Source organism: Stegostoma tigrinum, chromosome 34 (genome assembly GCF_030684315.1).
Source record: "Stegostoma tigrinum isolate sSteTig4 chromosome 34, sSteTig4.hap1, whole genome shotgun sequence".
NCBI lineage: Eukaryota > Metazoa > Chordata > Chondrichthyes > Orectolobiformes > Stegostomatidae > Stegostoma > Stegostoma tigrinum.
In genome coordinates this window covers 16,306,667-16,595,024 of record NC_081387.1, presented here as the reverse complement: position 1 = coordinate 16,595,024, position 288,358 = coordinate 16,306,667, and the positions used below count along the sequence as shown (strand labels likewise).

General features: G+C 45.3%; 5 protein-coding genes and 1 pseudogene across 13 annotated transcripts in view; 2 read left to right on the top strand and 4 right to left on the bottom strand.

The window, feature by feature from the left end:
* Positions 1-7,632: 7,632 nt before the first annotated feature.
* LOC125446605 (calcium homeostasis modulator protein 5-like) lies at positions 7,633-13,654 on the bottom strand. 2 transcript variants are annotated; one of them, XM_048520311.2, is made up of 3 exons: positions 13,132-13,654; positions 11,395-11,667; positions 7,633-8,954 (listed from the first exon to the last, which is right to left on the bottom strand). In XM_048520311.2, exons 1-3 carry the CDS (start codon positions 13,579-13,581, stop codon positions 8,934-8,936), a joined length of 744 nt encoding a protein of 247 aa, XP_048376268.1. In that variant the 5' UTR covers positions 13,582-13,654; the 3' UTR covers positions 7,633-8,933. The 2 variants fall into 2 exon arrangements, with proteins under 2 accessions (XP_048376268.1, XP_048376269.1); XM_048520312.2 differs by having other exon boundaries at positions 11,421-11,667.
* A 39,156-nt stretch (positions 13,655-52,810) lies between these two features.
* On the top strand, positions 52,811-120,232 carry LOC125446606 (hepatic and glial cell adhesion molecule-like). 6 transcript variants are annotated; one of them, XM_059639547.1, is made up of 7 exons: positions 52,811-53,361; positions 69,016-69,315; positions 89,969-90,238; positions 92,459-92,546; positions 93,552-93,650; positions 106,754-106,798; positions 108,014-109,722. In XM_059639547.1, the coding sequence occupies exons 1-6, from the start codon at positions 53,304-53,306 to the stop codon at positions 106,791-106,793; spliced, it is 855 nt and encodes a 284-aa protein (XP_059495530.1). In that variant the 5' UTR covers positions 52,811-53,303; the 3' UTR covers positions 106,794-106,798; positions 108,014-109,722. The 6 variants fall into 6 exon arrangements, 4 of the variants coding, with proteins under 4 accessions (XP_059495530.1, XP_059495532.1, XP_059495531.1 ...); XR_009442917.1 differs by lacking the exon at positions 108,014-109,722 and adding an exon at positions 120,043-120,232 and having other exon boundaries at positions 52,812-53,361; positions 106,754-106,906; XR_009442916.1 differs by having other exon boundaries at positions 52,812-53,361; positions 106,754-106,906.
* LOC125446602 (uncharacterized) lies at positions 106,766-156,015 on the bottom strand. Of its 2 annotated transcripts, XM_048520306.2 has the most exons (6): positions 155,710-156,015; positions 149,487-149,882; positions 142,828-142,974; positions 141,563-141,642; positions 136,655-136,754; positions 106,766-107,117 (listed from the first exon to the last, which is right to left on the bottom strand). In XM_048520306.2, the coding sequence occupies exons 1-6, from the start codon at positions 155,780-155,782 to the stop codon at positions 107,017-107,019; spliced, it is 897 nt and encodes a 298-aa protein (XP_048376263.2). In that variant the 5' UTR covers positions 155,783-156,015; the 3' UTR covers positions 106,766-107,016. The 2 variants fall into 2 exon arrangements, with proteins under 2 accessions (XP_048376263.2, XP_059495528.1); XM_059639545.1 differs by lacking the exon at positions 142,828-142,974.
* A 98,964-nt stretch (positions 156,016-254,979) lies between these two features.
* LOC125446598 (zinc-binding protein A33-like) lies at positions 254,980-285,230 on the bottom strand. Of its 2 annotated transcripts, none has more exons than XM_048520298.1 (7): positions 285,123-285,230; positions 282,352-282,818; positions 268,298-268,393; positions 265,194-265,427; positions 259,983-260,005; positions 257,012-257,127; positions 254,980-256,554 (listed from the first exon to the last, which is right to left on the bottom strand). In XM_048520298.1, the coding sequence occupies exons 2-7, from the start codon at positions 282,763-282,765 to the stop codon at positions 256,010-256,012; spliced, it is 1,428 nt and encodes a 475-aa protein (XP_048376255.1). In that variant the 5' UTR covers positions 282,766-282,818; positions 285,123-285,230; the 3' UTR covers positions 254,980-256,009. The 2 variants fall into 2 exon arrangements, with proteins under 2 accessions (XP_048376255.1, XP_048376256.1); XM_048520299.2 differs by lacking the exon at positions 285,123-285,230 and adding an exon at positions 283,887-283,988.
* LOC125446608 (small ribosomal subunit protein uS5-like) lies at positions 281,037-281,850 on the bottom strand (annotated as a pseudogene).
* A 2,073-nt stretch (positions 285,231-287,303) lies between the features above and the next one.
* Positions 287,304-288,358, top strand: part of LOC125446616 (E3 ubiquitin-protein ligase TRIM39-like) — a 10,030-nt gene continuing 8,975 nt past the window's right edge. The window contains exon 1 of the mRNA XM_048520320.2: positions 287,304-287,732. Within this exon, the coding sequence (XP_048376277.1) occupies positions 287,322-287,732 (411 nt within the window). The 5' untranslated portion in view covers positions 287,304-287,321. The remainder of the gene's footprint in view (positions 287,733-288,358) is intronic.

Here is a 288,358-nt window from a genome sequence, read left to right as displayed (position 1 = left end):
TTTCATCCAAAATATTGACCATTTCTCTGAAACCACTGAGGCTGCAGCTTGCCTTCTTATCAGAAATGTATCTTTGCTCCTTCTTACATGTGGCATTGACTATTTGAAGACACAGCTTTCATGAAATGAAGTTCTTACAAACCCAGAGTCCTTGTGGTATTAAGCAGCCAGTTTCCAAGTGGATGTCAGAAGCAGTTTTGTTCATGTAGCTTCGACCCTTGCTTCTCCCAGTCATAGTAACTGCTTTCAATAACAATTGAAGTTAGTCCTTGCCCCTTAATAATTTATTACAGGCAGGTGTATTCTTGCTGATTTTAATCTATGAACAGTTGATAAAGTTCTAAAGTTTGCACTGTCGCACTACCCGGTTGATTCTGCTCACTTGTTGCCCCAAGCAATCTCCATGTTGGAAACTGGCATCAACACTTCAGGGTACATGCCATGGGCACCAGGTCACATGCAACCCGTATTCACAGACATTGGCATTTGATATGTATCGGACATATGTATCGGACATATTTGATATGTATCGGTCATCGGACATGTCCCTTCCACTTAAAATACACTCTGGACTTGTGAGCTGCACCTCTGTGTGTGCCGGCAACTTTTATAGTAAAGCTGCAGTAGGGATGGTGTGTTCTCAGGGCCATACACCCAGCTCATGGTATGGACCAGGCTGTATCTCTGGGCTGTTCACTCATAGTCAAAGCACACACTCACTGTGGGCCTGCCTGGACCAGTCAATAGCCTAGTGATGTTATCACTTGACCAGGCAATGTTCTGAGGGCTCAGGTTTGAATCCTGGGAATGAATCTAAAAAGTAAATGCTCACAGCATCCCTGCCTGGCCTTTTCATCTGGCTCTTTGCCCCTCAGCCTGCGATACTGGACACGTACTGTTGCTGTCCTTCATGCAGACACAATGCCAAGAATCTAGTCCTGGTTGTCAGCAATGCTCACTATCGTCAAGGTAAACAGTCTTCGCTCGGGGGTCCCTGTGACAGCAAGTCAAAGGCCACCCCAGCATCAGTCTGTCAGCTGCTCAGGGCAGTCAGAGTCAGGGCATTGTCTACATAAGGGCTGAGAGGTCAAAGATCAGGCAACACATCATCTGTGAAGAACCTTGCTGCCCGGTTTTCCCTCTGGGAATGAGAGAGACGTGGGTATTACAGAAACTGCGATAGGGCACAGCCCTGACTGTTGGTGAAGGGGGGGTGAGATGTTCCGATTGAGTGAGCAGGCAGCGCAGGGGCCACAGGTTCTCCACAGTAGACTGTTGCAGAAAATATGGAGGCATAGGATGGAGGGTGATTTAGCCGTTTGGATCGGAAATTGGCAAGCTGTAAGAAGACAGAGGGTGGTGGATGATGGGAAATGTTCATCCTGGAGTTCAGTTACTTGTGGTGTACTACAAGGACTTGTTTTGGGGCCCTGCTGTTTGTCATTTTTATAAATGACCTGGATAAGGGCATAGGAGGATGGGTTAGTAAATTTGTGGATGACACTAAAGTCGGTGGAGTTGTGGATAGTATGGAAGGATGTTGCAGGTTACAGAGGGACATAGATAAGGTGCAGCGCTGGGCTGAAAGGTGGCAAATGGAGTTTAATGCAGGAAAGTGTGAGGTGATTCACTTTGGAAGGAGTAACAGGAACACATAGTACTGGGCTAATGGTAAGATTCTTGGTAGTGTGGATGAGCAGAGAAATCTCAGTGTCTGTGTGCATAGATCCCTGAAAGTTGCCACCCTGGTTGATAGCGTTGTGAAGAAGGTGTACTTTGTGTTAGGTTTTATTGGCCTAGGGATTGAGTTTCAGAGCCATGAGGTCATGTTGCAGCTGTACAAAATTCTGGTGCGGCCACAGTGGAGTATTGTGTACAGTTCTGGTCGCCGCATTATAGGAAGGATGTGGAAGATTTGGAAAGGGTCCAGAGGAGATTTACCAGGATGTTGCCTGGTATTGAGGGAAGGTCTTATGAGGAAAGGCTGAGGGACTTAGCCTGTTTTTGTTTGAGAGAAGAGGGTTAAGAGGTGACTTAATAGAGACGTACAAGATGATCAGAGGATTAGATAGGGTGGACAGTGAGAGCCTTTGTCTTCGGATGGTGATGGCTAACACAAGGGGAAATAGTTTTAAATTGAGGGGTGATAGATATAGGACAGATGTCAGAGGTAGGTTCTTTACTTACAGAGTTGTAAGGGTGTGGAATCCCTTGCCTGCAACAGTAGTAGACTCGTCAATTTTCAGGGCATTTAAATGGTCTTTGGCTAAACATATGGATGATAATGGAATCGTGTAGGTTAGATGGGCTTCAGATTGGTTCACAGGCCAGCGCAACATCGAGGGCCGAAGGGCCTGTACTGCGCTGTAACATTCTATATTCTCAATGGGCCAATAGGCTGAGGAGTGACAGATAGAGTTTAATTTAGATAAATCTGCAGTGTCGCAATTTTGGAAGGCAAATAAGGGCATGACTTACACACAGAATGGCAACGTTTTGGGGAGTGTTGTCGAAAAAAGAGACCTTGAGGTAGAGTGCCATCGTTCCTTAAAAGCAGAGTGGCAGGCAGACAGGTGGATTAGGCATTTGTACGCTTGCCTTTATTGGCCAGCGCATTGAGAATAGGAGTTGAGAGGATCATGTTGCGGCTGTACAGGGCTTTGGTTAGGCCACTTTTGGAATACTGTGTGGGGTTCTGGGATCGGTGCAGAAAAGATTTCCAAGGATGTTGCCAGGTCGGGAAAGTTTGAGCAGGAGGGAGAGGCTGGGGGTAATTGTCTCTGAAGTGTCAGAGGTTGAAGGTGATCTTACAGAGGTTTATAAAATCATGAGGGGCATAGATAATACCCAAGGTCTTTTTCCCAGGGAAGGGGATTCTAAAACTAGAGTACATATGGTTTAAAGGTGAAAAGGGTAAGATTTAAAAGAGATCTATGGAACAACTTTTTAAGGTGGTGGACGGTGCATGTATGGAATGAGCTGCCAGAGGAAATGGTGGAGACTGGTACAATGACAACATTTAAAAGGCACCTGGATGGTTATATGAATAGGAAGGCATGAGAAGGATATCGTCCAAATGCTAGCAAATGGGAGTAGGTTAATTTAGGACATCTGGTCAGCATGGATAAGTTTGACTGAAGGGTTTGTTTCCATGAATTTATGACTCCATGGCAGCTCCTGACTTTTGGCTTTTAGAGATGGTGAGGGTGCAAGGAATGCCAGTGAATTCCAGGATACCTGCTGAGTGGCAGGTTGTTCCAGGATTGGCATACAATAACCTATTGGTAAAAATCAGACGTCATGGTGCAGTGGAGACTAATATCCAACAAACTCAATCACCTTCCTCTGTGCCAATTATGACTCCAATCAGCAGAGAGGTAGCCCCCTGATGCCCATTGATTCCAGTTTTGCTCGGACTCCTTGATGTCACACTGGGTCGAATGAGACCTCGATGTTAAGGGCTATCACTCACTTCACCACTGCAATTTAGCTCTTTTGTCCATGTGTGTCTTATATTTTACCTGTGAAAAACATTGGAATGGACATTAATTCATAACTTATTGTTAGAATTTCAATAGAAACTCATGTCTTCATTCATCTGCTATTCAATTTGAATCATTCAACGTGAACTTTGTCAGTTCAGCTTTTTCCATGATCCCATTTTGGAAAATGCCTGTGAGAACTTTATTGATCATTAATGAACAAAAACATTGCATCTATAGATTCCAAGTGGAAATGTTAAAACAAATGTGCAATCTTTGTCATCTGGACTATTCTACCTTCCCAAACAAGCAAAATATAAATGAAATGCACAAAATAATGCCCAATAATGATATTGTCGAACTAATTAGGTCCCAGGAGGTATGCTGACTTGATAAATCATACTATGATTTATTTTTGCTGAAGGATCAATAAAGGCAGAAGATTTAGAGGAGACTTGAGGAATATTTTTAAACAGAAGGTGATGGGAATTAAATGCACTGCCTGGGAGGATAGTTGGAGTCATCCAGCACGGAAGTAGACCCTTTGGTCCAACTAATCCTTGCTGACCATGTTCCAAAATTAAAATAATACCCCCTGCCTGCATTTTGCCCATATCCCTTCAAATCTTTCCGATTCATATACTTATCCAAATGTCTTGTAAATGGTGTAACTGTTCCTGCATCCACCACTTCCTCTGGCAGTTTATTCCACATGGTTACCACTCTCTGTGTAAAAAACGTGGCTCCTCATATCCTTTTTAAATATGTCTCCCTTTACCCTAAAAATATGCCCCCTCACTTTGAATCCCCACCTTAGGGAAGACACTTTTGCTGTTCCCTTGTCTATGCCCCAGATGATGTTATCAACCTCCATAAGGTTACTCCTCAACAGGCTACACTGCAGTGGAGAAAGTACCAATCTATTTTTATAACACAAACCCACCAATCCCGGAAACAGGGATAACAAGGTGTGGAGCTGGATGAACACAGCAGGCCAAGCAGCATCAGAGGAGCAGGAAAGCTGACGTTTTGGGCCTAGACCCTTCTTCAGAAAATTCAGTTCTACAACACCGTGCGGGGCCCTACCATGAATTGTACAAGCTCTGGCTTTGTTTGTTTTACCAATTTGCAACATGTCACAAACTTAGAAAGTGCTTGGATGAACACTTGAAATGTCATAACACTCAAGGCTCTGGGTCAAGTGCAGCAATGTGGGATTAGTGCCGATTTGGACCTGTCTTTTGGTGGTGAAGACTTGCTGGGCTGAAGGGCCTCTGCTGTACTGTATGACTTTCTGAATTTAACAGAGTGGTCCCTCAGTGAAACAAAAGCACACAATGCCACAACTTTTGTCTTGACAATAAAACAGAAGTTTATTTGCAAAAGCAATGAATACAAAGCGGAATAAACCAAGTTATATACTTGATAGAGAAATTCCAAGATTTTTAAATGCATAGTTAAAATATAAATCCATTAATCATAAATTCCTTCTTTATAAATTGAAAAGTAAAACAATTTGTATAATCACAAAACCCAATCCTGGTTCTTTAAAGTGAGGGAGGTCAGTTGGTTCATTTGGCTCTACTGTTGATATGGAATGCAATGGGATGCCAATATCATGGTTTCAGTTCCTGCGCAGACTAAGGTTATCATGAAGGAGATAATAAAATGTGAGGCTGGATGAACACAGCAGGCCAAGCAGCATCTCAGGAGCACAAAAGCTGACGTTTCGGGCCTAGACCCTTCATCAGAGAGGGGGATGGGGGGAGGGAACTGGAATAAATAGGGAGAGAGGGGGAGGCGGACCGAAGATGGAGAGTAAAGAAGATAGGTGGAGAGGGTGTAGGTGGGGAGGTAGGGAGGGGATAGGTCAGTCCAGGGAAGACGGACAGGTCAAGGAGGTGGGATGAGGTTAGTAGGTAGCTGGGGGTGCGGCTTGGGGTGGGAGGAAGGGATGGGTGAGAGGAAGAACCGGTTAGGGAGGCAGAGACAGGTTGGACTGGTTTTGGGATGCAGTGGGTGGGGGGGAAGAGCTGGGCTGGTTGTGTGGTGCAGTGGGGGGAGGGGATGAACTGGGCTGGTTTAGGGATGCAGTGGGGGAAGGGGAGATTTTGAAACTGGTGAAGTCCACATTGATACCATATGGCTGCAGGGTTCCCAGGCGGAATATGAGTTGCTGTTCCTGCAACCTTCGGGTGGCATCATTGTGGCAGTGCAGGAGGCCCATGATGGACATGTCATCAAGAGAATGGGAGGGGGAGTGGAAATGGTTTGCGACTGGGAGGTGCAGTTGTTTGTTGCGAACTGAGCGGAGGTGTTCTGCAAAGCGGTCCCCAAGCCTCCGCTTGGTTTCCCCAATGTAGAGAAAGCCGCACCGGGTACAGTGGATGCAGTATACCACATTGGCAGATGTGCAGGTGAACCTCTGCTTAATGTGGAATGTCATCTTGGGGCCTGGGATGGGGGTGAGGGAGGAGGTGTGGGGACAAGTGTAGCATTTCCTGCGGTTGCAGGGGAAGGTGCCGGGTGTGGTGGGGTTGGAGGGCAGTGTGGAGCGAACAAGGGAGTCACGGAGAGAGTGGTCTCTCCGGAAAGCAGACAGGGGTGGGGATGGAAAAATGTGTTGGGTGGTGGGGTCGGATTGTAAATGGCGGAAGTGTCGAAGGATAATGCGTTGTATCCGGAGGTTGGTGGGGTGGTGTGTGAGAACGAGGGGGATCCTCTTGGGGCGGTTGTGGCAGGGGCGGGGTGTGAGGGATGTGTCGCGGGAAATGCGGGAGACGCGGTCAAGGGCGTTCTCAATCACCGTGGGGGGGAAGTTGCGGTCCTTAAAGAACTTGGACATCTGGGATGTGCGGGAGTGGAATGTCTTATCGTGGGAGCAGATGCGGCGGAGGCGGAGGAATTGGGAATAGGGGATGGAATTTTTGCAGGAGGGTGGGTGGGAGGAGGTGTATTCTAGGTAGCTGTGGGAGTCGGTGGGCCTGAAATGGACATCAGTTACAAGCTGGTTGCCCGAGATGGAGACTGAGAGGTCCAGGAAGGTGAGGGATGTGCTGGAGATGGCCCAGGTGAACTGAAGGTTGGGGTGGAAGGTGTTGGTGAAGTGGATGAACTGTTCGAGCTCCTCTGGGCAGCAAGAGGCGGCGCCGATACAGTCATCAATGTACCGGAGGAAGAGGTGGGGTTTGGGGCCTGTGTAGGTGCGGAAGATGGACTGTTCCACGTAACCTACAAAGAGGCAGGCATAGCTGGGGCCCATGCGGGTGCCCATGGCCACCCCCTTAGTCTGTAGGAAGTGGGAGGAGTCAAAAGAGAAGTTGTTGAGTGTGAGGACGAGTTCCGCTAGGCGGATGAGAGTGTCGGTGGAGGGGGCCTGGTCGGGCCTGCGGGACAGGAAGAAGCGGAGGGCCTTGAGGCCATCTCCATGCGGAATGCAGGTGTACAGGGACTGGACGTCCATGGTGAATATGAGGTGTTGGGGGCCAGGGAATTGGAAGTCCTGGAGGAGGTGGAGGGCGTGGGTGGTGTCACGGACATAGGTGGGGAGTTCCTGGACCAAAGGGGAGAAAATGGAGTCCAGATAGGTGGAGATTGAGTTCGGTGGGGCAGGAGCAGGCTGAGACGATGGGTCGACCAGGGCAGGCAGGTTTGTGGATTTTGGGAAGGAGATAGAAACGGGCCGTGCGGACTTCACCAGTTTCAAAATCTCCCCTTCCCCCACTGCATCCCTAAACCAGCCCAGTTCATCCCCTCCCCCCACTGCACCACACAACCAGCCCAGCTCTTCCCCCCCACCCACTGCATCCCAAAACCAGTCCAACCTGTCTCTGCCTCCCTAACCGGTTCTTCCTCTCACCCATCCCTTCCTCCCACCCCAAGCCGCACCCCCAGCTACCTACTAACCTCATCCCACCTCCTTGACCTGTCCGTCTTCCCTGGACTGACCTATCCCCTCCCTACCTCCCCACCTACACCCTCTCCACCTATCTTCTTTACTCTCCATCTTCGGTCCGCCTCCCCCTCTCTCCCTATTTATTCCAGTTCCCTCCCCCCATCCCCCTCTCTGATGAAGGGTCTAGGCCCGAAACGTCAGCTTTTGTGCTCCTGAGATGCTGCTTGGCCTGCTGTGTTCATCCAGCCTCACATTTTATTATCTTGGAATCTCCAGCATCTGCAGTTCCCATTATCTCTTATCATGAAGGAGTTTCCCTTTCAGTCTCTCCCCTTGCCTGAGGCACGCTGACCATCAAGTTAAATCAGCAGCAGCCATCTCTCTCTCCAATGACAGAGTGGCTGTAGAGATGTAAAAGATATAGGTGAAATAGATAGGGTCAAAACAAATCTATTCTTCATAGAGGGTTCCAATCCCGTTGGTATGGACTTCAGGTTAGGACTAGCAGATTTAGAGGCAATTTAAGGAGATTTTCTGTCTCACCCCGAGGATGTTGGGTATCTGGAAAGGCCGCAAAGGGTAATAGTGCCAGTAACCATCACAACATTTCAGAAGTATTTTGATGAATGCTTGAAACACTATCACATGCAAGGCTGAGGACCAAGTGCTAGGAAACAGTGCTTGATGACTGGCACAGACATGATGGACCAAAGGGCTCCTCTCTGCACTGTAATACTCTTTGAATATATCACACCTTGTACGCCATCCCAAAACAACACTCAAACAGTACTCAGCACAGAGTCCCTGTTCCAGCACCTTTATAGATTTAAGTCACCTGTCATAAGCAAATATTTTTTTCCTCTATTTTTATTGTTTATTGCTTTTTCATCCAAGGAGTGCTGAATTTGTTTGCCTCTCCTTAGTCTTTTCAGGTATTACACCTTGACTCTATCCGAATCATCTCATTTTTTGAAGATATGCCATTATTCAGCAAGTTTTGTTCCTTCAGAATTTCAGGTCCATCCAGGCCTGATGTGTCCATGCCCCATTGACATTAGCTTTCTCCCAGTTACGTATTCTTCCTTTGGATTGGATATTGTTCTTTGCTCCTTCATCCTAAATTTTATGTAATTTAATCTTATCCTCATTCCCAGTGTCTGGTTTCTTGTTGGACTGGACACACATTGCTGTACAAAATTCTCTTGAACACGGTCTGAAACACTTGCCTCTCTCTTCCCTCAACATTACAGCGCCCCATCTGTCTTCACAGACTTTCAGAAATGATTGGTAATAAACTGCCTTTGAAATTAATTTCTCAGCTTCTGATTGTACTGTGTAGCATATTGATACACATTGGCTTGTAATTAAAAATTTGTAAAGATCAGTTTGTGACTTCATTCTGTGTGAGAAGAGGAATCTCATTTTGGATCCTCCTCCCTTCACATAAAATGGAATTGGAAATTGATCTTTTACGGATTGTTCATTACAAGGTTAATTCGTGATGCGTCTCTTCATCATAAAGTCCATTCTGTTAGCTGCTGGGTAAGTGGTGCAAATTATCCATCAGTGGTTTGGTGCTGTTGGAAAAACACAATCACATATAAAAGGATGAGCTTTAAAAATGTTGAGCAAAAGAAGCAGAGGACTCCTTGATTTCCTTTTCAGAAACACATAGTCAATGTCAAAGCATTGGTAATGCAGAAGTATACATTCTGGGCCAAAACCTATCCTCAATTGTAATGAGAGTGGCAACGAGAGACAAGGCATGAGGCTACTCTGTACTTGGAGTGGGAATCAACGTGGTATCAAAGCCTTTGCAGATTTATCGGTCTTTTGCTGGTGGTTGGTTCTGCAACACACACAGCGCCACATTATGCTGGTTGGGGTGAAGGTATTTGGAAGAGGTGAGAGCGAACATTGCAACACCTAATCCACCATCAAATATGAGACAACTGCTTTCTGGAAGCCAATGTAGCATCTAATTTGGGGAAATAATCCCATCAACTCTAGGCAAACAAGAAAATAATAAAACAATAATATCCATGATTCAATTTTTTTGAGGGAGCAATTGTCATCTGCATATCCTTCCAAAAAACAACTGTTGCATTGTACCATTTTATCAGTCCTTGGTCAAGCCATTCTTTTCAGAAAAGTTAGAACTTACATGGGGTCAAATTCATTTGGGTGTTTTGTAGGTTGAACTTATTTGTTGCCTGTTTTACTGCCTGACAATATTCTGTTCCATTATCTTCAATGCAGCATTTAATAAACACATATGAAACATGCTCAAGAGGAATTTCTACTTTTATACTCTATTGTTTACATTTAGCAACATTGATTGTGAGTCATAATTGAGTTGTGTTTTCATAGAGGTGGAAATGCTGAGAGGCAAAATTTACCAACGTGACAGAATCACTTTCTTTAACACCCACACTACATTTTCATTCTGTGGAGCAGGAGAATGAGCTTTAGAGGCAGAACTGATGTGGTAATGGGAAAGACAGATAACCAGGCTGTTAGTCTAGAATGGGTCCACTGAAACATCGGGCCTGGTTTTAATGACAAATGGCAGGCGTTCAAATATTCCTTCACCCACCCCTTCTCCAATCACCCACAGGTCCATCATGCTGTCTCTATGTTCTCTTGCATTCCACTTACCTTAACATGAGCCCACAATGCCTTCATGTCCCCTCAAATGTTCTTTCCATGTCTTTTTGTGGCACAAGTGTGTTCCTTTCATACCTTCTCATTTTCAGCATGCCTTCTTCATACTTGCCTTTTATCCTCAGTAGCCATTAGCCAGAATCCACAATTGACAGGTCCCAAATGTAATGTTTTTCATGTGGACGCCGAAATAAACTAATTGATTACATCTAACAACCTATCAATGTTATAATTCAAACAGAGCTCTTGAGAAAAAGCTCCTTCAAAATGTCATTCAAAAACATTTAAATCCTTCTTATATAAGCATATTGACCACTATCACACCAACTGTTTCAAAGACAATCCTTTACTAACTTCTTAAGATCATCAGTCACATTGTCAATGTTGCACCTCCATGAGATAAATAATCCTGGAGCTTTTGGAACTCAGCCAAGTATTCATAATTGTCTCAGCTTTAACAAAAAAGAAAACATTGCAGCTTTGTGACAATAACACCTATTTGTGTTGCAAAAAACTGGTGGCTTTTTAACCTTTTAAAATTTATTCATGGAATGTGACTATTGCTAGCTAAGTGAGCAATTATTGCCTACTCTTCATTGCTCTTGAGAAAGTAGCACCTTCTTGATCAGCTACCATTCCTGGGGTGTAGGTTGTACCCATGATGCTGTTAGAAGGGAGTTTTATGATTTTTGACTGGTGATAGCAGTGGTAATTCTACAATTTTGATGCAACGCTAGTAATATAGTTCCAAGCTATGATGGTGTGTGGTTTTGAAGGGAAGTCATAGATGGTGATGCTGCTGTATTCCTTCTAGATGTCATGAGCTTGGAAGGTCAGAGGTAATGACAGCAGTCAATGAACTCTGGCAGCAAGTGCCTGTGTTCTTTCCCTCAGTTATAGCGACAGTTCAATTTTTAAAGGGTTGGAGATTTAATTCACCCTAAGTTATGACACTTAGAGTTTCCAAAGAAAGGTTTTTTAGTTCTCTGTTTTATGCACAGTACCAAGTGATTTACTTTTCCATTTGTCTCGCATTTGGCCCAGGGGTTGCCCTGTGGTTCATGATTCCTTTGACTTGTATGAACCCTATACATTAGGCATGAATCTACAAACATGGTCACAAGCAGAGATTGAACTGCTCCTCCTGGTACCCCAGTAAGATTAGGCATCATTATCCTATGTCAGTAAATCCCTGCTAAAATAACTGGAAACCTGGGCGAGATGGGAATCTGGAACCAGGCCCTGCCCCACTGTTTTCAAAGGGTTTCTGAGTCGGCTTGACCTGGGCAAAGATCTCTGTCATGTTCTCCACACATCGCACTGATCAAAATCGTTGCCTTGCATAATACTTACTCTTACAGTCAAAGAAATGCCTTCACCTGGTCTCTGTTGAGGAGATGGCGTGTCATCAGGGAATGTCATTGACATCGCAATTTTACAATTGTTTTCAGCGACTTTACACGCTTTGTCTTCCAGTTTGCCCCTCATCAGATTTGCAGTCTCCTTTTCACACATGTTTTCATACTCCACCTTATATTCAATGTTCTGGTCTTTATCTTGGCAAGGAGGACAGTGGGTGAGACACCATACAAGCAAAAATAAGACCAATAGCACACCACCGATGAACTGTTATGGTGAGAATAGAGATTTAAGGAACTGAATGAGTCAATAATCCTTGGAATCATACAATGCAAACAGCACACAAAGGACGATCGTTCAGCTCGCCATGTCTGTTCAGTTCTTTGAAAGACCTATCCCATTCATCCCAATCAGAGCACCATGAGAAATAGGAAGAAGAGTGGGTCATTCAGCCCACAAAGCCTGTTTTCACCATTCAATAGCAACTTGGCTGATTCCACAATCCTCACATCCTTTTCCCTATAATCCTTGATTCCCCTATTTATCAAGAGGGTATCCATATCAGCTTTAAATATATATATGTAAGAACACTATCACCTCTGATATCTGTGGCTAGGACTTCCAAAGGCTCACAGCCCTCTGAGAGAAAATTCCTCTTTATGCCAGTCTTAAATTGGCACACCCTAATTCTGAGAATATGCCCACTGCTGTTTTCTCACAGCCATATTTTGATTTGTGCTTTCCAGTGGTTTCCTAAATTTTCAATTGGAAATTCCTTTTTTTTGCATTGGCTCCCATCAGCCTTTTAAGTGGCGCATTGTATGTCAGAAAATGACATGCATAATTTATTTTCCCTCGTGGTTCTTTTGCCAATTATCTTAAATTTGTGTACTCAGATAACTCAGCCATTAGCCTGTGGAATCATTTTCTCCATATCTATTCTATCAAACGTGCTGTGGCTTTGAACACCACTATCTTTAACTTTCTCTGTTCTAAAGTGTACAGTTCCAAACCATTGTTTAATTCTAGACTTTACTGTTCTGCTTTCTGTTTTTCCAGTCCCAATCCTTCGATCCTCTAGCCCCCTATCCCTTTCTCGCTCTGTTCACCCAATTCTTGTATGCTGCACATTCCATTGTGTTATTTCATTCAGCCATCTACCCACTTCTAAGCCCACTCCTACAACTCTACAATCCCTTAATATTCTTGCATTTTCTCACAGAAAAGTGCTCTTTAGACTTCTTCCTGGACTATGTCTTTATCCCTGTAACTCCAACTGAGGTCTCATTATCAGTTATGAAAGGTCTCATATTAATTGCTGCCTCTAACTTGCTGCTTTATTGAAAGTCATTTTACATGTTTTGGCCTGGATTTGAGTTCCCTGAAATTTACAAGGCTGAGGGGGATCTGTATTGTTTTCGTGACAATACAGCTAACTGCCAAGGTAGAAAGACAGAAAGTATTTCTGCTGACTGGGGGGTCTGGAACTAAGGGAGATAATCTCAAATTGGAGCCAAACCTTTCAAGGTTAAAGATAAAATGCTTCTACGTGAAGGGTAATAAAAATTTGGAATACTCTGTGGATAAGTGAGCTGTTAAATTTAACACTAGGATAGACGCAAAAGGCATTTTCAGATATGAGGCAGGTATATTGACTTTGCTTACATGTAATTGAATGGTAGAACGAGCGTGAAGTACAAACTACAACAAACACTTTAAGAAATTACTTACTTGCGATATCATGCAGTGGTGTGCTTGAGTTGCGCGGGGATTCTCATTGCATTTCGATCCACACTCAGTTTCATTTTTACCAATTAATTTTGAGCAGGCATAGTAATCGCCATCCAGGAAGAGTAGAGCAATCCATACAACTGCTGGAGTTAAAATGCTGAACACCGAAAGGACAGTTGAATGGCTCAGCTTGTTGTGTTTACAATACTTTTTCAATGAACTACAATGCAGCATGAAGCCAATGATAAGCAACACAACCACGGGGCAGACGAATGTTACAACGATGTAGTAGGGTTTCAAATTCTGATCACAGGGACAGTTTACCTCCATTTCCATTAGCGTTTCAAATCCATAAAGGATTAGAGAAAGTGCAGTGTTCCCAAAGATGTGAAATATACCTGACTTCAAAAAGTTTTTAACCTTGTTTGTTATGTCTGACTTGCAAGCCATCTTATCAGCAATGCGACAAACACACAACTGACCCCAACGCTGCAATAACCAAGGCTTATTGCTGGTAATTAGACGTTTATCATAGACTCGGCTAACACCCTGTGGGTGTGTTTTTGAACAGGACATTTCTTCATATTATCAGCACTTACAGTCTCCGGAAGCCTGTGGATGGAATATGCCAATTCTGGCTTATTCCTGAGGGCTTTCTAAGAGTTCATCTGAAAATCACAGATGTCCTGCTCATGACTTCCTGTTTTTTAAAAAAGATTTGGTAATTAAAACAAAAGGCAACAAATCCATTGATCTCACAGGCTGTTTGCTAAGTCTTGTTAATAACACCACAAACTTGGACAGGTCTATCCAAATTTCCTGTAGCTGTCGTATGTTTGATTAGATGCTGTGTTGTTTTCTTGGATATGAGGGAGAGGTTGTTTGGGACACTGGAGAGAATATTCCAGAGTATGGCTTCTGCAACTGAAGGTGAATTTAACAAAATTCGATTGTAAGCGCTGATCTTAGTAGGATAATAAGTCGGCACAACTTCATAGGCCAAAGTGCCTGTACTGTGCTGTACTGTTCTATGCCCTATGTTCTATGTAAGCATCATTCAGAGGCATATCAAATTTAGGTAGGTCGGGAGTTACAGAAATAGGGAACCAAAATAAGTTCAACAGACTTTGGTGTTGGTAGGGAATGATTTATTGAATGATATTAATGTGTTTAATGATTTGTTATATAGCAGGGTTATTGAAAATCTGAAGCTTAAGGGGGGATGAGGGATGATGAAAAGCTAATTAGGAGTGCAGTGGAACTATTAAATTTGGGGCTAACGAAATCATGTGCGTGTATTTTATTGCGAGCTCCACTGAGGTACAAGTGAAGGTGGGTCACAGTCTTGAAGATTTGACTTGATTTGATTTATTATTGTCACATGGACCCAGGTGCAGTGAAAATCTTCGTTTTCCACAACAGTACATACAGATCAGACCATATAAAGTGTATCAGGGTAATAGGAAAGAGCAAAGGATATAATATTACGGCTGCAGAGAAGGTATCCAAAGAGCAGGATCAACATTAAATTTAAAGTTTGAGAGGTTGGAAAATTCAGAAGCCTAGTAACAGTGGGAAAAACGCTGGTCTTGAATCCCAAGGCAGTGAGAAGTGTAGATGGAGTCAATGGATGGGAGGTTGGTTTGTGTGATGGACTGGGCTGTGTTCACAATCTCTGCAGTTTCTGTCGGACTTGTGGCAGAGCAGTTGCCATGCCAAGCTATGATGCATCCACATAGATTGCTTTCTATGGTACTTCTATAAAAATTGCTCAGAGTCTTTACAGACATGCCAAATTTCCTTAGCTTCCTGAGGAAGTAGAGGAGTTTGTGTGCTTTCTCGACTGTAGCATCAATGTGAATTGGCCAGGACAGATTGTCAGAGATCATCACTCCTCAGAACTTGACATTTTCAGTCACCTCCACCTAAGCAGCATTAATGTAGATAGTGGTGTGCCTTCCACTTTGTTTCCTGACATCTTTTGTTTTGCGGATGTTGAAGGAGAAAGTGTTATCTTTGCACCAAACCACCAAGCAGTCTATCTATCTCTTTCCTGCAGTCTCTCTCATCTTTGTTTGAGGTCTGGCCTGCAATGCTGGCATTGTCAGTAGATTTGTGGAAGTGGAAGGAGGCAGACCTTGAGACAGAGAGGTCATGACTTCAGAAGCTCAGGTCATTGTCAATAGTGCGGTGGTGAATTCTTGCATTTGATTTGAGACAGTGATCAGGAAGGCACATGGAGCTAGCTTCAAGAGAATGGAGCACGAGATGGGGCAGGATATAAGGAAAAAGGACAATTCTAACTCAGGCTTCCTCAACTCTCTTCATAGATCCCATTACATTGGTTAAGGCAGCAAATCTAAGCTCATGCGTAGTCCTTCGAAACACTTCTCTATGGCAACTATATTCCCACGTTCAGCTTAATTATTGTATATTTCAAGAGGGTTACTATCCACGTGTAGTACAGCATTCCACAAAGGTTCTGCTAGAGTTCATTGCGTGCCACACTATCCAATTCATGAGCAACTGAGCATTTCCAGGAGTTTTTTCTATTTATTTTAGAGTACAGCATATTAAGACTTATTCCGCAACTAAGTGTTTGATCATTTGACATCTCCTTTGTTGCCTAGGCCATAATGCTCCTGAGAAGTGTCTAGTGACATTTTATTATCTAGGTTTGTGTTATTGTTGCAAGTTAAGATGAAGTAAGGATTATAGCTTTGCACTTTCCACAATCTTTAATTGTTGGTAAAGCAGTTTGCAGAGGGCCCCCACGAAGTTGCCTCATGCCAAAGACAAATGGACAATTGTTTGAAACATTTGCATAAGTACACAACACATTGCTCTTCACCTTAAACTCTTGTGAAGCTTATCACAGAGCCAAGCCCAAGCACTGTTAGCATAATGGGTCAACTCATCCCAGGCTGTTTATGTTTTAGATTAGATTACCTACAGTGTGGAAACAGAGCCTTCGGCCCAACAAGTCCACACTGCCCTTGAAGCAGACCCATTCCCCTACAACCCACACACCCCTAAACACTATGGGCAATTTAGCATGCCGATACACCTGACCTGCACATCTTTGGACTGTGGAAGGAAACCAGAGCACCCGGAGGAAACCCACGCAGACATGGGGAGAATGTGCAAACTCCCCATGGACAGTCACCCGTGGCTGGAATCGGGTCCCTGGCGCTGTGAGGCTACAGTGCCAGCCACTGAGCCACCGTGCCGCTCACAGGTATCACCAGGAATCTGAATCCTTCCCTCCTGCACCATCCCTGAATCCTTCCCTCCTGCACAAATCCAATGCAATCAACATACTTTGGTGAAGATAGGTAATGATTTAATTGAATGATTTGAATTAACTTAATGATTTATTATGTAGCAAAGTTACTGATAATTTGAGGTTTACAGATGCAGAATGGTGAAAAGCTAATTAGGAGAACCATTGAACTATGGACTGATCACTGGATCCTTTTCGGAAAAAGGATCTTGAAAAGGTGGCACTGGTGGCATGGTGGCACGGGGGTTAGTACAGCTGCCTCACACAGTGACAGAGACCTGGTTCAGTTCCAGCCTCAAGTGATTGTCTGTGTGGAGTTTGCATAGTCTTCCCATGTTTGTACGGGTTTCCGCTCATGGTCCAGAGATGTGCAGGTTAGGTGGATTTGCCATGCTAAATTTCCCCATAGTGAACAGGGATGTGCAAGCTAGGTGGATCAGCCACGGGAAATGCAGGGCTATAGGATAGGGAAGTGGGTCCGGGTGGGATGCTCTTCAGGTGGTCAGTGTGGACTGAATGTGCCAAATGGCCTGCTTTCACACTGTAGAGATTCTAAGATTCTACAAAACTCAGGGTGCTCACAGTATTGACCTCTATCTGACTCCTCTCCATCCTCTAGCCTGGGCTTTCAGAATCAGCCAATAAGTTTTTCAGCAAAAGCACTGGGAATTTCAATGAGTGTTTGTTTGATACTACCTAAGATTTGGTGGAAATCGATACTTGTTTCCCCCGTGCCCTTCTTCTGTGCTCTTCTAATTCCCTAAGCCATCACCATTTCCAGAACATTTCGGCTGTTTTCTCTTTTCAAGTCTAGGGAGCCAGCAGCTAGGAAGATCTTTAAAATCACCATTCCCTATCTCTAGGTGTGAGATTCTAAATGTTTCCTGTTTTGGCAACAGGAAAAGGAGATCAGAAACTATATCTATTGTAACGCCCAGTTCTTTCCTCAAGACCATACTTGACTGTTGACTGGGGTCTATGTCTGATTGTGAGCCCCACTTTAGCCACAGAATGAGTTCCTGGTTCATCTCCCTCTGTGGTCAGTTTGTGCTTTGACTCCTGTGACTACAGACACACACACACACACACACACACACACACACACACACACACACACACACACACACAAACACACACACACAAACAGAAACACACACATACACACACACAAACACACACGTGCATACACATGCACACAAACACACACACACGCGTGCACAAACACACGCACACACGCACACAAACACACAACCGAGCACACAAGCACACACACATGCATGCAGCTAATACTGCATTCTTTTCTGTAGGTGCTGTTTCAAGTTCCTTTTGTTTTGTATTGCAAGAGAAACCACCTGCTTCAGGGTCGGGGGGGGCGGGGAAATACCTTTTTGTTGAATTACTTCTCTTAGTGCACACCTTACACCTCATCGTGAACCACCTGATTTTCCATCCTTTTCTCGAAACTTAGTGTCTTGTAGAGCTTTCTCTGTTTATTTTTGCAATGTGCCCCATTACATGTCTTTATCTCTTGTCCTAATTGTGTGCATAAGCTGTCATTTTCCTTTGGTAAGTTTTTAACTCGTTGTATTTTTCCATTCAGTACCAGGTGCACACACAGGGGCTGTAGACCCATTTGTTCAGGATTTTAAAAACGTTAATCTTAACCTTCTGAGCCTCCCTAGAAAGTCTAGCAAAAATAGACTCAATCTCTATTGCAGCCCACCTTTAATCCTAATACAACGTTCAGTTTTCCAACTTTTTTTTAAACTTGACACTGGGGCAAAGGTTACTGTGTTATTGAGAAACTCAAGGGGTTGCTGACAGTCCGGAGAATTGAGGGTTCGGGGGGGAGGAAAAAGCAGGAAAGTGGAGTTGAAGATAATCAGATCTGCCACAATATCATTGCATCTTGATGGACTGAACGGCCTACTTCTGTCTTAAATTGCCTTTTCTTTCTTGGGTCAAAATCGAAGACGTTCCCACAATGGTAATACTCTCTTCTAACCTCTTCCATCAGGCAGAAGATACAGAAGCACCAACAGGTTCAAGAACGGCTTCCTCTCTGCGATGATTAGACTGCTGAATGGGCTCTCTAACTTCAAATAATGTTGATCTTACTAATGTTCTCTTGCTTCGCATATCTCCCATGCAGTAGTAACTTTGTATGCCTTCCTCTGTCTAAGCAACCTTTTATCGGTTCTCAGTAAACAACTGCACCTCCCAGTTGCAAATCATTTCCACTCCCCCTCCCATTCTTTAGACGACATGTCCATCATGGGCCTCCTGCAGTGCCACAATGATGCCACCTGGAGGTTGCAGGAACAGCAACTCATATTCCGCTTGGGAACCCTGCAGCCCAATGGTATCAATGTGGACTTCACCAGCTTCAAAATCTCCCCTTCACCCACCGCATCGCAAAACCAGCCCAGTTCATCCCCTCCCCCCACTGCATCCCAAAACCAGTCCAATCTGTCTCTGCCTCCCTAACCTGTCGTTCCTCTCACCCATCCCTTCCTCCCACCCCAAGCCGCACCTCCATCTCCTACCTACTAACCTCATCCCACCTCCTTGACCTGTCCGTCTTCCCTGGACTGACCTATCCCCTCCCTACCTCCTCACCTATACTCTCCTCTCCACCTATCTTCTTTTCTCTCCATCTTCGGTCCGCCTCCCCCCCCCTCCCTATTTATTCCAGAACCCTCACCTCATCCCCCTCTCTGATGAAGGGTCGAGGCTCGAAACGTCAGCTTTTGTGCTCCTGAGATGCTGCTGGGCCTGCTGTGTTCATCCAGCCTCACATTTCATTATCTTTTTATCTGTGTGTCTTTGTTTGCTATGATCTGCCTGCACCGCTCGCATAACAAAGCTTTTCACTGTCGTTGGGTACAGTGACGACAATAAATCAAATCAAATCAAAATTCTCTTAATGTACATAAACAAAACTCCATTACTTCAGAAAGCTATCTCACCATAAAGCTGTTTCTTTAAAAAAAATCATGGTGACAAAAATACTTACAAATTAATCATCAAGCCCTTTGAAACACAAAAAAAACTCACGATTTCAGATAGATGTGAGTAGCACCACCAAGCAACATACTGTTCTGACTTGAAAATATATCACAGCGCCTTCAGTGTCACAAGGTCAAACCCCTAGAACTTCCTATCAGCATTGTGAGTCTACCATACCACGTGAAATGCAGCAGTTCATGAAGGCAGCTCACTACCACCTTCTCAAGGGCAATTAGGGATGAATAAATAAATTGCTCCCCTATGGTCAATAATGCTGATTTCCTGTCAGTGAATTTTATAAAAAGAGGATTTCAGTTCTGACCATAACAGTCAGATCTGGCTTCTCTGTGTCAAATATCCAGTGAGCTGCTGTGACTTGTATGCTTAGGAGCATTCATGGGTCTTAGCATCTGTTTTGTCCTCCTCGAACCTTGGCTCATCCAGGAATAGTTATTGGGCAATAACTGCATTTGATTCCAAACCTGGCCCATTTGACATCCCCCCACCACCGAGAAATACTCAGTCTGCCACAGAGAAAAAGACTAACACAGCCCATACTTTCACCAGGGATATTGTGAAATTGATCATGGATCTCCTGAAGATGAGCTTCCAATGTCTGAACCGTCGTGAGGTGCAGCCCAGACAGGGTTTCAGGCATCATATGGTATTCCATACCCTTCATAGTTGGAGTCAGCAAAGATGGGATGTGTTGGATGAGAATGAATGTGCGGGTGAGGATCCTGATGTGGTTCATGAGGAGTATCAAGGAGAAGAAGACAGGGCAATGAAGCAAAGAACCTAAGAGGCTGGTGACACATTCATAGCAATCTTATTCCAAAATTAGTGAACTTCATTTCAACTTTGTGTTGCTCAGTTGACATACAGCTCACTCAGCTTTGCACATTTCTAATGGATTGACTTGGACTTTCCATTAATTGCAGTAGTACAATCTCAGCTGGTAGGAGTGTCAGACAAATCCTACCCTGGATGAAGACTGGTTTGATGACTCATAGGTTTATTTTTCTTTGTTTATTGCAGAGGTCAATCCCTATACAAATTCACAAGATGCTGCCAATAAGCTCTCAACAAAATAACATAGGCATTTTTACACAAAAAATATGCACACTTCGGGTAGAATCTTACGCGGATCTGAGTGACTTGGCATCTGACCAGCTCTTTGGCAGAATGATGTTAGACATCTGGTGAAGCCTAACTCAAGGTTGGGTGCATCTCATGCCATCCTTTATGTTTTCGATGAGTGGCATGGCAGGTTTGTCACCATGCTTCAGTGGATTGCCAACTAAGGGTGCTTATTACTTGTGATGTGCCTTGTTAGTGGCCCAACTCAATTCATTAATTTTCAACTTTCCATCTCACTAAGCGTGTCAAACAAGCTAGATGTCAGGAAATCCTGACAGGGATTCATGAGTGGGCAACAAGTGACTTGGGCTCATGCTTGCTCCAAGAGATGCCTTTGTTGGGCACTGGGCACTACATCTTAGGGCAAATTCAATGAGCACCAGCCTCATGCAGTTTATGTCCACAGACATTGACATTAGTGGCAACGTCTAAGAAACCGCATGACACATCCCTGACCCACTTACATGACTCTTCGGCGACACTGACAACTATCATTCTAACACTGCAGCGAGGACACTGTGCACTCAGGGGCACACTGCCAGCCCATGGACTGGACCAGCCTGTATCTCTGAGTTTTTGTATCACTGTCATAGCACTCATTCACTCTGAGCCTACCTGAATTTTCAAGCATCCCTGCCCTGCAGTACTTTGCCTTGGCATGCTTTTCCCTTTCAGCCAGAGATATCAGGCTGTTGTTAATTCTGCCTTGCCTGGCTATTTAGTGCAGGCACAAAGGTAGGGAGCTTGCCCATGGTTGTCAGTCAAGTCAAGGGGACATAGCCTTCAGTCAGGGGATGCCTGGCACAGGAAGGCAAGGGCAGGACCCAATTCCGGTCCAGAGTCTTGGACATGGTTAGTCAGGTCAGTGGGAGTCAGGATGCTGTCCAGATAAATGGCGAGCAGCCAAAATGTCAGACAGCCCATCACGTCTTGACTCCTTCTGCTCTACAGTGGGTTCTTTTCCTCCTAGAATGGAAGAGAGGCAGGTATTGGGGGAAATGAAATTGGGTGACACTGCTGTTACTTTCTGAGCAGTTGACAGAGTTGTGCTGAGTGAATGGTCATGCAGGGTTAGTGGTGTGGGACTTTTGCATGGGTGACAGTGAGGGAAGGGCATTTGTAAAAGGGGTAGAGCATGAGCCTTGCTGGGAGGTGGGTACAGTAGTTGAGGTGGAGTGGAAGAAGATGATGGCACTTTTGCTGGAAGAGTGGAGAGGAATGTCAATCTTCTTCCTACATCGCTGTGCATTCCTCCAGACGGCTGAGACTGCACTGACCTGGGGGGGAGCCTCAGATCTAGCTGGCATGGCCTGGTGTCGTGGACTCCTCTGCTGGTCCCGGGGGAGCAGGGCTTTCTGCTTCTGCACCATCCCAACCAGTAGGAGCTTCAGTTCCCTGCCCACAAAGTGGAGCTTGAATTTTCTCCATCTGCCATGTCTAGGGTAAATCGTAGGGGTGCATGCAGGGCAGCTTTGGGCTGACAGTGCTTAGCTGGGTGCACGTTGCGCTTCTAAAGATGGTGCAAATACAACTGGTTGAATGGAGTCTAAAAACATATGGAGTCGAGTAAATAAATTGAGGAGTTACACGTACAGATCGTCATGTGGAATTACGATTTTATGGCTGTAACGGAGACCTGGCTCTAGCCAGAATCGAAATGGTTCTTGAATACAAGAACAGATAGGAAGGTTGACAATATTTATTAAGAAGAGCATCGCAGTGCAGAGAAAGATAATGTCTCACAGGGTTCCAGGAAAAAATCAATTTGGCTAATTCTAAGGAAGTAAAAAAAGGCGCAGTTACAATGCTTGATGTATTGGATTGGCCACCAACTCATGGGTGCAGTCAAGAGGGACAAATCTGCAAAGAAATAAAAGAGATGTGCAAGCATTATAATGAAGTTATAATTAAGGGCTTCAATTATCGAAACACAGACTGGAACATCGGTCGTTTAAAGAGTGAACAGGGACAAAAATTTCTAGATTGTGTTCAGGAGAATTTTATGCAGTTAATATGATCTTCTGTGGGAGAGGGGCGGTGGGTTCATGATTCAGGTGAAGGTGGAAGGAAGGGTTGGTGCTCAGCCTCTGCGAAGTAGTGGTCATCAGGCCAAATGATAACTGCACCAACTGTATAACAAGATTTGAGAGAGCAGAGAGCAGCAAGTTGGGTGAGAGGAGCACGGAAATCAAGTTGATCAACGCGATGTCAGGAATTCTAAATAAAGAGATGAAGAAGCCAGAGGGAGAAGCCCAGCTGGAGGTGGAATATTAGAGATGGGTGAAAGGTCTATGAAGTGGGGGAGAGGACTCCTATCAAAATAAGTGAGGGTGGAGATGAAAATGATGGAGGTTTTCAGCGTCACTCCATGCCTAAACTCATCGGTTGGGGACAAAAAGGGATAAGCACAGAGATATTGATGATAACAACCTTTCTGCCAAGGTTGGCAAAACAAAAGAATTGATTAATGGCTTCAGGAAGCAAGGAGGAGAACACACATCCCGCCTACCTCAACGGAGCTGAGGTTGAGAGGGTGGGGAGCACCAAACTCCTCGGAGTGATGATAACCAACACTCTGTACTAGACTTTCCACATAGATGTGATGGTTAAGAAGGTACAACAATGCCTCTTCTTCCTCAGGTGGCTCAGGAAGTTTGTCCTGTCCATAAGGACCCTCACCAACTTTTATAGATGCACCATAGAAAGCAGAGAAAGTCTAGGTGAATAATGGGCTAGTATGGCAACTGCTCTGTATGGTACTATGGAAGGTTATGTGCAGCACAACCCAGAGCAACACAGAAGCCAACCTCCCATCCATGGACTCCATTTACACCTCTTGCTCCAACAGAAAGGCTGTGAAACTCATCGCGCCCGAGCAATGCTCTCCTACAACCTCTTCCATCAGGCAGAAGCTTGAACACACACACCAGCAGGTTCAAGAACAGCTTCTTTCCTGCTGTCATTAGCTTGGACGCTCTAGCTTCAAATAATGCTGACCTTGCTCATGTTGATTTTAACTCGCGCACATCCTGTGTGGAGTAACCTGCATGTCTCACTTTGTCCAAGATTTTTCACCCTATGGTATGTATATCTTTGCTTACTATGATTGGCCTTTACTGCTCGCAAACAAAGCTTTTCAACTGTACTTAGGTACATGCGACAATAAAACAAATCAAATCTAATCAAGTAAGTAAATGGAATATAATGTCAGAAAATGTGAAGTTGTTCAATTTGGAAGGGAGAACAAAAGTAGAATCATTCAAATTGAGAAAAACTGCAGAAAGGTACCACACAGGGACTTGTTTACATAGCACAGAAAGCTAGCACACAGGGGTAGCAGGTAATCGGGAAGGCTAATGGGATGTTGGCCCTTATTTCAAAGGGGTTGGAGTTACAAGAGCAGAGAAGTCTTACTGCAACTATACAAGGCGATGGTGAGATCACACCTGGAGGACTGTGACCGGTTTTAATACCACAATTTAAGGGAAGCTGTTTCACTGGAGGCAGTTCAGAGAAAGTTCACTAGGATGGTCCACAGTAAAGAAGGATTGTCTTATGGGCAAAGGCTAAACATGTTCGGAATCTACTCACTGCAATTTAGAAGAATGAGAAGTAATCTCATTGAGACACAGGGAATTCTTAAGGGGCTTGACAATGTAAATGCTAAGATGATGTTTCCCGTCAAGGGGGAGTCTCGGATTGGTGGCATAATCTCTGAGTAAAGGCGCACTAATTTAATTTATCTTACTGTCATGCGTACCTAAGTATGAGGAAAAGCTCTGTTTCTGAGCACATTACGAAGTTGTGTAGCGTAATCATGAATTGGAAGGCAGGAAGCTAGGGTTTGGAAAAAATTAAGCGGAAGGAGTGCTTGATTACTTTAAGAGATAATGTGCTTTTCAAAGCTTAGAAATTTATAGAAAAAAAGATGCTTGTGTATGTAGATGAAGATGTACAACTAGTTCTAACTAGTGTGATTGAAAATCTTAGCCTTGTTTTGATGTTTTCACAACTAGCTGGAATGAGCCAAACAAATTTAAACCAAGCACTTAGCGATTAAAAGCCAATTGAATTTAAATCTGATGGCTTTGACAGCCTCGGACCAATGCTATTTTAAGAAAATTGATATGTCATCCAATGTATATAAGGAGAGGGTTTTTGAAAGTCGGTGTGAGAGCAAACCGCCATCTGAAAAATAAGCATCTAGCTTTTACAAGAAACTGCTAAGCTCTCTAAGAAAACACCAACTTATCCATAAAAGATACCACAGAACCTTTAGCTAAGAGTCCTCATAGATGGCTTCACAGGGAAAACATCCTGACAGCCAGATCAATGGAAGAAAGGCGTTTATGACTGGGGAACAGCAGAAGAAAGGCATACAGATTTTGACAGATAAACCTTTACCTTATTTTCCTATTGCTTGGGTTTATATAAGTGGAACTTATGTTTATTGGAACAGCATACAAGGAGAATTTTGTTCAGTTAGGGAATATTTAGGATTTGAGGGGAATTATTTAGTTTGTTAATAGTGCTCATTGTTAGGGTTAAATAAATAAATTGTTGCTTGTTGTTTATAAAGTAAGTGTCAGGGATTTTCTTTCATTTAACCTCCCCTTCTCTGTTACCGTTTGGGGGGCTCAAGTCCAGGAACTGGCCAATTTGTGTGTGGGATCTGAATGGGCCTTAATGGGATTGGACAGATTTAAACACTCTTGGGGATCTTTAAATAAACTTTAGGTGTGAAAAAGCTGTTTAATTTTGGTTACTTGTGGGTGGTTAAAGAAAAAGTGAGGTTAATGGCACTTAACATTTGCTACAAGGATTCTGGGATTTGAAAATGCTTCCCAAATTTGCCAAGAAAGTTGACAAAAACAGAGGAAGGATTGAATTAGCAAACTGGCTAGAATTGGGTTTAACTAGGGACAAAAGGAAAGCTGAAATTGGAAAGGAGTTAGTCAAACATTTAGGTATACTGGAGAAACAGGAAAGTGCAGGAGAGCTAGAAAAAAATTAAATTGAAAATAAACAACTGGAGTTAGAGAATGAAAAGGAACTGAAACAATTTGAATTATGGTTTCAAGCAGAAGGAAAACAAAAAGAGTGAAGAGTGGGAAAAAGAAAGAGACAAAGGGGAAAAAGAGAGAGAAGAAAGGGAAAGGATGTTCAAATTGGAAAAAATGCACTTGGGACGGGAAGCAAAAAGACTTCAGTTGGCTGAAGGTCAAGTACACAATAGAAGAGAGAACGAGAAAATTTATGGTAACCAACAGCCTGGTAAGGATATACACAAATAAATCCAAACATTACCAAAATTCAATGAAAAAGATGTCAAAGCATTTTTTAATTTCCTTTGAGAAACTGGCTAGGCAGATGAATTGGCCAGAGGCTGTATGGGTAACATTAATTCTGAACAAGTTGGTCGGCAGGGCTGATGAGGGGCTTGCAGATATCAGGGGAGGAGTCAGGTGAGTATGAAGACGTAAAACAGGCTATTTTGAGTGCCTACAATTGGTAGCCAGAAGGGTATTGACAATGGTTCAGAAACATAAGGAAGGAACCAGTTGAGACTTTAGTTGAATTTGAAAGAGTTAAACAATGACTGTGATAGATGGATGAAAGCATAAGAGACATATGAGGCTCTTAGAGATATTATTCTGCTGGAGGAGTTCAAGCACTCACTTTCAGAAATGACAAGAGCTCCTGTTGAGGAACAGAATGTTCAAACAGCAAGAAGAGCTGCTGAGATAGTGGAGGAATATGCATTAATGGATAAATCGAAATCTGGCTTCCAACAGCAATTTCATTCTGTGAGGGTTGGATATTGTGAAAACGAGAGAATCTTCAATGAAAAACAAGAAGTAAATAATTTTACCACAGTAGAAATAAGAAACCCAAGAGGGTGAAAAAGGGGTGAAAGGCCTCAGGTGTTTTCACTGTAATGGAGTGGGACACAAAGTCACAGTGCTCGTGGTTTAAGAAAGGCACCGGGTAAACAGATGTGTAGAAGAGGCTAAACCAATAGGATTAGTCAAAGTAGCGAAGGAAATCCCAAAAGGGGTTGAGGAGCTGTAGGAGAGTGTTCAGCCTCATTACAGGCTGGATAGTGAGACAGTGCCTGATTTCTACAAAGACTTCATCTCTGTGGATAAGGTTTACTCAGGTAGAATAAGGGAAGAAGGTAAAGCAGTTAAAATGTTGAGAGATATGGGAGGTAACAAATATCTAATAGTAAGAGATGAAAGTATTTGCTCTCCTTCTGAAGTGGCCCATGTGAGAGTGGTAATCTGTGGAACAAAGGGAGAGAGACTGAGTGTTCCCCAATGTTAGATCATGTTGGAAAGTCCGATCAAGACTGGGGAAGTGACAGTGGGGAGTGATTGAAAGAGTGTCTATCCCAGGAATATGGTTTGTTCTTGCAAACGACGTGGCAATGTCAAAGGTGGGAGTGATGCCCCTTGTAGTGGAGAAGCTGAATGAAAACAAGGGAACCAAGAAGTTAAAAGAAAAGTGGTCTGGATTTTTTCCAGACTGTGTGGTAACAAGATTCAACAGTCACACGTTACAGCAAGGAGCAAAACCCAAAAGACAGAGATGAAGGAGTTAAGGTCCAGTTAGCTAACACCCTGTTTGATGAAATGGTAAAGAAAGAACCTAAACAAGTAGAGGATCAGGCAGGGGTGTTTGGTTGTGAAAGATTAATGGAGTTACAACAAAAAGATGAGACAATAAATGGTTTATGTGACAAAGCCTACTCGGAAAAGGAATTGGAATGTATTCCCGAATGTTTTTATCTTAAGGATAGAACCCTAAGGTGAAAATGGAGAACGCGGCACGTTAGTGCAGAGGAGAAATGGGTGGAGGTTCACCAGATTGAGTTGCCGGTAGCATACGGACAGAAAATATTGTGGGCAGCACACAAATTACCTGTAGGAAGTCATCTTGGAGTGAGGAAAACTCATACTAAGATACAGAAGCATTTTTATTGCTTTGGGTTACATAATGATGTGGTTGAATGTTGCTGAATCTGTCATATGTGTCAAATGGCAGGAAAACCACAGGCAGTAATAAAACCAGTGTCCTTGATGCCAATTCCCACAATTAAAGAGCCTTTCATGCTGGTTACATTCAGTTGTGTAGTACTCCACCCTAAGGCCAGAAGTGGGAACCAGTATTTGCTTACCAGAATGGGAGGTTTCCGGAGGCAATTCCATTATGGAATGTCAAAAGCTAAAAAAGGTTGTGAAGGGTTTGCTTGTTTTCTTTACTCCTTGTGGATTACTCAGAGAGATTCAGTCAGACCAAGGGTCCAATTTTACTGCCAAACTACTGAAGGAGGCCATGGATAGTTTAGCCATGCAACACTTTCATTCAAATGTGTACCATCCAAAATCCCAAGGAGCATTGGAAAGGTGGCATCAAACCCTAAAGACAATGCTGTGCACTTATTGCCAGGATTACCCAGATAAAGGTATCCCATTTATATTGTTTGCTATTAGAGATGTCCCAAATGCTTTAACTCAGTTTACGACTTTGTATTGATATTTAGACACAAAGTCAGAGGCCGTTTAAAATTAATTAAGGAAAATTTGATAGGTCCGAGGTTAGAGAGCCCACATTTGGATAATGTATCTGAGGTGAGAGAAAGATTAAACAGAGTAGGTGAATTAGCTAGACAACATCTGAAAGTGGCACAGCATCTAATGATGCAAGAAGTGGAGAAGAAATCTAAAATTCATACATTTGCCTGTGGCAAATTTTCCAATGGTAGGAGATCCCTTCAAAGAAAGGTTTAGTGGTCCCTATCAGATTGAGAAGAAGTTGAGTCTGGTGGATTATCTGGTAAATACGCCAGACAGGAAAAGACTGAATGGGTATGCCATGTGAATATGCTGAAACTTTACTATGACAGGGTCAGGGAACCAGAGAAACAGTATTAGTTACTGCCCCTCAGAGTGAGGAGTCAAATCCAAATGATTTAGATTTTGATGAGCCTCAAAATAAGTTAAATAATGAGGAAACCCGTGGAGAATGGGATAGGCTAATGTCCGATCTGATTCCGGAGCATAGGACTGAATTGAAAAAAAACGCAAAAGAACTGCGGATGTTGCAAATCACGATCAAAACAGAAGTTGCAGGCAAAGCTCAGCAGGTCTGGCAGCATCTGTGAAGGAAAAAAATCAAAGTTAACACTTTGGATCTGGGGAGCCTCGCTCAAAACTCCTGGTGTGAGGTTGATTTGAGTGGAGTAATTGTGAATTGGAAGCCAAGAACCTAGAGTTCTGTTTGGGAAAAAAGAAACAAGATGAGGTGAATGGTTCCTAGAAGAGGTAAAGTGCATTTCTAAGTTTAGAGATTTATACAGAAAAAAAAAGTGTCTGTGTGTAGCTGAAGGTGCCCCGCTAGTTCTGAAATGGAAATGTGTATCAATTGGCTGTGTGATTGTAAACCTTCGGCTTGTTTTAATGTTTTTGCAACAAACTGAAATCAGCTGATATTCTCCATCTTACTCCTCTGTTAATGAAAGTGAAAGGCTTTCCATTCTGATAAACCTGAGAGGCAAGGAGCAAGCATCGACGTGGAAAAGCTGGGGGGCATGGGTACCATCAACAACAGTTCTCTTTCCTTCCCTATTTCATTAAGCAACATCATTTTAAAATTAAAATTAAAAAAAAAACAGGAAGTCGGATGAAAGAATTCCCAGATTCAGGAACAGAAAAATGGCACAAAGTGCATCTTGTGAAACAACCAAAATCAATATGTGACTGATGTGTGACACAAGAGATACAGGTGGAGATCAGAACGATCTTTAATTCTTGAAACTGCTTTGAGACTCGGTCTGGCTGAGATGAAAGATAAATTGGTAAATGATCTCTCCAATGACTATGGTGTTGACATTTGACAGATCTGTCCCAATACTCTATAAACTCTGGTCCATAACTCAAAAACTCTAACCACGATCTATAACATCCTGTCCTAGGTGCTTTCTTCTAGGCTTCCAACCTCCCTGACTCCACCTTCTCCGTTACCTTTTCCAGTTCCTACCTTCCATTTCTCTCTCTCTCTTCTTGCCTGCCTTATCACTCCCTTGATTTCTGACCCTCCCTCCGTCCCCAACACAATATTTCCTTCTCCCTCAATCAACTGCTCCTCACTTCCCAGATTCTCAAACCCCCTCTTTTAAAAATGCCCTTCCTCCCAGTGTTCCCTGTCCCCTGCCCCTCTGCTGCACCCCATGATTCTCCCTTGTCAGTTCCTCTGTTACTCCCCCTCACTTTACCAACCTCATTTTCCACCCTCAATCTCTTTCCCTTGCTCACCCATCCACTGCCTCAGTTCTCCCATGCCCTGCCCCCATCCACCTTCTCTCTTTCCGTACCCACTTCATCCCTCTCCCCTCACACACACTTCCATTCCACTCGCTATCTCAAGTTCCTGACACACGCCTCCTCTCCCCACTTAACCCCACACTTAACACCCCTTCCCACTTCCCTCCCCAAATCTCCCCAACACTCCACTTCACTTCCAACTTCCCTCCTTTTCTCATCCCAATTCCTCTTCTCCCCACTTCTCCCCCATTCCCATTCCCATCCTTCCCATTAACTCCTTCCTCTCTGCACTTCCCTCCTTCACCTCACAACTTCCCCCCACCTCTCCTCTCCCCATTCCCACCCTCCCTACAACCCCTCCTCTCACCACTTCCCTCCTTCCTCTTCCCACTTCCCCCGCTCTGCTCCCCACTTTTCCCAGTCTTCTCCCCACTTGCTTCCCTCCTCCTCTCTCCAATTCCCCTTGCCCCACTTCCCCCCCGACTTCTCCCCTCCACTCCCAACTTCCTCCCTCCTCTCCACACCACCCACTCCTTTTCCCACTTCCCTCCCCTCCTCTCTCCACTTCCCCCCTCCTCTCCACTATTCACCCCTCCTTTCTCCACTTCCCCCCACCCCTCCCACTTCCCTCCCCTCCACTCCCCAAATCCCTCCTCCTCTCCACACTTCATCCCACTTTTCTCCACTTGCTCCTCCTCGGCCCACTTCCATCCTCTCCACTCCCCACTTCCCTCCCCTCCACTCCCCAACTTCCACCAGCCCACAATTCACCCCTTCCTTTCCCCACTTCCCTCCCCTCCTCTCTCCACCTCAAACATAGCAGCAGAATCTCCAGGCTCATTTTATCCATCTCTTCATCCCATTGTGCTGGAAACTCTTGCCCATCTAATTCATTGTGAGGGAAGTTGTTCAGAAGGGGAACATCATTACCAGGCAAACGTAAATAAAAGGATTTTACTATCATGCTCCGATTTGTGCTACATGTCACAATTATTGGCCAATTTTCTGCAGAATGGTTTGTCAAAGTACAAAATTGATTTAAAATAAAGTGCATTAATTTCTATTTTGTTTTATTCTGAACATACATTCAGCAATCCAGATACTTTGATCAAGCAGTTACTTCTACATACATCAGATTTTGTAGGAAGTCTGTTACTGACAACTTTGACCACTGCAATAATGTGGTCAAACTCCTAAGATTAGCGCACCCATTATTCACAGCATGGCTGTTAATTAGAAGGATGTTCTGTGTTTCTTTTTACACATATATTCATTCTTGAGATGAGAACGTTGTTGGCTAAAATCAACAGTTGTTATCCCTAATTCCCTCGAAAACATTGTGGCAGGCTGAATTCTTGAAACATAGCTGTCCAGGCTGTGTACCTGCTATTTTTGAGCCACTGATGGGGATATATCATCATTCCTTAGTTAAGTCAGTTTGGGTGTATATGCATGACATGCTAATGAATGCAGTGCAGATTCCCTCTAACTCAACTGAAATATTCTGAGATCAAAGCATTGACCTGATTTTGAGAAATGGATTTTTCTGTGTCCCACTCAATTAAGTTTCCCCATTAGCCCTTTTAAACGTTCAGGGGTGGAAGAAAAATCTAATCAAATTAAAAAAAGATAGATGACTGTTAAACAATTTCTTCTCAAGCTAATGAAATAAACTAAATCTCCATGCTGCCAAGTGAGGGACTATTGATTTCACAGCCATTTCAGAGCAAATATGTATTTTGTGATCAGAGCAAATGGGAACTGCAGATGCTGGAGAATCCAAGATAACAAAGTGTGAAGCTGGATGAACACAGCAGGCCAAGCAGCATCTCAGGAGCACAAAAGCTGACGTTTCGGGCCGAGACCCTTCATCAGAGAGGAGGATGGGGTGAGGGTTCTGGAATAAATAGGGAGAGAGGGGGAGGCGGACTGAAGATGGAGAGAAAAGAAGATAGGTGGAGAGGAGAGTATAGGTGGGGAGGTAGGGAGGGGATAGGTCAGTCCAGGCAAGATGGACAGGTCAAGGGGGTGGGATGAGGTTAGTAGGTGGGAAATGGAGGTGCGGCTTGAGGTGGGAGGAGGGGATAGGTGAGAGGAAGCGTGGAGGCGGAGGCAGTGGAAAAACTGCTCTATGTCCAGACATGACTGGTATTCGTTGATGTGTGGGTGGAGGGGAACAAAGGTGAGCCCCTTGCTGAGGACTGACCGTTTGTCTTCCGTCAGTAGGAGGTCTGGGGGGATGGTGAAGATTCGGCAGGGCTCAGTGTGGCTGCCTTCTCTAGGGTAGTTGGCTGTGGAGGCTCAATGTTCTGGATGTAGTTATGGTCATGGTTGGGGCCAAATTGGGAAGGCTTGAATGTAGACTGTAGTCCATTGGGCTTGACCTGGTTCTGTAGGCAGGTGCTGAGGAAGGTGATGTGGCTGTGGTATCTGGTTTGCTTCAGGACATGGTCGAGCAGTTTCAAGGCTGAAGAGACCACAAGAGAGTTGCAGTGGGAGAGAGATTCCCTGAGGTTGGTCTGGAGGGAGGAGGGTAACCTCTTCAGGTTAGGCATCCTGGCAACTCTCTTATGGTCTCCTTGGCCTTGAAACTGCTCGACTGTGTCCTGAAGCAAACCAGATACTACAGCCACATCACCTTCCTCAGCACCTGCCTATGGAACCAGGTCATCCCCAATGGACTACAGTCTACATTCAAGCCTTCCCAATTTGGCCCCAACCATGACCATATCTACATCCAGAACATTGAGCCTCCACGGCCAACTACCTCAGAGAAGACAGCCACACTGAGCCCTGCGAATTTTCACCATCCCCCCAGACCTCCCACTGACGGAAGACAAATGGTCAGTCCTCAGCAAGGGGCTCACCTTTGTCCCCGTCCACCCACACATCAACTAATGCCAGTCACATCTGGACAGCAAGCAGTTTTTCCGCCGCCTCCGCCTCTACGCTTCCTCTCACATATCACCTCCTCCCACCTCAAGCCGCACCTCCATTTCCTACCTACTAACCTCGTCGCACCCCCTTGACCTGTCCGCCCTCCCCGGACTGACCTATGCCCTCCCTACCTCCCCACCTAGTCTCTCCTCTCGACTTATCTTCTCCTCTCTCTATCTTCAGTCCGTCTCCCCCTCTCTCCCTATTTATTTCAGAATTCTCTCCCCATCCCCCTTTTCTGATGAAGGGTCTAGGTCCGAACGTCAGCTGTTGTGGTCCTAAGATGCTCCAGCCCCACACTTTGTCATCTATGTATTTTGTCATTGTTTGTGGTGTAGCTGTAACTGTTCTCGTTGATCTTCATTGGGTAAAGATGCACTTTGCTATTTAAAGTTCTTTCATGGAATGCGGGCATTTATTACCTATCAAGATTGATCCTGAGAAAATGGTAAGAGAGGAAAACCAGAAAGGAGTGAAAAATAATGGCTAAAGGAAAGTAATATCAACTAGTATTTTGAATGCAGATTTGCCATTGCTAAAGTTGGCTTGGCAAAACTTCCAAAGTTCAAAATTCAAAATTTTCTGCCCACGAATACAATTCTTCCTTCGAACTATGAAATGACACTGATTAAAAAAAAATTATTCAAGGATCTGAAAATTTTCTATTTTAAAAGATTGATTTGATGCCACCTTCAGTTACATCTGGTACATGACAGTCCCAATGAAAAGGAGCCCGTGTAAGAACGCTCAGAACATATTCCTTGACATGCACCCTGTCTCCACCATGGTTCTGAAGAAGGGTGTCTGGACTCGAAATGTTACCTCTGCTTTCTCTGCACGGATGCTGCCAGACCTATTGAGTTTCTCCAGTGATTTCTGTCCTTGTTTGGTGTTTGGTGCAACTGTTGCTGTTCTAGGTATCTCACCCATCGTACAGCTGGTTGATGCACAACACCTTGGAACCTGGTATAGTGAAAGAGATTGTTGCTGAATCAGCTCCAAAAAATATTCTTGTTTAAAAACTTTGTGTGTTCAGTGCAGTAAACTGTCCCAACTCTCCATCACTGTGCAATGGTACAGAATACACTGTTGACAGCGCGCACGCACACACACACACACACACACACACAAAACAACCCATCGAGGTAATTCCAAAACCGCTCCCCTACTTTAGCACCAAGTGGATGACAGCATGCAAAGCGTGCCGAGTCATGAACTGGAACCGCTTTCCTTCATTATCATCAACTCAAAATCCTGATATTCCTCGCCTAACGGCGTCGTGGGTGGCTCATCACACTAAAAATGGCAGAAAATTCCCCAGCATCTTCTCAAGAGCAATTTAAGACAATCTGACACTTTCGTGGATTCCACGTTCTGGCCATTTAATTTCGGTTTTAATTTTAATTTATCGATTCTTTTTTTGCCCGTGATCTGGAATAGAGTGGAGACCGCACCTAAACGGGTCATTTAGTGCAAGCGATGTGCAATTGGGACGCGAAGGGGAAACGTCCACTAAAGAGAGTTATTGTTCGGTTTATTTGTTAAAGTATGGATCTACTTAAAGAACACTTGTACACCAGGGAATTACAGATCTGTCAAATATATAGTAAGTGTGTAAACCCGTTTAATAAATTTGAAGTCTGGGGGAAGCAGACTGTGTTCGTTAATGAACTTTGGGAGAAACAACTTTGCAGGAAAACGTGTGCGCTCTCCATCTGTTGCTGTCTGACCTTTACCTATAAACAATAATTGGAATATATAATCCTGCTTCGCCACTTTGCACTCGTGGTGTGAACCCGTCCATAAAACGACGCTCCAGCCTTCAATGTCAACGTAACGCCTGAGCTGATGAGAATTTAGTTCAGAGACAGTTAAGAACACAGCACGCCGAGCAGGAAAACTGACGTTTTCAGTTCGGGACCCTTCTTCAGAAATGTGGGAGGCGGGGTGCGAGCAGGGGCAAGAGAGCTCCAAAATAAATAGAGAGGAGTGGTGGAGCTGGGGAAGGTAGGTGGGATGGTGATAGGTGAGTGCAGGTAGGCAGTGGTGGGGATTGATGAGTGAGGTGGGAGGAGGTCAAGGAGGTGGGGACAGGAGGGAGGGTTGGTCATGGGATGAGGCTGAGAAATTGGGAGATTTGGAAACTGGTAAAAATCCACTCTTGAGGCCGAATAGGAGACGCTGCTCCTCCAGTTTCCAGATTGTGTCATTGTGACAACGGAGGAGGCCCAGGATGGACACATCACCCAGGAATTGGGAGGGGGAGTTGAAATGGTTCACGATTGAAAGGTGTTGTCATTTGTGGTGAACAGTGGACAGGTGCACCCCACTTGCAGCCTCATCCCATGACCAACCCTCCCTCTCATCCCCACCTCCTTGACCTGACACAACCTGTTCATCTCCTCTCCCACCTATCTACCCTTCCACCTCACTGACCAATCCCCACCACTCCCTACCTGTACTCACCTATCACCACCCCAGCCCCACTCCTCCTCTATTTCCCAGCTGGCTTCCCCCTCCCCTTTTCTAAAGAAGGGTCCCTACCTGAAATGTCAATTTTCCAGCTCCTCAGATGTTGCCTGGCCTGTTGTGTTCCTCCTCCACACGATGTTATCTTTATTTACCTCAGCCTGCTTTAAATCATAAATTTCCATGGAATTATTTAGTGCCACAAATGGAAAAATATGTTTCTAGACCAAATACTTCACTTCGAGCAGGATTTATTGATTTCTAAACTGAACTGGTATCAGCCATTGACTCATAGATTCAAAATAAAACTCAAGGGTGAGATTTCAAATCTATCAGAGCTCATTCACTTAGACCATGTTAAAATCTTCTATATCACACTATCACTGACTAGGTGACTCCTGATTGCATTGCTTTCAGGTTTAATGGAAAACCCAAGCCTCTCCACTGAAGGAAGATGACAAATCCAGTGAGACGGGTTATTAAGTATAATCTTAGAGTTACTATGAAGACATGTTTACAAGAGATCAATGCTAGAAAATGCATATATTCAGCAGAGTGTAATGTTTTGGAAGTACACGCAAGTTAAAAAAGCAGATAACAAGAAATGATCTAAAGACCATAAGATATGAGAGCAGAATTATGCCATTCAGCCCATCAAGTCTGCTATGCCAATTGATCATTGGCTGATACGTTTCCCAAACCAACTCCCCTTTTCCCCAATAAGTCTTGAATCCCTTATTAATCAAGAACCCATCTATTTCTGTTTTAAATACAGCCAACAGCTTGGCCTCCTCAAATTTCTGTAGTAATTAATTCCCCAGAGTCATCACCTTCTGGTTGAAGAAATTCCTCCTTATCCTCAGATGGAAAGTGTCATCCTTGTACTTTGAAGCTGTACCCTCAGTTTCTACTCTCTTCACCTGGTGGAAACATCTCTCCATGTCTACCTTATCCAAGACTTTCAGTATTCTGCAGATTTCAATCAGATTCTCCCTTATCCTTCTAAACTCAGTTGAGTACAGGCCCAGGATCATCAACCGCTCTCATATGAGAAGCCCTTCATCTCCGGACTCATTCTTATCATCCTACACTGGGCTCCCACCAACATCAACAATAGCCCCTTAAATATATGGCCCAAAAGTGCTCACAGTATTTCAAATGTGGTCTGACCAGAACCTTACACAGGCTCAGCTGTACACCCCTGCTCTCGCATTCCAGCCCTCTTGGAATGAAAGTTCACAATGTATTTGCCTTCCTAATTGACAACTGAATTTGCATGTCAACCTCATGAGAATCCTCAATCCTTTTGTGCTTCAAATTTCTGAAGCCCTTCACCATATAGAAAATAGTCTATGCCTCTATTTTTCCTCCAAAGTGCATAAACACACAATTACCCACATTGCATTCTGTCTGCTACTTCTTTGCCCACTCTGCAAACCCTTCTGCAGCTTCCCCACTTCCTCAACACTACCTGTGCCTCCACCTAGCTTTGTGTTATCAGCAAATTTAGCAACAATGTCCTCAGTTCCTTCATTCAGGTCATTAATACATAAAGCGATAGTTGTGAACCCAACACAAAACCCCCGCAGAACTCTATCACCCACTGGCTATTATCCTGGAAAAGAGAGCTTTATCACTTTCCGGATAGGTCAGTCCAGGGAAGACGGACAGGTCAAGGAGGTGGGATGAGGTTAGTAGGTAGCTGGGGGTGCGGCTTGGGGTGGGAGGAAGGGATGGGTGAGAGGAAGAACCGGTTAGGGAGGCAGAGACAGGTTGGACTGGTTTTGGGATGCAGTGGGTGGGGGGGAAGAGCTGGGCTGGTTGTGTGGTGCAGTGGGGGGAGGGGATGAACTGGGCTGGTTGAGGGATGCAGTGGGGGAAGGGGAGATTTTGAAACTGGTGAAGTCCACATTGATACCATATGGCTGCAGGGTTCCCAGGCGGAATATGAGTTGCTGTTCCTGCAACCTTCGGGTGGCATCATGGTGGCAGTGCAGGAGGCCCATGATGGACATGTCATCAAGAGAATGGGAGGGGGAGTGGAAATGGTTTGCGACTGGGAGGTGCAGTTGTTTGTTGCGAACTGAGCGGAGGTGTTCTGCAAAGCGGTCCCCAAGCCTCCGCTTGGTTTCCCCAATGTAGAGAAAGCCGCACCGGGTACAGTGGATGCAGTGGTATAATTCAGAGGGGAAGAAGAAAGAAATATGCTAACTGTGATCCTGTACGGAACATGAGGGTGGCATTCATAATGAAGAGAAAGGAATACAATGTGGCAAGGAGAAGTGACAGGCCAAGTGTTGGAAAATTTTGAAAACCAAGTAAAAATGGTCAAGCAAATCATAAAAAGGGGGAAAAAAAAAGTTTGAGGATAAACCAGCAGGTAAGAGCTGGGTTAAAAATAATGGGGATCCAGGAAATGCCAAAGAAGTTCAATAAATACTTTGTATCAGCCTTCAAGGTAGAAGCGATCCAAAAATATGTCATAATAAAGGGGGTAAATATGGTGGTTAGGTGTGGCGGGGGGGGGGGGGTTGGAAATAAATACAATAGCTATAACTAGAAGGAAAGGTCCTTGGGAAGCTACTAGGGATGGAGGAAATTAAGATATCTGGAACTGATAAGCTGCAACCCAGTTATAAAAGGTACTAGCTGTAGGAGAGGTAGAAACATTAGTAATAATTTTAAAGAATCATTAGATTCTGGCAAAGTTCCAGAGGATTTGAAAACTGCTACTGCAGCATTTTATGATCCAAATTGATGTTCTTACTAGACAAGTCAGTTCCCAGGCTGAAATCTGAATGTGTTTTTCATTTAATTACATAGTCTTCAATTGAAATTCAAGTATGCGATGTTGCAAATTTGCAAAAAGGTTATTTATTAGACAAAATATATGCAGGTCAAATAAAACAAACCAATATATTTATCTATAACACAATTTTAAAGGTTTCAAAATAGACTGTAAAATACAATCCCATCTATTTCCATTGCTATCACATTACCCTACCCATAAACCAGGGTTAGGTCATTTATTCATCATATCAACAGATCTGATATGACGATTACTTTCTATTTCTGGGCTTGAGAGTTTGACAGCCTCTTCTGTGATTATTCAAACTACTAAGTGTAGACCTTCACAGCTTCCAATAGTTGTTTAATGGTTCTGTCCAAACACTTCTGGTCTGGGATGTTCAAACTAAAATGCTTATGCTGATGTAACTTATTTTCCAAAAATTGTAAACAAACTTCTTTTTCAAGGAGAAACTGTCAACCATCTAACTTCAACCGCAAAGTCTATGAACTGAAACCAAAGCTTTATGAGAAATCCTTTTATTCTCAAAAAAAGTCTATCCCTGATCTTCCAAATTAAAAGCAAACTAATATTCCTCAATGTTAACATTTTTTAATTTAAAATCTCCCCCAATGTAAACAAATATGCCTGATCATATCCAGCACTCAGTTGCTCATTATGATTGAAGAATAATCCAACAGCAGAAGATCTGAATGCATTTTATAATTAATTAATTAAACCCTGATGCAAAATGCCAAAACACACATGTCATTCATTCAAAATCAAAAACATTGTACATGAGTGACACACCTTATATCACAAACAATGTAATTCAAAACGTGAGGGAGACAAAAGAAGCAGATAACTATCGGCCAGTTAACGTAAAATCTGTCATTGAGAAAATGTTAAGACATGCAGGAATAGCTGAAAAAACTAACAATTCTAAAGAGCTTCTCCAGCCCTAAACATACAGAGTATTGAAACTTGATCTCTATAACATGGCTGTCAGGCCAACTTGTTTGCCAGTCACCCTGGATGAGTCCCCTGGCTGGAGATAGTTGAAAGATCAAAGCTACTGCTTTGGCTCCTGTTTGAGTAATTACGTGTTGCCATATGTGTGTATTTGGGCTAGGACCTGAATCTTTCTACGATAATGCTGATTGATATGAGGTGAGGTGAAAGTGGCTGCCCTTGACATTAGGGCATCATCTGTGACAAAGTATCTGGCTTAATAGGCACCACAGCCATTAACGGCCACTCGGTCCACCACTGACCCTCAGGAGCAGTGGCATGCACCGGTTACAAGACATAAAATGCAGACATTCACCAAAAGCATCTTGGGAAGCACCTTTCAAACTCAAATTCAATTCCAGCCAGAAGGACAAAGGCAGCCATGGGAACACTGCCACCTTCAAGGTCTCCTCAAAGCCACTCACCATTCTGGTTTGGAAATATCATAGAATCTGTATAGTGTTCAGGCAGACCATTTGGCCTATCCAGTCCATACTTGCCTTCGGAAAAGCATCCCATCTCTCTACCCTATACCCGTATTTTAGCAAAACTAATCCCACTATCCTGCACAACCCTAGGCACGATGGGCAAATTAGAATGGCCAATCCACTCAACCTGCACACTTTTGCACTGTGGAAGGAAACCCATGCAGACACAGGGAGAATGTGCAGACTCCACACAGACTGAGGATGGAATCAAACCCGGGTCCCTGGCACTATGAGCAGCAGTGCCACCCACTGAGCCACCATGCCAACCTCAATTGCACTGTGGAGCCCAGGGATGTGCAGGCTGAGTGGGTTATCCTTGATAAATGTGGGGTTCTGGAGATGGGGTAGGGAACTGGGTTTGGGTCTGGCTGCGCTGTCTTCGGAGGGTTGGTGCAACTTGATGGGCCAAATGGCCTCTTTCTACAATGCAGGGATTGGATGATTTTGTGCTTTTGGCTGACACAGTCCAGCAGCACCCCTCTGCTTGCTGTGAAGTTCCATGGTTCAAGTTTTACAACTTCACCTATTGTACTTTTCTGCAACTTTACTGATGATGTCACCTTTGCCTTTATGATATTCATGCACAAGGTTACATGCTGCAGTTTCTCTTCCTTCCTTTGAAGGAGCTTCCCCTCAATTTCTGGTTTGACTTTAACCCCATGCTCCTGACAGTTGGCGCTTAAGCTGGAGGGGGAGTGGGGAAAGGAGAGGATCTCCTCAATGTTCTGCTTCTAGGTCTGACCAAACTAGATGTTAAAGAAAAACTGCAGTTAGTGGGTAGATGACAGGTCACTGTATGGCTGCTTTCCCCTCTTCAATTGTTGATCTGGGTTGACCATAATGTTGTTGAGGAATGAGCTTGAGGACTTTGACCCGGCTACACTGAAAAAACATTGATATATTTCCATGTTAGGATGGTGAGCAATTTGGAAGGGAACTTGCAAGATATGCTATTCCCATGTACCTGCTACCTTCTCCTTCAAGGTGATATGAGGCAGCAGATTGAGAATGTGCTGATGAAGGAGCCTTGCTGAGTTTCTGTGGTGGGTTCTGTGGAGAGCACACACTGCTGCTACTGAGTGTCAGTGCTGCAGTGAGTGAATATTTAAGGCAGCTGATGGAATACCAGTCATATACATGTCTTTGTCCTTGACAGCGTCAAGCTTCATGAATGTTGTCAGAGCTGCACACACCCAGGCAAGTGGGGAGGATCCCATCACACTCCTGACTGGTGCCTCGTCGATGGTGGACAGGGTTGGGAATTCAGTTACTCCCCAGAGAATTTCCAGCCCTTTGACCTGCTCTTGCAGCCACAATATTTACATGGCTGTTCCAAGTAAATTCTCTCTTTGCATTGATAATTATTGCTTAGAATGTAAATGATTCTTGTCACTTCTCAGCTCAGGCCTGAATGTTGTCCAGGTATTTCCGCATGCTGGCACAGACTCCTTCATCATCTGAAGCATTGCAAATGACACTGTGCAATCTTCAGTGACTTTACAACAGAGGGATGGTTATTCATGAAGCTACTTTCGGTGGGTTTTGTCCTCAAATACCTTGGTCTGGAGGTCCAGGAGAATGCTATTTCTGTTAGTGTATGCTCATCACTAAGTGAACAATGGCTGTGCTGGCTAGATCATGTTCCAGCATCCATCTACCTTTAGCACTGTGAACTGACTGCTAGGTCACAACCAGCTGAATGGCCATACCCCTGCTATAAGATATTTGCACAGACAGTAAACAGTGTCAATGGCTATGAGGCTTGTAGGTTGACCGTTTGGAAGGGCATTGAACAAGGTATGAAAAAAACACAGTTCAAATGGGCCAGGAGAAAATCCTGCACTTTCTGAGCCCATTGTTTTCACCTGTAGCACTGGGAGAGTGGGATCCCTGAGGCACACTAGGTGATGTATAACAGAGTTGACCAACAAGGCACAAAGCATCATCTCACACATTGGGAAGCTGCCAAGGATAATGCCTTGAGGAACTCCAGCTGTCATGTCCAAAGGTTGAGATGATCAATCTTCAACCACCACAAGCATCTTCCTTTCTGCCAGCATAACTCCGACCAGTGGAAAAATTTCCCCTCATTCCGATTGATCAACTTTGTTCAAATGTTGCGAAGATGTCCGGGAGCATCACTCCTTCGGCATTTATTCCCTTCGTTCATATTCAAACCCAAGGCTGTGATGTGTCCTGGATCTGTGTGTTTCTGGTGGAAATCAGACCGGGCAAGGTTTTGCTGAGTAATCGGCTGCTTGACTGCACTGTTTCACTGACAAACTTCCATCACTTTCCTGATGTCTATTTGGCTGGAATTGCCCTGCTTTTGAGGAGACTGGACATTTTTCAATATGTGGGCGATTTGCCATGTTAACGCTAGATGTCACTGTTGTACCGAGGCTGCAGCAGCTCGGTGAAGGGCACGGAGAGCTCGGGAGCGCAAGTCATCAGATCGATGGCCAGGACTTTGTCAGAGCCCGTGGCTCTCGCCGTATTCAGTGCATTCAGTCATTTCATGATATCGTGAGTGAATCGAATTGGTTGAAAACCAGCATCTACGATGATGGGGACCTCGGGAGGAGATGGATAATCCGCCCCGTGCTTCTGTTGAAGACGACTGCAAATTATTCATTCGACTTTGTCTGTAACGCTGGCAGATGGGACTTTCCTATCATGGAGGTCGGGTATGCCTTTGAGACCTTCCCCACTGCTTCATTATTTATTTGTTACTGTTCATGACTTGGTGTATTCTGATTACAGAGCTTTGATCTGAGCAGTCAGTAGTGGGATTCCTTAGCTCTATCTATCACATCTTGTGTCCACTGTTTAACGTGTATGTCGTCCTATGTTGTATGTTTGGTAGATTGGCATCTCATTTCTAGTTGTACCTAGTGCTATTCTTATGCAACTAGCAGTAACTAGTGTTGCAACCAGTATGCACAAGGGCTCTTAAAACCTCAGGATGCGGGAAATAGTTACCAGTCTGCAGTCAGTTCAAACCTAGGGACTTCCAAAATGTCTTAAAGATGTAATTATTTCTCAACACACTGACTATCAGGAGAAGGGCATTGGCACCTCATACCATCTTACAGCTCTTGGCTCCGTTCATTAGCCCTCGCTCACTGTTGCCGACCTCTATTTTCTGGTGGGGGGAGGGGTGGACTGACAGGTTGTTACTATGGGCAGTCAAAGGGGGTGTGTACATGTCATTGCTTGGCACTGTTCTACGTCAACTTCTGACCTGCAGTGTGCACCATCAATGCACATGGCAAATAACGCACAGTCAAAGCCAGCATCTCTCAAAGAAGAGCATTCCCTCGTGGGGAGGAGTGGGATCACAGTCAGTTTGTGGTCGGGGGGAGGGGGGGGAACCACCTCGTTTTGATTCCAGTAAAATGGTTGGCAACAGTCAGGTGACTGATCCAACCAGAGACAGAGAATCCAGATCTTTACAGTTCAGGAATTGGGCCATAGACAGTCCTACAGCTCCGTGTAACCAGTTCAGGTAGGTCGGTCAGAGGGGGCTGTGGTGACATCGATCCATGGTCTAGGCTCATTATCCCTGCATTGAAATGTAAGCAGGGACTTAGTGTGACAGAGGCAGATGAAAGGCTGATCAATGAGGATGCCACAGTAGGAGAGGTGTTGGAAAAGCATTCCCAGTGAGTGAGTAGGATATGCAGAGGGCAGGAATAGCTAACTGTTTGTGAGGATGAGATGGCTGAGAAACTTTTGAGTAGGTCTGACCTGTGTAAGTGTAGAGTGTAGCCTTGCTGACAGGTATGTTCAGTGGCAGAGTTGGGAGTGTGTGGTAGCAGGGATGCACAATGTCATTCATCCTTTTGCACAAATTGCTGTGGTTTCTGTTTTACCCTGGAGGCAGTCTTGAACCGTAGTGCTATCTGGGTCCAGGCTGGCTACATCAGGTGGCTGAGACTTCTTTCCCAGTCAGCAGGACACAACACAGCCCCGCTCTCCACCACCTGGCCCACCAGCATCACCATGTTGATAAATCGAAGAGCAACATTCATTTTGTTGTCCATGTCCTGAGTGTAGTTGCTCAAGTACCACAGTGTGAAAGGCAGTTCCTGACTTGCGCATCACTTCAGATGCTACTTAGAGAGAATGTCAACATCGCCAGCTGCATGATTCCATAAGACAATCACAAAAGAGCATGATGGAACAATGAACGAAGTCGGGGAGGGGAAGATAATGTGAAAAAAGTCAGCCAGAGTAAATCTTGGTACATCAAGGTACTCCAAAAATAATACTCTTAGCCTGAAAATGGAAAATTCCAGCCCATATGTACAGGAAGTTAAACGTTACAATGGAAGACAATTTAGAAGCCAAAAATGCTGATGGGAAAATCAGAGAACATGTTATTTTGGCTCCAGACCTGTCGTTGTGGCCACAGAACTCGGAAAAAGAGATCAAAAAGAGTGTATCAGAGATAATGGGAACTGCAGATGCTGGAGAATCCAAGATAATAAAATGTGAGGCTGGATGAACACAGCAGGCCAAGCTGTATCTCAGGAGCACAAAAGCTGACGTTTCGAGCCTAGACCCTTCATCAGAAAAGAGTGTGTCATGTTTACATAGGAGCTTCCATTACAAGGGTGAACAAAGACGTTTATAAATGAAAATTGTCTCAAAAGATGTGAGAATGAGATTGTTGACTTGCTTTTGTTCAGACGTTTCATCACCATGCCAGCTGACATTATAATTGGAGCCTCCGATGAAGCGATGTTATTCTGCTCTGCCTGAAATTTATACAGTTTGGTCCATTCTGGTGGGTAGTGTCATTTCCAGTTTCGATCTGTACGTGGCCAATTCTGTATGTTCTTTGATTGAAGTAGAGGTGGAGCACCATGCCTCTAGGACTTCAAGTGCTTGTCGATGTTTGGCTTGGGCTACTCTGGTTACCTTGTCCCAGTTAAACTGATGGCCTTCATTGTCTGAATGTATCGCTATTACGCAGTGTTTGTTTTTCCATTTTGCTGCTAGCTGATGTTCATGTATTCTAATGGCTAATTTCCTTCCTGTCTATCCGATGTAATATTTGGGGCAGTCATTGCATTGTATTTTGTAAACCACTTTGGTTCTGCATGTTGCGGGAATGGGGTCTTTAATCCTTGTAAGTGTTTATCATAGAGGGGCTGTGGGTTTGTGGGCCACCATGATTCCTAGTGGAGCTCGGAGTCTCGTTGTCAGTTCTGATATGCTCCTCATTCAGGACTGTGTGGCCAATGTGTTCGGGCGTGCTGTGTCCTCCTATTGTTGTCTGTTTGTAGGAATCTGTGGATGAAGTTGCAGGGATATCTGCTTAAAGCAAGGATCTTGTATAAGTGTTCTTCCTCTTTTCTGCGTAGTTCTGGAGTGCTGCGGTGTGTTCCGGCCTGTTTAAATAGTGTCCTAATGCAACTGCTATTGCTGTGGAAGTTGAGGATTTGATCAGCATGGGTTACTTTTCTGTACAGTGAGGTTAGGGAACGCCCTGTTTGTCAATCGCTCGACTTTAACATCCAGAAACGGAAGTCGATTGTTGTTTTCTTCTTCCCTTGTGAATTTAATCCACATGAATGTTGATGTTCATGTATTCTAATGGCTAGTTTCCTTCCTGTCTGTCCGCTGTAATATTTGGGGCAGTCATTGCATGGTATTTTGTAAACCACGTTGGTTCTGCATGTCGCTGTTGATGAGGTGGTGGATGTCTTCTCATTTGCTGTGTTCAATTTGCCAAATGTGTCGTCCACGTACCAGTTTAGAAGAGCTTAGAAGTTGTTTCAGTGATACTGTTTTACAGATGCTTTTTGGGATGAAATCCTCTGCTCGTTCTCAAACTAATCAGATGGGTGTTTACATGCAGCTAAGGGATAGGCTGTCTACCAACATCCGTTACAAACTCTCCAACTCTAATAGTTACCGTGGCTATACCAGCTCACACCCTGCCTCCTACAAAGATTCCATTCCATTTCCCCAGTTTCTCTGTCCGTTACATCTACTTCGATAATGCCACCATCCACCAGGCTGCCTCATTTTTCCTCAGCTCCCCCATTGTGTTTGACAGGGCCTTCAGCCATGTCCAACCCATCTCCTGCACTTCTGTCCTCTTCTCCTCCTTACCGCAACAATGATGGAGTTCCCCTTGGTCTCACTTTCCGCTCCATTTGTCTCTACAGTTAAAGAGTCATCACCCACCATTTCTGCCACCTTCAGGAAGATTCAACCAGCAAACACTCCTTCCCTCCGCCTCCACGGTCAGCATTCTGCAGGGACCATTCTTCCCTGAAATCCTGACTAACACTTTCACACTTTCCGAAAGCACATTCCCACTTGCCCATTCACCTCCTCCCTATTCATTGTCCAAGGGATACAACACACCTCCAAATTGCAACAGCAATTTATTCATGCTCCTTTCAATCCTGTCTACTCTCTACATTGCTCACAATGCAATCTCCATCAGGTTGATAAGACCAAACACAGACTGATTGAATGCTTTTGTGGAATACCTCCATTTGGACCAAAGAAATGACCCTGCTGTCCAAGTTTATTGCTATTTATGAACCCACTGTGCTCTGCCATCCATCTTGTGCCTGCTGCAATGCTCCAGTGAAGCACAAAGCAAGCTCAAGAAATAACTACTCATTTTCCATTTCGGAGCTTCACAGCCTCAAGGTCTCAACATTGAATTCAATCCCATCAGAAATTGACCAAATCACAATTGTTCGCCATTTCTCTTAAATTCACTCTCCCACTCTCCACACTTATGTTGCGTCTGTGCCTTGTTTACTTTGCACTTTGCAGTTTGGACTAATTCGCTCCTTTTCCAACATTAATTTCCACCCATTTTACATCTCTTCCTGTCTCTCTCCACTGTTAATAACTCCTTTCTCTTTTGTGCTGTGTCTCTACACCATCTGCCTCTTGTTCCTCGAGTCCGCAACACCACCCATGCCCTCCACCTCCTCCAGAACTTCCAATTCTATGGTCCCCAACACCGCATTTTCATCATGGACGTCCAGTCCCTATACACCTGCATTCCCCATGCCTAAAGGCCCTCCGCTTCTTCCTGTCCCGCAGTCCTGACAAGTTCCCCCTCCACCGACACCCTCATCCGCCTAGCCGAACTCGTCCTCACCCTCAACAACAAGCTTTTTCTGATGAAGGGTCTAGGCCAGAAACATCAGCTTTTGAGCTCCTGAGATGCTGCTTGGCCTGCTGTGTTCATCCAGCTCCACGCTCTGTTATCTGGGATTCTCCAGCATCCGCAGTTCCCATTATCACTGCCTCTTGTTCCTCCTCTGCTTCTGTCAAAAGTACGAAGAAAACCTGTTTTCCAACACTTGTCAGTTCTGCAGAAGAGTTCTACCAGTTTCGAAACGTTAACGGTTTGTTTCCCCACAGACGCTGCCAGAGTTTCTCCAGCATTCTCTGACAGTATCCACAATGTTTCATTGAGATTTTACATAGGGAGATTGACTGGTGAGACTTGGTGGCCTCTGTGTGGATTCAGGAAGGGGAAGGAGCCCTGTTCTGGCCATTCTGTGCAGCACCCTCCCAGTAGCAATGACTTTTAATTGTTTAAGTTAACAGTGAGGATAAACAGATGGAGAGCATTCATGTTTACATCATAAATCTGTGGCATCCTGGCTATCGCGTTCATGGTTTGCAGACAGACAGAAATACTATGAAGGATATATATGGATAAGGTTAAGAGCTAAACGCTTGCAATGTTTTATTTTTGTTTTTTAAAATTTAAACTGAGAATGACTGCTGGTCCCCTCCTTCACTTTGCCTGTTGGAAGTATAACAGCCACTCCATGGCAACACCATCCTCTGCCCTTATCAACCAATCACCTGCGCTGAAATTGTTTGATACCCAGCGACATCCCATCCCTCGAACCCTGCAGTGAGACGAGCATCCATCAATGATATCCACATTCAGAAGCAGTTCCAGGAGTTTGTAACAGAGAGGGTCAATAGGGGCATTGCTGTTGGTGGAGTGCGCACAGACTTCCAGAGAGCATTGAAGACACTTCAGACATGTGAAGACAGTTCAAGTTTGTCGAGTGAAAGGAGCAATAAGGATATGGAATTGGCAATGACAACAGACAAGGAGTGATGGTGAATGGATTTTATTTTCGTTCGAGGTAATTTTTATAGGGGAGTTCCCCAGGGCTCACTGTTGGGGCCCCTTGCTTCTCCACATATTAACAACTCACACCTTGGTGTACAGGGCCCAGTTCCAAAGCCTGTTGATACAAATCCTGGGCATTCTGAGGAAAACAGCGTAAGACTTCAAAAGGATATTAGCATGTTAATGGAATTGGCAGACACTGAGGGCAAGTGAATTTCAATGCAGTTTGATTCATTTTGGTCAGAAGGACATGGCAAGACAACATAAAGAGTTCAATATAGAGGAGCAGAGCGATCTCAGTGTAAATGCCTGAAGGTTGCAATGGTGTCTCAGGTAGGCTGGTGGTGAAGAAGGCACTTGGCACATTTGATTTCATTGGTCGAGGCACTGAGTATAGGAATTGGAATATTATGGTCCAGTTGTATAAGTTGTTGGTGAAGCTGCACTTGGAGTATTGTGTACAGCCTGGTCACCCTGTTATAGGAAAGACATGGTTAAACTGCAAACTTTAGGAGAAGGGTCCTGATCTGAAACATCAACTTTCCTGCCCCTCTGATGCTGCCTGGCCTGCTGTGTTCCTCCAGCTCCACACTGTGTTGTCACTTGCAGACTGCTCTCTTGGAATCTCCCAGACTTGTCTTGGACCTTCTGAGGAGACCAGCACAGCCAAAGGCACAGAGACAGAGAGAGAGCAAGAGAGACAGAGTGAGAGAGACAGAGAAACAGAGCGAGAGAGAGAGACAGAGCGAGAGAGAGACAGATTGAGAGAGTGAGACAGACTGAGAGAGAGAGAGAGAGACAGTGCCAGAGAGAAGCAGAAGTAGCTTCACAGTCCCAGAGACAGAATGAGAGACAGCGACTGTAAGACTAAATCTTTAAGAGACTCGGAATATATTGTAAGTTTGAAGGCGTGAATAAGATGAGAAATATCAAAGGTTATTGTAACTTGTTTCCTAATAAAGTTGGTAACAAAGTGTGAAGCTGGATGAACACAGCGGGCCAAACAGCATCTCAGGAGCACAAAAGCTGATGTTTCGGGCCTAGACCCATCTAATGAAGGGTTTCGGCCCGAAACGTCAGCTTTTGTGCTCCTGAGATGCTGCTTGGCCTGCTGTGCTTATCCAGCCCCACACTTTGTTATCTTGGATTCTCCAGCATCTGCAGTTCCCATTATCTCTCCTCTCCTAATAAAGTTGGGAGTGTTTTGCATTGGTCCGGGCTGGTATTCATGTAATTTGACTTCTTTGGTATTGTGGGACACCTGGGAAAAATTCATGCATAACATTCCGGTTGGAATTGACAATGTGTTTTGACGAGGAACTAGACAAGAGGCAAAGACAAGTTTCTGATAAGTGGGTGCAAATGGCTACCATGAATAGTGCCATTGGTCAGTCTTTCAAATCATTTTTGTGGCCACACATTACCAGGTCCTCTGGGAAGTACAAGCAGAAACAAGAGCCTTTGTGCAGTTCAACTGTATTTGGTCAGCAGTCATGCAGCACCAAGTTATAGTTGAACACGTTTATTTGAAATCAGAGGCTATGAGTGCTCCCCTTCACCAGTTGAACTTCACCTCATGAAGGGGCTGCGCTCTGAAAGCTTGTGAGTTCATCTAAATGTGTTGGATTATAACCTAGCATTGTGTGATTCCTGACCTTGTCCACTCTAGTCCAAAACCAGCACCTCCACATCACTGTTACATTCCGAGGTGACATGAGGGGCTAGTCAGGAAATACGATAGGACAGAAAAACGATAGGCAGAGAGCTCGTTTTAAAGTGTTAATCTGAGTATGGCCTCCTTGGGATGTTTTGGGTTCCTTCACAGCAATGTGGCTTAGAGAAATATTTTTTGACAGAATAGTGAAGGGAATGCTGATGAAACAGAAGTAGAGGCGAGGCCAGAGTTGTGGGTATCAGTTGGCACTAGAACAACATAAGTAGGGCAGCAAAAGGAATTTAATGCAGAAAAGTGTGTATTTAATTGAAAGCAGAGAAGTGAGGTGGTGGTGGTGGGATCAGGGGTGACAGGGAGATGTTGCCCAAATTCTCTGTAGCAGGAGGTTGTCTGATTTGGCCAGTGTTCAGGGACAGGAGAGTATGACTGCAGGTGAGGAAGGTCAAGAGGGCAGCATCCTCAGAATTTACAATTGTCCAACAGGTTTTCAGGCTCAATCAGCTTGACTGGACGAGGGCATGAGCTGCTGGATGATGAGCTAACCGACTATACCATCGTATCATGGTATAGTCAGTGTGCAGGAGAACTCACCTGGAGAGGGAAAGTGGTGTCATCGTCCACGTAGGGGACAACAACATCATCAAAATAAAAACCCAAAGAAACGCGGACGCTGTGAATCAGGAACAAAAGCAGACGTTGCTGGAAAAGCTCAGCCTGTCTGTGAAGAAAACGTCAGAGTTCACGTTTCAGGTCCGGTGAACCTCCCTCAGAGCTGATTGCAGTTCTGTTACTATGCAGAAAACAGTGAGGGGGTTGTGTGGGCAGGGAGTAAACAATAGGATAGAGCCCGAAGACAGAAAAGAGCAGTCGGACAGTTAAGAGGAGTTGATAGCAATCTGGGATAACACCGGTGGAGTTGGAGGAGCACAGCAGGCCAGGAAGCAGCAGAGGAGCAGGAAAGTTGACGTTTTATGTTGGGACTGATCTGGCTAAGAGGGTGAATAGTTGTTAATGGAGACTTTTAGTTACTAGCAATAGGTAGTGCATAGTGGCAGGTTGTGTGATTACTTATCCTATGTGATCACCTATGCAATCCTATCATTTACTCCCTACCCCACTGCTCCTAATTTCTGCATATAAACTGAGTGTTTCCCCAACTACCATCAGTTCTGAGGAATAGTCACCAGACTTAAAGCGTTAACTCTGATTTCTTTCTTCACTGATATTGCCAGACCTGCTGAGCTTTTCCAGCAACTTCTGTTTTTGTTCTGGAACAACATCATCTAGCCTGAAGAGATCTTGCAAGTATTGAGTGTGAGGAGCTAGGCCAGGGGTGCTAAATCTTTTCCAGCAGGAGCTGGGGATGGCAGAGTGGGTTAGTCAAGGGGTTAGGGAGGCAGAGACAGGTTGGACTGGTTTTGGGATGCAGTGGGTGGGGGGGAAGAGCTGGGCTGGTTGTGTGGTGCAGTGGGGGGAGGGGATGAACTGGGCTGGTTTAGGGATGCAGTAGGGGAAGGGGAGATTTTGAAACTGGTGAAGTCCACATTGATACCATATGGCTGCAGGGTTCCCAGGCGGAATATGAGTTGCTGTTCCTGCAACCTTCGGGTGGCATCATTGTGGCAGTGCAGGAGGCCCATGATGGACATGTCATCAAGAGAATGGGAGGGGGAGTGGAAATGGTTTGCGACTGGGAGGTGCAGTTGTTTGTTGCGAACTGAGCAGAGGTGTTCTGCAAAGCGGTCCCCAAGCCTCCGCTTGGTTTCCCCAATGTAGAGGAAGCCGCACCGGGTACAGTGGATGCAGTATACCACATTGGCAGATGTGCAGGTGAACCTCTGCTTAATGTGGAATGTCATCTTGGGGCCTGGGATGGGGGTGAGGGAGGAGGTGTGGGGACAAGTGTAGCATTTCCTGCGGTTGCAGGGGAAGGTGCCGGGTGTGGTGGGGTTGGAGGGCAGTGTGGAGCGAACAAGGGAGTCACGGAGAGAGTGGTCTCTCCGGAAAGCAGACAGGGGAGGGGATGGAAAAATGTCTTGGGTGGTGGGGTCGGATTGTAAATGGCGGAAGTGTCGGAGGATAATGCGTTGTATCCGGAGGTTGGTAGGGTGGTGTGTGAGAACGAGGGGGATCCTCTTTGGGCGGTTGTGGCGGGGGCAGGGTGTGAGGGATGTGTCGCGGGAAATGCGGGAGACGCGGTCAAGGGCGTTCTCAATCACCGTGGGGGGAAAGTTGCGGTCCTTAAAGAACTTGGACATCTGGGATGTGCGGGATCTTGGGTGGTGGGGTCGGATTGTAAATGGCAAGGGTGTCGGAGGACATCCCAGATGTCCAAGTTCTTTAAGGACCGCAACTTTCCCCCCACGGTGATTGAGAACGCCCTTGACCGCGTCTCCCGCATTTCCCGCGACACATCCCTCACACCCCGCCCCCGCCACAACCGCCCCAAGAGGATCCCCCTCGTTCTCACACACCACCCTACCAACCTCCGGATACAACGCATTATCCTCCGACACTTCCGCCATTTACAATCCGACCCCACCACCCAAGACATTTTTCCATCCCCTCCCCTGTCTGCTTTCCGGAGAGACCACTCTCTCCGTGACTCCCTTGTTCGCTCCACACTGCCCTCCAACCCCACCACACCCGGCACCTTCCCCTGCAACCGCAGGAAATGCTACACTTGCCCCCACACCTCCTCCCTCACCCCCATCCCAGGCCCCAAGATGACATTCCATATTAAGCAGAGGTTCACCTGCACATCTGCCAATGTGGTATACTGCATCCACTGTACCCGGTGCGGCTTCCTCTACATTGGGGAAACCAAGCGGAGGCTTGGGGACCGCTTTGCAGAACACCTCCGCTCAGTTCGCAACAAACAACTGCACCTCCCAGTCGCAAACCATTTCCACTCCCCCTCCCATTCTCGAGATGACATGTCCATCATGGGCCTCCTGCAGTGCCACAATGATGCCACCCGAAGGTTGCAGGAACAGCAACTCATATTCCGCCTGGGAACCCTGCAGCCATATGGTATCAATGTGGACTTCACCAGTTTCAAAATCTCCCCTTCCCCTACTGCATCCCTAAACCAGCCCAGTTCGTCCCCTCCCCCCACTGCACCACACAACCAGCCCAGCTCTTCCCCCCCACCCACTGCATCCCAAAACCAGTCCAACCTGTCTCTGCCTCCCTAACCGGTTCTTCCTCTCACCCATCCCTTCCTCCCACCCCAAGCCGCACCCCCAGCTACCTACTAACCTCATCCCACCTCCTTGACCTGTCCGTCTTCCCTGGACTGACCTATCCCCTCCCTACCTCCCCACCTACACCCTCTCAACCTATCTCCTTTACTCTCCATCTTCGGTCCGCCTCCCCCTCTCTCCCTATTTATTCCAGTTCCCTCCCCCCATCCCCCTCTCTGATGAAGGGTCTAGGCCCGAAACGTCAGCTTTTGTGCTCCTGAGATGCTGCTGGGCCTGCTGTGTTCATCCAGCTTCACATTTTTTTATCCACATACCCATCCGTGTTCCTTTTCAGTAATGTATTTGTGCCTCCATTGCTTCCTCCAGCAGCTCAGTCCGTACACACACGCCGCCCTCTGTCGGTGGGAAAAGTTACCCCTTTGGTACAAATTATCAACGGATAAAAACAGGAATTACTGCACTAACCCCTGCCGCGCAGCTTCAGGTCCCCGCGAGTTGAATGCGCCTTGTTCCTTGAGCAGTGCTGTTTTCCCTTGTTCCTGACCCGCAGTATCGGCAGATTGAGTGACCTTTTCCAGACCAACAGCCACCCTGCCTTCCCATCCCTCTGACCCTGTCCCGTTTGCAGAAATCCCGCAAGATCTCCGCGGGCTCCTCCTCTTTCGCTTCTCGTTCCATCCCCTGCGGAGCTCTGAAACAGATGGAGGGTTTCGGCTTTTCTCTTCGCCTTTTGCAGTTTCTCGCCTGCTCGGCTTCAGGTAAAACCATCTCTAACAGCCTCTTTAAACCGACAGCTGGCTGCTTCTATCCGAATCAAACTGAAACAATGACCAAAACAAAAGCAAAGTCCTCGGGGAGAACAAAAACTCTGGGTTTTGGCGACGCGACGTGTTTATAAAAGTCGATGTTTTTGTCTTGAAGAAGCCTGGGTTGTAGCGGCTGAGTATGAGGGAATGGGAACCGGGAATGTTCACGGAGTTGGGATAGGGTTTGTCCAGAGTGACATTTCCACCCAGTTTCAGATTCCGTTCGAGGTCCGTGACTTGTTCCGACGCTCATGCCGCTGTCTTTACACAACCTCCCGCCGTGACTGACACCGTCTTATTGAGAGGGTCCCTCAGTTTCCCCGTGTTTACAGCTGGGACCCAGACTCTGCCTGGGACCACGAATGGATCTGGGTGTGGTCGCTGTTAAAGCGGAGAACAAGACTCGTTTCAAACAGAGAAAATAAGCACCCAACCATCATCTCCAACACCATTCATGACCTCATCACCTCAGGGGACCTCCCACCCACAGCCTCCAACCTCATTGTTCCCCAACCCCGCACGGCCCGTTTCTATCTCCTTCCCAAAATCCACAAACCTGCCTGCCCTGGTCGACCCATCGTCTCAGCCTGCTCCTGCCCCACCGAACTCATCTCCACCTATCTGGACTCCATTTTCTCCCCTTTGGTCCAGGAACTCCCCACCTATGTCCGTGACACCACCCACGCCCTCCACCTCCTCCAGGACTTCCAATTCCCTGGCCCCCAACACCTCATATTCACCATGGACGTCCAGTCCCTGTACACCTGCATTCCGCATGGAGATGGCCTCAAGGCCCTCCGCTTCTTCCTGTCCCGCAGGCCCGACCAGGCCCCCTCCACCGACACTCTCATCCGCCTAGCGGAACTCGTCCTCACACTCAACAACTTCTCTTTTGACTCCTCCCACTTCCTACAGACTAAGGGGGTGGCCATGGGCACCCGCATGGGCCCCAGCTATGCCTGCCTCTTTGTAGGTTACGTGGAACAGTCCATCTTCCGCACCTACACAGGCCCCAAACCCCACCTCTTCCTCCGGTACATTGATGACTGTATCGGCGCCGCCTCTTGCTCCCCAGAGGAGCTCGAACAGTTCATCCACTTCACCAACACCTTCCACCCCAACCTTCAGTTCACCTGGGCCATCTCCAGCACATCCCTCACCTTCCTGGACCTCTCAGTCTCCATCTCAGGCAATCAGCTTGTAACTGATGTCCATTACAAGCCCACCGACTCCCACAGCTACCTAGAATACACCTCCTCCCACCCACCCTCCTGCAAAAATTCCATCCCCTATTCCCAATTCCTCCGCCTCCGCCGCATCTGCTCCCACGATAAGACATTCCACTCCCGCACATCCCAGATGTCCAAGTTCTTTAAGGACCGCAACTTCCCCCCCACGGTGATTGAGAACGCCCTTGACCGCGTCTCCCGCATTTCCCGCGACACATCCCTCACACCCCGCCCCCGCCACAACCGCCCCAAGAGGATCCCCCTCGTTCTCACACACCACCCTACCAACCTCCGGATACAACGCATTATCCTCCGACACTTCCGCCATTTACAATCCGACCCCACCACCCAAGACATTTTTCCATCCCCACCCCTGTCTGCTTTCCGGAGAGACCACTCTCTCCGTGACTCCCTTGTTCGCTCCACACTGCCCTCCAACCCCACCACACCCGGCACCTTCCCCTGCAACCGCAGGAAATGCTACACTTGTCCCCACACCTCCTCCCTCACCCCCATCCCAGGCCCCAAGATGACATTCCACATTAAGCAGAGGTTCACCTGCACATCTGCCAATGTGGTATACTGCATCCACTGTACCCGGTGCGGCTTTCTCTACATTGGGGAAACCAAGCGGAGGCTTGGGGACCGCTTTGCAGAACACCTCCGCTCAGTTCGCAACAAACAACTGCACCTCCCAGTCGCAAACCATTTCCACTCCCCCTCCCATTCTCTTGATGACATGTCCATCATGGGCCTCCTGCACTGCCACAATGATGCCACCCGAAGGTTGCAGGAACAGCAACTCATATTCCGCCTGGGAACCCTGCAGCCATATGGTATCAATGTGGACTTCACCAGTTTCAAAATCTCCCCTTCCCCCACTGCATCCCTCAACCAGCCCAGTTCATCCCCTCCCCCCACTGCACCACACAACCAGCCCAGCTCTTCCCCCCCACCCACTGCATCCCAAAACCAGTCCAACCTGTCTCTGCCTCCCTAACCGGTTCTTCCTCTCACCCATCCCTTCCTCCCACCCCAAGCCGCACCCCCAGCTACCTACTAACCTCATCCCACCTCCTTGACCTGTCCGTCTTCCCTGGACTGACCTATCCCCTCCCTACCTCCCCACCTACACCCTCTCCACCTATCTTCTTTACTCTCCATCTTCGGTCCGCCTCCCCCTCTCTCCCTATTTATTCCAGTTCCCTCCCCCCATCCCCCTCTCTGATGAAGGGTCTAGGCCCGAAACGTCAGCTTTTGTGCTCCTGAGATGCTGCTTGGCCTGCTGTGTTCATCCAGCCTCACATTTTATTATCTCAAAATAAGCACCGAGCCGTTTTGTTTCAGATTGTGTAAAGTGTTTACATTCTGCTTTCAAAGTAAAGTTTTGTCGAACAGACAGGGAGCTCGGAGGCGAGAAGGATAAAGGGGGTACTTTCGGTGATTGCTGTTCGCTGTCGGGATGTATCAGTCGCTGGTGACACCAGCTTCGGGTCCCCGCCCTTGTGAGCCAGAGAGTGGAATTCTCTGTCATTGAAATCAGTTCAGGGGAAGCATCGAATGTTTTCGGCAAGGAGTTAGAGATAGTTCCCTTGGGGCTAAAGGGATCAAAGGGTGTGGAGAGAAAGTAGGGACAGGGCGACTGAGTTGGACGATCAGCTGTAAGCATGTGGAATGGTGAAGCAGGCTGAATGGCCTGGCCCAGGTCCGATTCCCTGTGTTTCCTGTTGTTCTTGAGGCTGCAGTGGCGAGTTGTTTGCTGTTCCTGCATTTGGGCAGAGACACCCAGAGTGCTGTTTGTGAGGGGGTTCCAGGATTTTAACCCAGTGACGGTGAAGGAACAGTTATCAGGGTGGATTTTGAATCGTTTGTAAGCTCACCATAGTCATTTAAAGTTGGTGGGCAGAACCCAGTTCCAATGTCCCTGCCTTGATTTTTGATGGCTCACTTTTCACTGGCGTACAATCAGGGTGTCGATAGTGAGCTTGCTTCCTGCTTTTCAAATCTAGACAGATGCATTGTAGATAATAAAATGTGACGCTGGATGAACACAGCAGGCCAAGCAGCATCTCAGGAGCACAAAAGCTGACGTTTCGGGCCGAGACCCTTCATCAGAGAGGGGGATGGGGAGAGGGAACTGGAAGAAATAGGGAGAGAGGGGGAGGCAGACCGAAGATGGAGAGTAAAGAAGATAGGTGGAGAGAGTATAGGTGGGGAGGTAGGGAGGGGATGGGTCATGCAGATGGCCTCAAGGCCCTCCGCTTCTTCCTGTCCCGCAGGCCCGACCAGTCCCCCTCCACCGACACCCTCATCCGCCTAGCCGAACCCGTCCTCACCCTCAACAACTTCTCTTTTGATTCCTCCCACTTCCTACAGACTAAGGGGGTGGCCATGGGCACCCGCATGGGCCCCAGCTATGCCTGCCTCTTCGTAGGTTACGTGGAACAGTCCCCCTTCCGCACCTACACAGGCCCTAAACCCCACGTCTTCCTCCGGTACATTGATGACTGTATCGGCGCCGCCTCTTGCTCCCCAGAGGAGCTCGAACAGTTCACCCACTTCACCAACACCTTCCATCCCAACCTTCAGTTCACCTGGGCCATCTCCAGCACATCCCTCACCTTCCTGGACCTCTCAGTCTCCATCTCAGTCAACCAGCTTGTAACTGATGTCCATTTCAAGCCCACCGGCTCCCACAGCTACCTAGAATACACCTCCTCCCACCGACCCTCCTGCAAAAATTCCATCCCCTATTCCCAATTCCTCCGCCTCCGCCGCATCTGCTCCCACGATAAGACATTCCACTCCCGCACATCCCAGATGTCCAAGTTCTTCAAGGACCGCAACTTTCCCCCCACAGTGATCGAGAACGCCCTTGGCCGCGTCTCCCGTATTTCCTGCAACACATCCCTCACACCCCGCCCCCGCCACAACCGCCCAAAGAGGATCCCTCTCGTTCTCACACACCACCCTACCAACCTCCGGATACAACGCATCATCCTCCGACACTTCCGCAATTTACAATCCGACCCCACCACCCAAGACATTTTTCCATCCCCACCCCTGTCTGCTTTCCGGAGAGACCACTCTCTCCGTGACTCCCTTGTTCGCTCCACACTGCCCTCCAACCCCACCACACCTGGCACCTTCCCCTGCAACCGCAGGAAATGCTACACTTGCCCCCACACCTCCTCCCTCACCCCTATCCCAGGCCCCAAGATGACATTCCACATTAAGCAGAGGTTCACCTGCACATCTGCCAATGTGGTATACTGCATCCACTGTACCCAGTGTGGCTTCCTCTACATTGGGGAAACCAAGCGGAGGCTTGGAGATCGCTTTGCAGAACACCTCTGCTCAGTTCGCAACAAACAACTGCACCTCCCAGTCGCAAACCATTTCCACTCCCCCTCCCATTCTTTAGACGACATGTCCATCATGGGCCTCCTGCAGTGCCACAATGATGCCACCTGAAGGTTGCCGGAACAGCAACTCATATTCCGCTTGGGAACCCTGCAGCCCAATGGTATCAATGTGGACTTCACCAGTTTCAAAATCTCCCCTTCCCCCACTGCATCCCTAAACCAGCCCAGTTCGTCCCCTCCACCCACTGCACCACACAACCAGCCCAGCTCTTCCCCCCCCCCCCCCACCCACTGCATCCCAAAACCAGTCCAACCTGTCTCTGCCTCCCTAACCGGTTCTTCCTCTCACCCATCCCTTCCTCCCACCCCAAGCCGCACCCCCATCTACCTATTAACCTCATCCCACCTCCTTGACCTGTCCATCTTCCCTGGACTGACCTATCCCCTCCCTACCTCCCCACTTATACTCTCTCCACCTACCTTCTTTACTATCCATCTTCGTCCGCCTCCCCCTCTCTCCCTATTTATTCCAGTTCCCTCTCCCCATCCCCCTCTCTGATGAAGAGTCTAGGCCCGAAACGTCAGCTTTTGTGCTCCTGAGATGCTGCTTGGCCTGCTGTGTTCATCCAGCCTCACATTTTATTATCTTGGAATTCTCCAGCATCTGCAGTTCCCATTATCTCAGATGCATTGTAGAGTTTGGCATATTTTTGCCCCCTAGAATTTTTGTGGAGTCAGTCCATCTTCTCCATGATTTGTGATCCATGGGCCTTCAAAGGAGTTCTGAGCCATAGTCATTATCTTTGTACCTTGGAAAAGGCACCCTGGCACAAAGGAAGACGGTTGGAGCTGTTGGACGTCAATCATCCCAGTTACAGGAAAAGCTCTGCAGCAGTTGAGGCGCAGACAGCAGGGGTCCAGTGAATCCTAGAAGAGGGATTCTGGAAGAAGATCCTGAATTACGTCAGTACGAGGCAGGAGATGGGGAGTGTTAATTGGAAGGAGCTGTTATCAGGCAAGGCCACATTTGACATGTGGGAATTGATCAAAAGACCTGTTGATGAGAGTTCAGGACTTGCATGTTCCAGTACGGCAGAAGGCAAGGCACCCTTGGATAATGAGGGAGGCTGTGAGTTTAGTCAAAACAGAAAAAAAAGGAACATATATAAGGTTTGCACAGCTAAAATTGAACAGGGCCCCTGAGGATTATAAGAAAAGCAAGAAAGTACTCAAGCAGGGAATTAGAAGAGCAAGAAGGGGCTATGAAAGGATCTTGGCAAGTAGTGTAGAAGAGAATCCCTGTTGACACATTAAAAACAAGAGGATAACCAGGGAAAGGTAGGACCACTTGTGCTTGGAGGCAGGGAATGTGGGTGAGACCCTAAATGAGTACTTTGTATCAGTATTCACTCAGGAATAGGATATGGAGGATAGTGAGATTTGTCTGGAGCATGTTAATAGGCTAGGGCATTTTGAAATCAAGTGGTGTTGGAGAGTACTTGAAGAGTATTAAGGTGGATAAGTCTCCAGAGCTTGATGGTATCTATCCCAGGATGCTAAGAGAAGCAAGAGAGGAGACTGGTGGAGCTTTAACCAAAATATTTGCTTCCTCATTGGCCACCGAAGTGGTCCTGGAGAATTGGTGAGTAAGCTATGTTCTTCCTCTGTTCAAGAAGGGAAATGGGAACATTTCAGGAAACTATAGACCCGTGAGTCTCACATCAGCGGTTAGGAAGCTATTGGAGAGAATTCTAAGGGATAGGATTTATGCACATTTTTAAAAGCATGGCCTAATTGTCACGGTCAGCATTGGCTGTGTGCAGAGCAAGACATGTCTTACCATCTTCATTGAATTTTTGGAGGATGAGGTGAAGACAATTAATGAGGGTAGAGCAGTGGATGTTGTCTACATGGACTTTAGTAAGGCTATCGACAAGGTCCCTAATGTTAGGCTCATCCAGAAGATTAAGATACATGAGATCCATGGTGACTTGGCCACTATTGGCTTGCCTATAGAAGGCAGAGGGTAGTGGTGAAAGAATGTTTCTCAGGCTGGAGGTCTGTGACAAGTGGTGATCCATACTGGGACCTTTGCTGTTTATGATGGATAGATATATAAATGACTTGGATGAAAATGTAGAAGGGTGGGTTAGTAAGTTTGCAGATGAGACAAAGATTGGTGGAGTTGTGGATAGTGTTGAAAGTTGTCAAAGGGTACAATAGAATATAGGTCAATTGCAGATATGGATGGGTTTAATCCATGTACGTGCGAGGGTGCTGCACTTTAGGAGATCAAATGTTAAGGGAAAGTATATGTTAATGGCAGGACCCTGAACTGCATTGATGTACAGAAGGATCTTGGGGATCAAGTCTTTAGCTCCCTGAACGTGACCACTCAAGTAGATAGGGTAGAAAGAAGGCAGAAGGCATGCTTGCGTTTACCAATCAGGAAATTGAGCATAAGAGAGAGGATGTCATGTTGCAGTTTCATCAGACTTTGGTTAGGCCACAGTTAGGGTGGTGCACTCACTTCTGGTCGCCACATTCCAGGAATGATGTGGAAGCCTTGGAGTGGGTGCAGAAGAGATTTACCAGAATGCTGCCAGGATTGGAAGGTATGAGTCATAAGGGGAGTCTAGAAAAACTCACAGGATGAGAGGCTGAGTGCAGATTTGATAGAAATCTACAAAGTTATGAGATGCATGAATACGATTGACGGCCAGAATATTTTGACCAGAGTTGAAATGTCTAATATGAGGGGGGGCATGCATTTAATGAGTGAGGGGAAATGTTCAAAGGAGCTGTGAGGGGCAAGGTTTTTACAGAGAGAATAGTAGGAGTCTGGAACTCACTGCCAGGGGTAATGGTGGAAGCAGATATGATAAGGACATTGAAGGGACAATAGACAATAGGTGCTGGAGTAGGCCATTCGGCCCTTCGAGCCAGCACCACCATTCATTATGATCATGGCTGATCATCCACAATCAGTATCCTGTTCTTGCCTTATCCCCATAACCCTTGATTCCACTATCTTTCAGAGCTCTGTCTATCTCTTTCTTGAAAGCATCCAGAGAGCTGGCCTCCACTGCTTTCTGGGGCAGAGCATTCCATATATCCACCACTCTCTGGGTGAAGAAGGTTTTCCTCAACTCTGTTCTAAATGGCCTACCCCTTATTTTTAAACTGCGTCCTCTGGTCCTGGACTCACCCATCAGCAGAAACATGCTTCCTGCCTCCACAGTGTCTAATCCCTTAATAATCTTATACGTCTCAATCAAATCCCATCTCATCCTTCTAAACTCAAGAGTATGCAAGCCCAGTCGCTCCAATCTTTCAACATATGATAGTCCCGCCATTCCGGGAATTGACCTTGTGAAACTACGCTGCACTCCCTCAATAGCAAGAATGTCCTTGCTCAAATTGGGAGACCAAAACTGCACACAATATTCCAGGTGCAGTCTCAACAGGGCCCTGTACAGCTGCAGAAGGACCTCTTTGCTCCTATACTCAATTCCTCATGTGATGAAGGCCAGCATGCTATTAGCTTTCTTCACTACCTGCTGTACCTGCATGCTTGCTTTCATTGACTGACGTACAAGAACACCTAGATCTCGTTGTGCTTCCCCTTTACCTAACTTGGCTCCATTGAGATAGTAATCTGCCTTCCTGTTCTTGCCAACAAAGTGTATAACCACACATTTATCCACATTAAACTGCATCTGCCATGCATCCGTCCACTCAGCTAGCCTGTCCAAGTCAGCCTGTATTCTAATAACATCGTCCTCACATTTCACACTGCCACCCAACTTTGTGTCATCAGCAAATTTACTAATATTACTTCTAATGCCTTTGTCTATATCATTAATATATATCGTAAACAGCTGCGGTCCCAGCACCGAACCTTGTGGTACCCCACTGGTCACTGCCTGCCATTCCGAAAGGGGCCCGTTTATCACTACTCTTTGCTTCCTGTCAGCCAGCCAATTTTCAATCCAACTCAGTATTTTGTCCCCAATATCATGTATCCTAATTTTGTTCACCAATCTCCTGTGCGGGACTTTATCAAAGGCTTTCTGAAAGTCCAGGTACACTACATCTACTGACTCTCCCTTATCCATCTTCATAGATACATCCTCAAAATATTCCAGAAGATTAGTCAAGCACGATTTCCCCTTCGTAAATCCATGCTGACTCTGACCTATTCTGTTGCAGCTATCCAAATGAGTCGTAATTTCATCTTTTACAATTGACTCCAGCATCTTTCCCACCACTGACGTCAGGCTAACCGGTCTGTAATTTCCTGTTTTCTCTCTCCCTCCTTTCTTGAAAAGTGGGACAACATTTGCCACCCTCCAATCCGCAGGAACTGATCCTGAATCTATAGAACCTTGGAAAATAATTACCAACGCGTCCACAATTTCTAGAGCCACCTCCTTAAGTACCCTGGGATGCAGACCATCAGTCCCAGAGACTTATCGGCCTTCAGGCCTAACAGTCTATCCAACACCATTTCCTGCCTAATATAAATACCCTTCAGTTCGTCCATTACCCTCAGTCCTTCAGCCACGACTGCATCTGGGAGATTGCTTATGTCTTCCCTAGTGAACACAGATCCAAAGTACCTATTCAACTCATCTGCCATTTCCTTGCTCCCCATAATAAATTCACCCGTTTCTGACTTCAAGGGCCCAATTTTAGTCGTAACCACTTTTTTTCTTTTCACATAACTGAGAAAGCTTTTACTATCCTCCTTTATATTTGTGGCCAGTTTTCCTTCATAGCTCATTTTTTCTCTGTGTCTTGCCTTTTTAGTTATCCGCTGTTGCACTTTAAAAGCTTTCCAGTCCTCTGGCTTCCCACTCATCTTTGCTATGTTATACTTCTTCTCTTTTATCTTTATACAGTCCTTAACTTCCCTCGTCAGCCACGGCCGCCCCCGCCTCCCCTTAGGATCTTTCTTCCTCTTTGGAATGAACTGATGCTGCACCTTCTGCATTATATCCAGAAATACCTGCCATTGTTGTTCCACTGCCATCCCTGCTGGGAATTGTACCACTGAACTTTGGCCAGCTCCTCCTTCATAGCTCCATAGTTCCCCTTATTCAACTGCAATACTGACACTTCCGATTATCCCTTCTCCCTCTCAAACTGCAGATTAAAACTTATCATATTATGGTCACTGCCTCCTAATGGCTCCTTTACTTTGAGGTCCCTGATCAAATCTGGTTCATTGCACAACACCAGCCCAGAATTGCCTCCTCGCTTGTAGGCTCCAGTACAAGCTGTTCTAAGAATCCATCTCGGATGCACTCTACAAACTCCCTTTCTTGGGGTCCAGTATCATCCGGATTCTCCCAGTCTACCCGCATGTTGAAATCTCCCATAACAACTGTAGTGATACCTTTGTGACAGGCCAATTTCAACTCTTGATTCAACCTGCACTCTACCTCCTGACTACTGTTTGGGGGCCTGTAGATAACTCCCATTAGCATCTTTCTACCCTTAGAATTTCTCAGCTCTATCCATACTGACACTACATCTCCTGACTCTATGTCCCCCCTTGCAAGGGACCGAATATCATTCCTCACCAAAAGGGCTACCCCACCCCCTCTGCCCACCAGTCTGTCCTTTCGATAGCACGTATAACCTTGAATATTCATTTCTCAGGCCCTGTCCACTTGAAGCCACGTCTCAGTTATGCCCACATCATACTTGCCAACTTCCAACTGAGCGTCAAGCTCATCCACCTTACTTCTTATGCTTCGTGCATTCATATATAATATTTTTAATTTGCTTCTCCCCTCACCCTTCCTATCAATCCCTATTTCACTTGGACATACTGTACGATCAATTCTTGAGTTTTCTGCTCTGTTGATTCTGTTGTCCTTCTTAACCTCTCTTATTCTCACTTTGCCTTTAACTTCATTCTTAAATTTCCAGCTTGGTGCCTCCCCCCCCATTACTTAGTTTAAACACACCTGTGTTGCAGTGGCAAGCCTGCCTGCCAGAAGGCTGGTCCCCCGATTATTAAGATGCAAACCGTCCCTCCTGTACAATTTATTCTTACCCCAAAACATACCCCAGTGATCCAAGAAATTAAATCCTTGCTTCCGACACCAGTCCCTCGGCCACACGTTCAGGTCCATTATCTCTCTGTTCCTGCCCTCTCCAGCCCGAGGAACTGGAAGTAAACCAGAGATAACCACCCTGGAAGTCCTGCTTTTCAGCCTTCTTCCGAGTTCTCTGAAGTCCCGCTGTAGAATGCTCCTCCTTTTCTTCCTGACGTCATTAGAGGCGACATGCACCACCACCTCTGGGTCTTCACCTTCACCCTCGAGGATTCTCTGCACTCTATCAGTGATGCCCTGGATCCTGGCACCAGGAAGGCAACACACAATTCTCAAATCTCGCCTGTTGCTGCAGAAACCCCTGTCGGTCCCTCTCACAATGGAGTCCCCTATTACCACAGCTATCCGTGATGTCTGACTTCTCGGCTCTGCCTCTACAGCAATTTTTGACTTGCAGACCTGTCCACCTCTTGGACTGGCAGTGTCGTCTGTCTCGGCAGTTTCCAAGACAGTCAGCCTGTTTACAATAGGTGCTTCCCCTGGGGTCACTTGTACTTCATTCATGTCTTCCTTTGTCATCGACATCCCCCTTCTCTCTTCAGGTATCCTCGGTGTAGTGACCTTGCTGAAGGTCCTGTCCAGAAAATTCTCATTCTCTTGGATGAGCCTGAGGTCTTCTAGTTCTTTCTTCAGTGCTGCAACAACCTCCTTCAGAAGCTGAATGTGTACACACTTACCACAGCTATAGGAGCCAGAAACAACATCAGTGTCCCTGACCTCCCACATCATGCATGCAGCACACTGAATCAGCTTGGCAGTCATATCTTCAAGCTCTTCAACAGTGGCGTTATCTCCTCACTGAGCCTCTTCACCGAAAACTCGCACTTTACTCGCTAGGCACTTCCCTCAGCCCTTGTGTGTTTGCTGTGTGTCTGTGGACTCTTAATAAGGTTAGAGGAGGAGGGTGGGAGGGAGGCCATACCGTGTAGGACCTGGGGCTAAGAACTCAGCTACTTAAATAGCTCTCCGCTGCAATAAGGACCTGCTGGCTTCGAGGCAAGTACTTAAATAGCACTCACTTACCTTCCCAAGTGCCTCTCTGCCCTGACCTCATGTCTGCCCGGCTGGCGCCGCTCTCCGCTGCAAAAAGGGACTTTTTGATAAGCACATCAATATGCAAGGAATCGAAAAATATTGACCAAGGGCGGGCAGAAAGGATGAGGTTCACTTGGCATTGTGTTCGGCACAACATCGTGGGCTTGAGCCTGTTCCTGTGCTGTACCCTTCTATGTTCTGAGATCATAAGAGCAGTAGGAGTATACTCAAGAGGAAAATCAGGAGGGCAAAAAGGGGACATGAGACAGCTTTGGAAAATATGGTGAAGAGAATCCAAAAGGATTGTACAGGTACAATCAGGACAAAAGAGTAACCAGGGAGAAAATAGGGTCCGTTAAAGATCAGCGAGGCTGTCCGTGTGTGGAGCTACAGGAGATGGGTGAAATACTAAATTAGCAGCAGTGTTTAGCTTCAGTCTTTACGGTGAAGAAGGATATGGAAGCTACAGAACTTGTCCATTTTACAGAGGAGGAGGTGCTTGACATCTTAAAATGCATAATTCCCCAGGACCTGATCAGGCGTACCTTAAAACTCTGTGGGAAGCGAGGGAAATGATTGCTGGGCTCCTTGCTAAGATACTTGTTTCATTGATAGCCAAAGGTGAGGTGCTGGAAGGCTGGAGGTGGGCTAAGCTGGTGCCACTATTTGAGAAAGGTAGTAAGAAACAGCCAGGAAACTATAAACCAGTGAGGCTGATATCGGTGGTGAGTAATTATCGGAGGGGATCCTGAGGGACAGGATTTACATGTATCTGGAAAGGCAATTAAGGAGAATCAATATGGCATTGTGTGGGGGAAATTGTGTCTCACTGACTTGATTGAGTCTTTTGAAGAAGTGACGAAGAAGATTGATAAGGGCAGAGTGGTAGGCATTGTCTACATGGACATCAGTAAGGTGTTTGGCAAGATTCCACATGGTAGACTGGTTAGCAAGGTTGGATCACATAGTTTGAGTGTAGGTGGTGAGCTAGGGAGGGGATAGGTCAGTCCAGGGAAGACAGACAGGTCAAGGGGGTTGGGTGAGGCTGGTAGGTTGGAGATGGGGGTGGGGTTTGAGGTGGGAGGAGGGGATAGGTGGGAAGAAGGACCTGGTTAGGGAGGCAGGGAGGAGCTGGGCTGGTTTTGGGATGCAGTGGGGGAGGGGGAGATTTTGAAGCTTGTGAAGTCCACATTGGTACCATTGGGCTGCAGGATTCCCAAGCGGAATATGAGTTGCTGTTCCTGCAACCTTGCGGCAATGTTGTGGCACTGCAGGAGGCCCAGGATGGACATGTTGTCCAAGAAGAGGAAGGGGGAGTTGAAATTGTTCGCGACCGGGAGATGCAGATATTTGTTGCGAACTGAGCGTAGGTTTTCTGCAAAGCAGTCCCAAAGCCTCTGCTTGGTTTCCCTGACATAGAGGACACCACATTGTGGTATACTGTATCTGCTGTTCCTGATGTGGCCAGCCTCATCCCGCCTCCTTGACCTATCCATTCCCCTAGACTGACCTATCCCCTCCCTAACTCACCAGTTACACTTACCTTTACTGGCTCCAACCCCACCTCTTTGACCTGTCAGTCTCCTCTCCCCTTCCCCTCCCTCATTTCTGAAGAAGGATCTCGACCTGAAACGTCAGCTTTCCTGCTCCTCTGATGCTGCTTGGCCAGCTGTGTTCATTCAGGTTCACACCTTGTTATCTCAGGAAGAGTTAGTAGGTTTGCAGATGGCACCCAAAATTGGTGATGCAGCGAACAGCGAAGAAGGTTACCGGAGAGTACAACTAGATCTTGGTCAGATGGGCCTGTGGGCTGAAGAGTGGCAGATAGAGTTTCATTTAGATAAATGTGAAGTGTCGCATTTTGATAGGGCAAATCAGGGCAGGACTTATATACTTCATGGTAAGGCCCTGAGGAGTGTTGCAATACAAAGAAACCTAGGGTACAAGTTCAGAATTCTTTGAAAGCAGAGTTGCAAGAGAACAAGTGCTGGTCAGTGCATTGCATATAGAAGTTGGGAGGTCATGTTAGAGCTGTACAGGACACTGGTTCAGGCACTTTTGGGATATTGCATCGAATTCTGGACCCCATTCTATGGAAAAAATGTTGTGTAACTTGAAAGGGTTCAGAAAAGATTTGCAAGGAAGGTGCCAGGGTTGGAGGGTTTGAGCCAAAGGGAGAGGTTGAATAGGCCGGGGCTATCCTCCCTGCAACATTGGAGGCTGAGGGGTGATCTTATAGAAGTTTATAAAATCATGAGAGGCATGGATGAGGGTGAGTAGTCAAGGTCTTTTCACAAGGAAAGGGGAGACCAAAACTAGAGGGCATAGGTTTAAGGTGAGAGGGAAAAGATTTCAAAGTGAGCTAAGATGTGACTTCCTCACTCAGAGGGTGGTGCATGTATGGAATGAGCTGCCAGAGGAAGTGTTGGAGGATGGTACAATTATAACATTCAAAAGGCATCTGGATGGGTATATGAATAGGAGGGATTTAGAGGGATATGGGCAAACGCTGGCAAATGAGAATAGATTAATTCAGGATATCTAGTCAGCATGGACCAAAGGGTCCATTGTTATGCAGTATATTTCTAAGACACCCATGACAATAAATGCAACAATATCTGCACAATATCCAGGCTTGGACTGACAAGCATCAAGAAACATTTGTGCCACACAAATGCCAGGCTATGACCATCATCAACAATCTGACTATCCCTTAATAATCAATGGTGTTATCATCACTGAATCCCCCATTATCAACATCCTTGGGGTTACCATTGGCCAGAAACTCAACTGGACTAACCACATTAACATAGTGGGTACAAGAACAGACCAGAGGCTGGGAATACTGTGGCAAGTAACTTACTTCCTGACACCTGAAAGCCTGTCCACCACCAACAAGGCACAAGTCAGGAGTGTGATGGAATACTCCCCACTTGCCTGGATGGGTGTAACTCCAACAACACTGAAGAAACCAGATGCCTTCCCGGACAAATCTGCCCACTTGAATGGCATTACATCCCACAATCATCCACTCCCTTCACCACTGAGGCAGCAGTGTTCACTATCTGCAAGATGCACTGCAGAAATTCACCAAAGATCCTCAGACAGCACCTTCCAAACGAACAAGCACTTCCATCTAGAAGGACAAGGGTGACAGAATCATGGGAACACGACCTCTTGCAAGTTTTCACCTAAGCCACTCACTATCGTGGCTTGGAAATGGACCACCATTCCTTCACTGTTGCTGGGGCAATGTCCTGGAATTCCCTCTCCCATGACAACAGATAGACTGAAGCAGTTCAATGAGGCAGCTTGCTACCACCTTCTCAAGGGCAACTAGGAACAGGCACTAAATAGTGACCAGCCAGCACGCTCACATCCCCCATCTGAATAAAAACAGTCAATTGTAAATTTCTAAGGTAATTGAGTACATGGGTGAAAATTTTAACATGAATTAATTTGGATATTCATTGAATGGGTAATCGGGTGGGGAAAAATGGAAACATCCTGAAGAAATTCAGATGCTCAATTTTTAAAATGTGTAAGTAAGTGTAGGCGTGTTGGTAGTAAATGTTAGGAATATCCATTCCTGGAAATTGAGATCATTCACAACACTAAGTATTTGAAGGATCCTTCCATTTGCACCAATACAAGTGAAACAATAGCAGGTTGACCACAGCAGATGTTCTGATGCACTGTGTGTTTGAATAAGTCATGTAGTTGCATCGTATTTTAGCAGATGTATCGCTCACCTTGGTGACCTGAATTGCTTTCCCATGTTATTTGTGTAATAATTCAATCTTTACGATAATTATCTAAGCTTTCCTTATTTACTTATTTTTGTTTCAGCACAGCATGTGAAAGACAGCATCGTAGCCATTACAGGTTCCTCCGTTCTACTTCCTGGAACAGATAAAGGATTTGGCAGTCTCCAGTGGGAATTCTCAAAGCCTGGCAAGATCCTTCCCATTTTGGATTACATTGGAGGACATCAACAAGCATATGATCAGTATAAGAATAGAATTGAACTGAACAAATCAGATGGGACATTGTTACTGAAAGATGTGCGTGAGGGGGATACTGGCAGATACAAAATGACAGTGGACTTAGACCCGATTAGGACCAGAATTGTCACTCTGAGAGTGTTTGGTAAGTATTAGGAGGATGCTTCCATTTGCACCAATACAAATGAAACAATAGCAGGGTGACCTCAGCAGATGTTCTGATGCAGTGTGTTTGAATAAGTCATGTGGTAGCATCGCATTTTAGCAGATGTATCGGTCGCCTTGGTGACCTGAATTGCTTTCCCATGTCTGAGCAGCTGTGATTGTGGAACAGTAAATATTTGCAAATGAGTGCTTTCTTTTCCAAACATCCTGCTTTTAGTAGTGTGGCCCAGCTCTTCCCTTCTTCACTGGAACACACAGTTGATCCTGAAATATCGCAGTGTTTTTGCTTTGTATCAGGTTTTAAATATAGCTTTTGTCAATCCCACGGTTTGATGATAGAATCATGAAGTATCATACAGCATGGAAACAGACCCTTCAGCTCACCATAATCACATACTAAGCTATTCCCACCTGCCTGCCCTTCGTCCATATTGCCCCGAAATATTTCTTATGCATGTACTTATCAAAGTGTCATTTACTCATTGTAACTGTACTCACATTCACCACTTCCTCTGGAATTTCATTCAAAACATGAGCCACTCTCTGTAAAATAATTGGCCCTCGTGTTTTTTGTAATCTTTCTCATTGCACCCTAAACATGTGCACCCAAGCCTTGAAATTACCACCCGAAGTAAAAAAACATCGCATTCATACCTGTCATGATTTTATAAACCTTAATACGGCCATCTCTCAATCTCCTACGCTCTAGCAGAAAATGTCCCAGCCTCTCCAGCTTCTGCTTATAACTTAGACCCTTCTTTCTGGCAACATCCTGGGAATCTATTCTGAGCTCTCTCTAGCTTAGCAATATCCTTCCTGTAACAGAGAAACCAGAACTATACACAGTACTCCAGAAGAGGCCTCGCGTACGTCCTGTACAACCTCAACATGACGCCCCAACCCTTGTACTCAAAGGTCTGAGCAATGAAGGCAAGCATGCTAGATGGCACCTTAACTGTCCTATCTATGTATGATGCAAACTTCAAAGAATCATTTACCTGAACCCCTAGGTCTCTCTGTTCTACAGCACTGCCAAGAGGGCACTACTTTTATTTAACCAGTGATCCTCAGCTTTTGTTTTTCCCAGAAGAGGAAATGCCTTCTTTACATTCAATGTATCAAGACCTGGCCAGCAGTTATGTCCTTTTGCACTCAATCAGTGATTGTGTCACTGAGCTGCTCTGTGTGTCTGTTTGCAGTAATTTATTTGAAGAGTCTCTGTATATTTGCATAATTCAAACTGTTGCGAATAATTTTTGCATCCTTATTTGAGAATGCTTATTTCTGATAATAAACCAGTTTAACTTTGTTGATGAAAGAAGGTAGTTTTGTTCTTAGCCTTGAACCTTCTGTAGTCTGGGAACCGTCTAATTGGGTCAATCACCAAAGTGATACATTTTAGGATTAATATTGACGAGTGGAGGAGTAGATTTCGAAAAGGAAACAGTGCATCCCACAACAGCGACTGTAACAATGGTTTGACCAAAAACAGTATGTTCAGTGGATTGGGTTGTGTTGTCAGGAGATCTATAAGATACGTAAGGATAGTAAATGCAAGGAAAAGCTTGTGTTTTGGTTCCTATTTCACCAAGAGCTTTGGATCACTTATTCTGGTAGCAAAGGATGGTTAACTCAGATCGGAAACTGAGACTTACCATTTTTTCCCCGAAACAACACAGAGAATTGTCAGTGGTAAATTTTTCTGAAGAAGGGTCCAGACCCAAAACGTCAACTTTATTGCTCCTCTGATGCTGCCTGGCCTGCTGTGTTCATCCAGCTCTGTTCCTTGTTATCTCAGGCTTCAGCATCAGCAGTTCCTACCATCGTTGAGCCAATTGTAAGTGGGGCCAGTTTGGGGAAGAAAATGTCTGAAGCTGAGTCTGATGCATTAACGTACGATTTACTGTTGATTTTTTGATGAAGCCATGACGTTGGCCATTGGCAAAGTGAAATGAATACAGGGGTATAGGTTACGTCAAGCAATGGTTATGTTACTGTCACAGGTCCAAAGTATTTCTGGAACTGAAAGCTCATCAATTGGACAGTACGTGGCAGGCCAGGATACTCTGTCAAAATTGTAGGACAGTAAGAAAGAGATCAGGAAGAAAGGGTGCAGTGGTGTGAAATGAGCCATTGTGGCTAAACACATGGGAACATGGACAGGGGCTGGATTGGAGCTCTGGCTAAGTTCCGAACTGGAATTTGGGAGAGACTGTATTCCAGATGAATTTAGGAACAGGTGAACAAATGTAAGTATGATGGTTCTGAGCACAGCAACTAAAAGGTTCCCTGGCTGTGATTTTTATGAAAGACATCCTGCAGTAATTGTGGAGCTGCTTTGTGAGCTTTCAGCTGATCAACGAGACTGTAATTGGTTCTGAAGAGAAGTCATACTGGATTCAAAACATTAACTGTATTTCAACGAGACTGTAATTGGTTCTGAAGAGAAGTCATACTGGATTCAAAACATTAACTGTATTTCAACGAGACTGTAATTGGTTCTGAAGAGAAGTCATACTGGATTCAAAACATTAAACTGTATTTCTCTCTCCACAAATGCTGTTGAGTTTCTCCAGTTTCCTCTGTGTTTGTTTTTAAACTAGATTCATGGAGAATAAAGACTATAGGAGAAACTAGGGATGTCACAAAAAAAGCTTTAACTGTCAGCTAAGAATGTAGGAAAACAGTGATAAGAGCTATGAAACAAAAAGATTCTGTAAGAATTTGGTGTGTGTGTGTGGTGGATAGGGAAGAAGCACCCTTAAAGATAAAATGGTCTGTCCTTGGGCAACATTGAAGCTACTGTCAATCATTCAATCCTTAATCTGTTTTCCTGACTTCAGCACAATTGGAATTCTGGGTCAGAAATGAAATGAAAACTTGTATCTATGAGTGTGCGTAGGCTGAGATTCTTAACAGGATTTGTTTTCACATTGTTTCTTGACCTTTCAGCAAAGCATTGCACTGATACCGTGTGGAATTTCCCCTTCATTAATTGTTGTTCTTGCTGGGTGAGACTAAGTGCACCCAGTCCGTCGTGGCCCAGAGAGAAAATAGGCCCAGCAGTTTGGACTCAAATAGGCCCAGCAGAGCAGACCCGTGGCAGTGGCTTCTGAGGTGAGTTTGGGTCCCTGGCACTTCTGCATTGATGAGGTGGCACTCGTGATTACTCAAGGCTCTTGCTGCTGCTGCAGAGGTGGGTTCAGGCTCCCAGCAGTGTCTGCTTCCAGCGCAGATTCATGGAGGTGGCGGTGGAAACAAATTTGGGCCCAGTCCGAGACCCGGGAGGCATCAGCTGTGGCTACATCTGTGAGTTTGGGCTGGTCATATTTACTTCGAATGTTGGAATAGATACTTTTGTTTTTGACTGAATCTGCCAAATTGTGACAGGTTGTTCTCAAAGCAACCTGGGTACTGAAAGTAATGCCCTACCAATTGGAGCAAAACCCCAAGATGCTTAATTATCATTGGCAAGAGGGAAGTAATATGAAAATCTGCCCTTTGAGAAATAAGAGTTGCATCCTGGTTACACTTGTATGTTGAGATTGGGAGACATTACGCAGGTTCCTCGACTGATCCTTGAACAAAACCACTGGCATAGAAAGTTATAGCAACTGTGACCTTGATGGTCTGTGAAATGAGAGAATCACTTGTCCAGTGGATGAAACTGTTTGATCATGACAGGCACCGATTAAAGGATGTCTTCACAGCCTGCTTTTCCCTGTGGAGACTGTGTGGAGATTGCCATTCTTGCTGACTAATTAATCATTACGGACTCCTTCCCCATTGTCTCTGTAGTTTGCACCAGGGCCTCGAGGTTTCAAGCAAAGATTCTCCCCGTGTGTAATACATGAGCGGGTATTCTGTGAGACATGTCAGAGAGTGTTACTTTTTTATTGAAGCAAACCTTATTACAACTGGCGGTTTGAAACCCCGTGATGTGTTCTCTCTCTGTGTGTGGCTTGGAGGCCACTGCAAGCATGTCACAGTCCTGCCTTGCAAAGCTGCTTTAACGAATGTGACGTTAGAGTCATGTACAGTGCGGAAATAGACCCTTTGGTCCAACTCGTCCATGCTGACCAGGTAACCCAAAATTAATCTAGTTCCATTTGCCAGTATTTGGCCCCTCTTCCTCTGAGTCCTTACTATTCATATACCCATCCAGATGTCTTTTAAATGTTGTAATTGTATCAGCCTCTGCATGAAGAAATTGCCCCTTAAGTCCCTTTTAAATCTTTCCCCTCTCACCTTAAACCTATGCTGTCTAGTTTTGGACTCACCCATTCTCAGATAAAGTCCCTGCCTACTATCCAAGACCTTGACCACCATCTGTGCCTCTTATGTTTTCATAAACATCTATAAGGTCATTCCTCGCCTCCGATGCTCCAGGCAATGCTCTGTTTTACACATAATGTGTATTTACACTGTCAAGCTTCTCAGGGAAGCAGCGCATAATTGGAAGTGATGTGTAAATAAGATTACTTGGGGCTTTCATGAGATGCAAATGGAAATGAGGTAGTTGCCTCTCAATGGCAAGAAGCCGGCATTGAAATCTGTAGGCGGAAGTTTGGGAGAAATTTTCTCAACATCAACATTATAACTGTTTTGTTTAATTCTTTCCATAATTGATCACCTTTCTCTTTATTACTAACACAATGCTAGGGAAATGAGAGTTCCATCCATATATGTTTAAAGAGGAATATGTTCCACTATTGTTAAAGTCACACTGTACTTGTATTTGTTTAAAATGCAGCATTAATTGTTTATGAATTTTCTAACACTGTAGACTTCTGCAAGGAAGATGTAACAACAGTTGTGAATGGGCAGATTCTAGATCTGGTCCCTCTGTGGCAGGTTGTCCAAGATCTTCAAGCTGTCTCTTCGCTGGCGCATTGCGCTGTGTGCTCTCCCCCAGTCTGGCAGCCGCCCCCAGACAAGGGCAGCCACTGAGCGGCTGAATCAGAGCTTCAGATGTTCCCTAGCCCCTCATCAGCTGTGGTTTCCTCGATGGCAGCGGCATGCTGATGGCCTGGTGCCCCACACTGGGGATTGTGGCTCGGGGCGGGGTGGGTGGAGAAAGGTGAGGGTAGCCCCATTTCCTCACAAGAGGAGGAGGAGGAGGAGGAGGGGGTGCTGGAGATGAATGGTGATGCGAGTCGAAGCCTGGTGGGGCCGAATCTCAGGGCAGCATGGAAATGTTCTGTGAATTCCATGAATGCCTGGCAGTGACAGCGTCCAATCCAGTTTTCAACCTGTCTTAGTGTGTTTTTCCTTCAGGAATTTCTTCAGCCACAGGTTGGTAAACTTGGAGAACTCATTGCCCCAGAGCGCCGTGGAGGCCACATCCAATTGAAAGTATTTTAAACAGAAATAAATAGACTCTTGATTAGTCAGGGTTCAAGAGTTATGGGAAAAAGAAGGGGAGTAAGGTTGAGAAATTTAGAATTTCACAAGTCTCTATGAGAACCCCTCATTTATCTGAACTTTAGCGAAAACCTAAACTCCTCATATGTCAGACCCACCATCCCAAAAATTAGCCTGGCAAACCTTCCCAGCATTCCCATGAGAGTAAGAGCATCCTTCCTCAGAAAAGGAGACCAAAACTGCACACAGTATTCCAGGGGTGGTCTCACCAAGGTCCTGTATAACTGCAACAACACATCCCTGCTCCTGTACTTGAAACCTCTCACAATGAAGGCCAACATACCATCTGCCTGCTGGCACCTGCATGCTTACCTTCAGCGACTGGGACATAAGAACACCCAGGTCCCACTGCACGCTCCCCTCTCCCAATTTACAGCCATTCAGGTAGTAATCTGCTGTCCTGTTTTCGCTTCTAATGTAAGTGATTTCACATTTATCCATATTCTATTGCATCTGCCATTGATCTGCCCACTCACATGTCAAGATCATGTTGAAGGATCTCTGCACCCTCATCACAGTTCACCCTCCCACCCAACTTGATATCATCTGCAAACTTGGAGATGTTCCATTTTTTCCCCTCATTCAAATCATTAATTATTGTGGTCACTAGCTGGGGTATCAGCATCAATCCCTGTCGCACCCCATTAGTTCCTGCTTGCTAATTTTAATTCCGACTTTTTATTTCGTCTCTGCCACCCATTTTCCTATTCAGCTCAATACACGTCTTCCCCCATCCCATGCACTTTAATCTTGCACAATAGTCTCTTCTGTGGGACTTTGTCAAACACTTTCTGAAAGCCCTAATATATTACATCAATTGACTCCCCCTTGTCAATTCTACTCATTATAACTTCTTAGAACTCCAACAGATTTGTCAAGCATGATTTTCCCTTCATAAATCCATGCTGACTTTATCTGATCCTGCCACTGCTTTCTAAATGCTCTGCTGTAAAATCCTTGACAATGGATTTGAGAATTTTCCCTACTACCAACGTTCGGCTCACTGGTCTATAATTCTGTTTTCTCTCTGCTTCCTTTTTTGAATGTTGAAGCGATATTAGCTACCCTCCAATGTGCAGGGACTGTTCCAGAGTCTATCAAATCCTGGAAGATGACCACCAATGCAACCACTATTTCTAGAGCTACTTTCCTAAGGACTCTGAGGTGTAGGCTCTGAGGATTTATCTGCCTTCAATCCCAATAATTTTCCCAGCAACATTTCTTCACTAATATTGATCTCCCTCAGTTCTTCCTTCTCACTTACTGACTCTGGTTCTGATTTCATGTTCTTAGGTATGGCTCTTAGTTTCTCTTCATATGCTTTTTGAGGATGTACTTGAACCATCAGGCATGTCTATAATATGGGCAGTGATTAATATAGTTCATTTCAGCCCCCTTTTTAATTTGTACTTAAGGTTAAAGCAGAATGGCAGTCAAGCTCCCTTCTCAAACAGATTAAAGAGTAGTTATACATGCCTTTGGTAGTACTTTGGACTAAGAAGATAAATATGTCAACAGGAAGTAAGAAATATGATGAATGATACACTCCAGAGCCATATAGCCGTACATCATGGGAATAGATCCTTCAGCCTAACTTGTTCTGAGAAGGATCACTCAATCCGAAACATCAACTCTGACTTCTTTCCATGGATGCTGCCAGACCTAATGAGCTTTTTCAGCAATTTTTACTTTTGTCCCTTTAAATCTTAGCTGTCTCACTATAACCCAACGCCATTTAGTTTTGGACTCACTAACCGATGGGAAAAGCCCTCGGCTGTTCACATTATCTATGCCCCTCATGATTTTATAAACATCTATTATGTCACACCTCAGCTTCCTATGTTCCAGGGGAATAAAGTCCCAGCCTCCCCTTATCACTCGAATCTTCCAGTATAGGTAACATACTTGTAAATCTTTTTTGCACCCTCTCCAATTTAACAACACCCTTCAAGTAGCATGACAGCCAGAATTGTATGCAGTACTCCAAGTGTGGTTTTACTAACATCATGTGGATAAGACAAAGGAATATAATGGGAAGGAACTCCCAGTGAACAACAAACAAAGAACAATACAGCATAAACCAGGTCCTTTGGCCCTCCAAGCCTGCATTGACACATTTTGCCCTTCCATACTAAAATTGTCTTCATTTACAGGATCCCTATCCCTCTATTCCCTTCCTATTCATACATTTGTCCAGGGGTTTCTTGAAAGTTGCTATTGTGTCTGCTTCCACCACCTCCTCTTGCAGCACGTTCCAGGCATTCACTGAAAAACCGGCCTCGCACGTCTCTGTTCAACTTCCCCCCCCACCCCCTTGCAACTTGAACCTGTGTCCCCTGGTAATTGACCCCTTTCCTGGGGGGAAATGTTCTCATACTTTTCACTCTACCAATGCCATTCACAATTTTATAAACTTCTATCAGGTTTCCCCTCAACCTCCAGTGAAAACAAACCCAGACTATTGAACCTTTCTTCATAGCTAAAACCGCCATAACCAGGAAACATCCTGGTAAAACCTTTTTGTACCTTCGCCATAGCATCCATATCCTTCTGGTAGTGTGGTGTACACAATATTCCAAGTGGGATCGAACCAAACTTCTGTTCAGCTGCAGCATAACTTGCCTATCCTTATACTCAATGGCACTTCCAACGAAGGCAAACATGCTATAGGCCTTTTTTATTATCTTATCTACCTGCATTGCCACCTTTCAGTGATTTGTGGACCTGCACACCCAGATCCCTCTGCATGTGAATACTCTTAAGTGTTCTGTCATTCACTGTATAATTTCCGCCTGTATGTGACCTTCCAAAATGCATCACATCACGTGACCAGATTAAACTCTATCTGCCATTTTACTGCCCATGCGTCCAACTGATCTATATCCTCTGACCATCTTCTCACTATCCTATACAGCTGCCATATTAAAGACTCTTTTTCTATTAGTGCCACGCCTATAAACTGAGCCAAAAGTGTGCATATCAAATATGAATTTCTGTGCACTGTCAGATTTATAAAATCACCACAAACAAAAACTACCCATATACATTTATAAAGTGTTGCTCCGTATTTTCACCATATAGAAAAGATTATTACTTGGCAGCAGAGTGTGAATTGAACCTGTTTTAAAGTCAATGAAAATGACTTTCTTCCCTTTCTCCAGAACCAAGTAACTCATCTCAATCTGCTGCTGAAACAGCATAATTTTCTGTATCATTAATATCATTAGCATTCACATTGTCACCAGTCACATCATTCCACAAATAATCATCTGTGACATCACATACCATCGGATACCCGACATTTTATTAATCATTTGCTGACTGTCTTTGTTGTGAGTTAATGCCAGGGCTCTACAACCCACTCTCAGAGGATTGCTCATGTTGAAGCCTACATGCTACCTCTGTCTTTTCTCCTCTGACCAGCCGTCATTCCACAATGTTCTCATGCTGCTCTTGAAGGGCTTGTTAGAGAGACAGTCAGAGACTGAGTGAACAAAGCTGATTTGACTATCTGGAATCACTGGGAATATCACTATTTTGCAGTCTACCTTCATCAGCATCCAGATGAGGAGACCTTTTTGTTAGGTGATCTTCCTCTTCAGATACTCTAAATTTTCTTCAGCCATGTTTTTAAGCCACCTTTATGGGGTGGCATGGTGCCTCAGTGGTTAGCACTGTAGCATCACAGCACCAGGGACCCGGGTTCGATTCCAGCCGCGCGCGACTGTCTGTGTCAAGTTTGCACATTCTCCTAGTGACTGTGTGTGTTTCCTCTGGGTGCTCCGGTTTCCTCCCACAGTCCCAAGGTGTGCAAGCTAGGTGGAGTGGCCATGGGAAATTGCCCGTAGTGCTCAGGGGTGTGTGGGTTATGGGGGGATGGGTCTGGGTGGGATGCTTCAAGGGGCGGTGTGGACTTATTTGGCCAAAGGGCCTGTTTTCACACTGTAGGGAATCTAAACTTAACTCTCCGTGGAACACCACTAGTTACAATCCTTCCACCGCTACCTTCTGCCTCCTATCACTAAGCCAGTTCTGTATCTATCTAGTGTGGCCTCATTTGGAATATTGCGTGCAGTTCTGGTCACCCCATTACCAGAAGGATGTGGAAGCATTGGAAAAGGTGCATTGGAAACGAGGAGATTTACCAGGATGTTGCCTGGTCTGGAGCGCAGGCCCTATGAAGAAAGGCTGAGGGACTTGGGTCTGTTCTCATTGGAGAGAAGGAGGCTAAGAGGAGATTTAATAGAGACATACAAGATGATCAGAGGATTAGATAGAGTGGACAGTGAGAGTCTTTTTCTTAGGATGATGACTTCAGCTTGTGCAAGGGGGCATAGCGACAAATTGAGGGTTGATAGATTTAAGACAGATGTCAGAGGCAGGTTCTTTACTCAGAGAGTGGGAAGGGCGTGGAATGCCCTGCCTGCCAATGTGTTAACTCAGCCACATTAGGGGCATTTAAACAGTCCTTGGATAAGCATATGTATGATGATGGGATGGTGTAGGGGGATGGGCTTAGATTAATTCACAGGTCGGTGCAACATCGAGGGCCAAAGGGCCTGCTCTGCGCTGTATTGTTCTATGTTCTATGTTCTATCATCATGTTTGCAAATGACACAAAACAAATGGGAAGGCAAGTAATGAGGATGACAAATTCTGTTGAGGGAAATGGACAGATTACACAAATGCACAAAAAATTTGGCAGACAGAATATAGTGTAAGGAAATTTGAGATTACGCACTTTGGTAGGTAGAACAGAGGAGCTGACTATCATTTAAATGGAGAAAGACTGAAGAAAGCTACAGAAGATTTTTGGAGTCCTCATCAATGAAGCACAAAAGATAGCATTCAGTATGTAATGGAGAAGGCAAATGGAAATTTATCCTTGCCTCCACTGATTTCTGCTTTCACTGATATTTTATCAGCATCCACCTATAGCTTATAATTGTTGAGCATTTTGTTAAGAGGCCTTTTCTGTTGGGGATATGTAAATAAAGCTAGTTCAGCAATGGCTGCTTGCAGCCAAGCATATGTTAGAGTAATTGTCATTACCAACTCTCCACGGATTTGAGCTGACTTTTAATGTAGAATCACAAATCTCTCTTGTGGATCTTTGTGTGACTGAACAAACCATTTTTCGATCAACAGGCCTTTGGACACATGGGATAGGATGTCTCAGGAGACATTGGGATCTGGAGTATAGGATTTGCCTCCTTTTGACACTTCGTCATCAAGGCATTAGGACTCAAAGTCTGATACAATTCGATGGACAAATTGTTGTCAATGTGAATCATTGGGAGTGAATTCCTCCCTGTCACTGGTGTAAATACTATTATAGTTCAAAGACATCTTCAGAGTGTCTTTGTGGTAGTTTCTTTGTCATCTCGTGGATGTCAGGACCCAGTGGTGTAGGCGGTTTATATCTATCTAGATGCATGGCCTGGTCTATCAGAGTTAGTTTTGCCTAGATTTGTCTGAATGCTTTAAAAGCTGCCTTCACGGAGGACACTTGAATTTGTGCAATAATCTTCGTATTGAATCCAGAGATTGCAATGCAGATATTCCTTGTGGAATTTATATGGTGATCTTGCTGATTCACAGTGCAATCTCAATGCAATACAGGAGTATGATAATGACAGCTGCTCTGAATTTCAGGTCAAAAACATGAAGGTCAAAATCATACTGAGTGTAATATACAAATCAAAGACAAACATTTGCCTGGGATGAATTTTACTTTGTTTCAGAACTTAAGGACCGAAGAATAATGTGACATAACTTTAAAACTCCTAAAGTTGCTTTTGAGGAACATTAAAGGCACATTTGGAGGCAATGGGAGATTTTAACCCTAACAATGAGGATTGGTCTAATTACAGTTGAAGATTTCACATTTGACTGAAGCAAAAGAAACAGCAGAAGAGGATAAAGCAAGCGTTTCCTTCACTATGATCGGAGCAAATGTGTTTGATGTGATTTTAAACCAACATTGTCCGAGCAACCCCCAGTTTGATGGATTCAGCTGATGTTAATGAAATTCCTGACTCACATTGTGGCATGACTAAGAATGAGATTGCACTGAGGTTTAATGTCCCATCAAAGGAAATAGTTGCCAAGTGAATCTATTACAGATTATACTCTCAAATTAATGAAACTCTTCCCATCACAACAGATCTGGCATGTGCTTAATGATTCTCTTTGGAGATATATTTGAACTAAAGGACAATAAAGTTCAGGCCAAGTTTTTGAGTGAAGACATTGACCTGAGATGGACAGAGGCCTTTGCCTTCATAGCCATGGAGGTGGCAGAAAAAGAAATATGCAATTTTTTTTTTAATCTGAGCAAGCAGGGAAGGTGCTCCAGATTTGGATGAGATCCAATCTATAGCAGACAAGTTCACAGGCTTAAAGTCAGAAATTTGGAAACTGCCATTGTCTTTATTGAAACTAATCACTTGAATGCCCCCATTCCCAGTCAAAGTGCTCAACCTGTCGGTGAAGTCTCTCATATCCTGAGGGCAAGCAGGAACTTAAGAAACTGTAATGTTCCAAATTATGACAAAGAACACACAGAGTATTGAGTATGAAAGTGTTCAAGAGTTCAATTACAGTATGTAGAACACATTTGGATGGGTACATGGATAAGATATGAGACAAATGAGACTAGTTCAGATTAGGAAACCTGGTGGGTGGATGAGTTGGTCCATTGTGCCTGTTTCTACGCTGTATGACTCTATGACTCTGTGTCTCTAATTCTAATCCCCACTACCTGCATGGAAATTGGGTATTCACATTTATTTTCATGATTGATATGGCTATGGTAGTGTCTGATATCTTGGAAGGAGGAGCCATAGTCCTTCACACAAAATTCTTTTGAACCTTCAGCTATTCCAATAAGTCAATTCCAGTGTTCAATGATGGAGTATAAAGATCCTACAATGTGGAATTAGTTGTGGAAGATGGATGAAACCTGTGCAAATTAGATATAGGAAATTAGGAATAGAATGACCTCGTTATTGATGACAATAGGAGACCAGCACAAGACCATGGAGCTTTCTTGGTTTGCTGCCCATTGGTGACCCTCATCACCATATGTACAGTTTTGTCATTCTGTAGCCAGCTGCATTATCTTCTTTTCTAATGAAATGGCACCCTGATGTCCAGGAGCACCACTGGCCAGCACTCCAGTTCCATTTCCAGACCCACTCCTCATTTAAAACTTCCGACCTGTCTCCAGCCTGTAATGAGACACAGTCTGAGTGTGTTGGAAGTGAATGGACCAGCAGTTAGTGGTCATGCATAAGCAGAGGTGGTGGCAAGGTTTCCCTAGTGAGTGAGTAGGAAGTGCAGACAGCGCGAAGAGTTAGTACTTTAGGAGAAGAAGATGAGTGAGAGCTGTGACATGAAACATGCAGTTCTGAGTATTGTAGTCCATTAGCCTGGGTGAGAGGCATGTTCAGTGGAAGAGCTAGAGTGCGCGGTGGTTCTGCAAGTGTGAGGTTCTAAAGAGAAGATGGTGGCACCTATCCATGCAGAGCACAGAATATATTGATCTTCTTCCTGCCCTGATGAGTATCTCTTGATGTGGGACAACACACTGAGCTGGACTGCAATTTGTGTCCTCTGGTGGATCAGCAATGAAGAGAATTGACTTCTTCATTCCCCAACATCTTCAGGTCTCCTCAGAAGGGAGATTCCGCTTGGTTTTCTTCAGTACTATGAGCTGAGATTTCAGAAGTGAGTGTTACAGTATGAGTGGTGGTTCCTGGCTTACGGCATTGAAAGTGGGGTACAACCATGACATGAGAGACATAGATACTGGAAAACCTGGGATGTGGCATGCATTCTCTTCCTCACCATAAGATGCACTGAAAAATGTGCTCAAAATTTTGGTTTCATAATGAATGAGTGGAAAAGTGGAGGACTGTGTGAGAAAGGTCATAGTGGAGTAGATGCCATAAAACTCATTTACCACCATACATGGCTACAAATGGGAAAATCCAGCACTGAGTTGTTACTAAGCTTTCTAGCCTTGTCCTGTGCCTATTGGTTCCTAAAAAGCTTCAGTTCACTTCTTACTTCCTGCTTTCTACTTAATCAGGCAGAGGTTTTGGGATTCCTGTCTTCATATTCATATGTTAAGGGTCAAGCATTGAGGATTGAGGAGAAATTTCATCTGAAATCTTGTTAATCTTTTGAATTATCTTTCCAGAAGGCTGTGGGTGCTTATTTGTTGAGCGAATTTGAGGCTGTGATGAATTTTAACTTCTCAGGATGATTGGTGTCCATGGAATTGTACAACTACATAAGTGCAGAGAGAAGGAAATTGAAAAGTGAAAGTCAAGAAGCAATAAAGATAAGATAAACAATGGAAACATAAATATAGAGCATTTAATTCGTTCTCTCCAACCCACCCTGAGAGGTACAGCTGCCTGTAATATTCCAGAAATAACTGTTCCTTTGCACAATTTTACAGACAACCAATTGTTCTTGGAAAACATATCATAGTTTAAATGAATGATAGTGTAGGGGGATGGGCTTAGATTAGTTCACAGGTCGGCGCAACATCGAGGGCCGAAGGGCCTGTTCTGCGTTGTATTGTTCTATGTTCGATGTTCTATCTTGCCAGCTCACCCCAATATCATGCGACTTCACCTTTTCTTCTGGTCTGCCATAAGGGACAATGCCAAAGGCTTTACTGAAGTCCATGTAGATAATATCAACCGCTTTTCCCTCAGCAATTATCTTCATCACCACCTCAAAAATCTCGATCAAGTTAGTAAAGTACGACCTCCCCTATTTAAAACCATGCTGTCTATCACAAATAAGTCCATTTGCTTCTTAATGCGTATGGATCTTGTCATTGAGAATCTTTTCCAATATTTTTGCTACTGCTGATGTAAGGCTCACGGACATGTAATTTCCCTGATCACCCCAGCTAATCAATGGGTTAACATTGGCTATTCCAGTTAATGGCAAAGTAAAATCACAGGATACCTTTGGACCTTGTCACTGCTTGGACTGACAGAATTGTGAAGGAAAATTCAGCTTTGACGTCACTTCAAGCAAAGCTCAAGCCCCAGGTGGGAATTGAACCCATGACTGCTGGCCCTAGAGGCCAATGCCTTATCCACTAGGCCACTGGGGCTACTCAGTCAGCAAATTGTTGGACTCCTTATTTGATTTCTTTAACTGCTGAAGAGGTTACAACTTCCAGTCAGACCCAGGTGGCTTCTGCAGTAGGATAGCCGTTTTATATCTTAATTGGGTAGAGTTCTTGGAATAGCAGATCAGAGGGAACTGGACGAAAGACGGCGCAAGCAAATCCTTGGCCTGTGGCTCTGCAACTTTGGTGGGCTTTTTCAGCTGCCTGGTTATTTTACGAGCAGACCACTAGTTTTTTTGTACTCATTTTGTCTCTAATCCATCTGTTCAGATGCACACCTCTGGGACAGGGAGGACTTGAATTCAGACCTTTCTGGATCAGAGTTGGAGGAGCTTAAAGTGACCTTTGGACTGTGAGAGGCAGCTCTTTATTTTTAATATAAAGAAAAACAAGAGCAAACAAGTTGATGCTAATAAAATGTGAGGCTGGACGAACACAGCAGGCCAAGCAGCATCTCAGGAGCACAAAAGCTGACGTTTCGGGCCTAGACCCTTCATCTGATGAAGGGTCTAGGCCCGAAACGTCAGCTTTTGTGCTCCTGAGATGCTGCTTGGCCTGCTGTGTTCGTCCAGCTCTGATGAAGGGTCTAGGCCCGAAACGTCAGCTTTTGTGCTCCTGAGATGCTGCTTGGCCTGCTGTGTTCGTCCAGCCTCACATTTTATTAGCTTGGAATCTCTAGCATCTGCAGTTCCCATTATCTCTGATACAGCAAACAAGTTGATACTTGTTTATTAGGCCTGGCCTGGAAATGAATTGATGGTTGATTCTTCTTATAAAGCTCTATCTACAATGCTTTGAGTCCAGTGAGGGTTTATGCTCAAGCAGATGGCAGGTTTGAATTTTTACTTTTAGTCCCCCCTCGTGAGCAGATGTCGGTATGGCAGGGAGAGTTTGAACTGGATTGTGCCTGTGAATGTTACAAGATGAAGTTTTCATTGCTCCCTGGTTGTATTCTCTTTATCAACTCACTGAAGGTTCAGAGACTAGAATCTCTTATGAGAAAAAAAATCCTCAAGCCCTACTGGAAGCTGCCTGCACGCATCAATGTCTTTGGAAACCAAATAGGACAGGATTCTATTTGCTGGTATTGTTACAAATTGCGGATTCTGTTCAAGTGAACTGGCCAGTTATTTTTTTGTTTCTTTTCCCCCTTTTGATTTATTTCTGTGTGTCAATCTGTTTTTGTAAAAGTGGGGGTTGGAATCAGTGAAGACTGAGTTTAAATCATAGAAATTAAATACATTACCATGTGGTTTAACTTTACACTGCTAAAGCTAATCTATCGTTCATAAATTGTTAAACCTGTTGTTTAACTGGTAAATGCGGTGTTTGGTATTGATGATTCACAAAGCCTGGCACCATTTATTCAGAAGTCTGATTAGGAACGATTGGTGTCAATTTTGAGGGTCATTGAATATTTTAATGTTACTTTTTTATTACTCATTCATGGCTAACCGTCACTTATTGTCCGTCCCCAATTGCCCTTGAGGTGATGGTGCTTCCTTGAACTGCTGCAGTCCATGTGCTGTAGGTAGACTCACAACTCCTTTGGGGAGGAAATTCCAGGATTTTTTGTCCCAGCAACAGTGAAGAAATGGGGATATATTTCCAAGTCAAGTTGGTAAATGGCTTGGAGACGAACTTGCAGCTGATCGTATTCCAATATGTCTTCTGTCCTTATCCTTCGAGATGGAAGTGGTTATGGGTTTAGAAGGTGCTGCCTAAAGATCTTTGGTCAATTTCTGCAGTGCATCTTGTGAATAATATGCACTGCTGCCACTGAGCATCAGGGGTCAAGGGAGCAGACGTCTTTGAATGTACGCCAATCAAACAGACTGCTTTGTCCTGGATGTTACTAAGATTCTAGAATGTTGCTGGAGCTACACCCATCTCGGCATGTGGAGAGTATTCCACCACACTACTGACTTGTGCCTTGTAGACAGTGGACAAGGTTTGGGAAATCAGGAGATGAGTTACTCGTTGCAGTATTCCTAACCTCTGACATGTTCTTGTATCCACTGTATTTTTGTGACAAGGCCAGTTGACCTTCTAGTCAACGACGCCTCTCAAGATGTTGATAGTGCGGGATTCAGTGATAGTAATACCACTGAAGGCCATGGAGCAGTGGAATCTGTTGTCTCTTACTGGAAATGATGATTGCCTGGCATTTTGGTTGCTTGAATGGTACTTATCACTTCGAGTGATAGAGCTGTACACCCTTTTGGTCCAACACCTTCATGCCTACCTGGTATCCTAACTTAATCTAATCCCATTTGCCACCATTTGGCCCATATCCCTCTGAATCCTTCCTATTCTCTTACCCATCCAGATGCCTTTAAAATGTTGTAATTGCACCAGCCTTCACCACTTCCTTGGGCAGCTCACTCCATACACACACCACCACGCTCTGCACAATAAAGTTGCCCATTAAGTCCCTTTTAGATCCTTCTCCTCTCATCTTAAACCTATGCCCTCTAGGTTTGGATTCACCCAACCCAGGCAAAAGACCTTGTCTATTTACCTATCCATGCCACTCAATTATTTATAAACATCTCTAAGGTCACCCCTCAGCTTCCACAATGCTCCAGGGAAAAAAAACCCATTCTATTCAGCCTTTCCCTATAGCTCAAACCCTCCAACACTGGCAGCATGGTGTAAATCTTTTCTGAACCCTTTCAAGTTTCACAACATCCTTCCTAAACCAGGGAGGCCAGAATTGAATGCAGTGTTCCAATAGTGGCCAAACTGATGTCATCTGCATTCATAACATGACCTCCCAACTCCTATACTGGATGTGCTGACCATTAAAGACAAGCATACCAGATACCTTCTTCACTACCCTGCTTACCTGTGACTCCACTTTCAAGGAACTATGAACCTGCACTCCAAGGTCTCTTTGTTCAGCAACACTCCCCAGGACCTCACCATTAAATGTATAAGTCCGGCCCTGATTTGCCTTTCTAAAATGCAGCACCTCACACTTACCTAAATTAAACTCTATCTGCTACTCCTCAGCCCATTGGCCCATCTGATCAAGATCCGGTTGTACTCTGAGGTAACGTTCTTCGCTGTATACTACACGTCCAATTTTGGTGTCATCTGCAAACTTACTAACCATACCTCCTGTGTTCATTTCCAAATCATTTGTATAAATGATGAAAAGCAGTTGGGCCAGCTCTCATCCTTGTGGCACACTGCTTGTCACCGGGCATCCAGTCTGAAAAGCAATCTTCCACCGCCACTTTCTGTCTTCTACCTTAGAGCCAGTTCTGCACCCAAAAAGCTTGTTCTGCCTGTATTCCATGTTATCTAACCTTGCTAACCTGTCTACATGTGGAACCTTGTCAAACACCTTAGTGATGTCCATATAGGCAATGTCTACCACTTTGCCCTCATCAATCCTTTTTGTTATTTCTTCAAAAAAACTCAATTAAGTTAGTGAGACACAATTTCTTACACACAAGGCCATGTTGACTATCCCTAATCAGTCCTTGCCTTTCCAAATACATGTAAAACTTGTCCCTCAGAATCCCTTCCAACAACTTGCCTACCACCGAGAGCCGAAGCCTGGATATTGTCCAGGTCTTGTTGCATTTGAACATGGGCTGCCTCGGTATCTGAGGAATCATGAATGGCGCTGAACATTGTGCAATCATCAGCGAGCATCCCCACTTCTGACCTTATGATGGAGGGAAGATCATTGATGAAGCAGCTGAAGATGGTTGAGCGTAGGACACTACCCTGAGAAATTCATGCAGAGATGTCCTGGAGCTGAGATGACTGGCCTCCAACACCACGACCATCTTCCTATGTGTGAGGTATGACTCCAACCAGCACAGAGTTTTCCCCCTGAGACCCAATGATTCCAATTTTGGTAGGGCTCCTTGATGCAAAACTCAATCAAATCTGGCCTTGATATCTTGTCACTCTCACCTCACCTCTGGAATTCAGGTCTTTTGTCCATGTTAGAACCAAGGTTTTAATGAGGCCAGGAGTGGCCCTGGCATTACCCAAACAGGGCGCCAGTGAGCAGGTTATTGCTGAGCAGGCGCTGCTTGATAGCATTGTTAATGACACCTTCCATCACTTTATTGATGCTCAAGAGCAAACTGATGGGGCTGTAATTGGTTGAGCTGGATTTATCCTGCTTTTTGTGTACAGGACATACCTGGGCAAATTTTCACATTATTAGGTAGATATCAGTGTTGTAGCTGTGCTGAATCATCTATGCTTGGAGAATGGTAAGTTCTGGAGCACAAGTCTTCAGTACTGTTGCTGTAATGTTGCCAGGGCCCGTAGCCTTTGCAGTATCCAGTGTATCCAACCATTTCTTGATATCACGTGGAGTGAATTGAATTGGCTAACGATTGATATCAGTAATGCTCGACCACTGGACGAGGCCGAGATGGATCATCCACTTGGAACTTCTGGCTGAAGGTTGCTGCGAATGTTTCAGCCTTATCTTTTGCACTGATGTGCTGGGCTCTTGCATCGTTGACGATGGGGACATTTGTAGAGCCTCCTCCTTCAGTGAGTTGTTTAATTGTCCATCACCATTTATGACTGGGTGTGGCAGGACTGCAGAGCTTGGGCCAGATCCGTTGGTTGTGGGATTGCTTAGCTCCATCTATCACTTGCTGCTTATGCTGTTTGGCATGCAAGGAGCTTCACCACTGAAAACAAAAAGTGCTGGAGATCACAGCGGGTCAGGCAGCATCAATGGGCAGAGAGCTTCATCAGGTTGATGTCTCATCTTCAGGTACGGCCTGTTGCTGCTCCCGGCATGCCCTCCTGCACTCTCCATTGAACCAGGGTTGATCCTCTGTCTTGACGGTAATGGTTGAGTGGGGGATATGCCAGGCCATGAGGTTACAGATTGTGCTGGAGGACAATTCTGCTGCTGTTCGTGGCCCACAGCGCTTCATGGATACCCAGTTTTGAGTTGCTAGATCTGTTCGAAATCAGTCCCAGAATATTAGCTGGGTTTTTGGATTAATTATCTCGAGATAATGCCACTGAACCATCTTTTTCACGGTTGAAGTTGGGTAAGGATGAGGAAGCGTTCAAAACTGAAATTGACCAAAATAAGGAACAAACAGAAATAGACCCTTAGTTTTGATGCAGAACTATTTCTTTCCCTAGATCTGACCTTTAAAGTTCTTTAATTTTTCATAAAAATCATGTGCACTCAGAGATCCCAGTGCTAAGTAGAAGTCTGTTTCCAGTTCCACTGGGAATGCTGTGCCACTTTGTTCCCTAGGATTGGTGCAAAATCTTTCTGACCTGTGGAGTTTCTGTTTAACTGTGACATTAAGTGAGACCCACCTGTCTTTTCAGCTCAACTATGAAAATCCAAGGATGCTCTGCAATAAAAGGGACGAGATAATATTTATCCTTCACCGAATGCCAAAACTAAATTTTCTAGTTCATGCGGGCTAATATTCAAATTTCCTCCCACAGTTTCCATTGTACAGAGGTCATTTTTCATGTCCATTCATGGGAAGAAATTATTGCTGACAAATGAGAAATTATGGCCCACATCTCGATGCAAATGAGATGTTAATAGTGAGCCACCGTTTTGAGCAGCTGCAGCCCATTTATAAACTGTGACTAGTTGTTTGAAAGGGTGTCTTGCAACGGAAAGGGAACGGAAGCTTAGATTTGTCCTGACAATCAGCAATGGTTTCATGGTCATCAGTAGATTCTTAATTCCAGGTTTCTTTTTCTTAAATTGAATTCAAATTCCACAATCTGCTGCGGCAAGATTCAAACTCAGGTCCCCAGGGCATTAGCTGAGTTTCCTGGATTAATAGTCTAATGATAACACCACTAGGCCATGGTGAAATTCGCACTGCTATCTACACAGCTGTATGGACTGGGCCTCTGGAGTGTTAGTGTGATGACGTGATGGCAGGTAACTGTTGTCTTGACTCGGGTGCACTCCACTGGGCGTAAAACACTTTGGCACACCCTGAGTTTGTGTAAAGTGACTGCAAATTGTTGCATTTCATCATTAAGTGAGATGCCTTCGATTTATGCCTTTTTCCAGATCCTCTCTCTCGGCCCACCGTGTTCTGCAATGGCAGCCTGGACGGGTCCCCAGTTTTGCTGATCTGTACAGTGGAGAGAGGGAGAGCCGATACTATTCACTGGAGCAGAGGTGATTTCAGGCTTCTGCATGACGAGCGTTATAGGATGTCCAAAGACAACAGTACCGTAATCATTCAGAGCGCTCAGGAATCAGATTCTGGCAATTATACCTGCACTGTTGAAAACCCAGTCAGTCAAAGCAAGAACAGTTGCCAGCTGTTCTTCAAGAGTAAGTCTGTCATCTGTATCATTCACCTAACCATCCAATTGGATTGCAGTTTCACGATCTGCATAGTGTTATGAGCACCTTTCTGGTCAACCAATTTCATTGACTCATAGACAAAAAATTAAAGTCCAGTGTAGTTCTTTATTCTTACAGTCCATCATTTTTAAAGGCGTAAAAATAAAAAAAATACACTGATCTTACACCTTGAACCCGTGGACCCAATCTGATGAGTCTTTTCTAAATTTGCTAACATGAATGTTCACAGATCTGTGCTTTGAGTTCTAAAAATCTGTAGATGTCTCAGCAGACACTCTTGGGTTTGGAAGATTCAGTGTCCTTCTGCTGAGGCAACTTATTCACTGAACTATCGTGAATCTTCCTGCTCGTGGAGAAACTAATGTGGCTTCTCAACGACACACTGGCGTCTGATGAACTGAGCTGATAAAGTCCCTGCTTCTGAACTGAATGTTAAAGGAAATACACTCATCTTCATTTACTTTTCAGTTCAGACCAATCTAATGGCCTTGCAGGTTTACCTGCTGTAAACACCACTGTGCGTAAATAGTCTTCTATTAACACAATCGATGTTTTCCCTCTGATGAAGGGTCTAGGCCCGAAACGTCAGCTTTTGTGCTCCTGAGATGCTGCTTGGCCTGCTGTGCTCATCCAGCCTCACATTTCATTATCTTGGAATTCTCCAGCATCTGCAGTTCCCATTATCTCTGATGTTTTCCCTCGATAGACAAACAGGAAAAAACACAGCAGACCTGGGTAGCATCCAGAAGAAAGGAGCAGCCAATGTTTCAGATATTACCTTTCTCCAGGGCTGCATGTGGAGGTAGGGAGAGATGCAGACAAAGGGAGTGGGGGAAGGGGCGAGGCACAATGGTGGTGATAGGTGGATACTGGTGGTAGGTACGCTCTGATTGGTCAATGGGATGGATGAATCTGGTTGGTGGCTGGAAGGGAGGGTCAGAAGGTGGAATGGAAGAGAGGAAGTGGTGCTGGAAGGGAGATGAATAATGGGTGGGAAGGTTACTTGAAATTGGAGAGCTCAATGTTGAATCGTCCAGCTGTAGGGAGCCCAGGCAGAAGATAAGGTTGTTCTTCAAATTGATGTTCCGAGGCACTGTGACACTGGAGGAGGCTGAGGAAGGATATGTCGGAGGGGGAGTTGGTGGGGATGGGTAGTTGAAATGGGCAGTGACTGGGGTGTTCGGCTGGCCATTTCGGCCCTCCGACACGGCCCCATCCTGCTTCCCCTACAAAACGTCCCTGTCCTGCTCCTCTTCCGACACCTCCCCATCTCACCATCCCTCTGACATGTCCGTCCCTGGCCTCTTCCAGTGTCACAGCAACATGGAACGCAAATTTGAAGAACAACACCTTATCTTCCAACTGGGCAACCTACAGCGCGGAGGACTCAACATTGCGTTCCCGTCCATCCCCCACCTCCCCTTCCCAACCCCACCTCCTCCCTTACATTCCACCTTCTGAACCTTCATACCAGCCAACAACCTGATTCATCCCTTCCATTGATCAACCAGGCCATGCTTATCACCAGTGCCCACCTATCACCACCATTCTGCCTCCATCCTTTCCCCTCCATCTTTATCTGCAGCTTCTTTTACCCCAACATCCAGTCCTAAAGAAGGATTATGACCGAAATATTGACAGCTCCTTCTGTCCAGATACTGCCTGGCTTGCAGTGTTCTCCCAGCCTCCTGTTTGTCTACCTTGGATTCTAGCATGTGCAGTATTTTTTTGGTCTCCAACAATGTTTTCACTCACCTGCTTTCTGATGCATACTGGATTAAGTCACTGTTCCAGAAGAACTCTCTGATCTTGTCTTCTTTTAAAGAAAGCCCTTTGTTAAAATAACCAAACACTCATCTGCCATTATTTTGAAATCAAACTCCAAAAGTGATGTGTACATAAATTATACTATTTTCATCACCATGTGTTGATCTGTATGGCGTGTTTAAGAGTAGGACATGAGCTGATAACATTCTGACCTTGGGGGAGAAGTTACCCTTCGAACCTCAGCTGACTCTTCAATGCACTTCGAGATTGTGTAGTCAGGTAGAAGGGAACCCGATCATCATCTTTAAATGTTTGCCATTGGTTCTTTATGTCCACTAAATTGAGGTAAATTATAGATGACAAAATACATTTTCCTCTGGCAGGAGGTAGATGAAGACTAATATTTTCCTTTTCTTTAAGGTCAGCGGCCCAGAGTTCGACTTGGATTACATATGGCTGGTGTTCTTCTGTGTTTGGTAATAGTTGCATTGAGCATTTTTTTTGCTTGGTGAGTATTCAGAATATAGATTTGCCAACAAAACCATCACATAGAGTAAGTGACAAACTGATACAAACCAAGAGATTTGGTGCAAAAATCATGAGGAGTGTTTTATTTTCAGTGTGAACAATTTACTCTGCCTCCACAGTAAAATGATATGATAGTCTAAAAGAAGGCCTATACTGATCATTCAAGATAATAAAATGTGAGGCTGGATGAACACAGCAGGCCCAGCAGCATCTCAGGAGCACAAAAGCTGACGTTTCGGGCCTAGACCCTTCATCAGAGAGGGGGATGGGGTGAGGGAACTGGAATAAATAGGGAGAGAGGGGGAGGCGGACCGAAGATGGAGAGAAAAGAAGATAGGTAAAGAGGAGAGTATAGGTGGGGAGGTAGGGAGGGGATAGGTCAGTCCAGGGAAGACGGACAGGTCAAGGAGGTGGGATGAGGTTGGTAGGTAGGAGATGGAGGTGCGGCTTGGGGTGGGAGGAAGGGATGGGTGAGAGGAAGAACCGGTTAGGGAGGCAGAGACAGGTTGGACTGGTTTTGGGATGCAGTGGGTGGGGGGGAAGAGCTGGGCTGGTTGTGTGGTGCAGTGGGGGGAGGGGACGAACTGGGCTGGTTTTGCGATGCGGTGGGGGAAGGGGAGATTTTGAAACTGGTGATGTCCACATTGATACCATTGGGCTGAAACGTCAGCATTTATGCTCCTGAGATGCTGCTTGGCCTGCTGTGTTCATCCAGCCTCACATTTTATTATCTTGGATTCTCCAGCATCTGCAGTTCCCGTTATCACCTATACTGAGCATTGTTTGGTGTGGTGATGCATTATCGTTCACTCAGGGAGCCCACGTTGCTGTACCAATTATGTACTCCACCTACTTGGGCTAAAAGACATATTATCTCTTTAAATAGTTCGGGATTATAGCCAGCTCCCCCACAGTGCAAGTATGTCTTTATCTGGCATGACCTCAAACTTGGATCAACTCCTTTTCTTTTCAAATTCATGCACAGGATGAGGGTATCGCTGGCTAAATCAGAACGTATTGCCTGGAGAGCAGTTAAGAGTCAACGCATCGTAGCGGGCCTGGAGTCACATGAAGGCCAAACTAGGTAAGGATGACAGTTTCTTTCCCTAAAAAACATTATTGAACCAGATGGGATTTTCCCAACAATCAATAATGGATTCGTAGTCATCGTTAGACTCAATCTCTTAAAAAAAATTAAATTCAAATTCTGCTGTGGCAGCATTCAAACCCCAGAGATAGTAGGAACTGCAAATGCTGGAGAATTTGAGATAACAAGGTTTAGAGCTGGATGAACACAGCAGGCCAAGCAGCATCAGAGAAGCCGGAAAGCTGACATTTCAGGCCTAGACCCTTCTTCAGAAAATGATTTTCTGATAAAGGGTTTAGGCCCGAAACATCAGCTTTCCTGCTCCTAAAATGCTGCTTGGCCTGCTGTGTTCATCTAGCTCTACATCTTGTTATGTAGGATTCAAACCCCAGGTCGTTATCTGAATCAACACTCCAACGATAATGCCACTAGGCCATTGCTTCCTTTGGACATAGTCTCCTATGATTTTAACTATCTCTGGTTGACCATGTGCTGCAGTAGTGGGATTACAGGTGAATAAGGAAGTCAGTAGGGCTTCACATCTGGCATCACAGCTTGCGAAGGAGAGATATCAATGGTGCTCAGTGGGCTATCTCTTTTGGCTATCAGCCAGATGGGTAGCACGTTAACACATTGTGTGGGATAATTCTCTCAGCAAGTTTTCATTTTGTCAGTTCAGTTGCCCTTTTCCACCACCCTTGATGACTGGCGTGTCACATGCCACCTATAATCAATTTTCATTTGCATTTCAAAAAAGACATTTCCAGTGAAATGGGAGACCTGGTCACTGTTAACTTAGAGTGGTAACCCCCAACTGCAGAACACTTCAGTCACATCATAGCTTAGCCTTAATGTGGTCGAGCCTACTTCTTCAACCGGGAGCCTAACCCTCCCTCCACTGACCCCTTCACACGCTTCCAACACAAGTCCTCCTCCTGGACACCACCCCCAGGCCTCCTACCTTCCCTCGACCTCTTCATCTCTAACTGCCGTCGAGACATTAACCGCCTCAACCTCTCCACCCCTCTCACCCACTCCAACCTCTCCCCCGCAGAACGGGCAGCCCTCCGCTCCCTCTGCTCCAACCCCAACCTCACCATCAAACCCGCAGACAAGGGTAGCGCAGTGGTAGTATGGCGCACTGACCTCTACATCGCCGAGGCCAAACGCCAACTCTCCGACACCACCTCCTACCGCCCTCTCGATCATGACCCCATACCCGAGCACCAAACCATCATCTACAACACCATTCATGACCTCATCACCTCAGGGGACCTCCCACCTACAGCCTCCAACCTCATTGTTCCCCAACCCTGCACGGCCCGTTTCTATCTCCTTCCCAAAATCCACAAACCTGCCTGCCCTGGTCGACCCATCGTCTCAGCCTGCTCCTGCCCCACCAAACTCATCTCCACCTATCTGGACTCCATTTTCTCCCCTTTGGTCCAGGAACTCCCTACCTACATCCATGACACCACCCACACCCTCCACCTCCTCCAGGACTTCCAATTCGCTGGCCCCCAACACCTCATTTTCACCATGGACGTCCAGTCCCTATACACCTGCATTCCGCATGCAGATGGCCTCAAGGCCCTCCGCTTCTTCCTGTCCCGCAGGCCCGACCAGTCCCCCTCCACCGACACCCTCATCCGCCTAGCCGAACCCGTCCTCACCCTCAACAACTTCTCTTTCGATTCCTCCCAATTCCTACAGACTAAGGGGGTGGCCACGGGCACCCGCATGGGCCCCAGCTATGCCTGCCTCTTCGTAGGTTACGTGGAACTGTCCCTCTTCCGCACCTACACAGGCCCCAAACCCCACCTCTTCCTCCGGTACATTGATGACTGTATCGGCGCAACTTCTTGCTCCCCGGAGTAGCTCGAACAGTTCATCCACTTCACCAACACCTTCCACCCCAACCTTCAGTTCACCTGGGCCATCTCCAGCACATCCCTCACCTTCATGGATCCCTCAGTCTCCATCTCAGGCAACCAACTTGTTACTGATGTCCATTTCAAGCCCACCGACTCCCACAGCTACCTAAAATACACCTCCTCCCACCCACCCTCCTGCAAAAATTCCATCCCCCATTTCCAATTCCACCACCTCCGCCACATCTGCTCCCACAATGAGGCATTCCACTCCCACACATCCCAGATGTCCAAGTTCTTCAAGGACCACAACTTTCCCCCCACAGTGGTCGAGAACGCCCTTGACCGCGACTCCCGCATTTCCCACAACATATCCCTCACACCCCACCCCCGCCACAACCACCCTAAGAGGATCCCCCTCGTTCTCACACACCATCCCACCAACTTCCGGAAACAACGCATCATCCTCCGACACTTCCGCCATCTACAATCCGACCCCACCACCCAAGACATTTTTCCATCCCCACCCCTGTCTGCTGTCTGGAGAGACCACTCTCTCCGTGACTCCCTTGTTCGCTCCACACTGCCCTCCAACCCCATCACACCCGGCACCTTCCCCTGCAACCGCAGGAAATGCTACACTTGCCCCCACACCTCCTCCCTCACCCCTATCCCAGGCCCCAAGATGACTTTCCACATTAAGCAGAGGTTCACCTGCACATCTGCCAATGTGGTATACTGCATCCACTGTACCCGGTGTGGCTTCGTCTACATTGGGGAAACCAAGTGGAGGCTTGCAGACCGCTTTGCAGAACACCTCCGCTCGGTTCGCAACAAACAACTGCACCTCCCAGTCGCAAACCATTTCCACTCCCCCTCCCATTCTTTAGATGACATGTCCATCATGGGCCTCCTGCAGTGCCACAATGATGCCACCCGAAGGTTACAGGAACAGCAACTCATATTCCGCTTGGGAACCCTGAAGCCCAATGGTATCAATGTGGACTTCACCAGCTTCAAATTCTCCCCTTCCCCCACTGCATCCCAAAACCAGCCCAGTTCTTCCCCTCCCCCACTGCACCACACAACCAGCCCAGCTCTTCCCCTTCCCCCACTGCATCCCAAAACCAGCCCAGTTCTTCCCCTCCCCCACTGCACCACACAACCAGCCCAGCTCTTCCCCTCCACCCACTGCATCCCAAAACCAGTCCAACCTGTCTCTGCCTCCCTAACCTGTTCTTCCTCTCACCCATCCCCTCCTCCCACCCCAAGCCGCACCTCCATCTCCTACCTACCAACCTCATCCCACCTCCTTGACCTGTCCGTCTTCCCTGGACTGACCTATCCCCTCCCTACCTCCCCAGCTATACTCTCCTCTCCACCTATCTTCTTTTCTCTCCATCTTTGGTCCACCAACCCCTCTCTCCCTATTTATTCCAGAACCCTCACTCCATCCCCCTCTCTGATGAAGGGTCTAGGCCTGAAACGTCATCTTTTGTGCTCCTGAGATGCTGCTGGGCCTGCTGTGTTCATCCAGCCTCACATTTCATTATCTTAGCCTTAATGTAGGCTCTTTCTATGAACAAGGGAAGGTTTGGATTCACTTTAGTTAATTTGTTTGTCAATACCAGGGAGTGTCAGCATGCTGGTTTAGATTTAGATTTAAATTTAGATTTAGATTTGTTGTCATATGTACTCAAGTACTGAAGTACAGTGAAAACTTTATAATATCACCATACAAAGCACCATCTTAGGTACCTAAGTAAGTAAAACTTAGGCCGAGATACCAGGCCGAGACCTGCCCAGAGGCCAGAGGGTAGAGGCCTGATGAAATCGATCTGGGTGTGTGCCCAGGTCCCATCAGCAGGATGTGTCTCCTGTATCAGCGCCAGGTTTGTTTGGTTGCTAGGATTTATGCTGGAGTCAATGAGACATTTCTGTATCTTGGGCTCACTAGCTGTTTTTCGGCCTAATACCAGGCACAGTGCCCAGTTTCTCCATGGTTGCTTTTGCCAAATTATGTACCCCAGCGGAATGAGTGTGCAGAAGCATAGAAAATAGGACCAAGCGCAGGCCATTCAGCCCTTCGAGTCTGTCTGTCATTCACTATGATCATGTCAGATCATCCAATGTAGAACCCTGCTCCCAACCTTTTTTTCATAGTCAACCTAACCCTGAGAACTATATCTAACTCTTTCTTGAAAGCATTCAAAATTTTCCCCTCAGAGATAGTAGGAACTGCAGATGCTGGAGAATGGTAAGGATGACAGCTTCCTTCCCTAAAAAACATTATTGAACCAGATGGGATTTTCCCCACAATCAAGAATGGATTCGTAGTCATCGTTAGACTCAATCTCTTAAAAAAAATTAAATTCAAATTCTGCTGTGGCAGCATTCAAACCCCGGAGATAATAGGAACTGCAAATGCTGGAGAATCTGAGATAACAAGGCGTAGAGCTGGATGAACACAGCCGGCCAAGCAGCATCAGAGGAGCAGGAAAGCTGACATGCCGGACATTTCTGAAGTAAGGTCTAGGCCCAAAACGTCAGCCTTCCTGCTCCTCTGATGCTGCTTAGCATGCTGTGTTCACGCAGCTCTACACCTTGTTATCTCAAATTTTGGCCTCAACTGCTTTCAGCGGTAATGAATTTCACAGACTCCCCACGTTCTAGTTGAGAGTCCTCATCTCAGTCCTACCCCATATCTTTGGAATGTGACCCCCGGCTCTGGACTCCCTGATCAACAGGCACGTCCTTATTGCGTTTGCCCTGTCTGATCCTGTTACAATTTTATACGCTTATAGATGCCATAATCTGATCCATGGTAAAGGGAGTACAACCCACTGGAGATGCGGGAGCACCAGGAGGAAAGGTCCAGTAAGTGTGGAGCTTGAAAAGCTCTCCTGAGCCCTGCCAAACGGTTTCGGCCTGACTTTCCTGCTCCCTGGATGCTGTCTGACTTGCTGTGCTTTTCCAGCTGCGCATCTAGCTTCCAGCATCTGCAGTCCTTTTGATCACCATCAGGGAAGGGTCTGATGCTTTGTGTTCAGCCCCAGCTGGACCCAAGGGACGGGCATCAGCAGCGATTCTCCCTCTAGGTGCCAGGCAACTATGATTGTGAAGCCGTGGGACATTGACCGCAAGGTGGTGAGATCAGTACCCATGCTGACCAACACTATTGGGAATGGAGGCGAGCGCTTGCAAGTTTTGTCGCAGTGGGAGTTGTTATGGGGGCTTGCCCAGTTAGTCGCAGGACCACCTGTTGGCGAGGCGCTTTCGGGAGCGGCTCTCACGTGCCTGCAAAAGCATGCTCTGTCGAATCTTCAACAATGCAGAGAGGTTTCCGATCAGGCCAGAGCGCAAAATGGGTTTACCATCGGCGCAAAAATAATTCCATGCACGCAGTTGCACCGAAAGCTAGGTTTTAATAGTGCAGACACTGTGCTAACAGGTTTTAATGTTTTAATGAATGTTTTAATGTTTAGTAATTGCCACCAGGAAAGCAGTTACCTGGGCATTTTGAATAGAGTGTGAGGTGTCTGCTCATACTAAATATTTGTTTAGTTTGCATACAGGCAGTCTCAGGGTTGTAAATGGGTTCTGTTCTGGAGCTCGTTCGCAAGTCAATTTGTATACAAGTTGACAAGATGGGACAACATAAAGTAGCTATTTGTGAGCACAGAAAATGACCTTTAATATTACAACTCTGTATGAGATGATGTTTGTAAATGCAAGCGTTCATAAATCGGGGAACTTGTGTACATTGACAAGACACACTGAATATTCTCTCTCAGCCTGCCGATGGCTGTCTGTGTTGGTTCCTCAATTCTGTCTCTATATTGATCTTTGTTGGAGAAACGAAAGTCAAAAGTATATCCTAGCAACCCAGCCACCTCTCCCCCACACCAGCTGTCCTCACTATTTAAGTCTGAACAACAGTGTCTGCCTGAGAGATTTTACCCATAAGCCTTTTTTCCTATCATGTTCCCGATTTGTGCGTCCTACTGCTTCGGAAAGCTTATTACTTCGTACTCATTATTAATGATTTAGCTGTGGAAACTAAATGGAATATCTCCAGGCCACACAAAGCTGGGTGGGATGGTGAACTGTGAGGAGGATGCGGAGATGCTTTACTGTGATTTGGACAAGTCGAGCGAGAGGGAGTGGGCAAATGCATGCAGGTGACTTTTCATGTTGACAAATGGGAGGTTATCCACTTTGGATAGGAAATCGGGAGGGTGGGCTGTCATCTGATTCACGTCAGTTTAGGAAAAGGAGATGCAATGGGACTAGGTGTCCTTGGAGCCCAGCCACTGAGAGTGTGCAAATACCGCAGGTGGTGGAGAAGGCAAATGGTATTTTGGTCTTCATCGCAGGGAGATTCAAGTACAGGCACAGGGCTGTCTTGTATAGGACATTGATGAGACCACACTGGGTGTGTTGTGTGTAGTTTTGGTCTCCTTATCTGAGGAAGGATGTTCTGCCAGTGGAGGGGGTGCAACAAAGGTTTCCCAGACTGATGTATGAAGAGAGACTGGATCAGTTAAGACTATGTGCATTGCAGTTCATATTAATGAGGGGGAGCTCATAGAAACCTATAAAATTCTAACATGACCAGACAGGGTAAACACAGGAAAAACTTTCATGATGACTGGGGGGAGTCTAAAATCAGGGATCACCTCCTGAGGATCGAGAGTTGGCCATCTGGAACTGAGATTAGGAGAAATGTCTTCACCCAGGGAATGGTGAGCCTGTGGAGTTCTCTGCCACAGAAAGTGGTTGAGGCCAAAGCATTAAATGTTTTGAGGGAGCATTATGATTTGGAGTAGCTTTTCTCTTGGCACAATGTAATGGGCTGAAGAGCTTCTTCTGGACTGCCTGATTTTATAATTCGCATGGTGGCTCAGTGTTTAGCACTGCTGCCTCACAGCACCAGGGACTTGGGTTCAATTCCAGCCTCAGGCGACTGTCTGTGTGGAGTTTGCACCTTCTCCCTAGGTCTGCGTGGGCTTGCTCTGGGTGCTCCAGTTTCCTCCCACAGTCCGAAGATGTGCTGGCCAGGTGGATTGGCCATGCTAAACTACCCATAGTGTTCAGGGATGTATAGCTTAGGTCGGTTATAGGGGAATGGGTCTGGGTGGGATGCTCCAAGGATCATTGTGGACTTGTTGGGCCGAAGAGCCTGTTTCTGCACTGTGGGGATCCTATTCTATGATTCTGTACATTTTAGGATTAAAGGGAACAAAGGGTATTAAGGGAGGTAACAAAGGGAGGTAAGTGGGAACAGGGTACGGAATTGGATAATCAGCCATGATCATGCTGAGTAGTTGGAAGGGCTGAATAGCCTACTGTCTGTTTCTATTAAGAGGCTATTGTGTGATTACTTAAATGGAAATAACACGCAAAGGTATGGCGAGAAAACAAGAAATTGGCAGTAGGTAATAGTATGCAATTCAAGATCCAGTGCAGACAAAGTGGGCCGAGTGGCCTCATTTTGTCACTGTAACTCTTCTGTGAACTGACATTGTGACACTCACGTTCACCGTATTTTTTTAAGTGAAACCATAGAGTCATACAACAAGGAAACAGGCCCTTCAGCCCAACTGACCATACCGACCATAAAACCCCTTTCCTAAACTGAACTAGTGCCATTTGCCTGCATTTGGCACATATTCATCTAACCTTTCCTATCCATTTACCTTTCCAAATGCCTCTTAAATGCTGTAACTGTATCAGCTTCCACTATTTCCTCTGACAGCTGGTTGCATCCACGCACCACTGTCTGTGTGAAAAACCTGCCCCTCTTGGTCCCTGTTAAACCTCAGCCCCTCACCTTAAACCTGTGCCCTCAAGTTTTGCACTCCCCTGCCCTGGGGAAAATACCTTAGCTATTCACCCTATCCATGCCCCTCATGATTCTATAAAGCTGTGTAAGGTTACACTGCAGCCTCCAATGCTTTATTGAATTGCAGCGATGAATTATACATTAGTAATCACCAAGAGATACAGACATCAGAAGGTGCCTGAGGCTGCAGCTGTATTATTCCTCCTCTTACCTAGAAACCTGTGTGTGTGGGAGCCAGTCATAAACACCCCAGGCTGGATCCATCTTTAGCTCCAATGTCTTTCGAAAAAATAGGAATTTTAATTCAGCCAATTTAGTAAAATGTTGTATGAGTTCACTGAACTTGCTTCATTCTGTGGTCAGACAAGCAGATCATCAGCCCATTTAAGGAGAATATTTTTCCTATTTGAAATATGACTTGTAGTCAGTTAAGGTCAGGTTATGTAGTAAGGTCAATATCAGTATTCTATGTTAGGCATTATGATAGCGCGCAATCTCGTTCAAAGCTGTGCAAGACATTTTTTAAGATAATAAAGTGTGAAGCTGGATGAACACAGCAGGCCAAGCAGCATCTCAGGAGCACAAAAGCTGACATTTCGAGCCTAAACCCTTCATCATTTTTTAACTGTTCTTCAAAGTACTGTGCAACATTCATTTAAATTTAAAGTAATAATAGATATTTCTTTCAAACATTAATTGAAGATATTTAGGTAATTAATTGCAACCTCAAAGCTTGGTTGCAGCTTTGACTGTGTAGCGGTACAGCATTGGGAGTGTTAGCCTGGATTTACACGCACGAATCTCTGGATTTAAACAATTTTTGAACACCGAGGTTACTGGGCAATTCCATATCAACAAAACTCATGTCATTGAAAGGAATTAACACATAACTTTTTCAAATGACGGTGAACTGACATGCACTATCTTGAAGCATTAAAAGCAAAAAGAAAAGACTTTCAGAATAGGGCTTTTTTAATTTCAAAAATATGCTTTATTCATAAAAAATATCTTTATATATAGTCACAAATACAATTCCGTTTTGTACAAGGAAACAAACATTGGAGCTTGAATTTCTCTAAACCAACAAACCAAAAGCAACTCTGAATTGTGCCAGATTATATTTGCATATAACTGATAACCAGGAGGTTCTGATAACTGAACAGACCCTATTTAGCTCGGATGCAAATTGCTGTTCTGAAGGGAAGCAGTCTCAGAATGGCTGGGGAGGTTTCTGACAAGACCCAGCCTGACCTATAGAACCACAAATGGGTGACAGTCACTGGGTAATATACAGATTGAGGTATTATCGAGATTGAGTGTTGCTGAATAGAGACATTTTGTGAAACTTTACATCTCCCACTCATCAGAACCAATAAAATAAAAAAAAATTTAAAGGGGAAACCAATATTTAGACGGAAAAGCACGCTGATTGGTGAGCAAGTGGACTCTGATGTGTGAAAAATACATGCACTGATGCTGATCGAACGTTAACTACCAGGCTTTGTTTCCATTTTAAACCAGGCAGCTCTGGTCAGGGTATTGCTCTTGACTAATTCACCAGAAAATGGCTGCCACCTGTTTTGAGTTTGAAACTGCTGTTGTTTCTGTTTGCAAAGAACAACGTCCTGAGTTTTAATGTGTAGCTTCCTGTATAAGGCATGCCGAGAGCCCAGCTGTCGATCCTGATTCGGTATAGTTCTTCACCCTCTCGGGGACATCCTGCAGTTTAAAGAATCCCATTTCATTTTTGAACACTTCTGTTGTGGGTTTTGCAAACGCAGGCTGGTTTGGCACACCATGTAACTTGTACTTTGTTGCGAACAATCTAAGGGATAGTTGTTTAATGTAATAACACAGTCTGGAGCTGGAGGAACGCAGCAGGCCAGGCAGCATCAGAGGAGCAGGAAAGTTGATGTTTCGGGTTGGGACCCTTCTTCAAATGTTGTTTGATGTCTCTGTTGCTGTTTGTTGTGATCCTTGCCATTGGAACGTACAGCCTAAAGACCCAGCCTCAGAGCCCTCCTCTCGTGCTGTATAAATGTTGATTTAGCATTTATTATTCTTGTGGATTATCCAGCTGAGCGAGAGAACAAAAGTTTTGTCAGTTGTGTGACAGCAAGAGCTGCAGGTGCTGGAGTCAGAGGTAACATGGTGTGGAGCTGGAGGAACACAGCAGGCCAGGCAGCATCAGAAAAGTTGACATTTCAGGTCGGGATGGAGACTCTCTGGTTAGGCAGCATTTATTGCCCATTCTAATTGCCCAGTTAGGAGCCGCCATGTTGCTGTGGGTCTGGAGTCACATGTAGGTCAGACCGTGGTATACAATGGTAGTTTCCATCCCTAAAAGACATTAGTGAACCAGTTGGATTTTTCCCCAACAACTCATGGTCATTAGACTCTTAATTTGAGATATTTATCGAATATATGCTCTGGTGGGATTTGAATCTAGGTCCCCCGAACATCATCTGGGTCTCAAGATTAACAGCCCAGCAATAATACCACTAGGCCATCACTCCCTCTAGTTACATTGTCCAGCCCTTTCATGTGAAAGGTGGAGAGATACCTCTTGAAACAATTCACAACAAAGAGGATCATGTGCCTGTTCAACAATAACATTAACATCGAAAACGACCGGCACTAAATGAACTGCCTCGTTGATGCTACCCTTAGATATTCCCTTACTGTGCAGCTATGCATGTTTACATGTACACAGACCTCTAGAGAAAAGTCTATTTACAGTAAACCTACCTGCTTAGCTAGACTTTGTTATGATTTTCACAAATAATGTCAACAGACAATTTGTAATGGACTCAATTTACTTTGGGGTAACGTGAAGGTTTAGTCATGAAACCAGTTCCCATGCAGAGCACATCTTAACCCCAGCCCGCAAGAAAACCTCTTCTAGTCAGTATATAAATCCAAACCCCAGCTACAGGGCTTTGGCAAGTAATCAGGTGGAGACAGATACCAATTAGAGCATTTAAGGGTCTTTTAGATAAACACATGAATATGCAAGCAATGGAGGGATATGGACTAAGAGCAGGCAGAACGGATTAGTTTCATTTGGTGTCATGGTCGGCATTACGCTGTGGCCCACAGGGTCCATTCCTGTGCTGCACAGTTCCATACTCTTCATCAAAAGACAAAACAGGGAAGCTGTCCTCGTGTTGTCATTCTATGAAAAGTGGTTGCCAGTGATTTCACTTCAAAATTACTGGTATAGTTCATGCTGTGCTTTGCAACATTGAGGATGTGAGACTACAGACATCAGATCTTTACTTTAGTCTCTTAATTTACAGTGGAAGTTGTTAAGAGATTGATTGTGGAGCTTACTAGTATGTGGTAACTCGTTTGATTAGACTTTTCACATTTCATTGCTTGCTGGTACATTGGTTTCAACAACATTGTCACAGTCTGCTGCTGGAAAAATAGCACTGCTCGTTTGGCCAAAACATTACAAACCCTCAGACGTATGACAAGAATGTTGGCTTTGATGCTGGTATTAATACTAGCGGCGAGAGTAGAAGTCAGTTAACCTACTTTTGGTTAGTATTGGTCCGGTAAGCAAAGGGGACCACTTAAAGTCCAGTGCTCGTTCCAGAGTACAAAGAGGCTGCCTGGAAGAGAATTGGATATGTCTTCTCACATTAGAGGCAATGCACTGGTTTGGGAATCAGTTAGGAAGCAGGAGACAGAAACTAATGATAAAAAAGGTACTCAAATTGACAGGATACTGGCATATCCACGGGACCATAGATCATCATATATTATGGGATCCCTACAGTGTGGAAACAGGCCCTTCAGCCCAACAAGTCCACACCAACTCTCAGTGCACCCAACCCAGACCCATTACCCTTTCCCGTTTCCCTGTAACCTGTCCACACATCCCTGAAAGCTAAGAGCAATTTAGCATGGCCAATCCACTCAGCCTGCACATCTTTGGACAGTGGGAGAAACCGGAGCAAACTTAGACAGGGAGAACACGCAAACTCCACTCAAATGGACACTCCATGCTGGAATCTGTTGGTGCATTCCACTTCTCACTTTATCTTGTCTTGACCTAAACTACAAGAAGAACAATTTAGATCCGCGTTTGTTGCTGGGGAAGGAGAAGTGACACAGCAAATAATGTAGATGCAAGCTAAGATTTTCAGAGTCATTCGTTGATTAAATGAGGGAGCTGATGTGTGACAGATGGGACACAATATGGGGTAGTTTGAAATCACCCACATTAACACTGAGGAAATACAATCAAAGTTGCAGTGATTGTAGTGAAGTCAGCCAGGTAGACCTCAGAATATGAGTTCCCTCACTGGGGCTGTTAATTTGTTCCGGAAGGCATTCCTTACTGGAGGATAATGGAGAAGGCAAAGGACATTCTGGAAGATTTATCCTGACTGTAATTTCAAGAGATTAAGTTTTAATTTTTATTATTAATTTGGTTCACATAAGTAGGGCTTGTGCCTGTTAGAACAGCATACCATTAGAATTTTGTTTTATTCAGGAATGGTTAGCAGTTATGACTCAGTTAGATCACTACATTATCCTCATGTGTTTCATTTCCTCCCTGTTTTAGCAGTTTCACCCGGATCCAGTTCTCCACAGTACAGCTGTCCAGAGTGCCTTATTCACACTTTATACATGTCTGTAGGATTGTATAGTCAGTACTGATGGAATGTTAGAGGGCGTCCCACCCTATCTGCAGTCCTCTGTGTGTGCATTCATAATTCAGTTGTTGGGGGTTGCTGGATTGCAATTTAATAGTCAGCTGTTAGACTTGGAGACTCATTCTGATGTGGGCCCAAGAGTTCGCAGGATGTCCACCTGAGTTTTCCCCGAACTCCGTGGCTCGGTAAAGCACCATGTTCTTAGTCAGTGTTCAGTGGGTAATGCTTTGGCCTCTGAGACAGAAAGTCCTGCATTCAAATTAAACTCCAAAGGGCTGAGCATAATCTGGATCAACACTCTGTGCCATGACAAGGGAGGGCTGCACTGTCCAAAGTGCTGGCTGTTAGATGAAACTGTAATCTTGGTTTCTATCAGCACTATCAATTTATGTAGTAGATTAAGATGGAGCATCATTTTGAAGAACAGCTGAGGGGCACTGCCCCATGCTCAGGAGGAAAGCTTGGGATAAAGATGGTCTTTCAAGGACGAGACTGTGAGATAATTAGGCACAAATATATGAGAGCATTTCCAAGGCTCAAGATTGGTTGTAAAAACCTTTCAAGCTGCATGAAATGTCTTTCTGTCTTTCTTTGATATTATGTGTGTCAGAGGGAGAGGAACGGCCTTTGTAAATCAGATTTGAATTCATTGAAGGTCATTTAAGGAAAAGCAGGAGCAGAGGTGAAGTTATAATTAATCTTTTTATTGTCTTTCAGGAAGACCAGAGAGTCAGCGACTTTTACTGAGACACAATAAGAACGGCAAGTAACTGTTAAGTCTTTCAGTGCTGGCTCAACTAAACTCAACTCTGCTTATGATGTGGAGGTGCCAGCGTTGGACTGGGTGGACAAAATCAGAAGCTACACAAGGTTATAATCCAACAGGTTTATTTGAAATCACAAGCTTTTCCAGTATTGTCCCTTCATCAGGTGAAGTGAGAAAGGAAGCAGACAGAACGCAGAATTTATAGGCAGAGAGATCAAAAGACCAGACAAATGGTGTGAGTGGAGTGCCGAATAATAAGTCCCTCCGGGTACAAAAGCAAAAGCTGCTGGAAAAGGTCAGCAGGTCTGGCAGTATCTGTAAAGAAAAGAAATCAGAGTTAACGTTTCGGTTCAAGTGATCCTTCCTCAGAACAGGTAAAGAAAACAAAACAGAAAGGAAGAGAAAGAAAATACACAAAAGGATGTAAACTTTTAAATTCAAAGTTATGAACAATAAATTAATAAATGCAGGAACAAAACTGAATAGTTTAAACGTTCCCCTTTCTGGACTAGAAAGTTTGTTTGTACTACATAAGCAACTACCAGGATACTATAAGACCATAAGATATCAGAACAGAATTAGGCCAATCAGCCGATCGAGACTGCTCCACCTTTTGATCATGGCTAATATATTTCTTGACCAAATCCTCCTGCCTTCTCTCTCCACAACCCTCGATCCCCTTATGAATCAAGGACCTAACTATATTTCTGCCTTAAGTAAACTCCATGACTTGACCTCCACAGCCCTCTGCGGCAATGAATTCCGCAGATTCACTAGCCTCCAGCTAAAGAAATTCCTGCTCTTCACAGTTGGAAGAACTGTTGAGATCAGTGAACAGCAGATACAAAATCTCCACTACAAAAGCAGAAACAAAAACGAGCCGTTCCTAAAGTGGGCTGAACTAAATCAAACTGGATTTATATTGCTGAGGTTGAGCAGATACGCGGGAAAACTTGGTTTACTGGCAACTGTACACTAAGTGTGTTTCCTCTTGCACGTAATCGCGCTGTCGGTCAGAAAAGGAGACAACTTTACCTTATAGTGGGGCCTCTCAGGATCGCTGAATTCCTCTCATTTCTTCCCCCTCTGTCTCCTGGGTAAATAATTGTTATGCTCCACTGAGTTCCTGCTGATGGAGCCTTGGGAGCTAGGCCTTTCGTGTGATTCGGGATAGAATAGTAACTCTCAGAATGCTGGCTTCCCACCAACAGAGTACCAGAGTTTATGGAGAATTGGACTGTCACGACTGGCCTGGGCTAGCAAAGCTAAACTGTGATTCTGTTCAGCGTCAGAGGAATGAAGGAATCCGTGCCTTTTTGAGCAGCGAATGCAGAATTTTCCAAAGTGCTCTTTTACTTTAGACTTAGCTGAGTGGCTCACGTTGTCACGTAAATTATCCTCAAGTTTCTACAATGGAGCTGTTTCTCAATGCATTTCAACACGTCGGGCAGCATCAGCGCGAAAATGTTGGTGTTTCTTTTGCTGGTTATTTCGCCGAAGCTGATCCGTACTTTACCTCATTGGCTCCATTTCAATGATGCACTAACAAGATCTCTCTATGTCCTTATAAGGATAGAGGACCGTCCAAGAAAGATACTTTCCCGTCCACATGTTCAGGGATGTTTTACTAAATCTTGGGAGCAGGTGGGACTTGCAGCCGGAGTCAGAGGTAGGGACACTACCCCAACATTCACCAATTCCCTGGGCCAAAGGTCTGTGTACCCCAGTCTTGAGTGGATGCAGTGATACAGCAAGCCCAACCTCCGTTGCATGTCCTGAGATTTAGGCCCGTGTTGTGTATTTTTCTGATTTACCAAACAGTAGAACCAGTCATGTCTATGCTATCAAGCCCATTCATTCAGAATCTTGCACAAACCATTCTTCAAAACTTTGAACTCTCTAAACTATGCTCCCATCATCCATACCCTTTCTAGGAGCAGGATAATTCACGATTTCTACTAACCTATCTGCGTGAAATGACATCCCAATTGCTCTTCTAATTGACCTGGCTATAATTTTAAGATATTACCTCCTCCTTTGTGATTTCTCTACCAAATGAAGTAAGCTTTCTGGATGTACTCTGCTGAATCTTTTTAACATGGCATTGACAATTAATGAAGGAAAGTGCTAGTAAAAGCTCTAATTGTGGGTTATGTGTCTCTTGAACATGTCCATCTTTAGATTGGCAGTTCTCCAGACACACTTCCCCACGCAACAAAATTCAAACTGAAAATCGAGACATGACCTCAGAATTGCCTGTGAGCTCAGACACCACACAGGCTTAGCACTCATTCCCCAGTCCAAGTAACATACAGCACTAGTGTTCACAGACTGGAGTAGGAGTGGCTCAGTGTGTAGCTCTGAGTCTCACTCCCAGGACTTGTGGGCCACCAGACGAACCCAGCTATTGATGCACATACGCCAAGTGTATAATTGCTGCTGCTCCCCAACCTGGAGAAATGAACGAGGGTTAGTGGCTTGAACAGGAAATCCAAAGATGAAGTTTGATGTGGGTGGGTGGTCAAACAGTATTGTGACTGTCAATGTAAGAGTGGAAAATAGAAGCAACAGCCGTATAACTTATACGTAACTGCACAATATTTATTGTAATTTTAAGTCACCATTGTATTATTAAATCAAACACTTACTTTCATTTGTAATCTGCTGATGTCCGTTTTTGACATTCCATCTATCTGACAATTTTCTCTGTTTCAAGCTGTATCTTTCTTTGATGTTTCTATTTCCCCCTCCAAAATCTGATTTTTTTTTGCAAGTGATTGAATCAATTTGTTTCTGCCTCATGCTACTCTCCAGAAACTTTCACCAGATTTCTCTTTGAGCTTGTCAAAGTAACTTATTCTTTAGGAATGATCATATTTGGAACAATAAAGCTGTAGTGTGTGAAATTAAATATGTCTCTTTAATGCCAAGCACACATTTCATGCGACAGACCATACAGCTCTGCAGAGCTGACATGTTTATACAAAGAAATGTGAGGAAAATGGGCCAATGGCCTAAATTCAAAGGATAAAATGTAAAGTCAGGGCACAGTCCAGCCGATTTTCTTTTAAACTTTTCATAATGCTGCTATCTGTTGAATGGGTGAGACTTTCAAATCAGCGTTGAGTTTATATTAGAGTCAGTGGAAATCCTGATATTCGACTTTACAATATTTCCAAAATATTTCTACTAAGTTGGATCCTTGCAGCCAGTTCTGCCTCTGCGTTTTCACCTCATTTTGCTCAGAAGAGACAGAGCCTGGACTTTTTTGCAGCAAGCTCTTTTTTCTTCTGATATGGCTAGGTATGCCAGAGAAGATATCAACTCCCTGTCTGGACGCAACTAAAGAGAATGCCAAGCCTTCAGCGTAGTTTCCAATTGTTTAATTCAATCCAGCAATCCAATCACTCTTAAAAGCTTGGCTTGCAATTTATAAACTGTACGTGTTCCATAATGCACTTTTTCAGTTCCAAGAGGCTGCAAGATGTAACTTGTTCAATCCAGAAGATATCCAAATCTTCCTCGCTGAAGAAGAATCATAGTAGACTCGAACGGTGTCCTCGAAGGGCCAATGGTGGGCTTTGGTTTAACACTATATTTGACAGTGGCTTCCTGTGTTGTGTATGGGAGTGTCAGCTTTAATGGTGTGCCGTCAGATCTTGGAGTGAGACCTGAACCCCACACCATGCAGTTCATTGGTCAGAGTGTTAAAAGCTGCAATTATTAGGTCTGTAGTCACACATGAGTAAAAGCAAATTAGGATTACAGGCTTCTTGCAACATGATATTAGTGTGCTGCAGCGGATTTTACACAACTAGCTTTTCAGTGTCCCCATGACTGAGACTAACTTCCAAATTTTGTTTAGGAATTTAAATTTCCATCAGCTGCTGTGGCGACATGTACGTCAGAAGCTAAAAACTCAATAAATGCGAATTTTGTTAACAGAGTGGAGGCAGCTTGCTTAAATCTTAGGATCGTCAGACCGTTTTAAGGAGGGTGTTTACCTCATTGTGCCTGCACTGTCCCAACCCATGGTCCTAGTCCCCTTCCTTTTTCCCATAGCCTTCCAAACATAAAATATAGTGCCCTCTTGAATGTCTCACTTGAACCTGCCTCCAGCATATTTCCAGGCATTGCATTCCACATCTCAACTCCTCGCTGTGTGAAAAATGTTTTCTCTCATATCACCAGTCATGAGGCCTGGTTATTTGATTTTTTTTTGTCTGCAGGCAGTTTTGTGAATGTTGTTTGACTCCCAGTTATTGCACAGCAGCTCTAAATCGAGAAATGCTTCTTGATCTCAGTCTGAAATGACCTGGCTGGAAATTTCAGAGAATTACAGAATTGTTCTTCTCTGAGCAGATAGGGGAAACCCTAAATGAGTTTTTTGCTTCGGCTTTCACGAAGGAAAGGGACCTTGTTGTGAATGAGAACTTTGAGGAGCAGGAAAACAGGCTTGAACAGATCAAGATTGAGGAAGTTGATGTGCTGGAAATTTTGGCAAACATTAAGATTGATAAGTCCCAGGGCCAGACCAGATTTATCCTAGGTTGCTCTGGGAAGCGAGAAAGGAGGTTGCTAAACCGCTGATGAAGATCTTTGCTTCCTCACTCTCCACAGAAGTTGTACTGGAAGATTGGAGGGAAGTAAATGGTGTTCCTCTTTTCAAGAAAGGGAATAGGGAAATCTCTGGAAATTACAGACCAGTCAGTCTTACATCTGTGGTCAGCAAGGTTTTGGAAAGAATTCTGAGGGATAGGATTTATGACTATTTGGAAAAGCATAGTGTGATTAAAGGGAGTCAGCATGGCTTTGTGAGGGGCAGGTCATGCCTTACAAATCTTATTGAGTTCTTTGACGAAGTCACGAGACAGGTTGACGAGGGTCGAGCAGTGGATGTGGTGTATATGGACTTCAGCAAGGCATTTGATAAGGTTCCCCACGGCAGGCTCATTTATAAAGTCGGGAGGTGTGGGATACAGGGTGATTTGGCTGTCTGGATACAGAATTGGTTGTCTGACAGGAGGCAGAGAGAGAGTGGTTGTAGATGGTAAGTATTCTGCCTGGAGATCAGTGCTGAGTGGTGTCCCGCAGGGCTCTGTACTTGGGCCTCTGCTCTTTGTAGTTTTTATAAATGACTTGGATAGGAGGTTGAGGGGTGGGTTAGTATGTTTGCTGATGACACAAAGGTTGGAGGTTCCGGTGATAGTATCGAGGGCTATTGCAGGCTTCAGCAAGACATTGACAGAATGCAGAGCTGGGCTGAGAAATGGCAGATGGAGTTCAGCCTGGATAAATGCGAAGTGATGCATTTTGGAAGGTCGAACTTAAATGCTGAACATAGGATTAAAGGCAGGATTCTCAGCAGTGTGGAGGAACAGCGGGATCTTGGTGTTCAAGTGCATAGCTCCCTCAAACTTGCCACCCAGGTGGATAAGGTTGTTAAGAAAGCATATGGTGTTTTGGCTTTCATTAACAGGGGGATCAAGTTTAAGAGCCGCGAGGTTATGCTGCAGCTCTACAAAACCCTGGTGAGACCACACTTGGAATATTGTGTCCAGTTCTGGTCGTCCTATTATAGGAAAGATGTGGAGGCTTTGGGGAGGGTGCAAAGGAGGTTTACCAGGATGCTGTGTGGACTGGAGGGCTTGTCTTATGAGGAGAGGTTGACTGAGCTCGGACTTTTCTCACTGGAGAGAAGGAGGAAGAGAGGTGACCTGATCGAGGTGTACAAGGTAATGAGAGGCATGGATAGAGTTGATAGCCAGAGACTTTTCCCCAGGGCAGGATTGACTGCCACGAGGGGTCATAGTTTTAAGGTGTTAGGAGGAAGGTATAGAGGAGACGTCAGAGGGAGGTTCTTCACCCAGAGAGTTGTGAGCACATGGAATAGTTTACTAGTGGTAGCCGTGGAAGAGGAGACATTAGTGACATTTAAGTGACTGCTGGACATGCACATGGACAGCAGTGAATTGAGGGGAATGTAGGTTAGGTTATTTTATTTTTGGATTGGGACTATTCCACGGCACAACATCGTGGGCTGAAGGGCCTGTACTGTGCTGTACTTTTCTATGTTCTATGTTCGGACGCAGTCGACCATTAGGCCCATCCTGACTGTTCTGCTTCAATTATTTTTGTGCCAATCTCCTGTCTTTTCCCTATTTTTTGTGTGCCACGTCTATCTAAATAATCACCCAGTGCTCTCTTGAATGCTTTAATTGAACCTGCCTTGACCGTATTTCCAATATTTTGAGATCATGCCCCATGGTCTTAATTGAGGGGAGTGCTCTTCACTGGGTTAACGGGGAGTGGGGGTGGGGTTGATCATGGCACTGGAGTTTGCTGCACTTTCAATAAAAATACATTATTTTAAAATATTCACAGAGAAACAGCCTAACTCATCCAGAAGCAATGTATCTTGATCATTCAGGGGATAATGGAAATCTGAAAATAAATAATCTGGGCAAGCATCTGTGGAGAGAGAGGGAAAACAGAGTTATCCTTTCGTTAAGTTACACTTGTTGAGAAATTGTATAGCGTACTTATGAATTGAAAGGCAAGAAGTTAGAATTTGTTTTTAAAAATGACAGGGGTGAAGAGTGTGTTGTCCCTTTAAGAGATCATGTGCTTTTCCACGCTTGATCTAAGCAAAAATGCCTGCAAGCAGCTGAAGATGCACAGACAATTCTGAGACTGAAACATGTATCAATTGGCTGTGAGGTTGGCAACCGAGACTTGTTTTAATGTTAAGGCAACCAGCTTGAATATCAGTGAAAATGGGAACTGCAGATGCTGGAGAATCCAAGACAACAAAGTGTGAAGCTGGATGAACACAGCAGGCCAAGCAGCATCTCAGGAGATGCTGCTTTGCCTGCTGTGTTCATCCAGCTCCACACCTTGTTATCTCGGATTTAAATCTGACGGTTTTGACAGCCTCGGACCAATCTTGTTCTAAGAAATTAATACATCATGAAGGGTATAAAAGAAAAGGGCGTTTGAAAATCAGTGTGAGAGTGAACTGCTGTGAGAAATGAACCATGTTGTTTCTGCAGGTAAGGATGAATAGTGGGATCTTGCAAAAGCAGAAATTCACAAGATTTTGTAGCAGAAGTTTATCATTAACCAGCGATTAGGTTCTGCAAAGATGGCAGTTAGCACGACCAGAAACATTCTTTCTGCAGACAAGGACATGGTAGAGATAAGGGTGTTGTAGCAGAGGCTTATTTCTGCAAACCTGACGATTCGCACGTACAGCATGTCTAGTGCTCTTTAGGATGGCAAATAAGGATTGCAGTAAAAAAAGCCAATGGGGCCTTCGGCCGGCAGAAAAGGGAACAATAAACAAGGTCTGTCCGACAGGACGGGGAATGATAGGATAAGACCAATGGGAGCAGGGAGGCGTGATTCCGCAACTTGTAAACTGTATAAGAATGTTTAACATGCTTTGTAGTGTGTGCCTGTCTAGCAGACAACCTTTCTTGCAAGATTATACAGAATAAAATTGTCTTGTTTCCAAGGCTTTGTCTCAGGCTGAGTTTGTGAGCAGGTACTGTTTCTCACAACTGCCATCTGAAGAGGAGATGCCTGGCTCTCACAGAATTTTTTAAGTTGTGTGATTAGGCACCGTCTAAGGTTCTCTTAACCAATGTTTCAGACAGCAGAATTCGCAGAGAGAACATTCCTGACAGAAGATCAACAAAGAAGGTGCAGAATGTTCCGGAAGATGCATCCTGGCTGTAGTTTTGAGAGTTGATTTGCAGAAAATAGGCTAGGGGATGGGGTAGGGAGTAAATGATAGGATAGAGCCCAAAGAGAGAGAAAGACAGATGGACAGATGAAGGAGTTGCTAACGATCAGGCTGGGAGGCTGAATAGTTGTTCATGGGGATTGCTAGTGACAAACAACAGGCAGTGTGTAATTGCAGGCTGTGTGGTAACAAGGCCTGGTGTGTGGGGTGGGAGGCTGGGACATGGGGCAGTTTAGGCCCTAAAATTATTGAACTCAGTATGGAGTCCGGAGAGCTGTAGGGTCTCCAGTGAGCACATTGTTTTCTGTCAATCTTTGTTCTTTAGCTCCATTGCTTGGCAGCGGGAGAGACATTTAAATTATGTTTGAGAGAGATGCTGCCAAAATAAATTAAAATCAAACTGGAATTTCCCATCATGTGTTGTTTATGTGAAGCAGCTGATTTCTGGGAAAACCTGATCCAATTAGCGAGGTTTATCAGCGGCTTTTGTTATTCCTGACATTTTTAAGTAACTTTTGAAATGTGTTTCCTGGCCCAGGAATATAAATGATTTTCCAGCACTTAAGCAGAACATCTGCTCAAAATAGGCCATGTATAAACATCTAATTTTAATTTTTGAAACACATTTACTCTAAAGCCCTATCTGTCATCTCAACTAGACACATAGAAGGGCTGCACAGTTAATTCTGTCAGAGATAGTAGGAACTGCTGTTGCTGGAGTCAGAGTTAACAAGGTGTGGAGATAACAAAGTGTGGAGCTGGATGAACACAGCAGGCCAAGGAGCATCAGAGGAGCACAAAAGCTGACATTTCGGGCCTAGACCCTTCATCAGGAAAGGGGGATGGGGACAGGATTCTGAAATAAACAGGGAGAGAGGGGGAGGCGGACCAAAGATGGATAGAGGAGAAGATCGGTGGAGAGGAGAGAATCGGTGGGGACTTAGGGAGGGGATAGGTCAGTCTGGGGAGGACGGACAGGTCAAGGGGGCGGGATGAGGTTAGTAGGTAGGAAATGGAGGTGCGGCTTGGGGTGGGAGGAGGGGATAGGTGAGAGGAAGAACATGGTGGGGACGCAGGGACGAGCTGGGCTGGTTTTGGGATGCAGTGGGGGGAGGGGACGAGCTGAGCTGGTTTTGGGATGCAGTGGGAGGAGGGGAGATTTTGAAGTTCCTGAAATCCACATTGATACCATTGGGCTGCAGGGTTCCCAGGCGGAATATGAGTTGCTGTTCCTGCAACCTTCGGGTGGCATCATTATGGGCTGCAGGAGGCCCAGGGTGAACACGTTGTCCAAGGAATGGGAGAGGGAGTTGAAATGGTTTGCGACTGGGAGGTGCAGTTGTTGGGTTCGCAATAAACAACTGCAGCTCCCAGTCGCGAACCATTTCAACTCCCCCTCCCATTCCTCAGACGACATGTCCATCCTGGGCCTTCTGCAGTGCCATAATGATGCCACCCGAAGGTTGCAGGAACAGCAACTCATATTCCGCTTGGGAACCCTGCAGCCCAATGGTATCAATGTGGATTTCACAAGCTTCAAAATCTCCCCTTTCCCCACTGCATCCCAAAACCAGCCCAGCTCATCTCCACCCCCACTGCATCCCAAAACCAGCCCAGCTCATTCCCTCCCCCCACTGCATCCCAAAACTAGCCCAGCTCGTCCCCGCCTCCCCAACCTGTTCTTCCGTTCCCCTATCCCCTCCTCCCACCTCAAGCTGCACCTCCATTTCCCACCTACTAACCTCATCCCGCCCCCTTGACCTGTCCGTCCTCCTCGGACTGACCTATCCCCTCCCTACCTCTCCACCTATCTTCTCCTCTATCCATCTTCGGTCCGCTTCCCCATCTCTCCCTATTGATGTCAGAATCCTCCCCCATCCCCCTTTGCTAATGAAAGGTCTAGGCCCGAAACGTCAGCTTTTGTGCTCCTAAGATGCTGCTTGGCCTGCTGTGTTCATTCAGCTCCACACTTTGTTATCTCGGATTTTCCAGCATCTGCAGTTCCCATTATCTCTTAACAAGGTGTGGAGCCGGAAGAACACAACAGGTCAGGCAGCACCAGAGGAGCAGGAAAGCAGAAGGTCCCTGACCCGAAACGTCAGCTTTCCTGCCCTTCTGATGCTGCCTGGCCTGCTGTGTTCATCCAGCTCCACAGTTAATTCTGTTATTGTTCCATACTATATGGTCACAAGTATAACAGCTGTGTGACTGAACACACTACATTGTGTGCTATGTACTTAAGATACTAACATTGTCCCTTCATTTCGACTTACTGATAGAACTAGCAAAAACATAAATACTTAATTAGTTGGTTTAGTAAGTTGTTTGAATACAATGGTCTGAGTCACTGAGATCACTGTAACTGAGACAACAAAGGAGAAAGGGATAACAAAGGGTGGAGCTGGATGAACACAGCAGGCCAAGCAGCATGTTAGGAGCACAAAAGCTGACGTTTCGGGCCTAGACCCTTCATCAGAAAAGGGAGTAACCTTGGCTGCAGCCAAAGCGGAAGCAGCAGACAAATTTTATGTAAAACAAACTTCACATGTTGTTTTCCAATGTGACCCTATTTTACCACCTGGAAATTAACAGGAGCCCAGATGCCAATAAAACCAAAGCAGCGATAAAGCCGCTTGGTAATATTGGAAACATAATCATCAATGCTTGCATGTTATAGAGCAAACAACAATGCAGCATTTTAATACGAACATTGGTATTTTTAAAATACTTTGTAAAAGTGCCAGCCAGGATTTTTGTGATGGCCACACCATTGTTTCTCAACGTGGGGATTGCACATGGGGATCCTGCAAAATTCTCATCATAGCCAATTCTGAAGGAATTGCCTGGGAAATTGTAGCTTCCCATGGGGAATTTCCCATTGCCTTGAATCCTCCCAGAACAGTATCATCACCCATAGTTTGAGAAATACTGGTTTCAGGAGCTTTAATGTATTGTGGTGGAGGGCCACAGTCACTGGCTGTATATTCCAGAGCCCCAGGTTAATATTTATGGGGGGTACAGGTTAAAGGCTCAACACAGCTACGTGTGTTGTTTAAATTTAACGAGTAAATGTGAAATGTAAAGCTAGTCTTAGTGGAGGTGACCATAACAAAAATCCCCGTTTACTGTCAGGATCCCATCTGGTTCACTCCTGTCCTTCAGGGAAGGAAATCTGCCATTTGCACCTAGCCTGGCCTGCACATGGCTCCTGTCTCACAGCAATACCACTACCTCTGAAACAGCCGTACATTTGGCCTCACCCATGCTGCTCACATGTCACAAAAGAATAAAGGAACAAAATGGAGTAACCAGGGGAGTTGTATTTTGCTCATGTCCTTTCCAAAGAAAAAGTGATGCTCTTAAATATTGCACCTGATCAGCATCACTGCTCCCTCCCGAGTAACTTCAGTCAAGGGTAGATTCCTATTTATCTCCCTGTGCCTGGAGGATCAAGCGTAGGTAGCTGTGGTCAGTGAATGGACTTCCTTTCTGCTCTGCGCTAATGTTACATCAGCCACGGGTAGATAGGCAGCTCCTCTGGGGTGATAAGGTGTGAGTCCATCAGACTGGATCCCTCAGTGTGGCACTGAGGCAGTTCTAAACCGACAGTTGTACTTTCTGTAAAGTGGGACAGAAAACCAAATTCTCCACCGCACTAATTGAGGAACTGCAGGGAGGTTTTCCTTTGTGGGCAACTTTTATTTCTCGACATCATCAAAAACAAAACTGGTTATCAGCTTGATTTTGCTTTACTCTTTGGAGAAACTGCCTTCGCCCGGATTTGTGCTCACACATCCGCAATGCGACAGCAAATCCGCTTCATTTAAAGTGTGCTTTGTTCCATAAAATATTGCAGGATGTGAAGTTGTCAATGTGGTAGGTGGAGACAGATTTCATCTCAGCAGTTCATTCAGTCAAATGTAACTTTATCGCCCTGGGCACCAACTGAATGACTCTCACCAAATGGTAACAGGATCTAGTTCTCATTGTTTGCTGTAAGCTGATCATTTGAAAGCTGTCTCAGAGGTAGCAAGAACTGCAGATGCTGGAGAATCACTTAAAAGCTGCGTCAGTCAATGACACTGATTATCTTTCATTGATGGTGTGCAGTCAACTGTTGACTGGTCAAAGAACAGCACAGCACAGGAACAGGCCCTTCGACCCTCCAAGCCTGCACTGACACATTTTGCTCTTCCATACTGAAGCTGTCTTTGTTAACGGGATCCCTATCCCTCTATTCCCTTCCTTTTCATGTATTCATCCAGGTGTTTCTTGAAAGCTGCTGTTGTATCTGCTTCCACCATCTCCTCTGGCAGCGTGTTCCAGGCACTCACTGCCCTTTGTGTGAAAAACTGGCCTCGCACATCTCTTTTCAACTTGCCCCTCTCTCCTTGTACCTTAAACCATTTTCCCCTAGTAATTGACACCTCCTCCCTGGGAAAAAAAACACATACTTTCCACTCTATCCTTGCCATCCGCAATCTCATAAACTTCTATCAGATCACACCTTAACCTGCATTCCAGTGAAAACAAACCCAATCTATCCAATCACACACGGTTCTGAGGAAGAGTCACCGGACCCGAAACGTTAACTCTGTTTTCTCCTCCACAGATGCTGCCAGACCTGCTGGGTTTTTCCAGCAACTTTGTTTTTGCTCCAGTCTATCCAATCTTTCTTCACAGTTAAAATGGCCCATACCAGGAAACATCCTGGTAAACCTCTTCAAAGCATCTTCATCCTTCAGGTGAGCAGTACTGCATGCATTATTCCATGTGTGACCTAACCAAAGTTCTATTAAGCTCACCTGACTGATTTGTGAATCCAGACCCACAGCAATGTGGTTGACTCTTAACTACCCTCTGGGAAATTAGGGATACATAGTAAATGTTGGCCAACAATACAACCATCCTGTGAATGCATTAAAACAATCCCCCCAGAATTGCTTCTTTTGTGTGTATGTGTATTGGAGGGGGACAGTTCCCACACTGTAAAGGTCTCCCATTCTCAACCTCTCCTGAGGCATGGTGATCATCAGGTTAAACCAACACCATGTGTGTCTCTCTCTCCCTCCCTCCAATGCGAGAGCAGCTCTATGATCCACTGTCACACAATCCCTGCAGTGTTGAAATAGGCCATTCATCCCAACAAGTCCACTTTGCCCCTTTGACGAGCATCCCACCCAGACCCATTCCCCTACCCCTACCCTTCCCATGTCTCACCCAAACATTCCTGGGCGCTACGGACAATTTAGCACGGCCAATCCACCTACCCTGCACATCTTTGGACTGTGGGAGGAAATCCACGCAGACACAGGGAGAACATGCAAACTCCTTACAGACAGTTGCCCGAGGGTAGAATAGAACCAGGCCCCTGGCATTGGGAGGATATGGTGTTGTGTGTGTGTGTCTGTGTTTGAGTTTTGTAGGGATCACCTCTCATTCTTCTAAACTCTGGGGAATATTAACTGAGTGTCCTCACTCTCTTTTCATAAGACAAGAAGAAGTGAAGTGAATGGAGGGGTGAACAGTGATAATGGAACTTCCCAATGAAAGCTTGAAGTATAAAGCTTAGATTGAGCTCAGTCAGAACAACAATGGAAATGGAGTACAGAGGACCAAAGAGAACCTTCACTGAATCCAGAGGCAGCACTTGTGAGGTGATGTCCAGATTCCGAGAGTTATGCTGGACCAGAGGAAGCAGCTGATTGGTTGAGTAAGATCGGGTGATTATTTATAGTATTTTTATTGTCTGTAGTTTGTAAGGTCTTGATTTTGGGTTTGAATTTATTAAGAACAATAGTGCAGCAATTCCAAGAGGAATGGCCCTAGTGTATTTGTGAATATTGTGTGATTTTAAGGACAATTTAAAGGGGTAAGTCATGGAAAGAGATCTCCAGACACTGTGTGTTCTCCCTGTCCTATATGGGGAGTTGGGTATGGTTCCAGCCCCCAGCCCAAGAACATGCTCTCAAGTCCTTAGAAAACAGTGAAACTTCCTAAAGTAATATGGTGTAGAGCCTTCAGAAGAAGGGTCTCGACCTGAAATGTCAGCTTTCCTGCTCTTCTGATGCTGCTTGGCCTGCTGTGTTCAACCAGCTGTACATCGTGTTATCTCAGATTCTCTAGCATCAGCATTTCCTACTATCTCTATAACAACTTCCCGAAATGATGGTTTCCTGGCTGAGTTTTATTCAGCTCTATGGGAATTGATTGGTCAGGACCTGTTTCAGGCGTATGACAGTATGCTTCTGGCAGGCACCACGAGGAAATACAAAGAGGAAAGATATTATCACCTTCGTCTACAAGCAGAATGGGGTGACGGAGGAAATTCAAAATTGGTGGCCAGTTTCATTTGTGAATGCAGACCACAAAATTCTGTCTAAGGTCATTGCCAACCAGGTCAGGTCTGCTCTCGATTGGTGATTCACCCTGATCAAACGTGTGCTGTACCCGGCAGGACTATCTCTGAGAGCTTTGCGTTCCTCAGGGATATGATCGCCTATGTACAGGACAGCAGGATGGATGCCTGCCTCATCAGCCTGGACCCGGAGAAGGCCTTTGAAGGGATATCGCACGCGTACATGTGGGACGTGTTGTTCAACATGGGCCTTATGGAGGGAATCTGCAATTGGATCTGACTGCTGTGCACCAACATCGTTAGCACAGTCTCAATGAACGGGTGAGAATTAGAAAACTTCCCGATCAGATCCAGAGTGGCAGGCAGGGCTGCCCACTCTCTCCTGCCTTGTTAGTGTGTTGAATAGAGCCATTTGCTGAGTCTGTCAGGAAGGATGTGATCCTGAGAGGGGTGACGATTCCAGGCAGCAGAGGCCTGCAGGTCAATGCCTCCCTGTACTTTGAAAACGTCACTGTTTTCTGCATGGATTCCACTGTCAGTGCACAGACTCATGAGCATCTGTGACTAGTTTAAACTGGCCTTGAATGCCCAAGTAAATTGGGGGAAGAGTGAGGGCATGAGAGGTGACTTAATTGAAACATATAAGATAATCAGAGGGTTAGATAGGGTGGATAGGGAGATCCTTTCTCCTAGGATGGTGATGGCAAGCACGAGGGGGCATAGCTTTAAATTGAGGGGTGAAAGATATAGGACAGATGTCAGAGGTAGTTTCTTTACGCAGAGAGTAGTAAGGGAATGGAACTCTCTGTTGTCATTGGATGAGCATATGGACGTACATGGAATAGTGTAGGTTAGATGGGCTTGAGATCGGTATGACAGGGCGGCACAATGTCGAGGGCCGAAGGGCCTGTACTGTGCTGTAATGTTCTATGTTCTATGTTCTATGTTCTATAACACATGTTCCAGCAACACCAACTGGCTATAATACGATTGACAAACGCTGTCTCTAAAATGTGAATTTGTGTTGGCCAAAATGCGATTCCATCGAGTATGCATCATCATCACAGGCTTTGCTGAAGGAAAACATTTTTCAGTCTTGGCAGATGCAGTAAATGTTCAGAGTTAAGTTATGATGAGCTCACTTGGAAAAGTTAATTGGAATTGTGCGTCAGAAATTGTGTGCCAAATTGATGGTATACATTAAAAATGAAGTACTGTTTAAAACAATATGAGTGCTGTTAAAGCTTGCACCTGTGTAGGATTTTTGCCTCGATTTTGTTACATATTTATTATGTAAGAACTTTTGCATTTGCTTATGTAAATCATTATACCAAACGTTGTCTGTGTTACAACTTGGTCTTTTCCAGCACTGTTTTGAATACAGTGTTCCTCAGGTTTATAATGCATTTTAATCCTACAATTAACTTCAATGCCAATGGGCTACATAGGAAAGAAAGGCCAGATTCCTCTGCTTCACTTATCTGAAAATCTGTCCAGAGGTCTGTGCGGATGGAAAGTCAGGTCAGATCAGCATTTAAATGAGGGAGGGAATTTTACTAAAAGTTGCCAACATGTCAATTTCAGGGGGAGTTCCATGGAGGGTTGCTGGCTGTGAGCTCTGTGTCACACAGTTTTGCACTGCTCATCTCTTTTTAATCGTATTCGCACTTTCCTGCGGCAGAACTTTATGTATTTAAAGCCCAACCGTCACTTCATTGTAAGTACAAGGTCAGATTTGTACATGTGTTGCCTCTTTGTAGTATCACCTGTCTGATAAACTGACGTGAAAACTGCAGCAGTAAGAATGCAGCTACACAGGTGTGGAAGAATTTTGGAAAATATAGTGGCTATGTTTCCTTTGTATTTATGAGTGATACTTCTTGGTGGTCAGCCCCTCACCTCGCTTTTCCCAGAGACCCCGTTATCACTACAGCGTGATTTTCTGTACACAATATTGCCTCGGAATGCAACTACCACGCTACAGCAGGACCCCCTGCATTAATGACAGGAAGTTCTCCCTCTCTTATTAGACTGCCATGATTCTGAATACCTCTATTAAATACCCTCTAAGGAGGATTACTCCTAATCTATTCACGTAAATGAAAAATCTCAAAGTTATGAACCTAGGAAAATAGGAGTAGCAACACAACAGTGAGATCACTCCATCATTCAACATGCTCATAGCTGATCGGAAATAATGGGAACTGCAGATACTGGAGAATCCAAGATAACAAAGTGTGTGGCTGGATGAACACAGCAGGCCAAGCAGCATCTCAGGAGCACAAAAGCTGACGTTTCGGGCCTAGACCCTTCATCAGAGGGTCTAAGCCCGAAACGTCAGCTTTTGTGCTCCTGAGATGCTGCTTGGCCTGCTGCGTTCTTCCAGGTTCACACTTTGTTATCTTGGTCATAGCTGATCCTTTGTCTCAATGCCATACTCCTGCATTCTCACTGAATCCTTTACACCTTTAGCCTCTAGAAAACTGTTCCTTTCTTAAATATATTCAGTGACTAGGCATCCATGGACTTCTATGGTGGAGAATTCCGCACATACACCACCCTTCCAGTGAAAAGATTTCTCCCCATCTCAGTCCAAAATGGATTAATACACATCCTGAGACCATGACACCTTGGTGTGGATCCCCAGCCCTCCCCCCACCAGCCTCTCCCAGCAGTGGGAAACATCATCCCCGTTATTTTAATGAGATTCCTTCTCAACCTTCTAAGCTCCAGTGAGTACGGACCCAGTCGACCCAATTTCTCCTTAAAGACAAGCTTGCCATCCGGGGATTCAGTTCAGTGAACCATCACCGTATTCCCTCTACAGCAAATATCTCTTTCCTTAGGGAAGGAGAAAAAAATCTGCACACGATGCTCTCGGGTGGCTCAGTGGTTAGCAGTGCTACTTCACTGTGCTAGGGACCTGGGTTCAATTCTGCCAAGGGACGCTGGTCAGTGGGCTGGTGCAGACACAATGAGCTGAATGGTCTCTATCTGCATAGTAGGGATTCTATGACAATGCCTCAGCTGTGGACTCACCAAGGGCCTGTGTAGCTGCAGGACTCCTGTACTCAATCTATCTTGTCATGAAAATCAACATACCTTGCTGCCATTGCGTTTTTTAATGAATATTTTCTGCATCTTCTCTAAAACCATCGTGTTCTCCCTAAAATGGGGTGTCATATATACAGCGTCCAGCTAAGACCAAACCAGTGATTTAACATAACCTTATTGCTAATTCTAACCCTATGGCACTCTAAATCTCAAGGATAACAGACCCAGATAATGTTCTGGGCATCTCGGTCTGAATCCTACCACAGTAGACGTTGGACTTTGAAATCAATGCATATCCGGAATTAAGATCCTTATGATAATTGTTGGGGAAAAGAACCTACCTAGTTCACTAATGTCCTTTAGAGAAGGAAACTGCCATTTTTACCTGGCTTGGCCTACATATGACACCAGAACCACAGCAATGTGGTTGGCTCTTAGCTGCCCTCTGGGCAATTAGGGATGAGCAATAAATGCTGGCCTGGACAGTGATGCCCTCATGTCGTGAATGAATTCAAAAAACGATTTTTAAAATCAATTATTCCACATATCCAGTTCTCAACAATTTGTCTACTTATGCATTTCTTTTCATTAAACTATTTTTTTCTAATAAATCTGCTCAGAGAGCTTATTGTCGACCTGTGACCTCAGATCTCCTGGTCCAGGGGTAGGGAAACTAAAACTGCACCACAAGAGGGCCCTGTTTGTCCAGATTTATCTTGAGGTCCCTCAGTTAATACACCACCTTGACAAATATATCCTTCATATGGTATTGCCTTTCCCCATCCTTCCTACCAACATAGACCACATCCAACTCCTCGAGATTAAGTTTTGTCTCTCACTCATTCGCCCATTCCACCAGCTTGTCCATACTCTCCTAATGCCTATCAGGGCAGCACAGTCGCTCAGTGGGTTAGTGACTCACAGCACCAGGGGGCTGGGTTCGATCTCCCCCTCGGGCAACTGCCTGTGTGGAGTTTGCACGTTCTCCCCAGGCCTGTGTGGGTTCCCTGCAGGTGCTCCGGTTTCCTCCTACAGTCCAAAGATGAGCTGGCTATGTTGATTGGCCATGCTAAGTTGCCCCCTAGTGTTCAGGGATGTGTAGCTTAGGTGGGTTTGGAGAATGGTCTGGGTGGGATGCCCTGAGGATTGGTATGGACTCATTGGGCCAAAGGGCCAGTTTCCACACTGTAGGGATTGTATGGATTACTCTCCTCACGGTTCATGTTACTTCTAATTTTTGTATTGTCTGTAACATTTGAAATATTTAATGCTAGATATGGATAATTAACACTAAATTGCCTTTAACCAATTACAAAATACTCTAATGTAATGAGAAGTGGGTATAGTTTGTGTTAGTGAAACGCCAACATTTTTACTTTTCAATTGATACCAGTGGAAAGCAACATAAAATGGGCTGCCAAGTCAACAATGAGAAAGTGAAACTAAAACGCTCAAGCTGGAGGGACATAAGAAAGAAATTTTACTGAGGCTACATGGGGCCCACAGCTAATAACTTTGTGAAATTTGTAACAAAATGTATATATTTTTTTCAACCTAGTCTGTTTCTCTGTGTCGGGTGTAGATGTTTAATTGCATCCCGTGGCATCACTGCTTTTGCAGATGCAATCGTAGGGAATTTACAATGGGCTCCAAACGTATCAAAAATGAACAGAGTTAGCAACATACTTACGTGGCATCAACTCACTCTGACATTTTAGACTTCCTGCATCTTTCAACACTACCTACTATTCAATGTGTTTGCACAGGAGTGGATGGTGTCAGTGAGGTGTAACCCACAAGAGAGGGTCAATGGCATGGGATGGCCAAGGTACCCTGCATGTCATGTGCCAACGTATCATGTGTCAGCAGCAGACGTTCTTCTCCAGTATGAATGCTCAGTGAAAGGCTGTAGATGCCACCACCTCCCTCGTACATTGGCTCACTTACCCTCCCTCCCCACTTCTGCCCCTAAACCTGTTGGAGGATGATACAACTACAACATTCAGTAGACATCTGGATGGGTACATTCGAAGGAAGGGTTTAGAAAGATCTGGCCGAAGCGCTGGCAAATGGGACGAGATTAATTGAGGATCCCTGTTCAGTGCGGATGAGTTGGACTGACAGGTCTGTTTCACTGCTGTACATCTCTTTGAATCTGCAAGTGTGGCCCCCCAACATTACACTGTTTCCACGTGCTTCACAGCAGAAATGACAGCGAGTGGTCCTGCGCCCATTGGCTTTTAGTCTCAGCGTTAACATGCCCCCCCCCCACCCCCCAAGATAACCACCCCACCAGCAACCCACCCCAACCAGGCTGACAACATCACCCGCTCCTTTCTTTCATCAACCCCACCAGATTCCAGAACTCATCACCCAGGACATCTACATGCCCTGCTCTCCCATAAGCCCCAGGCCCCCCTTTACTTTCTGCGAACAGAGATGACTTGTCACCCCTGGTCTTCTCCCTCGACTGAGCTGACCTGCCAGAGTCTCACGCCTGACTGGTGGCTCCACATGTGGCAGGCCTGAGGTGGCAGACGTCCCCAAGGATTGGAGCTCGCAGATGACAAAGGACTGATCTTGACCAGCTGCCTGCAGCTTAGAGACATGAGACCTCTGTGTGGTGCCACCCCATCCCGATACCTGAGTGTGCCCAAAGCCCAGGCCCGGTAAGGAAGGCTGCCTTTGATGAACCCCTCTGACTTCACGCATGCATCCCAAACCTTGGGTCATCGCCGCTCAGGCAAGTTGCACAGCTTGCTGCATGGTCTTGCGCTCTCGGTATGACTTTTGTTGTGACATGGCATGGGCACAAGACTGAGGTGGCGCGCTGACAATGTGCACATGCCCTTGCTGGGCAGTGTGACCAGTTGCATAGCAATATAGCTGCTTCAACAAGGCAAGGTGGGACAAGGCAAAGGACCATCTCATTCTGCCACATGTCCCACCATTGCCCACGTCCACACAAAGCAAAAGCAATTGCCCAGGGGGTATATCACTGGGCTACTAACCCAGAGCTCAAGGTAAAGTTCTGGGGACCTAGCTTTGAAGCCAACCACGGCAGATCATGGAATTTGAATTTGATTTTAAGAAGTCTAGAATTAAAAGTCTAATGATGACTGTGAATCCATTGTCAATTGTTGTGGAGAATCCCATCTGGTTCACTAATGTTCTTTAGGGAAGTTTAATGCCATCCTTACCTGGACTGGCCTACATGTGACTCCCGACCCACTGCGATGTACTTTGTCCGTCACACGTTAGGGATGGATAATAAAGGCTGGCCTAGCTAGTGAGAGAGATAGCAGGAACTGCAGATGCTGGAGAATCTGAGATAACAAGGTGTAGAACTAGATGAACACTGCAGGCCAAGCAGCATCAAAGGGGCAGGAAGGCTGACGTTTTGGGCCTAGATCCTTCTTCAGAAATGAAGAAATATTTTCTGAAGACGGGTCTAGGCCTGAAACATCGGCCTTCCTGCTCCTCTGACGCTGCTTGGCTTGCTGTGTTCATCTAGTTCTACACCTTGTTAAATCTGGCCTAGCTAGTGATGTCCTTATCCTGTGAATGTATAAAAAAAAGCTATTCAGACCCTTAGCAGATTTGGCCCAGAAAATGTTCCCTTAAAGCACTTCTCTCTTCTCAAATTCAGACAGATGCTCAACAAATAATGCCCTGGGTGCAGATTTTGCACCGAGAGTCGTGCTGCCATTCTGTTGGCACTCAGGGCAAACCAGATGATAATTTGGAAAACCCCAAAAGATTGAGACTGGAGGAGTCAATTAACACAGATGATGGAATCTGCATTGAAAACAACAAATGCTGGAGATCACATTGGGTCAGGCGGCACCCATGGGGAGAGAGCAATCTATCATTTTGAATGTAGATGTTTGTTCATCAGAGCTGTAGTGAAGCGTGGAGGCGGCCGCATTTAAGCTATAGTGGGGGGTGGGCCGGGGTGGTCAGGTTTAGGGTGCTGGGGCGGGAGAAAGAAGATGTTGATAGTTCAGATTAAGAGACTGGATTGTGAGAGTGCAGAACAATGGTGTGCCTGACTGGGAAGACAGTCCCACTGGGGTTGGGAAAAGTGGAGAGAGGTGACAGAGAATGGAAGCTAAAAAAAAGGAAGAAATTGGAGTTTATTCATAATTTGAAGGATTTGAACTCAATATTAAGTCCAGTAGGCTGTGAAGTGCCACGACTGAGGAGGAGATAACACAGTGTGGAGCTGGAGGGACACAGCAGGCCAGGCAGCATCAGAGGGTCAGGAAGGTTGACATTTCAGGGAGGGCTATGTGTTATCTCTGACTCCAGCATCAGTAGTTCTTACTATGTCTGGAGTGAAGATAAGATGTCCCTCCAGATTGCTTTGAGATTTACTCGAGCACATCGAGGACAGACAAGTGGGCACGTGAGTTAGGGACACTGTGTTAGTGTCAGGGTCACGCTTGCGCACAGGCCAGAGGTGTTTGTTAATGTGGCCACCTGGTCTGTTCAGATTGCAACTGGAGTTGACCAGCTCTTTCAAGTTTTGCCACACTCCCACCCAGAGTCGAATCTCAGAATTGCAGCACTACTGTGACACTGCAGTTCCTGCCCAAGTGTCTTCCGCAAAACAAAGCAGGCATAGTCTGAAACAAAAAGTGGAGGAGAAAGTCAGCATCAGTGAAGAAGAAAATAGAGTTAATGTTTCAAGTCCAGAATGGTAACTGAACTTGAAACTTTACCTTTTCTTTCTGCATAGAGGCTGAAAGAACTGCTGAGTTTCTCCAGCACTTTGTGGTTTTCCGTTTAAGATCTTGAGCATCTGCAGTTCTTTCTTTTATTTCAGGTAAAGTCTATTTAAGTTTAAGCTGGTTTTGTTTGCGTGCCATGTTTTAATTACTGCAAAACCACACCGTGGCACTGAAAATGAGCTTCTGTGATGCTGGAGTCTATTCCTTTAAAGTACTTTTCTGTAACTTTTATGTCTGTCTTGAATGCCATCTCTCATTTCGACCGCAACTTTCCCCCCACAGTGATCGAGAACGCCCTTGACCGCGTCTCCCGTATTTCCCGCAACACATCCCTCACACCCCGCCCCCGCCACAACCGCCCTAAGAGGATCCCCCTCGTTCTCACACACCACCCCACCAACCTCCGGATACAACGCATCATCCTCCGACACTTCCGCCATCTACAATCCGACCCCACCACCCAAGACATTTGTCCATCCCCATCCCTGTCTGCTTTCCAGAGAGACCACTCTCTCCGTGACTCCCTTGATCGCTCCACACTGCCCTCCAACCCCACCACACCCGGCACCTTCCCCTGCAACCGCAGGAAATGCTACACTTGTCCCCACACCTCCTCCCTCACCCCTATCCCAGGCCCCAAGATGACATTCCACATTAAGCAGAGGTTCACCTGCACATCTGCCAATGTGGTATACTGCATCCACTGTACCCGGTGTGGCTTCTTCTACATTGGGGAAACCAAGCGGAGGCTTGGGGACTGCTTTGCAGAACACCTCCGCTCGGTTCGCAACAAACAACTGCACCTCTCAGTCGCAAACCATTTCCACTCCCCCTCCCATTCTTTAGATGACATGTCCATCATGGGCCTCCTGCAGTGCCACAATGATGCCACCCGAAGGTTGCAGGAACAGCAACTCATATTCCGCTTGGGAACCCTGCAGCCTAATGGTATCAATGTGGACTTCTCGAGCTTCAAAATCTCCCCTTCCCCCACCGCATCCCAAAACCAGCCCAGCTTGTCCCCTCCCCCCACTGCACCACACAACCAGCCCAGCTCTTCCCCTCCACCCACTGCATCCCAAAACCAGTCCAACCTGTCTCTGCCTCTCTAACCTGTTCTTCCTCTCACCCATCCCTTCCTCCCACCCCAAGCCGCACCCCCATCTCCTACCTACCAACCTCATCCCACCTCCTTGACCTGTCCGTCTTCCCTGGACTGACCTATCCCCTCCCTACCTCCCCACCTATACTCTCTCCACCTACCTTCTTTTCTCTCCATCTTCGGTCCGCCTCCCCCTCTGTCCCTATTTATTCCAGTTCCCTCTCCCCATCCGCCTCTCTGATGAAGGGTCTAGGCCCGAAACATCAGCTTTTGTCCTCCTGAGATGCTGCTTGGCCTGCTGTGTTCATCCAGCCTCACATTTTATTATCTTGGATTCTCCAGCATCTGCAGTTCCCATTATCTCTCATTTTCATTCGTTGCTTTATGTAATTTGTTTCAAAATTTGGCCTGCTGGTATTATCACTGGACTGTTAATCCAGTAATTGCTGGACTGGGATAACATTCTGGGGACCTGGGTTTGAATCCTGCCATGGCAGATGGTGCAATTTAAATTTAATAAAATATTTTGAATTAAGAATCTCATGATGACCATGAACCCACTGCTGATTCTTGGGAAAAACCTACCTGGTTCACTAATGTCCCTTTAGGGAAGGAAACTGCCATCCTTACCTGGTCTGGCCTCCATGTGACTCTAGACCCACAGTGATGTGGTTGACCCACAGTAATGTGGTTGACATTGGCAGGATGGCACCTGAAGTACTATATACAGTTGTCGTCTCACTTCTTAAGAAGAGATGTATTTGTTTTAGAAGCAGGTCAAGGAATATTCACTTGACTGATTTCTGGGAGGAAGGGATTGCCTAATGACCAAAGGTTGACTGGGTAGATGCCTCTTGGAAGAGGTCTGGAAAGAGGGAGCACAGTTTAAACTAAAAGGTCTCCCATTTATAATGGATATGAGAAGGACTTTTCTTTCACAGAGAGTCATTTGGAATTCTCCTACATGTTCGATGCTACATGTTCGATCAATGAATATACGACCATAAGAACATAAGACATAGGAGCAGAAATTAGGCCATTCGGACCATTGAACCTGGTCCACCATTCATTCATGGCTGATAAGTTCCTCAACCCCCATTTCTCCTGCTTTCTCCCTGTAATCCTTGATCCCCTTGATAATCAAGAAGCTAACTATCTCAGTCTTAAATGTGCTCAATGTCCTGGCCTCCACAGCCTCCTGTGGCAGTGAATTCCATTGATTCACCACTCTCTGGCTGAAGAAGGTAATATTCAAGAGAAATTCATTAGAAGATACATTCAAGGCAATGTCTGGCAGATTTAGACAGACAAGGTATTCCGAGATCCATGGGCTGCAGGCAAGAAAGTGGTAACTAAGGCCACAATGTGATCAGCAATAATCTCATTCAATAGCAGAGTGAGATCGATGGACTGAATGGAACAGATCACGTGATCTGGTGAACTCAGTCCTCTTCCAGGCACTTCTTTGTTCTGCCTCTGTTGGTACAATGTGGCTTTGTCAGTCTTAATGCTAAAGGAGTTGGCTTGGCCTGCATATAACTCTCTGATAAAGGGCAGCAGGAAAACAGATTTTGGACTGCCATAAAAAGGATTCTAATAGATTATTAAATTAAAAATTCCGGGCAGAAATGCAATGGACAGTGAGCACCGTTCATTCAATGTTGACTGGAAAAGATCAGTCCTTAGAGTAATTCATTTTATTTTGAACTCACTCTTGGGATGGGAGCGCCACTGGCAAGGACACATTGCAGTGGGCTCTGGTGCTGCGGAGGATTTGTAATGTGCCAATGAATGCTCGTCAGGGAGGTCCAGGAAACCTGATCCATCTGAAGGTTTCTGAGACCTCAGTGAAGAATTGTAACCCTTTTCTGGGAAACTGAAGAGTTTTGGCCCCTGCCCAGTAAAGTTCCCCTGCATTTTTTGTCACCAGTTTCTGGATTTGATTATTACTTTAATAACTGTTATTTTCCCGACATTTTCTGGGTTGTTTACTAATGCGTTCCCCATTTCCAGCATTTGCTTCTGACTTCCAATCATTGATTGCCCTCATGGTATATTTTCAGCCAGCTCTAGGTATTTATAAAGCACAAAGAAAAGCATAGGACCTGGCCCTTCAGCCCACCAAGCCTATACTGACACATGGTGCCTTTCTAAACTAAAATCCCCTGGTCTCTGCACAGTCCGTATTCCCTGCCTATTCATATATCTGTCGAGCTGTCTCTTAAATGTTGCTGTTGTATCCACCTCCACCATCTCCTCTGGCAGTGCATTCCAGGCACTTACGAAAAAAACTATCTCCCTTTCACCTTAAACCTATGTCCCAGAATAATTGGCATTTTCATCTTGGGGAAAAAGACTCCGACTGTCAATTCTGGCCACGCCTCCCTCAAACTTCTGTCAAGTCACTCCTCATTCTTCAAATGAAAATGATCCAAGTTTGTCCGATCACTCATTATAGCTAATACCCTCCAAACCAGGCAGTGTCCCAGTAAACCATTGCTGTACCCTCTCAAAAGCATCCAGATCCTTCTGGTAGTGTGGCGACCAGAACTATACGCAATATTCTGAATGTGGCCTAAATAAAGCTCTCTACAGTTGCAACTTGAATTGCTAACTTTTTTGTTTATTTGTACCCTGACCAATAAAGGCAAGCAAGCATGCCACATGCATTCTTGACCAGCTTATCTACTTGTTGCATTGCAACAGAGAACTGAGGACCTGTATATCTAGAGCCTTCTGTATGTTCATGCTTCCAAGGGCTCTGCCATTTACTGTATAAAATGTATTGATGGTTTGAAATGGGGGATTATTTGACTTCATGACACACAGAGTGAAAGGTTACGCTTCCTAGGCCCCATTCTGTAGGTGGGGAAACCTGTAAGATTCTCTAGGTTCCTGTCCCGGACACACCCCATTCCCAACATGTCTGACTTTTTGCAGCAGTGGGGGATGTTGTGGTCGGGGACGGCTGGCAAGTCTTAGGATCCATGATTCAACTGCATTATTGAGTTCTGCTTCCTTCCTTGAGCCCAGCAGATAGATCTCAGGAATGGGGGAGAGGGGGCACAAGGCTGGTTACTCTACGTAAGCCTTGGCTGAGAAATTGGGGAAGCCTCACTCATAAACCATTTTGTCTGATAGTGGACCTCGATGCCTTCCCCGCCTCCACCCACACCCATCGCATTGCCCTTTACCATTCCTAGCAATGTCTCCTGCCCCTGGACTCCCCTCTTACCCCCATCATGAGACCCTGTAACTATCTGCTCTTACACTTTTGGGATCGGTGCAGGTCCAGCAGTGGTCATTGCTCCTGGTGGCACTGTTGGACCTGCAGATCTTTTTACCCACAGGAAGGGGGTGTCACCACCTAAAAAATCCTTCCCATTGACTTTGGATCCATTGTTTCTGTAACTTCACGCAGATTCAGAGAAAACAGATCTGGTTGTTCGGGATCCTCTGAAAGGAGATGTGTCTTCCAAACCCTCAGTCATTACACAAAAGACAGTAAATGACAATCCCCAGGTGGCAGGATAAACATATATACTGAGGAAAAATGGCTATACGATGAACAAAATGATCAAGACAAGCCGGGGTGGGGAAATGGCTGGACGTGCAGAGCCATCGAATGATTACAGGAGGCCAACTGGCCCATTGTCTGTGTGCTAGCTCTCTGCAGATACCAATCCATTGGTTCTCTTTCTTTCCCCACGTGCCCTGCAGACTAGCTTTCAAAAGAAGTCCTTGTTCTCAAATTTGAAAGGTATGCCCCAAATCACACACGACCTGCAGAATTGGCTGCATCTCATTTTCAAAAAATGAATCATCAGCTGCCAGATTGTACAGTCATTGCGAAACCTTCAATCAGACTTCGTCTGAACGTTACCTAAATGGTGCAGTGTGGGAGGACAAGAGAAGAAACAGAGTGGAAATGTTTTCATGGAGCTGGCCCTGTTCTCTTTGGTGGTAGGTCACTCCACCGCAATGACCTATGCTGTTCTTTTTGCTGCACATGAGCTTTCTCTGACCTCTGCTCTATCCTCCTCATCCACATCCCCTTCTTCTCTCTTCTGCCTCGGTTGTTGATCCAATGTTTCCAGAAGTGAACCTCTGCTACCTGTCTCATACAGTCCACGTGACAGCAAGTTCTGATTACTCAACTACCATTGTCTGATAAAGGCATTTGTTCTCAATCCCTTATTGAATTTTATACATTCTGAGTACAGTTGCTCGGTGCTATAGAAATTGATTATTGTTGGAAAAAAATACATAGTTTGTACCCATCAGGGCAATATTTATGTAACAGAAGACATCATTTTGTCCTGTTTGAGAAAAGACTGTTGTTTGCTACAGATTTTGTCATGGAGAAATGCACTTGTTAGATGATGACTGACAGTTAACTGCCAGGCTTCAAACCAGCCAGATTGACACTGATTGATTAAGGCGCTACCTTAGGAAATGAATCAGACAGTGGTTGTCACCACTTTTGTTTTTACTGAAAACAGGTACAGAATGTACTCTTTCTGTCTGCAAGGAATAGGGCCATGGGTATTCGTATAGCTAGCTTTCAGGACATGAAAGAGCTCAACTAAACACCTTAAGTTGGTGTTCAGCCTTATCCTGTTGTAGTATTTGTCAAATAATCTTGAGTTGCTAAGGCTGGTCCAATCAAGTAACTGTTTTCAGATATTAGACCTGTATAGTTAATACCAGTAGGCAATACGTTGTACCTGCACAAGAATGAACAAAGAAAAGGCCATTTGCTCCATATCAGTTGCTAAGAGGATCAACATCTGCTCTGTGATCCAAAGGGAAAGCTTAAAATACACTGATATTGGACAAATTCCCCAGTGTGTACCTGTCCTGTCACTGTTGAACAAGAAAACATACAGGCTGTGAAAGGCAGCAGATGCAATATTTCCCAATTGACATTGTAACCAAAAGGGTCCAATTCAACCCATGGTGAAGGGAATGGTGTAGTCACTTAGAAAAAGTGTCCTCTTAGAAAAAGAGAATGAGTGTCATATTGTCATAGAGCTGTACGGCACAAAAACAGACTCTTCGGTCCAACTCATCCATGCCTACCAGATGTCCCAAATTAATCTATTCTCATTGCGAACATTTGGCCCATATCCCTCTAATTCGTTCCTATCCAAGTACCCATCCAGATGCTTTTTAAATGTTGTAATTGTGCTACTTCCTCTGGCCGCTCATTCTATACACGCAACACCCTCTGCATGAAAAAGTTGTCCCTTAGGTCCATCTTGACTCTTTCCCCTCTCCCCTTCAACCTAGGCACAGCCTGGAAGAAAGACCTTGGCTATACACCATATCCATGCCTCTCATAATTATATAAATCTCTACAAGGTCACCCCTCAGCCTCCGATGCTCCAGGGAAAATAGCCCCAGCCTATTCAGCCTCTCCCACCAGCTCAAACCCTCCAACCCTTGCAACAATCTTTTCTGCACCCTTCCAGGTTCCAAAACATGTTTTCTTGTAGCAGGGAGACCTGAATTGCATGCAGTAGTCCAACTGTGGCCGAACCAGTGTCCTGTACAGCGGCAACATGACCTCCCAACTCCTATACTCAATGCACTGATCAATGAAGGCACACGTACTAAACGCCTTCTTCATCACCCTGTCTTCCACCTTAAAGGAACTATGAACTTGTACCCTCCAGGTCTCTTTGTTTGGCAGCCCTCCCCTGGACTGGTGGTTTAACCTGATGGTCACCACACTTCAGGCAAAGGGAGAAATTGTGAAAGGGAGTCCTTCATGATAACCACAACCTGACCCTTGGATGCAGGAATTGAACACGCCCTCTGGGCATCACTCTGCTTTGCAAACCAGCCACCCAAGCTAACCAACCTATTGCTTCTAAATATAACCACCGTGTGTTATAACTTCCTCCGACAAAATGGAACAGAGCTCCATTGAGATTCATTACAATTCCAGGCAACAGAGTGGTTGAGTAAAAGACAGAGCTGTTGTGGCTGTGGATCTTTGTATAAAATTGAATGTAACTGTTGATACAGCTGATTAAATAAAAATGGCACATGGCCTGCATTAGCGACAGAAAATGAGACTAACGTCCAGCTTGTTTAATACAAAGGACAAATGAAAGCGACCTTTTGTTTCTGCAATAATGAGTATTCATCATTTGAATAAATAAGACAGTATTTGAATAATGTTTACCAGGTAATTATGGATGCTTCAGAAATGCAGAGAAGAAGCAGTCAATGTATTTTTGCGCATTTGTCCTCAGCACCATCACACTTGAACTTAGGAACAGTGAGCGTCAGAACCCCTCCTCCCTCTGTCAATGCACTGCGGTCATTTTCGAGGATAATGTATAAGGAGAACATAACCAAGTTGACAGTCCCAATTGCAACTTTCCCTAATTTTTACTCCCATTGGAATAAATAGGGACTGGTGCAATGTGACCTGCTGACCTGCTACGACTAGGTCACAGCACAGAGCAGAGATATAATCCCCTGTGTTTTGAAGGTTGGGGGCAGGAGTTCCTATCCAAATCACATTCAGAGGTGGTTTCAATTCCCCTGATTTTGTTCAGTGCTGTTAACACACCAATGTGTCCTTTGCATAGCAGGGGCCCTTTAGACCGGTCCTGATTGGTAATTGATTGCACATCAAGGAGTCCCAAGGAAGGTTTCTCACTGCATTTACGTGAAGTCCCCATGGAAGCGCATTGGCTTAATGGCTGCTAATGTCAATCCAGTCGTTGCAACAACCCCACAGCCCAATGTCCGTGAGAATGTTGATCCAATTCCCTGTCTCTCAAGCCCAGGCACTTCACCTGCAGTTCACCATCTGTGGAAAAGCATATACTGTCTGCAGACCTGTCTCTTGTGTGTCAGCTCCTGAAGCCTGTGGGTTCCTGTCCTTGGACCACTGCAGAAGGGAATATGTGAGTTCACTGTTTGTTAACGTATCCTGGCCCTGCACAGAAAGCAAAAGGCACAGCTTTCAGGATGTGTGAAATCATAAAGGCCTTGGAAGAAAACAGATGAAAATGTACAAACATTGACAGCGACAACTGCTTCAGCTCTCCCGACAAGGAAATTTATCCAACCAGTGGGTGCAGTAAAAGTCACCCTTTGGTACCCTACTGTGAGGAACAGCCTAAGGCCATCCAGCCCTGGGCCTGATCCACCATTCAGTAAGACCATAATTAATCTGCATGTCAACTCTGTCCACGTGCTCCTGCTCCATATGGAAACATTGAAACTATAGGCAGCAGTCGGCCATTCAGCCCTTGACTCCTTATCTGCCATTCATTATGGCCACAGCTCATCCTTTACCTCAATGCCATATTCTCTCTGCCTCTTCAAACACTCTGACGCTTATAATAACTGAAAATGTATCGACCTCTTTCTTGAATACGCTCAGTGATCCAGCCTCCACAGCCTTCTGTGGGTTGGCCATCTTCTGAAAGAGTAGAAGTGTCCTCATTTTAGTCTTAATTACTCTCCCATACCCTGAGATGGTGACCCACTGGTTCTCAACTCTCCATCCAGGGGAAACGTCCTCCTTGCATCTAGTCGTTCCAACCCTGCTTGAATTTTATACATTTCAACCAGATCCCCTCTTGTAGTTGTGATCCCTGGAGAATAGAAACCCAGGCAAACTTATCTCTCCTCATGTGACAGTACTGCCATCTGTGGTATTAGCCTTGCAAACATTTGTTGCACTCTCTCTTTAGCAAGTCTATCCTCAGGAACATAGGGAAGCCAAAACTAACATGCAATACCCCAGGGGTGGTCTCACCAAGACCCTGTATAATATATCCTTTGATACCTTAAGCCAACAAAACTCAATCCATCTCATTCGTGAAAGCCCAATTGATCTCAGCATCCTGTTTTTCATTGATTTTGGTTCAGATAAATATTACGCAGGCTACTGGGTAAAACTTCCCCACCCTTTTTCAAAACATGCTAATATCCCAGCTCTGAGCTGTCCAGTTTTCCTTCACCATTTTCAATGACAGCCATGATATAATGGTTATATTGATATTATTCCACATTAGATTTTTAAAAATTTATTTTATATGTTTAGAAATTGTTAAATAAAGAGGTGCCACTTTTGGATGGAACCCTAAAACAAAGATCCTACCCCTGCGCACTTAGATTAATGTATAAGACCCCAAAGAACTATAGTATTGCGAAAAAGACCAGGCGCAGCCTGATCAATATCCGTCTCAACCAAAACCACTGTAAGACAAGCTAACTATTTATTATTAAAGGAGGGATAATCATGTTTAATAATTAATTTTCATTTATGTTATGATCAAACAATCCAATTTTATCAATTAGTTAGTTTAACATTATGCAACTCTGCTTCACTGTAGTTGATGTGTGACATCTAAGCATATCATGTCTGGTTCAGCTTGTAATTCAAACAGAGGGTCCCTTTTACACTGATTTTCACAGCACAGAGTGGGAACTGTGCTTTCCGAGGTTCAATGAGAAGTTGCACTCTTTCACATCATTAAACTGATGTCAAACAGCATTGTCACTATCAGAGGAATATTGAAGTGGTGAAGAAGGGAAAAGACAGATGGCTTTTGTGTTCTACTTGAGCTTGGCTTTACTCATTGGGCAGAACCTTAAAGGGGCCTGTATGATGATGTGGCCAATGGCAGGCAATCTGACAGAATGGCATGAGAAGGCAGGGGAGGCCTTTCCCAATGTCAAGAGCAACTCATTGCATTTTGCAACTGAGCTTCTGCTCGGGTGGGACAACATTCTTGCTTGGGAGTGATGAGATGCCTATTAACTGGGGCTAGTGCTCATTTTCACCCTCATTAACTGTACATCTTGCCTCATTCACCCGTAGCTTTCTATCCTGCAACATGTTATGAATAAACTGGACACCAAGAATTCCCAACTTGAAATTCCAAGCGACTCCAGCTCATCAGTTTGTCCTCTGGACTTCCAGTTTGGACTCCTGGTGGGAACATCTCCAGGCACACTCATTGTGCACCAGAGCAGAGATGCCCACATCCCAACACAATGATGTTCATCAATAGGAAGGGCATCCATTTCACCAATGTGCAGATGCTCATGGGTTCCACTTGCTGTGTGCCCTCTGCCCTGGCAGCTGCCATCACCCCTACACTCTCAAGTACTTGCAGAGTTTGCGGGTGCAGGTGCCTTGCAAGGCTGGTTACTGAGGGCAAGGGCTCCCCACTGCAACCACGGCTGATTACTCTGTAACGCAGCCCTCTGACTGAGGCTGAACAGAGTTACAATTGCCACCCACGCTTCCTCCGAGATAAATTTTAAACATTGAGGTCACAGTGTTTATCCCTTGTGGCACACCGTTCATTACATCTTGCCAACCGAATTCATGTCTGCTCCATTTCTTGTTAATCAACTAATCATCTCACTGTGTCAATATATTATACCCTACACCATCAGCTTTTTACTTTAACTACAATAACCTTTGATGTTGCACTTTACTAAATATTTTCTGTAAATCTAATTAAATTATGCCCACCAATTTCCCATCATCCAAAGCACATTATACTTCCTGAAAGCACTCTAATAAATTGGCTGAACATGAACTCCCTCTCACAAAACCATGTTGGCTCTGCTTACTTACCTTGAACTTATCGAAGTGTGCTGTTTTAACATAAAGTCATAGGAGCAAGCGGCATGGAAACAGACCCTTCTGTCCAACCAGTACATGCCGACCATAATCCGCCAAACTAAACTAGCCCAACGACATTCACCTCTACTGGCTCCATCCCCGACTCTTTAACTTGTCTGTCTCCTCTCCACCTATCTTCACTTCTATCCGTCTTCGATCCACCTCCCCCTCTATATTTATTTCAGAACTCTCTCCCTCTTCTCCTTTTCTGATGAAGGGTCTAGACCCGAAACATCAGCTTTTGTGCTCCTCTGATTGGCCTGCTGCGTTCATCCAGCTTCACACTTTGTTATCTCTAGTCCCACTTGTCTGCACCTAGCCTATATCATTCCAAACACTTCTTATTCATGTACTTATCTAAATGTCTTTAAACACTGTGACTCTACCCACATCTATCACTTTCTCTGGAAGTTTATTCCACACATGAGCCACTCTCTCTGTAAAAAAAATTGGCCTCACATCTTTTTTTAAAATTTCTCCTCTCACCTTAAAAATATGCCCCCTAGTCACACACTAGGAAAAAGACATCTGCCATTCACTTTATCTGTACACTTCATGATTTTACAGACCTCTATAAGGTCACCCCTCAACCTCCTGTACTCCAGTGAAAACAGTCCCGGCCTATCCAGTATCTCTTTGTAACTCAAACCCTCCGTTACTGGCAACATCCTGGTAAATCTCTTCTGAACCCTTTGCAGCTTAATAATATCCTTCATATAGCAGGGCGACCCGAACTGGACACAGAACGCCAGAAGAGTCCTCTTCAAGGTCCTGTATAACGTTAACATGATGTCCCACCTTCTGAGCAATGAAGGCAAGTGTGCTAAATACCTTCTTAACCATTCTGTCTATACGTGATGCAAACTTCAAACTTTAAAGAATTCAAGGGTCGAAGAAGTTTCCTACTTTCTCTCTTGCATACCTTTGCAGGAAATGAACAATATTTTCCTATCCAATAGGAACCTCTTCAAGTCTATAGAAATTTCACAAAAATTAACACAAATGCTTCAACTATTTCACTAGCCATTTCTTTTAAGATGAAAACATGTGGTCCATCAGGACTTGGGATTCTATCAGCCTACAGCTTTATCAATTTGCTCACCAAAACCATCCAGATAGTCTGCTTGTGAGTTTCTTGAGCTTCTTTTGTCTTCCATTTCCTGATTTACAGCTTCTAGGATGCTCCTTGTACAGTGTTGACTGATGCAACATACCCTGGCAATTCATCTGCCATCCCAATACTTTCATTATTTGTCACAGCATCAGATATTGACATGCTGTCTACATCAATGGTGCTGAGAAGGAGATGGTTAAGAGCGTCAGGTTCCTGGGAGTGATGATCACCAACAATCTGTCCTGGCCCACCCCACGTTGACACAATGGTCAAGAAAGCACAACAATTACCTCCTCTGGAGACTGAGGAAATTCAGCATGTCCGCAAAGATGCCTCCCCGTTCTGAGAGATGCACTATGGACAGTGGCCTATCTGGATGCATCACAGCATCCTATGGCAATTGGTCTGCCCAATTCTGCCAGGCTCTACAGAACACAGTCCCGTCCATGACACAAACCAGCTTTCTATCCATTGACTCCATCGATGTGTCCTGCTGCTTTGGGAAAACAACCAACATAATCGAAGACCCCTTCCACCCCAGTTATACTCTCCTCCACCCGCAATGGTTGGGCACAACAGATAAAAGTCTGAAAATGTATATGAACAGATTCAAAAAATAGCTTCTTCCTCACCATTTTCAAATTGTTAATTCTTTCAAATGCTGATTGCTAAAACTTTCAAATGTTAATTCTGATCTCTTTCTCTCTGCACCTTCTTGGCACTGCACTTTTAGTATGGAGCGATCTGTCTGCAGAACATGCAAAACAACACTTTTCGCTGTATCTCGATACATATGACAACAATAAATCAAACCAAATCAATAGAAATTAAAATCACTGGGATATAAAACTAGTGTTGTTCCAATCCCATCATTTTTTCAATGGTCTGTCAGCCTGATAAAAAAAGAAGTGCACTTTGCAAAATAGATGTTAATGCTCTTTGAGTAAGAATCTAAACTCATAATAATCAACTCCACTCTTACCTCAGTCAAGCCTTGCCTCATTCCCTCAATCGACTGAATAGATGTTTCCATGACAACAGAATCCTGTTGCAGACGACAACCTGAATTAAAATATTCCAAGATATGAAATTGTTTGACTTGTGTGTGAATGACAAGATGTAATGCACCTCAAAACTTGATAAAGGCACCATTGTATAAAAAAGGCAGCTTGCCAATGCTTTTCGATTTGTCAATGCAAGCTCCAGTTTTGCGTTTTGTCACTCAATTTATTTTATTTTCTTCATCAATGGAGACCATTACCTGAAGGGTTAATTAAAATCTCACACCAAACACATACAGTTAATTATTAAAAATCTGTGCAGAACAGAAGCAAAGTCCGGTCAAATGGTCAGATTTGTGGCAAAGTCAAGAAATAACCACTATTAACTATTTTCCAATATCCATTGTGCATGAATTATTTAAATAGATATAACAAATAGTGAGATTCAGATAACCCATAGTTAAATCTTAATTTGATCACCAGCTCATAATGAAGTGTATTGATCAGTAAAATAAAACTAACTACAAACTGCAATGGTAGCTGAAATATCGAGGATCTGTTTACATGTATTATGTACAGTCATTAATGATTCAACGTTAATCTGCTCTCAGATCATCATCCCAACCTTTGCTCCTTTCAGAAAGGGAAAATTTGATTCAGCCCATTCAGTAAGCTATATGAGAAGGGTATGCAGAAGAACACATGGTAGATAATTCAGTCGGAAATGGGAATCAGGAGATTGAGGGCAGTACAAGAATTGAGTGAATTTCATTTCCCAGCCCATGGACTGAGGAGATTTCGACAATAGCAGCCAGATAGTCACTTGGCTATAGGCTGTACGTTTAACTGTGGTAACTTGTATAAAACTCATGATATCAACCAGTTCTGAGGAAGGGTCACTGGGCCTGAAATGTTAACTCTGTTTTTTCCCTTCGCAGATGATGCCAGACTTGCTGAGCTTTTCCAGCAACTTTGTTTTTGTTCCTGATTTACTGCATCCGCAGTTCTTTCGGTTTTTATCAAACTATCCTGTATATGTCTTCCCCAATGTTCCTTAATATTGAACTCTATAGAAGTGAAGATTGGGTAGCTGGACAATTTGAATTTCTACATCTCAGCCCATCACTCTTTGATAAAATGATAATCTATCACATTAACTGCAGTCATTGTCAGGCTTTTTCACCTTTCCTGATTGCAACTGCTCATTCACCGGTATATGGTCTGATCATGGAGAATGGTAACGTACCTCTGTGTTTCTTTGTTACCAACAAGTAGATGAAACAGATGAGAACAATGAAGAAACACATAGCAGCAGAGGTAATGATATACATTTCTGTATTTTCAGTCGAAGATTGATTTGTTGTTGAAACAGCTGGGGTCGTACTTTCACCATCTGTAACAAAACACTTGGTGATTTAATGGTTTACTGGTAGTATCACCGGATTAATCTAGAGCCTCAGACTAACACTCTGAAGAGACAAGTTTAAAACAGTAAGGGAAGAGCGGATGTAGTGAGAGCATGGCGGAAGTTAGGAAGTGGCATTCCACAGGGGCTTACTCTGTTCATAATTTACATGAATGCCTTCGATTAGTTAGCCAAGATTCTATCCATGCTAACATACCTCCTCTAACACCATAGGCTTTTAACTTATCAAGTTGCCTGATGCGCAGTATCTCAACAAATACCTTTTGAAAATCCAAATATATTACATTTACTAGTTCTGCTTTATCTATTCTGCTTGTTATCTTCACAAAGAACTGCAATAAATTTAGAAGGCATGATTTCACCTTCATGAAGTTGTGCTGACCTTGCTTAATTAAACTGTGTTTCCAAATGATCCACTGCTACATCCTTTATAATAGACTCTAACATTTTCCTCATGTCAAACATTAAGGTTACTCACCTCAAGTTACTTTTTTGACTCCCTTTTTGAATAAGGGTTTTCTTTGGAAGTTTTCCAGTCCTCTGGGGCTTTTCCAGAATCTTTAGATTCTTGGACGATTATTACCAGCACATTCATCACCTTGTTAGCTACTTCTGTTAAAATCATAGGATGGTGCTGGGAACCTATCAGTTTTAACCCCATTAGTTCTTACTTTTTTTCTCTTGTGATACTGACTGTGTTCATTTTCTCCCCACATAAACCTCTTGAATATTTAATAAATTAGAAAGTGGTGAGCATATTTCACTGTGAAGCCTGATGCAAAATATTTATTCAACTGCTCTTCCATTTTCCGGCTTGTTATGATTATTTTACTAGCCTCATTCTCTAAGCGACCTATTTTCGCAATGGGTCTTCTCTTCCTTTTTACACATTTAAAGAAGCTCTGTGTGTTTTTATGCTACTTGCTAGTTTTCACTCATGGTCTCCTTTCTCTCTTCTTTTTCTGAACATTGTTTATTGGTTTCTAAAACTTTCCCAATTTTCTGGTTTTCCACTAATCTTTGTTTGCATTTTCTTTCAATTTGATTCTATTCTAAATTTATTAGATAAACTATATATTACTAGATTCTTCATGACTGGCTGGGATATATATTTTCTGCAAGTCACAAACTATTTTCTTCAGGACCTGCCAGTGTTTGTCAACCAGTTTTTCTGCTAAACTCTTTTTCCAGCCCAGTCCAGCCAACTCTGCCCTTACTCTTACATAATTGCCCTCGTTTAAGTTAATTTATTTAATTTTTATTCATTCATTCTGTGGGGTGCAGGCATCGCTGGCTGCCCACCATTTCTTGCTCATTGCTAGTTGCCCCCCCACCCCTTGGGAAGATGGTGGTGAGCTCCCAGCAAGGATATAGGACAATTCTGATGACTGATTCTGTGCCCTACAGAACAGCTACTGTTACGGAGTTTTAGATTACTTCCACAAGTGTCTTCATTCCCTTATTGTTTCTTACCATTTAGACACTTTAAATAGTTCCTTGTTTATCCTTAACTCCCCTCCTGCTTGCATTGACTGAGCCGCAAATGCAACAGAGAATCTCGCTTCACGATCTTCAAGCCTTTGTGCCTTTGTGTAATCAAATCTCAAATCAGCAAGCTTGAATTGGGATGCTGGTTGCTGCAGACATTGCATCTATTTGAGGTCATTGCATTTTGTTCTCAATCGGCCTTAGATAATGCACGCCTTTGGTGCACCATTTACATTATCACAGCATCAGTAGCAACATTTTTGCTTATACCGACATGTAGGAATGAAACTAGAGCATCCTTTTGTCAATGAGTTACCTTCCTCTGATTATTATCCTTCTGAAGCTGTTATTTCAGCAGTACCTGCTACTGAGGCAGTGTGTCCAGCTGCTGCCTTACATGACTGAGTTACTAGCAAGGGATTTCCCCAATTTGGAGCCTGCGTCAGTGAGACTTGAGTGGACCGCGGCCAAATTAACAGTGCGTGCAGCTTCTGATTTAGCATGCACGCGGGCTTGCTTGTGCCAAGGAGCTTCAGCAATGTTCAGAGGTCACAGCGTGTGCAGTGTTTCCCCAGGTACTCCTGCTGGCTCTAAACCAGCACATTTTACACAAGCAAAATGCATTTGTTTACAGATTGACTCACCCACAGGGTTACAACGTCAAAGATTTCAATGTGAAAGTGCAAAACTTAATGCAGCACCAGAGCAATGAAATGAAACAAAATCATCTGTGCCCAATAGGGAAGCACAGCCTGCCAGGCAACACAGGATTATAATGTACAGTGTATTGGCGACCAAGAGTGCGTCACTCATCCTGAATCCTGGCGGTGATAAAATTGCCTCAGGCCTGTATGCTGTGTTGCTCCATTGCCCTGGCTTCTGGTGCTATACTACAATGATTACTCTCTCATCAGCAGCATTGCCTTCCCCTTCCTCCTCATGCAGTGCATCCCACCCCACCAGCTGCAAAATCCTCCTTTCTTTGCTGGGCAAGGTTGTGCAGGCTACAACACAACACAGTGGTCCTGGATATTGTATTTGCAAGTGCTTGAATGGTCCAAATAGCAGAACCTCATTTTCTGCAGTTCTATTGTGTCATCTTGTCACCATTGTATTATTGTCACCACTGTATCTATTATTGCTGTTGTCACCAGCCTCTGCTGTACTTTCCACATTCTTCATGGATACCGTCAGAGAGGGCCCCTCTGCTACCAGTGAGCCAGCCCTACAATCAAGGAGGAAGTGGAACAAACGCTGGCGGCACTTGCAATTTCTTCAGGTTCTGTGCATCGTATGAGCTCCCTGGATAGACCTGTTTCCTCTGAACACAGACTAGCTGCACTTGCATAGAGTGAAACTGCTGTCTGCTAACGAGGTGGGTTAATCTGAAGGATCTCGCAGTGCCGCCCATGTAAAGAGCGTTCTGCCCTGAATTGTGTCGGACTCTGTGCTTGCATCAGTTGTCACTGTATTGGCTGCCTGGTTCTACAGAGTTGGTGCTGAACTTTGCAAAACCGTTTGCCACATTGATGATATTGTGCACAATTCCGGTCGCCCTTCTATAGGAAGGATATCGTAAAACGTGCGAGGGTGCAGAAAGGATTCACAAGGATATTGCTGGGTTTGAGCTATAGGGAGAGGCTGAACAGACTGGGTTTCTTTTCCCTCGATCATTGGAGCATGAGAGGTGACCTTACAGATGTTTATAAAATTTCGAGGAGCGGAGATAGAGTGAATAGCCAAGGTCTTTTTACAACGATTGGAGAATCCAAAACTAGAATGCGTAGGTTTAAGGGGTAATGGGAAAGATTTAAGAACCTGCGGGATAATTTCTTTTTCACGCAGAGAGTGGTGCATTGTATGGAATGAGCTGCCAGAGGAAGTGGTGGAGGCTGGTAAAACTACAACATTTTAAAGACATCTGGATGAGCACACGAATAGAAAGGGTTTGGAGGAAATATGGGCCGGATGTTGACAAATGGGACTAGTTTAGATCAGGATGCCTGGTCGGCACGGCTGAGTTGGTTTGAAGGGTCTGTTTCCACGCCGTATTCGCTCTCCTGAAGAGGGAGCCTGCTACCCCCAGGACATTTGTGCATGGCAGACCGGTATATTCAGCATTGAGGGTGAAATAAAAAGTAAAATAAAGTGCAGTTTTATAAGGAAAAGGAAGGATGTAAAGGGTTAAAGTAGTTCATAGTGGAGAAAATTACTGAGGTAGCATTGTATAAACATACAGGATGGATATCTGAAAGAAGGAGGTGGAAGATGCAAAGAATGACCTTTTTGCCTTTGAAAAACTGACCGGAAATGAACGAAAAGGAGACTCTGAATCTGTGATTTGTTGAGTTACAGTGTAATTGGGCACAAAGATAACAGAGTTTCCCCCCATTGTTTCAGGTTATAACTCAACAACCCTGTCAGTATCAGCCAACAAATCTTTTGTACGGAACCAGGATACTCATTGGGATAACTCCCAGGTCAAATGCCTGAGGTCAGGGGTCAGGCTTGCATCTTCTGACCCATCAGGACATATGCCATTTAGGATAGCTAATTAGAAAGTTACGCACTTAAACAACGTGATGCTGTTAGGAAAATATGTTAACTTTGCAGCCTTTTTCAGGGAGCATGCATTTACCTTCGAAGAAGTTGATCCCACTTAATTGTAGTAAAGTTCCATTTTGTGTGAGGCATTTCAGATACAGAACAGCCAGCTTAAACATTGTTTGTACTTGGTACACGTGTCATGTACCGAGGCGAGTGATAGGTAGATCGTCCAGCAAGAGTGTGGTATGTAAGTGTGTTTTATGTATAAAAGTCGTGACTGCGTTTGGGTCGCCAGCGAGGCTTTGAGCTGTTCATGTGTATGTGAGGAAACCACTTATACTTTGAACCTGGACTGACAAGCGTAGATTCTGTTGTTTAACACTATCTGCTTAGCCTTTCACTGGGCATGTGCCCTGTGGAACCCTGGAAGGACCCACTGGTGAAGACATCTCAAGCCGTTGTCACATTGGGTTATCCCTCCTGATGACAGAATTGTTACCGCACAGAAGGAAGACATTCAGCACCCAGTTCTATTAACTCGTGCCAATCTCCTGCCTTTTCCCCATATCCCTGTATGCCATTTCCATCCAAATACTGGCAGTGCCTGGGTGGCAAATGGTTCCATTCTGGTGTCTGTTTTCAAGTTGATTTGTATGCAAGTGGAACACAATATGAAGGGGTCAGAGATAGCACAGTGTGGAGCTGGAGGAACACAGCAGGTCAGGCAGCATCAGGGGAGCAGGAAAGCTGGTGTTTCGGATAGGGACCCCCATTTCTGAAGAAGAATTCTGACCCGAAACTTCAGTTTTCCTGCTCCTCTGATGCTGCCTGGCCTGCTGTGTTCCTCCAGCTCTACATTGTGTTGTCTCTGACTCCAGCATCAGCAGTTTTTAACGATCTGAATGACGTAAAAATGAGTCATTAGTAAACCATTAGTAAATTGGACATTTGTAAATTACAGCCCCTCTATAGTCATCAAATGGCTGACTCCAGTTTAATTGTTTGTGTTTAAATGTCCGTGTGAGTTTACCCTGGGTGCTCTAGTTTCTTCCCATGGTCCAGAGATGTGCAGGTTAGGTGGATTGGCCATGGTAATTTGCCAAGAGCATCCAGAGATGTGTAGGCTGAGTGGGCTAGCCATGGCAAATATGGTATTGTGAGATAGGGCAGTTGGGTGGGATGCTCTTTGGAGGGCCGGTACAGATTCGATGGGTCAATGGTCTCTTTCTGAAATGTAGGAAACCTTTTAAAATCACAAACATTACAGCAATCCTCTACAAAATATGGCTGTGTTTTCTTTGTTTTTTTTTTGCTTTCTCCCTTTATAAATCCTGCGCCATCTCTGACATATTTCAAAGTTGAGGCAGGATCATTTGAATTTGTCCTTGTCTTGTGAGAATTTATTGCCTGTCACTGATTGCCTGTAGAAAATGCTGGTAGCTCGAGATTTCATATTACTCCACGGTTTCAGAGGCTATTTCAGAGGAACCTGGATAGCTTTGAGACTGTGTCGCCCAGACAAAAGGTAAGGGAGTTATGAGTTAATAACAATCAGACTGCTTCAATGTCATCACTGCCAGCTCCGACTTGAAATTAAATCAAATTGGATTTACTCTTGCATCCTCTGAATTTTGAATCTAGATTTCTAGGATTCAGTGACACAGTCACTATGCTTCCTAACCCACCGAACACAGCTGTTTTGCTAAGCCATGGCATTAAGCGATATGGGCCAAAGGTAGATGAAGTCAGATCACAGTTCTGTCATTGAGTGATGGAATGGGCTTGGAGGGCTGAACAGCATATTCCTGTTCCTATGAACCCGAAATACCAATTGGGTTGTTTTAGAAAAGGTTTGGAAGTCTCATACACACACACGTATACACACACACACACACACACACACACACACACACAATGCTTCCTACACACGCACAGACACACAAAAATACACAGACTCAAGTACACACAGACACTCATACACACACACGGACACATACAAATACACACAGACATACACACACGCACAGTGACACACAAGTACACATGCACACACTATGAGACTGGATCAGTTGTCAATTTTCAAATCTGAAATGAATAGACTTATCCAAAGGTTTTATGGACATGAGGCAAGTTCGAAGGTCGGAATGACTTCCTTCTGTTCTTGCAGTATTTCCTGCTATTCTGTATTCGTCATGTTTTGCTTTGTCCACTTTAGTCAGAAGACGAGAAAAGCAATTTATTATTATGTAAACAGAAAAAAGATTGCAAAGTGTGATGGTACTGAGGTGCCTAGGTAAATTCCAACCTGGCCATATGCCTCCTGTCCAAAAGCCTTTCAGAATTTTAAATCATTTTAAGTCAATCCACACCTGCATATCACCCGCTGCCCCCCGACACTCCACCCCAACTCCAGCGAGAGGGAGGGGCAGAATGTAAACTCTTACCTGTCACATTACAGACCGTTAAAGTCACATTCTCTTTAACGGCTGTGTCCGCACCGTCTGCATAAACTTGTATCACATACACGCCGCTGTCGCTGGGCTGTAAATCCCGCAAACACAACGATCCCGTCTCTGGGTCGACGTCAACTCGGTGTCGGTGGGAAGGAGCTGACATCTGGTGATCTGAGCAGTTATAACAGCATCTGGCAGCATCTGAAGAGCAGTTTGACCGGATCAGGCTCACAATTGGAGTGTCTCCGGGCAAAAAATACCACAGGATCCCTAAAGTGGAGGAGGGTGTGAGTGTGGAATAGGAGACGGAGAGACGGACAGACTGGCTCACTGACCCGTTCACTTCTCTCTGAGAGACACTCAGGGAAATAGCACTGTTTCCAGGGGCTGTAACAAGATCACACACAACATCAGTTTCCAGCCGCATCTCAGTCTCATCGCATCAATCAGTTACAGTCTACGCAGCAAAATCTCCAGATAGAGAGAGGGATAGCTGAGTGCGCCGAAAGTACACAACTTGACGATATAAGTAACTTTCCACAGGAAAAACAAAAGTTCCAACAGACTTCCTCTAACTTCTGACATGTTTTTAAAATCAGTGGTATACGTTAATAAAACGCATAACTCAGCGAGAAAAGCAGACACACGGGCAGCGCGGTGGCTCAGTAGTTAGCGCTGCTGCCCCGCCAGAAACCCGAGTTTGATTCTGCAACTGAGTGCCCATTTGTGTGGAGTTTGCGTGTTCTCCCTGTCTCTGTCTGACTTTGCTCCAGTTTCCTCCCACAGTCCGAACATGTGCAGCTGAGGTGGATTGGCCATGCTAAATGCAGGGTAACAGGCATAGAGTGGCGGCTGGGTCTGTTTGGAGTTCTGTTTGGAGGGTCAGTGCGGACTTGCTGAGTCAAATGGCCTCTCACTGAACCGTAGGGGTTGTATTCATTTAAAATCAAACATTTCTAGAATGCTTTCCATAAGATGGCTGTACATTTTCTTCACTCTCTCTCTCTCCCTTTATAAATGCTGCACCATCTCTGATTTTAAGTTTGAGGCAGGATCTTTTGAATTTGTCCTTGTTCTTGTGAGAATTTATTGCCTGCCACCAATAGGCTGTAGAAAATGCTGGTCATTTTTAGATTGCATGTAACTGAATGGCTTCAGAGACTATTTCAGAGTAACCTGTATAGCTAGGAGACTGTGTCGCCCAGGAAAGAGGTTAATGAGTTAGTAACAACCCGACTACTGCCAACTTCAATTTGAAATTAGATCAAATTGGATTTAAACTCATATCCTCTGAATTATGATTCTAGATTTCTTGGATTCAGTAACATTGTCACTATGCTTCCAACCCTGCTGTTCTGTTCAGCTAAAATATTAAGGGAGATGATTGAAAGGCAGGTATATGAAGTTAGACCACAGATAAGTCATGATTTAATTGAATGGTGGAAGAAGCGTGAGGAACTGAATGGCCTATGCATCCAAAATACCAATTGGCTTGCATTATCTCCACCAAAGTTTGGACCTCTCATCCACACATGCACAAAAAAGAACATCCTAGCTCAATTCCCAATTTTCAAATTGGAAACGAATAGATTTATCCAAAGGTTTTAAGGATATGATGCAAGATTGCCAAGAAAATTCCATGATCACACTACATCTCAATAGCTCAGAGATAATGGGAACTGCACATGTTGGAGAATCCAAGATAACAAAGTGTGGGGCTGGATGAACACAACAGGCCAAGCAGCATGTCAGGAGCACGAAAGCTGACGTTTCGGGCCTAGACCCTTCATCAGAGAGGATGAAGGGTCTCGGCCCGAAACATCAGCATTTGTGCTCCTGAGACACATCTTAATAGCTACCTCCTGCTCTTGCACTATGGTATTTCCCAATGTTCCTGGTTTTCTGCTTTTTTTTTGCTTCTTACACTTTGATCAGAAGAATAAAAAAGCAATTTACTATTTAAATAGAGAGCGATTGCAAAGTGTAATGGTACAAAGGTGTCTTGGTACATTAAATCACACAAAAAAAACTGTCATTATGCAGGTGCAGCAAATGACTAAGAAGTCAAATGCAACGTTGGCCTTTATTACAAGTAAGAATGGAATATAAAATTAGGTTTGGTTGCAACTATTTACATTTTGGTCCCAAGGAGTAGCAGGAAAGCAGATTTGAGATCAAAATTAGATCAACCACAATTTTAATCAAAATTCTAATATTCCCCAACCTTTCATTTGCCTCTCACAGTCATGGTTTGGTATATTTTGAAGACTGGACTCTCAAGTAATTCTACGATAGAGACCAGAGAGAATCTTCCCATAAATACAACTTACTGTACTTTGTTCGTCAGATCTGTAAATTGATTAAATACATGAATCATCTTTAAGATGAATCGCAGGATGAGAATTATAAAGCAGCGCTTCAGTTGATTGTATAATATGGACACCATTAATATATTCCTGTATCAGTTGTATCTTTGAGTGGAGACACATGTGTATTTAGAAAATAAAATAACTAATGCTTGTGTTGAAAGCAGATTGTATCTCAACTCTGCCAATTGTTCTTGATCGAATTTCCTTGCTATCTTTTAATGAATACAACATCTGCCCATTTCATTCTGGACTACCTTGATCGGTCCATGCCCATAATATTTTAGGGGCGAGCATTCCAGAATTCTGCTACCCAGTTTGTGAAAATGTACACTTTATCATTTCACTCCCAAATAGCTTAAGCCTAATTTAAAGCTCATGTTCTGGTTTTCACAGCATTTTCTCTGTCTGTACTATCTAACCCACTTGCTTTGTTAAACATTCCAGTTTGATCACCCCTCAGCTGTCTGAAAACAAAGTGATCCAACCCAGGTATCTCTGACATTTGTGATGATTTGCAGTAGATCTTAGTTATTTGCCAACTCTTGTCACCCTTTGCTGAAAGAAATGGATGATTTTACCTCCAACATGAGAAGTTAGCATTTGAATTTACATGGCTCCTTCCACAATTTTAGGATACTCCAAATTCCATGAACCTGAACTCACAGGAAACCCTGGAACTTTGGGAAAGAATGAGGTGGTAAGGATATATGTATACCTGCATTTAATTCCTCCTGATCTGAAATGTTTTGTCTGCATAATGACCACTGCTTCACTTTTGTGGCAATTTCAGTGGCCTTTTACGTGAAAAACCAGTTCTCAAAAATAAGGGGAACTGGAGGGCAAACAGCTGTTTGTGTGTGAACCCAGCTCCGTTTTCAACATATATATGTTACTTTCATCAACATTACGTAACTTCCACAAGTTAATTGGTCATCATAAGAAATAAAGTCCTTCCTGAACTATTTTCTCGGTCCATTCATGTCTTTCTTAAATCTATGGCTCATTGACTGCAGAATTACCAATGTGTGTGAACAGTTTCTGCATATTCTAGGCAATTGAACCCCTTCATCATTAAAGAAAACAGAATCCAAAAGCACAGCTGTTGGCACTTTTAAATTTCATTCTGTGGCGGGACTACTAGACAGCAGCAAACCGCTATCTGTGTTACATTTATGTTGTGATGTTGCTAAATCACTTAATAAAAGTGACTACTTACTGTATTTAAACATTTAAGTGCAAACATGGGGTGGAAGTTTTATTATGATGTGTTAAAACACATTAATAGTGTCTATCACTTACACACTGTCATTTTTCAGCAATTTTGGCACACTTGTCTGTTTTTCCATGTGTCATCTATCTAACCTTTTTCTGTTTAAATTCAATACAGTGTACCAGATCTCCGCTGACTTCTGTGCAAAAACATGCCTCTATTCCAGTACTGAAAAGCCCAACTCCATTTTCGGCGTGCACTTCTTGTTCTGAACTGACCCACCAGAGGAAATAGTTTCTCTCCATCGACCCTAATCAATTCTTTCACCATTTTAAATGCACCAATTAGACCACCCTTCAATTTGGCAAAAGCAAGACACTGCAGACGCTGGAAATCTAAAACCGCAAAGTGCTGGAAATGGTTCACAAACAAAGTCGCTGAAAAAGCTCAGCAGGTCTGGCAGCATCCATGGAGGAAAAAAAGAGTGAACGTTTCGGGTCCCGTTACCCTTCCTCAGAACTGATGGTGGCTGGGAAAATGCCAGTTCATATGCCTGAATAAAGGGAAGGGACGGGGGTGAAATGGTTAGCAGCTCTGACAATGCCATTGGAAGAGATGTAAATTTAATGTTCCGAGCTGAATATGATTCTTCTGTTCTGCAACAGAACTCATGTAACCTCAACCATATCTTCTGTTCTTGCAAAGCCACTAAACACCTGCATTTTCATCAAAGAATAAAGTCATCTGAATTTACACCTAAGTACCTTTATTTCCTTTGTGTCTACCAAGGTATTTTATCTATAAACCAACAATGACAACATTTCAAAAATAGCAACTGTAGCAAACATCACAACCAATTTGTCCACAAACTACAAATAAATAAAAGCTTCCTTTTGTATCGCGTGTTACTTGATCTCATGGTGTCCCAAAGGTCTTTACTTTCATTAAAGATTGTGACCTCTGTTGTAGTGTAAGACATACGGCATCAACTTTCATGCCATAAGATGTCTCTAATATCAAGCTGATAGTATCCAGACAATCTGCTTTAACTACATTGGTCGAGAGATAAAAATGTTTTGAGTTTTGAGGGATTCTTCTCCCCAAGGGTTTATACTAACTGGTCTCCAGTATTCTACCCTCTATGTTTAAGTCATCACGAACATATATGTCTTGTCTTACATTAGGTCCAGTTTGCCCTGGTACTCTCTGACTTATACTATCTCCTAGTCAACTTTAATTTTCAAGCCTTCCATAAGCTTGTCTTTTCCAATCTGTATGAAGCCCTCCAGCCTTACAATCCTGGAAAAGGGCTTTATTGTTCCAATTCTGCCCTGATGTGCATTCCCAGTTGTAATGTGAAACTAAATGCTTTTTCAGAAGTATTTAGACGAGCTAGGTATTGAGGCTACAGGCTGCACATTGGAAAAAGGGATACAAGTAGATAGATACTGGATAACCGACGTGGATCCAGTGGGGTAAAGGGCCATTTTCCAGGTTGTAAAAGAGTGTATGACTCGGCAATTGCTTCAGTTGTCCCCAAGCTCTGGAAATCCCCTCTTAATTCGTATTCTCTCCTAACTTCATGTTTCTCTTTAAAATGCCTCTGAAAGTTGACCTCCTGGGCCCAACATCTTCTCTGTTGCTGAGGGTCAAATTTTATTTGAATATAATTTATTTTCCTTGAGGCACCTTGGGACCCTTGTTTCATTTTGTCCGCGGTGCTGTACAAATGCTTCTTGTCGTGCGTCGACTATTGACAGAAAATCTCTCAGCTAGTAAGAAAATATTAATTAGTAATTTCTCTATTGAGGAAGTAGTCTGGGGTTGGGTGTTCATTCTGTTTTAGTATGTGAGTCAGCTGAAGCATTGCCAAGTCCTGCACCCAGTTTTGAATTCAGCACCTCCTTGACTCAGGGGCATTTGCATTCCTAACAGAGGCAGGGCTGTCAGCTGAGAGAAGCCCAACGACTCTGGTTACCTATCCTCAGGAGCATGACAGGAGGAGGTAGGGGAGATTGCTAGCTCTCCTCAGCTCTGAAGGATCAGCCTAGCTGAGTGAACCGCTCGTCAAACTAATGCAAAACAAAACTTCTAGCTGACTCAAGATAACAGCGTGCACAGCAGGTACTCATCACGCTGACAGATTTGGGAGATGGATTGATTCACTCGTAAACGGTTCCAGCAGGCATGCAGCTCAGTGACCAGTTTCGCCAGCAAATTGAAGGGAAATTGTACGCCCCTCCCCCCGCCCCATCCCGTTCACAGGAGCTAGATTAAACCAACAACAAGATTTAAAGCAAGAAACCAGTTTCTTTAATAGGAAGAGATAGTAGGAACTGCAGATGCTGGGGAATCTGAGGTATCAACGGGTAGAGCTGGATGAACACGTCAGGCCAAGCAGCATCAGAGGAGCAGGAAGGCTGACGTTTCCTGAAGAAGGGTCCCGACCTGAAAAGTCAGTTTTCCTGCTCGTCCGATGCTGCTTGGCCTGCAGTGTTCATCCTTGTTATCTCATCTTCTTTTGTAGGAAGTCAGGGAGCGGTAAATGCATTCCATGCCTCCAGCTCCCATTAAAGCCCAGAGGCAGGAGGCACTCAAAAATTGCATTTATACAAGTGAGGGAAACGTTACTTACCGAAGAGGCAAATGAAGTAATAGCCGAGGAGGAGAACGCTGGCGAGTTGTAAAATGCTCGGTTCCTTGCACATACCGAGCGTCCCGGCTCCCCCCGTCCCTTGGAGAGAGGGGACAGAACACTGTAAAAAGCCTCGCCGTGTAGGAGCCCAGGGATGATCCTGTATTTGAAGCTGAAGTAATTGGCCCAGTCATTGAACAGCGTCGGAAATCACATGTTGCAGTTGAGGCGAGACAGACAGAGAGCAAAAAAAAAACACACATTTAACTCGGGGGCCCAGCGCCACATGACCCCGTTTAAATGGGTGTCATTGCTCGTTCAGAATAGTCTCTAACATAGCTTGGTTTCTCCGTGACTTCATACCACCTCCCCCGGCAACCCACCCCCCACCTCCGCTCTATCTTAGGCATCAGTACCTATTGTAACTTTGCAGTCTTTCCGTTTCTCCTCTCCGCAACCATTGGGTTTCTGACATCCTCACAGTCGCCCGGTGAGGTGCAGCAAATCTAGACATACACCCAGGCTCCAGAGCAGTACAGAAACTGCAGCAACCCCTTCAAAACAGCCTCTCGAAACAAGCACCAAATGAATGCTGCCTGCACTCAAAGTGCCCTAAATTTAACCTCGCAGGTACTGTGAGTTTGATTTATCATTGTAACATGTACAGACACGCAGTGAACAGTATTGTTTTGCGTGCTGTGCAGACAAATCCATGCCTGACAGAAGTAGATCTGGGGAATAGATTTCTGACTCTCACTTGCTGCTATGAAGTCAGGCCTCCCCTCAGCTCCCGCGCTGAGAAGGGGTAAGAGGGCAGAGTAAGTTGCTGGGGTGGGGGTGGCGGTGCGGGGGGAGAAGAAAGCTCTGGGGGCATCTGTGAAGGAAGAAAAGAACAGCGTTAATGTTTCGGGTCCTGTGACACCTCAGCCCAGAGAGGTTAGCTCCGACAGATCTGCCAGCATCTCTCCCTCGATGGAACAACTCCTCACTGTCCATCGCTCCTGTCCATCGCTTCTCACTGTCCATCGCTCCTGCCCATCGCTCCTCACTGTCCATCGGTCTGCATACAGGACAAGGTGAGCAAGACAGCTCACAATGACCTTGAGAGCCGAGCCAGCTTTGAAGCTGCGATGTTTGCGTTAATGTTAAATTCCAGACCGGGTGAACGACTCGCATTTGCTTGTTGTCAAATTTCTGATGAGCATGTGAGTGTAACCCGGCAGAATGCATCGAACCGGCCGGAAAAAAAAATCAAGATTTTTAACCGAGACTGTTCGTCAACGGCCTTTTAATATCGATCTGACCTTTTACTACCAATCCGAGTCGGTTTGCCCTCCCCTAGTGAACGATTTCACAAAATGTAGTGCCTTGATTCAGCAATGTGCTTGGAATATAACCTCCACGTGTTTTATGGCCTTTTCTAAAAAAAATCCAAAAATATTGAGCTTGCTAACCAGTAGACACCAATACAACTTTTAGCTTAGTGTAGATTTTCACGTAATTCTCAACCGTTAAAAGGTGGAGAATTGGACAATTACACTGTGCATTTTTTCTTTGGCTGGTAACATATTCTATCCTTAGCCCCACGGATCGCCTTGCAGCAGGCGATACTCCCAAACGCACGAATCAATGCGTTATCTCGTGTAACAGAGAGGAAACAGAAAACCATTAATTTGTAGCACAGTGTGGCCGATTGCATTGGGATAGATTGTGCCTCTCACCATCTACTTGCGCGTCGAGGGAGAATGTGCATTGTGCTCTGATCAGCAGAATGACCCCATTGAAACTATTTCCATCTGTGTTCAACCCAGCCGGGCGTGAATCGTTGCCGAGGGATGTCCGAGGCGCGAACAGTGTGCAAAAAAAAATGCTTATTCCAACCCCAGCGACGACCCCCCCCCCCCCCTTCAGCACGTAACCTGAGTTTTGGACTATTTACTAGTTTGTATCGTGGTCGTTGTTCATCTGTCTACAATGTGTGGGGGTTCGAATATGAGAAGTTGTGAGTTTCCGGGACAAAAGCAAAGGCTGCTGCCCGGGAAGGTTGAAAGCGCAAATTGGTAATTCCTTGAAGTGACTCGGACATCGATGCACAGGCAGAGTCAGGGCGAACCATAACGAACAGCGTGCCAATAACATAAAAGTGAATGTAAAATAGAAAGAAAGAACCGGGGTGCTATAGATCTGTAACAAGCCAAAAAATCCCCAGTCAGTGTTAGAGGAGCTCAGCAGGTCTGACAGCACCAGTGGAGAGAGGGGAAAGACGAAGTTAAGTTTCGAGCCCAATGACCATCCGTCATTGTTAATTTGGGAGTCAGACGGAAAGTAACAACAGTCATCCTCAATGACCAACTCCCTACATACACTCACCTTTACTGGCTTTTCCCCCGCCTCCTTGACCTGTCCATCTTCTCTCTACCTAGCTGCCCCTCTATCCACCCTCTACCATCACCTCTCCCCACCCCCCACCATTTCTGAAGAAGGTCCCAGATCCGAAACGTCAGCCTTCCTGCTCCTCTGATGCTGCTTGTCCTGCTGTGTTCATCCAGCTCCACACCTTGTTATCCCCCAGGGCCAAAATATTCACAGGACACTGCAGCCTAAAGACTTCAATTATAACAACAAACCACTTATTTCTAAATGCATCCATGATATAATGTAATTGGTTATTGGATGTTTTATTTAGTAGAAATGGACTTGTGAATGGAATTTGAAACTTAGACAAATTAGGAAGGTGTTCAATGGCTGCCCCAGCATTAAGTTTGGGGGTGAAACACCACTAAAACAATTTAGGAATCATTTTCTTGCACAGAGTGACAAGATTTGGAACTTGCTGCTACAAGGAGCTCATTGAAGTTACTCACATTAATCCATTTGAAGGGTAGCTTGATGATCATACAAATCATTGTCCCTTTCACCATTCCCTCATGTATCATAAAATTTTTATTAGGGACATGTGAAATGCCCGGTAAATGACCTGCTGATAATTAAATTATGAAATAATCCGATCACACACTCTGTAAAGTTGAGCACCACTAAAACATTGCTTTCCATTTTATAACTTGCATCAATGTCATTCATCTATCTTTGCTACCTGCTAGGCAAAACTCAATTATTCAAATACTCTTCCTGGATTTCATATCTCTGTGTTGTCCACCACTCCATAAATCTGTCATCTCATCCATTTCTATAATTCTCCAAGTTACTTGCTATTCTCAATCCTAGCTTCTTGAGTACCACTGATTATAACCACTCCAGTACTGGTGGGTTATGCCTTTAGCCCAAGTTCCAGAATTCCCTCTTGAAATAGCTCTACCTGTGTTCCTTTCTTTGCTCCTCAAAACTTTACTTTTTTGATTAAGTTTTATATGTAGCTTGGTGTCAAGATTTGTTCGATCATCACTCCTCTGAGGTGCTTTGAGCCATGTTGCCCAGCTGAAGTTCCTATTTAACTACAGACTGTAGTTAATGTCTGCCAAATCAAGTCCCTGAAAATTCAAACACTAACGTCTTAACCCTTCAGGAAGTGAATTGTTGAAAGATTTAAATTGGCAAGCTACAATTTCAATTTTGTTTTGTCTCATTTTCCCTTTTCTCTTATGATCCAACTTGCCCATCTCTTATTTCTAACTGTTTTGACTCAAACCTATCTTTCTTCTGTTGACTCTCTCTAAACAAAGCCCTTAAATTTTGTGGATTATTGCTTTCACATTACAATCTAGCTGGACTGCTGCAAGGAGCTTGATGGATTACCTTCAGAACATCCATAATTAAGATTTACGTTTTTGTTTAAACAAGTGTGCTTTTTTGCATTTTGGAATTTTTATACAATTATTGGTCCCATTGCCCTCGCTGTCATTATCAGCACTTACTTCCAATATGTTATATTGCAAAGGCTTTTAACCAAAGTGTGAGGGATGCCCATTATTTGATATCATTACACTTATAAATAACCATTGGAAGGGATAATGTTCTTTCTTTTAAAAGAGAGGTTTATTTCTGTAATGTAACTTGGTGACTCATATGTATAGAAAACAAAGATCAGAAATAGATCAGTTTACGTGGCATGCAATATTTGAAACTCTGCATTAACAGAGCGCCTGAGTGCAAGTTAAGAAGGGTTAACGTTTTAGCAAATCAGTTAGAACATACAGAGGTAATTTTATCTTTTTGGTGATGGTGTAAAATGCACAGAGGAAATTAAGCTACTCTGATACACCAACACAATTTTCCTGTTTATTGAAGTCAGCAGAAGAAAAAAATAAGTAGGTGTACAATGGTCATTCAACTCAATATTGGCCATCTTTAATCATTTTCTGATGTAATGATCACCTCATACACTTCAAAAAATTCTTCATTAGCTAGTTCCGATGAGGTCCCATCTTTTCAAAATTTCGAGCCAGAAGCATTAAAAAGAGTGACATTTATATACCATACATAAATCACTCCTAAGAGCATTAGGAGTGGAGTCACATTCAGGTCCGAGCATGTGAGAACAACAGGTTTCTGTCTCAAAACGACATTGCTTAGACCAGTTCCATTCCCCAGTTCATGGGTTATTTTGTTTTTGGCAGGTCTGGGTGGCTTTTTAATTCATTTGATGTAGGTGTCATTGTTGGACGTGAGTCACATATAGAGAAAAGTTTCCTACCCGAAAGGATATTAATGAGCCAAATGGGTCTTCCCCAATAACTGATGACAGTTTTGTTGGCCATTATTAGACTCTTAATTCCAGATTTTTATTGGATTTAAACTCTACCATCCACCAGAGCAGGATTTAAACTTATGTCCCCTGAACATTGCCTGGTCTTTTGGATTTATGGGTCAAGCATTACTATCACTTGGCCATCACCATCTCTTGTAGCAGGCTCCATCATTCAGCTCTTTTTAAATGTTATACCATCCGTAATTTCAATCACCAGAAAAGTTTAATCTTACTCATTCTTCAAATCCTTATCTGCCCTAAATTGTTATCTGAAACAGCCGAACTAGCTTTTGTCAGCATGAACCTGGTGTCACATAGGCCAGACCAAGGAAAGGTAATTGGTGCACTAGTTGCCTTTCTTAAAAACTAGTTTGCGAGCTGTGGGTGCCATTGGTAAGGCAAGCCAATGTTCTTGAATATAATGACTCATCTGGTCACTGCAGAAGCTAGTTATGAGTCAACCACATTGCTGTGGTTCTGGAGTCAGTTAGAGCAAGTGAGAAAGTCAATGACAGTCTTGGCCACTGTTGTTAGAGGTGGCCACACCTGGCACTTGGTTGTGCTTGGATCTGCTTTGGATACATTGGCTGCAACCAGCTCATCTCGCAATTCACGCACTGGTAATAAGTGATGTAGGATTAATCATGAATAAATATTCAACAGAACAGGCACGTGCTTGAACAAAAAGTAGTTTGTTACATACTAAGTACTGAACAATTAATGTTTGATACTAAAAATAAAGAGTAATATTAGACCCGAAACATTAACACTTTTACTGTCTCCACAGGTAATGACTTCCTCCTGAACTGTGTCTTTGTATTACAGTAATAGGACATTGGCTTCAGGCTTGAGAAGAGGTGTGGGTATCTCTTCAGAGGTCTAAGATATGTCTAAACCAAGTCACTGTTACAGGAGAGGCTGACTATGAGATGATCAGATACACACATTGACGAGTTCCTAGCAGAGCCTATGTTGCATATTTCGGTAGGCCGAGCTGTAAAAGGATCTCTTTTAGTGAAGGCAGATCAGATTAATTGATCAGGTCACCATGAAGAATCTGACTTCTCTTTTTCAAAGTAGTGTCTCCCGAGAAGGCAGGTTCAACACCTTATCTGAAAGCAAAGTCACTTCTGCTTTGAAACATCTGTTTAAAACTTGTTTGATTTGATGTATTTATTGTCATGTGCAGGTCATTACAAAATGCAGCGAAAAGCGTTGCATGGTGTCCCACCTCTCAGATGCCTTATTAAAACTCAGAAAAATGAGCCAAAACATAGAATATATGTGAACAATATGTATAGAACAGTGAAGAGAGTGCCCAGCCTTGCAGTGCTTCTTGTTAAGCGCTCTGTCATGGGCCATGGCCCATGAGCTGCTTGCACCACGCCTTCGCCTATCTTCAGCACCATCTCACCTCCACTGGCGCTCTCACCAACAGTAACAACTCCCACATGTCTCGCAATGCTATCACTTCACTGTACACTGTCTACAATTTGAAACAGCTCGGTGTAGGACGTTGGAGCCATTCTTGACAAATAGGATCTGAATGCTGCAAGCCTTTGCTTGGATCACTTCTGTTTAATGCAGCAATAACCACAGTAAGAGCCACAGGCTTCTTCCTGTGTATAGTGGCTTCAAGCAGCCCACTCTCTAAGTGTGAAAACCCCAGTCATCTCATTTCTCTGTGCCTGTCACAGATCCTCACGAAAATCCTCAGACGGGCTATTGAACCCAATGGGAATACATCACCATTTCACCCTTACTAACTTTTGGGTCAGACCAAGTAGCTGCTGCCTCTCTTTGGTAGGTGTAAAAGAAAATCCCACTGCAACATTTGGAATTAGAACTCTGCTGGTTAATATTTATCCATCAAACAACTACGGCAAAAAGAACGTAATTAGAGGCTCACCTAATTGATTTCCACCGAAGCTTGTTGTATAGTAAATTTGCTGCTTGCTTCACTCATTATAACAGCTGCTCTTCTGAAGCACTGAGCAGGCTGCGAAATTCTCCGTGGTGTCCTGATTTCCTGTGATGAGCTTTTGCTTTCTTTTCTGAGTTTCTTGAAAGTGCACCCCAAGTAAGCCTTATTTGGCAGAGTGCTGCTTTGTCAAAGGGGATTTGTCCTATATTCTTATTCCTCTTGTCCTGAAATTCATGCTTGAAATAGCAAGCATTAATGATGTTTCAGCTGGAAATCGCCAAAGGTTGTGAAATTGTAAACACTGGCTAACAGAGAGTTTGGCCAGAGTTGTGAACAGCCTGCTTCAGCAAGTAATGGCCAGATGGGGTTTGAACCCAGACCTCCCGCCTTAGAGGCAGCTACCACTGGATTACAAGTGCCCTCTGGCCAGAATTGTACACTTCTCTGAAAAAAGCTGGCAAATGCAAGGGTGGATCATCAGCTGGGCACCATTGCACTGATCTGGTGTCTGCCACTTACTGATTCCACATCCCACCTCGACAGTTACTGTAACCGCAATGGCTCACTTGTCAGAGGCTCATTGTAGCTCGTGTAACTGTCTAATGAATAAGCATGCTGCCTCCTGCACCCCTTTGATCTTTCCTTAGTGTTCAGGTTGCAAGGTTGGGTTGAAAAGGGGCAATGGTTCAGCTCGTGCTAATCAAAGACTTCCCAATTTATTTCCCAACTCTGCATTCCCCCTGCCCATACTTTGTTGACCCTGACTCCAGGGCTTCCTTCTCTGAAGTTTGTCCTTCTGGTCTCCAGTGAGACTTCCGGCTCAGCCTCATACCAGCTCCACGTCTCTTCTTCAGCACTGCCTGCAGAAACCACTGATGCCAGGGAGAAGAGAGCTACAGATTGGCTAGCAGCTCTACGAGGCGGAAGTTCATCACTGATAGTGATCAAAGGCTAGCTTCAGCCAAGTAATGGCCCAACCACCATCAAATGCCCGCAGGTTGAGCTTTAATACAGAAGCTTGGAGATGTAACCGTCACTTTCCTACCACCACCCGACAATGCAATATCTGTCCGCTATTTCCCAGAGACTTTAAAATGTGTTTTGGACTAAAACCAGAACTAACAGCCAAGACAAAACCTCAAACTTATCCAAAAAAGGGCATCCAACTAGTCTCAGTCAGAAGCCCTAATCAGTGTCACAGCCAGAACCTCTCAACAGGGTCCCATCTAGACCTTTAACTGGTATAAGAGCCAGAGCCTCTAACCAGAGTACTAGGCAGGAACTCTAACCAGTGTTCCAGCTATCATGACTAACCAAGACCTCAGCAGAACCTCTAGTCTCTAATGTTGTAATATTTAGAGTTACAAAAATGTCAGTAAATATATACTATAACTCTTTGCAATGGAAGGAAAGGTAATATAAAGCTTACTAATGGAATGTGAGTCAGTCAAACCCTTTTCTTCTGTTTACTGAAATCAATAATTAGTCTTATGTGCTGCATTAAAAATGTATAGCGTTCTTTTACAGTAACCTTCTCAAATAAAACTAAGGTACGGCAGATGACGGAGATTTGACATAGAAACAGAAATATATCAATTGTATTTTAAATGTTGTTTTTAATGGAAGCGGTCTCTTTAGTGTTTCAATGAAAACAACAAAAATGTACATTTACACAGCATCTTAAAACTAGCTAAGGTAATGCACAGGAACTCAATCAAAGAAAGAATGACACCTTGTAACATAGGTGACGAAAAATTTGGTCAAGGAATGGAAGTGATGGGATGCCATAAGATCATTGGAGAAATAGGGACAGTACCTCAAAAGGGAATTTGATGGATGGGGAATGATTGATGTTGATATATTGAATTAATATAATTCTGTTTTTATGACAGATCCTCAATACCCATTTCACTTTTCCTAGAGAAGGTTTCTTGCCTGCCTAAACTGTAAAGAATAGACAATGCAGTCTCCTTCCCTAAAGGACAGCTCTCCACATCTCTTTGAGGAATGCCTACCCTGAAGAAGTTTTGCTCTTCCCTACGACAGGAATTCCGGTTGACTCTTTGTACATCTTCGTTAACTATCAATAGCCCATTTCTGAAGAAGGGTTCTGACCTGAAGCATCAGTTTTCCTGCTCCTCTGATGCTGCCTGGCCCGCTGTGCTCCTCCAGCTTCACACTGCGTAATCTCGGACTCCAGCATCAGCAGTTCTTACTATCTCTTTGTTAAATATTGACATCTTTTCTCTACCAGAACCCTATTCCAAATACCCCACGTATTGCATAAATGTTGCCCCCTTCACACGTCACTTCAGCTCTGATGAAGAGTCATCTAGACTCAAAACATTAGCTTTCTCTCTCCCCATGGATGCTGTCTGACCCACTGTGATCTCCAGCATTGGTTGTTTTCAGTACAGATTCCAGCATCTACTCCTATATACTGTAAAGAATGCTCCTGATCATTTCTTTAAGATGGAGCCTGCAAGTCTCTCACAAGGACAGAGAGCTGAGAGCTTGCCATCTTCACACCAAGACAACAAAATGTGAGGCTGGATGAACACAGCAGGCCAAGCAGCATCTCAGGAGCACAAAAGCTGACGTTTCGGGCCTAGACCTTCATCAGAGTCTAGGCCCGAAACGTCAGCTTTTGTGCTCCTGAGATGCTGCTTGGCCTGCTGTGTTCATCCAGCCTCACATTTTGTTGTCTTGGATTCTCCAGCATCTGCAGCTCCCATTATCTCATCTTCACACCAAACTCAGCTACAAAATAATGAGAGAGAACAGCTCTTAGCACATGCAGAATTAAGTTGCTGCCTTTTATATTTGGGATGTGGAGTTAAATCCTCTGCAGATGAGGCCATTCTAGGCAAAATTATTATAATCATGCACCCACTGACTGTGTAGTGCCATGCAACTGCCATCAAATTAGATTTAATTGAAACGTGTCAATAAATCCTGTCAACAATCAACATTAAAAATTATGGCCTCAAGCAATTTGGACCATGACAAAATTTGCACCAATTGACCACTCGTCTGGTAAAATGTGCACAATGATTCAGATTAAATTTAAAAGCCTCAGCTGGGTTTTCATTTTCTGCATTTCTTCTCATGCTTGACAATGAAAGAGATTGCTTTGGAGCTGCCACATTCCCTCACCTAACAGTAAGTATGCAATAATATGGACTATGATATTCAAGGGTTAGTGTTAAGTGTGTGCTCATGGTAGATGAGGGTCTGAATTTCAACCACCTCTCCCACCTCTAACACTGTAGCTTTAGGGCTTTGGATGAACATCAGCTGAGCCTGGAGGGCAATCAACTCGGTGAAAGACGGTCTTTGATCTATCCGAACTTTGTTGGTTTTCCAGAGCAAGGAGTTGACCCCGACCAAGTGTTGCAGACTGGTGCATTCCAAGGTCCCGGACTACGTGCTGAGGGACATACTAAAGCTTAGGGCGATTGCCACCAAAGCGCAGTGGGGAAAGACCACTGCCTGAAGTCTTACTGTTGAAGGTAAATGGGGGTCTCCTCAGTTATCATAACTTCTCGTGCCCCAAATGTATGTAACTATTAGTATTGTATGTGCAAGAGAGGTGTTTGGTTTTCTGGATAGAGTTAAAATTCAATGTTTTTGTTTACTTACTTGACATGCAACTGTACAGAACTGAACTGCTTTTGTGATATTGTATACATTTTTATGAATAAGGTACATTTTTTGAAATAAAGGAAACCATCTTTAGCACTTTGGAGCTGCAACATGCATCTGTAAAAGGTTACTGAGCTCGGAGCTCCATACTGAGGTAAAACATTGGCATCCTTGTGAACCCTCCATGCTTCTATCAGATAGGGCAAGTGCTTCATTGTGATTGATATGAGTGATATGAAGTACCATTAGTGACGCACTGTTCTATTTCTGACATTATCCACAGATTACATATCTGGCATGGAACCTATGCTTGGAGGGTCCCTCGTGACTTTGGTGAATATGCAAGAACAGTGTCGAAGAAGGCACCATATTGTCACAAAGCCAGCACGAACAGCAATCTCCATGGCTGCCACACAGCCTCTCAAGCGACCAGCAATGATCCACATTGACTGAAAGATTGGCAGGATTGCCAGCTAATCATTCAGATGACACAGAAAGAGGGATAGAAGGAGGGATGCAGGCAGTTCCAATATTGATTGAGAAATCATTTACAGCAGTGAGGAGGCATTTATATTGGAAGGATCGTCAAATGAGGCAAAACGGAAATAGATAAAAACAGAAAAGTGTCAAACACACAGTTGGGGGCGTACTATAAGTGGTCAAACAGTCATGGAGAGATACAGGATGTGATCAAATTTCAAAGATACCTGAATATTACTTGGGATAGTTTCTGTGCAGAAGGTAGAGAAGGAACAAAATTCTTAAACTGTATCAAGGAGATTATTTCTTTAAGCTTGTGTGACGAAAGTTCAACGAGAGAGGACAATTCTGCACTGGGGGGTTAATCTGTTTGTGAAACTAGAGAAATGAACACATTCCTCAATTAATACTTTGTTTCAGTCCTTGTAATGGAAAAAGAACAATGCAGAAAAAGACAACGGAGTGGAGGACAGTGAATTATTCGAACGAATTAACCCAGAGCGCAAGCATGTGTGAGTGGATTTCACAGAGCCACATTTGGATAAATCTGCAAGGCTGGGTGAGATGTATCCCAGGCTGTTGAGGGGTGCAAGGGCAGAGATATCAGACACCCTGGCAATAATTTTTAAATCCTCTCTGGCCACAGATGAGGTGCCAAAGAGCTGGAGGCCTGTTCCATTATTACTAAAGGAAGGAAGGGATCATTCTAACCTCAGTGGTGGGGACATTATTGGAAAGAATTCTAAGGGACAGAATATATCTACATTTGGAGAGGCATGGATTTATCAGGAGTAATCAGTGTGGATTTGATAAAGAGAGACCTTGCTTGACAAATTTGTGTGTAGAGATAGCCAGGAGTGTTGATGGGGTAATGGATTTATTGTGATCTCTGTAAATTCAGCATATCTTTTAATGACGTCCATCATGGCAGATGATCAAGAAAGATAGAGTGCGCAAAGCAATCTGTATGTTGACAGGAAGAAGAGGAAAATAATAGAGTGGGATGTTTCTGAGACTTGACATCTGTTTCTGGTGAGATTCCACAGGAAACAGTGCTGAGATCTACTCTGTTATTGGTGTGCATTAATGATTTGGAATGAAACAAGAAGCTTGTGGATGACATGAAATTTAATCACGAAGAGGGTAGCTGTAACATGTAATAACCTGAAACTGTGGAGGAGGTGATGACCTGTTGACCCGGAGACCTAGACAACATTCTGGGGACCCGGCTTCGAATCCCGCCATGGCAGATGGTGGAATTCGAATTCAATAAAATATCTGGAATTAAGAATCTAATAACGACTGTGCAATCAATTGTCAATTGTTGGAAAAATCCCATCTGACTCACCGATGTCCTTTAGGATAGGAAATGCCATCCTTACCTGGTCAATCCTGCATGTGACTCCAGGCCCACAACAATGTAGTTAACTGCCCTCTGGGGAATTAGGGATGGGCAATAAATGCTGCCTGGCCAGTGATGTCCCATCATCCTGTGAATGAATTTAAAAAAGAAACCTGCAGTTGGATGCCGTTTGGGCAGCGCAGTGACAAATACAATTCAACCTGGCAAAGGGTGAGAAAATGGACTTGGGGAGGGTGAACAACAAAAGAGATTGTGTTATAACTGGCGAGGAACTGAGAAGTGCTGAAGGTCAAGGAGATTTTAGTGTTCTTGTCCACAGACCACTGAAGTTAGTAGGGCAGGTAGAAAAGGTGGCTAAGAATGCATATGGGAATTCTTGCCTTTACTAGTCAAGAGTACAAAAGCAGACAAACTGTATAAGATGCTGGCTGTGCCGCAGCTGCAGTCCTGGTTGCAGTTCTGATTACCTCATTATGGAAAGGATGTGACTGTACTGAGACGTGATTTACCAGGATAATACTAGGGCTGGGGAACCTGAGATATGAGGAAATATTGGGTTGAGAAGGTTTTTGGATAAGGTGTACAGAGTTATGAGGGGCAGAGATAGAATGGATAAGCAGGCACTGTATCCATTACGTAAGGGGTCAATAACCCCGATTTGCTGAACGCCACACTTAGAGCATTGGAATGTAGTGCATGTATGTTCATATCCAGCAGGTGGTCACCAGTCTGTCCATGGAGGCAACCAGACATATACCAGAGACAACATGATACTGATAATATCAACCATTGGTGGACTCTTCTATCCTTTTATCTAGTTTTGCAACTGTCCCAGGCTAGCTTGCCTACCATTCCTGTGTCAGTCTGTGCATTTTCACAAACACATTAATGAGAAGAGCCTGGGATCATCTTATATCTGGAGATGAGTGGGTTCCTGGTCTCCAGCAACCTATGGCATTAGTTCCTCAGCCAGCTGCAGAGTGGCATCAGTGATGTCCTCGCCAGAGCGTGCTCCTGGGTCTAATTGAGAAAGAGAGCCCACTGAGGTGAGGCGTGAGCTAGAGGACGGACACTAAGGGGTGAAAGCATTGTTAGTGCATCATCTGAGTGTTGTGTATCCTCCTCCTCAGGGTGGAGGTTGATTTAAGGCTAGGAGGTACTGACCTCTTTATCATATTCGTTCATGGACTCCCACTGATGCTGCCTGGGAGATGACAAGTAATTAGACATAAGGAAGGACCAAAAGCTTGTTATAGAGAAGCACTGGTAATAATGGGAGATGAAAGCAGCATCATAGAGCTCAATCAATTCTTTGTGGACGTCCTGGTGCCCCTAAATGAGAGATTCCCTTTGATCCAACTTGGTATATTCTCCACCTGTGGGCACTATAGAGGCCGAATGCATAATAAATTAAATTAAGAGCGTGTGATTATGTGAGGACTGCCTATCATAGATCTGCCTGAAAAGAAAATTGGCCAAAGGTGGGGAAATGTAGCCCTTTGTCTTGTTTTTAAAAGCTGTTGTGGGTTCACTCTACTTCCTGTGAGTATACACAGGAAGTGAATCAAATCTTTCTATCAATGTCCTGTTTCAAGATCCCCCTAGCCTTTTGGCCACTGTGCAACATTCCACAAATGTATCCATATCTAATGTTACCCTCATGTTGTCAAGGGCCCCAACTGTTTTACTTCATTACGTTGAACATACGGTTCAGAAACAGGCCATTCTTCCAACTAAAGTTTCGACAAGCCTCCTCCCATTTCAGCATTTTGATTAATCTTCATTTCCATGTTTTCTTGTGTTTTGCCTCATTTCCTTTTGAAAACTTGCTACATTTGTCTCAACTGCTTCTTATCAATCAAAAAGATTTCAGTAGGTTTGGTGAGTGGATAAAGTTCCGGTATGTGGAGTACACTCTTGGGAAATGTGTAATTGTCCACTTGGCAGCAAGAATAAAAAATAAATATTATTTATTATATTATACTGTATATTATATATGATTGAAATGATGGGAGTTTGCACAACTCTGACATGCATGGATACATAATGTAATAAACTAGTACGCAGGCACGGTAAGTAATACATTGTGGGTGTACAGGACATTGGATAGGTCGCTGTTGAAACATTGCATTTGATTCTGATCTCCCTGCTATAGGAAAGATGTTATGAAACTTGAAAGTGTTAAGAAAAGATTTACAAGGATGTTGCCAGGGTTGGAGGGTTTGAGCTATAGGGAGGGGCTAAATAGGCTGGGGCCATTTTCCCTGAAGTATCGGAGGCTGAGGGGTGACGTTATAGAGGTCTATAAAATCATGAAGGGCATAGATATGTCATTGTCATTGTCTACAGGAATAGTGCCAGATGACTGGAGGATAGCAAATGTGGTTCTGCTGTTCAAGAAGGGGAGTAGAGACAACCCTGGTAATTATAGACCAGTGAGCCTTACCTCAGTTATTGGTAAAGTGTTGGAAAAGGTTATAAGGGATAGGAATTATAATCATCTAGAAAAGAATAAATTGATTAGGGATAGTCAGCATGGTTTTGTGAAGGAAAGGTCGTGCCTCACAAACCTTACTGAGTTCTTTGAGAAGGTGACCAAACAGGTAGATGAGAGTAAACCGGTTGATGTGGTGTATATGGATTTCAGCAAGGTGTTCGATAAGGTTCCCCACAATAGGCTATTGTACAAAATGCAGAGGAATGGGATTGTGGGAGATATAGCAGTTTGGATCGGAAATTGGCTTGCTGAAAGTAGACAGAGGGTGGTAGTTGATGGGAAATGTTCATCCTGGAGACCAGTTACTAGTGGTGTACCGCAACGGTTGGTGTTGGGTTCACTGCTGTTTGTCATTTTTATAAATGACCTGGATGAGGGCGTAGAAGGATGGGTTAGTAAATTTGCAGACAACACTAAGGTCGGTGGAGTTGTGGATAGTGACGAAGGATACTGTAGGTTGCAGAGAGTCATAGATAAGCTGCAGAGCTGGGCTGAGAGGTGGCAAATGGAGTTTAAAGCAGACAAGTGTGAGGTGATGCACTTTGGTAGGAGTAACCGGAAAGCAAAGTACTGGGCTAATGGTAAGATTCTTAGTAATGTAGATGAGCAGAGACATCTCGGTGTCCATGTACACAGATCCTTGAAAGTTGCCACTCAGGTTGATAGGGCTGTTTAGAAGGCATACAGTGTTTTAGCTTTTATTAATAGAGGGATCGAGTTCCGGAACCAAGAGGTTATGCTGCAGCTGTACAAAACTCTGGTGCGGCCGCACTTGGAGTATTGCGGACAGTTCTGGTCACTGCATTATAAGAAGGATGTGGAAGCTTTGGAAAGGGTGCAGAGGAGATTTACTAGGATGTTGCCTGGTATGGAGGGAAGGTCTTACGAGGAAAGATTGAGGGACTTGAGGCTGTTTTCCCTAGAGAGAAGGTTGAGAAGTGACTTAATTGAAACATATAAAATAATCAGAGGGTTAGATAGGGTGGATAGGGAGAGCCTTTTACCTAGGATGGTGATGGTGAGCACGAGGGGGCATAGCTTTAAATTGAGGGGTGAAAGGTATAGGACAGATGTCAGAGGTAGTTGCTTTACTCAGAGAGTAGTAAGGCAATGGAACGCTTTGGCTGCAACGGTAGTAGATTCGCCAACTTTAGGTACATTTAAGTCGTCATTGGACAAGCATATGGATGTACATGGAATAGTGTAGGTTAGACGGGCTTGAGATCGGTATGACAGGTCGGCACAACATCGAGGGCCGAAGGGCCTGTACTGTGCTGTAATGTTCTATGTTCTAGATAATTGTTTCTCCAGGCTATGGGAGTCCAAAACTAGGGTGCATAAGTTTAAGGCGAGAGGGGAAAGATTTAAAAGGGACTTAAGGGGGAAATTTTTCACAAGAGCATGGTACATGTATGGAATGAGCTGCCAAGGAAGATGGTGGAAAAAGAAATCTGGATGGATACATGAAATAGAAGGGTTTAGAGGGTAATGGGCCAAATGCAGGTGGATGGAATTAGATCAGTTTAGGTAATCTGGTTGGCATAGATGAGTTGAACCAAAGGGTCTGTTGCTGTGCTGTACACCTCTGTGTCTCTAAGCTAAGAGAATGCTATTATTTATCACAAAGGGCATTGAATACAAAAGGTGGGTGGTTATTCCACTGTTATACAGGCCCTGACGAGATCACTATGAGAGTACTGTGTACATTATGTGTCACCTTATTTATGGGACAACATAAATACATTCAAAACAGTTTAGAGAGGGTTCACCTGGAATGGTCTAGTTGTTTTATGAAAAGATTTGCCTGATGAGGCTTGTATCTGCTAGAGTTCAGAAGAGTAAACAGAGATTTGACAGGATGGGGTAATTCTTCTGGGAGTGACAAGAACTAGCAGTCACTGTTTAAAATTAATGGGCTGCCCACTTAGAACACAGATGAAGTGAAAGTATTTCTTTCAGAAGTTTGTAGTCTTTGGAACTCTGTTCCTTTGAAAGTAGAGTTTTTGATTATTTTAAAGCAGAGGTGAATGGCACAGGGCAAAACGTTACCAGCGGAGCTGGGAACATGTACTTGAGTATACAATCTGATCAACCACATGGTAGAACTGCCTCAGGGGACTGGATGGCCTACTGCATGATTCTGTTTTTGCCGAAGGTTAGAGGTCAACTCTTATGCAAGATTGGCCATTATGAATAAAGACAATGTGTTGGCATCTCTGATAATAGACAGGGCAAGCAATTATTCAGTAGATTAGATGTTCTTCTATCATCACCGGTGAGTTTATCTAGTTCATTCAACAACAAACTTACTTCTACTCAAGTTTTCATTATGTTATGTATGTGCTGAATGTTCCTTCATAACGATTTCGTGATCTCTCTTTGAATCCCTAATGGTTTATGAACTTGCTCCTAATATCTTGCTTTCTGTTTTTGTCTCCTCCTCACCATTATTATGTACAAACATTTTTCATGCGTCCTTTAATTTAGATTTTATCTTCCCTTTAGTTATTCATGTGTCTGTCATCTCATATTATTTGTTTACTTGCTTTGTGGGTACATTGCAATACATTACTCTTAATGTCTGTTAATTACTCTGTTAAAGATATCACACTGTGTTTTAGTCTCTTTTTATTTCAGGATTTTCTGACAGTTTACATTCATCTGGATTTCCTCATAATCTATTTGTTTCCCATCAAGACAATTTGCAGGAATACCAAGTTAAGGGGGAGACTAACATTTATACTGTAGGAGAGATGAGCATTGTTCGGTTGGCTAGTAGACTCTGAATGTTCGAAAGATTTGCTATGGAGAATGAATAAATTAATGATGACTGACAGTTAACTGCGAGGCTTTGTTTAAATTTGGTATTGTTCGTCAGGATTGCAGTGTGGTGCACTCGTGTGTGCTGAAAGCTACATATGGCCATGAAAAACACCCTGTTCTTTGCAGGCAGAACGGGTACTTGCACGTATAGTGCCTGCTTCAACTCAGCAAAATAGGTGACAGCCATACTCTGGTTCATCTTTCAAGGCAGCGCCTTGGTTAACCTGATTAAAGGTCCCTATTAAAAAAAAGCCTGGCACTTAACTGTCAATTAGCATGAACTGATACATTTGCCATGGCATTGCCTTTAGCAGTGTGTACTCAGCAGCCAATTAGCACTCGTCACTCATAAACTTTAAATGTTGATTCAGCCCTTAATTTGGAAAGCTGGTGAATTGCCATGTTTCAGTTACCTCCAAAATCAGCAAATTCTCTTGTTCAGCTACTGCCTTGAACTCATTATTCTATTTAGAATCGTAATCATGTTGTTACACTTGTGTTTAAATTTCTTTTGCTTATCATGCTATGTTGTCACAATTATGTCAGCTCTCTGCTGTACTTTCCAAGAGAACTATGCAAAAATGTGAGTGTAACCAACATATCAGACTATTGATCAAACTGTAATGTTTATCACTGTGCTCCAGGAAAGAGAGCAAAGATACAAAAACTACAATCTATGTGCCATTCTCCTGGATGTTTGTTACAAATTCCTTCACAAACGCACAAGCTTGGTGGTAAGAATCTGAATGTGTTCCCGTTTTCTCATCAACTGTTAAACTCAACAAATCATGTGATTACTAATAAAAACAGTTGATGCTCTGTTTTTATGAATCGAATGTTAATTCTGCTAAGTCTTGCTGATCTGTTCCAGTTTTTTGCATCTGACACATTTGATGGTGTCAAAGTAAACATCTCACATTTCAACACTTCAAATTTCCCTTGTTTTCTCATGTCTTTCTTTTAAAGTTGTCTTATTAATGTAAAGTACCACAATAATATGTAAACGTTATTGAAGGGAGAAATGAAAGTTCCCATCAACAAAATTATTTGAAATAAAAGAGGATTTAGAATGAGATTCACATGGGAAAATAATCCCTTGTATATTTGCCAGATGCGAATTGAGGAAGAGCCTCTTTTCGATTAGCGGAAATTACAGATGTTTGAAAGATAAGGATCTGTACTGAGCAGGGTAGAATTGCTCTTACCAATTACAAATCATTACACATGCTTATAGAGGAAAGATTTTCCCATTAATTCAAGGGAAAGGAGAGATGTAGATTATGAAATTGTACCTCAACCAATGGAAACTAAAACAAATCTATACAACACATTTGACCAACACTCACTCTGAAACTAATACTTGAGGTTAGGCTCTTTGCAGTTCTGCAACACACTCACAGCCATGGCTTCACACTAGTGGCTTTAGATAATGTGATAAACTGCCGCTCTTTTCATCCTTTCATATTTGAGACATCAAAATCTTTATCTGTGGCTGCAATTTATATATGGCCATCAAAGAGACATATGTGACAAATTTGAATAAATTCTTTGTTTTTTTTGCCTCTGTGCTTTAATGTACTAGTTGGTTGTGTGAGCGCCTGTTGGTTTTCAGTATTTTTGTTCAGATTGTGGGGGTACGGGGGGTGCTCGGCAGTGTTTAAATTAATGTAAAAGAAAGGGTTGCAGGCAAACGTTTAATTCCATTTCAACTGAGCCCACCATTCATGTCGCAACAAAATCAAAACTTTCTGAAGAAACTAGGCAGATCTGGCAACTGATCTGATGAAGGGTCACTGGACTCGAAACGTAAATTGTGGTTCTCTCCCCACAGATGTTGCCAGACCTGCTGCGCTTCTCCTGCAATTTCTGGCTTTGTTTCAGATCTCCAGTATCCGCAGTTCTTTGCTTCATATTACTGTGTGTGCAGTGATCGACAGTGAAAAGGTGCTACTTGCTTGGGAAATGCTGGTAATTCCATTATTAAGAAGTGGGAGGTATCTTCTGTGAATGAATAGGCCCTCTCATTATGGAAGTGAAAGTGTCAGAGACATAAGTGCGTGTAAAAGTCTGTGTGCCTCAACAATATCACTACTATTTGGCCAGTTACCTGCTACTGGGGTTACTTTAGTGCAGTTGGCTGCGCACTGCAGAGTGATGCTAATAGCATAGGTTCAATTCTCACACCAGTCAGGAGTACCATGAAGGATTCTAATTCTCAACCATTACCCCCCCATGTGGGGCAGGATGACCCTCCAGTTAAACTGTCCCCAGTCATTTCTTTCCAATGAGAAAGCAGCTTGACTTGTAATATTGCAAAATACACTTTATTCATAAAAAATCTTATATGTATAGTCACAAACACAGTTTGGTTCTGTACAGTAGTGTATCAAGGAAACAAAGAAACATTGGAGTTTGACTCTCTCCAAACAAATCAAGGGCATCTCTTACTTGAACCAGAGATTGTAGGAACTACAGATGCTGGAGAATCTGAGATAACACGGTGTAAAGTTGGATGAACACAGCAGGCCAAGCAGCATCAGAGGAGCAGGAAGGCTGAAGTTTCGGGCCTAGACCCTTCTTCAGAAATGCCGCAGTGGGGTTAAAATTGTTTCAGAGATAGCAGGAGGCCCGAAACATCAGCCATCCTGCTCTTCTGGTGCTGCTTGGCCTGCTGGGTTCATCCAGCTGTACACCTTGTTATGTCTTACTTGAACCAGTCTATTATACATGCATTGAGATACTGGGAGTGTCCAATAACTGAGTAGACTCACATTTACCCTCAGCAGGAAAACTTCAGGTAGTGGTGTTTTTCCCCCTGCTCCTTGCTGGCAGCTGCCCAAAGCTGCAAGCATGTAGTCCTGGGCCTTGGAATGTGCCAGCCTGCAAGCTATGATCTGGCAAGACAGTGGTAGCTTTACCTTTGTATCGTTCCTGGGATCTTATTTTGTGCAACTTAGCTATTACATTTACTTTGTTACAGTGATGCCAACATTCAATAAAGGTTTATGCAGCAAAAGAGAAAGTCCTCTATAAATGCAGTCTTTCTTTGCCCAATGCAACTGTTGGGATTGTTTTCCGCGGTTGTAATATATATATTCTCTCTTGCTAACTATAGCCTCCTAGAGCGAAGATACATTCATGGTACAAAAGCAAGCTTTCTTTTGTGATAACAAGGAACAAAATGAGCCAAGCCCTGATTGGACAGTGGTTTCAAGCAAAAGCAAAACGCAACAAATTACAAAGCCGATGGAAAATCTCAGCAGGGTTTCGGAGAGAGAAAGAGAACTCATTCTTCATGTTGATGACGATGTCTTGTCAGCACTGAAAAGAGCTAACAAAATAATGGGTTTCAGTAAATTCCGAGATTGCTGCTGATGGGAGAGGGGCAAGAGGTGGGTCCAGGGCAGGTGTTAAATGAAGAAAGTTTGCTACCACCAGCTGCCATCTGAAAAGCTGCGAACAAAGGCCATGAAATTGCTAAACTCAAAGTTGTGTACAGAAGCCTTTAAGATGCCTTTTATCTGCACCACTATTGTTTTGACATTTACTCTTTTCTCTCTTCCATCCTATCACAGACTTTATTTGCTTCCTTAGCCGCCATCTTCCTAGATTCCCTCTCTCTGTGCTTCAAAGCTGTTTCCCTCTCACCCCTGAGACAACAAGGTATAGAGCTGGACGAACTCAGCAGGCCAAGCAGCACCAGAGGAGCAGGGGCCTGCAGGTCAAAGCCTCCCTGTACATGGATGATGTTGTCATTTTCTGCTCAGATCCACTCTCAGCGCACAGACTCATGAGTATCTGCAACCAGTTCGAACTGGCCTCAGGAGCCGAGGCAAATCAAGGCAAGAGTGAGGCCATGTTCTTCAGGGACTGGGCCTGCTGATCGTTCATCCCCTTCACTGTCAGGGCAGAGTACATGAAGGTGCTAGAAATATGTCTGTTCCTGTGATGCTGCTTGGCCTGTTGTGTTCATCCAGCTCTACGCCTTGTTATCTCAGATTCTCCAGCATCTGCAGCTCTTACTATCTCTCCCTCTCAGTTCTGCTAAGTTAAGCTTGATTTTCACGATGGGGGTGGGAACAAAGGTTAAAATGAGACCTGAGAATCACTGGCAAGATCAGTGTTTCCTTGAGACGGTGATGGTGAGCCGCACTCTGGAACCACTGCCCTTCATCTGGTATTTTTGTTGTGGAGGTGCCGATGTTGGACTGAGGTGGACAAGGCCAGAAATCACATGACACCAGGTTATAGTCCAACAGGTTTATTTGAAACTACAAGTTTTCAGAGCCGCGCTCTTTCTTCAGGTGTTCGCTAACACCTGAAGAAGGGCTGAAGCTCTGTAAGGTTGTGCTTTCATATAAACGTGTTGGATTATAACCTGGTGGAGTGTGCTTTCTGATCTGGTATCTTTGAATGGCTTTCAGGCCCCTTTCAGAGCCAACCATATTGCTGTGGATCTGAAATCACATATAGACCTAGCAGGTAAGGACATCAGACTTTGCTCTATAAAAGAACTAGTTGTGTTTTTACATCTGTCAGTGATGATTTCCTAACAGATCCTTCCCTTTCACGCACCTGTAATTTTCCCGAATCAATACAAAGCTCTCCCCTGTACACATCTCACATACTAAACTGGCTTTCATTTCGAGTTATTGATTAAGCTAGTTTGAATTCCAAGAGCTGCTTTGGGGTTTGAGCACAGGTCCCCGGATTTTTGATCCAGAGACAGCACTTCTGCGCCACTCTCTTGCCCGTGGGTGGTCCTATCTTTCTACATTGGGAGAACTTTCTTAACCCTGAGTAGCACAGAGGATTCCCCTCAGAGATGTGTTTGACAGCTAAATGAAGCAGCCTCCTGGCTGTCAAAGCACAGGCAGATTGCCAAACAGCAAGGAATTCTGGGTACATTGGCCAAGTAAAGCTCTAATGTCACAAAACCCAGGCACCAGACACAAAGAGCAAGTAGGTGCTAAATACATTAGCATAGTGTGAAGGACACATCCTGCCATAGGCATAACTTATCAAGTAAACAAAGAAGGGGAGCCAAGAACCACACTGTCAAGCTTAAAATGATGGAACTAACATTAACAGACCATTTGGTGATTCACAAAGCCTTCCAAATCATTGAGCACAATCCCCGATGTTATTTCTTTCCCTCCTTGTCTAACACTTTATACATGGTGTCCCTTCATACCCATTCCATCTTGGACCTCCAAATGAAGTAGAAGACGGCTCAGGTGACTTCAGTGGTGTAGCCTCCAGGAATGGGCCAGAGCTGTGCCACATACAACAACAGAGAGAGAGTTCTGCACACCCGATAACCAGGTTATTACCCACAATGGTGAGGGAGCAGTACTCCCATCTGCCTAGTTTCTGCCTCACCTTGGTGATGCTCTCCTCCCAAGATTTTGTGCACGCCCCAGCCCCTCCGAACCATATTCCCAGCACCTTCAGGAAATCTGCCCTGACAGTGAAGGGGATGAATGATCAGCCGGCGCAGTCCCTGAAGAACATGGCCTCACTCTTGCCTTGATTTATCTCTGTTTCTGAGGCCAGTTCGAACTTGTTGCGGATGCTCATGAGCCTGTGCGCTAAGAGTGGATCTGAGCAGAAAATGGCAACATCACCCATAACCTGCAGGCCCCTGCTGCCTGGAATGTCACCCCTCTCAGGCTCACATCTTTCCTGATGGACCCGGCAAAGCCCTTGATACAGCACACAGACAAGGCAGGAGAGAGCGGGCAGCCCTGCCTGATGCTGGATCGGGAAACTCATTGATTGGGACTGCACTAGCAATGTCGGAGTAGATCCAGTTGGATCTGGATGTGAATTCCCTCCCCAAAGCCTATTTTTGGAGAGTGCATCCCACATGTATGAGTTCAATATCCCTTCAGAGGCTTGCTCCTGGTCCAGGCTGATAAGTCAGACGTTCATCCCCACCACTTCACGTAGCTGATCATACCCTTGAGTATCACACAACTCTCAGAGATCATCCTGCCTGACGTAGCACAGATTTGGTCGGGGTGAATCACTGATCCCAGAGCAGACATGATATGGTTTGGAAGTGAGCTTGCACAGGATTTTGTAGTCTGCCTTCAGCAGTAAGAATGGTCGCCAGTTTCTAATTCCCCCCGCCCGCACTCCTGAGCTGGTAGACGAGGGCCATGATGCCTTTCCTCATGGGTTTGTGCACGCTAGCTTCCGGATGCATACTGTTATGCACCTTCCCTATTGCTGAAGGGAGCCTGGGCTATGCAGGAATGGGTGCAGGTGTCCTCTCCTGGTCAGCTCCAAGTTTGGATCCAGCGCCAGAGTAGGTTCAATGGCTCGGCAAGAGGTCAGGAACCCCAGGCCCCAGTGTAGAACAGGCCTCTGTGTGTGGATCTTTCAGCAGACACATCAACTGAACAGCCTCAGGGTGTGTTGCTCTGTAGCACGGAATGGGTGGACACTGAATGAGCCCTCAGTTAGACACAGTGCCATTGAGATACTGTTGAGCAGCCACTGAGACGGGAAACTTGCACGTGAAACGGGCATCTGGCATTGGCCCACAGAGCGGCCCTAATCTCTCTGCTTTTCAACTTTGTTTCAAGTGCCTGAGAGAGAACCCACAATGGTGGAGGTGTTCCCTGTCTGAAAGTAGTCAAACTGAGGAACACAATAAATCCTTCAAGCTGAAGAAAAGGTAGGCTTCAGATTTCAGATTAAGTCATTGCTATTTGGTTTTTTTCTCCCTCTCTCTCACTTTCTCTCTCTCTCTCTCCCCATGGCAACCTGAGATCACAGCCTACTTCTTAGAACTGAGGTGTTTATCAGACTTTCACCATCTCCCTTCTCGAAACATTCCGTTTTTAACTTCAACTCGAAAAGGACATGTTTAAAAAAACCGCCATCTTGTAAAGCACAGTAATTGTGAGCTCAGAGCACTCAGCCTACACCCACGGAAATGTCTCAGGGCTCTGAACGTGTGAAATCCTTCCTTTCAAGGGTGGCACTGCGGCTCAGCAGTTGGCACGGCTGCCCACCAGCTTTACCTGTAGTGAAGCCACCTCTTATTGAAAGTATTGTTAGGCGTGTGCCCCACACAGTCCTTGTGCAAACAAAATCCCATCTTCACTTTAAGGGCACACTCCACCATCTAGCATGACACTACTTTCACTTTAAGTTAACAGTTGAACAGCAACTCAATTTGCATCTAGAGGTGGGACGTCAGCAGGAGAATTGTATTGAACCGCAACCTGTAACCTGGCCTATCCCCCAGTCTACCACTGTCTTCAGGCCAAGGGGTCAACTCTGGTTCAATGGAGAGTGCAGGAGGGCAAGCCAGGAGCAGCCCTCCTAAAAAGGAGGTTGATAATGTAACAAGGCAGGACTGTTTGAATGCCGAACGACAGGATCAGCCTGTGATCAATATGGCTAAGTGATCCCACAGCAAATCGAATTGTGAATAGTGGTGGGCAGTTGAAAAATTAACTGGAGGAAGAAGATCAATGTCCTCAATGACTTTTCAGCAAAGCACATCAATGTAGAAGGCAAGGCTGAAGAATTTGCATCAACGTCAAGTGATTCATCTTAGCCGCCTCCTGATGTCCCTAGAATTTGAGATCTAATTCTTCAATCAATTCAATTCACTCCATGTGATAGCAAGAAATGGCCGTGGACAATGGATTCCGAAAGGGCAGTGGACCCTGACAACATTCCAGCAGCTGAACTGAAGACTGGTGCTCCAGAACTATCTGCACCCAAAGCCAAATTGTTCCAGAGCAACTACAACACTAGCATCTTCCCAATAACTAGAGACTTGCCCAGGTATGTCTTGTGCACAAAAAGCAGTACAAATCCAATCCTGCCAATTACTGCCTCAGCGGTCTACTTTCAATCATCAGTAAACAGACGGAAGGTTGGGTTGGCACGGTGGCATCATTTGTTCAATGCCTCATAACGCCAGGGGCCTGGGTTTTGTTTTACCCTCGGGCAACTGTCTCTGTGGAGTTCGCACAATCCCCCCATGTCTGTGTGGGTTTCTTTTGGGTGTTCCAGTTTCCTCCAAAAATCCAAAGATGCACAGGCTAGGTGGATTGGCCATGAGAAATTGGCCCATAGTGTCCAGGGATGCATGATTTAGGTGGATAAGCCATTGGAAATGTATGGATATAGTCAGCGGTGGGTCTGGATGAGATGCTCATCAGAGAGTCGGTGTGGACTTGATGAGATGAGTGGCCTGCTTCCACACTGTAAGGGTTTTATTCTATTCATGCCATCAACAGGATTAGGGTTATCGTTATTTTTAGGGTTAGGTTAGAGTTAGCAAAATCCTACTTACTGAAGCCTAGTTTGGGTGCCACCAGGGCCACTCAGCTCCTGTCCTCATTACAGCCTTGATTCGAACATGGACAAAAGAGCTGAATTCCAGAGGTGAGGTGAGTGTGACAGCTCTGGACACAAGCATACTGTTTGACTGGGTGTTATATCAAAGAGCCCTGTGGTATGGAAAGGGGGAGAGAGAGAGAGAGAGAGAGAGACAGTGTTAAAATATTTAAATGTTCTCCTCTTCTGCTGTAAGCAGAGCTTTTCAAAAGTTTTTTTTATCTCTCTTCTGAAATAGGCTTGGTTGCGTCACATCTCCAAACCTTCAGTTTATGAAGTCCAACTTTTGAGGGGCCTGCGGCAATCTTGCAAACCAAAATTATAGCTTGTTTTTGCATTCAAACCCAGGGGGCAATTTTTGTAACAAAATAGCTGTGCACAAGCATACCAGCAAGAGAAAATCCAAGAAGGAAAGGAAATAGAGACAGTGAGAACTGTCGAGGCTGGAGTCAGAGATAACACAGTGTGGGGCTGGAAGAACACAGCACGCCAGGCAGCATCAGAGGAGCAGGAAAGTTGACATTTTGTGTTAGGATCCTTGTCTACAATCAGGAATAACTGAAAGATATGAGGATTAATTCACATGGATTTTGACTGAGACCACAAGAATAGTGAGTACAGGTATGTAATGTGGCTAAACTCGCTGAATTCCTTTTTAAGTTGATGAAGGTGAGATTAGATTGGAGTTCTATTTCCCAGTGGATATAAGGTTGCTCCCAGAACTAGGTTTTGATGAGTTTGAAGTCAAAGGCGGATTCAGTTGCGTCTGGAATCTGGCTGTAGTGTCAGCACATTGTCTATTAACAGACTGATACCACCATCAAACTTGTTTCTGATCCGCCTGAAGTAAGGGTTCAGAAGTGTACAATAGAACCATTTTTCAAAGACCAACTCGCGTGGAACAGCAACTTTCCAAAATAAAGAATGCCTCTGGAGAATGTTTGGAGTGATAATTTCTAATTTATGCAGATCTGGAGAAGTTAAGAGAAGTATTTGGAAAACATTGAGCTCGATGGTTAATCGATTACAGCATTGATGGCAGTATTTGGGCTCTGGAAAAGTACATTACTGTCGAGGTTAAGAACCTAAGAACATAACGAACGTAAGAACTAGGAGCAGGAGTAGGCCATCTGGCCCCTTGAGCCTGCCCTGCCATTTAATAGAATCTTTGAGACTCAATTCCACTTACTCACCCACTCACCACAACTCTTAATTCTCTTACCTTTCAAAAATTTATCTAGCCTTGCCTTAAAAACATTCAGTGAGGTAGCTTCTGCCACTTCACTGGGCAGGGAATTCCACAGATTCACAACCCTTTGGGTGAAAATGTTCCTCCTGAACTCCGTCCTACATCTGCTTCCCTTTATTTTGAGGTGATGCCCTCTAGTCCTAGTTTCACCTGCTAGCGGAAACAGCCTCCCTGCCTCCACCTTATCTATTGCCTTCATAATCTTATATGTTTCTGGTTTCCCCTCATTCTTCTAATTCTAGTGAGTATAATCCCATTCTACTCAGTCTCTCCTCCTAATCCAAACCTCTCAACTCTGGAATCAACCGAGTGAATCTCCTCTGCACCCCCTCCATTGCTAGTATATCTCTTCTCAAGTAAGGAGACCAAAACTATACACAATACTCCAGGTGGGGCCTCACCAAGACCCTACACAGTTGCAGCATAGCCTCCCTGTTTTTAAACTCCATCTCTCTAGCAATGGCAGGCAAAATTCCATTTGCCTTTTTGATTACCTGCTGTACCTTCAATCCTACCTTTAGCGATTCACACACAAGGACACCCAAGTCCCTCTGCATAGCAGCGTGCTGCATTTTTTCACAATTCAAAACATAGTCCATTTTGCTGTTATTCCTACCAAAATGGATGACTTCAAACTTATCAACATTGCCCTCCATCTGCCAGACCTTTGCCCACTCACTTTGACTATCTATATCCCTCTGCAGACTTTCACTGTCTTCTGCACACTTTGCTCTACCACTCACTTTAGTGTCATCTGCAAATTTTGACACACCACACTTAGTCCCCAACTCCAAATCATCTATGTAAATTGTAAACAATTTCAGTCCCAACACTGACCCCTGAGGCGCACCACTAGCCACTGACCGCCAACCAGAAAAACACCCATTTACCCCTACTCTTTGCTTTCTACTGGTCAACCAATCCTCTATCCATGCCAATACATTACCTGTAATACCATGCAAACTTATCTTATGTAGCAGCATTTGATGTGACACTTTGTCAAACGCCTTCTGGAAATCCAGATACACCACATCCACAGTTTCCCCATTGCCCACCACACAAGTAATGTCCTCAAAGAATTCCACCAAATTAGTTAAACATGACATGCCCTTCATGAACCCATGCTGGGGGTTTCCAATGGGACAATTTATATCCAGATGTCTTGCTATTTCTTCCTTGATGATAGATTCAAGCATTTTCCCCACTACCGAGTTTAAGCTAACTGGCCTATAGTTACCTGCCTTTTATCTACTTCCTTTTTTAAACAGTGGCGTCACTTTGGCTGTTTTCTAATCTGCGGGAACCACCCCAGAGTCCAGTGAATTTTGGTAAATAATTACTAGTGCATTTGCTATTTCCCCCATCACCTCTTTTACGACCCTGGAATGCATTTCATCAGGGCCAGGAGACTTGTCAATCTTTAGCCCCATTAGCTTGCCCAGCACTGCCTCCTTAGTGATAATGATAGTTTCTAGGTCCTCACCTGCTAATAACCTTCTTGCTATCAGTTTTCGGCATGTTATTTGTGTCTTCCACTGCGAAGACCGACACAAAATAACTGTTTAATGTCTTGGCTATTTCCTCATTCCCAGTTATTAAATTGGCCTTCTCATCCTGTAAAGCACCAATGTTTACCTTCACCACTCTTTTACGATTCACATATTTATTGAAACTTTTGCTGCCTGTTTTTATATTTTGAGCTTGTTGACCCTCATAATCTATCTTACTTTTCTTTATATCTTTTTTATTGCTTTCTGTTGGCCTTTAAATATTTCCCAGTCTACTAGTTTCCCACTACTCTTTGTTTTTGTGTATGTGTTTTTTTTCAATCTGATACTATCCTTTATTTCCTTAGACATCTATGGCTGGCTCTCTCTATTCCTACAGTTCTTCCTTATCACTGGAATATGCTTCTGCTGAGCACTGTGAAAAATCGTTCTGAAAGTCCTCCACTGTTCCTCAATTGACCCACCGTAAAGTTTTTGTTCCCATTCTACATTAGCTAACTCCTCCCTCATTCCTTCATAATCTCCTTTGTTTAAGAATAGGACATAGGAACTAGATTTAACCATCTCACACTCCATGTGAATTTTAAATTCGACCATACTGTGATCGCTCCTTCCGAGAGGATCTCTAACTGTGAGATCATTAATTATTCCTGTCTTATTACACAAGACTTGATCTAGAATAGCTTGCTCCATTGTAGGTTCCATTACATATTGTTCATGGAAATTATCGCAGATGCCTTCTATGAACCCCTCCTCAAGGCTGCCATGACCGGCCTGGTTTGACCAATCGATATGTAGATGAAAATCCCCCATGATAATTGCTGTACCGTTTTTACATGATTTCGCTATTTCTATGTTTATTGCCCGCCCCACCACGATGTCATTATTTAGTGGCCTATAGGCCACACCTATCAGTGACTGCTTCCCCTGCTATTCCTAATTTCCACCCAAATGGATTCAACGTTTTGTTCAGTAGAACCTATATCATCTCTCACTACCGTCCTGATATCATCCTCAAAACTCAGAGCAACACCACCTCCCATACCTTCCTGTCTGTCCTTCTGAACAGTTTAATACCCCTGGATATTTAACTCCCAGTCATGACCATCCTGTAACCATGTCTCTGTAATGGTCACTAAATCATGCCCATTCATATCCATACCATTGGGCTGAAAAATATTTTACTTTTACTTTTAAGAAATTCTTTCTCCCACGTGTCACTGTGGGAAACTTGGTTGACATGGATGAGTTAGACCAAAGGGTCTGTTTCTGTGCTGTATAACTGTGTGTGTGTGTGTGTGTGTGTGTGTGTGTGTGTGTGTGTGTGTGTGTGTGTGTGTGTGTGTGTGTGTGTGTGTGTGTGTGTGAACATGCTTATGCACGTGCGTGCATACTTGTGTGTGTGCGTGTATGTGTGTGTGTGTGTCTGTGCGTCTGCCTGTCTGTCTGTATACCCTGGCCCAGCTACCAATGCCCAGCTATGCCTGCCTCTTTGTAGGTTACGTGGAACAGTCCATCTTCCGCACCTACACAGGCCCCAAACCCCACCTCTTCCTCCGGTACATTGATGACTGTATCGGCGCCGCCTCTTGCTCCCCAGAGGAGCTCAAACAGTTCATCCACTTCACCAACACCTTCCACCCCAACCTTCAGTTCACCTGGGCCATCTCCAGCACATCCCTCACCTTCCTGGACCTCTCAGTCTCCATCTCAGGCAACCAGCTTGTAACTGATGTCCATTTCAAGCCCACCGACTCCCACAGCTACCTAGAATACACCTCCTCCCACCCACCCTCCTGCAAAAATTCCATCCCCTATTCCCAATTCCTCCGCCTCCGCCGCATCTGCTCCCACGATAAGACATTCCACTCCCGCACATCCCAGATGTCCAAGTTCTTTAAGGACCGCAACTTTCCCCCCACGGTGATTGAGAACGCCCTTGACCGCGTCTCCCGCATCTCCCGCGACACATCCCTCACACCCCGCCCCCGCCACAACCGCCCCAAGAGGATCCCCCTCGTTCTCACACACCACCCTACCAACCTCCGGATACAACGCATTATCCTCCGACACTTCCGCCATTTACAATCCGACCCCACCACCCAAGACATTTTTCCATCCCCTCCCCTGTCTGCTTTCCGGAGAGACCACTCTCTCCGTGACTCCCTTGTTCGCTCCACACTGCCCTCCAACCCCACCACACCCGGCACCTTCCCCTGCAACCGCAGGAAATGCTACACTTGTCCCCACACCTCCTCCCTCACCCCCATCCCAGGCCCCAAGATGACATTCCACATTAAGCAGAGGTTCACCTGCACATCTGCCAATGTGGTATACTGCATCCACTGTACCCGGTGCGGCTTCCTCTACATTGGGGAAACCAAGCGGAGGCTTGGGGACCGCTTTGCAGAACACCTCCGCTCAGTTCGCAACAAACAACTGCACCTCCCAGTCGCAAACCATTTCCACTCCCCCTCCCATTCTCTTGATGACATGTCCATCATGGGCCTCCTGCACTGCCACAATGATGCCACCCGAAGGTTGCAGGAACAGCAACTCATATTCCGCCTGGGAACCCTGCAGCCATATGGTATCAATGTGGACTTCACCAGTTTCAAAATCTCCCCTTCCCCCACTGCATCCCTCAACCAGCCCAGTTCATCCCCTCCCCCCACTGCACCACACAACCAGCCCAGCTCTTCCCCCCCACCCACTGCATCCCAAAACCAGTCCAACCTGTCTCTGCCTCCCTAACCGGTTTTTCCTCTCACCCATCCCTTCCTCCCACCCAAGCCGCACCCCCAGCTACCTACTAACCTCATCCCACCTCCTTGACCTGTCCGTCTTCCCTGGACTGACCTATCCCCTCCCTACCTCCCCACCTACACCCTCTCCACCTATCTTCTTTACTCTCCATCTTCGGTCCGCCTCCCCCTCTCTCCCTATTTATTCCAGTTCCCTCCCCCCATCCCCCTCTCTGATGAAGGGTCTAGGCCCGAAACGTCAGCTTTTGTGCTCCTGAGATGCTGCTTGGCCTGCTGTGTTCATCCAGCCTCACATTTTATTATCTTACCAATGCCCACTTCCCATTAGTGATTAAACAATAAAAAAAACTCAAGGTCCTCTCCACAGGGAATGTAATGGAGAGGACAGCAGACCACAGCGATTCCAATATCGTCAGTTTCAGAAAGCTGAGGTCCTGCTCACTGGTGGTTCTACTGAGCGAATGGCTTCCTCTGTATTGGCTCTGCCTGGGTTTTCATGAAGGGTTGAGTAGCCACCTCATTAAAGCCTACATCTCATCCTCTACAACTCATAGTTTGTAGGGTAGGATGAACAGCAGCACTCTAGACTGGGCTCACCACGTCATAGAACCCCTACAGTGTGGAAGCCGACCATTCAGCCCATCAAGTCGACACTGGCCCACAGAGAGCTTCCTACCCCCTTACCCTGTAAACTCACAAATCCCAGGTCCAAATGACCTTACCTGCACACCTTTGCACTGTGGGAGGAAACCCACACAGACACAAGGAGAGAGTGCAAATTCCATACAGATAGTCACCTTAGGGTAGCATTGAACCCGGGTCCCTGATGCTGCGAGGCAGCAGTGCAAACCGCTGAGCCACTGGTTCAGTTTAGCTGCCACAGCTAACATTAAGCCTGTAGGCCCCCTTCCCCATGAAGCTCACAATATTCCCTGAATTAACCTTGTGCGCTCTTGGTCAATGTCAATATGCCTCCTAACTGAATCGAATGGAATCGCCCAGCTGCTCTAAGGTGGTGGAATGTGCCAAGAGGACCAGCTTCAAGTCCCACCTGTTCTACAGATGTGTCATAACTTGTCTGAGTAGGTTGATGAGAGAAGTATCTATCCTGACTATTGGGCCGGACTGGGAGTAGTACTGGGTAACTCTCACATCTGACAGCCTGGACCCTGCAGTCTCTCTACTCCAAGCCAAATAACACTGAGCTTGTTAACTCTGTTTCTCTCTCTTTACAGGTCAATATGGATGTGTGTTTTCCTCTTGTTATTAATAAAATTCTTTCACCCCCCCTTCCTGTGCCAGGACATGCCACACAGCCTTGGGCATAACCAAAGGAAAATCACTGAAAGCTGAACGGGAATTGCTGTCTCATGTAAATGGGTCCTTCTGGAATGAATAGGATAATGAACGTGCTGGCAACGCTTTTGATGAGTCGTTGGCGTTACTGCATCCTCAAGCACCCACCACAAGCTGTGAAATGGAAAGTGCGTTTTAAAGCAGTTGCTGATGTTGCTGAACACGCATCCTGACTTTCTGGTGTTTGAATGGGAGCAGGATTTTTTGGAACACGGGGTTGGGTTAATCCTGCTCTGGGAAATGAAGCCAAATGCTCCCAGCATTGTTAATGCAAGTTCTATCTTGCCTTCGAGACCCTACGCAGAACACAGCCATATGGCACCTACATGCCCCTATCACCCACAACACCCCCCCACCCCCCACCAAAACATTGAATCAACTTTTACTGAAATCTAACCACAGGTAGCAAAGGCAAGCTTACTTGTAAAAAGCCTATCATAGCGGTTTAACAATTGCTTTGAAATATGAGGCAATACATGCTGTTAGATCCTTCAAGAACAACATGTTAGCAGTTACTGCAGAGGTGCATAGAGTAAGTGTGCAAACCGATGTTCGTATGCCCTTGCAAGATAGGCTGTGCTCTATGTGTGTGTGTGTGTGTGTGTGTGTGTGTGTGTGTGTGTGTGTGTGTGTGTGTGTGTGTGTGTCTGTGCACGCACCAATTCTCCACTGATATCTCCTGTAAAGTGCTCCGTACAAGCATGATATCCACCCTTATTATGCCCCCGAAGTAATACAAAGCATGTCCATATTGCAGCCATTGCAAACATGACTATATCCCATGCAAGTGCTGCACACCATGTAAGTGTTACATGTTACACCTTATTCATCCCACCGTCTATTGCACCCTGTCAAGTTTCTCACCCAGACACTTTATGAGTGTGACATTGAAAATGAATCAACAACAAAATACTGTGACTGTTGTAAATCACACATCAATGGGTCAGGTTTTTTGATGGACAGACAGTCTTTATTCCAATGTAGAGGGGAGGTCCCCATTATGCAGAACCCCCCCCACCATAACACACTCTAAAAGAACTGCTAGGGAAGTTGGATATTCCGCTTGGCAATTCTCCCACGCATGGAATCCTCTGAAAGTCTCCATTTAAATTGGAGGGCACAGAGGTTCTGATGAAGTAAAGTAATAATTACTTGTGAAATGTTAGACTATTAAATACATAGTCTAACTCGTAAGTAATTGTTAAATTAACACCATATTTATCTCACGCAGCCACAATTCGAAATAACTCCTTAGAGGCTGGTATCCCGTCACCAAATCACCTCTTATTGACATGTGAAGAGTCCTTGACACTGATGGTGGGGTAGGAGAGCTGATGAAATGATTTGTGCAACACAAGTGTCCAAGGTGATTAACAAGGCACATGGCAATCTTGCCTTCATTGGCCAGGGCATGGAGTACAAGAGTTGGCAAAACATTTTGCAGCTATATAAACCCTTCTTGGGCCACATTTGAAGTATCATGAGTAGTTTTGTTTGCCCCACTACCAGGAGGATGTGGAAGCTTTGGAGACAGCGCAGAGAACGCTCACCAGAACGTTGCCCAGTCTCGAGGGCATTGGCCATGAGGAAAAGCTAAAAAATACTAGGATTGTTCACACTAGAAAGATGGTTGATTGAGAGGAGACCCGGTAGGAATCTACAGAATTATGAGAGGAGTAGGTAGCATGGATAGTCAGAGGCTTTCTCCCAGGATTGAAGTTTCAATTACAAGGTGAGAGGGGGAAATTTTAAAGAAGATGTGCAAGGAAAGCTTTTCACGCAGAGAGTGGTGGGAGCCTGGAATGTCCGGACTGAAGAGATGGTGGAGGCAGGCACATTGGCGACATTTTGGAGACATCGGCATGGTTACATGAATCGGGAGGAAGTAGAGGGCGGAATAAGGGCAGAAAGTTCGTTTTCAAGTTTAGTCGGGACATGATGATCAGCCCAGGCTTGGAGGGCCGAATGGCCTGTTCCTGTGCTGTACTTCTCGCTTGTTCTTTGTCTGAAATAGCAACGGGCGGAATAGATTCAGCGATGGAAGCGCTAAAGATGCAGGGCAAAGGGAATGGTGGCAATGGGACAAGTCAAGAGACAAAAGATGGACTGAGGCAGGGATGACAGGCAATATCCAGACCGGCAGAAACCACCAGCTGCCATCTGAACGACTAGAAGCAGGGGATATGATCTAAAACTGCTGAGGAGCTTGAAAAGGTGTCAGCTATTTAGTTGAAAATGAGGTCATCGTTCTCCATGTTTTTGTTGGGTTTCAGTGGAACAGCATAGGATAAAGATCAGAACAGGGCAGGAACTTTTAGTCACATCATTCCAGGACGTAGGAGTGGAAGGGCATGGGCTAATAAATGGCAGACAATGTGGAGTTGTTAAATGGGGTGGCTGAGAGATGTTGAGTGGGCACTTTTGAATGAGCTGCAGCCCACAAGCCTTGATGAGGTGATTATGTGGAGTGGGTGGTGGACCTGTGAGACTGAAGCAGCATGGAGGAAGTGGTGGGCACATACCCTTACAGAGTATAGGAGATCCTGCGCCACTACGCGTTGCTTTCAAGCTGGGACACAGCAATGACCCAGCCACAATGTGTCCAGGTTGGATGAGTTGGCTGGTATGGTCTACCAGTGGTTAGCACTGCTGCCCACAGTGCCAGGGACCTGAGCTTGGCTGCCTCGGGATGCCTGCTCCCGCTCTCCCTGCCTCGGGGTTGACTGTTCCCACTCTCCCTGCCTCAGAGTTGCCTGTTCCTGCTCTGCCTGTCTCACGGCTGCCTGCTCCCATTCTCAATGCCTCGGAGCTGCCTGTTCCCATTCTCCCTATCTCAGTGCTGCCTGTTCCCGCTCTCCCTGCCTCGGGGCTGCCCGTTCCCGCTCTCCCTGCCTTGGGAAGACTGTTCCCACTCTCCCTGCCTCGGGGCTGACTGTTCCAACTCTCCTTGCCTTGGGGCTGCCTGTTCCCACTCTCCCTGCCTCAGGGCTGCCTGTTCCCGCTCTCCCTGCCTCGGAGCTGACTGTTCCCACGCTGCCTGTCTCAGGGCTGCCTGTTCACGCTCTCCCTGCCTCGGGGCTGAGTGTTCCCACTCTCCCTGCCTCAGGGCTGCCTGATCCCACTCTCCCTGCCGCGGGGTTGACTGTTCCCACTCTCGCTGCCTCAGAGTTGCCTGTTCTTGCTGTGGCCTGTCTCATGGCTGCTTGTGCCCACTCTCAATGCCTTGGAGCTGCCTGTTCCCATTCTCCCTATCTCAGGGCTGCCTGTTCCCGCTCTCCCTGCCTTGGGGCTGCCTGTTTCTGCTCTCCCTGCCTCACAGCTGCCTGTTTCCATTCTCCCTGCCTCGGGGCTGACTGTTCGCACTCCCCCTGCCTCGGGGCTGACTGTTCCCATTCTCCGTGCCTCAGGGATGCCTGTTCCCGCTCTCCCTGCCTCGGGGTTGACTGTTCCCACTCTCCCTGCCTCAGAGCTGTCTGTTCCCGCTCTCCTGCCTCACGGCTGCCTGTTTCCATTCTCCCTGCCTCAGGGCTGCCTGTTCCAGCTCTGCCTGTCTCACGGCTGCCTGTTCCCATTCTAAATGCCTCGGAGCTGCCTGTTCCCAGTCTCCCTATCTCAGTGCTGCCTGTTCCCGCTCTCCCTGCCTCAGGGCTGACTGTTCCTGCTCTCCCTGCCTCAGAGCTGCCTGTTTCCATTCTCCCTGCCTCGGGGCTGACTGTTCCCACTCCCCCTGTCTTAGGGCTGCCCGTTCCCGCACTCCCTGCCTCGGGGCTGACTGTTCCCACTCCCACTGTCTTAGGGCTGCCCGTTCCCGCTCTCCCTGCCTCGGGGCTGACTGTTCCGGCTCTCCCTGCGTCGGGGCTGCCTGTTCCCACTCTCCCTGCCTCAGGCCTGGCTGTTCCCGCTCTCCCTGCCTCGGAGCTGACTGTTCCCACTCTCCTTGTCTTAGGGCTGCCTGTTCCCTCTCTCCCTGCCTCGGGGCTGAGTGTTCCCACTCTCCCTGCCTCAGGGCTGCCTGTTCCCACTCTCCCTGCCTCAGAGCTGCCTGTTCCCGATCTCCCTGCCTCGGGGCTGACTGTTCCTGCTCTCCTTGCCTCAGGGCTGCCTGTTTCCATTCTTCCTGCCTCGGGGCTGACTCTTCCCGCTCTCCCTGCCTCAGGGCTGCCTATTCCCACTCTCCCTGCCTCAGGGCTGACTGTTCCTGCTCTCCCTGCCTCAGAGCTGCCTGTTTCCATTCTCCCTGGCTCGGGGCTGACTGTTCCCACTCCCCCTGTCTTAGCGCTGCCCGTTCCCGCTCTCCCTGCCTCGGGCCTGACTGTTCCCGCTCTCCCTGCGTCGGAGCTGACTGTTCCCACTCTCCCTGCCTTGGGGCTGCCTGTTCCCTCTCTCCCTGCCTCAGGGCTGACTGTTCCCACTCTCCCTGCCTCAGGGCGGCCTGTTCCCGCTCTCCCTGCCTCAGAGCGGCCTGTTCCCACTCTCCCTGCCTCAGGGCGGCCTGTTCCCGCTCTCCCTACCTCGGGGCTGACTGTTTCCGCTCTCCCTGCCTCAGGGCGGCCTGTTCCCGCTCTCCCTGCTTCAGGGCGGCCTGTTCCCACTCTCCCTGCCTCAGGGCGGCCTGTTCCCGCTCTCCCTACCTCGAGGCTGACTGTTTCCGCTCTCGCTGCCTCAGGGCTGCCTGTTCCCACTCTCCCTGCCGCAGAGCTGCCTGTTCCCGCTCTCCCTGCCTCGGGGCTGACTGTTCCCGCTCTCCCTGCCTCGGGGCTGCCTGTTCCCACTCTCCCTGCCTCGGTGTTGACTGTTCCCACTCTCCCTGCCTCAGAGTTGCCTGTTCCTGCTCTGCCTGTCTCACGGCTGCCTGTGCCCATTCTCAATGCCTCAGGGCTGCCTGTTCCCACTCTCCCTGCCTCGGGGTTGACTGTTCCTGCTCTCCCTGCCTCAGAGCTGCCTGTTTCCATTCTCCCTGCCTCGGGGCTGACGGTTCCCACTCCCCCTGCCTCAGGGCTGCCTGTTCCCACTATCCCTGCCTCGGGGTTGACTGTTCCCACTCTCGCTGCCTCAGGACTGCCTGTTCCCACTCTCCTGCCTCACGGCTGCCTGTTTCCATTCTCCCTGCCTCGGGGCTGACTGTTCCCACTCTCCCTGTCTTAGGGCTGCCTGTTCCCACTCTCCCTGCCTCAGGGCTGCCTGTTCCTGCTCTGCCTGCCTCAGGGCTGACTGTTCCTGCTCTCCCTGCCTCAGGGCTGACTGTTCCCTCTCTCCCTGCCTCGGGGCTGACTGTTCCAACTCTCCCTGCCTTGGGGCTGCTTGTTCCAACTCTCCCTGCCTCAGGGCTGCCTGTTCCTGCTCTCCCTGCCTCGGAGCTGACTGTTCCCACTCTGCCTTTCTTAGGGCTGACTGTTCCCTCTCTCTCTGCCTCGGGGTTGCGTGTTCCCACTCTCCCTGCCTCAGGGCTGCCTGTTCCCACTCTCGCTGCCTCGGGGCTGAGGGTTCCCACTCTCCCTGCTTCAGGGCTGCCTGTTCCCGCTCTCCCTGGCTCGGGGCTGACTGTTCCCGCTCTCCCTGCCTCAGGGCTGCCTGTTCCCATTCTCCCTGCCTCGGGGCTGACTGTTCCCACTCTCCCTGCCTCAGAGCTGCCTGTTCCCACTCTTCCTACCTCGGGGCTGAGTGTTCCCACTCTCCCTGCCTCAGGGCTGCCTGTTCCCGATCTCCCTGACTCGGGGCTGACTGTTCCTGTTCTCCCTGCCTCAGGGCTGCCTGTTTCCATTCTCCCTGCCTGAGGGCTGAGTGTTCCCACTCTCCCTGTCTCAGGGCTGCCTGTTCTCACTCTCTCTGCCTCGGGGCTGGCTGTTCCCGCTCTCCCTGCCTCGGAGCTGACTGTTCCCACTCCCCTTGTCTTAGGGCTGCCTGTTCCCTCTCTCCATGCCTCGGGGCTGAGTGTTCCAACTCTCCCTGCCTCAGGGCGGCCTGTTCCCGTTCTCCCTGTCTCGGGGTTGACTGTTCCTGCTCTCCCTGCCTCAGGGCTGCCTGTTTCCATTCTCCCTGCCTCAGAGCTGCCTGTTCCCGATCTACCTGCCTCGGGGCTGACTGTTCCCACTCCCCTTGTCTTAGGGCTGCCTGTTCCCTCTCTCCCTGCGTCAGGGCTGCCTGTTCCCACTCTCCCTGCCTCAGAGCTGCCTGTTCCCGATCTCCCTGCCTCGGGGCTGACTGTTCCTGCTCTCCCTGCCTCAGGGCTGCCTATTCCCACTCTCCCTGCCTCGGGGCTGACTGTTCCCGCTCTCCCTGCCTCGGGGCTGACTGTTCCCACTCTCCCTGCCTCAGAGTTGCCTGTTCCTGCTCTGCCTGTCTCACGGCTGCCTGTTCCCATTCTCAATGCCTCGGAGCTGCCTGTTCCCATTCTCCCTATCTCAGGGCTGCCTGTTCCCGTTGCCCCTGCCTCGGGGCTGACTATTCCTGCTCTCCCTGCCTCAGGGCTTCCTATTCCCACTCTCCCTGCCTCGGGGCTGACTGTTCCCACTCTCCCTGCCTTGGGGCTGCCTGTTCCCACTCTCCCTGCCTCAGAGTTGCCTGTTCCTGCTCTGCCTGTCTCACGGCTGCCTGTTCCCATTCTCAATGCCTCAGAGCTGCCTGTTCCCACTCCCCCTGTCTTAGGGCTGCCCGTTCCCGCTCTCCCTGCCTCGGGGCTGACTGTTCCCGCTCTCCCTGCCTTGGGGCTGACTGTTCCCACTCTCCCTGCCTCAGGGCTGCCTGTTCCCGCTCTCCCTGCCTCACAGCTCCCTGTTTCCATTCTCCCTGCCTTGAGGGTGACTGTTCCCACTCTCCTTGTCTTAGGGCTGCCTGTTCCCACTCCCCCTGCCTCGGTGCTGAGTGTTCCCACTCTCGCTGCCTCAGGGCTGCCTGACCCGCTCTCCCTGCCTCGGGGCTGACTGTTCCCATTCTCCGTGCCTCAGGGATGCCTGTTCCCGCTCTCCCTGCCTCGGGGTTGACTGTTCCCACTCTCCCTGCCTCAGAGCTGTCTGTTCCCGCTCTCCTGCCTCACGGCTGCCTGTTTCCATTCTCCCTGCCTCAGGGCTGCCTGTTCCAGCTCTGCCTGTCTCACGGCTGCCTGTTCCCATTCTAAATGCCTCGGAGCTGCCTGTTCCCAGTCTCCCTATCTCAGTGCTGCCTGTTCCCGCTCTCCCTGCCTCAGGGCTGACTGTTCCTGCTCTCCCTGCCTCAGAGCTGCCTGTTTCCATTCTCCCTGCCTCGGGGCTGACTGTTCCCACTCCCCCTGTCTTAGGGCTGCCCGTTCCCGCACTCCCTGCCTCGGGGCTGACTGTTCCCACTCCCACTGTCTTAGGGCTGCCCGTTCCCGCTCTCCCTGCCTCGGGGATGACTGTTCCGGCTCTCCCTGCGTCGGGGCTGCCTGTTCCCACTCTCCCTGCCTCAGGCCTGGCTGTTCCCGCTCTCCCTGCCTCGGAGCTGACTGTTCCCACTCTCCTTGTCTTAGGGCTGCCTGTTCCCTCTCTCCCTGCCTCGGGGCTGAGTGTTCCCACTCTCCCTGCCTCAGGGCTGCCTGTTCCCACTCTCCCTGCCTCAGAGCTGCCTGTTCCCGATCTCCCTGCCTCGGGGCTGACTGTTCCTGCTCTCCTTGCCTCAGGGCTGCCTGTTTCCATTCTTCCTGCCTCGGGGCTGACTCTTCCCGCTCTCCCTGCCTCAGGGCTGCATATTCCCACTCTCCCTGCCTCAGGGCTGACTGTTCCTGCTCTCCCTGCCTCAGAGCTGCCTGTTTCCATTCTCCCTGGCTCGGGGCTGACTGTTCCCACTCCCCCTGTCTTAGCGCTGCCCGTTCCCGCTCTCCCTGCCTCGGGCCTGACTGTTCCCGCTCTCCCTGCGTCGGAGCTGACTGTTCCCACTCTCCCTGCCTTGGGGCTGCCTGTTCCCTCTCTCCCTGCCTCAGGGCTGACTGTTCCCACTCTCCCTGCCTCAGGGCGGCCTGTTCCCGCTCTCCCTGCCTCAGAGCGGCCTGTTCCCACTCTCCCTGCCTCAGGGCGGCCTGTTCCCGCTCTCCCTACCTCGGGGCTGACTGTTTCCGCTCTCCCTGCCTCAGGGCGGCCTGTTCCCACTCTCCCTGCTTCAGGGCGGCCTGTTCCCACTCTCCCTGCCTCAGGGCGGCCTGTTCCCGCTCTCCCTACCTCGAGGCTGACTGTTTCCGCTCTCGCTGCCTCAGGGCTGCCTGTTCCCACTCTCCCTGCCGCAGAGCTGCCTGTTCCCGCTCTCCCTGCCTCGGGGCTGACTGTTCCCACTCTCCCTGCCTCGGGGCTGCCTGTTCCCACTCTCCCTGCCTCGGGGTTGACTGTTCCCACTCTCCCTGCCTCAGAGTTGCCTGTTCCTGCTCTGCCTGTCTCACGGCTGCCTGTGCCCATTCTCAATGCCTCAGGGCTGCCTGTTCCCACTCTCCCTGCCTCGGGGTTGACTGTTCCTGCTCTCCCTGCCTCAGAGCTGCCTGTTTCCATTCTCCCTGCCTCGGGGCTGACGGTTCCCACTCCCCCTGCCTCAGGGCTGCCTGTTCCCACTATCCCTGCCTCGGGGTTGACTGTTCCCACTCTCGCTGCCTCAGGACTGCCTGTTCCCACTCTCCTGCCTCACGGCTGCCTGTTTCCATTCTCCCTGCCTCGGGGCTGACTGTTCCCACTCTCCCTGTCTTAGGGCTGCCTGTTCCCACTCTCCCTGCCTCAGGGCTGCCTGTTCCTGCTCTGCCTGTCTCACGGCTGCCTGTTCCCATTCTCAATGCCTCGGAGCTGCCTGTTCCCAGTCTCCCTATCTCAGTGCTGCCCGTTCCCGCTCTCCCTGCCTCAGGGCTGACTGTTCCTGCTCTCCCTGCCTCAGGGCTGACTGTTCCCTCTCTCCCTGCCTCGGGGCTGACTGTTCCAACTCTCCCTGCCTTGGGGCTGCTTGTTCCAACTCTCCCTGCCTCAGGGCTGCCTGTTCCTGCTCTCCCTGCCTCGGAGCTGACTGTTCCCACTCTGCCTTTCTTAGGGCTGACTGTTCCCTCTCTCCCTGCCTCGGGGTTGCGTGTTCCCACTCTCCCTGCCTCAGGGCTGCCTGTTCCCACTCTCGCTGCCTCGGGGCTGAGGGTTCCCACTCTCCCTGCTTCAGGGCTGCCTGTTCCCGCTCTCCCTGGCTCGGGGCTGACTGTTCCCGCTCTCCCTGCCTCAGGGCTGCCTGTTCCCACTCTCCCTGCCTCGGGGTTGACTGTTCCCACTTTCCCTGCCTCAGAATTGCCTGTTCCTGCTCTGCCCGTCTCACGGCTGCCTGTGCCCATTCTCAATGCCTTGGAGCTGCCTGTTCCCATTCTCCCTATCTCAGGGCTGCCTGTTCCTGCTCTCCCTGCCTCAGAGCTGCCTGTTTCCATTCTCCCTGCCTCGGGGCTGACTGTTCCCACTCTCCCTGCCTCAGAGCTGCCTGTTCCCACTCTCCCTACCTCGGGGCTGAGTGTTCCCACTCTCCCTGCCTCAGGGCTGCCTGTTCCCGATCTCCCTGACTCGGGGCTGACTGTTCCTGTTCTCCCTGCCTCAGGGCTGCCTGTTTCCATTCTCCCTGCCTCAGGGCTGAGTGTTCCCACTCTCCCTGTCTCAGGGCTGCCTGTTCTCACTCTCTCTGCCTCGGGGCTGGCTGTTCCCGCTCTCCCTGCCTCGGAGCTGACTGTTCCCACTCCCCTTGTCTTAGGGCTGCCTGTTCCCTCTCTCCATGCCTCGGGGCTGAGTGTTCCCACTCTCCCTGCCTCAGGGCGGCCTGTTCCCGTTCTCCCTGTCTCGGGGCTGACTGTTCCTGCTCTCCCTGCCTCAGGGCTGCCTGTTTCCATTCTCCCTGCCTCAGAGCTGCCTGTTCCCGATCTCCCTGCCTCGGGGCTGACTGTTCCCACTCCCCTTGTCTTAGGGCTGCCTGTTCCCTCTCTCCCTGCCTCAGGGCTGCCTGTTCCCACTCTCCCTGCCTCAGAGCTGCCTGTTCCCGATCTCCCTGCCTCGGGGCTGACTGTTCCTGCTCTCCCTGCCTCAGGGCTGCCTATTCCCACTCTCCCTGCCTCGGGGTTGACTGTTCCCACTTTCCCTGCCTCAGAATTGCCTGTTCCTGCTCTGCCTGTCTCACGGCTGCCTGTGCCCATTCTCAATGCCTTGGAGCTGCCTGTTCCCGTTCTCCCTATCTCAGGGCTGCCGGTTCCTGCTCTCCCTGCCTCAGAGCTGCCTGTTCCCACTCTCCCTGCCTCAGAGCTGCCCGTTCCCACTCTCCCTACCTCGGGGCTGAGTGTTCCCACTCTCCCTGCCTCAGGGCTGCCTGTTCCCGATCTCCCTGACTCGGGGCTGACTGTTCCTGTTCTCCCTGCCTCAGGGCTGCCTGTTTCCATTCTCCCTGCCTCAGGGCTGAGTGTTCCCACTCTCCCTGTCTCAGGGCTGCCTGTTCTCACTCTCTCTGCCTCGGGGCTGGCTGTTCCCGCTCTCCCTGCCTCGGAGCTGACTGTACCCACTCCCCTTGTCTTAGGGCTGCCTGTTCCCTCTCTCCCTGCGTCAGGGCTGCCTGTTCCCACTCTCCCTGCCTCAGAGCTGCCTGTTCCCGATCTCCCTGCCTCGGGGCTGACTGTTCCTGCTCTCCCTGCCTCAGGGCTGCCTATTCCCACTCTCCCTGCCTCGGGGCTGACTGTTCCCGCTCTCCCTGCCTCGGGGCTGACTGTTCCCACTCTCCCTGCCTCAGAGTTGCCTGTTCCTGCTCTGCCTGTCTCACGGCTGCCTGTTCCCATTCTCAATGCCTCGGAGCTGCCTGTTCCCATTCTCCCAATCTCAGGGCTGCCTGTTCCCGCTGTCCCTGCCTCGGGGCTGACTATTCCTGCTCTCCCTGCCTCAGGGCTGCCTATTCCCACTCTCCCTGCCTCGGGGCTGCCTGTTCCCACTCTCCCTGCCTCAGAGTTGCCTGTTCCTGCTCTGCCTGTCTCACGGATGCCTGTTCCCATTCTCAATGCCTCAGAGCTGCCTGTTCCCACTCCCCCTGTCTTAGGGCTGCCCGTTCCCGCTCTCCCTGCCTCGGGGCTGACTGTTCCCGCTCTCCCTGCCTCGGGGCTGACTGTTCCCACTCTCCCTGCCTCAGGGCTGCCTGTTCCCGCTCTCCCTGCCTCACAGCTCCCTGTTTCCATTCTCCCTGCCTCGAGGGTGACTGTTCCCACTCTCCCTGTCTTAGGGCTGCCTGTTCCCACTCCCCCTGCCTCGGGGCTGAGTGTTCCCACTCTCGCTGCCTCAGGGCTGCCTGATCCCGCTCTCCCTGCCTCGGGGCTGACTGTTACCGCTCTGCCTGCCTCAGGGCTGCCTGTTCCTGCTCTGCCTGTCTCAGGGCTGCCTGTTCCCACTCTCCCTCCCTCGGGGCTGACTGTTCCCGCTCTCCCTGCCTCAGAGCTGACTGTTCCCACTCTGCCTTTCTTAGGGCTGACTGTTCCCTCTATCGCTGCCTCAGGGCTGCCTGCTCCCACTCTCACTGCCTCAGGGCTGCCTGATCCCGCTCTCCCTGCCACAGGGCTGCCTGTTCCTGCTCTGCCTGTCTCAGGGCTGACTGTTCCTGCTCTCCCTGCCTCGGGGCTGCCTGTTCCCACTCTCGCTGCCTCAGAGCTGCCTGTTCCCACTCTCCCTGCCTCGGGGCTGACTGTTCCCGCTCTCCCTGCCTCAGGGCTGCCTGTTCCCACTCTCCCTGCCTCAGGGCTGCCTGTTCCCACTCTCCGTGCCTCGGGGATGACTGTTCCCACTCTCCCTGCCTTGGGGCTGCCTGTTCCCACTCTCCCTGCCTCAGGGCTGAGTGTTCCCACTCTCTCTGCCTCGGAGCTGACTGTTCCCGCTCTCCCTGCCTCGGGGCTGCCTGTTTCCATTCTCCCTGCCTCTGGGCTGACTGTTCCTGCTCTCCCTGTCCTAGGGTTGCCTGTTCCTGGTCTGCCTGTCTCACGGCTGCCTGTGCCCATTCTCAATGCCTCAGGGCTGCGTGTTCCCGCTCTCCCTGCCTCAGGGCTGCCTGTTCCCACTCTCCCTGCCTCGGGGTTGACTGTTCCTGCTCTCCCTGCCTCAGAGCTGCCTGTTTCCATTCTCCCTGCATCGGGGCTGACGGTTCCCACTCCCCCTGCCTCAGGGCTGCCTGTTTCCATTCTCCCTGCCTCGGGGCTGACTGTTCCCACTCTCCCTGTCTTAGGGCTGCCTGTTCCCACTCTCCCTGCCTCAGGGCTGCCTGTTCCTGCTCTCCCTGCCTCAGGGCTGACTGTTCCCTCTCTCCCTGCCTCGGGGCTGACTGTTCCAACTCTCCCTGCCTTGGGGCTGCTTGTTCCATCTCTCCCTGCCTCAGGGCTGCCTGTTCCCGCTCTCCCTGCCTCGGAGCTGACTGTTCCCACTCTGCCTTTCTTAGGGCTGACTGTTCCCTCTCTCTCTGCCTCGGGGTTGCGTGTTCCCACTCTCCCTGCCTCAGGGCTGCCTGTTCCCACTCTCGCTGCCTCGGGGCTGAGGGTTCCCACTCTCCCTGCTTCAGGGCTGCCTGTTCCCGCTCTCCCTGGCTCGGGGCTGACTGTTCCCGATCTCCCTGACTCGGGGCTGACTGTTCCTGTTCTCCCTGCCTCAGGGCTGCCTGTTTCCATTCTCCCTGCCTCAGGGCTGAGTGTTCCCACTCTCCCTGTCTCAGGGCTGTCTGTTCTCACTCTCTCTGCCTCGGGGCTGGCTGTTCCCGCTCTCCCTGCCTCGGAGCTGACTGTTCCCACTCCCCTTGTCTTAGGGCTGCCTGTTCCCTCTCTCCATGCCTCGGGGCTGAGTGTTCCCACTCTCCCTGCCTCAGGGCGGCCTGTTCCCGTTCTCCCTGTCTCGGGGCTGACTGTTCCTGCTCTCCCTGCCTCAGGGCTGCCTGTTTCCATTCTCCCTGCCTCAGAGCTGCCTGTTCCCGATCTCCCTGCCTCGGGGCTGACTGTTCCCACTCCCCTTGTCTTAGGGCTGCCTGTTCCCTCTCTCCCTGCCTCAGGGCTGCCTGTTCCCACTCTCCCTGCCTCAGAGCTGCCTGTTCCCGATCTCCCTGCCTCGGGGCTGACTGTTCCTGCTCTCCCTGCCTCAGGGCTGCCTATTCCCACTCTCCCTGCCTCGGGGCTGACTGTTCCCGCTCTCCCTACCTCGGGGCTGACTGTTCCCACTCTCCCTGCCTCAGAGTTGCCTGTTCCTGCTCTGCCTGTCTCACGGCTGCCTGTTCCCATTCTCAATGCCTCAGAGCTGCCTGTTCCCACTCCCCCTGTCTTAGGGCTGCCCGTTCCCGCTCTCCCTGCCTCGGGGCTGACTGTTCCCGCTCTCCCTGCCTCGGGGCTGACTGTTCCCACTCTCCCTGCCTCAGGGCTGCCTGTTCCCGCTCTCCCTGCCTCACAGCTCCCTGTTTCCATTCTCCCTGCCTCGAGGGTGACTGTTCCCACTCTCCCTGTCTTAGGGCTGCCTGTTCCCACTCCCCCTGCCTCGGGGCTGAGTGTTCCCACTCTCGCTGCCTCAGGGCTGCCTGATCCCGCTCTCCCTGCCTCGGGGCTGACTGTTCCCGCTCTGCCTGCCTCAGGGCTGCCTGTTCCTGCTCTGCCTGTCTCAGGGCTGCCTGTTCCCACTCTCCCTGCCTCGGGGCTGACTGTTCCCGCTCTCCCTGCCTCAGAGCTGACTGTTCCCACTCTGCCTTTCTTAGGGCTGACTGTTCCCACTCTGCCTTTCTTCGGGCTGACTGTTCCCTCTCTCGCTGCCTCAGGGCTGCCTGATCCCACTCTTGCTGCCTCAGGGCTGCCTGTTCCTGCTCTCCCTGCCTCAGGGCTGCCTGTTCCTGCTCTGCCTGTCTCAGGGCTGACTGTTCCTGCTCTCCCTGCCTCGGGGCTGACTGTTCCCACTCTCCCTGCCTTGGGGCTGCCTGTTCCCACTCTCCCTGCCACAGGGCTGCCTGTTCCCACTCTCCCTGCCTCACGGCTGCCTGTTTCCATTCTCCCTGCCTCGGGGGTGACTGTTCCCACTCTCCCTGCCTCAGGGCTGCCTGTTCCCACTCTCCCTGCCTCAGGGCTGAGTGTTCCCTCTCTCCCTGCCTCAGGGCTGCCTGTTCCCACTCTCCCTGCCTCGGGGCTGACTATTCCCGCTCTCCCTGCCTCAGGGCTGCCTGTTCCCACTCTCCCTGCCTCAGGGCTGCGTGTTCCCACTCTCCCTGCCTCGGAGCTGACTGTTCCTGCTCTCCCTGCCTCGGGGCTGCCTGTTTCCATTCTCCCTACCTCGGGGCTGACTGTTCCTGCTCTCCCTGTCCTAGGGTTGCCTGTTCCTGGTCTGCCTGTCTCATGGCTGCCTGTTCCCATTCTCAATGCCTCGGAGCTGCCTGCTCCCGCTCTTCGTGCCTCGTGGCTGACTGTTCCCACTGTCCCTGCCTCAGAGCTGCCTGTTCCCGCTCTCCCTGCCCCGGGGCTGACTGTTCCCGCTCTCCCTGCCTCAGGGCTGACTGTTCCCCCTCTCCCTGCCTCGGGGCTGCCTGTTCCCGCTCTCCCTCCTTCTGGCCTGCCTGTTCCCTCTCTCACTGTCTGGGCGCTTTATTAAGAATGTTTAATTTCTTAACGTGGTTTCTTTATTTTTCTACTTTGTAGTAAGATTCTGTGCCGAGGTATATTTTTTAACCTGAGATGATGCCATAAGTAGCAGGTTGTAAATTTTTCACTGCACTCATGCGAGTGTGTACATGCGACAGTAAAAAGCTAATTCTAATTCTAATTCTGATATGACATCTGGTCTGGAGACACTGTGTTATGAGAAGAGGTTGAGTTGGTTGGGCCTATACTCATTGGAGTTGAGAAGAATGAGAAACGATCTTCTTGGAACAAGCAAAATCCTTTGGGGAAATGACAGGGTGGATGCAGCAAAGTTGTTTCCTCTTGAGGGACACGCTAGGACTAGAAAGCATAATCTCAGAGTAGCAAGACAACTACAAGTAAGAAACAGAGATGAGAAAAAATTTCTTCTCTCAGAAGGTAGTAAACTACATTGCCATCGCAAGCTGTAATGGTGGTGTTTTTAGGTATATTCAAGGCTGAGGTAGAAGGTTTATTTTTTATTATTAAAGGAACCAAAGGTTTTGGCGAAAAGCATGGAGGTCCAGTTGAGGAGAAACTCAGCAGAATCTTACAGTAAAAAAAAAGAGTTAATGTTTCAAGACTAATAACCCTTCATCAGAACAGTTTTGCTAACTCTGCCTTCTCTCTATAGATGCTGCCAGATCTGCTCTGTTTCTTCAGCACTGCCTTTTGATTTCCTTTTTCCAACATCCGCAGTTCTCTGTGTTTGTTCGAGGATTATCATTGACTTATAAAGTCATAGAGTCATACAGCACAGAAATAGACCCTTTGGTCCAACCAATTCTTGCCAACCATAATCTTAAACTAACCTAGTCCCACTTGCCTGCATTTGGCCCATATCCCTCCAAACATTTCTTATTCATGTACTTATCTAAATGTTTTTTTAAAATATTGTAACTGTACCCACATCCACCACTTCCTCTGGAGGTTCACTGCACACAAGAGCCACTCTCTGTGCAAAAACAGTTATCCTTAATACGTTTCTCCTTTCCTCTTAAAATTAGGCCAACAGCCAAACAGCTGTACATACAAGATGATCAGAGGATGAGATAGGGTGGAGAGTGAGAGTCTTTTTCCGAGGATGATGACTTCAGCTTGTACAAGGGGGCACAGCTACAAATTGAGGGTGATAGATTTAAGACAGATATCAGAGGCAGGTTTTTTACTCAGCGTGTTAAGGGCATGGAACGCCCTGCCTGCCAATGTAGTTAGCTCAGCCACATTAGGGGCATTTAAACAGCCCTTGGATAAGCATATGGATAATGTTGGGATCGTGTAGGGGGAGGGGCTTAGATTAGTTCCCAGGTCGGCACAACATCGAGGGCTGAAGGGCCTGTTCTGCGCTGTATTGTTCTATGTTCTACGTTCTAAGTTCTATGATCTCGCTGAATGGCAGAGCAAACTTGATGGGCTGAATGGTCTACTTCTGCATCCACACCTTACGGCCTTCTAGCCATTGAAAATGCTTTCTCGTTATTAACTCTAACTGGATCCTTTATAGAAATTTCTGTCATGTCCCCTCTTAGCCTTTCTGGCTCCAAGGAGAATAGCAGGCTCTGAGGTGAAATGCAGATATAAACACTTTGCTCTGTTAAGTTAAGCCATCAGCCTTTCCCCCTCAAGATCTGAAGCTACCCATTCAGTTATTACGTAACCTGCAGGCACTATGCTATTAATGTGGTTTCGGTAAACTTAGAAACACGGCCTTAGGTAGAACAGGAAGCGTTAATGTTGCTGATACATGCTCGTGTGAGCTTCACAGAGCCTCTGAATACTGAGAACCCATGTGGATGGGCCTCAGTATCTGCAGCAGGCGACTGAGAAACCCAGATGAAACAACCTTTCGCTGGGCCTCCCTGCAGGCATTTCAGTCTCAGAGCTACTTCTATCCTCTTTCAACTCAAAAGGTCACTTGCAGAATGTTCCACTGCTGTAAACCACTGAAAACTGAAGCCGAAATCTTGCTAACTTTAAACACACTTTTTCAAAAGTGTGCATTGAGAAGAGCCTATTTGCTGCAGTCCATGCTAAGGCTGTAAGTGCACCTTCGTAGACTGGAGCATGCACTAACCTGACAAATCGTGCTGAACTCAAGTGATGTGATGGTCCTTTCAAGAATATTTTAAAATTTTTTTGTTCACTTGTGGGATATCATTACATTCATTGCGCAGGCCTGTGTGTGCAGGAGTTGGGACATTATTTGGAGGTTGTACAGGATATCGGTGAGACCTCTTCTGGAGTACTGTGTGCAGCTCTGGTTGCCCTGTTGTAGAAAGGATATGATTAAGTTGGAGAGAGTTCAGAAGAGATTTACAAGGATGTTGCTAGGAATGGAGAGTTTGAGTAATAAGGAGAAGCTGGATAAAAAGCTGGAGGCATTTTTCACAGGCACTTCTAGAGACTTATATAATAATGAGGGGTATAGATAAGACATCTCTTTCCTTGGGTGCGGGAGTTCAAGACCAGAGACATGTTTTTATAATGAAACAATAAGGATTTAAAACAGACCTGAGGGGCAATTTTTTAACGTAGAGAGTGGTTCATGTGTGGAATGAACTTCCAGAGGGTGTAGTGGATCCAGGCACAATGACAACATTTAAAAGAGATTTAAATAAGCACATGAATAAGAAATGTTTGGAGGGATATGGACCAAGCACAGGCAGGTGCGACTAGTTGAGTTTGGCATTATGGTTGGCACGGACTGGTTGAACCAAAGGGCCTGTTGCCATGCTGTATGACTATGACAATGACTCTAAGTCTCAATATTGGCATCGCTGACTGAGTCAGCATTTATTGCCCATGCCTAGCTGCCCTTGAGCAGTTGGTGGTGAACTGCCTTTTTGAACAGCTGCAGACCATGTGTTGCAGGTAGACCCACAATATTGTGATGATTTTGACCCAGCAACGTATTTCCGGAAGGCAAGATATTTCCGAGGCAGGGTGGTGAGTGGCTTGGAGGAACTTGGAGGGGGCGCGGTGTTCCCAATGTGTGTGCCGCCTTTGTCCTTCTAGATGGAATTGGTCATACATTTAGAAGGTGGTGCCTGAGAAACCTTGGTGGAATTTTGCAGTGCATCTTGTAGATGGTGCACACTGCATCGCTGGTGGAGGGAGTGGATGTGGTGCCAATCAAGCGGGCTGCTTTGTCCTGGATGGTGTCAAGCATCCTGAGCGTTTTTCATCCAGGCAAATGAAGAGTACTCCATGACGCTCCTGTATGTGCCTTGTAGACAAAGAACAGGCTCTGGGGAGTCAGGAGGGAGTCACTCTTTGCAGGATTCTTCGCTGCTGGTGCACAGTTTCAAAATTTATTTGATGAAGCTTCACGTAATTGATTTGTGAGTGGCATTAAGCCTTCCAGCATTAAAGTGATAGTGTGGATATGCAATTGATTAAGATATGTCAAGAACTGGGGCAAATTATTGCTGGAAGGCTATATGTAGTGATGTTCCAGAAAAATTGGCAGGAGTATCACTTCTACGCATTAATGGCACAGATCTGGGTGTACTGACCATAATTTCATAATCTGCAAATAGCACCCAATTTAGAAATGCAGCAAACAGTGAGGAAGATAGTAAAAGTCTCCATGAGTAGATGAACTGCGGACAGGAGCATCTACATGGCAGACTAAATTAGCAGCTGTGATAATGGGAACAGCAGATGCTGGAGAATCCAAGATAACAAAGTGTGGAGCTGGATGAACACAGCAGGCCAAGCAGCATCTCAAGAGCACAAAAGCTTCCCTAACCTGTTCTTCCTCTCACCCATCCCTTCCCCCCACCTCAAGCCGCACCTCCGTTTCCTACCTACCACCTCATTCCGCCTCCTTGACCTGTCCGTCTTCCCTGGACTGACCTATCCCCTCTCTACCTCCTCACCTATACTCTCCTCTCTACCTATCTTGTTTTCTAACCCATCTTCAGTCTGGCTCCCCCTCTCTCCCTATTTATTCCAGTTCCCTCTCCCCATCCCCCTCTCTGATGAAGGGTCTAGGCCCAAAACATCAGCTTTTGTGTTCCTGGGATGCTGCTTGGCCTGCTGTGTTCATCCGGCTCCACACTTTGTTATCTTAAATTAGTAGCTGTGCCTTCTTTTACACTGGAGTGCTAATTTCACTTGCAAGTCAATCTGGCAAAGCTCATGTTTAGGAAGTGCAGATCTTTTCTCCCTTTGCGAATCATGTCTGCAACAACCCAAAGCCACTGTCAGGGCCTGGAAGGGCTGTGGATCAGGGGGAAAGGGAAGCAGCACTTTCAGAAAGGCAGCCTGTCAGCAACTGGGTCATGGTAACATCTGGCAGGAGGAAAGCAGAAAGCAGAAATCAGAAAGATCAGCCTTCCCTGACAGCAGAGATGCATTCTAGGGTCTTGAGGTAAGGAAAGGTACAAACAACAGTACAAGAGCTGCATGGAAGGAATTGGCATCGCCAAAATGTGTAGCATCTCTAACTAGCTCTGCTGAGTGGTAAATGGTTCAGTGATCTGATGAGGGCAGTGGGGGTTAAGTGCTGTGACAGTGAGGCATCAGTGGTAATGATTACTACAGATAAACCACAGAGATGAATGCAAGTCATGTCCCAAACAAAAAACCTCACTGCTGCATTTTGGGATGTCTCGGTGAATAAGGAAAACTTCTGTGGCTTCAATGTCCTTTTCAAGAAAGTCAGAAATGCATTTCTACCCATTATCAATGGGAACTAGTGGCTTGGGCCAATAACATTAGTTGCAGTAGATCTTTTCAGGCTGTCGATCTTAGGTTTCGAACAGTGGTGAGCTTTAGCCATGGGCGCAATTGCAAGAAATCAACATGACTAGACTCGCCGTTGCCTGAGTAAGTCGGCTTCACAGCTCTTAAACTGAATTGGTAAGACGTCACTCTTGTTTCACTGTCGTTGTGTCAAAATCCTGGAACTCTTGTCCAATACAGCACAATGGGTGGCATGGTGTGTCCATGGTTAGCACTGCTGCCTCACAGCACCAGGGATCCAGGTTCGATTCTGCCCTCAGGCAGCTGTCCTCTGGAGTTTGCACATTCTCCTTCTATCTGGGTGGGGGGTTCCTCCCCCCTCCCAATCCAAAGATGTGCAGGTTAGGTGGATTGGCCATGGGAAATGCAGGTTTATGGGGATACGGTGGTTCGTGGGTGTGATGTTCTTCAGAGGGCTGTTGTGTACTTGATGGGCAGAATGGCGTAGCTCCACCCTGTCAGGATTTTATGGGTGAGCCAACACCAAATGCACTGCAGCGATTCAACAATCCTACTCCCGATGAGCTCCTAGAGGACCATTAGAGATTGGCCGTAATATCTGGGCAGCCAGCAAAACCCATATTGCCTGAGTGAATGGGAGAAAACCCAAAGTTATTCTCTCCTATTTACATCCTCCATCTACTGTCTGTATGATATCAGACTCTGCCTCTGCCCTTGAGAGAAGAAAGGCATGTTACTTTGCTATATTAATCTAGCTATTTTATGAGTTTGGATTTCAAGCTAGTAGCATGTGAGTGTAGGTTTATTTTTCCAAAGAGGTTTAAAGTTAATTTGGTCAGCCATTCTGGGGTTCATTACTTCAAAACCAGTAGGTATCAGACAGCAGCTGATTGTAAGGACCCTGGGAGCGTGAATTGAAGGCAGGGTTTCCCACCACCCACCCCCACAACCTTTCTTTAGATTTTGTAGCAGCTTTGAGACAACAAAATAATTTGCTAGGCCTTTTCAGAGGGCAAGCTCATTGGTGTGGATTTGCAGTCACACGATGAGGTAAGGATGAGCGCCCCTTAAGGACATTAGTGAACCAGATGGGTTTTTATGACAATTCAAAAAGCTTACACAGAATTACAGAGGCGTTGCCATTGTAGAAGGAGGCCACTCAGCCCATCATGTCTGTGCTGGGTCTCGAGCTGAGCATCCTGTAGTTTAATTTCAATAAGCGTGAGGTGTGGTATTTTAGTGAGGCAAATCAGGGCAGGAATTATACAGCGAATAGTAGGGCCCAGGGAGTCTTACCAAGCAAAGAAACCTTGGATTGCAGGTTCAGAGTTCCTTGAAAGTTGAGTCACAGGTAGACAGGATAGTGTCGAAGCTGTTTGGTATACTTGCCTTCCTTCGTCAGGTATTGAGTATATAGGAGTTGGGAGGCCGCGTTGTAGCTGGTCATTGGTTAGTCCACTTTTGGTATATTGCGTTCAATTCTGGTCTCCCCGCTATAAGAAAGATGTCTAAGACGCCGCATCTTTATCAGGTGCTGCCACAAGCATGCTCTCCGACATTTCTCAGGATAGTTTCACACTTTGACTGAGGTTACTTTGAAGGACTCTCCTTCTCAACCTCTCCCCACTCCTGCGGCATGGTGACCCTCAGGTTAAGCCACCACCGGGTGTCTCTATGAAATGAGAAAGCCTCTGGAACTCTAGTCACTTTACCTTTTAACTTTACCTGGTGGTAAAATATAAGCCGGGCCCAAAGGTTGCAAGTTGAAGTTGAATACAATTCTGCAGCTTCCCCTGAGCTACAGCATCTTATGGGTGATAATGTTGAGCTGACAGATCTGTTGTGAATTTATATCTTTGAATATAGTATTTGCAACCGTCCACATGCTTCTTCGTCTTCAGATGACAGTCTCATTCGCTTTGAATGCTTTAGTTAAACCTTTCTCCACCACACCGCCCAGCTCAACATTGCAGACTTTAACCACTCACTGTGTGAAAATCATGCTGCTGTTTTTACCTCTTTTACAAACTACTTCAAACTTGTGCCATCTTGTCCTCAGTCCTTTTGTGAGTGGGAATAATTTCTCCCTTCTCTTCTGTCCAAATTATCGTTTTGAAAATCTCTACTAAATCTTTGTCTTTTCTTCGAAGAAAATGCTCCAAATATCTCAAGTTTCTTATCACTCACAAATCTCCTCTGTGCTCTGTTCAAATGCCTTCATCTCTAAAATGTGGAGGCAAGGCTTGACTGTAGGAGACAGAGAGTGGTGGTGGAGGATTGTTTTGTCAGACTGGAGGCCTGTCACCAGTGGTTTCCCACCAGGATGAGTGCTGGGTCCACTTTTGTTGTTCTTTATATAAATGATTTGGATGAGGCATGGTTAGCAAGTTTGTAGATGACGCCATAATTGGTGGGACAGTCAACAGTGAAGTAGGTTATCCAAAATTACAAAGAGTTCTAGATAAATTGGGTCAATGGGCTAAGGAGTGGCAGATTGAGTTTAATTTAGTTAAATGTTGTGTGTTGCATTTTGGTAAAACAAATCCGGGCAGGACTTATACAATTAATAGTCGGGCTCCGGGTAGTGGAACAGAGTTAGCTAGGGGTTCAGGTACATAATTCTTTGAAATTTACACCACAGGTAGACAGGGTAATTAAGAAGGTATTTAGCACACTGGCCTTCATTGCTCAGAACTTTGAATTTAGGAGTTGGGGCATCATGTTGAGTTTGTACAGGATATTGGTGCGGCCTCCTCTGGGTATTGTGTGCAGTTCTGGTCGCTGTGCTTTTGGAAGGATATTATTAAATTGGGGAGGGTTTAGAAAAGATTTATCAGGTTGTTGCGGGAAATTAGGGGTTGGAGTTACAACAGTAGGCTGGGACTTTATTCTTAACTGGAGTGTTTGAGGCAGAAGCATGCCCTTTTAGAGATTTATAAAATCATGAGAGGCATAGATAAGGTGAATAGCAAGGATCTTTTCCCTAAGCAGGGTGTTCCAAAACTAGATAACATATTTTTAAGGTGAGAGGGGTACGTTTTAAAAAAAGGGACATGAGGGGCAACTGTTTTGCACGGTTCATGTGTGAAATGAGCTTCCAGAGGAAGTGATAGATGCAGTTACAGTCACAATGTTTAAAAGACATTTGGATAAGTACATGAATTGGAGGGACATGGGACTAGTTTTGTTTGGGCGCACAGTCGGCATGGACTGGTTGGATAAAATGGTCTGTTTCCATGACTCTATGGCTTCATAAGGAATGCAAGATGATCTCCTTGCTCCTGCAGTAGAACCCAGTTTGCTGTCTGCTTTATTCACTGCTGTTTCAACCTGTCCTGATGCCTACAATGGCTTACGCATGTGTGCATCCAGATCTATCTGCTCCTGCAGTCCCTTTCTAAGTCTACCTTTCATCATATGGCAGCGTCTGATCCCAACATGTGAGATTGGCATCACTATTAAAAATATCACATGCACAGTTACATCATATCATTGATAAAAAGCAATTCTTGGATGTATGTCCTTGAAAGCTGTTCTCTCATAGAGTCATACAGCATGGAAACAGGCCCTTCAGTGCAAACAGTCCACGCTGACCATTATTGCAAACTAAGCTAGTCCCAACCTGCCTGTGCTAGCCCATATCCCTCTGAACCTTTCCCATTCATGTATTTTTCTAAGAGTCTTTAAATGTAGCTATGCCCACATCTATCAATTCCTCAGGAAGTTCATTCCACACACTAACCACCCTCTGTGTAAAATATTTGCCCTTCATGAATCCCTTTTTGAATATCTCTCCTGTCATCTTAAAAATATGCCCTCTGGTCTTGAAATTCTCCATCCTAGGGAAAAGACGCCTACCATTAATGCTATCTATGCCCCTCACGATTTTATAAACCTCTGTAGGGTCACATCTCAACTCCCATCCTTCAGTGAAAAAGGCCCCAGCCTATCCAGCATTTACTTATAACTGAAACCTTCCTTACCCGGCAACATGCTGGTAAATCTTTTCTGAACCTTCTATAGCTTAATAAATCCTTCCCATTAATGGGCAACCAGAACTGGATATAATACTCCAGAAGAGGCCTCACCAATGTCCTGTACAACCTCAGCTCCTGTACTCATAGGACTGAGCAATGAAGGCAAGTGTGTCAAATGCCTTATTAACCACCTGTCTATATGTGATGCAAACTTCAAAGAATTATGTACCTGCACCCCTGGGTTTCTCTGCTTTGCAATACTACCCAAGATCCTACCATTAATTGTATAAGTCCTGCCCAGGTGTACCAAAATGCACTACCTTGCATTTATCCAGATTGAACTCCTGCAATTTTTTGGTCCATTGACCGATTTGATAAAATCCCTTTGCAATCTTAGAAAATATCCCAATCTGACCTCAGCACATTGACCAGTTGAACGGGGAAAGCAGTTTCACTTTCAGACACGTCAACTCACCAACAGCTCACAAGAAATCAGATCTTCCAGTGCAATTCCACCCCTTTTACAATCCCATGGAAGGGCTCACAAAATTTCAGGTGTTCAATTATCCTTTTCTCACATACCCATTTGATCAGCAACAAAAGTGCATGGAACTAGACTTCAAATTAGAATTCAAAATTTTCTAGGCCCGAAACGTCAGCTTTCCTGCACCTCTGATGCTGCTTGGCCTGCTGCGTTCATCTAGCTCTACACCTTGTTATTTCAAATTACCAATGCTGGGGGAGTGGAGACGTGGGGCTTGCCATAGTGTATTACTTTGCTAGGCCAAGAGCCTGAGCCACTGACACTAGGGTATTTTACATTAACTGCTGACATTCAATGTGAGTTATGGGTCGATGTAGTATACAGTCCCAAAGTTTTCACTGGATGAAATGTTAGCCGTTGCATTTGGAAGCCCCATCGCTACTTCAATCATCATGGAGCAAGAGCAGGGATGTCTTGCTGCAAATGTACAGAGTATGGTGAAAGCACTGTGTAGTTTTGCTCTCTTCATCTGAAGAAGGACGTCCTGGCTATGGAGGGAGTTCAGCGAACATTTACCGGACTGATTCTTGGGATGGCAGGACTGATAAGAGAGGGGAGGTTTAATCGTTTCAGAATGTATATGGTGGAAATCACAAGAATGTGAGGTGTCGCGTAGAAACCTACAAACTTCTAAGAGGGCCAGACAGGGAATGCACGCAGGGAGAATGTTCCCAGTGGTGAAGGAACTCCGAGACAGTGACCACTGTTTAAGGATATGAGGTAGGTCACTTAGGTGTGAGATGAGCAGAGATTTACTCGCTCAGAGAGTGACAAGCCAGTGGAATTTGCTATCACAGGAAGCAGTTGAGAGCAAAACATTCAGTGATTTCATAACTGAGTTGAATATAGCAGTAGAGAGATCAAAGAGCATTGGGGAAAATTAGAAGCAGGCTGTTGATTTTGATGATCAGCCATAACCGTATTGACTGGTGGAGTAGCTGAAAGAGTCGAATGGCAGACTCCTATGCCTATAAAACCCTGGTTAGACCACACGTGGAATAATGTGTTCAGTTCTGATCACCTCATTATAGGAAGGATATGGAAGCTTTAGAGAGGGTGTATAGGAGATTTACCAGGATGCTGCCTAAACTGGACGGCAGGTCTTATGAGGAAAGTTTGAGGGAGCTAGGACCTTTTTTCATTGGAGGGAAAAAGGATGGAGAGGTGACTTGATAGAGGTGTACAAGATGATGAGGCATAGATAGAGTGGATAGTCAGAGACTTTTTCCCCGGGGGGAAATGAGTATTACGAGGGGACATAATTTTAAGGTGATTGGAGGGAGGTATGTGGGAGATGTCAGAGGTAGGTGCTTCACACAGAGAGTGGTGGGCATGTGGAATGGGCTGCTGGCAGTGGTAGTGGAGTCAGATACTTTAGAGACTTTTAAGCGACTCTTGGACAAGCACATGGAGGAGAGTAAAATGTAGGGTATGCAGGGTAGATTGATCTCAGCAGGATAATAGGTTGGCACAACATCGTGGGCCAAAGGGCCTGTACTGTGCTGCATTGTTCTATGTTCTATTTTCCTATGTTTTTGTGTAAAAGGATCTATGTTGAAACTAGGACTTAGTGTCTGAGGTTTCTCCAGGTAAAGAACCAGGGGTACATGGTCACCGAGGATCCGTACAATGAACACTACCACCAGCAAATGCCTCTCAAAACACACACCATCCCGACTTGGAACCATATCACTGTTCTTTCGCATTAATTGGCCAATGTTCTTCTTAAAGCATTGTGGGTGTCTCTATACAACAACCACAGCAGTTCAATAAGGCAGCTCCCCATCACCTTCTCCAGGGCAAGAAGGGATGGAAATTAATTGCTGGAAAAAAATGCTCACACTCATTGAACAAATTTAAGAAGAAACAGGAAGATCGAATGAAGGGAATTTAAATACGGTCTGCTGATAGACCACATCAGAGGCAAAGGAGTGAGACAACTGAGGCCCCTGAGAGAGGGGTCTCAGAGGCATTCCCTCCCCACTCCTCGGGGGGTGGAGAATACCACAAAGGGGAAAGACCGACCTTTCAGTGGGACAGCACCGTTGGTAGAAGTAGGCTTTGAACCTCGGTGTCCCCAGAAGACCCAAAAACATGTATTAGGCCTCTACTTGATTTCTGCAGGGCCCAAAGCCTCCAATTGAGGTAGCCATTCCGAATGCCTGAAAACTTCTCCTGACTCGGTGTCAAGCTGGGCATGAATCAGTTGACTTTGGGACATGTGACACAATGCAATGAGAGCTCCCTGTGTTCAAACAGGCAATAATGTACTTTCTATAAAAAGATTTGAGCAGTTAAGAGATTAAACAAGTCAGTAACGACGCGCATAGACCAATTAAAAATCTGTATTGGTTAGTTATTTTTAAAGAAGGAACTTTCAAAGTAACAACCTATGATTTTTGACAGTTCATTGAATTGTAAAGTAGTACAGAACAGGTCCTTTGCTTGTCATGTCTGTATCACCAAAACTATACTGCAGCCTATGCTAGTCCCACTGTGCCTCACTAGGCCCATAGCTTTCAGTGCTATGATACTTCAAGTGCTCATCCACACATCTTTCAAAGGTTGTGAGGTTACAAAACTCAACTACCATCTCAGGCACTGCATTCCTGCCCTCCACTACCATCTGGGAGAAAAAGCCTTTCCTCAAATCTCCTGCCTTTCACTTTAAAAGTGTGCTCAACTTTGTTAAAAAAAAATTGGAGCATGACCCTTGCTGCACAGAGGCCCACGAGTGCATACCTTTTAATCAACCTATTCATTGTACACCTCTGGCACAGCTGGGATTTGAGCCTGCCCACTTGACTTCGACGTAGGGGCACTACCATTGTGCCACGAGGGTCCCATGTGACTGAAGCCTAATATAGATTGTCAAATATGATAATCAGTATTGTTTCATGGTTTTTTATAATTTCAGAAATATACTTTATTCACAGTTTGGTTCTGTACTGTCTTTGCATATGTAGAAACAAACAAACATTGGATTTTGACTTTCCTGAAAGTTTTGACAACCCGAAGGCACCTCTTATTTGTGAAAGATATCATTCACATACATTTCAGGCACCGGGAGGTAACTGAATGGACCCCGTTGTATTTTGGCAGAAAGGCCTCAGATGGTGGTCTTTCCCCACTGCCCCTTGGCAGCAGCTGCCCCAAGCTGTAGTGCGTCCCTCAGCACCTAGTCCTGGACCTTGGAATGTGCCAGTCTGCAACACTCGGTCAGGGTCAGCTCCTTGCTCTGGAAGACCAACAAGTTGCAGGCAGACCAAAGAGGGACTTTCACCGAGCTGATGGTCCTCCAGGCGCAGTCGTTGTCTGTCTCAGGGAACAGACACGGATTACGGAGCTGTTCAGGTCGAACCTCGCCAAAAACCACTGAATCTTCCTCCAGACTTCCTTTGCAAAGGCACATTCCAGACAGAGAGTTGTGACAATCTCAACACCCAATCCCTGCTTCAAGGGCAGTGCATGATGGAGCAGACCGACTGGTTGTAAGCGAAGGATCTCACAGGTAGTGCTGTTCTCACCGCCAGCCAAGCCATGTCTTGGTGCTCGTTCGAAAGTGCTGCTGATGATGGCCGGTGCCAATTCACTTTGGTCATCTGCTCAGGGAACAACCAGACAGGATACACCCTCTCCTCTTCCTGCAGAGTCTCAAGGATGTTACACGCTGACTACTTCCTGATGCACTTGTGGTCAAAGGCAAATTAAGACAAGATAGTGTGTGCTAATTATAACCAGAGCAACGAAGGAGTTTGCAACGGTTTCCAGTCCTGAGTGAGCTGTTCTTTGTCTCTGTCAATGTGACTCCATTATTCACAGACCAGACAGGATGATTCAACAACCTGTGGTTACAGGCTCCCTACTCTCCAACAGTTCAACGTACACATCACACCATGATGGCCCCAATGTACTTCAGAGCTGCCGGGTGAGGAGAAAATGCTTCCATCCTCTCACTGAATTAACTTGGGAAATTATGCCCACTTTGAACAACACCGAGATTCAGTAACCTTTCCTCCACTCACTGATCAACACAAGGAATTCCCACATTTCACTTAAAAATACAGAAAGGCTGCCTGATTAGAGCAGTGTGGCACAGGAACAGGCCCTTTGGCCCACCATGTCTGTGCAATCATGCTGCCATTCTAAGCTAAGATAACAAAGTGTGGAGCTGGATGAACACAGCAGGCCAAGCAGCATCTCAGGAGCACAAAAGCTGATGTTTCGGGCCTAGACCCTTCATCAGAGAGGGGGCTGGGGAGAGGGAACTGGAATAAATAGGGAGAGAGGGGGAGCCGGACCGAAGATGGAGAGAAAAGAAGATAGGTAGAGAGGAGAGTATAGGTGAGGAGGCAGCGAGGGGATAGGTCAGTCCAGGGAACACGGACAGGTCAAGGAGGCGGGATGAGGTGGTAGGTAGGAAATGGAGGTGCGTCTTGAGGTGGGAGGAAGGGATGGGTGAGAGGAAGAACAGGTTAGGGCGGCAGAGACAGGTTGGACTGGTTTTGGGATGCAGTGGGGGGAGGGGAAGAACTGGGCTGGTTTTGGGATGCAGTAGGGGGGAGGGGACGAACTGGGCTGGTTTTGGGATGCGGTGGGGGAAGGGGAGATTTTGACGTTTGTGAAGTCCACATTGATACCATTGGGCTGCAGGGTTCCCAAGCGGAATATGAGTTGCTGTTCCTGCAACCTTCAGGTTGGGGAAACCAAGCGGAGGCTTGAGGACCGCTTTGCAGAACACCTCCGCTCAGTTCGCAACAAACAACTGCACCTCCCAGTTGCAAACCATTTTAACTCCCCCTCCAATTCCTCAGACGACATGTCCATCGTGGGCCTCCTGCAGTGCCACAAGGATGGCACGCAAAGGTTGCAGGAACAGCAACTCATATTCCGCTTGGGAACCCTGCAGCCCAATGGTATCAATGTGGACTTCACAAGCTTCAAAATCTCCCCTTCCCCCACTACATCCCAAAACCATCCCAACCTGTCTCCGCTTCCTGAACCTGTTCTTCCTCTCACCCATCCCTTCCTCCCACCTCAAGCCGCACCTCCACTTCCTACCTACCACCTCATCCCGCCTCCTTGACATGTCCGTCTTCCCTGGACTGACCTATCTCCTCCCTACCTCCTCACCTATACTCTCTCCACCTATCTTCTTTTCTCTCCATATTCGGTCTGCCTCCCCCTCTCTCCCTATTTATTCCAGTTCCCTCTCCCCATCCCCCTCTCTGATGAAGGGCCTAGGCCAGAAACGTCAGCTTTTGTGCTCCTGAGATGCTGCTTGGCCTGCTGTGTTCATCCAGCTTCACACTTTGTTATCTTGGATTCTCCAGCATCTGCAGTTTCCATTATCACTGCCATTCTAAACTGATCACAGGGCGGCACGGGGGCTCAGTGGTCAGCACTGCTGCCTCACAGCACCAGGGACCCAGGTTCAATTCCAGCCTCGGGTGACTGTCTGGGGAGTTTGCACATTCTCCCTGTGCCTGCGTGGGTTTCCTCCCACAGTCCAAACGATGTGCAGGTGAGGCAGGTTGGCTGTGCTACGTTGCTGTCGTATTCAGGGATGTGTAGATTAGGTGGATTAAAGGGGGATGGGTCTGGGTGGGATGCTCTGAGGTTCAGTGTGGATTTATTGGGCAGAAAGTCCTGTTTCCACAGTAGAGGGGTTCGATCGTCTGCCTGCACATGGTCTGTATCCCGCCATTCCCTGCCTGTTCATTTGTTTGTCTAAAAGCATTGTTCCATAGTTAAACCCAGTTTTTCTTGTGCATTTTCTACCAAATCCATTTAAACACAAGAAGTAAATGTCTACCATCCCATTGAGGCAATCCGTACTTCATCTCTTCAAATTGCTGGCGATCACTTTAAATCTCTGAAAGCAAAGGACCCGCAATAAATGATCTCGCTCGCCATCTAGTGGAGGAGATCCTTGACCAAGTTAGCGTTGTAAGCCAGAAATCACACAGCCCCAGGTGAAAGCCCAGCAAATTTATTCGAAAACTAACTGCAATCCTACCCCACCACCAAAGACATCTTTCCCACCCCACCCTTGTCTGCTTTCTGGAGGGACCAGTCTCTCCGTGACTCCCTTGTTCGCTCCACACTCTTCTCCAACCCCACCACACCCGGCACCTTCCCCTGCAACCGCAGGAAATGCTACACTTGCCCCCGCACCTCCTCCCTCACCCCCATCCCAGGCCCCAAGAAGACTTTCCACATTAAGCAGAGGTTCACTTGCACATGTGCTAATGTGGTATACTGCATCCGCTGTACCTATTGTGGCCTCCTATACATCGGGAAACCAAGCGGAGGCTTGGGGACTGCTTTGTAGAACACCTATGCTTGGTTTGCAATGAACAACTGCACCTCCCTGTCGCAAACCATTTCAACTCCCCCTCCCATTCCTCAGATGACATGTCCATCCTGGGCCTCCTGCAGTGTCACAATGATGCCACCCGAAGGTTGCAGGAACAGCAACTCATATTCCGCTTGGGAACCCTGCAGCCATATGGTATCAATGTGGACTTCACAAGCTTCAAAATCTCTCCTCCCCCCACCACATCCCAAAACCAGCCCAGCTCATCCCAGCCTCCCTAATCTGTTCTTCCCCTCACCTATCCCCTCCTCCCACCTCAAGCTGCACCCCTATTTCCTACCCACTAACCTCATCCCGCCCCCTTGACCTGTCAATCCTCCCTGGACTGACCTATCTTCTCCCAAACTCCCCGCCTACACTCACCTTTACTGGCTCCATTCCCACCTCTTTAACTTGTCTGTCTCCTCTCTACCTATCTTCTCCTCTATCCATCTTCTATCCACCTCCCCCTTTCTCCCTATCTATTTCAGAACCCTCTTCCCCTCCCCCATTTCTGATGAAGAGTCTGGGCCCAAAATGGTTTCCTGCTCCCAAGATGCTGCTTGGCTGTTGTGTTCATCCGTGTTATCTCGGATTCTCCAGCATCTGCAGTTCCTATTATCTCAGAAGCTTTTGGATCCTTACCCACTCTTCAGCTATTAGTGAGAGAGGTAGCATAAGACATAGAATTTGTAAGTAAGAGATCAAAAAGTCACACCATTAACGAGGATGTACTAAACAAACCTAAGATGCTGTTAACTCATTCATCACTTAGAAAGCTTTAATTGATTATTATGTACATGTAAATCCCAGAATTCCTTCCAAGTCCCTGTGCTGTGAGAACTAAAGGTTTTATCAGTGTAAAGAAGAGGTGACATTGTGCTCCTGAGATGCTGCTGGGCCTGCTGCGTTCATCCAGCTCCACACTTTGTTATCTCGGATTCTCCAGCATCTGCAGTTCCCATTATCCCAGGTGACATTTTAGGTCAGACTATGCATGTTAGGTGTGAGGCCTTGTTCAGAATCTGTTGTGAGTTTTGATTTGGAGTCAGACTGGTTTTATTTCTAAAGTAGGAATTTATGAGACTGACTATCTATAAATTGTGTCAGAGATAATGGGAACTGCAGATGCTGGAGATTCCAAGATAATAAAATGTGAGGCTGGATGAACACAGCAGGCCAAGCAGCATCTCAGGAGCACAAAAGCTGACGTTTCGGGCCTAGACCCTTCATCAGAAAATTTTGAAGTCTAATTTGAAGTCTAGTTTCAGAAGGAAACGAGGGTCAAACATTTGAACCAACATGAAACTAGACTTCAAATTAGACTTCAAAATTTTCTGATGAAGGGTCTAGGCCCGAAATGTCAGCTTTTGTGCTCCTGAGATGCTGCTTGGCCTGCTGTGTTCATCCAGCCTCACATTTTATTATCTATAAATTGTGTGTTTTGTGAAAAATGTAGAATATATCTGAAAAATCAAATTCACCTATAGATTTACATGCGTGTATTTGGGGGGGGGGCGCAGTAGAGAGAGTGTGTATGGTGGGGGGAGGAGGGGGAATGTGCGTGTATGTGTATGTGAAGGGGGGAGAGAATGTGTGTGTGTGTGTGTGTGTGTGTGTGTGTGTGTGTGTGTGTGTGTGTGTGTGTGTGTGTGTGTGTGAAATCCCACCAAATCAGGAAGTACACAGTAACATCTTTGAACAGACCAATTTAGGAAAGGGGAAAGAAAGATAGAAGCCACAGGAAATATATTGTTCAATACTGAGACTAGACTGTCTGTGAGTGCCCAGAATTTGGGAAAATACTGATTACAAATTCCACTTTCTCCATAAGGACAGGGATTGGAAAAGTGAGCAGGGGTCCTTGGTAACAAGGTGTGGAGCTGAATGAACACAGCAGGCCAAGCAGCATCTTAGGAGCAGGAAGGCTGACGTTTCGGGCCTAGACCCTTCATCAGAAAATTTTGAAGTCTAATTTGAAGTCTAGTTTCATGTTGGTTCAAATGTTTGACCCTCATTTCCTTCCTACCTGACCTGAGCAAACTGGCTTTCCCTTTGCTTTTCAGTTTTAAATAAAAGCAAACAGAAAGGAGAATGGATGACTGTGAGAAGTGGAGAAGGCCAGATGTCAGACCCCACGCTCTTCAGAAATCCAAAGCCGCCCAATGGCCTCACTTGGAAAACACAACTTCACACTGACTGTAAAAGGACAAACTCCTCAGCTGGGTGTGACAAATCAAATGGTTTTTTTGAGGGTGCTGCTATCAGTGACAATGGGGACGGTATGGATGACCTGGAAACTCCTTGTGAAATTAAGAAAAAGTCAAATCTGTAACAGATAACATATTTTATCACCATTGTATGAATAATGTTGCAGGCAGAGCCACTGACAACACCATGACATAGAACATAGAATATTACAGCACAGTACAGGCCCTTTGGCCCTCAATGTTGTGCCGACCTGTCATACCGATCTGAAGCCCATCTAACCTACACTATGACAATGCTGAGATCGACATAAAATCAATAGTCACAAATAATACATGAAAGATTCGCTCGAGGTATTTGTTCACACCCTAACAGTGCATCATGAACCTGTTTGTTTTTTTTTTGCAGGTGAGGGCGATGATTTTACATTAATTTTCACATCTATAACTGTGATGGTATCATCGAGTCACAGGGTCAGACAGAATGGAAACTGACCCTTCGGTCCAACTAAACTAGTTGCCAAACTAAACTAGTCCTACTTGCCAGCGTTTGGCCCATGAATCTTTCTTTTTCATGTACTTCTCCAAACGTCTTTTAAACGTTGTAACTGTACCTGCATCCACCGCTTTGTCGGACAGTTCATTCCGCACATTAACCACTCTGTGTAAAAAAATTGTCCCCATGTCCTTGTTTAAGCCTTTAGCCTCTCACTTTCAAAAGATACCCCCTAGCTTTGAACTCCTCCACTTTAGTGAAAAGAACCTTGTTATTCACCTTTCTTTCCAATTTATTTCGATGTCTCAAACCCTCCATTCCAGGCAACACCCTGGTAAGTCTTTTCTGATCCCTTTCCAGTTTAATAATATATCATTGTCATAAGGGTAACCAGAACTGGACGCAGTCCTCCAAAAGGGGCCTTACCAATGTCCTTTACAACCCCACGATGACATCCCGGCTCCTAAACTCAAAGGTTCAGCCGACTAATGAATGAAAATGTGCCAAGCATTTGGGAACTGCAGATGCTGCAGAATCTGAGATAACAAGGTGTGGACCTCGATGAACACAGCAGGCCAAGCAGCATCAGAGGAGCAGGAAAGCTGACATGTCCGGCGTCGACCCTTCTTCATAAATGTCTAAAACCAAAACGTCAGCTTTGCTGCTCCACTGATGCTGCTTGGCCTGCTGTGTTCATCCAGCTCTACACCTTGTTACCTCAAATGTGTTCAGTGTCTTCTTAACCACTCCATCTACATGTGATGCAAATTTCAAAGAATTTTGTACCTGAACCCCTAGACCTCTCTGTCCTACAGCACTGCTCAATTCCGTATTTTTAATTATGTAACCCCCCCGTCCAATCGTTTTCTTTTCACTTCTCTCAATCTTTTTTAATCCAGGCACATTGTTTGGATGCAAATCATGGAGCCCAGCTATAGAATATCGGTCATTGCATGTACGGGTGAAATGTTGCCTTTTTCTGCCATCGGCGTATTTCTGCTGTTTTACAGTTTCCATAACCACAGACTTTTATACAGAATCACACACGCACACATAATCAGTTACACCGCGCTCTCGTTCGCTTCTGCATGTTGTCCATTTCATGCCGTTTCGAGATACCGTTGCAGAAATAAATGGCCTCTTTACAATTATCATCTCTTGTATTTTCCTCACTTGTTTTATTCCTATCTGTGCTAAGTTGAGACTTCTACATTCTCTTGTAATGCTCTGTAATGACAAAGTTTCTCATCTCCCTAAGGAAGGGTCAGTGGACACAAAATGTTAACTCCGTTTCTCTCACTTCACATACGCTGCCAGACCTGCTGTGTTTCTCCAGTATTTTCTGTTTTGGTTTCAGATCCCCTGGCATCCATTGAATTGTTGGTATTTCCTCATCTCCGGTGTGTCTCTAATTAATGATTAAAGACACAAAAAAAAACCCTGCAGATGCTGGAATCCAAGGTAGACAAACAGGAGGCTGGGCGAACACAGCAGGCCAGGCAGCATCGAGAGGAAAGTCGTTTACTGAACGTTTCAGGCGTTACCCTTCTTCAGGCATGTTTGTCTACCTTAGGTTCCAACATTTGCAGGGTTTTTTTAGTCTCCAATTAATGATAAACCGCACACTCTCGGTCCCAGCACAAAAAAGTATTCTTTGATGATGCGGTGTGAGTTTTCTGATTTTTAAACGAGTGAGATGTTTAATAATCTACTTCCCGCATAGAAATCTGTTACTATAAACTGTTCGTTCCTTTCCGATACTGATGTTGTGTGTGATCTTGTTACAGCCCTATGGAAGCCGTGCTATTTCCCTGAGTGTCCCTCAGAGAGAAGTGAACGGGACAGTGAGCCATTCTGTCCGTCTCTCCGTCTCCTATTCCACACTCACACCCTCCTCCACTTTAAGGATCCTGTGGTATTTTTTGCCCGGAGACACTCCAATTGTGAGCCTGATCCGATCAAACTGCTCTCCAGATGCTGCCAAATGCCGTTATAACTGCTCAGATCACCAGGTGTCAGCTCCTTCCCACCGACACCGAGTTGACGTCGACCCAGAGACGGGATCGTTGTGTTTGCGGGATTTACAGCCCAGCGACAGCGGCGTGTATGTGATACAAGTTTATGCAGACGGTGCGGACACAGCCGTTAAAGGGAATGTGACTTTAACAGTCTATGATGAGAGAGGTAAGAGTTTACATTCTGCCCCAGAGCTGGTTGCTGTTTGCTGATGGAGAAGCATGACTGCATGTCCCACTCGCTGGGACGTAAGCCTTGTCTCCCCGAGGGAATTGATAAGGAAAGATGCCAGTCCGCTTTGAAGCGGGAACATTCCTGTTCTTGGTCCACCAGCTCTGAGCGATAGAGTGCAGGGAGCCGCTCTCCTGTTCTGTGAGGACATCTTTAACGGGCTCTGAGTGCCAGGGGACTACTGGTATTGACGTGTGAACTGGAGACATAGGAAGAAATGCTTCACCCAGAAACACGGGCATCCCGGGTAAAGGGGCATGAGGGGAGCGGAGAGGATGTTTGAATGGTTGAATCTACGCCTGGAATAACGTTCAGGTCAAACTCCAAATCTTGCTGGAGCTGCTAGCCTGGGGAATTCTGGCTGAAAGATCAGAAAACGAAGGGCACTAGCCAGAACTCCCCTTCAGAAAGTCATTAGTTCTGCACCTCCAGTAAACCCCATGCTCTGAAGCTCAAACCCGAATTGTCGTGGGTCTAGGGTCAAAGTGACTCTGCCTCTCCTGTCCCACACGCCTGGCCAGTGAGTGAAAGCAGTAATGTCTTTGATTAAAAAGCGACCATTTCCTTCAGTAGCAGCTCATCTCAAGAGCGATAGTGGGAATATATTGCAGCCAAGTGCCACCCTGTGCATTATCCTAACATCAAGCATCTGTTTGTAAATTCCTCTGGAATTAGCTCAGGAGGCAGCATCTAATTAAAAGGAAGCTCCACAGTCATCTGGCTGCAAATTAATTTCTTGTCAGTAAACAAGTACAGTGGTTCTATGGTAAACTGTACATACCTGTTCTTATCAAGGCTGAGATCGATAAATTTTTGATCTCACAAGGAATCAAGGGCTACGGGGAGAGTGCAGGGAAGCGGAGTTGAAATGTCCATCAACCATGATTTAAATAGCGGAGTGGACTCGATGGGCTGAATGGCCTTACTTCCACTCCTATGTCTTATGGTCTTATGGTCTTACCTCTAGGCCCAAGTTATACAGTCAGAGAGTCATACAGCAGATCCTTCGGTCAACCAGTCCATACCGACCATCGTCCCACACTAAACTACTCCCACCTGCTTGCACTTGTCCTATATCCCTCCCAACCTTTCCTATTCCTGTACTTATCCGAATGTTGTTCAAACATTCTAACTGTATCTGCATCCATCACTTCCTTTGCAAGCTCATTGCAAACAGGAACCGTAAAAGAAAAATTGCCCTTCATGTTTTTTTATTTAAAGTTTCACCCTTACTTTAAAAAAAAGCCTCAAATCTGGAAATCCCCCACCCTAAGGAAAAGACACCTACCACTCACCTTACTTGTATCCTGCAGGATTTTATAAATCTCTATAAGGTCACCCCTTCAGTGAGACAAGTCCCAGCCTGCCCAGACTCTCCCCATAACTTAAACCCTCCTCTTCCTGGCAACATCCTGATAAATCTCTTCTAAACCCTCTCAAGCCTAATATTCTTCCTATAACAGGGTGACCAGAACTGCGCGCTGTATTCAAGATGAGGCCTCACCAATGTCCTGTACAACCTCAATGTAACTAGAGCTCAGGTCCATGAGCTCCACATATGTGTCAGGCCATGTCTGAACCATCTGGCCATCTAAGAAAATGCATTAAGCTATCAAAAACAATGGAATAAAATTAAGATACAGTCACTCTCACATGTTTCTTGCTCTGAGCAGTTGTTTGATAATCTGAGGCAGCAGGATTGAGATCAAAACAAGGGTGTTCAACAAGACAAGCGGTTTGCGAAGAAGTTACTGAGTGAATGTAATTAATGTTATTAAAATGTGATGTAAACATTACAGACATATACACAAGGAACTGGGGAAGTCTTTACTAAGTGAGTGTGATTAATGTTACCATAGATATAATGGACTTACAGCTATATAGACAAGGGACTGGGGAGGGTGTTACTGGTCAGTGTGCGAGGGACTGTGGTTAAAATCATTACCGATATAATGTACATCTTACAGATATGTCCACAAGATGCTGGGGAGAGAGTTACTGAGCGAGTGTGCGAGGGAGCTTGATTACCATCACTGAAGGATTGAAAATTCTCTGTGGACTTTGTTTCTGTTCTCCAATGGTCACTCAGTAACTTCATCCAACCTCTTATGTACAGATTGTGTCTGTACATAAGAGGTTGGATGAAGTTACTGAGTGACCATTGGAGAACAGAAACAAAGTCCACAGAGAATTTTCAATCCTTCAGTGGTTCTTTACTAGGTGTCACTACAAGATGTAATGGTCATTTGGGAAAAAAAAAGGATTGCTTCAACTGTGAAATAGTTAAGGGTCAAATAGTCCAGTTTGGCAGCTTCACCTGTGGTTTGTCGTTGCTATCTGGAGGGGTAGTGGATGGTACTGTTACAAAGGGGCCTGGGGTGAGTATTAGTTTAATCTCCATATCCTATATATAGAATATATATTATACACGTTTAATCATAACATGTTTTTTCCTTGCTCAGTCCTTTCGAAGCGTATGTAATATGTAAATGAAAATCATGGCAGTCATCAGTAAAATATTGTCCATTAGATACAATGCTGAAGTTATCACACACATCGCTTTAGCACTTCTGATACTGTCAACCACCAAAGGCTATCACACTCAATTATAAGTACAGAACACATCTCCATCTTATTTGATTTCATTGCTTGTGCTTCAGTTCCTGAGGTGTTGGAGATATGAGCCGGCAAACAAATCATCACTGTTAGGTCACTATCTTCTGGCTTCTCACCCATTACTTTATCCCTGTCTCCAGCAAGTGTTTTAACTGATATTTGCATTAAAACAATTCTCCATCAAATGCTCCTTGACTCTGTTCTGACTGGCTGGCAGTTTTCACTCAGAGCTGAGTTTCACCACTCTCTCATCCTGTTAGTATGGCTGGATACAAGTCATTGAGATTTACCATCTCATCCAGTGGGCCTCCAGTGTCCTGCTTCCTCCTCACAACATATCCCTCCAATCCATGTTTCAAAGGCTGGCGGGGGTGGGGGTGGGATCTCACTGAAATATATAGGCTTCTTAAGGGGCTTGACTGGGTAAATTCTGAGAAGATGTTTCCCCTCATGGGAGAGTTTTGAACTAGAGGGCATAGTCTCTGAATAGATGCCAATTTAAGACTGCGATGAGGAGAAATTCCTTCTGTCAGAGGGCTGTGAGACTTTGGAACTCCTTTGGGCAGAGTCCTTGTGTATGTTTAAGGCTGAGATAGATAGATTCTTGATTAGTCGGGGAATCAAAGGGTTGTTGAGAAAGGGCAGAAATGTGAAATGAGCCATGATCCTATTGAATGACAGAGTAGTCTGAGGGGCCAAACAGCCGACTCTTGTTCTGATGCCTTAGAATTTTAGATGGCACAAAGGATTGCCTGAAACCCAATTCAGCTGGGAGATTTAATGAATAGGCTAGTCTTCAGAGATTTGGATTTAAATATTAAGGTATAAAATGTTCCCTCATCCCTTCTGGGATAAATCCATCATCCTATGGTTGGGTGTTGACTTGCATCTTTCACATCATAGACTCAGAGTATGAGTAATTTTAAGAGTAAGAATCCAGTTGAGCCCGTTGGCTGAGAGGGTCAGAAAGAGCTATATATAGTTTTGCCTGGGGCCTCAGAGATTGCAACACTTCAAACATTTTACATTATTTTATGCCTCAGGCAGTGAAGAAAGCTAATGGCATGCTGGCCTTCATAAGAAGAGGAATTGAGTATAGGAGCAAAGAGGTCCTTCTGCAGCTGTACAGGGCCCTGGTGAGACCGCACCTGGAGTATTGTGTGCAGTTTTGGTCTCCAAATTTGAGGAAGGACATTCTTGCTATTGAGGGAGTGCAGCGTAGGTTCACGAGGTCAATTCCCAGAATGGCGGGACTATCATATGTTGAAGGATTGGAGCGACTGGGCTTGTATACACTTGAATTTAAAAGGATGAGAGGAGATCTGATTGAGGCATATAAGATTATTAAGGGATTGGACACTTTGGAGGCAGGAAGCATGTTTCTGCTGATGGGTGAGTCCAGAACCACAGGACGCAGTTTAAAAATAAGGGGTAGGCCATTTAGAACAGAGTTGAGGAAAAACTTCTTCACCCAGAGAGTGGTGGGTATATGGAATGCTCTGCCCCAGAAGGCAGTGGAGGCCAACTCTCTGGACACTTTAAAGAAAGTGGTAGATAGAGCTCTCAAAGATAGTGGAATCAAGGGTTATGGGGATAAGGCAGGAACAGGATCCTGATTGTGGATGATCAGCCATGATCATAATGAATGGTGGTGCTGGCTCGAAGGGCCGAATAGCCTACTCCAGCACCTATTGTCTATTGTCTATTATCATCTTTCCAGACACTGAGTTAAAGAGCTCTGAAGAGGGGTCACTAGACTGAACCGTCAATTCTGCTTTCTCTCTCTACAGAAGTTGCTGGACCTTGTGAGTTTCTCCAGCAACTTCTGTTTTTGGTTCTGATATCCGGCGTCTGTGGTTCTTATTTTTTATTAGTGTTAGAGTTCCAGGCTCCTCTGGGTGAAAATCTTTTACTTCAACTCTTCTTTAATTATTCACCAAGTAGGATGAAATAACACATTTTTTAGTATCAGCATATGTTCCGAGCTTATTGACCTCATTTGCGAAGTTAAATGGCTCGCTCGTTTGACTGAGACTCAAACCAGTTTCCCCATCCACCCATCCACCCAACACAAGCAGGTAGCTAAGCTACCACTGTATCCCTAGAACCACTACCTGCACAAGGCCGTCCGATAATTTATAGTAAGGCTCCTCATTCTTCTGACTGAGGCAAATCAATTCAAACTGCAAACTCATCCGTCAGTTGTCTCTGGATTTAGCATCCGGTGAATGCCATTTTGAAGAATCTCAGCACTCTGCTCACCGTTATACTTTCACAAAAGAAAGAGGAATCCGAGAGTGCATGTTCCTCCAGTTAAAAAAAGCACCCAGTGATAACTACTGGGTTCTGAAGAAGGGTCAGTGGATCCGAAGCGTTAATTCTGATTTCTTTCCACAGATGCTGCCAGACCTGCTGAGATTTTCCAGCATTTTCTGGGGTTTTTTTGTGTCCGTGTTTACTGTCCGCTTCCAATCGCGCTAAGCCACTTTCCTTCTCACTGCTCTCCTCGAACAAGATATCTGAGCACGATCGCGTCCTTAGCAAACAAAAGCAAAACACTGTACATGCTGGAATTCTGACATGAAGAGAGAAAATGTTGGGTCTGAATGTGAGAGACCTCCAACAGCCTCTTTGTGCTCGGTCTGATTTCAATCAGCAATACTCCACTGTGTAACAGAGAAACCGAGATAGCGTTTCAGGTCAAATACCTTCGTTCAAGCTGTTTTACATTCAGTGAAGTAAGCCTTTCTAACTAAGTTTTGATGATCCCCCGAGGATTCTCGGTCTCAATAAAAATAATTCCGTGCCAGTTGATGCTCCGTTTATTTTATGATTTATTTACGTTTCATAATTTGCCGCCGTCGTTGGGAATATTTGAACTGCCCATTCCTTTCCGATACTGATGTTGTGTGTGATCTTGTTACAGCCCCTGGAAACAGTGCTATTTCCCTGAGTGTCTCTCAGAGAGAAGTGAACGGGTCAGTGAGCCAGTCTGTCCGTCTCTCCGTCTCCTATTCCACACTCACACCCTCCTCCACTTTAAGGATCCTGTGGTATTTTTTGCCCGGAGACACTCCAATTGTGAGCCTGATCCGGTCAAACTGCTTTCCAGATGCTGCCAGATGCTGTTATAACTGCTCAGATCACCAGATGTCAGCTCCTTCCCACCGACACCGAGTTGACGTCGACCCAGAGACGGGATCGTTGTGTTTGCGGGATTTACAGCCCAGCGACAGCGGCGTGTATGTGATACAAGTTTATGCAGACGGTGCGGACACAGCCGTTAAAGAGAATGTGACTTTAACAGTCTGTAATGTGACAGGTAAGACCTCTCCATCTTGTATCACTTTAATCTTGGCTGTTCTTTCCGTTCTTGAACTAATTAAGATGATAAAATGAAGAAGCAGTAGATTATCCAACCCATCTGTTATTATGGTTCATCAACCTTTTATTTTGCTAAACTCCTTTTCCGTTCCACTCTAGCACAGTTGTTTCTGAGCCACTTGCCTCACTCTCAGACCAAATGCTACATTCTATCACGTTATGATAATTGTTCCCTAAAGGATATTTCACTCTGAGATCATTTATTAAAGCTGCCTCGTTATACATTACCCGAAGTAAAAAAAAAGTAGCCTGACCCCTGGTTGCATCCATAACAAATTGTTCTGGGAAACTGTCCTGAAAGCACGCTACAAATTCTTCCTCGTGGCTGGTTCTGCCACTTTGATTTGTGATAAAGTCACCTATGACTGCACTGTCCTCGTCATTTCAAAGGAAGCTGTCTAACAGCAATAGCCTTCTGAGTAACTATTAACTTAATATGATTAATCTAATAGGGTTGTTGTTAAGAGTCAAAATTCTTGTTGTAGATATTGAGATGACAACTCCGCCGACCCGAAGCTGCCAACAGCCGGGGACTAGCAGAGGACAGCTCAACAAGGAAATTGCTCCCCTTCTCCTTCTGGCCCGATTTGGTGGGGTCTGTGTGCTCGCGGCCTGTTTGTACGGGTATATGAGCCGGAGATGTAGACAGAAGTGACAGCAAAAATATATTTTGTCTGATATAACCGGAATAATTTCTCCTCAATGTTCAGACCAAACCGATGAGTCGCTGGATTAGTTTTCCGTGGGCATTTGTGCAGCTATCCAGACTGCGGACTTCATGATGTTCTGTTTGACCCTTCCTGCACTCTTTTTAATAATTGTTTCAGCTTCTGGAGTATGAATGGAAGAGGTTGGGAATGCACAGCAGGTCAGCACGCACCTTTAAAGGAAAACGGCTGTTGACTAGAGTTCCCAACAGGATTCTCCCAAACCTCCCATTGAACTTTCAGTGAATCCCAACCGTAATGGTGGGTGCGGTTGTTTACTAGGGATTTCTGTCAGTCACGCAGAATGGGGTCACAGCGCCCTGACAAACACACACACACACACACACACACAGACAGAGGCACACGCTGATACGCACAGATATACTCACGGATCAGACAATCCTCTCTCCTCAGGAACACCTCTCCAGATAGGCATAGTGAGTGAAAGCCCCTGGCTTAATGACAAGCTCCAGCTGGGCGTGAAGGGGATGCTGGGGTTACACTGTCATACCAGTACATTTCCAATGGCCAGGGGTCACGGGTCAGGCCTCAGCTGGAAAAGGGCAAGGTGCCAAGAGACCTGGGTATCCTCGTGCACCAGTTGCTAAAAGTCAGCGTTCAGGAGCGGTAGGGGAGGAGGAAGGCAAGTGTTGGCTTTTACAGCGAGAGGACGAGAGTACAGGAGCAGGGATGTCTTACTGCAATTGTACAGGTCCTTGGTGAGACCACACCTGGAGTATTATTAGACAGTAAGAACTAGAGCTGCCAGAGTTAGAGATAACACAGTGAGTGTGGAGCTGGATGAACACAGCAGGCCAGGCATCATCAGCGGAGCAGGAACGCTGACGGTCCCAGCCCAAAACGTCAGTTTTCCGGCTCCTGTGATGCTGCCTAGCCTGCTGTACTCTTCCAGCTCTACACTGTGTTGGAGTATTATGTGCAGTTTTGGTCTCCTTATCTGAAGAAGGATGTTCTGGCGATGGAGGGAGTGGAGCGAAGGTTTACCAAATTGATTCCTGGGATGTTAGGCTTGGTGTGTGAAGAGAGACTGGGTCAGCTGGCATTATATTCTCATGTTGCTCCCAAGTACAGTAAAGCCTTGCGCATCAGCCTCAAACCAGCACTATTTGGAATGCTCCACAGCTAATAGTTTGGGAAACAATGCATCACTGAGTGAATCCGGTTGCCAACTGCATTAAAGTAAGTACAGCTACAATCAGTGAGATGGGATCCTCTCTCGGAGGAGTGAACACACTACTGAGAGTGAACAGGGTTAATTCGGGATACAGGCGCAGACGGTAATGTAGGGCCTGGGAACGGAGTTACTGAGCTACAATGTGTGTGGATCAAGAGATCATTCCGCGCCATTTCTGTCACCTCAGTACAGATACAACCCGTTCGGCGGGGATTAGGGGAGCATTGGCTGAGTGACAGGGGGGGACTGCAGGATTAATGTCTGTACAAAAACAGTCAGAGATGATTCAGTGGCTGAACAAAGGAAGGCAACAAAACCGTTAATAACAGAATCCCTACAGTCTGGGAAAAGGCCGTTCGGTCCAGCGAGTCAGTACTGATCTTCTGAAAATCATCCCACCTTGACATATCCCTGTAACCCAGCATTTCCCACGGCTAACCCACCTAACTTCCACATCTGGACTACGCGAAAGAGCCAGAGCAGAAACGGGGAGAACGAGTAATTGCCACGCAAAGGCTGGAACGCTGGTGCTGTGAGACAGCAGTGTGAATACTGAGCTGCCGTCCCACCCTGAGTGTGCAGTAGCTCAGTCTGTTTTTTTTTTGTTTTGGACGATGTTTGAAAGCGAGAAGATAAGCGTTATATTGATCTGCACTTTTATAACAATGATTGTGTCGTTTCAACGCCGCTCTCACTTTGCCCACTCTGCTTGGACATGCTGTGTGATCACAGATCATCGAACCTAACAGTTATTGTGATTTGGGTGCAGAGCTTGCTTTGTGATTGGACATTTGGAAAACGTGAGCCTCCATCACATTCAGTTCTTATCGCTGTCCCTTTTGTTAAATGTGTTAAGTCATTAAATGTGTTCAAGAAAATTTTCTTTATCAATACTTAATACTCCTACTAGAGAAGGAACATAACTTGATCTCTTGGATAATAAGGCAAGCAAGTGACTGGAGTGATAAGAGGCGAGTGCTTTGGGTGTAGTGATCATAATTCTACTGGTTTTAAAATTGTTGTGGAAAGGCTATGCCTTCCTTAAAAGTTCGATGTTCTTAATTGGAGTAAGCCAAAATTTCAAGAACTTTCAGAAGTTGAGTAGAGTAGACTGTTTGCAGGTAAAGGGACTCTGATAAGTGGAAGGCTTTCAAAAGTGTGATAACAAGGACTCAGAAGATATCAGAGTTCCAGTAATTTTTAAAAATATATATATACAATAGATATGGACAACTGAGTTTAAATGAGGTAACACAGTGTGGAGCTGAAGGGACAAAGCAGGCCAGGCAGCATCAGAGGAACAGGAAAGCTGACGTTTCGGTCGGGACCCTCCTTCAGAAATGGGCAGTTTAAATGAATCTCTTGAACAGTATAAAGAGTGTATGGGCATTCTTAAGAGGGAAATCAGAAGCCAAAGAGGAGATATGAGACAGCTTTGGCAGTTAAGGAGAAGGATCATTCAAAGAGATTCTTCAAATACATTAAGAGCAAGAAAGCAACTAGAGAAATAGGGCCCCTTAAAGATCAAAGAAGCTATCTTTGTGTTGAACATCAGAAAAGGAAAGATAGTAATGAAAATTTCACATCAGTTTTTATTGTGGAAGAAGAAGTACAGGCCAGAGAACACAGGAAAATAAATATTGATGTTTTGAAAACAGTTCACATTACAGAAGAGGAATTGCTGGAGGCCTTAGAAAATATAAACATCGAACATAGAACATTACAGCACAGTACAGGCCCTTCGGCCCTCAATGTTGCGCCGATCTGTCATACCAATCTGAAGCCCATCTATCCTACACTATTCCATGTACGTCCATATGCTTATCCAATGACGACTTAAATGTAACTAAAGGGAGACAGATCTCTGGGACCTGATCTAATGTATCCCAGAACATTGTGGGAGCTTGGGCAAGAAATTGTAGGGTCCATTGTTGAAATATTTGTGCCATCTATAACTGTGAAGCGAGGTGCTGGATTATTGGTGAGTGTCTAATGCTGTGCCCTTCCTTCAGAAGGGATGTAATTTGAAGGCTGGCAACTACAGACCTGTGAGTCTGACAGTAGTGGTGAGTAAGTTATTGGAGGTGATTCTGAGAGATAGAATTTATTGGCATTTGGAAAGGCAAGGACTGATTAGGATAATCAGCATGGTTTTGTGTGAGGGAAATTGTGTAACCAAGTAGAAGACTATTCAGAATCTTAAGTTCTTTAATCAGGTCACTCTGCTCAAAATTCTAATAGAAACAAGCCCAGATTGTCCGACCTATCCATTTTTTTTGCCCCCCAAGTTGTTCGCTGATACTGAGTTATTCTCATACAGATATCTTTAACAGTTGATTTAAGTTTGTTTTCTAATCACTGACAGTTATTTAATGAGTCTGAAATCATCAGGGTTATCTGTGCTTACTCCTTTGGAAAAGGGCAGATTTGTCTGTATCAGGCTGTCACTCCTTGACTTCCTGAGAGTGATAGATTGTACTCAGTATTTCTGCTAATTTTGATCAGGCATTAGTGGTATGTTGCAGGCAAAGAAGAAATAAAACTAACGCAAAAGTGAATGCTGTGAGGGAATAGAAGAGAAACATGAAATTTGTTTTCAATAAAAATGTGACAGTGGGAAGACTGCAATATAGAATGGAATGGAACGCTTTGCCTACAACGGTAGTAGATTCGCCAACTTTAGGTACATTTAAGTCGTCATTGGACAAGCATATGGACGCACATGGAATAGTATAGGTTAGGTGGGCTTGAGATCGGTATGACAGGTCGGCACAACATCGAGGGCCGAAGGGCCTGTACTGTGCTGTTATGTTCAATGTTCAATGTTCTAAAAAAGGATGATGGCAGACCAGTAGACATTGTTTACTTGAAATTAAGTAAAGCCTTTGGGAAGATTCAACATGGTGGACTAATTAGTACATGGGATTCAGGTTGAGCTTGCCAATTGGATACAAACTTCACATAGTGGCAGGAGATAGAGCATGATGTGAGTATTGTTTTCTGGTCTGGAGGCTTACTCACAGTCCTGTTCCTTAGGGATCAGTGTTGAGTGCACTTTTGTTGTCATATATATAAATAATTTAGATGAGAATATCAAATACATGGCTCATAAGTTTGTGTGGTATAGTGTACAGTGAAGAAGGTTATCTAAGATTACAAAGATATCTTGATCAATTGAATCAATGGACTGAGAAGTACCAGATTGAATTTAATTTGGATAAATGCTAGGTATTGCATTTTGATGAAACAAATGAGGACAGAATTTATATATTTAAGGTAGGCCATGGGTGGGGTTGTAGAACAAGACACCTCAAGCTTCAGGTACATAGTTCTTCGAAATTTGTGTCACATATAGACAGGATGGTTAAGAAGGTGATCAACATGCTTCCCTTCAACTTTGATATCAGAGTTCATGATGAGCTTTTACAGGATATTGGTGAGGACTCTTCTGGAGTACTGAGTCCCGTTCTGGTCACCCTGTTATAGGAGTACGCTAATAAGCTGGACAGGCTTCAGAAAAGATTTACCAGAATGTTACCGGGAATGGAGGGTTTGAGTTACAAGGAGAGGCTGGATAGTCTGTGACCTTTCTCACTGGAGTGTAGGAGATTGGCATAGGCGTTATAGAAGTTTGTAAAAGCATGAGCTAAGGAGAATGATGGGGGTCTTTTCCCTCGTTGAGGGGGGGGGGATTTAAAAACTAGGGGGCATTTTTAAGGTGAGAGGAGAAAGATTTAAAAAACAAACATAAAGGACAACTCTTTTACACAGAGTGGCTAGAGTGTGGAATGAACGTTTAGAGGAAGTGATGGATGCGGGTACAAAGTTGAAAAGACATTGGGATAAGTACTTGAAGACGGAAGATTAGGAGGGATGTGGGCCAAATGCAGGAGGCGGGACTAGTTTAGTTTGGGTTTATGATCGGCACGGACTGGTTGGACCAAGAGTCTGTGCTGCATGACACTACAACCTTTGACTCAGACCTCAACAATCGCCATTTGCATGTTTTCTGCAAAATGTGTCGGCTGAAGATTAAATTTATCACTCGGGCTGGCTTGACTTCCACACTCCTTTATTAAAGATGATTGATTTCTAAACGTTGAATTGTTTGCGAAATAATTTAGCCACATCGCCCCGTTCACTTCGGATGCACATTCAATCCTGCCCAATTTCAGAAGGAGATTGTTATCTGAGCCAGTTCCTTTGGCTGTCATATTCCGGCTCTGGGTAACCGCGTGCCGGACAATACAGCTCCTCTTTCTGTTCCTGGGCTTTTGCCGTCTCCGTTAAGTGGTGGTGTCCCCACCTCTGGAGTAGGTGACCTCAGGTTCAAGCTGTGTTATAATATCTCCGAACACAGTAACTAGAAAATAGGATTTAAAAAAAAAACAGGTTGGCTCGGAAATGACCTCGGAAACGATACTTCAGGCCCCGCCACACACTCACTTTAGCTAAAGATCGTTTATATAAGGGGTCACAACCAAACCCACCCCCACCTAGCCCCTTAGATGCACCGATGCTATTTTCCTCGAATTTCCCTTGACCATTCTCCCAGATTTCGTTTTTGTGGCGGGGCTGAGTGGGGAGGTGGATTAATTAGGATTTATGAAACTATTAAAGTGTCCCATGTTCCTAATTCAATTTAAAAAGGATCGCTGTTGAAGCAAAGCCAGCAGACACTTCCAAAGTGGAAGGGAATCAAGATTAAACATGACATAAGGAGGAAACAGAGCGGGAGATCGGGACTAGTGGGGACCACCTACACATGGCGCCGTCTCGCAGCATGGGGCCGAACGGCCTCCCTGTATTTCGCACGGTTTTCTAATTTGATGTTAACCGGCTGTTGTGTTCATGTTAACCTTCCCACTGCTGCTCACAGCGTTACGCGATTTCAAACAATTCCCCCAACTGCTCCGCCCCGTGTGGAGAACTTGATCAGGAATATTTAAAGTGCCCAATCCCTTTCCGATACTGATGTTGTTACTGATCTTATTGCAGCCCTATGGAAGCCATGCTATTTCCCTGAGTGTCTCTCAGAGAGAAGTGTACGGGACAGTTAACCAGTCTGTCAATCACTCTGTCTCCTATTCCACACGCACACCCTCCTCCAATTTAAGGATCCATAGAACAGCACTGTACAGGCCCTTCGGCCCACGAAAGTTGTGCCGAACTTATATCCTAAACCTAAGGTCCATATGCCTATCTAATAGCCGTTTAAATGCCCCTAATGAGGGCGATTCCACTACCCTCTCTGGCAATGTATTCCACGCCCCTACCACTCTCTGAGTAAAGAACCTACCTCTGAAGTCTCCCCTATATCTACCTCCACTCACTTTAAAACTATGCTCCCTCATAATAGCTACCTCCACCCTAGGAAAACGTCTCTGGCTGTCCACTCCATCTATAGCTCTGATTATTTTGTACACCTTTCATCCTTTGTCATTCTAAAGAGAAAAGCCTTGTTTCTCTCAATTTTTCCTGGTAAGACCTTCTCTCCATTCCAGGCAACATCCTGGTAAATCTCCTCAGCATCTTTTCCAATGTTTCCCTATCCTTCCCGCAATGAGGCAATGAGAACTGGACACAATATTCCTGATGTGGCCAAACCAGTGTTTTGTACAGCTGGAGCATAACTTCACGGCAGTTGAACTCAATCCCTCTATTAATATAAGCAAACACAACATATGCCTTCTTTACAACTCTATCCACCTGGGTGACAGCTTTCAGGGAACTGTGGACATGAACCCCAATATCCCTCTGCTCCTCCACACTGCCAAGAATCTTTCAGTTAACCTTGTATTCTGCTTTCAAGTTTGTCCTTCCAAAATGAATCACCTCACACTTTTCAGGATTAAACTCCATCTGCCACTTCTCAGCCCAGCTCTGCATCCTATCAATGTCCATTTGTAGCCCAGAACAGCCAGGAATGAAAAGCTTAACATATGAGGAATGTTTGAGGACTCTGGGTCTATATTGGATGAGAAGAATGCAAAGAATGAGGGGAGAATCTAATTGAAACTTACAGAATACTGAACAGTGACAATGGGAACTGCAGATGCTGGAGAATCCAAGACAATAAACTGTGAGGCTGGATGAACACAGCAGGCCCAGCAGTGCTCCTGAGATGCTGCTGGGCCTGCTGTGTTCACCCAGCCTTACATTTTATTGTCTTAGAATACTGAACAGCCCGGACAGAACATACATTGGAAGATATTTCCACTAGCAGGAGAGACTAGGCCTCAAGGACACAGCCTTAGAGGAAAGGCAAGAACCTCTAAAACGGAGACAAGGACAAACGTCTTCAGCCTGAGAGTGGTGAATCTATGGGATTCATTATCACAGAAAGCTGTGGAGGCCAGGTCATTGAGTATATTTAAGACAGAGATGGGCAGGTTTTTGATTGTTGCAGGGAATCAAGAGATACAGAGAGAAAGCGGGAGAATGGGATTGAGAAAGTTATCAGCCAAAATTGATTGGCGGAGCAGACTCGATGGGCCGACTGGCCTAATTTCGGCTCCTGGTCTTATCGAGCTCACCTCGATCCAGAACCTGGATCGTTGTGTCTGCGGGATTTACAGGCCAGTGACAGTGGTGTGTATCGACGGCAGTTCATACAGGCGCTGTGGACAGAGCTACTAAAGGGGAATGTGACTTTAACAGTCCACAACCAGACAGATAAGAGTTTACAATCTGCCGTCACCTGGCTGCTCTTCGCTTCTGGAGAGACATGACGGAGCTGCACTCCGCTGCCGTCTGGGAAGCAAGCGGCGTGTTCCCGAGGGAATTGGTAAGGAATGATGCCAGTCCGCTCTGAACCGTGAACATTCCTGTTACACGCCCCCACCCGCTAAGCGGCTGAGGAATAGCAGAGAGATCCGTTTGCCTGGAGCCTGTGTGCTCTGCTGCCTGGGACAGAGACTCTGGGACAAGATGACATAAGCTTCACCTGGAGACGCTGGTGTCCCAGGGAGGTCGTACAGTTCCAATTATTTCGAGAGTTGTTGGGACCGAACAACTTCAGAAGATACTCAGACACTGCCAGACTGATATTGCAATAAATTTAGACCATGCAATCGACTATATTTCGTCTTCAATTTATCCTCGATCCTCACCTCACACACTGGCTCGCGAGTAGCATTGGATGGGATTTACAGGGGAAATCTTGCCTTCAAGTTTAGCGTGTTCCCGGAGAATCCTCTCACCCTACCCCGGCCCCAATGAACATTCTCTCATGGAAACCCTCCCTGAGGTTAAATCTTGGAGTAAAGTCTGAACTAGTGCGTGTCCGAGATGTGGATAACCGCAGCGCTGGGGTCTTTTCGAACAGCGTTTTGTGTTTACGAGCCGCGGGATCAGGGTAGCCCTGGGCTCAAGGCGACCTGCTCCAGCCGTGTGTCTTAACCCACCTGACCAGATTGTTTGAAACTGTCTATAGGAGGTGGGCTGCACGGTGTGGGTCAGCATTTCTTACACATCCCTCCCTAATTGCCCTGGAGGAGATGGTATTGAATGACATTCACAAATGCAGCAGTTCTTGGGAACGGAGGGACTGCTTTTTTTGTTGTCCCCGAAAGTGACAGATCTCAACATTTCCATAGTAACGTAAAAGCAGCAGATTTTTTTTCAAAATTCTGAAACGTCCCTGAGACTACCGAGCTCATCTGGTCACCTCCACGGTAAACCCAAAACAAAAACTTCCACTTCAACTTGAGAATTGGCAGTTCGGCCTCATTCGGCTCCGCTCCTGTGACGGCCATGCGGCAAACATCTGTTAGCTAAACTTCGGGAATTATGTTAAATTTCCGCTCAGATGGAGCAGTAGTTTAGGACGGAGATTGAGAGGTTGCAGATTCAGTTTCCCATCCTCAGCCACGACTCAACGTTCGTGGAAGAAAAGTTAGTAATAATAGAGCACGTTCTGTGAATTGTTATTCCTTAGTTGTACAGCTTATGTCCTAGTTCTCAAGGTGTTTTTGGCCCAACATGGCAATTATGTAGACTTGGGAACAGACCGGGGTGTGGCTGGGTGTGACCTCTCTGTGACATAAGATGCGACAGCGCGGAAGCAGGCCATCCAGCCCATCGAGCTCGCACCAAATCTCCGAACAGCGTACCGCCATCAGCGCATTGACCCCGAATTTCTACATCCCTGGTTACTGCAGGCACTCGAGCATTGCCAATTCACCTAACCCGCACATCCTTGGACCATGGGAGCAAACCAGAGCACGCAGACATGGTCAGAATGAACAAGCTCCGCACAGTCACTCCAGGGAGGAATCGAACCTAGGCCCGTAGTGCTGTGAGACAGCAGTACTAACATCTGACCGTCCCCTGCTGCTTGGTCTTCGGGGGGGGTGGACTGGTGAGGGGTGTTTGGTTATGAGGAACAGAAGTCATGTTTCTAGTGAACTGTATCAGGGGATTAAGAGCACAATCATCTGATTGTAACTCCTACATTGTTAACGCCTGTCATCAAATCTTTAAAAAAAATAGTTTAAATCCATTTAATGATGGTATCGTGAAAAACAAACTATCCCAGTAAGGGAGGAGGTAGCACAAATACTGAATGCGTGAAAAATTGACAAATTGGGGGTACTAGACAAACCCGCTAATATTAAACGCTGTTATGACACCAAACCTAGATGAGATACTGAGGGAATAAGAATGGAAACTGCATGGGTGCTGCATAATTATGTAATAGTGCTTAGAGATACTGTGAACTTCAGAGGGTTAAAAAGTTGCAACGTCACATTTTTGTTTGAAAATGGTTTTAAGACGATGGTTTTCCAGCGGTAGACATTAATAATGGCTGAAGGGGCATTTGGCACAATTTGCAGATGATACAAACTTATTGTTACAGCTATAGAAAGTAAGAGTTGGCAATAGAAATGAAGACTGGTGGAATAGACAAATGCGTGATGGATAAGATTTCATGCAGAGAAGTGTAACTTGATATACCCTAAGCAAAATACTAGATATAAACCAAAGACTGGAGTTCTTAATGATTTGCAAGATCAATGAGACCCTGGAGGGTGGGGTACATGTGTACCGATCATTAAAGAATGTTGAGAAAGTGGTCAAAGTGAGATTTTATAAGTTGAGACATAAATTACAAAAGGAAGGCAAGCTGGAACTTTATTATATGAAATGTTTAAGCTTAACTAGAGCATTGCACTAAACTCCGGGCACCTTTCTTTAGAAAGAAGGTAGAGAAGGCTTTAGTGAAGAAAATATTTCAGGAATGAGTATTTTGGTTTTACTGACAATTTGCAGAGATTGAGTTATTCTTACACCAAAGCGGAGATTTGATAGCGGTATTTAAAAGGCAGGTCTAGACAGAGCAAAATGGGAGAAACTATTTCTGTTCATGGATGGCTTAAGAAACTTTAAGGCAATTAGCAAATGAAATGGCAACATGCAAACTGCATTTTTCTCAGTTATAATGTGGAATGGATTGCCTGTAGGGTTCGTTGATTAGTACCCAATCATCAGTTTTCAAAAGGAGATTAATTAAACACATGAATGAATCAATGTTCCAGATTTTAAGGAAGTGGAACGAACTGAATTACTGTTGTAGAGAGCCAACATGGGATAAACTACTTTTCTGTACTGAAGCCACTATCATTTTATAACTATGAATCTCTTGGTATTCCAGGTTAACATATCATTTGTCTTCCTGAATTATTTCTGCATTTACGTTAATTTCCTGGAATCCAAGTATAAAGCCACCCAATCTTTTAGCATTTAAAAAATATTGTGCAAGTTCTTTTTCTTGCTATCTCACTTATTTCTTGTATGATAATCTTTCTTCCTTACACTTATGTTTCGGCGTTGAATTTCCGACAATTTCCACCTTTCATCCTAATTGAATGATCAAATACTCACCATGAACTGCGTGGTACAGAGGGGAAGGGCCCATTCTGTTCAGTGGACTAGAGGGGGACTCACCATGCAATTACGCATCGGAGCATAGCCAAACACAACAATGGCTGGAACCGATGCAAATTGAGCTCTGGAATTAGGTCCCTAATCTACCGAGAAAAAAAATGAAAAAGATTGTCTTTTTGATTAAATCTTTACAGAAAACAATACCTTTCATCAGTTACAAATTTATAGAGATTTGTGCAACGTTCTGTGGCCATTTCAAGTAAGTGCAGTGTCCTCTTTCTTCATGCAGAAAGACTCCAATCACAGTTGTGGCTCAGTTACACTGATGTTTGAGAGTTAGGATATTGTACATGAAGATACAATGATGAGGAGTAAAGGTAAAAATGGCTACTTCATGTGTTGTAGACACCACAATTTCATGTAAGCTTGACAAACTTACTCTTAATAGATAGTTGGTAGGTGGTGCTGTTTTGGCTGACTGGGTTTACAACAGCGCCTGTATAATAACCAGAGTCCGACTTCCGAGCGCTCCAAATGAATAAAGTTCTGTTGTCCTCCGACAGCCAACCGGGAGTACCAGTCCCGCTCTGGTCCACTGAACAGAATGGGCCCTTCCCCTCTGCACCACGCAGTTCAGCATTACCGTGTGGTGCTCGAGGCTGCAGTTACTGAAAATGATGGTTGTGGGGAGAGGATCTGAAGAAAGACAAAAACTCAAGATTTTTTCTTTAATCAACCCACTTCCGCTTATACAGTAACTTTCAACTCCAGAGATTCACAAAGCACTTTACAATCAAAGAAATACAGCCTCTGCTGTCATGTAGGAAAATCAACTGCCAATGCGTACACAGCAAGGTATCACGTGCAAAGTCGGATGCTTAGAGCAATTGGAAATGCAGGAATGAGATATGGGAGTCCTTTCTGGCCTTCATAATAGCAGCATGGTCACAGATTTGCTGGCAATCTGAAACAATTGAAGATGTTTCTTTCTAACAAGGACAGCAGATCAGCCATGATCTCACTGAATGGCAGAGCAGCCTTATTGGGCCAAATGGCCTGCTTCCGCTCCTACACCTTATGGTAAGGCAGGATCATAGAAGGAGGTCATTTGGCCCATCACGCCTACACCACTTCTACTCCTTGTGACAATCTCCTGCTTTTTCACCATAGCCCTGTCAACCTTCAGTATTCCAATAAACATTCAATGCTCTGCACATTCCCAGCCAGTTCATTATTATTATTACATTACATAGAGTTCCCTAGATTCCTAGACATGCACAGCATGGAAACAGACCCTACAGTCCAACTCTTCCATGCTGACCAGATATCTGAAATAAATCTAGTTCCATTTGCCAGCATTTGGACCATATCTCTCTAAACCCTTTTATTCATATACCCATCCAGATGCCTTTTAAATGTTGTAATTGTACCAGCCTCTACCACTTTCTCTGGCAGCTCATTCCACACACACACCACCCTCTGTCAGAAAAAGTTGCCCCTTAGGTCCCTTTTAAATTTTACTCATCTCACCTTAAACTTGTTCCCTCTAGTTTTCGACTCATGATTTTATAAACTTCTAGAAGGACACCCCTCAGCCTCTCATGCTCCAGAGAAAACAGCCCCAGCATATTCAACACTCTCAAATGCTCCAACCCTGACAACATCCTGGAAATTTTTTACTGAACCCTTTCAAATTTCACAATACCCTTCCTATAGCAGGGAGACCAGAACTGCACACACTATTCCAAATGTGGCTTAACTTAAATCCACTGAGAAATGCAGCTTCTTATTATGTCACATTCCAAAGGTAAAACAAAGTGGGAGAGGTGCAGTTTCGTTACATTCTGGTCAACCTGGACCCATCACCCAATTGTGGAAATTTGCTGTAAACCATTTGTAATTGCTTGATAGGACAGAACAGAAATATTGCTAAAAGAAGGGACTAAGTTGAAATGTTCTGTCTTGCACTCATCATGGAATGTGGGAAACAGACTTGGGAACACCAATTTCGCCCACCACGCACCTCCCCCCTCTACCCTGGTCCCAGCATAAGGAGAAAATCAATAATGCCCAATCATATTCACCCAGAACTTTTAATCGGAAAGCTTAACTCTCAGGTAGACTTTATTTGCTACCCCAGATCAGAGTCACAAAAGAGGGGCTACAGTCTGTGCATAAACATCACACAGCCTCCTCAGATTAGACCTACTCAATCTTTGGTTGCACAGGACTGCCATGAGCAGTCTATCAGGTCTAATAACCCCCCACTGTAACCTATTGACTAGCCCTGTGAATGTGCACCTTGGCCAGGGTCGGACCCACAGGGAAGTCATTCAAATTGAGCAGTCCCTCTGGGGCTGCGGCTGCATACACCTAGTCCTTGCATCACCTCAGTCTTTTATCGAGCAAGGCTCTGCTGAAGACAACATTCAGGTCCATTGTATGATTATTCATAAATTAACCTGTTTGGAGGATACACCTCCATGATCAATATATCCTTAACTGGCATTTAAATGCAGATCTTCTGACCCAGAAGTAGGAATGCCACCATTTTCTTCTGATTAATCTGACATAGTTATAAGTTGTAAGTCCTTAAAACCTGACTTCCAATCTAAAATATCCCTTTTATTTCACCTATTGCTCCTTGCTCAAATTCCACACAACCCTCCAAAACAAAGTCATTGATGTATATCATTAAAGCTGCTGGCTGATTTCTCATTGATACCGGTGGAAACCTGTTCATTGCACTTTCAACAAGGCCAATCTAATTGAAAAATACAACGATCTTGATGCATCATTCAGTCCATAAATAGATAGGTTCAATCTCCTTGCCTTCCCTTCTATATCACCTGCTAGTTTAAATGGTTTCATTGCCCTCTGATTGCTGTTTCTCTGATCACACAAGTGAACATATGATTTAGGAGCAGGAGGTGGTCATTTGGCCCCTCTAGCCTGTTTCCTTCATTTGATAACATGTGTTGATCTGATGATAGCCTCAACTCTATGTTCTCACCTATCCAGATACACTTTGACCCCCTTGCCAGTCAAGAATCTGCCTTCAAATATTTAACAGCACCATCTTTATCACTCTGTTGTGACTTCCAGAGACTCTCAATGTTCAGAAAAGCAATTGCCTCAGTTCTACATTAAATGGCAGATACTTTACTTTTAAGATGTGCCCCTGGTTCTAATCACCCCTAGGGGAAAAAAAATATACTACGAAGGGAATGCCTGGTTGAGGCAGTGACTTTCTGGTCTATAGGCAACCTTTCAGTCAGTGAGCTATACAGTTTTCTGTCAACTCACATCCCCAAGAATATGTGGCTCAAAGGGTTTAAAAATCTACAAGGTTACTTTTCTGTGGTGGGAAGACCCTTTAAATGTCTTGATCATCACGTCTCTCATTAAAATTCAAGCCATTAGTCTCACTTTCATCTTATTTACCTTCAGCAAGTAGCAATGTTACTGCACACACCAACCTGTCTGATAAGGGAGGTTCTCCCCTGTCTACCACACACACCAAATTCTTTTTGTTTCATAGCTCTTCTCACTGTTTTTCTACATTCTTCACTGGCAGTAAAAACTTTGCTTTTTTGAGACATCCCTAGTTTGTTCGGTAGTCTCCTTATTCTCTGCAAATCTAGTTCAAAAACAAACACAGAGGAAACTGGAGAAACTCAGCAGCTCTAGCAGCATCTGTGGAGAGAGAAACAGAGTCAATGTTCTGAGTCCAGCATGACTCTTCTTCAGAACCATTAACAGTCTGGTTGATCAGCTGAAAGCTCACAAAGCATCTCAACAATTACTGCAGGATGTCTTTCATAAAGCACACAGCCAGGGAATCTTTTAGTTGCTGTGCTCAGAACCACAAAATTTACATTTGTTCACTTATTCCTAAATTCACCTGGGATACATTCTCTCCCAAATTCCAGTTCAGAACTTAGCCAGAGCTCCAATCCAGCCTCTGTCCATGTTCCCATCTGTTTATTCAAAATGGCTCATTTCACATTACCATGGTTTAGTATAGAGAGACAAAGCAACAAGATTTAGCCTATGAAATGTAAAATGAAACCATTTCTCTTTATGTCCCACAGGTCAGCTCGTGATAGTGCCAGTGGACGAATAATCCAGAGGAGCAGGCTAATTAGTGGCAATTGATAGAACATAAATGGAGAAAATGTGGAATGTAAAGCTCATCTTTGTCATGTCAACTATGATACCAACATTGATTGTCATAAAAACCCATTGGGTTCACTTATATCCTTAAGAGAAAAGAAATCACCCATCCTTACCTGGTCTGGCCTACAGGTGATTCCAGACCCACGGCAATGTGGCTGACTCTTATCAGCCCTCTGAAATGACCAAGAAGCCATGCATATCAAAGGCAATTAGCGATGAGCAACAGATATTGATCTTGTCAGTGATGCTCATTCAAACATAAATATAGAAAAAAAATTACGTCCATTTACTTTGTTAAAATCTCTTGCTCGTGACAGATGAACAATAATCATTATATTTTTGAAGATATTATATTTGTACCAATTGCCACCATCTATCATGACTGCACCCTTTTTTCCTTGTCTTTTTCTTACAGTCTTACAATTTTGACAGAGTATCCTTGCCTGCCACGTACTGACCAATGGATGAGCTTTCAGTTCCAGAAATACTTTGTGCCTGATAGGAAGTGACAGTAACATAACCATTGCTTGAAGTAACCTATACCCCTGTATTCATTTCACTTTTCCAGTGGCCAACGCCATAGCTTCATCTAAAAGTCAACAGTAAATCGTACGCTAATGCATCAGACTTAGCTTCAGACATTTTCTTCCCCAAACTGGCCCCAATTACAATTGCCTCTTTTTTTGTGGGGGGTGGTGGTGGTGGGGGTGGAAAATGGGTAAGTCTCAGTTTCCGATCTGAGGTAACCATCCTTTGCTACCAGAATGAATGATCCAAAGCTGTTGGTGAAATAGGAACTAAAACACAAGCTTTTCCTTGCATTTACTATCCTTACGTATCTTATAGATCTCCTGACAACACAACCCAATCCCCTGAACATGCTGTTTTTGGGCAAGCCATTGTTACAGTCGCTGTTGTGGGATGCACCGTTTCCTTTTCGAAACCTACTCCTCCACTCGTCAATATTAATCCTAAAATGTATCACTTTGGTGATTGACCCAATTAGACGGTTCCCTGACTACAGAAGGTTCAAGGCTAAGAACAAAACTGCCTTCTTTCATCAACAAAGTTAAACTGATTTATTGTCAGAAATAAGCATTCTCAAACAAGGATGCAAAAATTATTAGCAGGAGTTTCAATTATGCAAATGTACAGAGGCTCTTCAAATAAATTACTGCAAACAGACACACAGAGCAGCTCAGTGACACAATCACTAATTGAGTGCAAAAGGACATAACTGCTGGCCAGGTCTTGATACATTGAATGTAAAGAAGGCATTTCCTCTTCTGGGAAAAACAAAAGCTGAGGATCACTGTTTAAATAAAAGTAGTGTACCCTTGGCAGTGCTGTAGAACAGAGAGACCTAGGGGTTCAGGTAAATAACTCTTTGAAGTTTGCATCATACACCGATGGGATAGTTAAGGTGCCATCTATCATGCTTGTCTTCATTGCTCAGACCTTCTTCGTACAAGGGTTGGGGCTTCATGTTGAGGTTGTACAGGACATAGGCGAGGCCTCTTCTGGAGTACTGTGTATAGTTCTGGTTTCCCTGTTACAGGAAGGATATTGCTAAGCTAGAGAGAGCTCAGAAGAGATTTACCAAGATGTTGCTGGAATTGGAGGGTCTGAGTTAGATGGAAATGCTGGATAGCGAGTTTTGAGAAGATTTGTAGCTCAGGTTGAGGTTCTGGATGTGAGTTTGCTCGCTGAGCTGGATTCGCGGGTGGCACTCTGTCAGATGGCATTGGTTTCCCATCTTCGGGCCAGTTTTAGTATATTGCGCCCATAGGTGCTAGCGAGTTTTGAGAAGATTTGTAGCTCAGGTTGAGGTTCTGGATGTGAGTTTGCTTGCTGAGCTGGATCCAGCTCAGCAAGCAACTCACATCCATGCTGGATAGGCTGGGACATTTTTTGCTGGACCATAGGAAATTGAGAGATGATGTTCTTGAGGTCTATAAAGTCATGAGGGATATTTTACCTGGGGTGGATAATTTCAAGACGTGGGTGCATGTTTTTAAGGTGCGATGACAAACATTTTAAAACAATGTGAGTGGCAATTATTTTATGGAGAGTAGGTCTTTTGTTTGAATGAACTTCCAGAGGAAGTGGTGGATGTGAGTACAGTTGCAGTGTTTAAATGACACTTAGATAAGTACATGCATAAGAAATGTTTGGGGGTTGGTTATGGGCCAAATGCGGGCAGGTGGGAATAACTTAACTCACCAAGGCAACTAATACATCTGCTAAAGTGCGATGCTACCACATGTCTTATTCAAACACAGTGCATCAGAACATCTGCTGAGTCCACCCTGCTATTGTTTCATTTGTATTGGTGCAAATGGAAGCATCCTCCTAATACTTACCAAACACCATCAGAGTGACAATTCTGGTCCTAATCAGGTCTAAGTCCACTGTCATTTTGTATCTGCCAGTATCTCCCTCACGCACATCTTTCAGTAACAATGTCCCATCTGATTTGTTCAGTTCAACTCTATTCTTATACTGATCATATGTTTGTTGATGTGTTCCAATGTAATTCAAAATGGGAAGGATCTTGCCAGGCTTTGAGAATTCCCACTGGAGACTGCCAAATCCTTTATCTGTTCCAGGAAGTAGGACGGAGGAACCTGTAACAGCCACGATGCTGTCTTTCACGTGCTGTGCTGAAACAAAAAGTAAATAAGAACTGCTCAGATAATTATCATAAAGATTGAATTATTACACAAATAGTATGGTGTTGTGAATGATCTCAATTTCTGGGAATGGTTATTCCTAACATTTATCACCAGCACCCCCACCACTTGCTTTCACTGGATAAACATTGAGCATTTGCATTTCTTTAGGAGTTGCCAATTTTTCTCGGAATTGTAGCAGCCTGCGACTGATCAAGCGGAACATGAGGTGCTGCTCCTCCAGTTTCCAGGTGGCATCATTATGACACTGGAGGAGGCCCAAGATGGACATGTCATCCAGGGAGTTGGAGAGGCACTTGAAGTGGCTCGCGACTGGAAGGTGTTGTTGTTTGTCGCGTAGAGTGCAGGTGTTCCACAAAGCAGTCTCCGAGCCTCTGCTCAGTCTCACTGATGTAGAGGAGGCCACATCGGGAGCAGCAGATGCAATAGACCACATTGACAGATGTGCAGGTGAACCTCTGCCTGATGTGGAAGGTTTTTAGGTGCCTTGGGTGGAGGCGAGGGGGAGGTATAGGGGCAGGTGTACCACATCCTGTGGTTACAGGGAACGGTGCCGGGGGTAGTGGGGCCAATGGGGAGTGTGGAGTGGATGAGGGAGTTGTGGAGAGTGCGGTCCCTACAGAAGGCGGACAGGGGTGAGGACGGAAATATATCTTTGGTTGTGGGGTTGAATTGCAGGTGGCGAAGAGGTGGAGAATGATACGTTTTTACGGAGGATAGTGGAGTAATATGTGAATACAATGGGATTCTGTATTTTTGTTGGGGGCAGGGAATGTGAAGGCAGAGGTGCGGGAAACACAAGAGATGCGGTCAACAGCATTTTTGACCACCAACTGGGGGAAGTTGCAGTCCTTAAATTAAGAGGATGTTCGGGAGTGGAATGCCTCATCTTGGGAGCAGATGTGGCAGAGGCAGAGGAATTGGGAGTAGGGGATCACATTCATGCAGGAAGATGGGTGAGAGGAGATGTAGTCTAGGTAGCTGTGGGGGTCAGCAGGCTTGAAATAGATTTTGGTTTTGAGGCAGTCAGCAAGAAGGAGACAGAGAGTTCCAGGAAGGAGAGGGAGGTATCAGAGATGGTCTGCGTGAACTTGAGGTTGGGGTGAAAGGTGTTAGTAAAGTTGTTGAATTGTTCAAGCTCCTTGTGGGAGCACAAGGCAGCGCCGATACAGTCAATGATGTAGCTACAGAAGGGTGACGGTTCTACAAAGAGGCAGGCATAGCTTGGGCCCACGTGGGTTACTATGGCCAGCCCCTTAGTCTGTAGGAAGTGTGAGGAGTTAAAGGAGGTGTTAAGGGTAGGGACAAGTTCGGGTGAGGGTGTTGGTGGAAGGGGACTGGTTGAGCCTATGGGAGAGGAAGAAGCGAGGGGCTTTCAGGCCATCTGCGTGGTCATGGATGAAGCAGCTGAAAACAGCTGGGCTGAGGATTCGAACCTGAGGAACTCTTGCAGAGATGCCCTGGAGCTCAGGTAACTGACCTCCAACTGTAACAGTCTTCATTTATGCAGATTACTTTTCAAAGCATACAAATGACGAACTTCTTTGAAGGCCCACGAACCACATGTCATGGAGAAGATGGGCTGACTCTAAAAAAAATTTGCTGCGAGGGCAAGCATATGCCAAACTCTACAATGCGTCTGTCTAGATTTGAAAAGCAGGAAGCAAGCTCACTATCGACACCCTGATTGTACGCCAGTGAAAAGTGAGCCATCAAAAATCAAGGCAGGGACATTGGAACTGGGTTCTGCCCACCAACTTTAAATGACTATGGTGAGCTTACAAACGATTCAAAATCCACCCTGATAACTGTTCCTTCACCGTCACTGGGTTAAAATCCTGGAACCCCCTCACAAACAGCACTCTGGGTGTCTCTGCCCAAATGCAGGAACAGCAAACAACTCGCCACTGCAGCCTCAAGAACAACAGGAAACACAGGGAATCGGACCTGGGCCAGGCCATTCAGCCTGCTTCACCATTCCACATGCTTACAGCTGATCGTCCAACTCAGTCGCCCTGTCCCTACTTTCTCTCCACACCCTTTGATCCCTTTAGCCCCAAGGGAACTATCTCTAACTCCTTGCCGAAAACATTCGATGCTTCCCCTGAACTGATTTCAATGACAGAGAATTCCACTCTCTGGCTCACAAGGGCGGGGACCCGAAGCTGGTGTCACCAGCGACTGATACATCCCGACAGCGAACAGCAATCACCGAAAGTACCCCCTTTATCCTTCTCGCCTCCGAGCTCCCTGTCTGTTCGACAAAACTTTACTTTGAAAGCAGAATGTAAACACTTTACACAATCTGAAACAAAACGGCTCGGTGCTTATTTTCTCTGTTTGAAACGAGTCTTGTTCTCCGCTTTAACAGGGACCACACCCAGATCCATTCCTGGTCCCAGGCAGAGTCTGGGTCCCAGCTGTAAACACGGGGAAACTGAGGGACCCTCGCAATAAGACGGTGTCAGTCACGGCGGGAGGTTGTGTAAAGACAGCGGCATGAGCGTCGGAACAAGTCACGGACCTCGAACGGAATCTGAAACTGGGTGGAAATGTCACCCTGGACAAACCCAATCCCAACTCCGTGAACATTCCCGGTTCCCATTCCCTCATACTCAGCCGCTACAACCCAGGCTTCTTCAAGACAAAAACATCGACTTTTATAAACACGTCGCGTCGCCAAAACCCAGAGTTTTTGTTCTCCCCGAGGACTTTGCTTTTGTTTTGGTCATTGTTTCAGTTTGATTCGGATAGAAGCAGCCAGCTGTCGGTTTAAAGAGGCTGTTAGAGATGGTTTTACCTGAAGCCGAGCAGGCGAGAAACTGCAAAAGGCGAAGAGAAAAGCCGAAACCCTCCATCTGTTTCAGAGCTCCGCAGGGGATGGAACGAGAAGCGAAAGAGGAGGAGCCCGCGGAGATCTTGCGGGATTTCTGCAAACGGGACAGGGTCAGAGGGATGGGAAGGCAGGGTGGCTGTTGGTTTGGAAAAGGTCACTCAATCTGCCGATACTGCGGGTCAGGAACAAGGGAAAACAGCACTGCTCAAGGAACAAGGCGCATTCAACTCGCGGGGACCTGAAGCTGCGCGGCAGGGGTTAGTGCCACAGTCTCACGGTGTCAGGGACACGGGGTTCAATTCCAGCCTCTGGCATCTGTCTGTGCGGGTTTCCTCCGGGTTTCTCTTTCTCCCACACATCCAAAGGTATGCAAGTGAACTGGATTGGTTTCGTGTCTGTGGGAATGCAGGGTAACGGGAATGAGTCCGAGTGGGATGCTCTTCATACGGTGGTTATGGGCTTATTGGGTCAAATGGCCTGTCCCCACACTGTGGGGATTGTTTCTCAGGACGGAGAGAGAGAGGAAAAACAGCGTCAATGTTTCCACTCTCGTGAGTGTCACTGCTGACATACTGCAGTAATTCCTGTTTTTATCCGTTGATAATTTGTACCAAAGGGGTAACTTTTCCCACCTACAGAGGGCGGCGTTGGTGTACGGACTGAGCTGCTGGAGGAAGCAATGGAGGCACAAATACATTACTGAAAAGGAACACGGATGGGTATGTGGATAGAAAGGTTTTAGAGGGGTATGGGTTAAATATGGGACTGGAGTAATTTGGGGTATCTGGTCAGCATGGACGAGTTGGGCCGAAGGGTCTATCTGTGCTGTACATTTCTGTGACTCTAAGGACAGTGGTAAAATATAACGAGGGCGGTGGCATCACGTTTTGTGCTTCTCGCATCAACAGTTGTGAGTTGCAGTTAATGGGGATTATTGCTTTTTGAAGCTTTCTTGATGGTTCAACACTCCTCACTAAACTTTTCAATTCACTGGGCGTGGATGTCTGAGTCAGAATTTATTGCCCGCCCCTAGCTGTCCTTGTAGTGACGGTGGTGAGCTGCCTCTTTGAAATACTGCTGTGTATGTAACGTAGTAGAACCAAAGTGTTGTTAGGGAGGGGTTTGAACGAGCAATGGTGAATGAGTCTGAAACATTTCCAAGTCAGGACGATGAGTGGCTTGGAGGGGAACTTGACGGAGGTGGGTTTCCTCTGTTTCTGCTTCCCTTTCCTCCTGGATGGATGTGGTCATGGATTTAAGTCATGAATACAACTGTCTCACGAGCATTGGTGAATTTCTGCAGGGCACCTTGTACAAGGGGACAACCTGTTGCGCCTGAGCATTGGTGGAGGAGGGAGTGGTATTTGTAGATGTGGTGCCAGGCAAGTGGCCTGTTTTCTTCTGGATGGTATTGACCTTACTGAGTGTTTTTGGAGCTGCACACATGCAGGTAAATTGGGGTGGGTGAGTGGTATTCTATCATACACTGATTTGTCCCGCAGTGTCCAGAGATGTGCAGGTTAGGTGAATTAGCCGTGGGAAAGCAGGGTTACGGGGATAGGGTAGTGGCGCATGTTTGGGTGGGATGCTATTTGGAGGGGTGGTGTGGTCTCGGTCTAAAAGACTAATCTCTCTCTCGTTTTATTGTCTACATTTTAGCAAGTAATCAAAAAGTGCTGCTCAAATGAGGGAAACCAGCACTTGCAAAGATGACTAAAGTGTCTGCATGGCTTGAATAACGGTATACCAATTCTGAGAGCAGCCTGGTCTCTGAACCAGGTGGAGCCTCTTGAGATCTCTCGGAGTTTCTGGAAATGACGGACAGAGGGATGGAAGGAGGATGGCTGTTGGTCTGGAAGAGGTCACTTGATAAGCACCTGCACTAAAATGAATCAAAGAGCAGCCGATACTGTAGGTCAGAAACTGCTCGAAGAACTTAGCAGGTCTGGCAGCATCTGTTGGGTGGTGGGGGAAGAGAGGGAGAGATACAATAGACAATAGGTGCAGGAACAGGCCATTCGGCCCTTCCAGCCAGTACCACCATTCATTATAATCATGGCTGATCATCCACAGTCAGTATCCTGTTCCTGCTGTATCCCCATAACCCTTGAATGACTTGGTCGATGGCTACAAGTGAAGCCAGGTCTCATCTCGTTATTGGGTTTATTGCTTTTTAAAGTTAGCGGTCAAACACTCCTAACTTTTTCTTAAAAAAAATCCTATTTTTCTAATCAATCTGTTGAGAGATGTTATCACCTCTGCAGCAGATGGGACTTGACTAGGGTCTCCTGGTCCAGGGCTAGGGGTACTACATTTTTAAAAAATTCGGTCTTGGGCCATGTTTGTGTGGCCAGCTGGGTCAGTATTTAATGCCCTCCCCTAGTTCGCCTTGAAGTTTGTAGTGAGCTGACTTCTTGAAGTTCTACGTTCTGTAGGTAGACTCACACTCTTTGTTTTTGGCCCGGGTGAGGGAAGAGAACACATTTTTGATTTTTGGAGAAGACAGATCAAATACTTGCTCCAGCGGTATGGCATAAGGTGCCAAAACAGGCTGGGTAACGCAGGTACTTGCTTCCTTGTACTACTGCAGTTGATTTGGTGTGACTTTTGAAAGGCAGTTCAAGGATTTTAAACCAGCAAGAATGAAGGAACACCAGTTTAACGTGGATTTTTAGTATCGTTGTAAACTCACCATTCAGTAAATTGGTGGGGTTTGCCCCGATTTCAATGTTCCTGTCATGATTCTTGGTGCCCCACCTTTCACTGCTATGGAATAAGGGTGTGGATAGTGAGCTTCCACTCTGCGTTACCGATCTGGTTAGCTGCATTGCAGAAGTTGGCATCTTCTATCCTTTAAATCTCTTTGTATGTCGTAGTAATCTGCAATTCTCTTTTCATGTGGACAACATTCTGCTTCAGCGTGATCACTGTGGCACTCCAGTAATAGTTTGCCAACCTCAAACTCGTACGTTTACCCTGACTGTTAAGTACTCCGTTCTCAATACATGATAATATCACTTGCAGCTTTGCAAGTCCGTATTACCAATTCACAACCTGAAGGGAAGGGCATCTAAACGCTTAACTAGAAGTTTTACTGGTAGATACTGATGGACACGTATCATGGTGATTAAAAAGCTACTTACTTTTGATCACTGGTTTCAAACTGCAGTGATGAGTACAATGACTAGTTTGCAAATCAGCAAGTGCAAATTTCATGAAGACTTCAAGGGGTTTGTTTTCACAAGGTTAAATCATCAATGAACATGAAGGAATTTACAATTTATGTAATGTTCATTCCAAATGCAGAATGAATGCAACATTAATAATGGTGTGCATCATACACTTGCCACTGAGAATTTTCTGTTCCTGTTTCAGATTTCCGAATCATTTATTACCCTAACAACATGCGGTATGATGTGACGAACACTATTGTGGACAACTCCTCCATTTGTGACTTAATAGTATTATTTGTTCTTGTAAGTTTGCCACTCTGAATTATGCACCCTTCCCCTCACCCCAATATTAATAATGTTAATTTTAGAAATCTTTTGCCCAAGCGGAGTTTTTTTTTGGGGGGGGGGGTGGTATTCATGGTAAAGTTGCCACAGCAACATATTCCCAAAGCATTTTATGCTGATGCCTGCCAATGAATGCCTCAATGTCAGGTGTGCCATGAATATGCTCTGAGGATAGCCTCTGGTTACCAACACACCTGCCAACAGAAATAGTTCCTCTTGGTACATGCCATCAAATCGATTCTTAGGATCGCCATAATCCACGTTTCTGTCAGTGTTAGTATGCTGACATATTCTCCAATGCTGGGTATTGTTCATGAACTGAAAAGGCTGTGAAAGCATAGGGTTGCAGAGGTATCCGTAATGGGAACATTACAGTGTATTCAATTGAAAAAGACTTCACTAACAATGATAAAATTCCAGGTACAATAATGAAACATTTAGAATGCATTTATTAAACTCCAGGTTGAATTGTGCCTTTACTCATAATGCATTTGAAGTTTTTCCTTACGTCACAATCTTCAATATGTTGCCTCAGTTTGTTCCTTCCAGCATCAACGTGGTGTGGCCATTGAACTATTTTACATTGATAAAACACTGGTAAGAGAAGTTTGGCCATTTCATCCTTTCATGATATGATGCCTTGTGCCTTTTTATATCCAGTACTACAATAATTATTTTCATAAACAACTGTCAATATTCACTGTGAAATTGAGGCCATAACCTGACCTGCTTGTAATAAAGTCCTATTATTACAAGGACTTGCCTCAGAACCAGGAACAGTCACAGGACAGAGACTCAGGAACCAATAACTGACCTTATTGAATGGCAGACCATGCCCGTACGTCCAAAAGGCCTATTCCAGTTTCCAATTGATATAATCCACACATGGAATTGCAGGGAGGATAAATTGGGAGGGATAACCCTTGTACTGGTGTGTTTGCTATAGAAACAAGTGCCAATGACAGTAAAGTGGCACCAATGCTGGATTCCACATGTAGACTGGACTCCAGAGCTGGTGTGATTTATGGATCCACCGAATTGCTATGCAAGGGGAATTTATTCTGTTTATCTGCCGTGTTTCATGATGATTGGGATTTCTTGCTTGTGCTACTGGTTCCCATGTAGAATTCAGCAGTCCCTCTTCCTTCTGCCTCAACCAGCAATATTGTAACATTTAAAGTCAACCATGGAAAGGTAACAGATGGAAAATGCAGATTTGACAAATATAAGTTCCTCCTAGGAATCTGGAGCACCAGTGTGAAAATTCCCAGCCAGTTTGTCAGGATCCGTTTAATTCCAACCAGCAACTTTAACACTTAATGGCTGGCAACAACGACAAGACGAAAAATGCCAAGAGGAGTTCATTTATTTGCCTTACAGCCGTTCTAAACATCAACAGACTTCCCTTCAAGAAAGGCTGTCACAATGTCAAAATCCCACCCTGCTGGGAACAAATGAATCTTAGCACTCCGTCTCATTACATATACTCAGTGACTCCAAATTCCCTTCCTTACGGTGGTGAGGGTTGAAGAGGGGATAGAGTTTTGCTGTGAACTTGTCCCGTACGGTGTAGATAGGACAGAGGTCTTCAGCATCATAGAAAGACAGCTGCCCCTCCTCATAATTCAGGTAGACACGGATGATACGGGGCTTGCGTCGTAGAGGGAGGATCTTGGCACCAGGGCCAATGGCATTGACCAGGCTCCCATTGACCATTTCAATCACCCAGTAGCCATCTTGTGGTGTCAGCTGTTTAGTTATTGACCGATCAGCAGATTCGCTGACAACCCCAATGACACAAGCGGTATTGTTGCCCAGCATTACATCCCAGTAATGTTGCCCTGACAGGAAGCCAGTGTTGGCTAGAACACAGAGCCAGTGGTTAAAACGATGGGGCATGAATGCAGAGTCCCGACGTTTCTCACCATCGATCACACTGATGAGGTCCTCGGACAGAATAAGTCGTGGATGTGCTGTCTTAGGATCCAGTTTCAGAAATTCTCTGGCTGCAAGATACACATCTCATTAACAGAGACACTGATTGGACACATTCGTACATTCAGCTATTACTACAAGGACTTGTCTCAGAACCAGTCACAGGACAGAGACTCAGGAACCATAAGGGTTGCATAGTTTCTGGTGAGAGGGAGCGTGAAATCTGAGAGTGGCATTGGAGCCAAGCCAGTAAATGACTGGCTGTTTAAGGGCGGAGTATAACTAAATATTTTTTTACACTAATCAAATAACCTGTTGAAAACATTCCACTTTCTATCTAAATGTTAGTGTACATTAGTGAGAATTAGATTTAGCTTTTTTAGTGGGTAGATTTTTGGGTTAATTAAAGGGATGATCCTGCAAGTTTCTGATACTGAGACGAACTGAGTCATAGGCTGCTATAACTACTGTGTAACAAATTTATTTACAACACTGTCTCTGCATGCAAGAGACTGGTTGATCACATACCTGGTATTAATGCTTTAAGTTTATCCCAGATTTTAACGTAGCGGAAAGGTGTGATGATAGAGTTGGTACGCAACTCAACGGGTCCGTCTACTGGTTTGACATGCTCCTGTTTACACCTGGAATGGAGTATCATCACAAAAATGACAACGTTATGCTCTACAAAACCAAAAGCTTCCAAATTTCTTGGATAAAAGCAAATATTTCAGGTTTTAGAAATATGATACAAACAAAGAATGCTGGAGAAATTCAGCAAGTCTTGCAACAGCTGTGGAGAAAAATAGAATGAAGGTTTCAAAATGGGTAGGACACTTCAGAGGAAGTGAGTTTTTTTCAGAATTCTGTGTTTCTTTCCCCAAAATTTCTCATCTCTTCAAGTTGGAAGAGGCCAGAAGCCCTTAAGCACTACACCAAAGTTGCACTGTTTTCATACAAGTTTGAGGCAATGTTAGCAAGGCTCAGACCAAGCCTGAAACTGTTCCCAGTTTAAAAGAAAAGTCACAGGACATGCTCAAAGATGTTTATAGCTAAAAATGTGCTACTTGTTTTGAAATACAATTACAGTTGTGATACAATATGCATACCCCTTTAAAAAGGGTATATTCTAAACTTTTGCTAGTATTGCCACATGCACAGGATATTATAACATCATCCTAGGACTTGTAAGCAGCCCATGAGGAGTAAGATCAATGCTGGTTACCATCGCAGTGCCCACAGCCCAAGGAAGAAGGGAACAGAATATAAGAACACCTAACAACCTGAGCAGCTGACCGTATATCCATATATTCAAATAAAATCAAGTGACTGGAGATCTCAAGGGCAATTCAATACTATATCTATGTGAAGACATTAATCCATCTAACTATCACTGCACAAATGTCCACTCACATCTCACACAAGATGAATGTCAAACTGAACAAGATGAAGAGAGATGATATAATTTAAAAAGGAACACCGCATAAATTGGTGTGACACCAACATGAGTGCTAATACAACAGATGGTTATTGTTGAATTTGTTTAGAACTAAGACATGTAAATCTGGCTCTAGCACAACACCCTCAGAAAATTGCACACTTGAGAAACTCAATTGCAAGTTAACGATTGCCAAATTCCTCTTCAAACTCACGCTTTTAGCATTGGCTGTGACATCCACAGAGATCCTCTTAGGAACTAACAACACTCCATACTCCCATACTGCATACTGCTCATAAAGGTTACAAATTGGACTTTCCATAAAACTGGATATTTTTCAACAATATGTGCACACAATGGTGTGCAAGATCCCAGGATGCTTTTACACAGAAGACAGCATCATCTCTGTGGGCACAAAACGGAGTATGACAGAAACGTCCTGATAGAAGCTGTGTGCAGAGAAGGTTTGATGTTTAGTAGTCAGAAACTTAACACCAATACGCCACAAATTGACTTTTTGGATCCAACAATTCTGATACAAGTATTTATCCTGATCCTAGTCAGCTAAAGGTGTCAGTGCAACAGCCATTCTAAAAGACAAAATGACGAGCAACACCACCTCAGTATTTCTAATATCCTTACTTCCAGTAGGCCTAGAAATCCTCAGTTATCTATGAACTTTTATTGTAAATCTTTTTGGCAGGAAGATCTATGACTTTGAAATGTCTTTAAGTGAAGCAACTGATGCATATTGAAAAAGACTTAGAGCATGACTTCGCCAGGAGAGGAAGCCTAATGATTTTTCTCTCCAGGTGTTTGGCTTCGGCAGCAATCAAATAGCGAATAGAAATCCTTGGTAACGTTGTTTGGCATCAAACCACTACATAACTGGAAAGAAGTTTTTGTCATGGAAACACACATAGCATTTAAATGATCTGGCAAAAACACGAATTTGTGCACTGCCAAGAATATAGTACCTGTTTTGGTCAAAATACAAAGGTATTATTGTGATATGCCCTACAAGCCAGGCATTTCCTAGCTCATCTATGATACTTAAAGCCATCTACCTAATACATCAAAAACGTTGGAGATCTGGCCCAGGCTGCAAGATCTCACAGACATGAATCTTAGGTAATGTAAATTCCAAGGATATATACAATGGTCATATAATCCAAAAGATTAGGCTGCAGTCTCTGAAAGGTATGTGCAAATTATATCACAACAGTCACAACAGTATTACAGAAAAAAACAACTAATTTTATACAGCAAGGCTGTGATAATGACCAGATTATCTTAGGTGTTGGTTGAGGGATATGCGTTGGAAAAATCTCCTGCTCCTCTTCAAAATGTAGCCATGGAATCTTTTACATCCACATGACAGGATGTCTCGAAAGTGCATTCTATCCAAAAGATAGCATTTCTTAACAGTTAAGCATTCCGAAAGGAACGCATTGTAGTCTGGATTTTGTGTGCAAGTCCCTGGAGTCTGATTTGAACCTAAGAACCTACGATTATCCCAATTAAACTATGATTTACACCAAATGTGTTTTCCAGCCAAGGAGACTGAGCAGCGACCAAACGGAGCACAGTGGCTCAGTGATTAGCATTGCTGCCTCACAGAGCCAGGGATCTTGGGAGACTGTCCGTGTGGGTTCCCTCTGGGTGCTCTAGTTTTCACCCACAGGTATGCACATTAGGTCATGCTAAATTGCCTTGAACTGACCAGGGATGTCTGTGAGGTGGATTAGCCATGGCAAAAAGTGGGGCTTAGGGATGGGGTAGGGGTCTGGGTCTGTGTGTAATGCAGACTTAATGGGCCGAATGGCCTGTTTCCACACTGTAAAAATTCTATGATTTTACTCTGGTGATCCTTCTCCAAAATCCATAGGCTGTGAGGATAAACTAGGGTCACAATCCTAGTCAAGACCAACTAACCCAGAAGAGCTTGGGTACTGAACATGGGAGTGTGCTGTCTCTGCAGGTCAGGTAATGTACATTTCCAGTCAGACCAGCAATGGGAACTCAGGAGCATACATTCAGAAAAGAACTTTAGACACGCACCTGTCCAGCAGCAGTTTGATATCCTATAGAAAAGTGAAAAACCAAAAGAAATAACAAGGTTATAATCTCCACATCTGACATTAGGATAAAGAATTCTGTGTAATAACACTGTCAACAAAGAACATGCAGTGAAAGCTCAATTAACCACACTCATTAGACTCAAATAGCACCGAATGAGGTTTTTGGATTTAATGCACTACTCTTTGGAGAATCCTTTCGATTTTTAAAAAAAATCATCACACTACGGCAGCATTGATGTGAACAGCATATCTGAATGTATGGAGAATCATAAATAGACTTAAGTGATTTAGATCTAATACAAAGATTAATCCGGATATCTTGGCATCTTTCCCATTCCCTCATCGGTTAAGCCACTTTTGGAATACTGCATTTAATTCTGATCCTCTGCTATAGGAAGGATGTTGAAACTTGAAGAGGTTCAGAAAAGATTTACAAGGATGTTGCCGGGATTGGAGGGTTTGAGCTATTGGGAGAGGCTAAATGGGTTGGGGCTACTTTCCCTGGAGTGTTGGAAGTTGAGAGGCAACTTTAAAGAAGTTTATAAAACCCTGCGAGGCATGGATAGTGTGAATAGCCAAGATCTTTTCCCCAGAGTAGCAAGTCCAAAACTGGATGGCATAGGTTTAAGTTGAGAGGGAAAGATTTAAAAGTGACCTAAGAGACAACATTTTAATGCAGACAGTACTACGTGTATGAAATGAGTGCCAGAGGAAGTGATGGAGGCTAGTACAATTACAACATTTAAAAGGCATCTGAATGGATATGTGAATAGGAAAGGTTTACTTAGAGACAGAAATGGGCCAAATGTCTGACAAATGGGGCTAGATTAATTTAGAGCATCTGGTTGGCATGGATGAGTTGGCGCAAAGAGTCTATTTCCATGTTGTACATCTCGATAACGCTACTGCCGTTCAGATAATTTCATATTTTTGCTACCAAAGTGAATAACCTCATATTTATACTTCATCTTCCATGCATTTGGACACTCAACTTGTCCAAAATCACACTGAAGCCTCTCTGCATCCCCTGACAGGTCACTGCCCTCCCCCTACCAGCTTCGAGTCATTTACAAATTTGGAGATGTTACATACAGATCCCTAACCTAAACCATTAATAGATTTTTTTGAACAGCGAAGGGACAAGCCTATCACTTGGGGGAAGAAATAACCCATTTATTCTTGCTGTTTGTTTCTTGTCTGCCAACCAGCTGTCTTTTCATGTCAGTATACTATCCCGACCCCATGCACTTTAACTTTACATACTAATCTCTAATGTGGGATCTTATTAAAAGCCTTCCGAAAGTACAAGTAAAACATGTTAATTGGTTCTCTATTATCAACTGTGCTAGTTACATTCTTGAAAACTTCCAGTAGATTTGTCAAGTATGATTTCCTTCTCAAAGTCCTGTTGACTCCATCTGATCCTGTCACTGTTTTCCATGTGCTCTGCTACTAATTTTTTTTAAAAATAGATGCTAGCATATTCCTCTCTGATGTCAGGCTAATCCAGTCTATAATTCTGCTGTCTTTCTACCCTTTTTTTGAATAGTTGGGTTGCATTAACAACCCTCAAATCGCACAGGAACTGTTCTAAAGTCTACAGGATCTTGAAAGATGATTGCCAATGCATCCATTATTACGATAAAGTTCCAATTGTAGCTTACGAAGGCAATTCAGCATAGTATTAGATTAAGAGAGGCTTAAAATCTTTTAAAGAACAGTAGCAAGTCTGAGGAGTGGGTTTGCTTTATAAGTTAGCAAAGACCTACCTATAGGTTAGTAAAAAGAAGAAAAAAAATAGAATGAGAGTAAGCTCATCAACAGTATACACAGACAGTAAAACCTTTTATGAAAAGAGAATAGCTAATGTAAACACAAGTCCCTTACAAGCTGGGACAAGTAAAATTATGAGGATTTTCAGAAACACTTCACAAATACTTTGTGTATGACCTTAACGTGAAGGTCGTCAGTTACATATCAGAGACAGAAGGTAAACTCGGTACTAAAACAGAAAGAAGATTAAGGTATTTAAATATTCCTCCAGGAACTAAATGGCTTATATCTTCTAAAATAATTAGCTACTGAGCTAATATACAGGCTAGCTATGACTTTCCAAACTTCCTCAGTTTGGGGAACAATGACAGCTGATTCCACTTCAGCAAATATAACACCACTATTCAAGACAGTGTGGATAGAGACAACAGGGAATCACAGGCCAGTTACAAGTCTTACTAATGCACTTAGTAAATCATAAGCTGATTAAGTTAAACCAACAAGGTTTTACAAAAGGGGAGAGATAACACATTGTGGAGCTGGAGAAACAGAATCTGCATAATTTCCTGAAGAAGGATCCCGATCTGAAACATCAATTTTGCTGTTCCTCTGATGCTGCCTGGCCTGTTGTGTTCCTCCAGCTCCACACTGTTATCTCTGACTCCAACATCAGCAGTTTTTGCTGTCTCTTTACAAGAGGAGTTTGGGTGAAGTACTAGTATAGATAGAGGATTGGTTAACGGACCAGAAACAGCAAATAGGAATACATGGGCATTTTCAAGTGGGTGCACTTGGCAGGCTGTGACTAGCACATGTGCTGCCAGGATCGGTGCTGGGACCTCATCTGTTCAGAGCCAATATTAATTAATTAAATAAAGAAACAGAGTAACTCATCCAACTTTGTACTGTCAGCAAACTTAAGTGGAAATGCAGCACTGTGAGGAGAAAATAAGGTAAATGCAAAGAGATAACAGAACAGTTTAAGTGAATGGACAAGGTGACATCGAACCCTTTTTCTTTCATTTGTGGAATGTGGGCTTTGCTGGCTGCACGGCCAGCATTTATTGCCCGGCCCTAGACGGTCTTGAGAAGGTGGTGGTGAGCTGCCTTCTTGAACCACTGCAGTTCAACTGCTGTGGGTTGACCCATAATGCCCTAAGGGAGGGAATTCCGGGATTTTGACCTCGTGGCAGTGAAAGAATGGCAATATATTTCCAAGTCAGGATGGTGAGTGGCTTGGAGGGGAACTTGAAGGTGGTGGTGTTCCAATATCTCTGCTGCCCTCGTCCTTCTAGACGGAAATGTCCTGGGTTTGGAAAGTGCTGTCGGAGGAAATTTGGTAAATGTCTGCAGTGCATCTTGTAGATAGTATACTCTGCTGCTGTTCAGTGTCAGTGGTGGAGGGAGTGGATGCTTGTGGATTACAGTGCCAATCAAGAGGGCTGTTTTGTCCTGGATGGTGTCCAGCTTCTTGAGTGTTGTTGGGACTGCAATCAGCCAGGCAAGCGTGGAGTATTCCATCACACTCCTGACTTTCAACTTGTAGATGTTTGACAGGCTTTGAGGAGTCAAGAGGTGATTTACTTGCCGCATTATTCCCAGCTTCTGGTCTGTTCTTGTAACCACTATGTTTATCTGGTGAGTCCAGTTGAGTTTCTGGTCAATGCTAACCCCCAGGATGTTGACAGTGGGGGATTCAGAGATGGTAACACTATTGAATTCCAAGGGGTGGTTAGATTGTCTCTTATTCATGATGGTCGTAGCCAGGCATTTGTGTGGCACAAATGTTACTGGTCACTTGTCAGCCCAAGCCTGGGCATCATCCAGATCTTGATGCATTTGAACATGGACTGCTTCAGTATCTGAGGAATCATGAATGGTGCGAAACATTGTGCAATTATTGGTGAACATCTCCACTCTGACCTTATGATGGAGGGAAGGTCATTGATGGAGCAGCTAAAGTTGGTTGGGACAAGGACACCCTGAGGAACTCCTGCAGAGATGTCCTCAAGCTGAGATGATTGATCTCCAACAATCAGGACCATCTTCTTATGTATCAGGTATTACTCCAACTACTGGAGAGTTTGCCCCTGCTGACACATTGATTCCAGTTTTGCTAGGGCTCCTTGATGTCATATCTGGTCGAATGCAGCCTTGACATCAAGGGATGTCACTTTTACCTCATGTCTGGAATTCAGCTCTCTTGTCTATGTTTGAACCAAGGTTTGAAAGAGGTCAGGAGTTGAGTGGCCGTGGCGGAGCCCAAACTAAACAAACATTTAATGGAGGTATGATGTTATTTCTTTTGGTCATAAGAATGGAAATGCAGAATATTTTTAAACAATGTGAAATTTAGTAATTGGCATGAGGCCATTACTACGAAGTGATTGGAGTCTTGCTGCAATTGAACAGGACTTTGGTGAAATCACAGCAAATACCACGAGCAGTTTTGGTCTCCATATTTATGAAAGGATATAGCTACACTAGAGGCAGTACAGCAGAAGTTAACTAGATTGCATCTAGGATGAAAGTATTGCCATGTGATTACAAGCTGTGTAAAGTGGGTCTATATTCTTTGCTGTTCAGAAAAATGTGAAATATTCTCAATGAAACATCAAAGATTATGAAGGCAGCGGACAGTGTAAACACTGGTTGTTTCCCATTTCTGGGGAGATTAATGATGAGATGGGGAGAAATTTCTTGACTCAAAGTTCCAAATCATTTGGAATTCCCCATACCGTAAATCATCAATGAGCTATAATTGAACATATATAAGGTGAGAGAAGATTTATTTATTTGATCTCTCAGGGAATCATCCGATATGGACAGCACAGGAGAAAATGAGGCAGAGTCCAAGATTAGCCGTGAGTATACTGAACACCACATGTACTCCATCTGCTCCTATCTCATGGTGTCGAATCACCCTTGGATCACTGAAAAATCCACTCGCTGCCGAATCAGGATGGCATAAGTTCAAACTCCACGTGACCAGCCAAGTCTGACAATTTCAAGAATCCCATTTAAAAAAAAGAGTCCTGCACTGCAACAGGTGAGATAGTAACCCAAGATCTTCTCCTGCCCATTAGGTGAATGTAAAACATTCAATTGACCTTATTGCCCTGGTCATTACTTAGCCTTCAACCACACTTGAATGACATCAAACTGCTGGTTACAGGACCTTGCTGTGTGCAGAATAGTTGCAGCTTTTCTGCAAGAACAACAGTGACTGTACTCCACAATATAAATGATATGGGTGCTGAGTCAGGCAAGTTGCTATAAGAATGCAAAATTGTTTTGTCTTTTATCTATTAACATTTTCCTCAAAGCCTACGAAGTACCAAGTAAAGAACATAGGCGCAGAACAGCAAAAAAGTGAAGGGTACATTAACTCAGTCTTTGCCACAGGTTGTCTCCTCACCTGAAGAAGCTCCAGAGGCTCTTTGAAACTCAGTTGCAACTTTACATCCAGGATAGTTTGTTCAATCGAGGACATTTCCTGGTGGATCTTCTCCACATTTTCTTGTAAGGGTTCAATGGTTTGGCACACTTGTTGCTCAATCTTTGTTTCCAGCTCTTGTTTCTTTGTGTCCAGAAATTGATAGATGGTGACCAGATCGGCTTCAACCTGCTCCTTCAGCAGTTTGCCTTGCTCCTGGGTGAAAATCATCCAACACAGTCTATCAATGCAAATTATCATTAGTTTCTGAGTAGTTGGAGTTACAGCCACAGAAAATTTGGTTGGCTAAGGCTTGCAAGTGCGACCTAACTAATAAGTGCAAACATGATTTGACCAGAAAGTTTAAGCTTACTTTACAAGGAGACCTGACATCATAGTTAAAGGCATTCCCTGATCAGTACAGTGTGTGGCCTGTGAAGATGAAAATCTACCTGTCTTGTGACTAGCATATGTTTACCATGCTAGCCTGCTGATCTGATCAATCATACTTTCATTTTCACCCCTGATGCCACTGTTTCAAATAAAACCATTACTCTCTGCTTCATCCTAGTTATCCCCACTGTTCACTCTCATCTTTGTTCATCATTCCAGGATCACCAAGGAATGTTAAGAAAATCTCCAGTCTCTGTTCTTGTTCATTGCAAACTGTGTCTCACCAAGTTCCCTCCATCCTTACCTCCAATAACAAGGGACAGAACCCAATGAATTTCTGTCAATAATACTGAGACCGGCTAAACAGCCAAATCTGCCACTCTTTTCATTTCCCAGAGCTCACTAGGCCAAGGTCACTAGATGTCAAGCTGGAAAAGCACAGCAGGTCAGACAAGATCCAAGGAGCAGGAAAGTCCATGTTTCAGGCTGAAAACCCGAGGCCAATCTCTCTCTCAGGCTCCTCTCACCCTTTCTCAACTTTGATTCTTCTCCAGTTCATCTCCTATCTCCACACATGCCTCTCCAAACTCCTCTCATCCAGGAAACCCATACAGCTTATCCAAGAAATCAATCTCTCAATTCTCGTCAATACTCAACTTTGTCCTGGCTCCAACATTGGTGTCTCATCAGATACTTTAATTCATTCAAATCTGTAATTACCCACTTATCAAATAAAGTAGCAATCGTTTCCCTCTTCATGACTAAACTATCACGCCATTTCCAACGGCTTTTTCATCTCCAATGTCCTTGAATGCATTGTTATTTCCATGAAATAGTGCCCTCCGAGAAATCACTGCTTAAATCACTTAAATTAGGTTTCTTTTCAGCCAAGTCTCCAAGATAAATAAATTACCCTTACTCATCCATTTCAATCCATCTGCAGCCTCTGACACTGTTGACCACACCATCCTCTTTGACTTAGACAGCTAGGCTGGAATACACTTGACTGGTTCCACACATATCATAGTTAGAATACGACTTGCAATTTCTGCTCCTGCACTGGTATCTCTAGTGCCCTGACAAAAATCTATCCTTGTTCTCCATCTAATTCTCATGCTGTCCCTTGATAAATATCAAACAAAAACATAGTAAAAAATTTCACATGCATTTGGACAACACTCAGCTCTACCTCATCATCACCTCTCTTGATTTTTCCACTGTCTGTAAGTTATCAGGCTAGATGAACAGAAAATCCATGTATTAAATAATGAGAAGACCAAAGCCATTGGGTTTAACCTCATTTTTTTTTAAAACAAATTCCCTTCCCTAGCTGCTAACTGTTCTTCTTCATGGCAAATGTCCAGCATGAACTGGTCTGTTTGCAAATTCACGTGCTGCATTTGATTCCAACTTGAACTTCCATTTACCAATGCAGAGGTTCACCGAGGCCACCTATTTCCAGCCATGCCACTCACATCCCACTTGCCTCAACTCGCCTCCTGCTAAAACATATAATCACACCTTGATAACCTCTAATCTTTATTATTCCAAAATACTTTTCTTTTCTGGCTTCCCACATGTTGTCGCCTTGAAACCTGAGGTCACAGATCATACTGATGCTCACATCGTCCCTTGCACCAAGTCCACTGTCCCACCATTATGTTCACTGATCTCATTAGCACCAGATTAATCAATGCCTTGATTTTAAAATACTATCTGTGGTTTTAAATTCTCATTGGCATTGGCATTCTCTATCTCAATAATTGCCTTCAGCTCCATGGTCCCCTGAGATGTCTGAACTCCCCTAACGCTGGCTCGGGAATTTCCTCCACAAATCTCACTACCTCTACAGTTGCTTTTTAAAAGCTGCTCCTTTCACTGAGCAATTGATTGTCTCCTTCATTATCCTTTTTGTACCTCTATATTCAAATCGTGCATTAGGATGTCCCTGTGAAGCACCTTGGGATTTTCATACAGGACTATGCAAACATTACTTGTTATTCTATGTTGAATAATCTGGTCTGATTTTCAATTTATGACCTGTTGTCCTAACCACTATAACAGCAGAAAGAATTTCTATTATACTATCAAAGTCCTAAATACTCAATGATTCAATATATTTAGAGTAACATTGTGATGAGTGTACACTGTACTTCTTTCAAATTCAATATATAATTTCTAAACAGTGATGTCCAGAACTGCACAGATCACTCCAGTTATGGTCTAACTATGGTTTTGCATCACTGGAGCCAAATTTTCTTTATAGTCTAACCTTTCAGCTATAAAGGCCAATATTTCACTTAATTTTTTTTGTGGATCTTTGATTATTTAAAAATATGGAGCAGCAAAGTCCATGTTTCAGGCTGAATCTTCAAACCGCTTTTGACCTCCCTTTCTCCAAACTTTTCAGCATTTGAACAATACTGAAACTTCTCAACTTTAGTCCATAACGACACTTTATAATTCTGCTTATAAAGCTAAGGATTCCACTTTTTTTAAACTTGTCTTACCATCTTAAAAAACACATGCATCTTAAGAAAATTCTATGAATTCAATAAATGCTGGAGTGCCACAGTAAGGTTACAATTTTTAAATAAAGACATTACTATACTGGAATATTCATGTTCCTTTCAAAAGTCCTAACATCCTCTGCCGAGAAAGACAGTGGATGAGACAAACCAGATGACACTCACCTTTACTTTACAAATCTTTGCCTCTTCCTGGCTTTGGCTTTGACAGGCCTTTTCCTTTTGGGACTGGAGGGAGTTGATAGCCTCTTCCAATTTTTCCTGAAATAGAAACAGTGAGCTTCATAAAAGATAGGTTTGTAAGGATTACAAATCAAAATAACATTAAGAAATAGAAGCAGGCCCCTTTAGCCTGCTGTATCATTCAACACAATTATGGTTAATAGCCATATAATCTTTGGATTCAGCTCCACTTTTCAGCTATGATTATGCTTAATGGCAAAGTGGGCTCAATGGGCAGAATAGCCTACACCAGATCCATTATTTCTATTCAGCAGGTCACTGTTCAAAAATATTAGACGTCCAATTTAAAGCACAGATGAAGTGTTTTTTTTCTCCTCCATAACGATCATGAAATTTTGGAGCTTCCATCTTGTAAAGGTCAGAGAGTCATACAGCACAGAAGCAAACCCTCTGGTCCAACCAGTCAATGCTGAACAGAATTCCAAACTAAATTAGTCCCACCTGCCTGCTCCTGGCCCATATCCCCCCCAAACCTTTCCTATCCATATAGAATAGGTCTTTGAATGCTTTATAGTAAATATGGATGGATTACTGGCAAGAAAGGGAGTGAAAGGTTAATCGGAGACAGTCAGGGACGCCAACGGCCATTTTGAGTGCGAGCAGCAGCGGAGGTAAGACGGACCCGGAAGACTGCAGCTAAGGTAAAGCAGTTTATTTTTAAAATTACTTACCGGTAGCGGGCAGTGGTGTTTTTCTCTTTCAGAGAAGGAGCGGGAGCAGCAGAGGAAGTGACGAGGACCAGAGGGGCAGCCGGGAAGGAAAGCAGTGACCATATATATCAACAAGGCGGCTAAACCCGAGACTCTACAACTGTAGTGTCTCCCACCCGCCCTCCTCCTCTAACCTAGTTAATAAGGTAAGGTTCATTCTAAACTTTCTCTATTGAATATAAGTTTGTTATTAATTTGTTATCATTACTTGACGTAAGCTTTCTACTTTAGTACTGAGTGGGTGTTCAGATAAGTGGGGTATGGATGCTAGGGCAGTTGCTTGCTCCTCCTGCAGAATGTGGCAGGTGGGAGACATGGCACACGTCTCCACTGGCTACATCTGCGGGAAGTGCAGCCAACTACAGCTCCTTGAAAACCGTGTTAGGGAAATGGAGCTGGAGCTGGATGAACTACGGATCATTCGGGAGGCAGAGGGGGTAATTGAGAGGAGTTGCCGGGAGTTGGTCACTCCTAAGGCTCAGGACAAGGATAGATGAGTTACATTTAGGGGGAGGAAAGGGGACAGACAGACAGTGCAGAGATCCCCTGTGGGCATTCCCCTCAGCAATAAGTATACCGTTTTGGATACCGCTGGGGGGATGACCTACCAGAGGAAAGCCATAGTAGTCAGTTCTCTGGCACTGAGCCTGACACTGTGGCAAAGAAGGGAAGGGGGCAGAATAGAAAAGTACTCGTGGTAGGGGACTCGATAGTTAGGGGAATTGACAGGAGATTTTGTGGTCAGGATTGGGATTCCCGGAAGTATGTTGCGTCCCTGGTGCTAGGGTCCGGGACGTCTCTGATCGGGTGTATAAGGTTCTAAAAGGGGAGGGCGAACAGCCAGAAATCGTGTTACATATTGGCACTAATGATATAGCCAGAAATAGGATTGAGGATATAAAAAGTGATTTCAGGGAGTTAGGATGGAAGCTGCAGAGCAGGACGAACAGAGTAGTGTTCTCTGGTTTACTACCAGTGCCACGAGATAGCGAGGCGAGGAACAGGGAGCGGGCGCAGCTGAACACGTGGCTACGCAGCTGGTGTAGGAGGGAGGGCTTCAGATATGTAGATAATTGGCATGTCTTCTGGGGAAGGTGGGACCTGTACAAGAAGGACGGGTTGCATCTGAACTGCAAGGGGACCAATGTCCTGGGTGGAACGTTTGCTCGAGTAGTTCGAGAGGGTTTAAACTAGTATGGCAGGGGGGGTGGGAACCTGAGCTGTATAGCGGAGGTGAGAGTTGATGCAGGGGAGGCAGTAGCAAGAGGTAGACCAGCTAGTGGGAAGGAACCAAGGGATTGGTTAAAGTGTGTTTGCTTTAATGCAAGGAGGATCAGGAATAAAAGTGATGAACTTAGAGCATGGATCAGTACCTGGTGCTATGATGTTGTGGCCATAACAGAGACATGGGTTTCTCATGGGCAGGAATGGTTGCTGGATGTTCCAGGGTTTAGAACATTTAAAAAGAATAGGGAGGGGGGGGAAAAGAGGAGGGGGTGTAGCACAGCACTAATCAGAGAGGGTATCACAGCTACAGAAGCTTCCATTGTCGAGGAAGATCTGCCTACTGAGTCAGTATGGGTGGAAATTAGGAACAGCAAGGGAATAGTCACCTCGTTAGGGGTTTACTACAGGCCCCCCAATAGCAGCAGGGAGATTGAAGAAAGCATAGGTCGACAGATTTTGGAAAAGTGTGTACGCAGTAGGGTTGTTGTAATGGGTGACTTTAACTTTCCTAATATTGATTGGAACCTCCTTCGAGCAGAAGATTTGAATGGAGCTGTTTTTGTAAAGTGTGTTCAGGAGGGTTTCCTAACGCAGTACGTTGACAGGCTGATGAGGGGAGAGGCCATTCTAGACTTGGTGCTCGGAAACGAGCCGGGGCAGGTATCAGATCTTGTGGTGGGAGAGCATTTTGGTGATAGTGACCATAACTGCCTCACATTCTATATAGCTATGGAGAAGGAGAGGATTAGGCAAAATGGGAGGATATTTAATTGGGGAAGAGGAAACTATGACGCGATTAGACATGAGTTAGGAAGGATGGACTGGGAGCAATTGTTCCATGGTAAGGGAACTATAGACATGTGGAGACTGTTTAAGGAACAGTTGTTGCGAGTGATGAATAAATATGTCCCTCTGAGACAGGCAAGAAGGGGTAAGATAAAGGAACCTTGGATGACGAGAGCGGTGGAGCTTCTTGTGAAAAGAAAGAAGGTAGCTTACATAAGGTGGAGGAAGCTAGGGTCAAGTTCAGCTAGAGAGGATGACACGCAGGCAAGGAAGGAGCTCAAAAATGGTCTGAGGAGAGCCAGGAGGGGGCACGAGAAAGGCTTGGCAGAAGGAATCAGGGAAAACACAAAGGCATTTTACACTTATGTGAGGAATAAGAGAATGGTCAAAGAAAGAGTAGGGCCGATCAGGGATAGCATAGGGAACTTGTGTGTGGAGTCTGAGGAGGTAGGGGAAGCCCTAAATGAGTTTTTTGCTTCTGTCTTTACGAAAGAAACAAACTTTGTAGTGAATGAAACCTTTGAAGAGCAGGTGTGCATGCTGGAATGGATAGAGATAGTGGAAGCTGATGTGCTGAAAATTTTGTCAAACATTAGGATTGACAAGTCGCCAGGCCCGGACCAGATTAGTCCTCGGCTGCTTTGGGGAGCGAGAAATGCAATTGCTTCGCCACTTGCGAAGATCTTTGCATCCACGCTCTCCACTGGAGTCGTACCTGAGGACTGGAGAGAGGCAAATGTAATTCCTCTCTTCAAGAAAGGAAATGGGGAAATCCCCGGCAATTACAGACCAGTAAGTCTCACGTCTGTCGTCTGCAAGGTGTTAGAAAGGATTCTGAGGGATAGGATTTATGACCATCTGGAAGAGCATGGCTTGATCAAATACAGTCAACACGGCTTTGAGAGGGGTAGGTCATGCCTCACAAACCTTATCGAGTTTTTTGAGGATGTAACTAGAAATGATGAGGGTCGAGTTGTGGATGTGGTGTATATGGACTTCAGTCAGGCATTTGATAAGGTCCCCCATGGTAGGCTCATTCAGAAGGTCAGGAGGAATGGGATACAGGGGAACTTAGCTGCCTGGATACAGAATTGGCTGGCCAACAGAAGACAGCGAGTGGTAGTAGAAGGAAAATATTCTGCCTGGGAGTCAGTGGTGAGTGCGGTTCCACAGGGCTCTGTCCTTGGGCCTCTACTGTTTGTAATTTTTATTAATGGCTTGGATGAGGGGATTGAAGGATGGGTCAGCAAGTTTGCAGACGACACAAAGGTCGGAGGTGTCATTGACAGTATAGGGGGCTGTTGTAGGCTGCAGCGGGACATTGACAGGATGCAGAGAAGGGCTGAGAGGTGGCAGATGGAGTTCAACCTGGATAAATGCGAGGTGATGCATTTTGGAAGGTCGAATTTGAAAGGTGAGTACAGGATTAAGGATAGGATTCTTGGCAGTGTGGAGGAACAGAGGGATCTTGGTGTGCAGATACACAGATCCTTTAAAATGGCCACCCAAGTGGACAGGGTTGTTAAGAAAGCATATGGTGTTTTGGCTTTCATTAACAGGGGGATTGAGTTTAAGAGTCGTGAGATCTTGTTGCAGCTCTATAAAACTTTGGTTAGATCGCACTTGGAATACTGCGTCCAGTTCTGGTCGCCCTATTATAGGAAAGATGTGGATGCTTTGGAGAGGGTTCAGAGGAGGTTTACCAGGATGCTGCCTGGACTGGAGGGCTTATCTTATGAAGAGAGGTTGACTGAGCTCGGTCTCTTTTCATTGGAGAAAAGGAGGAGGAGAGGGGACCTAATTGAGGTATACAAGATAATGAGAGGCATAGATAGAGTTGATAGCCAGAGACTATTTCCCAGGGCAGAAATGGCTAGCACGAGGGGTCATAGTTTTAAGCTGATTGGAGGAAAGTATAGAGGGGATGTCAGAGGCGGGTTCTTTACACAGAGTTGTGAGAGCATGGAATGCGTTGCCAGCAGCAGTTGTGGAAGCAAGGTCATTGAGGTCATTTAAGAGACTGCTGGACATGCATATGGTCACAGAAATTTGAGGGTGCATACCTGTGGATCAATGGTCGGCACAACATCGTGGGCTGAAGGGCCTGTTCTGTTCTATGTTCTATGCCCATAACAGATTCCACAAGTACAAACAAGAAGTCGAGTGCCAAAAGTCGTTAATTTCCAAAGTGACCAATCAGGAGTGGACTTCGAGAATCGAACGGGCCATCACACTAACAGAGAACTGGACCACACACTAAAAGAGAATACCACCTCAGAAAAAAAATGACCAAACTGACCAACAACAGAGAGGATAACATGACTTAGAAGTGGATAAGAAACCTCTCCAATAGACAGCTCACAGATACAGAAAAAACGGTACTAATCAAAGCACTGAACTACAACCACAAGAGATGCTGATAAAACAGACTTCCTTGCAACACTTGAATCCACACTCAAACAACAGACTAAACGGAGAAACACAAAACTGTCAGACCATTATATCCCTACTGACAAGGAGAACACAAACGAACACACTCAACAAAGATGACGGGGATGTTCTGAAGAACCACAAAAAGGACAAAAACATCATCATTGTTCGCACTGATAAAGGCAGAATAACAGCAATGAACAAAACAGACTACATAGAGAAACCTGAAGAATTACTTGCAGAAACATAAACTTACCAACCAAGGAAGTGGGACTGCACACCACAGCTAACAAACAGAATAAATAATACACTATGGAGCCCACACAAAACAGGACAGATAACAAAAATGGAATTAAAGCGGATGAAACAGAAAGGCAGCAATGCTCCGAGGTTCTCCAGGCTGCCCAAGGAACCCATCACACAATTTAGCAAAGGAGCTACAAAAAAAGCTTAAATACCTAATCAGTAGTCCAAGACACTCCATACAATCAACACAAGTCTTCCTGGACAACATCTCGACCACTAAAATAGACAAAGAAGAAGTGATGATCTTATTCGATGTGACAACAACAAACAAAAACCTAGCCAAAGAAACCATTTCCAACCTACTAGACAAACATAACAGATGACAAAACAAGCAACAGAACAACAAGCACTGCATACTCAAACTACTGGACTTATGCTTAAGGACACACTTTATATTCAACGGCAAGATATATGAACAGATCAATGGGACTCCCATGGGCTCACCCGTCTCCGGACTGATAACTGAGGCAGTCATGCAAAGACTGGAACAAACGGCACTCCCACAGATCCAACCTAAGCTCTGGATCCGATACATGGATGACACTTGTGTAATTATGTAAAGAACGGAAATTCAGAACACCCACCGACTCATGAACACCATACTCTCAGGGACCAAATTTACTAGAGAAGAAAACAAGAACAGGCTCCCATTCCTGGACGTGATGGTGTAAAGAAGAGAACGGTGACTTCACAACAAAAGTATACAGGAAATCCACACAAACTGACCAGGTGTTAAACTATCACAGCATCCATCCCAATTCTCACAAGAGGAGCTGTGTTTAGGACCCTGTATAAAAGGGCCGCTACACATTACAGCACATCCGATCTGCACAAGGAAGAAGAACACCTTCACAAGGTCTTTGCCAGGAATGGATACCCCTGCAGCTTCATCCACAGATGCCTAACCAACAGACAACACAACCACAACACACCAAAACCGAAAACAATAATCACCATATCATATATAAAAACACCTCAAAAATGACAGCCAGACAACTCAAACCACTACGAATCAGGATAACACACAAACTGGCAGCCACATGAAGACAGCAAATGATCGGAGTTAAAGACCCAATAGATACTATGCACAGGGCAAAAGTGGTATACGAGATATCATGTGGAGTCTGCACAAAACGCTATGTGGGACAAACAGAGAGACAACTAGCAACCCGCATCCACGTACAGCAGCTAGCAACTAAACAACACAACCAGATGTCCTTGATTTCAATAAACACAGATGAGAATAAACACACTTCCAACTGGGACAACACTACTATCGTTGGACAAGCCAAACAGAGGATAGCCAGAGAATTCTTGGAGACTTGGCATTCATCTGCTGACTCCATCAACAAACATGTTGAATTAAACCTGATATACCGACCATTACAATGCACAGCTGGGACCAGCACCTACCAGAAGCAGCAAAAACTGGACCATGCAAATTCAAACAGGCACAGGACAACAGCGCTTCACAGAAGGTTCCACAGCACTGGGGATATCATCTAGTAAGTGGACGAAATGTCTGCTATCAAACCCCGCAACTCGGCAAACACACAACATCTACAACCAGCACCCAAGCTACAAACCTTCACTCAAACTCTGAAAAGCTTGAAAAACCGTGAGAGGATTGGCAGTCAGCTCAGATTTACAAATGGGAAATCATCACAATGTGACTAGTAGAATTAATAAGGAGGAGCCAGAGGATGTGGTTTACTTGGACTTTCAGATGGCTTTTGATAACGTCCATTAAGACATTAGGATATAAAATTAAAGTATATAGGACTGGGGATAATGTATGACATAGACAGAGGATTGGATACAAAGAGCAGGGATAAACACTTTTGAGTAGCAGTAAGTGACTAATGGGGTACCACGTGGGTCAATGCTTGGACCCCAATGATTCACAATACATGTTAAAGTTTTAGATGCACATTTGCAGATGATACAGACCTGGGTGGGAGGGTGAGATATTTGGAGGATGCAAGGATGTTTTAGAATAATTTGGACAAGTTGAATGAGTGGATAACTCTATGCAAGGTGAAGCATAATGTGGATAAATGAGAGTTTATCCATTTTGGTGGGAAAAACAAGAACACAGATTTTATAAACAATGATAAGATTGGAAAAGCGGGAAGTGCAATGAGATGTGGGTGCTCTTGTTCACCACTTGTTGATAACAAGTGTTGTGCAGCAAGGTATGTTGGCCTTCAGTGAGAGGATTCAAATACAAGAGTAGGGATGTCTTGCTGCAAGTGTACAGGACTTTGGTGAGATCAGGCCTGGAATGCTAGATGCAGTTTTGGTCTCCTTATCTGAGAAAGGATACCCTGGCTATGCAGGGTTTGCAACAAAGGCTTACCAAACTGATTCCTGAAATTGCAGATTTAACGTATGAAGAAGAGGGTTTAGAAGAATCAAGGGTGGTGGGATCTCATAGAAACCTATAAAATTCTAACAGAACTGGACAGGATAAATGAGACTGACTAATGGTGTTATTGCTAGACTATAAACCCAGAGATCCAAGTAACGTACTGGAAACGTGAGTTCATATCTTACTATGGCAGTTAGTAGAATTTGAATTCAAGAATAATCTGGAAATACGAGTACAATGATGACCATGAAACCACTGCAGATTGTCAGGCGAAAAGCCCATCAGGTTCAATAATGTCTTTTAGGGAAGAAAATTTGCCATCTTTACCAGGTCTGTCTTGCACATGGCTCCAGAACCACAGCAATGTGACTGACTCTTAACTCCCCTCTGGGCAATTAGGGATAGTCGATAAATTCTGATCCAGCTAGTGACACCCACATCCATGAATGAATTTTTAAAAAAAAATCATACAGGATGTTCCTGATGACCGGGGAGCCCAGAACAAGGGAACAACAGTCTAAGGATATGGAGTAGGCCTTTTTTAAAAATTTATTCACTCACGGGATAAGGGCTTCGCTGGCTAGGACAACATTTCTTGCTGATCCGTAAGTGCTTTGACAGCAGTTATGATTCAACCACATTGCTGTGGGTCTGGAGTTACATGTAGGTCAGGCCAGGTAAGGATGGCAGTTTCCTTCTCTAAAGGACATTAGTGACCCAGATGGTTTTTCCTGACAATCGGCAATGCATGTCCGGTTATTGTTGGAGTCTTAATTCCAGATATTTATTGAATTCAAATTCCATTGTCCCCAGAACATTACCTGGGTTTCTGAATTAACGGTCTGACAATAATACCACGAGGCCATTGCCTCCCCTTTAGGGCCGACAGGAGGAGAAATCTCATCTTCCAGAGAGTAATGAGACTGTGGAATTCTGTCACAAAAAGGGGTTGAGGCCAAAACATTAAATGTTTTCAAGAAAGAGTTACATATAGTTCTTAGGCCTTTAAAAGAATAAAAAGGTATGGGAAAAAGGAACAGGGTACTGATCATATCGAAAATTACAGTAGGCTTGAAAGGTCTACTCTTGCTTCTGTTTTCAACATTTGTGATACATTTTGCCTCTGTTCTTAAGTGCATAATCCCATATTTCCCACATGATACCTCATCTTGTCACTCAACCTGCTTCTATCCCCGCAGCATCTTTATATGTTCTTTACAGCCTATATTTTCACATAGCTTTGCTCAGCAAATATGGATATATTCCTCTCAGTCTCAATGTTCAACTAAGTCGTTAATATAGATCGTGAATAGGTGAGTACAGATTCTAACAGAATTCCACAACTTACACAGCATGTCAACTTGATAATGTCCCATTTATCCTGACTTTCTGCTCCTGTCTGTTAATCAATCTCCCATCCATGTTGACTCCAAACATGCTAATTTTGTATATTTATCTTTCATGTGACAAGTTATCAAATGTCATTTGAAGACCTGAGTATTCTACATCTCAATACCCTTTTCATCTACTGTAGTGGCTATATCCTTTATATTACTTCATTGAATAAATCATCAAAAGGAGTTGTAAGCTCATTGCCACTACATATTAATGAAAATTGGTGACAATACACAGCTTGTTAGGACAGCCCATGTGACAACCGAAGTAGAGTTAACATTTCAGATCAGTCACCTTTCATCTTGACAATTCTGCTAGAAGTGTTAATGCTCGTTCTCTTTTCAGAAGATGCCAAACATGCTAATGGCATCAGCTTTTTCTCCTTTATTTACATCTGATTTCCAGAATTCTGAGTATTTTTTTTAGTGTTAGGGAACAGTTAGCTATTTAAATTAAATATTAATACTTTAAACTTATTTAAATTAAATCGTATGTCAAAAAGATACATTGATATATTAAACGGGCTTTCAAAATAGCAAAGGAGAGCGCAAAATCCAAGCTCATTCTTTTTCAGGGAAGGGTAAACAAGTGTAGCCACAACTGAATACTGTGTGGTAATGTTACACGGAGAGGTTACTTGGCAGCTGTTGTGGGTAAGAGGAAATATCATACCAGTTCCATACCAATGGTTAAAAACAGGGTTTACAGTTGTCTTAGAGTAAAAATACTTCTTGTGCATCCCCTAACATACAGAAAGCATCCAGCAAGAAGGTAAAGAGTGATTAAAAGTAAGCAGAAGTTGGAAAAGTTTAGGTTAGAAATCAGACATTACCTTGCAGAATGGCAAAATACATTCAACCGGCTAAAAACTCACACTAGCTCCTTGGTTTACACACAGCCTCTGAAGCAGGATTGGGAGATTTGTCTTTGCAAATGGAATTGGGAAACAATTCCACAGACAGAACATGGTATAATACAGGAGAGGACAGCAGACAATAAAGCAATGGTAGAAATGGCTACAAAATGATGATAGGCCATGGAAGATTAGAGCTGGGTGAACAAAGGTTATAAAAGGATTTCAGGCAATGAATCAAACTTTGAAGTTGATATACTGGGATGAAATTAGGCATGGAGACTGATAAGAACCTCCCTACCTCCATGCATATTTTAGTTACCTCGACCTGCTCGCCATACATTCTAAACACCTCTTGCTGCCCCAAATATTTACTTCAATCCTTTTCCTGTATACCTTGCGCCCCTTTTCGTGCCAGACTGCATCTATAATACCACAGGCCATAAGATATAGGATCAGAACTCAGGCCATTCGACTCAGAGTCTTCTCCGCCATTGGATCATAGCTGATATATTTCTCAACCCCTGTAACCCTTGATCCCCTTACCAATCAAGCATCCATCTATCTCTGTCTTAAATATGCTCAGTGACTTGGCGTCCACAGCCCTTTGCAGCAATAAGTGCCACAGATTAACTGCCTTCAGCTGAACAAACTTCTCCTCCTCTTAGTTCTATAAGGTTGTCCTTTCACCTCAAGGATGTGCCCTGAGGTCCTAGTCTCTCACATCAGGGGAAACATCATCTCCACTCTATCCAGGCTTCTCAATATTCTGTAACCTTCAATCAGGTTTTCCCTCAACCTTCTGAACTCCAGTGAGTAGGACCCACAGTCCTCAAATGCTCCTCATGATGGCGCAGCAGTAAAAGGGCTGCATGCAGGCTCCTGCCTGGGGGCCCAACTGGTCCCATCCGCTTTCTTTCTTTGCTTCACTTTTGCGTCTGCTCTCTTCTTTCATTTTATTTTCTCTTCTTTTGGTCTTTCTCTTTGTATTTTTTGTGGTGAGTTGGTCACAAACACCAGCACGGCAGAGTGAGTGGGTCACATGCTGAGTGGCGGAAATGGTTTCTGTTGGCAGGAGGAGGTAGCGGCAGCCAGACATTCTCCTGAAAATTGGAAGCTGGTGGCAGATGAATGCATATCATGCACTTTTATCCCCATTCTCTGTCTGTGGTAGCAGCAGCGAGGTCATTTTCCCAGTGTTTGGGGCCAGCAGTAGTGGACTCTTCGAAATGGCAGCACCAATAAGGTGACATCTGCACAAGAAGCTGGACTCATGGCCTGGTTGGCAGCGGGGTCAGGGGCTCTTGGTTGAGAGGCGAGTGTGGGTTCAGCAGCAATGATGAAGTGGGTACAGCAGCGGCAAAGTAGTGGAGGCCTCCCCTAAGGCTAGGTATTGGCACAAACTAAGTTGGAAAAATTGATATTCTGAACTTTTTACTTTATATTTTCAATTTATTCCTATGACCTATAATGCTGGACTATTTATTTCTTTACTTTTCTTGTATTTTTGCCCCTAAGAATTTCATCTTAAGTATCTGTACCTAGGCAATGCAGCAACTGTAAACTTTTCACTGCACTCATTTGACTACATGTGACAATAAAGTTAATTCAGTTCAACTCAGATGACAAGCTGTTCATCCCTGGGATCATTCTTGTAAACCTCCTCTGGATCCCCTCCAACGTCAGCACTTCCTTCCTTAGATACAAAACTGCTTACAATATTCCAAATACAGTCTGACCAGATTCTTATACAGCCTCAGCAGTATATTCCTGTTCTAATATTCTAACCTTCTTGAATGCTGACATAGCATTTGCCTTCCTAACTGCCAAATGAATCCTGCATGTTAACCTTAAGTGAATCCTGAACTAGGGATCCCAAGATCCTAATGCTTCAGATTTCCAAAGCCTTTCCCCATTTAGAAAATAGTCTATGCCTTATTGCACCGACCACTTCTTTGCCTCCTCTTTTAGCCTGTCCAAATCATTCTGCAGCCTCCCCACTTCCTCAACATTACCTGTCCTTCTGCCCATCTTTTTGTCATCTGCAAACTTAGCAACAATGCTTTAGTTCTTTCCTTAGATCATTATTGTATTACGTGAATAGTTATAGTCCCAATGGGGACCACACATGGAAGTCCATCAGTCACGGGCTACCACCCAGATAAAGGTCTCTTTATCCCCACTCTCTGTCTGCTGTCATCAGCCAATGCTCTATCCACACCAGTGGATTGCCCAGGGGCTCTTACTTAGCAGCTTTCCTTTGTCTAGCTTTCTCATTACCCCCTCAAAGAATTCAAACAGATTCATCAGGCCAAACCTTCCTTGACAAAGCTGGGCTGACTCAGTGCTATGTTTTACCATGTGCTTCCAAGTATTCTGCAATATCATTGTTAATAAAGGACTCTAAAATCTTACTAATGACCTCAGTCAGGCTAACTAGCCTACAGTTTTCTATCTTCTGTCTCTCTCCCTTCCGAAACAGGGTGTTACATTAGCCATTTCCCAGCCTTCCTGACTCCCATGTCTTTCTTTCCTCCTACTCTTCCATCTGCCGTTAGCATATCCGACACCTTTGACCCTGTCCCCAATAGATCCTCACATATCCAGCACCTTTCCTTGTCCCCGAATTTCATTTTTTTAAATGTAACAGATTTTTATTTTAGTCTTTGCATAAATGCTTTTTGTTGCTGGAGCAACAATCAACTGGGACCTTTGAACAGACATGAGTGTGGGTCCTGGCCAGATCATCACTTAATTCCTGGTGTATGGCTTTAGTAAACAGAATTTCTTTCCAGATAGCTGTAGATCTTGAAGATGGCGTCAAATGTAGCTTTAGCAAAGTAGTCCAGTATGGCTGTACAGCCTCTCGCAGAGGTGCAGCAATCATCGATACCAGCCATCTCTGATGTAGTTTCTTGGGGACATGAGCTGAGACAATACCAGTACCGCGAGGAGCAGGGGTCAGATGCAGTGAGACTGAACTAAAATGCCTGGTCACCTTGCATGGCACAAGGAGGGCTTTTCCAATTTTGTTAGCCCAGCAACCCTTCTTACAGGAATGATTGACAGCTTTGCCAGAATGATAGCGCCACGAATTGAATCAACTACTTCCTTTTGAGCACTTAACATCCAATCAAAGGTGTTCATTATATTCACCAATTGCAACAGAACCCTTAATTCTTGTGTGTCAGCTGGCACAGATTTGCTTCTCTTCAGGCATGATCTTGAGAACCTTGTCTTTTAAGGCTGATCCCAGGAAGAAGTCAATTCCAGACTCCTTGATAGGAAGGGAGAAGAGGTAAATTTCCTCGAGAGTCTTGATATTCAAATCCTTTACCAAATAACCAAATTTAGTTCCTGGCATACATGACTTATTTTCGGCCTTTCCACCACAACCCCTGCCACAACCCTACCACTGACTCAGCCCCTACCAATACCACTGGGTATGAAGTCGTGGGTGAAACTTCCTCTACTACCAATGCCATCCAACATTTGATGCCCTCTTTATAGCATGAAGGAACAGCAATATACCTTCCAGGCTCTCACTCTTCTACCCAGAATAACAGCAGCAGATACATGAGATTACCACCTCTCCCAAGTTCCCCTCAAAGCCACTCTCTATCCTGACTTGGAAATATACTGTCGTTCGTTCATGGTTGCTGGATTAAAATCCTGGAATCTCCTCCCCAAGGGAATAATGGGTCTACCTACAACACCTGAACTGTAGTGATTTAAAAGGAAGCTCACTACTACGTTTTCAAGGGCAATGAGGGATGGGCAATAAATGTCATTCCAGCCAGCAATGCCCTCGAGCTAATGAAAACAAAAATTGTTATCTTTGCCCCTGTGCATCTGTCAGCCTTCTCCCTGCCAGCCTGTACACCCACAACTTTCTTACCTTGTACAGGACAGCAGCCTCCTCGACAGGGATGAAGCTGTGGCCCCGGTGCTCTTTTGCACAGGAACACACCACACAGATAGCTGCTTGGCAGTCCTGGCAGAAAAGCTTGCGGCGCTCCTCATGCTGCTGGCAGTAGAAGGTAGGGTGACCTTGGTGAGGCTGAAGGTTCAGCTCCCTCACCCCCTCCACAATATTGGCCAGCATGCGGTTTGGCCTAAGTTTCTTCTCACGGAACTCCTCCCTGCACTCAGGGCAGGAGTAGAAAGCATCACCCTGCTCCCAACTCCGGGAGATACAGAGACGGCAGAAATTATGTTCACATTCCAGTGCCACCGGCTCCTGGAAGAAATCCAGGCAGATGGAGCAGGTCACTTCACTGAAGAGGCGGTTCACGTGATGACTCGTAGCCATTCTCAAATCAATTTGGAAAGTGTATCCAATTCCAAGCCTTCTCAACTATCCACCTTAATATATATAAAGAAAACAAATTAATACATACCCATATTATAACTTACATTCCCACTCAATTTCATTTCTGACGAATTCCAACTTTTAATAATAGTCAGCTGTGATTTAATGGGTAGCACTCTCACTTAAGTTGGAGGGCCTTAGATTCAACACAAACTCCAGAGGCTTCAGCCCACAATCTTGGCTGATACCATTCAGGTCCTGAGGACGTGCTGTTTTCTCAGAGGTACACGTTTTCAGAGTTCATGTTAGACTACGATCCCTGTCTCCCTCGGAGGTAGATTAAAAAAAGACTCCCTGGCAACAGTTTGAAAGCTGAGGAGTACTCCCTTGTCCTCTGATCAATATTTGCCTCATAATCAACACAACTAAAATAACAATTTTCACATCATAGATAATGGGAACTGCAGATGCTGGAGAATCTGCGATAACAAACTGTGGAGCGGGATGAACACAGCAGGCCAAGCAGCATCTTAGGAGCACAAAAGCTAACATTTTCACATCATGCTGTTTATGGGATCTAACGAGCAAATTACCTGCTGTGTTTCCTGCAACACAAGATTGACTTTTCCTTAATTTGTCCTTCATTGATTGTAAAGCAACAAGGGGTATCTAAATAACATGAAAGCCATGCTAAAAGTGAATGTTCTTTCTAAATACAGCTGACTGCATGAGAGGCCATTGGCATAGTGCCTTTGCTGAAGTAATATAGATATAGTCATGTTTCTTTCCCTGCTTTAAACATTTCTACATCTTGTTTTAAAAAGCAATGATCACTCCTTTAGATTCTCTTCCCAAAGTGATGAAACATTCAATTCTCCAAGTAATCTCCATGTCAATACAACTAAAACATTCTCAGTACATCTACTTCCTTCATAACAATTTTAAATTGTGGGCACTTTGTCAATGACATTCAACTGGTGATGTAATGGTAATGTCGCTGGATGAGCAATCCCAAGACTCCTTGGGTACAAATCCAGTTACGAGTCCAGAATTAAAAGCTAGTCTCAGTCGTGGCGACCACGAACACAATACTTATTGATTTAAACAAAAAAACAACACACCTTGTTGATTCCCTTTTTCGTATCTGGTCTGGCCTACATGTGACCGAGTCCACAGCAATGCAGCTAAAGCTAACCGATAACTTTACCTCTCTGAAGTGGCTCTACAACAAAACCAATTCAAGGAACTGGGAACAAATGTTGTTCCCACATCCCACAGTCAAATGAATGAAAGAAAAACTTATCTTCCAAACTTATCTAAAGGGGTGGGGGAGGGAGGGAAAGAAGGCTGGCTAACGTTGATGAAATATCAGTTTCGTCTTTCCCTTTCTCAAGGACAAGACGCCAAAAGCAAGCCTTTCCCTACCGGCCTCCAGAGATTCCTGGGGAGGATACTGAAGCCAGCTGAAATGGCATTCATCCAGAATTCCCCAGGGTTTGATACATGGATAGGTTCGGGAATGGTTGACCCACTGCAAATGTGCCAGCATCAGCTGCAGACGATTTTCCAGAACCCTCCACGTCCATGTGAGGAAAGACACTTGGAGGTGGATCAATATTGTTTTAGAAAGGGGATGAGGGGTAACAAGAAAAAGAAAAGTGGGTTGGGGGAGAGCTTAGAAAGCATGTTTGAGATGTACATAAATGCCCATTAATGGAAATATAAACAAGATTGTGGGGGAAACACAAGAGGGAGGCTGAAATCACAGTTTTTGACCTGTGTATAAATGCACATTAATCGAGATATAAACATGACCGTGGGGGAAAGAAACGGGTAAAATTTGAGAGTAACCTTGATATACACGTAAATGGCCATTAATCGAAACATATAATGTGACTTTGAGGTTGACACGGGGCGACCTTTACAAAGTTCAGTTCGAAGGCGCCGCCTATTAAACACAAACAAAAAAAAGTCGTCCCCTTAGTGATTTTCTGGTGTTTTTTTCCCCCCTTTAAAAATACAGCCGACTTCGTTCCAAAGCTTTCGGGGGAAATGAAATTTAAAATAAAAAAAGAGACGAATTCCCTACAGTTTGCAGACCGTCAACGGTCGGTCTCGGCCAAAAAAAAACAAAAACAACTTCGCAGCTCGAACTTGTTGAGTTTTGGGAGCAGGACTCAAAAGAAAAACTTTTTCAGAAGGGTTTAAAAAGTCCGAGGTTTAAGTTTTTTTATGTTTTAGCCTCCGCCACCCCACCCCTAGGAGATTATTTTCACCGGCAGAAAAACATTTTCACTTTCGTTCCCCCCCGCGCTCGGATCAGACCGTCTTTATCCTTTTTAAATAAACACACACACCTCATCGCTCTCCTTCCAAACCCCCCTCCATTTACGGTTACGGTTTTTCTCGCCCCCACCACCCCGAAGGGGCCGGTTTAAACCGCCCACCCCCCAAGACCCCAACCGCCAACGAAGCCTGCAATACCGCTCCCGACCGCCAACTGTGCCTGCAGTACCGCTCCCGACCTCCAAAGGCGCTGCAGTACCGCTCCCGACCGCCAAAGGCGCTGCATGACCGCTCCCGACGGCCAATGGCGCCTGCAGTACCGCTCCCGACCGCCAACGGCGCCTGCAGTACCGCTCCGGACCGCCAAAGGCGCTGCAGTTCCGCTCCCTACAGAAAGGCGCCTGCAGTACCACTCTCGACCGCCAACTGTGCCTGCAGTACCGCTCCCGACCTCCAAAGGCGCTGCAGTTCCGCTCCCGACCGCCAACGGCGCCTGCAGTACCGCTCCCGACCGCCAACGGCGCCTGCAGTACCACTCTCGACCGCCAACTGTGCCTGCAGTACCGCTCCCGACCTCCAAAGGCGCTGCAGTTCCGCTCCCGACCGCCAACGGCGCCTGCAGTACCGCTCCGGACCGCCAAAGGCGTTGTAGCACCGTTCGCAACCGCCAACCTTTTCGCCTTGCCTGAGGTGTGGTGACCCTCAGGTTAAGCCAATGCCAGTCATCCCTCTAATGGGAGAGCAGCCCTATGGTGTGATAAGACTGTGGCTTACCTTACCTTTAATGCCACTAGGCTGGCAATCCAAAACCTGAGCCAAACATTCCGAACATGCATTCAAATCCCACTGTGGCAGATGGTGAAATTTGGATTTTATACAAATTTGGAATAAGATACTTGCCTAATGATTGCCATAAAAATCCATCTGGTTCACTGATGTCTTTCAGAGAAGGATGACCGTTGGCCTACATGTGCACCAGAACAACAACAATGTGGCTGATTCTTAACTACCCTCTCAGCAGTTAGGGATGGGCAATAGATGTTGGCCCAGCTGGAAAGTCCTAATCCATGAACAAATTTAAAATAACTTCAAATACGGACTGATTGGCATGGGAGTTTCGAGAACTGCATTATAGTCTTTAAAATGGATACGAGCATGGTTGTTAAGATAGCTGTCAAGGGTCAGGAGAGCTTGACAAATTCTTTCTCAAACTTCATATAGTTCCTAATTGAATCATTCTGTAGAGAACATTTTCTTGAATGGGCATATTTATCTGCAGCTGTTCTGTGGAATTGACACTTGGTATTGTTTGTTGATTATGATAGAATAGAATCCCTACAGTCTGGAAACAGGCCCTTTGATCCAACAAGTCCAATCTGACCCTCAGAGCAACCCATCCAGACACATCCCCCATGACCTACCTAATCTACACATCCCTGAACACTATGGGCAATTAAGCATGGCCAATCCACCTCACCTGCACATCTTTGGAGGAAACCCACACAGACACAGGGAGAATGTGTAAACTCCACGCAGTCACCCCAGGGTGGAAGCGAACCTGGGTTCCTGGCATCGTGAGGCAGCAGTGCTAAGCACTGAGCCACCATGCCACCCTTGCTCCAAACTCAAACTCAAAGACCTTCCAGATGCTGCATCTCCAATTTTGCCACATAACAAAACAGAATTGTAAGAAATCAGTTTGATTCGAACAGGTTGATTAGAAATATCTATATGGAATTAATAAAAACATTTAAAAGCGAGATGGAGTGAAGGGCTGAAGTGATTAAATGGCAGAAGGAGTTGAGCAAATTTCCACTTGAATCCATGCCTGTTTCTCTTGGACAGTTTCAAAGAACAATAACAGCTTTAACTTATTAAGATGTCCAAGATTTCTCACAGTTGAGATATCAAACAAAATTTGACATGGAGCCAAAAAAGAGCATTAGGACAGATGCCAGTAACTATGGTAAAATGTGTAAGTTTTGAGAAGCATTTGGAAAATGGTGAAGAGGTAACAATTTATATTAACTCACAATTGTTTCATATCTATTTCCATAATTATCCCAATGTGTGTTTCGTAAAACATGCTTTGGGATATACTTCCCATCTGAACTTGATACATTGCCAAATAGTTCAATGTTGGTGACTCACAGGACAAACATTAATGTGTTCTCAATCTTGAATCATGTGGTTTTTAAGGAAGGGGTGTGAATGTGTTTAAGAATCAGAACTGAAAGTTCAGAAAAGGCAGATGAAGAACAAGCTGTAAAATGGCAACCAGAAAAGAGGTGTGTGATCTCACCAATGAACTGACCTGCTCCATCTGCCTGGAGATGTTCACCGACCCAGTGTTTCTGGACTGTGAGCATCATTACTGCAGGTCATGCATCTCCCAGAGCTGGGAGAAGACATTAGGAAATGTTTCCTGCCCTGAGTGTCGGCAGGTCTTCAGCCAGAGGAACATCAGGCCAGCCCGGACCCTGGCAAGCATTGTGGAGAAGTTCAGAGAGCTGAAGGCAAAGATTACAGAGCAAGAGGAAGGGGCTTACTGTAAGGAGCATGAGGAGAAGCTGAAACTGTTCTGTGAAGTGGAGAAGGAAATGATCTGTGTGAACTGTTGGAATTCAGACCATAAAATGCATGATGTGACTATTTTAAAAGAAGCTGCCCAGAGAAACAAGGTAGACAATCACTGAGCCACTGACAGTGGGATCATGATGGGGAAGACAGGGTGGTTGGTGGGGGGTGTTAAATGGGAGAGTTTGTTCAAAGAATTGGTGGGAAAGGGAGACAGAAGAGGAGTTACAGCTGAAGTAGGGAGGAAGGAAGAAATATAACAAGAGGAAAGTGAAGGGTATAAGAGGAAAAAAATAGATGTGAAGTGTAGGGGAGAGATATTTGAATAGAAAGGAGAGGTGAGAAGGATTGGGGTTTCCAAGTTATTGAAAGGAGTAGATTTCAAAATACTTTTGTTTCTTGTACAGACTGGGTTTAGAGGCCATTGTCCAAATATGACAACAGTCCTTTCAGAAGTGAAAATAGGAACAGAAAGGACAGTAGAAGTTTAGATCCTGCATTTTGCAAATGAAAATTGATGCTCTATCAAGTGTTAAATTTAAAACTGAGATTTATAGATTGTTATTCACCAAATGTATTACAGGTTAAGGCATAAAGGTAAGCATCAAGATCAGCAATTATCTCATTGATTACAGTCATTTCTATTTATATATAAATTATTTAGCCATGGATGTGAGTTATTTCAATACCTGTGCTTGAGTTTGGGTAACTCAGTGTTGAGTGATACATT

Bases quoted from the DNA above. Each gene is read 5' to 3' on its own strand.
- LOC125446605 (XM_048520311.2), bottom strand. From the start codon at position 13,581: ATGGCTTGCAAGTCAGACATAACAAACAAGGTTAAAAACTTTTTGAAG. The intron at 11,668-13,131 runs GTAAGTAATTTC...TCACCATAACAG, and splicing joins ACCACTGCATGATATCGCAA to TTCATCGGTGGTGTGCTATT. The intron at 8,955-11,394 runs GTAAGTATTATG...TTTTTCCAACAG, and splicing joins GCATTTCTTTGACTGTAAGA to CACCAAACCACTGATGGATA.
- LOC125446606 (XM_059639547.1), top strand. From the start codon at position 53,304: ATGGAGGGTTTCGGCTTTTCTCTTCGCCTTTTGCAGTTTCTCGCCTGC. The intron at 90,239-92,458 runs GTAAGTCTGTCA...CTTTTCTTTAAG, and splicing joins TTGCCAGCTGTTCTTCAAGA to GTCAGCGGCCCAGAGTTCGA. The intron at 93,651-106,753 runs GTAAGGATGACA...ATTGTCTTTCAG, and splicing joins TCACATGAAGGCCAAACTAG to GAAGACCAGAGAGTCAGCGA.
- LOC125446602 (XM_048520306.2), bottom strand. From the start codon at position 155,782: ATGTGCAAGGAACCGAGCATTTTACAACTCGCCAGCGTTCTCCTCCTC. The intron at 141,643-142,827 runs GTACGTTACCAT...ATTTTAATTCAG, and splicing joins GGTAACAAAGAAACACAGAG to GTTGTCGTCTGCAACAGGAT. The intron at 107,118-136,654 runs GTCTGCAGACAG...TTTTCTTTACAG, and splicing joins AGCTGACACACAAGAGACAG to ATACTGCCAGACCTGCTGAC.
- LOC125446598 (XM_048520298.1), bottom strand. From the start codon at position 282,765: ATGGCTACGAGTCATCACGTGAACCGCCTCTTCAGTGAAGTGACCTGC. The intron at 260,006-265,193 runs GTGAGGAGACAA...ACTTTTCTATAG, and splicing joins AGCCTCTGGAGCTTCTTCAG to GATATCAAACTGCTGCTGGA. The intron at 256,555-257,011 runs GTATGTGATCAA...TGTATCTTGCAG, and splicing joins ACTTAAAGCATTAATACCAG to CCAGAGAATTTCTGAAACTG.